Source organism: Eurosta solidaginis, chromosome 2, assembly GCF_040869045.1.
Source record: "Eurosta solidaginis isolate ZX-2024a chromosome 2, ASM4086904v1, whole genome shotgun sequence".
NCBI lineage: Eukaryota > Metazoa > Arthropoda > Insecta > Diptera > Tephritidae > Eurosta > Eurosta solidaginis.
This window is the reverse complement of record NC_090320.1, coordinates 61,538,111-61,826,468: the sequence shown is the minus strand read 5'-3', so window position 1 is coordinate 61,826,468 and position 288,358 is coordinate 61,538,111. Positions and strand designations below refer to the sequence as shown.

Here is a 288,358-nt window from a genome sequence, read left to right as displayed (position 1 = left end):
CCACTTGCACGAGAAAAGAGCAACTTCGAACTTCCGCTGTCGAGAGTCTTTCTTTTAAAGTTGGAATTGGAGCAGAGCAGTTGGTGAAAAAATAAAGACGCTTGAGAATAATTTTGCTGGTTAAGAGTACATACAAAGTGAATTTACAAATTTTTGCAAGTGATTGCTGTTTTAAAATAAGAAGGAAATTTTATTGATTTTTGTGCAGTTTTATAAAAAAAAAATTTAAGAATAAAGAATCCCGAAGATTTGGAAGCCTTCGCGTTCCAAACAGAGATTGGCATCTTACTGGAACAAAGAAATTTTCCTACGTGAATTGATTTCTAATACATCCGATGCTTTGGATAAAAATATATTACGAGTCAATCACAGATCCTACAAAATTGGACAGCGGTAAAGAGTTGTATTAGCTCATTCCAAACAAAACTGCTGGCACTTTGATCATTATTGATACTGGTATTGGTATGACCAAAACTGATTTAATCAACCATTTGGGTACAATTGCCAAATCCGATACAGAAAGCATTCATGGAAGCGCTGTAGGCTGGTGCTGATATATCTATTATTGTAATCAAATTACAATATCATACCATTTTTCTTAACTGCCGCTCATAACTTTTTTAAGTTTTCTTTGAAAGTCTAAAATATGTAATTTTTGCTAAACATTAGGAAGAAGATTAAGCGGAACAAATTTAAAATATATTAACAGTTTTATAGAGACCCATATTTACATTTTTTTAAATTGTAATGGTATTTTTATAATTTTTCTTAATCTGGTACAAAAAATATGCGTTTGAAAAAATTGAATAATACAAAGCTAAATTTAGGTGACTACTTGAGACTAAAATATATAATGAATTTATAATTAGGGTATTTTTTTTTGCTAAAACTCTGTACTTGGTTACTAACACAGAAACTACGCTTTCATTTTGTTTTGATTATAAAATTGAAATTTTTTTTTTAATAGTTGATAACTATTACTTATTTTTCATTTTAAAGCTAAGTCATAAGAAAGTTCGGTTTAATTTTTTATTTGGTCAAATTAATTATTGCAATTTGCACTGACTCAAAATGTATGAGAGCCAATAATTTTAAACGATTCAAATCGGTATATGAAATGAAAAACAAATTTATTTAATTAGTATACAAAAAGGAAGAACAAACATTTAGTTCGCAATTTCGCTAGATATGTAGCCATGAAAACTTTTTAGATATTTGTACATCTTTCTTTTTAACAAATATTTAATGCTTCCCTCTTATATATAAATTTCACTACGCCACTGGCGGCCGTAAAACCAAACCGGTATTCAGAGTAACATCTAATTGGAATAGCGTAAAATAGTATCTAAAAATCTACATCGTAAGAGTAGGTAAGAGTATTTGTTTTAGTGAGAAAAACATAACACAAAAACAATGCGATATTTAATTTCGACAGCTTAAGAGAGATAGGCAATGTCTTCGTCCGCGACCATCTCACCAGGCGCCTGCTGACATCGATCGAGACCAAAACCATGTAAGTGCTTTAATTGTTTTTGCATAACATTCTTTTTATAGTATACATGCTCTCGCTGCACATTTCTACGTGCATATATACGTATAATCTATCCCACTTGCGACGATTTCTGAGGAAAGGAGTATCATGTTAGTTTTCATAATATAATCACATACTTCGTGAAAAATTTTTTTTATGGCTTGCTACATGTTGTTAAAGTAATTTCGCTATAAATTTTGTTCCATGCTAAACTTGCGCTCTACCTTTATATTGATTTTAATGCTCTAAAAATTTAAAAATATACGTACATACTTATATATATATCTAAGCATGTAAGTTTGGGAAGGCCTATGTAGACCACCACACACATATATATATATATATATGTAAATGTTTTTATACTCAGTTGAGCAGAGCTCACAGAGTATATTAAGTTTGATTGGATAACGGTTGGTTGTACATATATAAAGGAATCGAGATAGATATAGACTTCCATATATCAAAATAATCAGGATCCAAAAAAAATTTGATTGAGCCATGTCCGTCCGTCCGTCCGTCCGTCCGTCCGTTAACACGATAACTTGAGTAAATTTTGAGGTATCTTGATGAAAAATGGTATTTAGATTCCTGGGCACTCATCTCAGATCGCTATTTAAAATGAACGATATCGGACTATAACCACGCCCACTTTTTCGATATCGAAAATTTCGAAAAACCGAAAAAATGCGATAATTCATTGCCAAATGCGATTAAAGCGATGAAACCTGGTAGATGGGTTGACGTTATGACGCAGAATAGAAAATTAGTAAGATTTTGGACAATGGGCGTGGCACCGCCCACTTTTACAAGAAGGTAATTTAAACGTTTTGCAAGCTGTAATTTGGCAGTCGTTGAAGATATCATGATGAAATTTGGCAGCAACGTTACTACTATTACTATATATGTGCTAAATAAAAATTAGCAAAATTGGATGAAGAACACGCCCACTTTTTAAAAAAAATTTTTTTTAAATTCAAATTTTAACAAAAAATTTAATATCTTTACTGTATATAAGTAAATTAAGTCAAAATTCAACCCCAGTAATGATATGATGCAGCAAAATACAAAAATAAAAGAAAATTTCAAAATGGGCGTGGCTCCGCCCATTTTCATTTAGTGTGTCTAGAATTTTTTTAATGCCATAAGTCGAACAAAAATTTACCAATCCTTTTGAAATTTGGTAGGAGCATAGATTCTATGACGTTAACTGTTCTCTGTGAAAATGGTCGAAATCGGTGGAAGCCACGCCCAGTTTTTATACACAGTCCACCATCTGTCCTTCCGCTCGGCCGTTAACACAATAACTTGAGCAAAAACCGATATATCTTTACTAAACTTAGCCCACGTACTTATCTGAACTCACTTTATCTTGGTATTAACCATAACCACGCCCACTTTATCGATATCGAAAATTACGAAATTTAAAAAAAAAATGCCATAATTCTATACCAAATACGAAAAAAGGGATGAAACATGGTAACTGGATTGGTTTATTGACGCAAAATATAACTTTGGAAAAAACTTTGTAAAACGGGTGTGACACCTACCATATTAACTAGAAGAAAATGAAAAAGTTCTACAAGGCGAAATCAACAGGCCTTGGAATCTTGGCAGGAATACTGTTATTGTTATTGAATATATAAATAAATTAGCAGTACCCGACAGATGATTTTCTGGATCACCTGATCCACATTTGGTCGATATCGCGATAACGCCTTCACATATACATCTAAGGGCCACTCGCTTTTAAAACCCTCATTAATACCTTTAATTTGATATCCATATCGTACAAACACATTCTAGAGTCAACCCTGGCCCACCCTAATGGCGATATCTCGAAAAGGCGTGCACCTATAGACCTAATGCCCACTCCCTCTTAAAATGCTCAGTAACACTTTCCTTTGATACCCATATCGTAAAAACATTCTAGAGTCACCCCTGGCCCACCCTAATGGCGATATCTCGAAAAGGCGTCTACCTATAGACCTAATGTCCACTCCCTCTTAAAATGCTCAGTAACACCTTTCCTTTGATACCCATATCGTACAAACATTCTAGAGTCACCCCTGGCCCACCCTAATGGCGATATCTCGAAAAGGCGTCCACCTATAGACCTAATGCCCGCTCCCTCTTAAAATGCTCAGTAACACCTTTCGTTTGATACCCATATCGTACAAACATTCTAGAGTGACCCCTGGCCCACCCTAATGGCGATATATCGAAAAGGCGTCCACCTATAGACCTAATGCCCATTCCCTCTTAAAATGCTCAGTAACACCTTTCGTTTGATACCCATATCGTACAAACATTCTAGAGTCACCCTTGGTCAACCTTTATGGCGATATCTTGAAAAGGCGTCCACCTATAGAACTGAGGATTACTCCCTTTTAAAATACTCATTACCACCTTTCATTTGATACCCATATCGTACAAACACATTCTAGAGTCACCCTGGCCCACCCTAATGGCGATATCTCGAAAAGGCGCCCACCTATAGACCTAGTGCCCACTCCCTCTTAAAATGCTCAGTAACACCTTTCGTTTGATACCCATATCGTACAAACATTCTAGAGTCACCCTTGGTCCACCTTTATGGCGATATCTCGAAAAGGCGTCCACCTATAGAACTAAGGATTACTCCCTTTTAAAATACTCATTACCACCTTTCATTTGATACCCATATCGTACAAACACATTCCAGAGTCACCCCTGGCCCACCCTAATGGCGATATCTCGAAAAGGCGTCCACCTATGGACCTAATGCCCACTCCCTCTTAAAATGCTCAGTAACAACTTTCGTTTGATACCCATATCGTACAAACATTCTAGAGTCACCCCTGGCCCACCCTAATGGCGATATATCGAAAAGGCGTCCACCTATAGACCTAATGCCCACTCCCTCTTAAAGCGCTCAGTAACACCTTTCATTTGATTCCCATATCGTACAACTAGAGACACCCCTGGTGCACCTTTATGGCGATATCTCGAAAAGGCGTCTACCTATAGACCTAATGTCCACTCCCTCTTAAAATGCTCAGTAACACCTTTCCTTTGATACCCATATCGTACAAACATTCTAGAGTCACCCCTGGCCCACCCTAATGGCGATATCTCGAAAAGGCGTCCACCTATAGACCTAATGCCCACTCCCTCTTAAAATGCTCAGTAACACCTTTCGTTTGATACCCATATCGTACAAACATTCTAGAGTCACCCCTGGCCCACCCTAATGGCGATATATCGAAAAGGCGTCCACCTATAGACCTAATGCCCATTCCCTCTTAAAATGCTCAGTAACACCTTTCGTTTGATACCCATATCGTACAAACACATTCTAGAGTCAGCCCTGGTCCACCTTTATGGCGATATCCCTAAATGGCGTCCATCCATAGAACTATGGCCTACTCTCTCTTAAAATACTCTTTAATACCTTCCATTTGATACACATGTCATACAACCACATTCCAGGGTTACCCTAGGTTCATTTTCCTACATGGTGATTTTCCTTATTTTGTCTCCATAGCTCTCAACTGAGTATGTAATGTTCGGTTACACCCGAACTTAGCCTTCCTTACTTGTTTTTTTATTTAATTCATATATAATGAGCATTAGGGTGACCAACCAATAAAATTAGCAAAGTTAAACTTTAAAATTTAAAGCTTAGACAGGAAGTCGGTTATCATAAAATTGTTAAATAAAGATTTTTGTATTTGAATTGGAAATATGTTGCGTAAATTCAAATTTATTTTATGAGATGGAAAACCTTATGTTCGTAAGTATGATTGGGTTGGTGATGCATAAGTGTATCTCTTTATGGACGGGTAGGAAAGAGAAGGAGGCTGTTTAGTAATGGCATTCCTGGGATTATTTAGAGGACCTTTCATCCGAGCAGTCTTTCCGTTTTTTTAGTGTTTATGGGGTTTGATTGGGGAAGTAATTTTTTTGTCGTTGTTGTTATTAAAGAAGTACATGATTTTCCTTTTATGTATAATGAGTTCATAGGCGGCTTAGTGGCGGCAAGTACCCACCCAATTTGACTAGCTTTTGCCCGGATAACGCAAGCATGCACAGCCGGCCACGTTCTATAAGCGAGGTTTGTTACACTACGTTACATTACAACGCTTAAACTTTATATGGACTGCTAAGCGTTAAACTTTATCTACACTTCTGAAGTTGCTGCTCAGAAAATTAGTACTCCTAAATTTCAATACGCATTATAATCAAATGCAGCTTAAATATGTGTCTATATTTACTTTTACACTACCTCTATGTATTACCTCTAAAAATTGTGTGTGTCCACTATTCACCGTAACCGATTCAGATATAGGTTATACACTATGGTCAAAAGAGGTGTGTGTCTCCGCTTTTCGGTACAACCCGTGCTGTATCTAGTTATTTAACTACAGCCGCTAGATGGGTCTCCTAAACGTTATCTAAGTGAGGATAAGTGTTCTTTTTTATACGCAAACGTAGACGTATATACGTGTAAAAAAACACGACTATTATTTGGAGTATGAATAAAAAGATTTTTCGATGAGCGAACTCTGGAGCAGGCTACGTATAATTGGCCATGGGCGAAGCATGGGTTAGTAAGATTGACTCCTACTACAGCTAATGACTGTCCTTGAGCTTTATTGATGGACATTGCGAAAGCCAACATAATAGGAAATTGGAGGCTTTTAAAATTGAAAGACATATCCTTTGTATGAAACTTTGTTGTTTTCGAAATTTCCCGATAAAATCATTGCTTCAATGACATTCGGTAAAAGTTGTGTGATGATAAGCTTTGTCCCATTACATAAGCGCAGATGATACAAATTATGAAGCATAATTATTATGGACCCTTTTTTAAGGATCAATCGATGATAATGAATTCCTGGTGGCTCCAAGGATTTACGAAACTCAACCGGATAATGAACAGCTTGCGATTCTTCCACGACTGTGTCAATACATTGATAAGTTGCCTCGTTCGTTTGAATTTTATATAGATATAGAAGATGTAGACAGACTGAAGTTAAGAAACATTTTTAACGGCAGCAGATTACTAAACGTCCAAAAGGAATAGCAGTTAAACTCAAATCTGCAGTCAATCTTTAGTTGTTAAAATAACCCAAGTATGTACGGCAGCCATAGTTATGAAAAATTTCATTTGTTGAGAAAGTGCCACGCCCCCTTTCTCCAATTCCACATTTTACTGGAGGTGTTAGGACTAAACGTCATATAGCTCCTTACCAATTTTCATTATCCTACTGCATCCAGAGTTATGCATTATGATATATTCCATTTCTATGGGAGGTGCATCGCCCCTTCCCCCTCACCCAACATTTTCTTGTCGGTGTTAGGGATTGACTTCATATAACTCCCTACTGAATTTTAATGTTATAGCATGAATACCTTCAGAGTTATAGAGTACCAAAAGTTCCATTTGTATGGGAGGTGCATCGCCCCTTTTATACATAGCCTATGACCATCCCTGGAAGGTTTCAAGTGGGTTGTGCAAATTTGGTTGTGATCGGTCGATCCGTTTAGGACGCCAACCTATCTATACCTAAATACATACACACCTTTAGAAGTCTATATATGTGACCCGGCCTATGAAAAGTGGTTTATGACTCAAAAAAGAAATTGCGAGAAACAGCTGTTAAAGATAAAAAAAACTATCGAAACCAGAAAAAAAGTGGAACATTTTTTTTTTTAGTCATATGCCACCTTTTTATAGGCTGGGTCACATATATAGATAAGCAACTGGTATCTTTAATAACGCGATTTTCTACAAAATATCAATTGCCAGTCTCTACATCACCATCATACCTGTTGACAAACTAGTTAATTTATTCAACAGTATATTGATAACTGCGTTCAGCGGGCGCGACCTGGCGAAGATATTTACCCGACTCAGTATGGAAAAGGTGTAGGGCCTTCTTATGTTTATCGGGATCAACCGGCTGAGTACGTTGTGCCTACGGAGATGATTCCTTATATCTCTGATAGGCGTGGCTAGGATCAAGCAGTTGTTTGCTGGGATGCCTCGCTTTGTGAAAACACAACAAAAACTGTCTGTTCGGAATTTCATCATGCTTCTTTTAGTTGAGGTCTTTTGCTACACTATGTGGGTGGTGTCCAGGGGACATTTATTTATTTATTTATTTATCCCATGGTAGTCCTGAGTGCAGTATTTTGAAGTCGGGCAACCAAAACCGGTAACGCGTACTACATGAGCTGCCGACCAACTGCTTTAGGTAACTGAGAGTTGATAGCGTAACGCGATTGACGTGATTGTCCAATATTTACGTCATCTGCTCTTTGCACATCCTAAACAAAGTGGCCATAAGCTTGATCGGATCGCCCGGGGTGAAGAAATCAGAGAGCCTAGGTAGAAAAAAAAAATTTTTTTTTTGGAAACCAATTCATCTATTGAATGGCCAGGGCCTGTTGGCACTATCGTGTAGTCACGGACATAGGAAATATTGGTAGCTCGTTCTGGCGCTGAAGGGAACTTGGATATGTTTAAATTAAATAGAATCGTTGATAGGACACCATCATGAGCTACCCTCTATTTAACTATCCTATGTTTTAGGGTTACATTCTTATATTGAACTGAAACTCGCTGACATTTCAGATAATTTGCAGTCCATCTGTTTAGCCAAAATGGCGATTCTTCTATGTCTTGGAGTAGTGTGCGGCATAAAGTTTTCCAATGGTGCTCCACTGGCTAAGGGATGATATCGGTAGATACGACTCGCCATCGTTAGGTGGATTTACAGATTTTGGTTGTGGAATTATCCTTGTCATTCTTCGTTATTCTGGAATGACAAAGGCTTAAAAGACAAGTAGAAAATATGCGTTATGTAGCTCATGCCCTTATGCCAAAGGTGTTTTGACATCGGAATAGCTATTCCGTATATGCCTATTGACTTAGAAGGCTTAGCCTTTCTTATGGCTTATAGAAGTAACGGTGATGTGTTATGTGCTCGTGTTTGTGCTTATGCGCCCGTCTATTTGTACGTTATCTAGCTTTGTTCGCGGACTTCAGTGAGTCCGACAGTAAAAATTCTTATCAATATACTGACTAGTATGAATAAACCCACAAAATTCTAGTCAATGAACTGAAATGTTTGCTTTTGACTGCTGGGTATATACTGAAATTTATTTTGAATATACATTATTTATATTTGTTCTTGTTATTGAAACAGTCCTTATTTGTACGAATATTCGAACATTCGTTTAGCATTAAAAGCAAAGCTTTTTGCCAAAATAATCTTATTATTACAAAAAATATTAATAACTTCCATGAACATTTTACTTTTCAGCAAATACACTGGATGTTAAATATATTTAATTGTTTAATTTGGTATAAATTATATTTATATTCAACTGTTCATAACGCATAGAATATATTAATTTTAATCGCCTAATGGCTCATTGTAATGGCTTAAATTAAGGTTTTGTTTGATGCTAATTTATTGCTAAGCGTACTTCTGTTTAATATTAATGGCAAAATTTTCCTGCAATTTGGTACTGGGGTTCCTCCTCGAAAAGCTTTATATTTTTGTAGCATGACCCGGTATTTCTTTGACTAGCTTATTATTTGAGACACTTTCCTTTCCGGAATGTATAACAACGGCCGGCCACCCTTTAACTAAATCCTTTAAATATGCTGGTCCCATCCCGCCAATTTAAAAAATAAAAAATAAAACGAGAAAGACACAAATTGAAAGAGAAGCTCGGTCTTAAATCCTTAATAGGCTACGGCGCCTCTCTTTGTTTTATTACGAGCAATTTGCGTGAGATTTGCCCAGCTTAATATATGATACAATTTTCTCTCCGGAAAGCGAACCAGTGGCCGACCTATTCGAAAAAATTCTCTTCATTAACTTACTTGCTTATAGTTTAGTGGATCAGGATCAGTTTGCGCGCAGACCAAGCGGCTATTGTAGTATAACGTAATCAAATATTGGACGAGCCGACTTTCCAGCTCCCGCCTGCGTTTCGATGGATATCCGAGATTCACAAAATAAGTGGAAGGTTGGCGAAAGGGCGCTCAAATGACAGGCGAGGCGATACAGGTGTAACCGATGGTTGCAAGGTTATGAAAGGAGTAGGTTCTATAGTATACTGCGCTGATCCAGAATTGTATATATCCCACAAGCTGCCAGATCACTTTAGCGTTTTTCAGGAGAATATGGTAGCCGTGACTTAAGAAGTAGAAGCACTAAAGGAAAGACTTAGACACATTTTATATTGACAGCAGAGCGGCAATTACGGCAGTAATCTCTATTAATACAAAGTTTAATAGTACGTTGAAGTATAAGCAATCCCTGGAAAGAATCGGGAGAAATATACATCTTTATTTGACCCCTGAGTATAATGGAGTAGATGAAAAAGCGGATGAGCTAGCTAAAGAGGGCACATCCCTCGAAGCTTGTACTGCAGATGACCCAATCAGACTGCGCAAGAGAAGACGAGAGTTGCACATGATCAACCAAGAAGGAAAGGCGTGGAAAAAAGCGCGAGTCTCAAGGTTTCAAAAATCTAGTAGACCTCTTACAACCTTAGACTAACAAAGTTACTCCATCATTGAAAGAAGCAGACTGCAGGCTAATGATGGTATTCTGAACGGAACGTAATTTTAAGTAATGTCTCGTCAGTAATAGCAGATGTAGAAAGTGCGGATTGGAGGAGGAAGCATTAAGCATCATATTTAGAATCAGCAAGTGGCTTAGGTCCTAGAAAGCTTCTGGTATTTGACAAAAAGACGGAGTTAGTTTATAACGTTGGTTCTGGTTGCTGATAGCGCTTTCCAGACTCATTCAATAAATGTGAGGTCAGCCAGTTCAACCTAACCTATCCTACATAGAAGTAGTTCGTTTTTGTTGTCCTCCCTAATTTGCTGGTTCATTATTTTCTCCATATCCTTTAGGGGCAACAAACTGGGGCTAATTGGTCGATACGCTGAGAGCAAATGCTTGAGTTTTCCTAGCTTTGGAATGAATACTATCTTATCCTTTGTTCACCTTTTTGTTGCCGAACACTAAATATGTCTTACAAAAGTTGGATAAGGTTGGGTCTATATGCCTTATTCGCTGCTGTAACAGACAGGAATATATCCTATATGTTCCTCTGACTTGAATGGGCTGAAAGAAGGCAAAGCCCATTGCACTCGCATGCCAGTGTTGAGCTTAATTTTTATACCCACCTGTGCTTGTACAAAGGTATTATAACTTTGATTGGGTAACGGTTGGTTGTACAGGTAAAAAGGAATAGATATAGACTTCCATATATCAAAATCATCAGTATCGAACAAAAATTTTATTGAGCCATGTCCGTCCGTTCGTCTGTCCTTCTGGCCGCCCGTTAACACGTTAACTTGAGCAAATACTGAGATATCTTCACCAAATTCTGTATATGGGCTTATCTGGACCCAGAATAGATTGGTATTGCAAATGAGCGAAATCGTACGATAACCACGCCTAATTTTTTGATATCGAAAATTTAGAAAAATGGAAAAATTAGATAATTCAAAAACGAATACCGCTTAGCTAAAGTAATTTGGTAGGTAGGTTGATTTTATGACGCAAAACATAAATTCCAAAAAATTTTGGAATATGGGCGTGACACCACACACATTTAGAAGAAGATAATTTGGAAGTTTAACATGCCGTAAATCAAAAGCCGTTAAAGATATTACATTGAAACTTGACAGAGGTAGTATCCTTGTCAACTGAGTAAAGATAGTCAAAACAGGTTAAAGACCATGCCCACTTTTGCTAAAAGTCTAACCTTAACAAAGTTTGCAATAACTCTATAGTAGTTAACTGCCTTTGACAGATATTCTACTTCAGAAGTGGTATGGTTGAGCTAAGAAGAAAACTTAAACAAATTTTGAAAATGGGCGTGGCCCGCACATTTTTTGTTACTCTTTCCAAAATACTTTTAATGCCATAAGTCGAACAAAAATCTCCCAATCCGAACAAAATTTTTTCATAGCAAAGCTCTCCGCTATCCCTAAGCTTTTCGAAGCAATTGTTACTAATCACCTTACATTTTCGATTTCTACATTGATAGATAGTTCTCAGCATGGCTTTTGTTTGTTATATACACTGATTTCAGCAAAGCATTCGACAAAGTACGCCACTCATTACTTGTTTATAAACTCGAATTGCTTGATTTTCAACCTGGCCTAACTCGCTGGATCTCCTCCTATCTTTGCGGTAGAACTCAAAGAGTCATTTTTAAAAACCTTTGTTCGAATGTCATCGATGTTCCCTCCGGTGTGCCTCAGGGCAGTATCTCGGTCCTATTTTGTTTTTGATCTTTATAAACGGTGTTTCCACAACTATAAAATCTTCTAAAATTTTAATGTATGCCGACGACGTAAAACTTTTTAAGTCATAGGCGTCGGTTGAAGAACGTTCTGTACTCCAGGCGGATTTAAATCGTTTAGTTGCTTGGTGTAATTTTATGTCTCTCAACATAGAAAAATGTAAGTCCATGGGTTTTTCACGTGGGAACATACAGCCAGCTTCCTACACAATTAATGGCCAAACTCTGGAAAGCGTTGATGTTTTTGTCGACTTTGGAGTTACAATGAATTGCAAACTTAGTTTCAACCCTCATATTAATGCCACAGTCAATAAAGCGAGAGGGGTTTTAGCATTTGTGAAAAGATGGGCAAAAGAGTTTGGTGATCCTTACGTTACAAAAACCCTTTTTACATCATTGGTGAGGCCGATATTAGAATATGGATCGATAATTTGGAATCCGCGTTATCAAGCTCATGTGGATAGACTAGAATCAATTCAAAAACAGTTTTTACTTTTCGCCTTGAGAAATCTTCAATGGGACTCTCCGTATAATCTTCCTCCTAACACTAATCGATTAAAACTAATAAATCTTCCTACACTTGCAAGTCGTAGAGAAATGCTAGGTGTACTATTTATGGCTAGACTTTTAAATGGATCGATTTCAAGCCCATTTCTTTTGAACGAAGTAAACTTGAATGTTCCATGCCGAGTTTCAAGGCATTATAAACCTATAATTCTTAAACAATGCAGAAGCAATTTCCAACTACACGAACCTTTTCTATGTTTGTGTGAAGATTATAACTCTCACTCGAGAATAATTGATGTTTCGGACTCGCTCTTTGCCATAAAAAAGACGGTTCTATCTTCTCTTAATAATTAAAAAATTATATTTACTTTTAGTCTATTGTATTTTGGAATCTATATTTCTCAGCTGATGAGTTTGTCTGTAGCTGAGCGGTTTTAGATCTCGGCGCTTAAGAAGCCACTGCCTCTCAAAGACTTGGTAACAAAAAAATTATAAATAACACATAAATAAAAATTAGGATACATAAAAAAAAAAAAAAAAAAAAAAAAAACATGTATGAATTTAAAAAAAAACCAAAAACAGGATTAGCCTGGTTTCATGGGGCCACTTGAGGGCAGTGCGCTGCCACAACGTCTGAGAAAAAAAAAAAAAAACACCTACTATTTTTAAAGAATTAGATATCTATTTTACAGGGATGCACCTTAACGTTAAGCTAATCGTTTATCAAAAAATTTCCACCGTTTCCGTTGAAACACTTCGAAATATTATCGATAAAGAAATTATCAAGATAAATTGTATCTCGTTTTTAACCGAAACGAAAAGCTTTCGTTAGCGTTAAAAACGTTAACAGAAACCTGATACTTTATGTTTGAATTGTGCTGGCAATGCTATAGCCATGGTGAAGCCGTAAGGTGGCAACAACGAGCGCACATACACACACAAACTCTATGTAATTTGTTTGTGTAATTCGTTGGTGGTAATGTCAAAAATACTCTGAGAAATGTTCGTACTGTCAAAATTCATGAGAAAAGTTGCAATCAGCTTGGATAATGCTTTCACCTTTAATGACTCCGCCATCAATCAGCTTTGCCAGCATAGTTTGAAATTAATAATCAACATAAACGATTTGATTTCGTTTTGATATGGCAGAAAACGAAACGAAATCATTTCGTTAATTTGACGATCTTAACGTTAATAAACGAAACGAAATGACTTCGTTTCGTTTATTAACGTTGATTATCGTAACGAAATGATATCGTTTCGTTGGTTAAGCATGCCTGCTATTTTATATGTAGCTGCTATCTTTACGGGCTTTATCACATCAGTACGAGAGTATGACGTGTCGTATGAGCAACCATCAAAACAAAGCGATATGCTATTAAATATTGTGCAATAAATTTATGTATTACTTGACAATTTCCTAAAATCGTAGCACAGCAATTAAATTCAATGTGTGCTATTTCCACATCACTTCCATTGTAATCGCATATAAATCACTTTTTATTGAATTTTCCTACAAAAAAAAAAGAAATACAGACAAGTGTCTGTGGACACATATTTTTTATTGCACCACCCCAACCACCTCAATGTTACAATAATTCTGTATTTTTCCGTATCAGCACCTGCCCTATCTGCAATCAAATATTTTATAAGTACAACACGCCCACATATGTAAGTGTGTATGTATATGTAAGTGATATGCTCGTGTATAGTGTGTCCAAAAGAAGGCATTAAAAAATAGAACTTTCAAAGTCATAAATTTTGTATTTCCAATAAAATATTAGCAATGTATTGACGGTGATTTCACTTTTCCAGAACATTTACCAAGTTCCAACTACACATGAATCAATGAATAAATTTGGCATTTAAGTGTTATAGTGTGGGTGAATTTAAAGGGAAAGCAATTCTGTATGCTCATATGTGTAATGTGCACATATATGAATATGGGCCATTTAATCTTAAGTCGACAGTTTCATACTAAAGGTTTAATGAATAACTCCCACAACAAGTCACCGGGCCCCGCTGATGCCCCAGAAACTCGGTGAGCTTATTATTATTTAGCTGGACAGTTTGTATATATGTTTGAATTAGCATCGCTCTAGACTAAATTTCTCACTTGGTAATGAGTTCCGAAAGGAGGCAGAAGTTCAAGTTAATAAGCTAAAGACAACAGAGTAATTAGCCTTACCTCTTTCACGCTGAAGGTTCTGGAAAGCCCTTAGATATCTACATAAGGTCGGTCCTAGAAGAAGCCAAGCTTTAAACGACACAACATGCGTATATGAAGGGCAGGTACACCGAAGCCGCCCCCATATGCTCATATGTACCACAGAGAGATCCCCATACTAGAAAGAATACACTCTGGATGCTTTCAAAGCTATAGATGGGCCATTATAGAAAATATACCGATTTACCAACGCCCTGGACAGGGCTGGAATATGCAGCCACATCTGCCAATGGACGAAATAAATACTGGGAATACGGTAACAACTACAAGCTAAAATGGTTTCGGTTACAACTACCCACGTTGTGAGCAGAGGAAATCTCCAGTAAGGAGTTCTCTTACCGCTTCTGTGGATGATTGCGCTGAACGAGATTCTACTGGAGCTCCATAAAAGTGACACGAATTTAAGTGAAATGTAAAACCTAGTAAAACTGGGCTGATAATGTTTGCTTACAAGAAAAATATGCCACCGTCTCGACTGCTCACTCTGGATGGTGCAGAGTGAGGGCAATCGCTCACAAAAGTTAAGCATCTGCGGGGAGAAAGCTTAGATTAAGATTAAAAATCGAAAGTAGGATCGAATAGGCTTACATAGCCTTCTAGTCTTGTTAAAGAATCGTTAGCAGAAACTTGGGTCTAAAACAAAAACTTGTTATGTGGCTACCAAAAGCCGTCCTCAGAACCCTACTAACATATGGAGTTATAGCATGGTGGTCGGCCATGAGCAAACAGTACAATATTAAAAATATGAATTTAGTACAGCGTGCAGACCTCGGAGGGGTAGCAGCTGCCGTAAAGCCGTATCGAACTGACGCACATAAGTGAAACTGCACTTGTTTCGCAGTAAGACTTCGTGAGTTTAATTGTTGGAATTCGAGGCAGTATGGTCACGGTAGTATCCTCAAAAGGCTTTAATGTGGCGCCTTCATCAGATTATCACACGCCCTTACTAAGTTCTGAGAGGTATCAAAGGGTTAAGTTCCCCTTAGGATAGGACTGGGGCGGCAAAGGGTTGTAGAGGAAGGACGCACTTTTTCTCTACATCCACGTTTCCATAATTGACTGCGGTGTAGGAGCAGATTTCTTCTGTGAATATGTTGTTGTTGTTGTAGCGATAAGGACTTTCCCGAAGGCCTTGGGGAGTGTTATTGACGTTGATGGTTCTTCGCTGGATGCAGATCCGGTAGGTTCCGGTACCAAGCCTGAATATCTGGGAAACGATTTGTTATAACCACATGCAACCTTATTGGCCATAACGCCCTCCCACCCCCTAGATCCCCCCCTTAGATGAGGAATTCGGGGTCGCCAGAGCCTCGGCTGTTAATGAAACAGGATTCGCCACGGATAGGTGATGTTGACAATTGTGTTTGGAGAAGCTATATATTGCGTTGGCAACCTGAGAGGATTGCGCTACACAACTGCTTGAATCTAGTATTTTAGTCGCCTATTTCGACATATTGAACATTCACATTGTACCGAAAATCCAGAGACGTAATAACATCCTCAAATCTCTTGCTGGCAGTACTTGGGGCAGAGATAAAGAAACGCTCATACCACTTAAAAAGTAATTGGCCAGCCGATTGCATGTTACGTGGCCCCGATATGGTCGCTAAGCCTATAGACTACTCACTGGAAGAAGTTACAGGCCTGCCAAAATACCGCCCTCAGAACCGCTACGGGTTGTCTTCTTATGTCCACAGAACACCACCTACATAATGAGGCGAGAATACTCCCCATTAGGGAGAGAAATGAAATGCTAACCAAACAGTTTCTATTGAACATCCAGAAACCTCGGCATCCCAACAGACATCTGATTGATGAGCCCTCACCGCCCATGGGCTTAAGGGGTCGTCTCCGTAAGCATTATGACGAAATACGGCACCCGAAAATATAGCCGTATGAAGCTAAAAAGCACAAGCAGGTCCTTAGCGAAATCCACAAACAGGCGACGGACTCTATACCAGAAATTGCCCGGTGAATTCTGTACTTAAATAACAATACCCAAAACTAGCAGAGGAAGAACGCACTCTCCTTAGGGGAATGCGCGTCACTCTAGCTCAACTTCGATCTGGATACTGTAACAGGCTAAACTCTGACCTATCCAGAATTAACCCCGAAATTCAAAATCTATATCCAGCTTGTAATGTGTCCCCAAATGACACCAACCATTTCTTCAACTGTATTGTAGAACCAACGCCTCTAACACCCCTCCCGTTATGGTCCACTCATGTTGAAACAGCAAGTTTCTTTGGACTCCCATTAGAGGAAATTGATGACAATTTGTGATTGGTCGCACCTATTGGATGGGGCGAAACACTGCTACAATAAGAACAACGAGGGAGGTCGAGATTTATTATCCACTTACATCAATCAAAAGAACCATACAAAGCAGATTCAAGCAGTTAGCAGTCTCGAACTTGTACTACTCAGACATCTGCAAGATAACCAAGCCAAATAAGGATAGTAGGGGAACAGAAAATCTACTAAATATGTCAACGAAAGAAATCATTAGGATAACTGCCATGACCACGGGACTCTGGCCGTTATCCAATCAAATTTATATAAAATACTTTTGTTAACAAGTACAAGTTGGGCATAAAAATGTGCGATAAGTTTAGGTTTGAAAAGGAATGACCCAAATTTTACACTATTGCTGATAAATGTGAATTTGTTTTTCAAATACTGATGTTGGTTTGTGTATAAACGTATTGGGAAATGTCTCAATCGATTTATGTAAATAAACATACAAATTAATTGTGGTGACAAGCGGTTACAAACACCCAAAAAAAAAATAACAACAACCCCAACACCAATGGAAATGCATACTGAAACAAGAGAATATAACCACAATAAACTATTAATTTTCTCATACATCGACGCAACCATACATACATACATACATACATATGTAGGTGCATATACACCTATTTGGTATATGAATAATACCGACAAACCATTTGGAAGTATTCAATAGCTTTGAATAAAATTACAATGAATCATAAATGTTTAGTTGGCTGACTGCCTGCTCGATAACATTGTACCACCCACTATGGTTGGCCGATTACTCAAACTATCGCACACGTGTTGTTGCAGATATATCATAAAACTGAAGTAATTATATATGCACAAGTACGTACTACGTAGCTGCTGATGCTCAGCAACTCTTAGAGTGAAGTGTTAAATATGTATTTATATATTTACAAAATCACTCCCATTCAATTTTTCACTTAAATATTAGTATGTGGTAAGCTATTAATATTCATTTATATGTATACATTTACAGTGAAATGCCTTGTCACCGTACACTCAGCATCGCAGAATTCACGTGCGGCTAAGGGAGACGGCTGCTTATAAAAGAGGGACGCCAAACATTTGTTGTATTTAGAGATCTAGACATTCACGGAGAACCGAAGGAAATATTTATGATTGCTTAGGGTATGAAGTAAGGCGGTCAAATTTTCGAGTAGTCAGAAATATCCAATTCGCAGCAGACGCCTACAAAAGACCATAAATCTCATAGAAAATTGGACTAGAAAGCAAGTTACAGCTTGAACTTAAGAGGCCGCCGAGTTCACTTGTAACAGCACGCCTTAATAAAAGCAATATGCGGAAGGAAAAAAACATACAAAAAGACTCTGCGCACATGGAATCTGCTCCGTTATTGAAGCTGTATGGTTATAAGGGCTGTACACCCAAGGCAAGTCGATAGATATGGCACTGCAAAGGGCGGTTATAACCATACATAATACCCTGGAATATAAGGAGTATGCATTAGGAGTTATCTTAGACTTTGTCCTGAATGGTTTTAACTATATTGAGTTACATGCTGCTATAAACAGATGGATAGGCTTCATGTCAAATTGCCGAAAAATTACCTCAAAATTAGGGTTGTATGAGGCCAAACAATCAGTGGATAGGGACACGTCGCAGGGTGGGGTGTTATTAACTCAGCTATGGACGCTGGTCATCAAACAACTGCTCCGGCGGTTTGATGGGGAACCCGTCGAACTTATGGCTTACGAAGATGGCGTTCCGCAAGTGCAAACTTCCACCCTACAATCAACTCATTGATGTATTGGGCGCTTTAGGATTGACCGCCCACGCGGAGAAAACGAATATGGTCTTGTTTGCAAAGTCGCAAATGCGACCAGGCCTAAGCTTGGAGGAGAAACCTTGCCTAAAATATCATCCTAGACAGTAAGCTGTCGTTGAAGGTCAATGTTTGATGGATAAAGGAAACCCTTTTTCAGGAAATAAGATTAGTTTTTCCATGCTTAGTATAACGGGAGCCCTGAAATCACCTCCACGGCTACATTGTATGCCATTTTGCACATTCCACTTGTAGACCTTGTGCCTTGGGGAAGCTTGAGCGCAGACTTTGTATTTTCATAGTAGTATAGCGTTTTCAATTACAGAACGAACATACTACCTGATTCCGTACCAGGGCTTCGAAGCGGCAATTGAAGTCGCAATAGGGGTGTATGGTTGGAGCAAGGGTGCCCAAATGGTGGAAGAACGGCGCATCCGTAGAACGTTTATCCGTAGGCACCAATTAGATTGGGTGAGATGATCAAGAGAAGGAAAGGGCTGCACATGATCGACCAAGCGGGAAGAGCGTTGACCCAAGCACGGGGCTGAAACGTGTGTAATTATTACGGTCCTAGACTAACAAGTTTACCACCATCACTAAAAAGGAGGAGTGTAGACTCATCGTGGATGTTCTGACTAAACATTTCTGGCATCACATGCTTTTAGTTAAGGCTTGGCCAGTTATAACGGATGTAGGAACCCAAAGTTTGGTACCAAATATTTGCCAGATCTGAAAACAAATAGTTGACCATTTCCTTAAAACCTTCTGTGGGCCAAATGGCTAGTGTACCGTAATTGCGGCTGTCAACGTAAATATTTCTATACTAAACGATTTTAGTAAATCCTCTGTTATTTTTTCCATGTAGTTCGGAAAAATTTTTTTAGTGATGCCACATGAGTCTGTAGAGTACCAGTTTTGAATAGCGGTTTCTTGAAATAGGTAAGAATGTCACTTTTTGTTGATGTAAACGGTCGATGTTCCGCCAATTCATCTGTTATTTCCATGACCCGGTACACATGTGAGGCAATGGTCGCTGAGTTAGGTGCATTGCGATGTAACTGTTTAAAGCTATCGACGGCATTGGAGGACGTATGTGGTTAGTCCAACACCATGAGCGCTGCTTGGATGTCTGAGAATATGAATACTTCGGGACTATTTGCAGAGCTCTTCAACAGAAAGCAACAAGCTTTCTCTATTCCTAGTAGCTATGCTTGGAAGATACTAACCGAACTTGGAAGATGGATTAAGGGTGCAATTTCTGGCTGTTCGAAGGAGATACATGTTCATTTTGTACTCGCCAGTACTCCTTGCATACCATTTCGGCTACCAATGCGTTCTCGAGGGTATACTCACTGTAAAGGTTTTCATTGTAGGTGAAAAATAATCTGTTGACCTTCGTGCTTTTTTCACCCCTGCCCAGGTTGCACGTTGTACTTTGTTCAGTTTTTAATGTTGTGTTGCTTGTCCTGGGCTGGCCACTACACTATCACTCTATACGACAGGATGGGACTTATGACTATATAATATAGTGAATCAAACCCTTGTTTATCAATCAAGTTCGGAAATATGTATTTGCGGCCAGAATTGTACTTAAACCAAATCTTGATTAGACCCAACATCAATAGTTATGCTGTGAGTACAAATTCTACACTCTAAATTGGCAAATATTCGAATGAGCTTGGAAGGATTGTAGCCTTTACAAAAAGGCATATGTATATATATTTACAAATTCACTTGTCAGAAACATTACAACATTGCTTTTGTTCTTCATTCTATTCGTATTGGGAAGCAAACAATTTCAATGAAAATGCGACAAACAATTTGTTATTTACACCCATTTATGTCCTTTTGTATTTGTTTGCTATATTCATGTATATTTATCTGTATCTATATGTGTGTAAAAACACTTGAAAGGGCAAAAGGCCATTGGTGTCAGGCTTCTTAGTTGATTCCAAGGCCCCTGAAGACTAGCGCGTCGCCTGAATCAACTGTGAACTTTTTACACTTAGCGTCCTTTGCACACAGAGTACATTTTGATTGGATAACGGTTGGTTGTACAAGTATAAGGAATCGAGATGGGTCCGTCCGTCCCTCTGTCCGTCCATTAACACGATACAAAATAAATAAATGTAAGGCGCGATAACCTCAGAAGAGATTTTGGGCCGAGCTTCTCTTCCAATTTGCGTCGTGCTCCTTTTTAATTTTTCTTACAAATTGGCGGGACGGGACCTGCTTGTTTTATGCCGACTCCCAACGGCATCTGCAAGACAGATGAGTTTTCACTGAGAGCTTTTCATGGCAGAAATACACTCGGAGTGCTTGCCAAACACTGCCGAGGGGCGACCCCGCTTAGAAAAATCTTCTTCTAATTGAAAAACCTTGTTTCTAAAATTTTGATGTTGCTTTGCCCGGGCGAGAACCCCGGAAATTCGGTGTGGTAGGCGGAGCACGCTACAATCGCACCACGGCGGCCGCCAATTAACACGATAACTTGAGCGAATATTGAAATATAAAATTCGGCATACGGACTTAACTGGACCGAGAATAGATTGGTATTGAAAATGGGCGAAATCGGATGATTACCACGCCCACTTTTTACATATATAACATTTTGGAAAACACAAAAAACTTGATTATTAAGTAAAACTTGGAATGTTGAAAGTTGACGGTTGGACTGATGATATAAAGGCTCTTGATACAAATTTGAAATTGAGCGTATCACCGCCCACTTCTGTTAAATCGATTTTACAAATATTATTTATCATAAATGAAATCCCTTTAAACCTATCATATAAAAATACGAGAGAGAGTTTTTTTGACCGTAAAGGATGCTTAGAAGAAAAATTAGCGAAACTGGTTTAGAACCACGCCCACTTTTATATACAATATTTTTAAAAGGGTAGTGGATGAATAAAATAAGCTATATCTTTGCAAAAAAGAGTTTCATTTCCTAAGTGGAATTATAAGAAGAAAAAGCAAAAATTCAAATTTTGAAAATAGGCGTGACCACTCCCCTTTTATGATTAAGCAATTCTCTATGTTTCGGGAGTCATAACTCGAAGAAAATTTAACAGATCGTAGTAATATTGGGTGCACATATTTTTCTTATAGCAAGAAATATTTCTAGTAAAAATGGACGGGATTGGTTAAAGATCACGCCCACTTTTATATATAAAGCATGTTTCAAAGGGCCTTAGGCTAGAATAATAAGCCATATCTTAGCGAAAAATAGTTTTGTGTCAATGATATTTCACTTACCAAGTTTTATTGTAAGAGCAAATCGGGAGGTATTTGTTTTCATGAGCGGTGCCACGCCTCTATTCCGATTAAGCATTACACGACGTTTCTATAGCCTAAAAAAATTTCCCTTGTAACAAAATTCGAAAAAGTAATTTATCTGAAATGAACTGTACAATTGAAACTCACGTTGAGTATATAATTTTCGGTTACACCCGAACTTAGACACCCTTACTTGTTTGTTCTCTTTTTGTTTTAGCTCGTATGCGAGTAAAATATTTATGCGCTCGATTTTTTGCCTGATCCAGTTTTTTGTGCTAGCAGAACGCTTTCCTATTTAAATATTTTATTTGTTCATATTTAAGAGAAGTGCGGCAAATGTAAATAATATTAAGTATACAATCATATGTACAAACATGCATACATGCATATGTATATTAGGGTGGCCCTTCGTTGTATGGAGGGAAAAAAGTGTTTGGATTCTTGATCTCACCCCCTAAAAATATGCGAATAGCTCAAAAACGAATATTTACAAAGTTTTAGGCTAATCAAAAAAGATTTAGAGGTGGGGCAAGGGCTTGAAATCCTGAAAAATTACGAATTTTGACAATTTTGTGTTTCAGCCTTCCATATTTCTAAACCCTACTAAAATTTACTGCTTTTCCATACCGTAATAAGATCTTTATTTCCTTGCTTTTCTAAAATGGCCACAATCATCAAAATCGGTCAATCAGTAACAGAGTTACAGGGCAAAATATATATTGCTTTCGACAAACAAATATGAAAATTAAATTAATTCTGTGCAAATGTGCTTATCAGTGAATCATGGTATTCGGGTAAAAAATGCTCAAATAAACTTTTTTATACACAAATACATATATCCCTTGAAGCCAAACTCTAAGTTTATTTCAGGGATGCACCTTAACGTTAAGCTAATCGTTTATCAAAAAATTTCCACCGTTTCCGTTGAAACACTTCGAAATATTATCGATAAAGAAATTATCAAGATAAATTGTATCTCGTTTTTAACCGAAACGAAAAGCTTTCGTTAACGTTAAAAACGTTAACGAAAACGTGATACTTTATGTTTCAATTGTGCTGGCAATGCTATAGCCATGGTGAAGCCGTAAGGTGGCAACAACGAGCGCACATACACACACAAACTCTATGTAATTTGTTTGCGTAATTCGTTGGTGGTAATGTCAAAAATACTCTGAGAAATGTTCGTACTGTCAAAATTCATGAGAAAAGTTGCAATCAGCTTGGATAATGCTTTCACCTTTAATGACTCCGCCATCAATCAGCTTTGCCAGCATAGTTTGAAATTAATAATCAACATAAACGATTTGATTTCGTTTTGATATGGCAGAAAACGAAACGAAATCATTTCGTTAATTTGACGATCTTAACGTTAATAAACGAAACGAAATGACTTCGTTTCGTTTATTAACGTTGATTATCGCAACGAAATGATATCGTTTCGTTGGTTAAGCATGCCTGGTTTATTTATTTAAAAAAGTATGCACATATATTTTTTTATAAATTTTCTTTCGAAATGCGTGATACCACAGCAAATTTAAGCCTGCATTGCAACTTGTTCTTGCAACAAGCATGTCGAAAGTAATTTAAAACAAGTAAGGAAGGCTAAGTTCGGGTGTAACCGAACATAACATACTCAGTTGAGAGCTATGGAGACAAAATAAGGAAAATCAATCTGGGGTAACCCTGGAATGTGGTTGTATAACATGTGTATCTAATGAAAGGTATTAAAGAGTATTTTAAGAGAGAGTAGGCCATAGTTCTATGGATGAACGCCATTTAGGGATATCGCCATAAAGGTGGACCAGGGCTGACTCTAGAATTTGTTTGTACGATATGGGTATCAAATGAAAGGTGTTACTGAGCATTTTAAGAGGGAGTGGGCCTAAGGCCTATCGGTGGACGCCTTTTCGAGATGTCCCCATTAAGGTGGACCAGGGGTGATTCTATAATGTGTTTGTACGATATGGGTATCAAATGAAAGGTGGTAATGAGTATTTTAAAAGGGAATGGGCTTTAGTTCTATAGGTGAACGCCTTTTCGAGAAATCGCCATAAAGGTGGACCAGGGGTGACTTTAGAATATGTTTGTACGATATGGATATCAAATGAAAGCTGTTAATGAGTATTTTGAAAAGGAGTGATCCTTAGTTCCATAGGTGGACGCCGTTTCGAGATATCGCCATAAAGGTGGACCAGGGGTGTCTCTAGAATGTGTCTGTACGATATGGGAATCAAATGAAAGGTGTTACTGAGCATTTTAAGAGGGAGTGGGCATTAGTCTATAGGTGGACGCCTTTTCGAGATATCGCCATTAGGGTGGGCCAGGGGTGACTCTAGAATGTTTGTACGGTATGGGTATCAAACGAAAGGTGTTACCGAGCATTTTAAGAGGGAGTGGGCATTAGGTCTATAGGTGGACGCCTTTTCGAGATATCGCCATTAGGGTGGGCCAGGGTGACTCTAGAATGTGTTTGTACGATATGGGTATCAAATGAAAGGTGGTAATGAGTATTTTAAAAGGGAGTAATCCTTAGTTCTATAGGTGGACGCCTTTTCGAGATATCGCCATAAAGGTGGACCAAGGGTGACTCTAGAATGTTTGTACGGTATGGGTATCAAACGAAAGGTGTTACTGAGCATTTTAAGAGGGAGTGGGCATTAGGTCTATAGGTGGACGCCTTTTCGAGATATCGCCATTAGGGTGGGCCAGGGTGACTCTAGAATATGTTTGTACGATATGGGTATCAAATGAAAGGTGGTAATGAGTATTTTAAAAGGGAGTAATCTTTAGTTCTATAGGTGGACGCCTTTTCGAGCTATCGCCATTAGGTGTTAATGAGTATTTTAAAAGGGAATGGGCCTAAGTTGTATAGGTGGACGCCTTTTCGAGATATTGCCATAAAGGTGGACCAGGGGTGACTCTAGAATTTGTTTGTACGATATGGGTATCAAATGAAAGGTGTTAATGAGTATTTTAAAAGGGAATGGGCCTAAGTTCTATAGGTGGACGCCTTTTCGAGATATTGCCATAAAGGTGGACCAGGGGTGACTCTAGAATTTGTTTATACGATATGGATATCAAATGAAAGGTGTTAATGAGCATTTTAAGAGGGAGTGGACATTAGGTCTATAGGTGGACGCCTTTTGGAGATATCGCCATTAGGGTGGGCCAGGGTGACTCTAGAATGTGTTTGTACGATATGGGTATCAAATGAAAGGTGGTAATGAGTATTTTAAAAGGGAGTAATCCTTAGTTCTATAGGTGGACGCCTTTTCGAAATATCGCCATTAGGGTGGGCCAGGTGTGACTCTAGAATGTTTTTACGATATGGGTATCAAACGAAAGGTGTTACTGAGCATTTTAAGAGGGAGTGGGCATTAGTTCTATAGGTGGACGCCTTTTCGAGATATCGCCATAAAGGTGGACCAAGGGTGACTCTAGAATGTTTGTACGGTATGGGTATCAAACGAAAGGTGTTACTGAGCATTTTAAGAGGGAGTGGGCATTAGGTCTATAGGTGGACGCCTTTTGGAGATATCGCCATTAGGGTGGGCCAGGGTGACTCTAGAATGTGTTTGTACGATATGGGTATCAAATGAAAGGTGGTAATGAGTATTTTAAAAGGGAGTAATCCTTAGTTCTATAGGTGGACGCCTTTTCGAAATATCGCCATTAGGGTGGGCCAGGTGTGACTCTAGAATGTTTTTACGATATGGGTATCAAACGAAAGGTGTTACTGAGCATTTTAAGAGGGAGTGGACACTAGGTCTATAGGTGGACGCCTTTTCGAGATATCGCCATTAGGGTGGGCCAGGGGTGACTTTAGAATGTTTGTACGACATGGGTATCAAACGAAAGGTGTTAATGAGCATTTTAAGAGGGAGTGGGCATTAGGTCTATAGGTGGACGCCTTTTCGAGATATCGCCATTAGGGTGGGACAGGGGTGACTCTGGTATGTTTTTGTACAATATGGATATCAAATTAAAGGTATTAATGAGGGTTTTAAAAGCGAGTGGCCCTTAGATGTATATGTGAAGGCGTTCTCGCGATATCGACCAAAATGTGGACCAGGTGATCCAGAAAATCATCTGTCGGGTACTGCTAATTTATTTATATATGCAATACCACTAACAGTATTCCTGCCAAGATTCCAAGGGCTGTTGATTTCGCCTTGTAGAACTTTTTCATTTTCTTCTACTTAATATGGTAGGTGTCACACCCATTTTACAAAGTTTTTTCCAAAGTTATATTTTGCGTCAATAAACCAATCCAGTTACCATGTTTCATCCCTTTGTTATAGAATTATGGCATTTTTTTCATTTTTCGTAATTTTCGATATGGATAAAGTGGGCGTGGTTATGGTCAGATTTCGCCCATTTTTTATACCAAGAAAAAGTGAGTTCAGGTAAGTACGTGGGCTAAGGTTAGTAAAGATATATCGGATTTTGCTCAAGTTATTGTGTTAACGGCCGAGCGGAAGGACAGACGGTGGACTGTGTATAAAAACTGGGCGTGGCTTCCACCGATTTCGCCCATTTTCACAGAGAACAGTTATCGTTATAGAATCTATGCTCCTACCAAATTTGAGAAGGATTGGTAAATTTTTGTTCGACTTATGGCAATAAAAGTATTCTAGACAAACTAAATGAAAATGGGCGGAGCCACGCCCATTTTGAAATTTTCTTTTATTTTTGTATTTTGTTGCATCATATTATTACTGGATATGAATTTTGACTTAATTTACTTATATACAGTAAAGATATTAAATTTTTTGTTAAAATTTGAATTTAAAAAATTTTTTTTTTTAAAAAGTGGGCGTGTTCTTCATCCAATTTTGCTAATTTTTATTTAGCACATATAGAGTAATAGTAGTAACGTTCCTGCCAAATTTCATCATGATATCTTCAACGACTGCCAAATTACAGCTTGCAAAACTTTTAAATTATCTTCTTGTAAAAGTGGGCGGTGCCACGCCCATTGTCCAAAATCTTACTAATTTTCTATTCTGCGTCATAACGTCAACCCATCTACCAAGTTTCGTCGCTTTATCTGTCTTTTGTAATGAATTATCGCACTTTTTCGGTTTTTCGAAATTTTCGATATCGAAAAAGTGGGCGTGGTTATAGTCCGATATCGTTCATTTTAAATAGCGATCTGAGATGAGTGCTCAGGAACCTACATACCAAATTTAATCAAGATACCTCAAAATTTACTCAAGTTATCGTGTTAACGGACGGACGGACGGACGGACGGACGGACGGACGGACATGGCTCAATCAAATTTTTTTTCGATCCTGATTATTTTGATATATGGAAGTCTATATCTATCTCGATTCCTTTATATATGTACAACCAACCGTTATCCAATCAAACTTAATATACTCTGTGAGCTCTGCTATATTTTAAAATTGCAAACAACTACAATGAATTTCTTTGACGTTTTCTTATTAAAACTATACTGCTCTTGAATGAAAAAATTTTGAGTAGTAGGGTTTTTTTTTTTAAATTGCGGCACTTTGCATTGGGATGAGAAGGTGAAACGACTTCCAGTTGTTGTTACTTACAGGAATGGTGAACAGCTAATAGGAGCTCCAAAATTATATGCTGCAACAGGCTGGGAAATAGCTGATACGTTATTTGGATGGGATCTGATGGAAGTTATTGTGGCCTGTTGTTTTGATACGACATCGGTTAACACAGGCGTTATAAAAGGAGCTGCAACGTTATTAGAAAAAAAAACTTGAGCGAAAGCTTTTTTATCTACCTTGTCGTGATCATATTTATGAAGTTGTGCTGAGAGTTATTTTCCAGTAAATACTAGTAAGGACGTTAATTTATTTCGGCGATTTCAAGAAAATTGCAAAAACATCGAGATTAGAGATTGCTACAAAATAACGAATTGAAGTTGCTTTAAAGCGATAGCAAAGATACTATTTTAAAAAACATTCTATAGAATAGTTGAAAAACAAAATAGTAAGAGATGACTATAGGGAATTATTGGAATTATCGGTGGATGTCTAAGGCATTGTATTGCTTAAAAATCTATTTATTTCGTGAATAGTTTAAACTAACGGAGTATGAAGAGAATTCGATAGCAAGTATATGCGCGTTTATTATGCAATGCTATGTTAAGCTTTGGTTTAACTGTACCAAAGCACCTCTTCAAAACTTATCTTTTGTTAAAGAAATTTATAAATACAGGAATATTAATAAAAAAATATCTGACATTGGAATAAAAAAGTTTTGTAACCACCTATGGTAACTGTCTGAGGAATGTATTTCATTGGCATTGTTCGATGATGGCGTCTCTTGTACCGTGAAGAAAAAGATTGTGGAAAAAATCAAAAGCATAGACAACTGCGACGAGGGAACGAAAAATTTAAAGAAGATACACTTAAGGCACAGTGAAATCAACAAATTCATAGAAAAAGAACTACACGATTTTGTAACAAGAAATACAATTGATTTTTTTGGTCGGTTTGGGATATCATCTCAAATTCTGGAGGTAGATCCACTATACTGGGGGGATACAGGAACCTATAAAAAAGCTACGTATACTGTTATAAATATAAAAGTAATTAATGACACAGAAGAGGGGAGTAAAGCTTATGGAATAATATAATAGAATATTTACAAATCACGTACAAGAAAAACAATATTTTTTACAAGTTGTAACTGATTACAAAAAACAATTTGAATCACTTACTAAATCATCATTAATTAGATCCCAGGAAATAATATCATATTATATACGTGTCAGCTAAAGTTTCGCAAGATATATGTATAGGTTTTAAAAATGTATTTTCAAAAAAATGTATAATAAAAAATTTGAAACAAACTCATTTACGTATACTCATTATATACACATTCTTGAAGTAATGGCACCGTGTTTAAGGCATATTTTATTTTATAACTTTATTACTATTTGACCAATTTTTACTGTTTAAGATTTGATAGAAAGTCAAATATCTCTAGAACGTACTAATAACACGATTACGTTTCACCCATAACAAATGAAGAAGGGTTGACCAAATTTAAGAAATTGTAAAAATTCGTAATTTTTCATGACTTCAAGCTCTTTGCGCCACCTCTAACCCTTTTTCGATTGACCTAAAACTATGTATATTCTAGTTTTTAGGCTATTCGCATATTTCTAGGGGGTGATATAGAGAATTGGAACACTTTGGAAAATAAAGGCCACGCTAATGTACATATACATAAATAGAAAGCCAAGGAAAGTTATTCACAAAGGGCATACACTCGAGGCAGCATTCATTGTATTACCACTTCTGTAGGCTCTTGAGTACTTCTACTTACTAGTATTTGTTCATACGATTACACATACACATATTCTATTAAAGTCAAATACTTATGTCTCCCTTAGTAACTTGTTTAACAAATGTGCGCTTGTTGGACAACACTTGAGTGTCGAAATCGAGCCCCTTAACATAGGCTGTAGGCAAAATGCCCTGAAGACTTGAAATAAATATTGTTTTATAGACATCAGTAGATATGAATTCACAATAAAATTTAGATAAATACGTAGGTAGATACTTATGTGTATCGTTTTTCAGTGTGATTTTTAATTCCATACGCGGAAGGGTTTATTGCAAATATTTATTAATATGTAAGCATACAACACCTTAAGCGTGTTACATAAGTATAAATAGAAATATTTGTACGCCCTTAAGATGCATTAAATATTTTAATATTTATACGTATATCAAAATATGCAAATACAAGTTTCTTACACCATCTAGCAAATAAATATTTACTCAAGAGGGATACAGGAAAAAGTTCAATACTAAATTGATTATACCTTCTTTATATTAATTAAATTATTAATTATTATTAGCGAGACAGGCTTATATTGCTTTATATAATCATGTTGTTATAAATATTAGATAGAATTTACAAAATTTACGCGCGGCGATGGTTACTAGGATACGATTCTGAATTACATTTCTACATCATCTCGCTTTTCGGGAACTGAGGTTTAAGCTCGAAGTCTCCAACATTCATACTTTAAACTAGTGTAAAGGCAGATGCCTCTAACCACTCAGCCATATGAATGCCCCGCTGATCGCTTTGTATATTGTTTCTTAGTATAGCCTTTACAATCTACACCGACGGCTCGAAAACAGAAAAGTGAACTGTAGCTGGGAAGTAGTCAACCCATCTACAGTTAAGCCAATCATTCCGACTTCCTGACGCATTCAGTGTATTCCATGTCGAGGCCTATGCCATAGACAGAGCAACAGAGCTGCTTCAAGTAAAAATCTTTGTTGACTGTCAAGCTGCCTTAAGGTCGTTAGAGTCCAAACTGATAAAATCGGATACCATGCGGAGGTTCCGAGCCTCGCTGGCTTCCATAAGTCATCTCAATGTCTGTCTCCCTTTGCTGGGTTTCTGGGTACGGCGGTATTGAAGGGAATGAACACGCAGATGAAATGGCTAGGAAAGGTTCCGATTTGGACAAAAGTGAATTGGACAGTTCCGTTCGACCACCGCTGGGTTATCTCCTAGGGAGAATCGAAGAATATGAGAACAGGGCAATGGACTTGCTGTGGACCAACAGGGTTGACTGCGAAGTCTCAAGGTTCTTATGGCCATGCTTGGAAAGACACCAGCTTCCTTCTCAAACTGAACAAATGTGCGATGAGTGTAATTACGGGTGTCATCACAAGTCATTGTGCTATAGCACCAATGCTGCGACGGTGACGAATACCAACAAGCTCCCTCTGTAGAAGCTGTCATGGTGAGCAGGAATAGGAGTCGATCTACCACTTTCTCTGCCGATGTTCGGCGCTTTAAAGAAGAAGGCTGAGATTTCTGGGGGCTCCGTTCTTCGACAGCCTGGCAGAGATTGGGAAGGCGGACGTCTCGCTTCTTCTTAGGTTCATCAGGGCAAGCAAGTGGTTAGTTGAACACCACTAGGAGGTAATAGGGTTAAACGAATACGCCGCCACCCTGCACATACTGATGGTCCTCACAATGGACAAAAATATCTCCGAGCGGAAGTTTGGGTAATACCCACGCACGCCCTCTTAACCTAACCTAACCTATAGCCTTTTTTGTTGCTATTCATTATACCTTTCAGGAAAATGAAATGGTATGTTAACTTCGCCACTAATCTCAAAATTGTAAGCCCATCATAAAGTATACCGAAATTATCAGGATGAAGAATTGAGTTGATTTAACCAAGTCCGTCTGTCCGTCTGTCGGTTTGTATGTAAACTAGTACCTCAATTTTTGAGATATCTTGATAAAATTTGATGAGCGGGTACATTTAGGTGTCCGATTAGATGTTTATCGGAACCGGCCGGATCGGACCACCTCCATAAACCGGTTTTTCAGAAAAGAGGATTTTTGTCATATCTTCTGCAATTTATCAGATTGAGACTTCAAACTTAACCAAATGCTTAGTATATAGCATATATTGTTGTCTGAAAAAATCATAGAGATCGGTGGTATATACAGTATATACCTCATACAACCGATTGTTGAGTTAAGAAACTTTTCGCAATTTCTGCCCCTTTTTTACGGCTAGAAACATCAAATTTCCTCAAATACACAGCCTATTATTTGGATATTACGAATGGGATAAGATTATTGTTCAGCCCCATTTATGAAAGGTATGAAGGTTGTGCCGAAGACAGTCCCGTCCTTACTTATTTTTTGTATACCATAGGAGTTTATGTACTCGTTTGGTAAGACTATATATAAGAAAAAATTTAGAGCAAGTTCTGCAGGAAGGGAGTTTTGAGCTGATTGAAATTGATTTCCAATCAAGGTCGATAAATTTTGCATTCTAAGTCAGCATTACGAAAACTTATCTTCAAAGTGAAGTCAAATAAAATGGATCTCCGTTGCGTATACGGAACCTCATTATAGTAGTGACTGCTGAAGGTGGTAATTCGCATTTGACGAAGATTGGCTTTTATAATGAAAATTTACATAATCAAAGGCAACCAAAGTTACACCGCACCACAAAAAAGGATTATAAAATTTTCGAACAAAATCTAACGTTTTCTTGTTTTTTTTTTCTTTAAATTCAATAGAACTGAATACATCGAATAAACAATAGTCATTATGGAGTGAGTGATAAAATGTGGCCCCAAATTATACCATAGTAGCAAAGCGCCATCAATTACAGGGCCAACAGAATCTGCGCTTCGAAGGGACTCCTAGAGATACAATAGAGGTGAATGGTTGGCGATACACGTGTACACCGATTCAAAGTAGTCGAAGTAGTAGGGTATATTGTGCTGATACGAAAAAAAAAACACATTCTACAAGCTGCCAGATCACCGTAGCGTTTTTCAGGCCGAAGTGGTAAACGTAACAAAAGCAAGAGGGCGAAGTTAGGTGCTGCTTTTTGACAGTGTTTCAGTTTGGCCGGTAAGCAAAATTCTGGTACTAATAAGGACTCATTTAGTCTATGTGAGGTCCCCACAGTTCGGCCAGTTCATCCCTACCTTACACAACGCCATTCCTTGCCCATTGTATTCGGCCCATTGCGTTCGGTCCAATCCTGGAGATCGTGGCTCCGCTCGATAGTCAAGAATTCCTGGGATACCAAATCGGCAAAGCTTTTTTCAGAGAATCGATTAAGAGATTGAGAGTTTTTTTAAGCATGCTCGGAAATAAGGCGCTTTCGCAAAAAATTCCGAACAGACAGTCGAGTTATTTTGCTCAGTCAACCACGATATATCGACATGAATAATTCTTTGCAAACCTCTATAATGAAAACGTCTCTTTCGACTAGAATGTCTTCAAAACGGGTTTTCATATGTTTGATGCGCGGTTTTGCACTCCCACCAACGATTTTTATTTTATGTTCCTTCCTCATGAGCCACATTGTGTATATAAAGCATAGTATATAAAACCTCGATGACAAAGCCAAGTAGGTATATCAGCTATTCTGAATTGAAATAGAGTCATTCATGTTAAATTCCAGAAAGCTTGAGCACATAAGAACACCCTTCTTGTCTTTTGCAATATTAACAAAAATTGTTTACATTCCTTTGTTTTTGCAACATGACTGAACAAAAACAAATGTAGAAGCGAGAAATTGTTTACGCCACAAATGTGTGTGTGAGCAAGGATCTTCCACGACTTAACAATAACGTTTTGTGAAGCGTGTTAGTAGCCAGTTCGCACACGATCCTATAAGCTCAACGATCCATAAAATCCGTTTAGTATTCTCTTCTCTGTATTTCATTACGCTTTTTACTTCGCTCACTCAGAGTGGGTCAATGCGGAAGCACATTTTTTGTCCAAATATACGAGTAATTTTTCTACTTCGCCAGCCAGCTATTCGCCGATTTCTTTAATTTATCATCGTCATATAAAGTCGATTACAGTTGGTAATGCGACATTTGAGTTGCAATTATTTTTAAGTACGAGTACATTTGGCAATTTCAATTTATCAACTCCCAAATGAGACTCTTATAGAATTTGTGCGGTTTTGTAGTATTTGTCTTGTGAGTTTTTATATGTTACTGTTATTTGTCCATTGAAACTGGAACAAGTTGTTTGCTAAAGTTGACAAACAACCACACCTAAATACCACTGACGCAAACAGAAATTGTATGGGCGTTAAAGGTGAAGAAAGGGAAAAGGGATAAGCTAAAACTTTGTGAATACAAAGCGATACACATTTACACGCGTATACCCAAACAAAAATGGTGGTGGAATTTGTAGAGCAATGCATTAAGTATTGCCGGCAGAAAGCGCTCGCGCGTTACTACAGGTTAGGTTAGGTTATGTGGTAGCTCTCCTGATAAGGGAAGCTCACTTGCACAACGTGAAGGTCCGTTGTGATACCACATGCAGTAAAATAATGGTGACGTACCTAGATATAGCTACTTAGAGAATCTTTCGGGTACAAAGACAAAGTTCCGAATGATACCGATCTCAATCCTAGATTAATCCTCGGCAGATCAAAGTGAGTCGCGACCAAAGTACTTTCGCCTAGTTCTGGCAAAAGCTGGGCAATCAACATAAAGTGATTTGATGATCCAACCTCATCCCATACAGATCCGTCCAACTTCGACGCAGCCGTGAACAAATTAACCGGTCCCCTACCCCAGATGATTCCTCTTCCACACTCCTCTTTCGGGGGAATGACTGGGGTTAAGGTTGTATAGGGATAACTTCGAACATAGTAAGAATGCGAGAGTGTCCGAAGTCAGAAAGCCGATAGCCCATATGCCGAAGCCTGACCAACGACCGGGCCGCGGCCGCCTTTCCGGAATTGGTTCTTTGTACAAGGAGAATAAAATGCCCGATTTCAGAACTCCCTCCGATTGGGTTAAATATTTGGGTATTGTTTTGGACAAGAAAATGTCCTGGAGACCAAATGTGGAAGATAGGGCCAAGAAGGCCGCGTTTGCCTTGTACTGCTGCAAAGGTGCTATCGGAAATAGATAGGGACTCTCGCCAGTAGTAGTACACTGGCTTTATAAGATGGTGGTCAAACCGATTCTCTATGCTTCTGTCACAACTCACTTGGATCTCCCGTCTTACACGACGTTACATTAAAAACGATGTATATTTTCCTATTGTGCTTCGTCGGATTTGAAAGCAGCTATACAATTGACCATAGATTGCCAACACCAGCAAAGTGGTTAAACTTCTTAAGATGCATTTCGTCACTTTTGTTTACCAACAAGCTGTCTGATACACAAATTAGTCTCTTGATTTGAGTACAGGCATTGTATTGTTGTCTTACAGGGTTATCTTCTCCCGCCAAGGTTATGGAACTCAGACGTGATTAAACTGGATAGTCATTCCAGCGAGAGGATAATGAGCAGGTGGTAGTGTGCTAAACTAAACATCGACTGCCAAATAACACAGTCGATGAGTACCACGCTTACATTTGAAATGACTGACGAGCTATAACAATTTCCTTCCACAAGCGTATGGACGTTTCCAGAAAGCCCTTTTGTTTACTTGTTCCGCCAACATCCTTCCCCTGATGTCTGCTTGCAGGTTGGAATACACAGTTCGTGATGGGAATTTGAAACTCCTATAACTATGCGATTTTTGACAATGAGTAGTACACCCATATCAGGGCTGTAGCCACTTAATCAGAAGTAAACAGGAGAGGTGCAGGTGTTTATGATTTCAACATTTGTATAGCCGTAGGGCAAAGCCGCTTGCTAGCATGGGGAAACATAGGCACCAGCTGGCGAGTACCGTTGCTAAGACCAGAGCATCTAAGAAAGTGGCATCGTTCCAGACAAGAACTGCACTGGGCAGATGGCGCAAACGTATACATTATATACTTATTAATGGTGCACATGGTGATGAGGACTATGAGCATATTTTTCTGTCCTTCTCGTGTACTGGAGCCAGAAAAAGGAGGAAAAGACAGGGGCAGGGGCATAAGCTCCGTTGATTGTAGCGATGGGGTAGCCATATGCGCTGAAAGTGTGCTCGATAGATGCCGGCATATAGCTCATCCTTTGCGTGACACAATGACAGGGTCGTTTCTGGCAAACACAACATTACCACTTCTCTTCTTTTCCAGTTTCGGTTCAGTTACTTGTGTATTTTTTAACGCTTACATTTCATTACAATATCATGTTACAGGGTAACCATATACAAATGAAGTCTTTACAAATTCAAAGCCTCGTGTTCTATGATCTACAACTTAATGAAATAAGCCTTAGATTGAGCGCAACCTTTTTGTTGGGTATCTGGAAAAAAAGCAAGGAAGCCGGCAGTGATTTTGCATCGTTGGCCTATTGATGTGTCATAGTACGCTTTGTCTTCTTCGGATCATCCAAAACTCGGCATTGAGCCAAGACTTGTAACGCAGTTCATCTATGTAGTTGTGCATGCCAAAACAAAACTGTGGTCAATGAGACCCACGAAGCTATACTATACCCCATCCTTACTCTCTTTAATCCTTGTTATCATGAACTAAGCTGTTTTCTGTTCAGGTTGACTGTAGTGCAATTTCGTAGGGCAATACAAGTCGTTGAACAAAGAAATACGGAAGCAAGCAAATAAATAATAAAACCCTTTTGTGTCGGTAAGTTGTATCAAAGTAACTTATAATATATATAAATACAAGTGAAAGACAAGTAAGGACGGGTCTGTCTTCGGCTGTGCTGAAGACTTCATACCTTTCATGAATGGGGCTGAACAATAATCTTATCCAATTCGTAATATCCAAATAGTCGGCTTTATAAGATAAGAAATATATGGTAAACAGATGTACATGCCTAAGCGATTTTTGAGATAAATATAAAATAAAACAAGTAAGGAAGGCTAAGTTGGGTTGTAACCGAACATTACATACTCAGCTGAGAGCTTTGGAGGCAAAATAAGGGAAAACCACCATGTCGGAAAATGAACCTAAGGTAACCCTGGGTATCAAACGAAAGGTGTTACTGAGCATTTTAAGAGGGAGTGGGCATTAGGTCTATAGGTGGACGCCTTTTCGAGATATCGCCATTAGGGTGGGCCAGGCTGACTCTAGAATGTGTTTGTACGATATGGGTATCAAATGAAAGGTGGTAATGAGTATTTTAAAAGGGAGTAATCCTGGCGGCCACCGTGGTGTGATGGTAGCGTGCTCCGCCTATCACACCGTATGTCCTGGGTTCAACTCGCGGGCAAAGCAACATCAAAATTTTATAAATAAGATTTTTCAATTAGAAGAAAATTTTTCTAAGCGGGGTCGCCCCTCGGCAGTGTCTGGCAAGCGCTCCGATTGTATTTCTGCCATGAAAAGCTCTCAGTGAAAACTCATCTGCTTGCAGATGCCGTTCGGAGTCGGCATAAAACATGTAGGTCCCGTCCGGCCAATTTGTAGGGAAAAATCAAGAGGAGCACGACGCAAATTGGAAGAGAAGCTCGGCGTTAGATCTCTTCGGAGGTTGTCGCGCCTTACATTTATTTTTTTTTAATCCTTAGTTCTATAGGTGGACGCCTTTTCGAGATATCGCCATAAAGGTGGACCAAGGGTGACTGTACATTGTTTGTACGATATGGGTATCAAACGAAAGGTGTTACTGAGCATTTTAAGAGGGAGTGGGCGTTAGGTCTATATGTGGACGCCTTTTCGAGATATCGCCATTAGGGTGGGCCAGGGGTGACTCTAGAATGTTTGTACGATATGGGTATCAAACGAAAGGTGTTACTGAGCATTTTAAGAGGGAGTGGGCATTAGGTCTATAGGTGGACGCCTTTTCGAGATATCGCCATTAGGGTGGGCCAGGGGTGACTCTAGAATGTTTGTACGATATGGGTATCAAACGAAAGGTGTTACTAAGCATTTTAAGAGGGAGTGGACATTAGGTATATAGGTGGTCGCCTTTTCGAGATATCGCCATTAGGGTGGGCCAGGGGTGACTCTAGAATGTTTGTACGATATGGGTATCAAACGAAAGGTGTTACTGAGCATTTTAAGAGGGAGTGGGCATTAGGTCTATAGGTGGACGCCTTTTCGAGATATCGCCATTAGGGTGGGCCAGGGTGATTCTAGAATGTGTTTGTACGATATGGATATCAAATTAAAAGTATTAATGAGGGTTTTAAAAGCGAGTGGCCCTTAGATGTATATGTGAAGGCGTTCTCGCGATATCGACCAAAATGTGGACCAGGTGATCCAGAAAATCATCTGTCGGGTACTGCTAATTTATTTATATATGAAATACCACTAACAGTATTCCTGCCAAGATTCCAAGGGCTGTTGATTTCGCCTTGTAGAACTTTTTCATTTTCTTCTACTTAATAGGTATGGTAGGTGTCACACCCATTTTACAAATTTTTTTCCAAAGTTATATTTTGCGTCAATAAACCAATCCAGTTACCATGTTTCATCCCTTTTTTCGTAGTTGGTATAGAATTATGGTATTTTTTTCATTTTTCGTAATTTTCGATATCGATAAAGTGGGCGTGGTTATGGTCGGATTTCGGCCATTTTTTATACCAAGATAAAGTGAGTTCAGATAAGCACGTGGGCTAAGTTTAGTAAAGATATATCGGTTTTTGCTCAAGTTATTGTGTTAACGGCCGAGCGGAAGGACAGACGGTGGACTGTTTATAAAAGCTGGGCGTGGCTTTCACCGATTTAACCCATTTTCACAGAGAACAGTTACCGTCGCAGAATCTATGCTCCTACCAAATTTGAGAAGGATTGGTAAATTTTTGTTCGACTTATGGCATTAAAAGTATTCTAGACAAACTAAATGAAAATGGGCGGAGCCACGCCCATTTTGAAATTTTCTTCTATTTTTGTATTTTGTTGCATCATATCATTATTGGAGTTGAATTTTGACTAAATTTACTTATATACAGTAAAGATATTAACTTTTTTGTTAAAATTTGAATTAAAAAAAAAAATTTTTTTAAAAGTGGGCGTGTTCTTCATCCAATTTTGCTAATTTTTATTTAGCACATATATAGTAATAGTAGTAACGTTCCTGCTAAATTTCATCATGATATCTTCAACGACTGCCAAATTACAGCTTGCAAAACTTTTAAATTACTTTCTTGTAAAAGTGGGCGGTGCCACGCCCATTGTCCAAAATCTTACTAGTTTTCTATTCTGCGTCATAACGTCAACCCATCTACCAAGTTTCATCGCTTTAACCGCCTTTGGCAATGAATTATCGCATTTTTTCGGTTTTTCGAAATTTTCGATATCGAAAAAGTGGGCGTGGTTATAGTCCGATATCGTTCATTTTAAATAGCGATCTGAGATGAGTGCTCAGGAACCTACATACCAAATTTCATCCAGATACCTCAAAATTTACTCAAGTTATCGTGTTAACGGACGGACGGACGGACGGACGGACGGACGGACGGACGGACGGACATGGCGCAATCAAATTTTTTTTCGATCCTGATTATTTTGATATATGGAAGTCTATATCTATCTCGATTCCTTTATATATGTACAACCAACCGTTATCCAATCAAACTTAATATACTCTGTGAGCTCTGCTCAACTGAGTATAAAAAGTGGGCGCAGTCATAGTCGGATTTCGCCCATTTTTTCTTTCTTTTAAAAAGTGGGCGTGTTCGTCATCCAATTTTGCAAATTTTGTTTTTAAACATATATAATAGTAGGGGTATCGTTCCTAATTGATCAGGTTGACAATCTGGTTTGATTTAGATATGTCGGTCTGTCTGTTTTAACGCAAACTATTCCCTCAATTTTTGATGCATCTTAATAATACTTGGTCATTATCTATATTTAGGTGTCCATTTTTGTCATTTCTTCCTCGATTGATGATATATAATTTCATCAAAGGCTTTCTTATAGGGCACTTATTGTGGAATCGTAGGGATCGGTAATATATGTGATAACTACCCCATACAACCCATCGTTCAGATTAGAATCTTATCATAATTTCTGCTTCATTCTAATAGATATTAGCTTCCAATGTCACCAAAAGATTACGAATATGGCATATATTGTTGAATGAAAAAAATCATATTGATCGGTTGTATATATAGTTTATATTCCATATGACATATATTGTTCAGATAAGAAGTTCATGGTCATATGAGATTTTGTAAACCCTTATAGATACATCGAGTGCCTGGAGTCCACAACGAGCGAAAAAGACATCGACACAGAGCCAAAAGTGATCTCAGCTAGCGTTTGCTGAAATTTTGTCAAAGGTAGCATACCCTGCATTGCAAGTGGGGTTCTTGAGCTTGGGATACTACCGTAACGTCTTGATGTACACTATGTATTGGCAAGTATTAAGAGGGCAGATGGTTTAAAGTAATTGGTTCTTTGCGATTTTCAGCGTTACAACTATGAAAATCCTAGCTCGAGGCCAACTTACATCGACCCCAAAGAAGAGATTGTACAGACTAATACTATGCCCCAGTATCTTATCAAATTATTTGCGCACATCCTAATTTCTCCTTTTTTTCAAATAGCAACATAATTAAATTTATGCAGACCAACTCGTCTTTTTTGTCTGGTATATTAAACTTTCTCATGTAATCCGTCATCCGAGGGCTTGCCATATGGATAATTTTATTTTATCCCACTACGTTTAATTTAATGTAACCTTTCTGTATTGACTGCAGAATTAGTTTTTTGATTTCAAGAGGCTGTTGAAAAAAAGTCGGTAAAGCGGGTTAGGAGCCTTAGAATATACACGCTGCAGGTATGCCTGTCGTAAGAGGCAACTAAATACCCAACTGATTCAAGGGGATGATAGCGCAATTTATAGCTTCTCCAGCTAGATTTAAAACTTACTTATCCAGTTTCTTTAGCAGTTGAGGTTCTGGTGACCCAAAACTCCTCATAGAACTAGGGGATTAGGAGCGGGATGACTTGGAAAGTTCCATTTGTAATGGTAAATCGTTTCCGAGATGGTCGTGGTTATACATTAATGATGCTTGTTACCGGAAAGGCAAAGGACCTTCAACATCGATAACACTGCTGTTGGAGACAGAATAAGAACTGCTTGCCTCCTTTATTGTAGTTGAGTTTTGATATTATACAAATAAATGCACTATTTGGATTGTACATATTCAATTCTAAGGACATCAAGTAAACTCAAAAAGCACTTAGCGAAAAGTGTTAGCAAAAAGAGAAGCAGATAGAAATGAATATATACATACATATGTATAGTTCAATATTAGTGTCTTTCTATGTGTGGTTTGTGAAAGCTTCAAATTCCAATTATGTTCTACGAAATTCCCCAGTTATTGCGTACTAACGAAATTGTTTGCTTTCCTTGAATTGTAGGGCACAATTGAATCTTATTATAAGATCCAGTACATATCTTTGTTGTTATCGTAGCCATTATTGTTTTTGTTATGGTAGAACATATTTGCTTGTTGCTATAAAATTTGTTTGTATATGTACCCATCATATTGACTTTGTAGATACAATCGAAGTGGCACTCCTTACTCATTGGTCGTTGAATGTTGCTGATGGTCATAAAAATGCGGACATTTGTTGGTTATACCAGCGCCTTAGCATATCTACAATCCTGCAGTTGGTCGCATCGGACAATTCGAGCAGAAATACAGAGGTGAGTACCTACAGTGGTGGGTGGGGGGATATAAAGCGTGGTCAATAACCCATTCAAACATGTAAACACCAGATACACCAGTATCTTGGCGCACGTATCTATAACCAAAAAGGGGTCTTACGGGCTTTTTTGGTCATTGATTTCAAGCTAGAAACAAAATTGTGGCAGCTGACGTTGGTATTTCAATATATTGTCCGTTCCGCCTTGGTCATGAATAATCAAAGTAAATTAAGATTTCGAATATTTTTGGAGTACTAGTCAAGGCGCGGCTTCGAGGTCCGCTATGAATCAAATTTTTATAATAACCGGAACTACATACCATCCCGTTTGTTGACTTCAAAGCAGCTTATGAATAAATACTTGGCCCTCTGAGATTTAGACCGAGCTTCTCTTCCGAATTGCGTTATCTTTTTTGTTTAATTTTTCACTGCAAAGCCGTCACCGAACGGAAGCTGCAAAGCAGATAAATTTTCATTGATAAACTTTTCATCGCAGAAAGACAATCGGAGATTTTTACACCACTGCCGAGGGACCATCTCCTTTAGAAAAACTTTTGTCTAATTAAAAAAACAATTTTTGTACATTCTTTAAGTTGATTTACAGGAGTCTTAAGCCCAGGACCTTCGCTTAGGTAGGCGGAGCATGCTGCCACCACACATTAAATATAAGTCGAAAAAAACCCCTGCAGCACTTTCAAAACACCGCGTTCATAACTGTCACATGATGTCTTCTGATTTACAGTGAGCCAAGAATACTCCCCATAAAGGAGAGAAATGAAATCCTGAACTAACAGTTATGCTGAATAACCAGGAAACTGCGCATCCCAACAGACATTTGATTGAAAAGGCCTCGCCTCCCAGGAACTTATGAAGTCGTCTCCGTAAGCACAATGAATACATACTTCGCTTAGGAGTTCAGACATTTGAAAAAGAAGAGCATAAATATGCCAGAGATTGCTCGGCACGGAGTACAGTTCTTAAAGACAAACAACCTTTACCCGAATTTGAGGAAACCAACATCCCTAGGGAGGCGCGTCAGTCTAGATCAACTTTGATTACTTGTCCAAAATCAACCCCGATATACCCAATGTATGTCCCGCTTCTAATATGTCCCCACATGATACCCACCATCTTTTCAATTGCAATGTGGAACTAATGCCTCTAATATCCTTGTTTCTCTGGACAAACCCTGTTGAAGCTGCAATATTCCTCGGACTCTCGTTAGAGGACATTGATGACATGGTTTCAAAGTCGCTCCCAGTGAATTCGGTTATCAATAAACGGCCACTGTGGAGGGCGGGCTTCACAAAGCAACATAAAAAATTTAGAAAAAAGTTGGCTCAATTAGAAAAAAAGATTTTCAATGCAAGCAAAACAACAAAGTAAGCAGATGAGACAGCAAATCGCTACGCACACTTGTACACATCAGCTTAGAGTGTAGACGATATTACACACACATGTACACAGCAAAAAGAGCGCAGATGACACCACTCCCACTTATAAACAGTAATAAAGAGTGCAGACGACGTCAGCATGTCAAACCAGAAGGTACGTCAAACTAGAAAGTAGTGGCCAGTTAGTATACCCACCGTGTGCCTTAAGTCTTGTCTCTTTGGTGACATGAGATACTTTGTCAAACGTGGTAGGATTTGTACACTATCTTAGAAATTTGCAGCCACCCGCTTCTGTCCACGCCTTTCCTGCTTGATGGATCATATGGGAGTTGATATGATTGCCTTTTGATTTCTGCCAAACGTATTGTGATGTCTAGCATCGATTCATTGAGAACTGCGTCTGTCCAGTTTTGATATATGATCCGGCCTGAGCGAAGTCTCTCCACTTATTCCCTGAATTCCAGAAGACTTTTTGATGAAGTGTAGCTGATAATCTCCTATCCTTAAGCCGATTGCGATTAATGAAATGCATATTGAGAGGAAATATTATTGAAAATGCAAATAATAATACATAAGTCATCCGTAAATTTTATGAAGAAAATACTTGAAAACATCGCTGAGTTTAAACAAAAGTACTCGTTAAAAATATCCTATCGAAGTTAACAGGCAAATGTCTAGTCCAATAACGTAAAAATTGTTTTTTTTTGTTTGATTTTACCATCCATCGCTTACACCATTATCTTGCAAAAACATTCATTCATTGCGTCCAAGCATTAAGACCACAATAACAATGTAACGTTGTTAACAATAAATTATTTGCTGCCATCCATCTTAAGCCATTACAATACCAAATCATCAACTAAACCGATTGTATTTGTTTATAGATTGAATTTATTTGCGATTGCTATGAACATTGTTGACAACTGGCTGAGGAAAGAGAGGTGCTACGAAAATAATAAAAGCTTAGATAATAATAAAGGGCATACCCTTGTACTCTATTCAAAATAATTGTGAAATATTGCACGAATTAATTTCTGTCTCGTTTTATCAAGAAAAGTATTGACGAACAACAAATTTAGAAAAACAAAGTTAGTTATTATGTAGTTTACTATGGTTTATTGTAGTGTCAGTCGTGGTATTATGTTTAATATATTTATTTCTATATATCTATATAGTATAATAGGCAAGTTGAGAGAGTCGCTCCCATTTTACGGCCAAATTATAGTTCTAAGGCATTTACAATTATATACATATATACTAGCCGGACCCATGCGTATCTTGCGCAAAAAAATACAAAAGTGTCATATAAAATATCAAAAGAAATCAGCTGTTCTATCAGTCAAACATCTATCAATATAAACTTACGTTCGCTTGCGCTGCCATCTGGAGGTTGTTAGAAACTGCCGGTAATGCAGTGTTAGTTCTAATCAAATATTCACAGTAGTGCCATAGTACAAATAGATTTCTATATGTGCTCACAAACGCTTATTTTTAACAAATTATTTTAATAAAATATAGCTAAACAAAAGCACTACGACCAAAATTGCCCAAAGTTCGGTAATAGCCCGAATCTCCATCTTTACAACCAAAACGTTATTTATAGATTTGGATTCCAAATAAGAGCGAAAAATGGACCCTTACATAAAAACAGCAATTAGAAATAATATATATGATGATTGATAGATCTTATAAAAAAGGAGTGCAGGCCTTTAAGTTAATTTAATTAAGTTAAAAAACAGTTAATTATAGCGCTAAAGCACAAGTTTAAAAACGCCAATCCTAACAATGCCAAATACCAATTTAAACTAGGGCACCGCTGACACGTACCCTACAAACGCTAAGTGTATTTCATGTTTTTGTGTTGAGAAAACGAGCTCAGCTTTTGTTGTCAACGAACTCAGATTTGATCTCGTGAGCAAATCAGCGAAGAATGTGTACATGTTCGTTTCGTTGGCAGTATAGCGCGAGAGTCAGAAATAATGGGTAGATGTGTAACTTTCTTTGCTGGTATTTAAAGTGTTTACAAAAAATAATGAGAATATTGAAGTTGGAGTATTTATTCGTTTTATTTGTTGCGGCCGGCGTGGTGTGATGGTAGCTTGCTCCGCCTACCACACCGAATATCCGCACCGCATATCCTGTGCTCACCCCCCGGGCAAAGCAACATCATAAGCAGCGGTGGGCACCACTAAATTTACACGGTTACCAAATTGAGAATGTGTTAGTAAACGCGAACGCGTGTACGACCATCGAAATCAAACTAAAAGAGTTGTCGGTGATTTTGACGAAGTAGCCATTGTGCTCTCGCTTATCGTATACATATATGGTCGCTTAGCAAGTGCTAAGCTCACGCCCACCCCGGATCATAAGTGAAATATCATTGATTCAAAATTATTTTTTGATAAGTTGCAACTTATTATTCTAGTCTAGGACCATTTTAAACTTGTTTTATATCTAGGTTGCCGTGGTCTTTAACCGATCCCGTCCATTTTTACTAGAAATATTTTCTGTTATAAGGAAAATATGTGTACAAAATTTCATTACGATATGTTAATTTCTCTTCGAGTTATGCTCCCGAAACATAGAAAATTGCTTAGTCATAAAAGGGGCGTTGCCACGCCCATTTCATAAATTTGAAGTTTTTCCTTATTTATTGTTATAAATCTACTTGGGAAATGAAATACCATTGATATAAAGCTATTTTTTGCAAAGATATAGCTTATTTTATTCGTCCACGACCCTTTTAAAAATCTTTTATATAAAAGTCGGTGTGGTCCTTAACCGATTTCGTTAAAATTTCTTCAAAGCATTCCTTGTAGTAAATGCAACCTCTCTGCCGAATTTTGTTACGATAGGTTTAACGATTTTTGATTTATGATTAATAATATTTGTAAAATTGACTTTATCACAAGTGGGCGGTAGCACGCCCATTTAAAAAATTTTTTTTACTTTCTTTATCAAGAGTCTTAATATCAGTGCACACGTCAAATTGCAACATTCTAGGTGTATTATTTTCTAAATAATAGATATATCTATATAGATATATATATAAAAGTGGGCGTGGTTATCACCCGATTTCGCTCATTTTCAATATCAATCTATACTGTACAACTAACCGCTATCCAAAAAAAAATTTATATACTCTGTGTTCAAAGCACGCTGAGTATAATAAAATACAATAAAATAAAATAAAAAATATTAAGTAAAATTAAATTAAATTGAATAAAATAAATGAAATTGAATAAAATAAAGTAAAATGAAATAAGATAAAATAAAATTAACAATTTTTGTTGTATATCGGCCTACTGATTTGTAAGACTGCGGGTTTGAATCGAGCCCAAGGCTTAAACGCAATTATTTTATTTGGCCTTGAACTCGATTCGAACCAGCTATAAATTGAAATAAAACAAGTAAGGACGGGGCTGTGCCGAAGACGTCATACCTTTCATGAATGGGGCTGAACAATAATCTTATCTCATTCGCAATCTCCAAATAATTGAGCGTCTAGCCGTAAAAAAAGGGGCAAAAATGACAGTTTATATGGGGTATATAATATATATACCACCGATCCCTATGACTTTTTCAGACAACAAATAATGCTATATCCGAAAATTTTGGTGAAATTTGAAGTTTCTAGCTGTTAAAATGGGGCTGAAATTGAAAAAAAAAATTATGTATACTATATATATATCCTTATATATAGAAATCACGTGTCACTATGTTTATTCCCGATGGACTCCTAAGCTACTGCACCGATTCTGAATTTGTTTTGCACTTGAAATATAGGATAGGTTATATCTCAGTTTATAGTCGCAATATTATTTTATTGCAATTTTTTTTATTTGTTTATAGGTAGGTGAAATTGCTGCGACCCTGGTCGCCCAAGTAGCTATTTAAAGCAGTTTTGATGCCATGTGTTTATACGTAATAATAAAATGTTACGTATGCGCACCGGCATTCATATTTTCAGGTGGTGCGGATATACTTCCGTGTAATTGGTTGGTGTTTAATTAAACAACGTGCTTATCAATAAAAAATATTATAGCGAATGATATCAAGTATAGCACATCACCAGGCCCGTCGGCAAGGTGGGGGGGGAAGAAAGGACCCAGTCCCAGAGCCACGAGGCAGGGCAGTCGCATAGACAAGACAAATAGGCCCAAAGCTGTAAGACAGATGGACCCCAATAGCGAGGTAGCAACTACGTCGAAAGCTGCGAGTCAGAGGGTAGTTCCAACTACGGAAATAAGAGATAAGCCAAAGGGAGATAACACTAAGACTCCGGCTTTCTCGGAGGTGCTCAAGTGAGTTAAAGCTAAGACTCCGGCTTTCTCGGAGGTGCCAAAAGGAGTTAACACTAAGACGCCGGCTTTTCCCGAGAAGATGAGTGATGTGGTAAAGCAGTCACTGACTGTGGCGCTGGTTCATCGTAGCAGTCCTTTTGGACAGATGACTAGTGAAAGTTGGAGATCTGTAGAAAGGGAGCTTATTAGCTTAATGCCTAAGATGGTGCGGGAACAACCAAGTAAGCCCCTTCCAAACTTTGATTCGGGGGTATGGTATAATGGTGTGAAGATGATAGCGTGCGACAACATCGCAAGCTTGCAATGGCTGGAGGAAGTGGTTCCAAACCTGCAAAGGCAAGTCACGAACGCGCGGTTTGAGGTGGTGGGTATAGCGCAAATCCCCACGGTACCAAAAGTTAAGGTATGGATACCATGCGTGATGAAGTCGGAGGATACACTGCGCCTTCTGCAGAATCAGAATCCGATCATACCGAAACAGGATTGGAAGGTACTTACTATATCTCGGCCTACGGAGGAAGGTCAGTTCTACATCTTCCAAATAAACAAGCATGCGGAGGATATATTGTACACGTAGCTTGGAAAAATGTCCTTTGGTACAGGCAAAAACCTTTATGCGACTCAAGAAAAGAGGTCCCGAGGATAAAAATCCTAACACGCTAGAAGAGGGCGAAGTCGAAAAGGACCTCAAAAGCTTAAGGGAAAAACACAGGTGGAGGTAACCGATGTCACCAAGAAGGTGTTAGGGGAGGACGAAAAACAAAATGATGCTGCGAGTCGCACAGAGGTACAGCCGGCACAACAGTTAAGAGAGGGTGAATGGGGCCTCGAACACTCTAAACCAAAAGGGCAACGGGAGGACGACGACATCACGACGAAGGTGCTGGAGGGGGCAAATAGCCCAATGGTGCTGCGAGTCCTACAGATAAACCTCCAACAAAGTAAAGTGGCCTCGAGCGAACTCCTCCTAACGCTTGAGGAGGGTTCGTTTGACGTGGCGTTGATCCAGGAGGCGTGGCTATCATCGGGAGGAAAGATTTCTAGGACTTAGCGCGCGCGGGTTTGGCGTTTACTTCTCGCAAACGGAAGGACGGGAGCGAGCTGTAGTAATGGTAAGGAAACAGTTGAGCAAAAGAATAAGCAGGCTTTTATCCTGGCATCCTGCTACATGGCCCATGCTGCGGAGGTTCCACCGATGGAGTATAAGAGGCTAGTACAGGACGAAGGGCGCAAAGAGCGGTTGGTCATAGGCGAAGTTGCAAATGCGCACCACAATGCGTGGAGAGAAGGAGATACGAACGAGAGAGGCGAATATCTATTTTGTTACATCCTGCAAACGAATTTGCATATAGCCAATAGGGATAATGTCCCTATATACATTGGTGCAACATCCAGCAATGTTTTGGATATTACATTGAGCTCCGAACGTGATATATCAAGGTATGATTGGATGGTCCTTGATAGACTATCCTTCTCGGACCATGCGTATATCAGCTTCAGCATCCCCCTAAAGAGAGAAGAGAAGGGAGGAACCTTTAGAAACCCTAGGTCAACGAACTGGACTAAATTCCAGAAACAGATAGAAGCAAAACTGGGACAACCCAAAGAGGTTGCCAATCTAGAAGATTCAGAGGAAAAGCAAAGCCGTCATTGTGGAGCAATGAAAGCGAAGCGTGTCGGGACGAGTACAGGGATCTACTGAGGATCTACAATCGTGACATTTCCAGGGCGAAGAGAACCTCATGGAAAAGCTTCTGTACCGACATAGAGTGCTCCAGCGAAACAGCACGTTTGAAAAAGTTCTAGCAAGGGGAAACCTATTCCAGGCACTAATAAAGAAAGAGAACGGAGAATGGTCACGTAATAGTTAGGAATCCCTTGAGGTGCTTCTCGACACACATTTCCCATCGGGAGACGGTTTAGAAGAGCCAGCAGACATCACTCACACTTCGATCACGGAGCGGGTAGTGCCGGGCTTGGTGACCGATACCAAGATCGAATGGGCAGTGAAAACGTTTTCTAAGTTAAAATCGCCGGACCCAGGCGGTATATTCCCGACCATGTTACACGTTTCAAGTATCGCGGTGGTGGAATGTCTTAAAATAATATTCGATGGGTGCATAAGGCTGAATCATGTACCGCACTCTTGGAGAATTGCTCGTGTAGCTTTCCTACCAAAGGCGGGGAAGATCAGTCACGTGTATCCCAAAGACTATAGACCCATTAGCTTAACATCATTTCTTCTCAAACCCTTTGAGAGGCTGATAGATGAGTACATAAAGTCCAACGTGGATGCATTGCTGCTCTGCACAACACAGCATGCGTACACCAAATGCAAGTCGGTAGACACCACATTGCATAGAGTGGTAATAAGCATAGAGAAATCCCTGGAATATAAGGAGTATGCTCTAGGAGTCTTCTTGGACATTGCCGGGGCTTTCAATAATGTTTCTAAATGGGCGATTATGGATGGTCTTAATTACATTAAAGTCAATCCCGCCTTAATCAGATGGATCGGCTGCATGTTAAATTGCAGGAAGTTTACATCACAATGGGGATTGTACGAGGCCACGAAATCAGTGGACAGGGGCACGCCGCAGGGAGGGGTGCTATCACCTCTGCTGTGGACGCTGGTCATCAACCAACTGCTCAGGCGATTCGATGAGCGACCCGTAAAACTTACGGCTTACGCAGGTGACGTTGCAATTGTCATAAGTGGAAAGCTCCTCCCAACGATTATCTCTTTGATAGATCGGGCGCTTCAAGATATTCATACCTGAACATCAAATGTCGGGTTGAATGTCAACGCGGAGAAGACGGATATGGTCTTTTTTGCAAAGAGGTAAAAGGTCCTAAATTGGATCAGGCCTAAGTTAGGAGGGGTGACCCTACAGGGGAAACCTTGCACAAAATACCTAGGAATCATCCTAGACAGTAAGCTCTCATGGAAGCCCAACGTGGAGGAGAGGGTCAAGAAGGCTGAAACGGAACTTTACATGTAAGAGAATACTGGGGTGTACGTGGGGCTTATCGCTCTCTCTTTCTTATTGGGTTGTTACAGCGATTGTAAGCCCTATTCTATACTATGGAGTTCGTGTTTGGTGGAAAGCCACACAAAAAACAAACTACCTCAAAAAAATTGAGGGGTATGGAGACTATCAATGCTTAGCATTAAGGGAGCCCTGAAAAAGACCCCGACGGCTGCACTGTATGCCATTCTGCACGTTCAACCTGTTGACCTGGTAGCAAAGAACATAGCGTTAACAACTGTAACCAGCCTCGGTGCCTCGGGGCAGCTTGAGCGCCAACCATACGGCCATAGTAGAATAGCGTCATCAATCACAAGACGAACAGATTACCCGATTCCCTATCTGCGCTTCGAGGACGATCTTAAGACCACAATAGAGGTGGACGTTTGGCGCAAGGATGCAAAATGGCGGACGAGGCGATACATGTGTACACAGATGGTTCCAAGAAATGAAGGAGTAGGGTTTGCGGTATACTGTGCTGATCCGGAAATAAACAGATCATACAGGCTGCCGGAATAATGTAGCGTTTTCCAAGCGGAAATAGTAGCCGTAACCAAAGCGGTAGAAACCCTGGAAGAGAATAGCTTAAGCTGCAACCGTGTTAGCTTTTATATTGACAGTCAAGTAGCAATTAAGGATAATCTGCATGTTAGAGTGTAAACAGTCCCTGAAGGGAATCGGGACAGGGAGAAGCATAAATCTATATTGTGTCCCAAAGCATATGGGAATAGATTGGAATGAAAAAGCGGATGAACTAGCTAAAAAGTGCGCATCCCTTGAAACTTGCTCCGTAGTCGTCCGAATTATACTGGGCGAGATTAAGCGAAGGCGAGAGGTGCACATGATCGACCAAGCAGGAAGGGCGTGGGTTCAAGCGCGGGGCTGTAAAGTGTTGAAGATTATGTGTAGGTCTTCCAACCTTAGACTAACAAAGTTGCTTCTATCGTTAAAAAGAGAGGACTGTAAACTCATCACGGGTATTCTGACTATACACTGCTCTCTGGCATCACATGCCTTTAAATTAGGCTTGGTCAGTGATAACAGTTGTAGGAAGTGCGGGCTGGAGGAGGAAACGATCGAGCACATTCTGTGCTCGTGCCCTCGCGTGCCAGGCTAAGACTCCAGCTATTAGGCGTGATACAGCTGTCAGTTATAGAAGCAGCAAGTGACTTAAGTCCTAGGAAGCTTTCAGTATTTGCCAAGGGGTCGGAGTTATTTTATAACATAGGTCCTGGTTTTTATAGTGTTTTTCAGTTTGGCCGTTAAAGCAAACTTCTAGTAACAGTCTATGCGAGGTCCTCGTGGACCGGCCAGTTCAGCCCAACCTAACCTACATATACTATATATATCACCATATGTATACTGTAACGAATATTAGCAACACTAAGGGATATTATCATCTCTAAGCCGATACTAAACAGTCATTTGTATGTACATAAACAAATCAATCATTATGTATACACATATGTACATACAAGCAGCGGAGAGATACTCACAAAAGTATGCAATCATCGGTGGAAGTATTACTCACATATACACACGCATATGGCTATGCGAGAGGCTATAAACTACAAATTCACATGCATATATCTGATATACTCACAAAAGTATGCAACCATCGGTGGAAGTATTACTGACATATACACGGGCATATGGCTATGGGAGAGGCTATAAAAGTGCATCTGTAGTTTATAGCTGGTAACCAAATAGAAAATTCTAGCAGAAGAAACGTCTAGAAATTTGGGCACAGAGTATAAAAGCAGCGAAAGCTGAGTAATCTGGAAACAGTTTGATTTAAGCACGCTATTGGTTGCGAAGTATAAATGTTATTGTGAAGTACTATCAAAGTAGTCTAATAAAGACCACTTTCTATTATTGATAACACAAGTATACACGGTTTTGGATCTAGGCAACTAAAAGTGGCTTTTAACACAATTTATGACGCTGAATCCGATTCTTCATTCCGTTTTTTAAGATTGATTCTAGTTTTTAATACAGTCAAAAAATTCATTTTTAAAGATTTTTGTGAAATAATATTCATTTCATTAACTTAAATGTAACAAATCAGAAATGAAGATTGGTGAAACTTTGCCTTTTGTATTGTTTGGTATCTGTTTCGCGTATTAGAGTCCAACAGTATTCGCTCATCATGCCTTCATCCCAAAATCCTTGGTGTCGTCGTTGAATGTTGGCTAGATCTTGGTGTAGCCGCTCTCCTTGTTCGTCGCTCGTATCACCCAAGTTTTCGTACGGTGTATTCATTTCATTAAATAAACCATTAATATCGTTACAGAAACTTATGTTGTCTTCTTTTTTGAAGAACGGTCGAAGTGCCTGATTTCTGTTTCTGTATACAGTAACTTGTGTTCGAGAATCTAGATATTTCCATTGTTGCAACCGTGATGCTAGCAAGTCTGCTCTTTGTTTTGGCAAATTCAAATCACGAATCAAATCGCTTAGTTCATCTTGCGAAATTAGATGTGTCGCTTCAATGACAAAGTCGCTTTCACTGCTCGGGGCGATGGAGTTAAAGTTTCCAGGACGTTTCCACTTATACCTGGACAAACTAAAAATTAATCATTAGCAGTACGTGGAACGTGGCTTGGATACTGATGATACATCAGGATATTTATATATTTTTTTAATTTTTTTGCATTATACCCGTAACTCCTCATGGACCGGCCGTAGGTCCTCATGGACCGTCCAGTTCAACCTATCTACCCGTAACTTTCATCAAACAAAAGTAGCAATCATCTACATGGTTTTCAGGTTCTCTCCAGAGCGCTGGCATTGAAAAGGAAAAGTACTCACGTTCTCCCAATGACCACTTATACAGCTTTGTTTCGCATGCGTTACAAGAAAATTTCGGTAACCATGACTTATGACTGTCTGCTACTCTGAAACCAAAGTAGTGCAGATACGCATCTTTGAGCGCATTTGTTATTATTTTGCCATTTTTTTTTAATCATATAACAACCACAAACGTAACAAAAACACTTTGAATCAACTTTGCAACACTGTCTCTGCATTTTTATTTGCTCTAATCACTTTTATTACTTTACAGTTACAGTTGAAATGACTTATCAAGCAGTGCCACTATTTAAAAGCTGCTATAACAGCACAATGGTGCTATCATGCCAGAAATCGGAAACTAGAATCAATCTTAAAAAAACTGAATGCAGATTCGAATTCGGCATATCAAATATAGTTAAGAATAGTTATTATCTGCTCAGATCCAAAAGTTGACCTGAATTTGTAAACTTGTGTAATTGGAGTTATTTATTCAACAGTTTAGCGATACGAGCGTCAGTAGAAGGTGTAAAATAAGCGGAGTTCCCTAAATTCGTTGCAATATTATATATACCACCAATATATACTATATACGTAAGCATTCGTTGAAATTTCAAGCCACTAGCTCTTAAATTGGGGCAGTAGTTACGAAAAGTTTTTTATCTTAACAATCGGTTGCTGGGGATATATGCTATATATACGACCGATTTTGTCCATTTTTTTCAGACAACAATATGTGCAATATACGAAAGCATATGGTGAAGCTTGACGCTTCAATGTGATAAATTGAGAAAGATATGACAAAAATCCTCTTTTTCTGAAAAATCGGTTGTGTGGATAGGATATATGCTATAGTGGTCCGATCCGGCCAGTTCAGACAAATGTATAATAGGACACTTAAATACACCCGCTTACAAAATTGTATCACGATATATCACAAATTGAGGTACTAGTTTGCATAGAAACAGACTGACGGACAGACGGACATGGCTAAATCAACTCAGCTCTTCATCCTGATTATTTCGGTATACTTAATGGTGAGTCTATCTATTTTCCTTAAAGGACTTACAATTTTAGAATTCGTGACGAAATTAATATACTGTAACGAATTTAGGGAAATTCCGTTTATTTCAAATCTTCTGCTAACGTTCGAATCGCTAAACTGGTGAATAAATAAACCCAATATTCAATACTTCGTCCCGATCAGACAAATATCTCGATCTAACCGCTGCTAACCTCTCCAAATGAACCAGCCTTCTATTTCGTGGTTCCCCAATTGTTTTTATGGGGTAGATGACATCACTGATCCTCTTCACAACTCTGCACGGGCCTTCCCAACTGCACCAAAATTTGGATGGAACACCTTTCCGCCGGTGAAGGTTGTATAGCAGTACCAAATCTCCCTCCAAGAAACCTTCCGAATTATTGTTCTTGTCGTACCTGTGTTTCATCCTACTACTCATTATCCTGGAACGTTTCCTCACATTCTGTTGTTTGGCCAATGCACTACTTAGTAGAGCTTGCGCTTGACGGATTGGCTTCGCATAATCAGTACCGTTCCGACGTTTCACAAGAGTAGTACGCCGTGGCTTGAAACCTTCTTTGCATTCTTTTGGGAAATTCTGTCGTTTGTTTTAGTGCATCCATTAGGGTTTGTCAATGCCAGTGTTTTTCTCGAGGGTACCTTGGGTTTTGATTTTTTTGGCCCATCCATTCCATCAACCTTTGCCCGATTTACTTTATTTGGCTTTGGTGGTCTCTGTTGAATCTCCTCCACCAGCACTCGCTTACTGCTGACCACCCCCTCTAAAATGACGTTAAGTGGTATATTCTGGTTCTTATATCGCATCGTCTTGCTTTGCATGTCGATCTTGATGTCATGGTCAACTGAGAAGTTCACTCCCAATATGAATTCGTCAACAATCTCTGCCACAACGAGTTTGTATAGAATCGTGACCCTTCCAATTAAGACCTCACATACCAATTCTCCTTGGATTTGGTTAAACTCGCCAGTGACCGTACGCAACCTTGCTCCAGATAATGGCTTTACTCTCCTGTTGACCAATTCAGATCGGATTAAGGAATGAGATGCGCCTATATCTACAGTCAGGAAACGCTTCTTGCCATCCACATTTCCTCTGACGGTAAGGCTGCTCGATTTTCTTCCAATTTGCGTGATAGATATCACAGGACATTCAATAACTGGGGCAAGTTTTCGATCTTTACATCTGACTCGCCCTTGCTTATCTCCACCAGCTTTGCGTTTACGACCAGCTAAGTTGGAACTACAAGGACCGGTGCTGCAATGGCGCGCAATGTGCCCTGGCTTTGCACACTTAAAGCATTTGACTGCATCCTTATTCCTCTGCTGCGTAACCTTCAATGCTTTAAAAAATGTGTCTACCCACTCTGGTCTTTCTACTTGGCTAATGTTGGCTTTGGTTTTGCGTATGTGGCTCGCTTCGTTTCGATGTCCCATTTATAAAGCTCTGAATTTTTACCCTTTCGGAATATTCCACGGGTGCGCCGGCATTCGCCAAATATGCAAGCCTTTCGACATCTGACGCAAACCCCTGCAAAGTCTCGTTAGCTTTTTGGAAGCGGTTTTGCAACCCTATTTGGTATATCAGCTTCATGTGTTCGCTTCCGTATCACCTCTCTAGAGCGCCCATCAAGGTTTCGTAGTTGTTCCGCACTCCCTCGGGAATCGTCTGTAGGATTTCAGCAGCAGATCCTTTCAATGCCACGAATAGTGCAGCAGTTTTATCTTCAGCATTTCAGTTGTTCACCGTTGCGGTCTTATCAAACTGGAGCTTAAATACCTGGAAAGGAACAGAGCTGTCAAAGGATGGAGTTTTTACCTTCAGATTAGACGTTGAAGTGACTGGGCGGTTCAACTGTAATTCCTGGATCCTATCTTTAAAAGCATCCATCTCTGCCTCTATTTCATCCTGTCGATCACTGAAGCCTTCATGAAACTGGGTTAGTTTTTCTTCCATATGCGCTTCCAGTTTAGATGATATACGGACTTCTTGCTCTTCTAGTTGTGTGGAGATCTGAGAAAATTTGTGCCGAAATTTCGTAAATACGCGTCTCCTGTGCTTCAATCTTAGATGTTATTCGTGTCTCTTGGGATTCCATCTGTGATGACTTATACGTTTTCTGTTCTTCCAGTTGAGTTTCCATCTTGGATGTTATACGGTTCTCCTGGGATTCTAGTTGAGATGCCATTGTCGATGTTTGAGCAGATATTGCAGCCAAAATCATGTTCAAGTCTGTGCTCGTCTGCTGTCTGCGATGTTTCGTTTTTCCCTTAAATTTTTGTTGTTGTCTCGTCCCCAACAAAATGAAAGACATCATCGTCAACATTAATCCTTCCGACTCCATTGCCTCTCGTAGCCATGCTTGAGCTTCGAGCTTATTGCCGGTTGTATTCAATCCACGGTTTTCCAACACTTTTTTCAGTTGCTGGATCCTTAATTCACTTAACTTTGCCATGTCCGAGTTGTATACGAAATATTCGGAATTCATTCAACAATTCCTCTTCTGACACCAATTGCAACGAATATAGGGAAATTCCGCTTATTCCAAATCTTCTGCTAACGTTCGAGTTCTAAACTGTTGAATAAATAACTCCAATATTCAATAGTGCAAAAATGGCCTTTATTAGACTACTTTGAAAGTACTTCACAATAACACTTGACTTCACAACCAATAGCGTGCTTAAATCAAACTAACTGAATACGGACTACTCAGCTTCTGCTGCTTTTATACTCTCTGCCCAAATGTCTAGACGTTACGCTTCTCCTCTTTATCCTCTACTTGGTCACCAGCCAATACGCGCGTGCATTTGCAGTGTGTAACCATATGCGTGTGTATATGTGAGCGAAGTATTAGCTGATGATGACATGCGTTTGTGAGTATCTCTCTGCTGCTTGTATGTATGTGTGTGCATGATGATTAATTTGTTTACGTACACACAAGTGTGGCAGCTTGTTTTATTGTTGTTGTGACTTTATTTACTTAAGGTGTATTTTTTTTCAAGCGAGCTTAAAAACGCTTCAACTAGCTAAACAGTTTCATTATGCCAAAACCATACAGATGGTGGAGGTTTATCAGCTAATTGTTACTTTTTTCGCTGCTATGCCATTTCTACTTCTAGTGCAGTTTGTTTGTGACACTAAAGCAGAGAATTACAAAAACAAAATACATGAAATGCGTGTGTTAGTTTGTATGTATGTCACACTGCCGCCACGCTGTTATTTTGTTATTTTTGTTTATCTGCACATTCGTATGTTCATTTCATTCGCTCGTTCACAATAGTGCCCTATTTTTGAATATGCAACACTATACAACACTATCCATCAGGTCGACAATTACCTAAGCGGTTTCAACTGAAGGCGATTAGCCAACTCAACTCGATTATTTTTATTGTTGCTTTCCATGTAATTCGGTAAGCTAGCTAGTGTTTTAATTGTACTAGTTAGCAACGAAATACAGCTTTAGTATCAGATAAGTGATGTGAGTAACACTTAGTGTTACTAATATTCGTCACAATACCATTTCATTTTCATGAAAGGTATAATAAAATAAAAAATACCATATAGTAAATAAGGATAACACAAAACAAAATAAAAAAAAAAATGGGAATAAGAAAACAAAAAAATACACATATATAAAAAAAAAGTTTAAAAGAGAGTGGGCATTAGTTCTATAGGTGGACACCTTTTCGAGATATCGCCATAAAGGTGGACCAGGGGTGATTCTAGAATTTGTTTGTACGATATGGGTATCAAATTAAAGGTCTTAATGAGGTTTTTAAAAGGGGGTGGCCCTTAGTTGTTTATGTGAAGGCGTTTTCGAGATATCGAGCAAAATGTGGACCAGGCTGGCCCAGAATATCATCTGTCGGGTACCGCTAATTTATTTATATATGTAATACCACAAAGAGTATTCCTGCCAAAATTCCAAAGGCTTTTGATTTCGCCCTGCATAACTTTTTCATTTTCTTTTACTTGATATAGTAGGTGTTACACCCATTTTACAAAGTTTTTTCTAAAGTTATAGTTTGCGTCAATAAACCAATCCAATCACCATGTTTCATCCCTTTTTTCGTATTTGGTATAGAACAGTGTCATTTTTTTCATTTTCGATATCGAAAAAGTGGGCGTCGTCATAGTCGGATTTCGCCGATTTTTAACACCATGATAAAGTGTGTTCAGATAAGTATGTGAACTAAGTTTAGTAAAGATATATAGATTTTTGCTCAAGTTATCGTGTTAACGGCCGAGCGGAAGGGCAGACGGTCGACTGTGTATAAAAACTGGGCGTGGCTTCGAACCAATTTCGCCCATTTTCACAGAAAACAGTTACCGCCATAGAAGAGATACCCTTACCAAATTTTACAAGGATTGGTAGATTTTAGTTCGACTTATGGCATTAAAAGTATTCTAGATAAATTTCCACTCTAACGGCAATAGGACCAGGCACTTTAATATATGAATTAGTTTCTAGAACAAAGAGTTGTCTCCTTGTCTCTTGCTAATTTCCTGAATATAAAATTACAATTTTAAGTTTAAAAATGTATTTGTGCAAACACCCAAATCAGTGGCAAGAAAGGATTTGGGCATCTGCGCTGTGCATATGTGATCACTAATTTAAGTAAGCCATAAAAAGCCGAAAAACAAATTTACGTTTGTGTGAGAAAAAAAAGTTTGTTATAAAACAAAAAAAAAATGCGTGGAGAAAGTAATAAGCTTTGAAATTAAAAAGTGGAAACAATAACACCGCAAAAATAAAATTATAAATGCTTATGTACACATATTAAGCTAATTTGTGCTACGTCTTAAAAAAGCACTAACAAAAATGAAAACAAACAAATGAAATACATTTGAAAATTGAAAAGCTTTATTAATGGTTACCACTGCACAAATGTTAACAATGTTCTTTACGTTTACGTACTTATTTATGCAGTAAGCTTTGTATATTTGTATACTGGGGTGGGCTAGAAAACGCAAAAGTTTGTTTGTTGAAAGATCTGGCGACAAAAAACTGTATTGCTGGCATGCTAGAATCGTCATCACTATTTGACACCTAAGCGCCTAGGCAGTTCTAGCCATTGCAACAGTTTCACAACAACAACTTCCAATTAGAGGCATCTAACCCTTCTGGGGATGGTGGATACTATTTTATGTCCTTTCTCATAGAAATAGTGTTTATAAATGTCAGATACATTGTATATACGTAGGGAGGCGCCGATAAATGTTCTTTGAAAAAACCCTACCGAACAGATCCCGTTGGAACGCTTTCACACCCATAGACCATAGTGCGAATTACTTTGCTACATACAAAACCATCACTGTGACTTAGTATTTTTCATACCTGCTCACTGTGTCGTTACCCATGTTGTACTCCTGTCTTGCCCTGTTGCCTTCACGAGGACATCAACTAACGTATTGAAGTATCTGTTACTTATTCAATTGGGCTTAAGCATCTAAACGGTTTTAACCATCTAAAAAGGCGCGCCTTTCCCTTCATTGGTGTGCTACCTGGTAAGGTTGAACTGGCCAGACAATAAAGAGCTCACATAGACTGAACGTGTTTATAAATTTATCAGAATTTCTTTGAAGACGAAACGAAAAACCTCCAATGAGACACTAGGAATTCTGTTATAGGAAAACTCCGTCCTATTGACAAATAACAGAAGTTTCCTGTGATCTAGTTTAATGGCTGCCTCGAGATCTGGCAACTCTGGCACCCTTAGTAGCTGCTGGAACCTTCACCTTGCCAGATCAGGACACAAAGACAGAGCAGTAATCGGATGGAAAACGAATTCGAAGTCACATATATTTTGAAGAATCCTTATAGAACGAAAGTGCATATTTAGGCACACCCTTATATATATAAATACATAGTAAGGGAATTTATAATTTTATGTTAATATATTACATATTATCATATTCATATTTCTATGCTTTGCATCAGCTGTGCTTCCTCTAGAACGGCATTCCAGCTTATTTGCCAGGAAATAAAATGCGTCATCAACCATCTTTCAAAAAAAAAAAAAAAAAACAAGGCCTTCATTAATCATACAAAAATCTTTAAGTGAGGAAAACAAAAGCGACTTCCCTAAGGCATTGAGATAGATTTAAAATACTTTATAACATATATACATAAAGCAGGTAAAGTGAAAAAGAGAGGGTTATTGAAGGAGATAGATGGTTGGGATGTGAATCTCAAAAATGCAACTAACCAAGAGAGCACTGAGTAAATGACAAGAGAAGGGACAAGAGCCCGAGACTGAGAAGTATAAAGAGTGTTTGACATAGATAGAGAAAGAAACAAATAAAGAGAGATTGAGGGAAGGTGGAGAGTTTGAGAGAGAAAGAAAAAGGGGAAGGGAGTAATAGAATGAGATGGTGCCATGAAAAAAAGGGACAGAAAGGAGTCAAGTGAAAGGGAAAGTGTGGTGTAAAATAGTTATGAATAGGTAGTCGGGAAGGGAAAAAGAGGGGTACACCAGAGAGGAAGAAAAGCGAAGAAGAGGCAGAGAAAAAAGAAGGAGGTGTTTCTTTAAAAAACGTTTTGGGGAGAATGATTTGAGGATGATGTTTGAAAATAATGCCACGAACGCTTTCTACTATATACCTAGCCAGAAAGTAACGAAAGATTTAACAATTATGAGGAAATACAATGCAAAACGAAATACTTTAAGGCAGAAAATTGTTGTTAAGCTATTCAATTTTTGGTCTAGAAAAATTCAGCTATTGCTATTTTGTTCGAAATATTTTCGGAAATCATTGCGTTTTTGTTGAGAATTGATGAGATTTGAAGAACATGGCGCAGCTCCAGCTTTTCCTGGGAGTGGTCCTTTAAGCTTTTTTTGGGATTCTTTTGATAGTTCTCGCCATGTTCAATGTAGTACTATGAAGGCGTATTCCGAGCTAAGGTGTGGATTTTAGCTTGCGACATCGCAAATAACTTGGACCACATATTTTAATCGTATGTGGATTAGTTGCGTAGTAGTCGTATGCTCATTGAATACTCTTGAATTACTTTCTACCAGATCTTTAATACCAGAGTTAAAATTTGTGAAACGCATGGTCGAAAATAAATGCTTTCCAGCACACATCAATAAAACCGTCAATGTCCTTCATATGTAAATAAAAGGCCGACGACTGAACGTACTTGTAACCATGGAAATCTACAAGCAAAAAACATTCGACGGTAGAATAATAAACGAATATTCAAACACCATTTCTGATACAAAGATATCACACAATTGCAACAGATAAACAATAAACCAACCAAATCAACAATCACACAAAAAAGGTCACACGTGTAAAACTACTGACTTCTACCTGCCACAGCTAACCACACAAATTGATCAATGAAAACCCCCCTTTCTGAATGAGCACATACCACATATATATACATAACCAAACATTCATGCATGAGCACCCACTTACTAAGAATATAAGACAAAATACATCAAGAGATCAGGACGCAAAATTACACTGATGATGGCGCAATGCCGAAACATGTTTGCCTCCAAGCCAAATTTGACAAGGGATGACGCAAAATCGTTCCAATATACATCTGTAATCCAGCCTACTAGAATACTAGAAAACGAATACTTCCAAAATCAGCGTTAATGAGAATGCAAGAGAGAATACAAAGGAAAGAGCAACATTTCAGCTGTAATGGTTGACTTCACTCTTCATTTGTTTGATTTATCAGATTTTTTCTTTCGGTGCAGTTAATTAATTTTTCACTGTTACCAACATAAATAAACACACGTGAGTGAAAGAATAATCCTTAAATATTTGCTGTCTTAATGTGGTATTTATTAAGTTAATCACATTTAATGTGTTTAACCGCAAAGCTAATGCCCAGTACACTCAATTGCCACACAAGCAACACATTGAGTACTTCATGCTGCTCTTTATGTTCTTTGGATTAACAGTGTCGTTTCAATTAAAAGGCGCGAGGGATGCGCGCTAATAATAACTTGATAAGTGTTTCAATAAAATCTCTATACGACGATTAGATGTCTGTATGTAAATACATTTTTAGGAAATTTGCGATTATTCTGCACCTTCTGTAAACGTTTGAACCGCCGAACTGTCGACTAAATAACTAAATTGTTTGGTAGAGCATACTGTTCTTTATTTATAACACTTCTATGGTAGTACAACTTCACAATCAAATAACCCGCGTATTTCACTTACAACGTCTAAAAATGAAACTATTCCTTAGCTTAGGAAGATAAGGACTGAGGGTGTAAGAGAGGTAGAGAAAAAAGCGAAGAGAAGGAATAGGAATATGGAGAGTGGGAGTGAGAAGAAGGGGGATTAAGAGCTAAAACCAACTTAAAGTCGTGCAGACATACCAAATTTAGGACAGAACAAGTAAAGGTGTCTAAGTTCGAGTGTAACCGAACATTACATACTCAGCGTGACCTTCAATTGTACATTTCATTTCAGATAAATTACTTTTCTACATAACACATGGCACCGCCCGTTTAAAAAAAACATTTCTCCACATTTCCTCTTACAATAAAACCTGATAAGTGAAATATCATTGATTCAAAACTATTTTTTGCTAAGTTATAGCTTATTATTATCGGCGGCCACCGAGGTGTGATGGTAGCGTGCTCCGCCTACCACACCGTATGCCCTGGGTTCACACCCCGCGCAAAGCAACATCAAAATTTTAGAAATAAGGTTTTTCAATTAGAAGAAAATTTTTCTAAACGGGGTCGCATCTCGGCAGTGTCTGGCAAGTGCTTCGAGTGTATTTCTGCCATGAAAAGCTCGCAGTAAAAACTCATCTGCCTTGCAGATGCCCTTCGGGGCAGATGCCCCTTGTAGGGAAAATCAAGAGGAGCACGACGCAAATTGGAAGAGAAGATCGGCCTTAGACCTCTTCGGAAGTTATCTCGCCTTACATTTATTTTTTTATACTCGCATAACGGTAATCCGTAACGGCATAAACTAATCGAGATAGATATAGACTTCTATATATCAAAATTATCTGGGCGAAAAAAAAAATTAATTTAGCCATGTCGGTCCGTAAACACGATAACTTGAGTAAGTTTTGAGGTATCTTGATAAAATTTGGTATGTAGGTTCCAGGGCACTCATTTCAGATCGCTGTTTAAAATGAACGAAATCGGACTATAACCACGCCCACTTTTCGATATCGAAAATTTCGAAAAACCGAAAAAGTGCGATAATTCATTACCAGAGACGGCTAAAGCGATGAAGCTTGGTAGGTGGGTTGACCTTATAACGCAGAATATAAAATCAGTAAAATTTTGGACAATGGGCGTGGCACCGCCCACTTTAATAGAAGGTAATTTCAAAGTTTTGCAAGCTGTAATTTGGCAGTCGTTAAAGATATCATGATGAAATTTGGCAGAAACGTTACTCCTATTACGATATGTGTGCTAAGTAAAAATTAGCAAAATCGGATTACGAGCACGCCCACTTTTAAAACTTTTTTTTCTCTAAGTCAAATTTTAACAAAAAATTGAATATCTTTACAGTATATAAGTAAATTATGTCAACATTCAACTCCAGTAATGATATGGTGCAACAAAATACACACTGTTTTCTGTGAAAATGGGCGAAATCGATTGAAGCCACACCCAGCTTTTATACACAGTCGTCCGTCTGTCCTTTTGCTCAGCCGTTAACACGATAACTTGAGCAAAAATCGATATATCTTTACTAAACTTAGTTCACATACTTATCTGAACACACTTTATCTTGGTGTTAAAAATGGGCGAAATCCGACTATGACCACGCCCACTTTGTCGATATCGAAAATTACGAAAAATGAAAAAATGCCATAAGTATATACCAAATATGAAAAAAGAAATGAAACATGGTAATTGGATTGGTTTATTGACGCAAAATATAACTTTAGAATAAACTTTGTAAAATGGGTGTGACACCTACCATATTAACCATCACCGCAGCAGTATATACATATGTAAATATTTGAATTTTCAAAATGTTGTAAATTCTACATTTTAGGTCGGATTATAAAGCCGTTTGGACTCAGTAGCCAACTTTTCGTCTTTTATCCAAAATTAACACAAAAAATATTTTGTTTTAATTTTTTTTTGCTTTTTATGGGTATTTTGTCGTTTTCTGTACATATCGCATTGGTATATATATATGTAAATATGGGGTAATTTAGTAGGTTTTGAAGTAAGGTTATCTTGTTTCGCACAGAACTGAGTCAAAAAACATTTTCTAAGTTAAAAAAATGCGTAGGCTTTTATTTGGAAATATTTTGTTGGCAATTGTTACATTTTATTAGTGTTTTACTGTGTTAATGCAAACAGGCTTCTAGCACTGATGGCATAGTCTTCTTGTCGGTCTCTTTCTTGTAGATTATTTGCGATAGCATGTGAAGCATATTCCTTTAACTTTTGAATGCCCACGATTGTCCTTATCTGAAAAAGTTTCATGGAGTTCAAGATCCTTTACTGATAGAGCCTGAATACTTTTCCCATTCACGCAGTCTATAGCGCTACGCATTGAAAACTAAGCTACAACTCTTGACTTCATTGCCCGTTTCAGTATCAGAGGCATACATAACCGTTTCTCCCAATTCTTGCAAAAACATGCGATGGCGACCTGTAAAATAAAGGAGAGTTTTATAGCCAAATAAAATTCGATGTTATAGAACTCGAAAAAAATGTATACTTACTGACTGCATTTACCAGTTGATTCTTTTTCACTCTCCAGCTTCTGATACACAGTCCTGCCTTTTCTGTAAGTATTACGACAGATAATAAATTGCATGGTCGGATGCATTAGCCGAAATAAAGTATTCACTTCGCTTAAATTCTTTGTCCCAGGGCTTGGACCAACGAAGCGAGTTTCACAAAAAACATTTTGTTTTCTCATTCGGTGTAACCTGGGGGCCGATTTGCTCCATTTTGTGCCATCTTTGCCCCCGTAAAATGCTTCATTTTGTTGTTCGTTTTGCTGTTCATTGGCTTCACCATCTGCATCATCAGCTTCTTCCTCCGAGCTCAGCTCGACATCTGAATCGCCGCCGTGCCGACCTTCAATTGGATATACCTTTAACTCAACGCCAGAATCAAATTCGTCTTTCATAACGCCCTCTGTAAATGTGGCATTGTCTCCAGGTTCATCTGAGGCAAAGTCCGATACATCATTCTCGTTATCAGAGTCCTAGTTTTGAAGGAGCCCTTCAAAGTATTTTTCTTTCAAATCATGTGACGGGCTAGAGTAAGTTACACAAATAATTAAAAAATTATGTAAAAAAAACTAGGAGAAAGTACTTACCGAGCCACTGCAGCGGAGCTCAAAATTTTAAAATATTTCACTTTATTTTCCATATTATTTTAATGGCCACTAATCTTATTGTTGTTGTTTTAATATACGACGTGTTTCGCTTAAAAATGCAAAAAGAATGAAAATCCAAAACTGCATATTCCAATATTTATATGATTTAATTTTCACTGAAATAAAATCGCATCAGCGACTGACACAGAATTTGGTTCACCGATTCCACGAAAAAATTCAACTTGATAATTTCTGAGAAAAAATATTTCAATGCCTACTTGATTAGTAAATTTGAAATTTTGAAATAAATTCCCAACTTTCCAAGTGTAAAACGTAAGCAAGGTGCAAAAACTTAGAGGATTTACATATGTAAGTACTGCTGCGTTTTGTAGCTAAAGTTTGCTGCGGTGAAGGTTAAGTAGAAGAAAATGAAAAAGTTCTGCAGGGCGAAATCAACCGCCCTTGGAATCTATGTAGGAATACTGCTCGTGGTATTACATACATAAATAAATTAGCAGTACCCGAGAGATGATGTTCTGGGTCACCCTGGTCCACATTTTGGTCGATATCTCGAAAACGCCTTCACATATACAATTACCACCACTCCCTTTTAAAACCCTTATTATACCTTTAATTTGATACCCATATCGTACAACACACATTCTAGAGTCACCCCTGGTCCCCTTTATGGCGATATCTCTGAAAAGGCATCCAACTATGGAACTAAGGGTCACTCCCTTTAAAATACTCATTAACACCTTTCTTTTGATACCCATATTGTACAAACAAATTCTAGGGTCACCCCTGGTCCACCTTTATGGCGATATCTCGAAACGGCGTCCACCTATGGAACTAAGGATTACTCCCTTTTAAAATACTCATTAACACCTTTCATTTGATACCCATATCGTACAAACAAATTCTAGAGTCACCCCTGGTCCACCTTTATTGCGATATCTCGAAAAGGCGCCCACCTATAGCACTAAGGCCCACTCCCTTTAAAAATACTCTTTAATACCTTCCATTTGAAACCCATGTCATGCAAGCACATTCCACCGTTACCCTAGGTTAATTTTGCTAAATGCTGATTTTCCTTATTTTGTCTTCAAAGCTCTCAGCTGAGTATGTAATGTCCGGTTACACCCGAACTTAGCCTTCCTTTCTTGTTTTTTTTATTCATAGCTTATTATTCTAGCCTACGGCCCTTCTAAATTTGTTTTATATCTAAATTGCCGTGGTTTTTAACCGATCCCCTCCATTTTTACTAGCTATAAAGAAAATATGTGTACACAATTTCATTACGATATGTTAATTTTTCTTCGAGTTGTGGCTCCCGAAACATAGAAAATTGCTTAGTCGTAAAAGGGGCGGTGCCACAACCATTTTCAAAAATTTTAGTGCTTTCCAATTTAATGTTATAATTCAATTATAAAGTAAAATTCTATTTATACAAAGCTTTTTTGGCTAAGATATAGCTTATTATTTTCGTCTAAGACCCTTTTAAAAATCTTTTATATAAAAGTGGGCGTGGTCCTTAACCGATTTCGTTCATTTTTCTTCAAAGCATTCGTTATAGTAAAGGCAACCTCTCTGTCGAATTTTGTTACGATAGGTTTAACGATTTTTTATTTATGATTAATAATATTTGTAAAATTGATTTTATCACAAGTGGACGGTGCCACGCCCATTTTAAAATCAATTTCCAAATTTTTATCAAGAGTCTCAATGTCAGTCCACATGTCAAATTTCAACATTCTAGGTGTATTATTTGCTAAGTTATCAGGTTTTTGTGTTTTCCAAAATTGTATATATATAAAAAGTGGGCGTGGTTATAATCCAATTTCGCTCATTTTAAATACCAATCTATTCTGGTTCCAGATAAGCTAGTGTACCAAATTTGGTGAAGATGTCTTAATAGTTAATCAAGTTCTCGTGATAACGGGCGGACGGACGGACGGACATGGCTCAATCAAATTTTTTTTCGATACTGATAATTTTGATATATGGAAGTCTATATCTATCTCGAGTCCTTTATACCTGTACAACACACCGTTATCCAAACAAAGTTAAAATACTCTGTGTGCAAAGCACGCTGAGTATAAAAATGTTTGCTGGGTTTGCTAATTTAAGCATTTTAATACTCCTTTTCTTATTATCTTCCACCTCTATCTCTTCTTCTCTAACTTTCATTTTCATTCCAATATCTGTTCTTCTCAATCCCCTCTATTTTACAAACATTTCGTACTTTGCTGTTCATGCCTTCTATACCAGGCACGAAACAAAATTTGGTCTCTAAGAATCTGAGTAGTGATGGGATAGAACTGGCTGGTTAAAAATAACCACACAGCTTCGTGAGGCACTTAAACCCATGGCGAATGAGCGTATATGATTATGTTGATCCTTTTAAGTATGCATATCTAAGCACATTCATGACTCCACACATTTCCGTATATATATGTACATATAGGTATGCTTAACGCCTCAGCTCAAAAGCTGATTTCAGGATGATTTCTGTTTGTTTACCAGATGGGGAACTGTCAATTGAAATGCAGCTCTAATTATGCTCATAATTTCAGATAACAATTTGATAATGTTAACATACACACTTCACGCACGTACTCATAAGTAATTATATTTACTCAAATACCCTTAAAAATACCGTTGGATAAATGGATTCATTTCTTTTCAAATTGGTGTAGTATACAAAGTGTTCCTCTGTAATATGGTAAAGGAACATGATACACATGAACATATCCGTACACTGTGAAAAGATGGATACCGGTGCGTATACGTAAAATTTTTTTATACTCAGCTGAGCAGAGCTCACAGAGTATATTAATTTTGTTCGCATGACGGTACCCCGCAACGGCATAAACTAATCGAGATAGATATAGACTTATATATATCAAAATGATCTGGGCAAAGAAAGATATTCATTTAGCCATGTCCTTCCGTCCGTCTGTCCATAAACACGATAACGTGAGTCAATTTTGAGGTATCTTAATGAAATTTGGTATGTAAGTTCTTGGGCACTCATCTCAGATCGCTACCTAAAATGAACGAAATCGGACTATAACCACGCCCACTTTTTCGATATCGAAAATTTCGAAAAACTGATAAAGTGCGATAATTCATTACCAAAGACAAATAAAGGACGAAATTTAGTAGGTGGGTTGACCTAATGAAGCAGAATAGAAAATTAGTAAAATTTTGGACAATGGGCGTGGCACCGACCACTTTTAAAAAAAGGTAATTTAAAAGTTTTGCAAGCTGTAATTTAGCAGCTGAGTATGTAAAATTCGGTTACACACGAACTTAGCCTTCCTTACTTGTTTTAAATATATTTTACATATTTAATTGGCGCTTAGCGGTTTAAATGGCATTGGCCGTCCAACAAGCCGCCCCAGTCGCTTCATCGTTGAGCTAATCGATTGGTAGCAGCAAGGGCACTTCAGATGTTTTCCGCCTTTTCTTTGGAGTGGTGTGGGGCAGCCCTATTCCTCTACTTACTTACATTTTCAATCATTGCTTACCAGTTTGAATAGTTATGCCCATCCAACAAGGCGTGTCAATAACTTCTTCGCTGCGCTAAAGGGGAGCCGCCCTTCTCTGCTTCCGCAGTCGGTTTCAAATAAAAATACTTTCTTACCCGAAGCATCATCTTTCATTCGCATAACTTGACCTAACCAGCGCAGCTGCTGCGTTTAAATCGCTGGACCATGTTGGTGTCTGCGTAAATGGCATACAGCTCATCAATAAATCTTCTTCGGTACTAGAAACTCGTAGAGGTTCGAAAATCTTTCGAAGAATTTTTCTTTTGAACACTCATAAAGCCACCTCATCTGATGTTGTCGTGATCCATGCTTCTGCACCATTTAACAGGACGGGTAGGATAAGTGACTTGTAGGGTTAAGTTCTGCAGTTTTTATTATTTTTTCCATGAAATTAAAGAAATCGCACTAGTGGGGGATCGCCCTGTCTGAAACCTCGTTTGGTTTCGAATTGCCGAAGAGCAACTTCCCAACTCTGACTCAGCTGATGGTGTTGCTCAACTTCATTTGGCACAGCCGTATAAGTTTTGCAGGGAAACCAAATTCAGACATAACGGTATATAGGCAGCTTCTTAACGTGCTGTCGAAGACAGCTTTAAAACCGACGAAGAATTGATGTGTGTCGATTTTTTATGCATATATTTTCCAAGATTTGGCGAGAAGTGACAATACGGTCGATGGTAGATTTACCAGGTGTGCAGCCTTGTGCGGCTAAGGTCCAATCAGCCGGTTCACGATGGGCTTCAATTTTTCCCACAATATGCTTGACAGGACTTTTTATGCGATATTAATATGGCTGAATCCGCGAAAGTCTGGACAAAGAATTCTTTGGCTCCAATCGTCGACCATATTTTGCAAAGAAGCTGATGCATGCGCCTTACCAACTCCTCTCCGCCATATTTGAATAGCTACATAGGCAATCCTTCAGTGCCTGCGGTCATGTTGCTTTTTAATCTGGTTATTGCTATTCTGATTTTGTCATCATCGCTTGCGGCAATAGGTTCATCATCCCTGGGCGGTACATCGCTGTCTCCATTTAATAGGGTAGAGAAATGTCCCCTCCATTACCTTGGGACTCTCTGGTTATCGGTCAACCTTTTTGTTCTTAAAGGAGCTTGGCCCCGTCATAAAACCTTGGTCTGTCGTCGAATTTTTTGGTAAAATTTGCGGGCGTTATTCCTGGCGGCTAGCAGTTCTAGCTCCTCGTGCTCACGTCCTTTTGGTTTTGCTTTTTTTTGGAGACTTTTGCAATCCATTTTTAGTAATTTTTTAGAGAGCTAGAGAGCAAGTATTGAAGGTGGTTCTTGAGGTGGTTCAGGGATCGTGAAAATTCTAACATGGATATTTCGTTTTTGAGTTTTAAGGAACTTCCCGAAAACTCAAAAATCTAAAACTTTAAATGAAAATGTGGGCTCTATAATATTTAAAAATTCCACTTACAAAATGTGTAATCTTTGCCACCGTTATTTGCTTAACTTTTCGTAGAGCAGATTCTAGAAGCTAAAAACAGAATTCAAGACCCGATTACCATGCAACATGAATAACAATTTTTTGATTAAGGGGTGGTAAAAATCTTCCGGCCACCGTGGTGTGATGGTAGCGTGCTCCGCCTACCACACCGTATGCCCTGAATTCACACCCCGGGCAAAACAACATCAAAATTTTAGAAATAAAGTTTTTCAATTAGAAGAAAATTTTCCTAAGCGGGGTCGCCCCTCGGCAGTGTTTGGCAAGCGCTCCGGGTGTATTTCTGCCATGAAAAGCTCTCAGTGAAAACTCATCTGCCTTGCAGATGCCGTTCGGAGTCGGCATAAAACATGTAGGTGCCGTCCGGCCAATTTGTAGGGAAAATCAAGAGGAGCACGACGCAAATTGGAAGAGAAGCTCGGCCTTAGATCTCTCGAAGGTTATCGCGCCTTACATTTATTTTTATTTTTTATTTATTTGAAATTTTTGCTTTCGATTTTTAAGCAACTTCTCGATAAGCCAAAGGCCTAAAAGCTTGAACGAAACTTTGGGCTTTAATACTTACTTACAAACTAACTTATTTGGCGCTTGACCGTTTAAATGTTTATGGCCTTCAACAAGGCGCGCCAGTCGTTTCTTCGCTCTGCAATTTGGCCCCAATTGGACACACCAAGAGAGTTCGAATCGTTTTCCAGCTGATCTTTCCAGCGAAGTGGAGACCGCCTCTTCAGCTGCTTCCATTGGGCTTTATTGAGGTATTTAGGGGTATTGAAAAGTTCCTTTAGAATTGTGGAATCTTGCGATCGATTTTTAAGTAACTACTCATTGAAAAATTCACAACAGTGAAAAGGATGAAGAGAGATAAGTAAAGTATGGAGGCAAGACGTCAGTGAGTCCTGTGGGAAGCATTAACTCGAGAGCCCAAACAAAGGAATGTAATGGAAAATCGAACTTTACGGGGAGGGAAAATCATCCTGTCACAGTAGAAGGCAGTATTAATAACTGTCGAACGCTTGGGAGCTCTAAAAGTAGTTGGAAAACAACTTGTAGAGAATAACTCTGCTTGGTGCAACCAGCGCTACATTTACGGGGTTGAGGATAAATGGGCACCGGCCGGAAAGCAGATATACTCTTTAAACCAAAACTTTTGAATACAGCAATTACATAGGCCATTTAATTGTACAAACTAGCCAAAATGTTCAGATTTTTTTATTTTTGTGTTACTTAAGTTAATCTGCGGGTCGCGAAAAGAATGAATGGAATGCCATCCAATTACATGGTTGCCGCAATAAACATGCCTCTTTAATCTAACCAAGCAATGTTGTTGTGTACATAATTTTTGGTTATGGTGTTTGTTATTGTTGCCTGCAATTGCTGTTGTTATTATTTGTACAAAAGACCACATTGCCCGCTTTATGAATGGACCAAAAATATTCATTATATTGCAACATGCCGCCACTTCCGCACCCAACAACTACAAGAACAACAAACATATCAAATTAACAGTGAAAACAGCTCAGCGCAAAGCAAGATAAAGAGAAGTTACAGTTAACCAAGCACACAGACAAAATCTGCAGTAAAGGCGTGGCAGCGAAGCGTCTAGTGGAGTAAAACTGAATAGAGTGCAGTAATAATGTATGGCGAGTGGAGGGAACCGTAACAGTCAGTTTTTTTTTAAAGATATTTTTACGCTACTCTATTCATTGTAGGCAACATAATTTTTCAACGGAAATCTTTTGCCTTTCATAATGGTAATTTAAACATTTCGCGCACATTTCCGACTTTCATTTTTACACCAAGTGCTACGTCACCACATCAGTTTACAGTGGGTCAGAATATTTATTTTATGGGGCAAATAATGCTGTGCGACTTTATACAATTGGAAAAATCAGCCTCCACGATCTAACTTCTCCAAAAGGGTTGATATAAGCTCAGAAGGACGCATGGAGAACCAAAAAAAATAATGAAAAGGAAAATATTAACACCAGGGCGACTATGACATATACTGGAGAAGCAACATCTAAATTGCAAAACCTCTTTAAAACAAGTAAGGAAGGCTAAGTTCGGGTGTAAGCGAACATTACATACTCAGTTGAGAGCTGTGGAGACAAAGTAAGGGAAAATCACCATGTTGTAAAAAGAACCTAGGGTAACCCTGGAATGTGTTTGTATGACTACACATGTCAAATGGAAGGTATTAAAGAGTATTTTAAGAGGAAGTGGGCCTAAGTTCTATAGGTGGACGCCTTTTCGAGATATCGCCATAAACGTGGACCAGGGTGACTCTAGAATTTGTTTGTACGATATGGGTATCAAATGAAAGGTGTTAATGAGCATTTTAAAAGGGCGTGGGCCTTAGTTCTATACGTGGACGCCTTTTCAAGATATCGCCATAAAGGTGGGTCAGGGGTGACTCTAGAATTTTTTTGTACGATATGGGTATCAAATTAAAGGTATTAATGAGGGTTTTTAAACGGAGTGGCCCTTAGGTGTATATGTGAAGGCGTTTTCGAGATATCGACCAAAATGTGGACCAGGGTGATCCAGAACATCAACTGTCGGGTACCGCTAATTTATTTATATATGTAATACCACGAACAGTATTCCTTCCAAGATTCCAAGGGCTTTTGATTTCGCCCTGCAAAACTTTTTCATTTTATTCTACTTAATATGGTAGGTGTCACACCCATTTTATCAAGTTTTTTTCTAAAGTTATATTTTGCGTCAATAGACCAATACAATTACCATGTTTCATCCCTTTTTTCGTATTTGGTATATAATTATGGCATTTTTCTCATTTTTCGTAATTTTCGATATCGAAAAAGTGGGCGTGGTCATATTCGGATTTCTGCCATTTTTTACACCAATACAAAGTGAGTTCAGATAAGTACGTGAACTGAGTTTAGTAAAGATATATCGATTTTTGGTCAAGTTATCGTGTTAACGGCCGAGCGGAAGGACCGACCGTCGACTGTGTATAAAAACTGGGCGTGGCTTCAACCGATTTCGCCCTTTTTCACAGAAAATAGTTATCATCCTAGAGTCTAAGCCCTACCAAATTTCACAAGGATTGGTAAATTTTTATTCGACTTATGAGATTAAAAGTATCCTAGACAAATTAAATGAAAATGGGCGGAGCCACGCCCATTTTGAAATTTTCTTTTATTTTTGTATTTTGTTGCAACATATCATTACTGGAGTTGAATGTTGACATAATTTACTTATATACTGTATAGATATTAACTTTTATTTTAAAATTTGAATAAAAATTTTTTTTTTTAAAAGGGGGTGTTCTCCGATTTTGCTAATTTTTATTAAGTAGACATATAGTAATAAGAGTAACGTTCCTGTCATCATGATATCTTCAACGACTGCCAAATTACAGCTTGCAAATCTTCTTCTTCGGCGGCCACCGTGGTGTGATGGTAGCGTGCTCCGCCTACCACACCGTATGCCCTGGGTTCACACCCCGGGCAAAGCAACATCAAAATTTTAGAAATAAGGGTTTTCAATTAGAAAGAAAAAATTATAGAAAATTTTTCTAAGCGGGGTGGCCCCTCGGCAGTGTTTGGCAAGCGCTCCGGGTGTATTGCTGCCATGAAAATCTCTCAGTGAAAACCCATCTGCCTTGCAGATGCCGTTCGGAGTCGGCATAAAACATGTAGGTCCCGTCCGGCCAATTTGTAGGGAAAATCAAGAGGAGCACGACGCAAATTGGAAGAGAAGCTCGGCCTTAGATCTCTTCGGAGGTTATCTCGCCTTACATTTATTTATTTTTAAAACTTCTAAATTACCTCCTTTTAAAAGTGGGCGGTGCCACGCCCATTGTCCAAAATTTTACTAGTTTTCTATTCTGCGTCATAAGTTCAACTCACCTACCAAGTTTCATCGCTTAATCCGTATTTGGTAATGAATTATCGCACTTTTTCGAATTTTCGGAACCTTCGATAACGAAAAAGTGGGCGTGGTTATTGTCCGATATCGTGATCTGAGATGAGTGCCCAGGAACCTACATACCAAATTTCATCAAGATACCTCAAAATTTACTCAAGTTATCGTGTTAACGGGCAGACGGACGGACGGAAATACGGACGGACGGACGGACATGGCTCAATCGAATTTTTTTTCGATACTGATGATTTTGATATATGGAAGTCTATATCTATCTCGATTCCTTTATACCTGTACAACCAACCGTTATCCAATCAAAGTTAATATACTCTGTGAGCTCTGCTCAACTGAGTATAAAAACAACATTAACACAGCGTTCAAAACTTCGAACAACTAGGGCGAAAACTAAGAACTAACACTAAAGCCCCATTACTGATACTTAGCATAGACTTGACTTGACATGGCGTAAACTTGGCAACTTAGCCACGATTATACTCCACTTGGCGCACAAAATCTGGCATCATAATCAGCGTTGAAATTTATTTTTAAATAAATGTCAATTTGTATGACAAAATGTCAAAATGAAATGGAAACAAACAAATGGCATCTCAAAATGTAAACGTCACTTAGAACTTACATATAAAGTCAAAATTCAACAGACTTCTAAGTCAAGTTAAGTTTTGAGTAATCAGAAACATGCAATGTTCATTTAACAGAACTGTAAGTGACAGTTCGCAAGCCAAGTCAAGTCTATGCTAAGCATCAGTAATGGAGCCTTTAGTCAGAGGATCCGTTCAGGCGTATACAAGCTTACCTGCGGATGCCAAGACAGTTACATAGGGCAAACAGGACGGCAAACCAGAACGAGGTTCAGAGAACACATTACAGATTACAACAACAAAAACACGGAATCCAAACATTATACCAGAGTCTTACTTCACGAATCACATGGTCGAAAATGAGTGTTCCCCAGCAAACATCACTAAAACAGTTAGAGTCCTTCACACACAAGCAAAAGGCCGCCGTCTCAACGTACTCGAAAACATGGATATCTACAAACAGAAAACATTCGACGGTAGAATAATAAGCGAACAGATAAACACAATTTCTGACACAATATTTGAACCTTTAAAACTTGTTTACAAGAGACAACGTAATCACAACAGACAAACACAAAACAACAAACAAACACAAAACAACAACGCACCGAGGCAACAAATCCACAAAGAAGGTTAAACGACTAGAATTACCTAATTTTACCTGCCTCAGTCAGCCACACAAATCGATCAGTAAAAACCACCCTCGGTTCTGAATGAACACACAACGCCGAAACATGTTTGTATCGAAACCATATTTGACAAGGGATTACGGAAAATCGTTCCAACATACATCATTGAGACTGATTGACTTCGCCGCCGCTTGAAAAATTGTTATCTGCAATACTAGGTACCAGCTTAAAAAGATACACCAGGCTAATTGGCTGTCTCTTGATCAAAGAGTTCAAATCGATCACATCGTGATCGACGGCAACCATAGTTCCGGTGTCCGTTATGTACGTACTCTATGAGGCCCAAATATCTTGGATCACTAACGTGTAGCAACCAAGATACGTACATGTCTCTGTGCAGCAAAGAAAGTAATCGCAGAACACAGGAAAAATGTGCCATCGTAAAGCTGCTCATGAAACAAATAGCCCGTGATACTTCACTCTGCTCTGACCTGCTCACTGAGAGCAATCTAACACCTGACGATATGACCGATCAGTGAGCGCATATTTCTTTCTCATTATGTACGGCTGCTGCTTACACCATAGCTTTCAAGCCCACAAAAGTAACTGCAACGAGCCCACAAAAACAACTGGTACGATGAGAAGTGTCGTACTGCCTCATAAAAGAACGACGCTGCCTTTAAGGCGACGCTTCGTACGGGCGCGGGAAAGTGCGCCATATTGGATCATAACCGTTAGGTGCAAAAGAAAGAGAGACGCATTTTTGGAAGAAAAAACGCATGACAGAATGGCGTGAGTGCGAGCAGCTTCAGATGCTGGTTGATAGGAATAATGTAGGAAAACTCTACCAAAAACTCGGGGATGACGGAAGGTTTCAAGATCGGGACATTCTCATACAGAAATGATAATGGCGACCTGGTACCTAACGTACAAGTGTACTTATGTTGTGCAGGACACACTTTTCCTCATTGTTCGCACGTGTGGGAAAAAAAGAACTCGATGATAGTTTCCGCCAAGCTGTTCAGATACGAAGACCAAGAGTTGGTAAAGAGCGTGCATTAACTCCTAGGCAAAATATGGTCGTACAAATAGAAGGTTCAATGTAGTCATATTAAGTCGTTCTCGAGATGGTCGGGCGTGTACCATAATATTGTTTGTTACCACAACGTACCGGATCTATATCCGGCAAGTGACCATAAACATCGATAACACTCCTTTTGGGAGTGTTTTTAATTGCTACAACAACAACAACAAAATTCACCATCTTTTTGTCAACTTCAAAGTAGCCTTTGACAGCGCAAAAAAAAAGTTGCTTATATGCCGCTACGTCTAAATTTTAGAACCGGCTCTGTAAAATGACGTTGCGCAACACCACCAGGAAGGACCTCTCCGAGCCATTCGAAACCAAACGAGGTTTCAGATAAGGTGAGTTTGGAATCGCTGCTCTCTAGGTGGCCCATCTCGTGCAGTTGAAAGCGTTTCATACGCATAGCGTTGCAGAGAGTACAATTTGCTTGAATTTAGCTTTACCTCGCTGTATTATTTCTTTCTTGTAAGGATGATGTGAATTGTGCATAAAGTGCATTTTGCGATCTTGAAGCCATGCTGCATGGGTGATAGACCTCCTACTTGTTCTACTGCGTCTGCGATACGTGATTTTAGGAGCCTGGTATACTGATGACGAAATCGGGTCCCTTTACCCTTACCAAATTTTAAAAGTTACTGCTTTTTCCAAGTTCCTGAAAACAATCGATCCTTTAAACATGCATTATTCATATCCAGGCCTTCGTATGGAAGAAAATGTACAACGCTCTTCGAAATTTTAATGTAGAATTATCGAATTTTTTCGAAAACGTCTAAGAGATTGGTTTTGCATAGTGTCAGTTACATAAATCAATATTTTTATGCTCATCTGAGCAGAGCTCATAGAGTATTTTAATTTTGTTCGCATAATGGTACCCCCTATGACATAAACTAATCGAGATAGATATAGACTTCTATATATCAAAATGATCTGGGCGAAAGAAATTCATTTAGCCATGTCCGTCCGTCTGTCCGTAAACATGATAACTTGAGTAAATTTTGAGGTATCTTAATGAAATTTGGTATGTAAGTTTCTGGGCACTCATCTCAAATCACTATTTAAAATGAACGAGATCGGACTATAACCACGCCCACTTTTTCGATATCGAAAATTTCGAAAAACCGAAAAGTGCGATAATCCATTACCAAAGACGGATAAACCGATGAAACTTGGTAGGTGGGTTGACCTTATAACGCAGAATAGAAAATAAGTAAAACTTTGGACAATGGGCGTGGCACCGACCACTGTTAAAAGAAGGTAATTTAAAAGTTTTGCAAGCTGTAATTTGGCAGCTGAGTATGTAATGTTCGGTTACACCCGCACTTATCCTTCCTTACTTGTCTGTTTCTTAAATTATCAAAAATATAAAAAAAGAATCAAACTGATGAAATTTGCTAAAATTTACCACTGCTATTTTCGTATTCCCACCTGTACATATACCTATGAGTTATATTCGTGGCCTAAGTTGAATGTTTTCTGCCAACAACAACAATTATAGTGTTATGAATAATAATAACAACAACAATCAGAACCTTTTGCATTAGGTTAAACTACACCTGCGCAATTTGCGAAAAGTGACTAAATTATTTTAATGCACAACTTATGCTTGAAGAAGTCAACAACATGCAGAAATGCCAAAAAATTGTGTTTGTGTGCATGTATATATGTATGTATATTAATGCGTTATGGCGGTATGTAGAATGTGGCTGGCGGTTGCAGAAGCAGATTGTATGGTACACAGTAGCAGGATGTAATTATCACTTGCAGGTGCATGAAAATATTCATATCTGTTCTGACGGTGGCGGCGTAAACTGTGGCAGACAAGAAAACAGACGAAATGGAGAATTTTGATGGCAAGCGCTAAGAAGCTAGAAAGCGCCAACAAAAGGGTATTGGTACATTAAGGTGGTTCCAATATATCAAGTTAACAATTTGTTCCAGTTCGGAATCCCCATTTCCGATAATCTTCCCAGATTTTCCAAAAAGGGGCTTCCGAAGGATCTTACACGTGTTTAACCCTAGTTCGGCCGACGAGTCACCGGGGTGACTTTTTCATATTCTCCCCTCAAAAAAAAAAAAAAAACTCATTTTTAATAAATTTTTTTAACTAATTTTCCGTAACCTCTTAACTTTATGAATTTAAGTAGAAAAAATACAAAATAAGGTTATATAATTTTAGTCATAGACAACTGTAACGGGTTGAACACTTTTATTTTTTTTCTGGCAGTTACCGGGGTGACTGCGTCGGCCAAAAATAGGTGTAAAAATCGTCAGCCGAACTAGAGTTAGGCTAGAACCGGGCATTTACACAATTAATGCTCAACAGTTTCTTTTGCAGTGGTCATTATGCGGAAAATCCATGCTCTCCGAACCGGTGCAGACCGCTATAAGTTTATGTGTGTTGGCCCTAGATTTACCCTGTAGACTCCTTGTCTTCCTTTCATTGTAGTCTGGCCATATAGCCCTTGAAATCGCTCAGCATGTTGTGCTCTTCCATTTTTGCTGGGACTTGTTTACGAAACATTACGAATTTGCCCCTTGTGTTACTCCCAGGGATAAGTCTACCATGACGCTGGTTATCGTCTCATCTCCTTCCGCTGAGACCTTACGTGCCACCTCGTCAGCCGTCATATTTCCTTCATATTTCTGATTGGCTGTCAGAAAAGACAGCTACTTTGCGGATTTAGTTTCGAAGGTCGAGTGATATGCAGGCCTTGGAAATCGTGAGGACTTGTGCTTGAAACATACCACAGTATAAGAGAAGTTTGAATGACATAAAAAACTTTAGAGAATGCGAATCGATTTCAGCTCCAGCTTTAGGATAAGGCTTTGCTCTTTCGGCTGATTGTCTGAGTCTCAGTTTGAGCCGATGTACATAATACGTGTATGTCTATCGGAATCAGGTTTCAGATGGTGCGGCAAGCGCCTATGGCACCAACGTACGCAATGCGCTGAACTTTCTACAAGCTGGCGAGATTGTAGTTCTAACGAAGAGCTTACCACCACATGAGAGGGCTATAAGGAGGCACTATTAGCACCACAGCCTCATACAGTCATAGCACCATCTTTGGCCCGATACACTATTTCTTATCGAACATCGCTTTGCAGGCGAAGAAAGCAGTGCAAGCCTTCCGTACCAGTTGATCGATGCATACCTTACAGTTGAGATAAAAATCGATTATTAAAAATAAAATAAATAAAAATAAATGTAAGGCGCGATAACCTCCGAAGAGATCTAAGGCCGAGCTTCTCTTCCAATTTGCGTCGTGCTCCTCTTGATTTTCCCTACAAATTGGCCGGAGGCGACCTACATATTTTATGCCGACTCCGAATGGAATCTGCAAGGCAGATGAGTTTTCACTGAGAGCTTTTCATGGCAGAAATACACCCGGAGCGCTTGCCAAACACTGCCGAGGGGCGACCCCGCTTAGAAAAATGTTTTCTAATTGAAAAACCTGATTTCCAAAATTTTGATGTTGCTTTGCCCGGGGTGCGAACCCAGGGCATACGGTGTGATTGGCGGAGCTCGCTACCATCACACCACGGTGTTGACTTGGCAATGCAAAGCTGGGTAGTTTTTTTCTTTCTCGTAAAGTGTAGTAGCTTACTGCTGTACAGTTTATATTATGACAATGTGCTTGTAAAAGGACTATTTTGACTGATTTTTTGTTAGAATCTTTCTAGGCCTTGCTAAGTTCCTGGTGGGCTGGATATATTCGCAAATTTCTCGCCAGGATTTAGGTTATGCACTGGTATGACTGTAGGTCTTTTACTGCCGAAAGTCACCTGTTGATGGCATTGGTTGGCACAGTTTAAACGGGTATGGCCGTCCAACAAGGCGCGACAGTCATTTCTTCCCTCTGCCAACTGGCGCCAATTGGTCACGACAATGTAGTTTAAATTGTTTTCCTCCCGGTCTTTCCAGCGGAATGCGGGCCGCCCTCTTCCTCTGCTTCCATAGGCGGGTTCCGATAAAAATACTTTCTCGGCCGGAGCGTCTTCCTCTATTCGCATAACATAGCGCGCCGCTCCGTTTCTATTCCCTGTACTATGTTGATGTCTGTGTAAGCTCGAACAGCTTATCATTAAATATTTTTCGCTACTCTTTCGAAAAACTTTTCTCTCGAACACTCCCAGAGCTGCTTTGACTGATGTTGTCATGTTCCATGCTTTTGCAAGATAAGGGCTTCTTGCTCGTTTAAATTAGAGAGGAAATTTAAAAAACTTTTTCCCAGAGACCTTACTCGGCCGTTAAGATTTTCTGCCGATTAAATGGGCGTCCTTTTCCACCTAGCCTGCCACTGACTTTCCTGTTGAATAGACTCCAAGACGTTCGTTATTGGTTTCGAAGCGCTGGTTTTATTTCACTCTCGCGATGATGAACCATAGAGATCTTTTTCAAAATCTCCTAAGTTGTTACTCAGAGTTTGTGGAATGCAATTAAAAAAGTGATACAAGGACTTCCAACGTCCCTGCGAAATTCCCTGAACTCGGCAAGAGCTTTTCCCCTGTTACTTATACGGAAATTATTTGCTACTATGAAGTCAAAAAGAGATTCACCTCTTTCATTCATCTCGCTGCTACCCTACCGTGTGTCGGGCGTTAGTGACACAGCTCATGACCATCAACCCATTTCAGTTCATTTCCATCGTTAAGTTTTTCATCTCCTCGAGGCGTGCAAGCCGCTCGGGAGCCTCATACGCCGAGGTGATCGTTAATCTTCGATCGCTTTGTGACTCCACTCTGACCACTGCAATGTCGTAGGTACTGAAATTAGGTAAACCGAAACAATTAGTTGATCGTTATATTTGGACCGCTTCGTGACTCCACCCTCACCAATCGACGTCGTAGGTACGTAAATCGGGTAAAATGAAACTATTAACCACATTTATAACGAGGATAGATGTCCCCGGTTTACTTCCATCTTTTGTGTAAAAAGGTTGTAGTTTCTTGTCTTGAGGCTCAATTATCATTTATCACCAGACCCACGGTTTCTGCACCAGGCAGATATCAATGTGCTCCTCACTTAGAAGGACTATTAGGTTATCCGATGCAATTTTCGGGTGCTGCAGATTGGTTTGCGTCACCATTATTTCTGAACCAGGGACGTTCTTTCTCTCTGTCAGTAGTTGATAAATCCTTACACTTACACGCTCTGCCAAGTTGAGTTCGTCCAAGTGCCTGTTGGCCTTCTTCAATGTTGGTGTCTGGTGCTGACGCTGATAAAAAACTATTTAGCTTTGCCTCCCTGATGCCGCATTTTTGCTTTTGAAAATGTTTTTCTTATTTTAGGCAAACATTTTTTCTGGGTGTTCCCGGATAGTACAAAAAGGGAGCTTCCCAAGCACCTTAGACATGTTAAATACCCAGTCGCGAGTGGTGATGTTGGAAAAAATGGTTAACTGGAATTTTGAGGACCACCATAATGTACACATATATACATATGAAAGTAAATACGTTGGTAAATAACATTTCTTTGGGAAGAAGTACAATCTCCCTTTCATGTCTTAAAATCTATCTTTTCTCGTATTTAGAAGCATATGAAAGAAGAAGAGGCAGGTGTGTTTTGGTAAAAACTTGCAAATTATCTGCAAGTTAGTTAAATGCTTTAGGCATTCTAATTGTGTGTAGAGTCTTTAGTTTGTTGCAAAAGTTGTGGCAGTTGTAGAAATTAAGAGAATGAGATTCTGCAGAGAATTATTTTCTATTTTACTTTAAGATACAAATGCTGCTCAATGTAAGTGTATGCGAAATTAAGCTCATTCGGCTAAGTGCGCTCGAAACGCACAAATATCTTTTGACTTAAATTTTAGCCGTAATCTTCAGCCCGGGTCTATTTTAAAGGAATTAAAGTTTGGCATACAGCATAAAAGAAGATATTATACCCAATATTAATACAAATAATGTAAATACTCAAATTCCGTATTGGCTCCAAATTAACGAAATATGTCGGCTCTGCTGTTCAATCCAGAAATAAGTAGATCTTGCAGGTTGCTAGAATACTGCAGCGTCTTACAAGCGGAAATTGACGCCGTGAAGAAAGCAAGAGGAAGCGTGCTAAAGCTGCAGTAGCATAAATATATATATTGATATTCAGGCGCCGATTAAGTAATCTCACACAGTAGTTCATCACTTCGCTCATTTCGCTCAGGCTGGGCCATAAATCTATTATGGTTTCCCGGTCACAAAGCGATACTAACAAACAAAAACAAAAAGGCCGATAAGTTGGCAAAGGAGGGTACAGCACTTGCTGAATCGAAGGTAAACGTCCCTATCCGTTCGGGAGTAATCAAAAGGGACACGAGTTGTATATAATCCATCAAATAGGAAAGGCGTGGACAGAAGCATGGGGCTGCCTAATTTCTAATATCATGTGCAAAGCCTACGATACATGACTCACAAAATAGATTGTATCTCTGAAGAGAGAAGGCTTGAGGCTCACGACGAGCACAATAACTGATCACTACTTTTTGAGGTCACATACTTATAACTTAGGACTTGTCAGTAACATATGAAGGCAGTGCGTGCTGCCGGAAGAAACGGTTCAGCACGTTCTGCATTCGTCAGGTTCTAGTATTTGCGAAAAGGACGGAGTTATTCTATAATATAAGTCGTGCACCTTGATTGGAGTTCAACCTTGCCTAAGCAGTTAAATGACCTTGTTAATCCAATAATGACCTCTTAAATGTGACCATGATTTTGGCACTCTCGAATAATTTTATATTACACATAGAAATACGCAGGTATCTTAAACTTTTGTACTGATCACGGTTGGCCAATCACGAAAGTTCGTTGCACAGCAATGCCGTCCACTCCGTGAGCACCTCGCATGGAATAAATGGGTCCATATTGCGACTAGAAATTTGCTCAGAAACCAAACTGAAAACACTATCAGAAACCATGACTCAGTCCTCTTGACAAATGCTAGAAGCATTCTAGGACCTATGACGCTTACTGCTTTTAGATCTTACAGTTGCATAACTCCTAAAAACTGGAAAATAAATTTTTTAGTTAGTCTAAAGTTGAAAGACTTCTACATGATCTTCGAAAATTTGCAACGTCGCGCTTTGTTCCACACCTTTCTTGTTTGGTCAACCATGTGCAACTCTCGCTTTCCTGTAATCTTACCGAATCTGATTGGGATGTATAAGCTTCGAACGACGTGCACTTTTTACCTAGCTTATTCCCTTTTTCATTTCCATCTTTTGAAAAATAGATGTAAACTTCTCTCAATGCCGATATTTTTCAGGCTGAGGTTTGACGGGTCCCTCGTAGAACTGCCTGAGCAATTGGTTGATGACCAGCATCCACAGCAGAGGTGATACCACCCCGCCCTGCAGCGTGCCCCTCCCACTCATTTCGTGGGCTCATACAATCCCCATTTTGATGTAATATTCTTACAATTTAATAGGCTGGATGTACTTCAATGTACTGGATACCCTCCATGATTGCCTGTTTAGAGGCATCTTATAAGAATACCAAAGCATACTCTTTATTTTACAAGGCCTTCTCTATATTTATATTCACCTTACACATTACCTTGTCGACCGACTTGCTTTTGGTGTGCGCATGTTGTGCTTTGCAAAAAAGTTAGGCCATTGAATAGGCTCGTCCTGACCACCATATCGTACGACCAATGTACCACCGAATCCTTCCTATCCCTGTCCTCCACACTAAGCTTCCATGACTGCTTGCTTGCTTGTACTTAACACAGTCAGATGTGGTCTTAACTTAGGAATACTTTACCTCAGCGTAAACAAAACGACCTGTGTTTTGTTAGTGTTGACAGATAGGGTGCATGACTCGATCTTGTAAGAAAGGGATTCGAATAGTGTGTTATGCCTATGATCTGGGGTTTCTTTGTCAGAGAGAAAGTACTGAGTACCCCGAGGGACATATTTTACAGGGTCACCAGGCTAAGATGACTAGGCATTGGTGTCGAAGCCCTTTCTTAAAAATTGAGAAGCAGGCCATTTATTACTACGACCCAAGCTAGTACCAAAAGAACAAGCCCCTGTGACATACACAGTTTGACCTTTCTCTGAGCGGTCGCTTCAATCCACTTCGCCGATACAATTCTGTCACTCAATAATCTGTTGATGAATTCAACCAGAGTCGAATGATGATAAGGATCTTTCCTCTGGACTATGTTGAAGGATCTTACGAAGTTAGGAGAGAAATCCAGCACAAATAATTGCTCCCGGAGCACCCTTCTTTTAGTTTCACAACCGAATGTTAAGCCGTTTCCTTAGACTTAGCCGTATAATGTTGTATTGAGACCCCAAAACACCTTCTCAAATGACCCTGATCATTAAAAGCCAATCAGGTGCTCCAGTGTTTTTGAAAGGAACAATAATAAGCTGATTGGTCTTAGGTTTCCCGGAGCGAAGTAAGTTTTAAGAATCCCAACTGGACCTGGAGATTAGTAAAGCTTAAAGGAGTATGCACTCGATTCAAGTTAGCTTTCTTCAATGGAGAATAAATGAAATAAATGAAAGGCGCGATAAACTCCGACTAGATTTTAGGCCGAGCTACTTTTCCAATTTGCGTCGTGCTCCTCTTTATTTTTAGTACAAATTGGCGGAGCGGGCCCTACTTGAAAAGAAAAATGTTCTTCTGATTAAAAAAACTGGTTTTTAAACTTTTTTGTGGCTTTACCCGGGACCTGAACCCCGGATCTTTGATGTGGTAGATGGAGCACGCTACCATCACACCACAGGTACTGGAAGGTTTGAAGTTACTATTCGCATTCGTTAAAAACAAAGGTTTACCCCTACGTTTATGAGTCTTCAATGTGCAGGAGTAATGAAAAGCCCCTTAAAGGTAGTTTCGAATAACAATACTCCAGCCGCAGTTGCGCTTGTCAGAAATTTCGTTAGTTCGCAATCATCTAACTCCTAGTTGGCTCGTTTCGGATTGCTAAATGAGGTTTTGTTGATCGTGATATATCAAGAGAGAGCTACTCAGATGAAACATTCTAGGCCGTTATCTGATAGGCCCGGTCTCTAGGGACAAGGGACATCAGGTCCAAAATCTCTTCCCTAATTACACTGACCCTTGCTTCAACTAAAATTAAATATTGATACACTTATAGCGTTGGTAAATGGGCTATGCCTTGAGTGCAGAAGGGAATAAGCATCTGTCTTTTACAACTTACCCACGAATCGTGGATAAAGAATATGTTTACTACAGTTTGTAGCAGAGGCCGCATTGTGGTGCTGAAGTTTCATTTGATGAATCAACATGATCAAATTTCTTCAGCACAATCCACTGCTTCTCAGCCCGATTGACCACGTGACCATCACTGCCGACTGACCCCGCCGTAGACAGGACGTCTACAATTTGTTCACTGTTCAAATTAGATGGTTGTTGTTGTTGTATTAACGATATATACACTCCCCAAAACCATTGGGGAGTGTTATCGTTGTTGATTGTTCTTTGCCGGATATAGATCCGGTACATTCCGGTAGCAAGGACCATTAAGGTACTAGCCCGACCATCTCGGGAACGATTAATATGACCACGTTAAACCTTCTGGGCCATCCCGTCCCCACCTCCTAGTTCCATGAGGAACTTGGGTTCCCCTGTGATACTTTCATATTTGTAAGTGTATTCCCCTCGCGTAGGTGAGGTCGACAATTGGGTTGCGGAAGCTTTGAAGCTTTGTATTGCACTTATCAACCCCTTGAATCGCCAAATTAGAGGATCCAGCCTCCATACGTATGGGTGTTATCTCCACCAGCCTTCCTCCGTATTTTGGCGTATTTTTGGAAAATGTTTCTTCACTCACACCAAAGATTCAAAACAAAAACAAATTACATTATGCAGTATTTATCAAATGTTAAATCTTAAAAGTAACTACAAGTTTAATACAAATTGGATTCATATATGCTTATCTACTGGTTTGACTTTACCGTTGTCTTTACAAACTATTGCTACGATCATAACGGTATATTGCTTTAGTTGTCTCCTGCTACCAATCTTAGAATGGTTTTTGTTTTTTTAGTGCAACCACTAGAAAAACAGGTTTCCAATTAAATTTCCAAACCTTAAGGCAAGTTTAATTTACCTTTATTACCAATGAGTTGCAAAAGTTCTCTTTTACTGTCTGCATCTCAAGAGCAACCGTTATACAATAACACCATCCCCAACAGCATTTTCAGTTGGTACGTAGTAAAATGTAGGCGGATATACCGAATACCATGCCACAATTATTATATTATTTTAAAAAGGAGTTCATTTCATTTCCGTTTGACTTAGTTGACAATCTCTTAAGAGCTCCTGTAATATTACATGGGTGGGTGGTGCTATTCGAAAAGCACCACAGGCAGATGAGTCTGCTTGGTGTATTGGTTGGGATTTAGTGTGTTTGTTGTATAAGCACTTAACTGGGCTATCGTAAGAAAAGATTGTCACAAATCTTTGTACCAAGATTTGCCGATTCTGTGTGTTAGTGATAGTTATAAAGTGTTTCAGGCTATTTTGGGAAACTGCAAATATGTTAAAGGTAAGAAAATAAATGAAATGCTTGAATTTCCATTCTCTAAGCAGTTCAGTTGAAATATAATTAAAAGTAACCAATCCTATAACAGTAACAAAAGTAATGCGCTTTCAATAGGCAATATGTATAAATTTACATTCCTTTACAGCGCGATGTGTGTTTGAACCCTTACGATGGTTTTGACTATATGAAATTTGACCAAAAACTTGGCAATATCTAATAAAACCGGCATGTCATACAAAGGCGGCCACCGTGGTGTGATGGTAGCGTGCTCCGCCTATCACACCGTATGCCCTGGGTTCAACTCCCGGGCAAAGCAACATCAAAATTTTAGAAATAAGATTTTTCAATTAGAAGAAAATTTTTCTAAGCGGGGTCGCCCCTCGGCAGTGTCTGGCAAGCGCTCCGATTGTATTTCTGCCATGAAAAGCTCTCAGTGAAAACTCATCTGCCTTGCAGATGCCGTTCGGAGTCGGCATAAAACATGTAGGTCCCGTCTGGCCAATTTGTAGGGAAAAATCAAGAGGAGCACGACGCAAATTGGAAGAGAAGCTCGGCCTTAGATCTCTTCGGAGGTTATCGCGCCTTACATTTATTTTTATTTTTTCATACAAAGGCAAATGCATTTGCCGTCGGTTTTAACTAATATGGCAAATTTGACATTTGACATCTGCTTAACAGCAAGAAACAACAAGTAAGGAAGGCTAAGTTTGGGTGTAACCGAACATTACATACTCAGCTGCCAATTATAGCTTGTAAAACTTTAAAATTACTTTATTTTAAAAGTGGGTGGTGCCACGCCCTTGTCAAAAATTGTACTACTTTTCTATTCTGCGTCATAAGGTCAACCCACCTACCAAGTTTCATCGCTTTATCCGCCTTTGGCAATGAATTATTGCACTTTTTCGGTTTTTCGAAATTTTCGATATCGAAAAAGTGGGCGTGACAAAATAAGTTTCTGCGCTTTCAATAGGCAATATGTAGAAGTTTACATTCCTTTACAGTGCGATGTATGTTTGAACACTTAAGCTTGGCTTTGACTATATGAAATTTGACTAAAAACTTGGCAATATCTAATAAAACCGACATATCATACAACGTCCAATGCATTTGCCGTATGTTTTGAATAATATGGCAAATTTGACATTCAAATTTCATCCGCTTAACAAGAAGATGAACAAATAAGGACGGGACTGTCTTCGGCTGTGCCGAAGACTTCATACCTTTCATGAATGGGGCTGAACAATAATCTTATCCCATTTGTAATCTCCAAATAATCGGTTGTATAAGATAAGAAATATATGTGACCCGGTCTATGAAAAGGTGGCTTAAGACTCAAAAAAACCCTCACATTTTTTTGATAGCATTTTTTCCGATGGCCATGGAGCCAAAATATCGGTCAGAAACTGGTTTGTGCTTTGCCTTTTTGGCATGGCATAATGCAAAAGAAAAACTACTAAGAAACTGAAGAAATGCATTGTTTAACTTTAACAGCTGTTTTCGCAGTTTCTTTTTTTGAGTCATGAGCCACCTTTTCATAGACCGGGTCACATATAGTGAACAGATGTGCATACCTAAACGGTTTTTAAGATAAATATAAAATAAAAAAATAAGTAGGTATTTTTTGTGTGAGGATGCAAAGTTTCACGTTTTTTGTGGTCTACATGTAAAAACTATGACTACGAATCACGTATTTCAACAATATATAACGTAAACGTAAGTTGAAATTTGATGGGCAAAAATTACAGTCTATATGGTATATAAAATATATACATAACCGATCTCTATGATTTTTTGGGGGTTTAAACCATCCCCCCTTGCCACAGCATCATCTGATTTTTTAGATCGTTACAATTAAAATATTTGATGTTTTTATGTCTATGTTAATAAATTTCTTTATAATTCTGCTACGTATTCACTTCGTTGGTGATATTATATCTTTAATATGCAAGCATATGTATGTACGAAGTGAACTCTTATATATTTTAATCATATTCTGTTTCATAATAATTCTGCAATTTATTAAATATACAAATGTACATGTTAACTTTTACTGGGAAAAGAAGACTCGGGTTGGCCAGAAGTTCAATAAGTCTTACATCTTTTGTGCTAAAAAACTTGAGAGATTGCTTGATATACACATAAAGTAACTTTTTGATGAGATTCCCTTTTCTACAGCACAAAATTCGTGCTAGAGGGGAAAATCCACAGAGACAACGGAAAAGGAGGTGGGGCTAACAGTGGAAAAATCCCTTACGCATAAGTAACCGCGTTTGTTCATGTGGGCGGTGCTTTCATTACCTTAAAAGCTGACGTTACCCGGTTTCAAGTCCAGTGGCAAAGCAACATAAACAAATTTGAAAAAAGATTTTTCGGTTGCCCTTAGGCAGTGATTTGACAAACACTCCGAGTGTATTTCTGCCGCGAAAATATTCCCGGTTAGTAGGTTCGGTCGAGTTAATTAATAGGGGCACGACGCAAATTGAAAGAGAAGCTAGTATCAAATCTCTTCGGAGGTTAATCGCGTCAAGTATTTATTTAACATTAAGCTCACACTCAAATACATAAATATTAATTTAAGTTTTCAAAATTTATAAATAGGGCTAAAAAAAACAGCTTTATTCAACTTTCCTTAACGTACTTTTTGCAAATTACACTGGATCACAAATTCCAATTTTTTTTCTGCACCAGAGACGCCATTATGAAATTCCTATGTAAAATCACCCCCTGATTCAGAAAATCATGGTTATTTTTAATTCTATGGTAAAATTTTTGAGATATTTACGTATAACGGTTTTTCAAAAAAAAAAAAAACAAATTGGATCCACTTAATCATATGTATCTGAAGAACGAATTGAGCAATTCCAAAAACGGTTTGAAGCTTTTAAAAGGCAATAAAATTTTCTATAAACTACGCATACAATAGTTTTTGCTAGACCCTGCAGATTCAAAGATAACGAACAATCATTATGGATTTTTTTAATTTTCAAATGTGTATTTTGCGAGGAAGGATCTCGAAAACTTTTTATTTTTTTGCAGATCTTTTTTTTCTCTCCTAGCTCTATTTTAAAATAAGCTTTTATTCAACAAAATCGATGGACTAATGCAAAAGTTATAAGCATTCAAGTAAATATATCCATTTAATACTTAAGTACCCTACTGGTACATATGTCTTACTATTCGCTAACTAACTGATATACGAATACTAAAACTTAATACTTAAGTATTAACCGTAGATCGAGTTTTGTATCAAAAATGATACATTTCATTTTTCAAAAGTCATTAAATTCGTTCACGATGGCAGCACATATCTCAACTTTTGTGACTTTGTTTTTCCGTTGTTGCACGCATTTCAAACAAGAATTCAAATTTTTTGATCAAGTAGGCTGCGAGAAATTTGCGAAATTCGTAATTCTATACATGTATCATCTATGATACATATGTAATTTTGAGGGGCTTTAAGTATGAAAAATATTAGTTGCGTTGTTATTTTGATATTATACGGTGGTTTTTCTGTGAATATGTGTTTATTAGTCAATTTTTCTTCAAAAATGTCGCGTCCTCATTATTTAAATCTGGAGGAACTCGTGAATGAAGTGATGGAAAATAGCTCAGACGACGAATCCGAAAATGAAAGTATTTCCAATTCTGAAACTCAAGAGGAAAACTATGTGTTCGAGAGTGATTCAAATGAAAGTTGTAAATCTGACCTTGATGAAGATATTGCCCCAAGTTGTAGTACGGATCCCCTTTACATAGGGAAGGACGGTACTATTTGGAATCCAAAACCATACACCATCGGCCGTTCAAGAGCAGAAAATATCATAAATTTACGACCAGGTTACTGGGAAAATTTATTTTTTATAGTGAGATGTTGTAAAATATTGAGTATCTAATTTTTTTAGGAATAACAAGATATGCATCCAGTGGTGTCGAAAATATCCGTGACGCTATGCTTTTATTTTTTCCTCCATCAGTTACAAAAGTTATAATCGAAAATTCGAATAAGTATGGAAAAGAATTTCATGGAGATAAGCATTTGGAAATTGATGAAGATTTACTTCATGCCTTCCTAGCAGTTTTAATATTAGCTGGTGTATATAAGTAAGTAAATATAATCAGTATCTAAACTTGATAGATTTTAATAAATCCATTTTTAATAGATCCAAAAATGAATCTTTATACGACTTATTCGATAGTACATATGTGTGTCCTATAATTCGAGAAAATGCGAATGTGTGAGAATACCTTTTTGTACGTGCTAAAAGTTATACGCTTTGATGACGTACTTAGTCGACGCGAAAGAAGGAGTTAAGATAAGTTTGCACCAATTCGCGATTTATGGGATCGGTGGGTTGCTTTACTTCACACATTCTACAATCCTCATGACTGCATCACAATAGACGAACAATTATTGGGTTTCCATGGTCGCTGTAAATTCCGCCAATACATTCCCTCAAAACCAGAGAAGTACGGCATAAAGTTCTGGCTGGCTGTTGATGCACAAACATGCTATGTGTGGAAGATACAGCCTTATTTGGGAAAGGGAATTTCTTGGATTCCAGAGCGAAACCAAGGCGAGCGAGTCGTATTGCATCTGTTCGAAGGGTTAAAAGGTTATAACGTTACTATGGATAACTTTTTTTCTTCACATTCTTTGGGCCAAAAACTTTTGCAGCGAAATTTGACAATGGTTGGGACAATGCGTAAAAATAAAAGATCCATTCCTCCTAAATTACATATATGCAAAAATGTTCCTAGATTTGAATCAACTTTTGCCTTCACGCCGGATACTACTCTTGTTTCATATATAAGGCAAAAAAACAAATGTGCATAATGCATCACGACGCCAATATTCAAACTACCACCAAAAAGTTGCCGGAAATTATTTCTATTTATAACTCGACGAAAGGAGGGGTTGACATGGTGGACAAAATGTTAAGCTGTTACAGCTCTAAGCGTAAAAACAATCGTTGGAGTATGGCTGTGTTCTTCAATATGATCGACATCTCGGCATTAAACGCATATATTATATACAATGAAATAGATCCAAACTGGAAACCTACAAGCAAACATACAAAGCGAAAGTGCTTTCTTCATAATCTAGCTATGTCCTTAGCCAAGCCTTATATTGAAAAACGATCGCGTCATTCTCATAGTAACTCTTCGGTGCTTTTTTCAATGAACGTTGTTAACAGTGCAGACGATAGTGAGCCTGAGTCATCAAAAGGTGCTAAAACTAAAATGTCGCTAAAAATGAATAAAGGAAGATGTTACTCGTGTTATAATTCCAGAAAAAATAAAAAAAAATGGACTTCTTTGTATTGCTGCAAATGCAAAAAACCTTATTGTAAAGAATTTCATATGGACAATGTTTGCCCTAAATGTCTCAATAAAACTTAGTATTGTATTTCTTTTCAAATTTCGTTAAAATAATAGTATATTTGTTTCATTTCATAACATAGGATTATGAAGTTTTCTGTTGACCCGATCTACGGTTAAATGGATATATTTACTTGAATGCTTACAACTTTTGTATTAGACCATCGATTTTGTTGGATGAAAACTTATTTTTTTTTCCTAATGAAACAGAGCTTAGAGAGAAAAAAAGATCTGCAAAAAAATAAAAAGTTTTCGAGATCCTTCCTTGCAAAATACAATTTTTTTTTATATTTTTACAAAAAAATTTAAAAAATCCATAATGATTGTTCGTTATCTTTGAATCTGCAGGGTCTAGCAAAAAGTATTGTATGTTCATAGCAAATTTCATTACCTTTTAAAGGCTTCAAACCGTTTTGGAATTGTTCATTTCGTTTTTGAGATATATATGATTAAGTGGACCCAATTTTTTTTTTTGTTAAACCGATATTCGCAAATATCTCAAAAACGTTACCATAGAATTAAAAATAACCTTGATTTTCGGAATCAGGGGGTGATTTTACATAGGAATTTCATAATGACGTCTCTGGTGCATTTTGGCTGTAAATCAGTGTTATTAGTCAAAGTAACTACAAACTTTTGCCAACTTTGAATTGTGTTGCACTACAAGTTGTCACATTAAGTTATTAAGTGAAGTGGAAACGTGGTTAAATTATAATGTAGGTAAATGAAATAAATTAATGACGTAAGCGTTATTAGGCAAAATTTTAAGCAAAAGGGTAGACAATCTCTAAAGAATGCCCACAAAAAGTGCTGCCCACTGCCAGCTGTTTGGCGCAAATGACAAATGAAATAACTTTAATATTAATAAGCTGTCACAATGTGCTGAAAAATGTGAAGAAATATATACAAAAAAGAAATACAGACACGCGCCTACATATACATTAGACTGATGCAAAATTAACTTCTTTTACACAACATGTTTTTGTTTATCTGGGCGAAAAATGGGAAAAATGATTTCATTACCAAAGATATATCAATTCTGGAACACATGACAAAAAATAGAAATTTTGCAAAACTTTGAAAAATGGTCGTGGCACTTCAGAGAAATTAAATTTAGAAGTTTTAAGTCGTAAATCAAAATTCGTTGAACGTACCACATTCAAACTTGGCATGAAGATTGTCCCAACTATTATATATTTACGTTGTGAAAAGAAACGGACCTCGCTCACCGATATCGAAATTTCGAAAGATGGGAAAACGAGAAATAGAAACTTAGTAAAATCTTTGAAAATGGGCGTTGCAGCGCTTATATATATAAAGAGAAAAGGTCAAAAGCCAGAGAAGATATAATGCTGGAGCTTGGCACGAATATTAACCATACCAAGATATATGTACGCTTTGTGAATATAAACGAAATCACCTACTTTAAAAAAATATCTATCACAAATGAGAAAGATGCTATAAATTATTACAAAACACCGATAAATTTATGAAACATCATATGCGGGTTGATTTTCTAAAGCTCTACGAAGCACTCGAGTGCACCACTCTTTAGGACTGCGGAAAATTCTGTAGCAATCACGCCCACTTTTTAGAACTGCTTAAAGTTTTAGAAAGGTTTGGAAAGAACATGGTCTCTACATATGAGTGTAACTGACTGTGTGTAAATAGTATATTTCAACTTTCATATCATTTAATGTTCGTGATAATCATTCTCAAATGTATACTTAATATATATATACTAGCCGGACCCGTGCGCATCTTGCGCAACAAATATAAAGGTCTTATAACAAATATCAACAGAAATCAGCTGTTCTATCAATAAAAACTTACATGCGCTTGCGCTGCCATCTGGCGAATATCAGCAAGTGTCGATAATGCAGTGTTAGTTCTAATCAAATATTCACAATAGTGCCATAGTACAAATAGATTTCTTTGTGTGCTCACAACCGTTTATTTTTAACAAATAACTTACTTAATTGGCGCTTAACCGTCTAAACGGTTATGGCCGTCCAACAAGGCGCGCCAGTCGTTCCTTCGCTCCGCCAACTGGCGCCAATTGGTCACACCAAGGGATTATAAATCGTTTTCCACCTGGTCCTTCCAACGGAGTGGGGGCCGCCCTCTACCTTTGCTTCCATAGGCGGGTTCTGATAGAAACACTCTCTTGGCCGGAGCATCATCTTTCAATCGCATAACATGGCCTAGTCAGCGCAGCCGCTGCGTTTTAATTCGCTGGACAATGTTGATGTCTGCGTATAGCTCGTACAGCTCATCATAAATCTTTCGAAGAACTTTTCTCTCGAACACTCCGAAAGCCGCTTCATCTGCTGTTGTCATGGTCCATGCTTCTGCCCCATATAGCAGGACGGGTACGATAAGTGACTTGTAGAGTATGATTTTCGTTCGCCGCGAGAGGACTTTACTTTTCAATTGCCTACCTAGTCCAAAGTAGCATTTATTGGCAAGATTGATTTCTCGCTGGATTTAAGTGCTGATGTTGTTGCTAGTGTTGATGCTGGTTCCCAAATAAACGAAGTCTTTTACTATTTCGAAATTATGGCTGCCAACAGTAGCGTGGTTGCCAAGGCGCACATGCGCTGACTCATTGCTCAATGACAGCAGGTACTTCGTTTTGTCCTCATTCACCATCAAACCTATTTTTACCGCTTCTTTTTTCAGTATGGAGTAAGCAGAGCTAACAGCGCGGATGTTTAGGCCGATGATATCAATGTCATCAGCATATGCCAGGAATTGCACGCTTTTATAGTATATTGTTTCAGTGCGGTTAAGTTCTGCAGATGGTATAATTTTCTCCAACATCAAATTAAAGAAATCGCACGATAGGGGGTCACCCTGTCTCAAACCTCGTTTAGTTTCGAACGGCTCGGAGAGGTCCTTCCCAATTCTGACTGAGCTGATGGTGTTGCTCAACGTCATTTGCACAGCCGTATAGGTGATGTGTGTCGAATCTTTTTTCACAGGTTTTTTTCATGATTTGACGCATTGTGAAAATCTGGCCCATGGTAGATTTACCAGGTCTGCAGCCGCACGGATAAGGTCCAATCAGCCGGTTCACGGTGGGCTTCAATCTTTCGCAGAATACACTTGAAAGGACCTTATATGCGATATTGAGAAGGCTGATTCCACGATAGTTGGTGCATTTTGCAGTATCCCCCTTTTTGTGTACTGGGCGAAGAACACTTAGATTCCAACCGTCGGGCATGCACTCTTCCGCCCAATTGCTGCCTCCATTTAGGAGAACAGAGAAGTGTTCCCTCCATGATCAAAGCACTCTCTGGACATCAGTTACAAGGTCGCCGTTTTCGTTCCTACAGGAGTTTGCCCCGGTCTTAAAACCTTCCGCCTGTCGCCGTATTTTTTGGTGACATTTTCTGGCGTTATTCCTGGTGGCTAGCAGCTCAAGCTCCTCGCACTCACGCCTTTCTGCTTATGCTTTTTTCTTCCTGAAAAGGCGTCTCGCTTCCTTATTCAACTCACGATAGCGTTCACACACTCCTCTTGTCGCGCTCGTTTTTAACGTAGCCCTGTAGGCAAAGTCTTATCTTTCAGTTGCAACGCGGCATTCTTCATCGTACCAGTTGTTTTTTCGTGGTCGGCGGTAACCAATTTTTTCCTCGGCGGCAGTACGAAGTGCTTTGGAAATATGCTCCCATTGCTCCTGTATTCCTTCAAGAAGAGTTGTGCTCTCCGAGAGCAGATGTGAGAGTCGAGTTGCAAAATCATTGGTAGTCTGTTGTGATTGAAGCTTTTCGACGTCTAGCTTTCTTTGTGTTTTTTGTTCCTTGGTTTCAGCCGCGTTGAGGCGGGTGCGCATTTTGGCTACAACGAGATAATGGTCCGAGTCAATGTTAGGTCGTCGGATCGTGCGCACATCTAAAACACTGGAAGCATGCCGTCCGTCTATCACAACGTGATCGATCTTTAACAAATTATTTTAATAAAATATAGCTCAAAAAAGGCCTTGCGACCAATAATGCCCAAAGGTTGCTAAAGCACGAATCTACATCTTTACAACCAAGATTTTATTTATAGATCTGGATTCTAAATAAAAGCGAAAAGGGACCTGCATATAAAAACGGCAATTATTTATTTATTTATTTATTTATTTATCTCGTTTTAATCTAGAAAATGTGAACATTTTCATACAGATTACAAGAAAAAAAAATAGACACACAGTTATTTAATCGTAAAAACTAAAAGTTACCTAAAAGTTTACGTACATAAGTCATTTAATATCGATTTAAACATATTTTTTGTGGAGGAAAAGTCCAGACCCACAGGATTTATACACGTTATATTCCTGTTCATTTCATATTGCAGAACAGTAAATGTAATATTTTTAAGATACTAATAAAAAAAAAACAATATTGCAGACAAGTCAAGAAGCAACACTTTAATTTATGAGGGTGAGTATTATCAAATACGACGCCTTTTTAAACGGTTTCACATAGCTTGACTCTGTGTAGCAAGCGAACAGAATTTTGTAATTGAAATTTAAGTAACTTCCCGATAAGCTTGAAGCTTGAAACCTGGAATATATTTCAGAACTCGATGACAATGCAATATTAAGAAAAAAGGTTCCGCTATGTGGCGCTAGGATCGAGATTTTCAAAAAAATCGTATTTGTGCTCCGACTAGGATCATATTTGGAACACATTACATACAGAAATGGAAATCTCTTTAAAAACAAAATCCCGCTAGGTGCGGCAAGGATCGAGATATTAAAAATATTCATATTTGTGGTCCGATTTGGCTCATATTTGGAACACATGTTACATGCATGAATAGAAAGCGACATATGAAACAAAATCACCACCAGGTGGCGAAAGGATCGAGATATGAAAAAAAATCTTATTTGTGCTCCGAATAGGCTCATATTTGGAACACATATTACATACATGAATAGAATATGAAAAAAATCGGCGTTAGGTGGCGCAAGGATCTAGGTATTCAAAAAAACCGTATTTGTGGTGCGATTTGGCTCATATTTGGAACAAATATTACATATGGGAATAGAAATCGCTTTATGAAAAAAATCTCGCTAGGTGCGGCAATGATCAAGATATTAAAAATACTTGTATTTGTTGTCCAATTTAGCTCAAATTTGGAGCAAATATTACATACAATCCGGTAGAAGTGACATCAAAATACTTCGGAGTTCGAGGAGGGACAAGCATACGTGGAGCCGAGTCGAGTAAAGTCTTTGGAAGGATTATGTATTGAGGACTTAGATTGTAACAAATTATCAGGAAAGAGTTCTTGTAATAATGAGTCACTGAATAAACTAAATAGAATGAGAAAAAAATAGGCAATTAAATAAAGACTAAAAACTTGAAAATAAAATAATAAAAAAATTGTTTAATTTAAACGGTCTTATTGATAACAATATTTACATTAAGTAATAATAAAAGTAAAAGCTAGAAAATAATTTGGTAGGTCCTCATCAATCTAGGGTATTGATCAGACAATTAAATAAAAGCGTTGAGCGAGTGAAATTTCTAAAAATGTGAGGCATAGCATAACCTGATTGAGGTTCACTTGGTCTTACTTATGATTATCAATAGAAATTTGGACGCGTTTTATTTAATTGTATGATCAACGCCCTAGATTGATGAAGAGTGTGAAGACTAGTACTAGGACACACCTAATTATTTTCTAGCTTTTAGTATTATTATTACTTAATTTAAATATTGTTTTCACTAAAACCGTTTAAATTTTTTTTTTTGATTATTTTATTATTTTTTATGACTTCACCTGTCTGGTTCATTGCATCATTCTCTATTACTTGCTTGCGAAAGCTCAATTCACTGTTAAATATTTAATTGGAAAGTTATGAGCATTAGCGATGTCAAAGGTGAATATTGCAATCAAAGAAGAAAACGAAACATTTTTGATTCAGCTGGTCTAATGTACATTCATGCATTGCAAGTGCATGATTCAAAATGTAGGGAGCAAAGTTAACAGTTGGCAGCTTAAAACTAGTGAAAAATATGCAAACAAAACACACTTGGTATTTTAACTTTTCAACTAAGTGTATTTGAACAAGTACTTTTATACTTAAATAAATACCTATGTATTCAAATTGTAGGATATTTATTTTCGAATAAACCTGTGCTTATACCTCAACCATAAATGTCATCCTTCCGTTAAATTCCTTCATCATTTAAAATAACTGAACCAAGCGCACTTAACAAGGTGAAAATATTGCTTTGAAACGTAACTACATATTCACAAGTACTTAGCTATATATGTTAGTGTGGGAACGGTTCTAATGTTGCCTAGGTGATTCTGGATGTAGGTTTTGCCTTCGTATGCGACTGTCAGAAATTACAACAAGTTACTATGAAGCTCGTACTTTTATCGGAGCTAAATATGCTTGGTGATTTTAGCACAGTTCAAAAGCGTGAGTAGTGTTCCCATCGTATCTATTGCCAGGCCGCAGTTATACTTGTCTTTGTTAAATGAATACAAACCTGGAATGAAACCTTCCATGTGTAGCCGAGTACAACGTCATCAAATAATGGACGAACAGACTACCCAGCGCTTACCTGCGCTTCAATGGGTCTCTTAGTGATATATGATGATAGAAAGGACAGAGTTATTTAATAATATAGATTCTGATTTCTGATAAGGTTTTTCAGTTTGGTATGTACGAAGTATGGACTCATGCAATCTATGTGATGTCCTCAGGACTAAGCATTTTCAACATAACGTTACCTAGCCGAACGCAAGTTGGCTAGCTGACCAACATTTTCCCACTCACGCTTTGCAGTATCTACTTTAGTGTTGTAAAGTTTTTCTACTTCCCTTTTGTACTCACGATCGGATTCGCGTACTATACCCGTAGCATCCCATCTTAACATAGACCTATACCCAACGAACTTTCTGCCTTCAAAATGTCATTTTTAATTTTTTCCAAGAGGGTATTTTTTGAGGTTAGCACACAACTTTGTTTTATGTGTTCTCGTGGTTTAGTTGAAACATCAGTTTTTTTTTCGTTAAATCCCCTTGTATTTTCTCTACAGTAATACTCGTAGCTATGCAGTGCTACTCATATAAAATAATAATATTACATATAACTTTCCTTTCTGCGATTTTAATTTTTGTTGCTGCCAACTTGCTCAGGAAAACACTTGCACCAACGATGCTCTAACATATATCCCATAAATGTATGTACATAAATGGAGCATTCCATGGTTGGTATGAGACAAATCGAAATCATTTTTATAATTCTCACTCTTAAATAAATGCCACACCAACTAGGGAATGCAACCATCCCAGAATGTCGTCCATGCATTCGCGTTCATAAAAAATAAAAAAATAATTTAAAAAAAATGTTAAGTTAAACGGTTCTATTGAAAATATTACTTACATGAAGTAATAATAATATTAAAAGCCAGCACATAATTAGGTAGGTCCTAGGTACTCATTATCAAACTTCTCATCAATCTAGGGCGTTGATCAGACAATTAAATAAAAGCGTTGGGCGCGTGAAATTTCTAAAAATGTAAGGCGTAGCATAACATGATTAAAGTTCAGTTGGTCTTATACATGACTATCAAAAAATTTTACGCGTCCAACGCTTTTATTTAATTGTATCATCGACGCCCTAGATTGATGAGGAGTGTGATGACTAGTACCTAGGACCTAGCGGCGACTTTTTTCATAGGTCGCTTTCTATTCTTGTATGTAGTATGTGTTCCTAATATGAGCCAAAACGGCGCAAAAATACGAATTTTGTGAATATATCGATACTTGCGTCACCTAGCGGCGAGTTTTTCCATTGGTCGCTTTCTATTCATGTATTATTATGTGTTCCAAATATGAGCCAAATCAGACCACAAATACGATTTTTGTGAATATCTCGATCCTTGCTCACCTAACGCCCATTTTTTTTATTATTGCATTGTCATCGGGTTCTGAACTATATTCCAAGTTTCAAGGTTGTAGCTTATCGAGAAGTTACTTAAATTTCAATTAAAAAATTCGTTCACAACGGCCGTGCATGCAGCCGTGCAGCCTGACTGTCAAGTCAAGCTTAATAAAAGCGTTTAAAAAACACTTTTGCATTTCAAACCTTATTTCTATTTTTGGAAAAAATAATGCATTTTCTTAATATTTATATCTTTTTTTATTCCGGTAAAATTTTTCCTTTGAAAAATTGCTATTGTTTCATGTAAAGCGGCCATACGTTCGTCCTTGTAGTCACAAGTGTAAATTATTGTTAACTAAGTTTTTCTCTACTAATTTGGCCGCAAGTGTAAGTCTCATTTTCTATTTTGGTAAAGTTTTTTTCATATATGCTACAAAATCAGAAAAAAATGGTTGATCTTAAGTTCGAGCCTTGATTTTCACATTACATGGAAAAAAGTGTTTGCTACGCCACGAATATTAGTTGAATTTTTCTTTTTTCCATAAAATAATAATGGTCTAACATAACTTGTTTGCGTTTTTAAAAAAACTATGCTCAGCAAGACCATATTACTGGTCAATTTGTACGCAAGCAGTACTTTCAACCCACCATTTTAACGTTGTGATGTTCTAGGAAATGATAACTGGCCCAAAGAGCAGAGCTTTAGAAGGCGTTCTTAATTTGCTCAGTGGAAGGATGTTTTAGGAAAGTTTGTGCCTTTGATTTAAATAATGTTAAATAAATAAATAAATTAATAAATAAATAAAATGTACATACAACTAAGACTTAAGTGCTGTTGGTACAGGGCTGAAAATTTGAATCTAAATTTGAAACCATTTATCTGTTTAAACAATATTTCGAACTTTTTATACCTTTCATGAAAATTAAATAGTAGTTTAAGTTTGTTACGAATCTTACTTGATTTTCTATCTTGATATTATTTTGTTTTATTCTATTTTATTTAATGAAATTGAAATGAGATTTTATTTTATTTTATTATTTTTATTTTATTTTTTGTTTTATTTTATTTTATTGTGGCGGACTTAGGCAATTCTTAATTACTTTAATAATTTGCAAAAAATTTAAACAACGTGACTGTCCGTCCTGATGTCAGGTTGTTTAAGATTTTCCCAAATTATTAAATAAATTATAAAATTGTGGTGTGATGGTAGCGTGCTCCGCCTATCACACCGTATGCCCTGGGTTCAACTCCCGGGCAGAGCAACATCAAAGTTTTAGAAATAAGATTTTTCAATTAGAAGAAAATTTTTCTAAGCGGGGTCGCCCCTCGGCAGTGTTTGGCAAGCACTCCGGGTGTATTTCTGCCATGAAAAGCTCTCAGTGAAAACTCATCTGCTTTGCAGATGCCGTTCGGAGTCGGCATAAAACATGTAGGTCCCGTCCGGCCAATTTGTAGGGAAAAATCAAGAGGAGCACGACGCAAATTGGAAGAGAAGCTCGGCCTTAGATCTCTTCGGAGGTTATCGCGCCTTACATTTATTTATTTTTATAAAATTAAAAACTGCTTCAAATAAATGTTTGCATACACTTAAAGCAATACGGACAATCCCCGCTTAACTCATACAATTCTTAGTTACTTCACATTCTGTTATCTTTTGAATCTTGGAACTGTCGAATAAATAACCAGAGCTTAGGATCTTCTTGTTCGAGAAGAGATTTCCCGCGAGTCCCGCCTTCTCGCGAGATTCTCGAATCTCGAATTACTCGTAAGGCCCACGAGCTTCTCGAAATTCTATTTAAGCGACCCATTGGCTCTTTTATATAGAGCTTACGATTTCTTCTGAAGCACAAGCGAAAATTTCCACAAAACAAAAATTCGAAGTTTTTCCTATTTACTGTTATAAATCCACTTGGGAAATGAAATATCATTGATATAAAACTCTTTTTTCAAAAATATAGCTTACTTTATTCATCCACGACCCTTTTAAAAATCTTTTATATAAAAGTGGGCGTGGTCATTAACCGATTTCGTAAATTTTTCTTCAAAGCATTCCTTATAGTAAAGGAAACCTCTCTGCCGAATTTTGTTACGATAGGCTTAACGATTTTTGATTTATGATTAATAACATTTGTAAAATTGATTTTATCACAAGTGGGCGGTGCCACGCTCATTTTAAAAAAATGTTTCAAATTTTTATCAATAGTCTCAATATCACTACACGTGCCAAATGTCAACATTTTAGGTGTATCATTTACAAAATAATCAGGTTTTTGTGTTTCCCAAAATGTCAAAACCAATCTATTCTGGGTCGAGATAAGCTTGCATACCAAATTTGGTGAAAATATATCAATATTTATTCAAGTTATCGTGTAAACGGACATACTCAATCAAATTTTAATTCGTTACATTTCAATTTATTTTGTTTTATTTTATATACAAATTCTTTTTTATTGTTATTTATTTTAATTCGTTTTATTTATTTTTTATTTATTTTTATACCTTTCATGAACATGAAATGGTATATTAACCTTGGCCCGATGTTTGTAACGCTAAGAAATATAGAAGATAGATTCACCATTAAGTATACCGAATTAATCAGGAACTGAGTTGATATAGCCATGTCCGTCTGTCCGTCCGTCTATCTGTTTGAACGCAAACTAGTCCCTCAAATTTTGAGGTATCTCAATGAAATTTGGCACAAGAATGCATTTTTGTATTATATTAGTCATTTGTCGGATCCGGTAGGATCGGACCACTATAACATATATCTCCCATACAACCGATCGTTCGGATAAGACGAGTTTGGTCATTTATGACGCAATTTAGAAAGTATAAACGTAAAACTCGGTGATGTATATTCTAGTATATCATAGAAGATATCCTGGAAAAATCACTGTGATCGGAGCTATATATAGTATATATCCCATACAACCGATCCTTCAGATAGAAAAATTTTTGGCAATTTCTCCCTTAATTTCCAATATAAAAATGTTAAACTTGGTGATTCTAATATATCATAGACGATTTCGTGAAAAAATCATTTCGATCGGAGCTATATAATATATAGCCAATACAACCGATCGTTCAGATAGAAAGATTTTTACCCATTTCTCCCTTAATTTCCAATATAAAAACGTTAAACTTGGTGATATTTATTCTAATATATCATAGACGATTTCATGAAAAAATCATTTCGATCGCAGCTATATAATATATAGCCAATACAACCGATCGTTCAGATAGAAAGATTTTCAGCCATTTCTCCCTTAATTTCCAATATAAAAATGTTAAACTTGGTGATATTTATTCTAATATATTGTCACGGATATTAGCATCACTTCCCAAGAGACACGTATAACAGCGAAGATTGAATCACAGGAGACACGTATCTCAGAAATGTCATCAGAAATAACATCTAAAATTGAAGCACAAGAGGCACGTATATCAGAAATGTCGACACAAATTTCAGCACAGATATCATCGCAGGTCTCTGCACAACTAGAATCGCGCATGGAAGAGAAACTAACGCAGTTTCTGGAAGGGTTCAGTGGGCGACAAGATAAAATGGAGGCCGAAATAGATGCTTTGAAGGATCGGATTCAGGAGTTACAATTGAACCGTCCAATCACTTCAATATCTACTCTGAAGGTAAAATCCCCAACGTTTGATGGTTCTGTTCCATTCCAGGTATTTAAGCTCCAATTTGAGAAGACGTCGGCAGCGAACAGCTGGAATGCTGAAGATAAAGTTGCAGCTCTGTTCGTGGCATTGAAAGGGCCAGCAGCCGAAATCCTACAGACGATTCCCGAAGGAGAGCGGAACAACTATGAAGCATTGATGGCCGCTGTCGAGAGACGTTATGGAAGCGAGCATAGGAAACAGATATTCCAAATTGAGTTGCAAAACCGTCACCAAAGAGCGAATGAGACTTTGCAGGAGTTTGCCTCGGATGTTGAAAGGTTGGCTCATCTCGCGAATGCGGACGCACACGTGGAATACACCGAGAGGGTAAAAATCCAGAGTTTTATAAATGGCATACGGGACGTGGAAACGAAGCGAGCTACATACGCAAACCCAAAGCTCACATTTGCTGAAACGGTATCACATGCATTGACACAGGAAACGGCCTCACTATTGAGCAAACCAGCATACAAAGCTCATCGTGTGAAAGTGGAAACACCAGATTGGGTAGACACAATTTTGGAAGCACTAAAGGGATCACAACAGAAAAATGCCGGAGTTATTAAATGTTTCAAGTGCGGCAACCCAGCTCATATTGCACGACATTGCAGCAGCGGTCCTAATAGCTCCAACATTGTGGGTGGCCGTAAACGCAGAGCTGAAGGAGATGAGCAAATCTCCAAGTCCACTCAATCGTTAAACTAAAGCGAGTCAGCCGCAAGGGGCGACAGCTGGCTCCCTCAATTTAATGCCCCATAATCTCTATCTCACAAATTGGAAGAAGGTCAAACAATCTTACTGTCGGAGGACATGTGGATGGAAAGGAAAGCATCTCATTCCATCATTCGAGCGGATTTAGTCAACAAGAAGATAAGACCATTGCATGGAGCAAGATTGCGTACAGCCACTGGAGAAGACAGCACGGTTCTAGGAGAAGTATCATGTGAAGTCGCAATTGGGAACATCACGGTAGTACACAATTTTATAGTGGCAGAGATTGTTGATGAAATTATAATTGGAGTGGACTTCTTAATCGACCAGGGCATCAAGATCGAAATGCAAAGCAAGACGATGCGATATAAGAACATGGATGTACCACTTAATTTCGGCTACGAGAGAGGCTACAGCAGTAAACGAGTGCTGGTGGAAGAGAGTCAGCGAATACCACCAAAATCCGAAGCAGTCATCTGGGCAAAGGTTAGTGGAGATTGTGGGACAAACAAATTGTGGGTTGTCGAAGCAGCAAACAAATCAGCACTGAACATACTTGTAGGAAAAACCCTGGCTATGACAAAACAAGATGGACGTGTTCCGGTAAGAGTACTCAATGAGTTCAAGTCAATACTCAAACTGACTAGAGGAGCTATTTTGGGAAGACGCCAAGAGGCTGAAGTAATTATTAACTGTGAACAGCTCCAAGAACACGTTTCATCTAGTAACACTGATCTTTCAAATGGCATCACGGAATGGACGGAGGGGCTAGAGGAAGATTATCACAGTAAGGCAAAGCAACTGCTCCTAAAGTACGCAAACATATTTAACCAGGATGGTTCCAAACCAGGCCACACCAATGTTGTGAAACATCAAATTGACACTGGAGACGCGAGGCCGATACGTCAAGCTCCACGTAGTGTTCCACTGGCGAAGCGGGAAGTGGTGAGTCAAATTATACAAGAAATGAGCGACAGCGGCGTCATCGAACCATCAGCTAGTCCCTGGAGCTCACCGGTAGTACTTGTAAAGAAGAAGGATGGAAAAATGAGGTTTTGCGTTGACTACCGGAAGTTGAATGACGTTACGAAAAAGGATAGCTGCCCGTTGCCAAGAATCGACGACACTCTGGACTCGCTCTCTGGTACGAAATGGTTTTCTACACTGGACTTGAAAAGCGGCTACTGGCAAGTTGAGGTGAAGGAGGAAGATAAAGAGAAAACAGCCTTCAGTGTCGGTGATGGTCTTTGGCAATTTACAGTGATGCCTTTTGGACTTTGTAATGCACCAGCTACTTTTGAGAGACTCATCGACCAGGTACTGAAAGGACTACATTGGAAAACATGCTTGGTGTACCTGGACGACATCATCGTATTGGGAAAGAGTTTTGATGAACATCTTAAGAACTTGGAGGAAGTTTTCCAGAGAATAGCTGGCGCTGGTCTGAAGTTACGTCCCAAAAAGTGTACGCTGTTTAAAAAGGAAGTAAATTATTTGGGCCACAAGGTAACTACAGAAGGTGTCTGTACAGCGAATGAAAAGATAGAGGCAGTAAAGGATTGGGCAAGACCACAGAACCTACATGAATTGAGGAGTTTTCTTGGGCTGTGCACATATTACCGCCGATTTGTACCAAATTTCTTTAGCGTAGCCCATAGCCTCCATGAGCTTACAAGAAAAAGCAAAGCTTTTGAATGGAAGAAGGAGCAAGAAGTGGCTTTCCAAACATTGAAGGAGCGTTTATGCACTGCCCCAATGTTAGCATATCCGATTACAGGAGCAACATTTATTCTAGATACAGATGCGAGTGGATATCCTATAGGAGGCTTTTTATCACAACTGGTCGATGGACAGGAGAAGGTAGTTGCATATTACAGCCGTTCAATTGGAAAACCAGAGAGGAACTACTGTGTTACGCGGAGAGAGCTGTTGGCATTGGTAGAGTGCATTAAACATTTTCACAAATACCTCTACGGCCAGCGATTCCGTGTCAGGACAGATCACGCAGCGTTGAAATGGCTTCTGCAGTTCCGTAATCCGGAAGGACAATTGGCACGGTGGATCGAGCGACTACAAAGCTACGACTTTTCCATTGAGCATCGAAAAGATAGTACCCATGGAAATGCTGATGCAATGTCACGAAGACCATGTAGTTTTGAATGCAAGCACTGTTCAAAAGCCGAGGCTAAAGAAGACATTACAGATGTCCGGCTAATGAATATAACATGTACAGATGAATGGGACAAGGAACAGCTAAGAAAGTGCCAGCTAGAAGAATAAACTGATAGTTGTTCCCAGAAAGAGGATTCCTGACGTGCTCAGCGGGCTGCATAATGGTCCAAGCGGAGGTCGTCTTGGAATCACGAAGACGCTCGAGAAGATTAAACAGAGATTCTATTGGGTTGGTTGCCGTCAGTGGGTCACTGAGTGGATTGCGAACTGCGAGGTTTGCAACAGAGCGAAAGGGCCCAGAACACGAAGTCATGGCCAGATGAAGCAATATAACTCAGTAACTCCATTTGAAAGGATCGCCATGGATGTCGAACGTCCATTTCCTACTAGCAACCGCGGAAACAAATACGTACTGGTGGTTATGGATTATTTCAGTAAATGACCAGAGGTATACCCAATCCCAAACCAAGAAGCAGAAACAGTAGCAGAAGTGGTTAAAAACGGATGGGTTGCAAGGTATGGTGTACCAATGGAGTTACATTCTGACCAAGGCAGGAATTTCGAATCAGCTGTGTTCCAGGAAATGTGTAAGTCATTGGGCATTCGAAAAACAAGGACAACTGCATTGCATCCTCAATCCGATGGTATGGTAGAACGATTCAATAGAATATTGTAGGAGCACTTAAGGAAAGTAGTAGACAAGTACCATAAAGAATGGGATACCCGCATACCATTATTCTTGATGGCTTACCGATCAGCAGTGCATGAGACAACGGGTCAAACCCCTGCAAAAGTAATTTTTGGCAGTGACCTTAGACTGCCAGCTGATTTGAAATTTGGGATAGATGCCAATGCGGAGAGAAATGTCAGGAAATCCTCTAGTGATTTGGAAGAAGAGCTAAGAGAAATACATGATCTGATAAGGCAACGAACAAAGATTATGAGTGACAAGATGAAAGCCAGATATGATAAAGCAATTAATTAAGAAGGTTTTCAGGAGAGAGATTTGGTGCTGTTATACAACCCACAACGTAAAAAAGGTTTGTCCCCGAAATTGCAGTGTAATTGGGAAGGCCCATACAAAGTTGTAAAACGGATCAACGATGTAGTGTACCGCATACAAACCATCGTTAAACCACGAACCAAAATGAAAGTGGTCCATTTGGAAAGGCTGGCAACGTTTACATCGAGAGATTTGTCTGATCGGGACGATCAGACTTAGGTGGAGGGCAGTGTCACGGATATTAGCATCACTAAGTTATATCGTCACTAAGGCGATGCTAAGGCCATGCCAAGCAGTATTTACGTTAATAATCAAATCAAGTATACACATATATAAGGCAGCCCAGAGAGATGTCACACACAGATGCATTTACTTATACGCCTATGTGCGCGCGAGAGACTGTAAACTACAAACATTCACATCAATAATTCAATCTTTATGTACATATCTACATAAACGAATAAATAATTGCGTCTACACATATGTACCATGTACGAATACGAGCAGCGGAGAGTCAATGCGCAAACACATGCATATATCTGAGAAGTTTGAGAGCTACTGGACTAGTAGATTCTGGAAGCGCCTAAAAGATGTATAAAATTGTGCAATTTTAGTTATAGCTGAGAAGTTTGAGATCTCATGGACAATGCTAGTACATTCTGGAAAAATGCGAACGAGGAAACCAAAGGGTATAAAAGGCAACAGATGTAGAGGCGCGGTAATTCAGTTTGATTTGAGATTTGGATTAAGCGCTATCTAGCGAGCTATAGCAGTATTATTTTGAATAGTAGAGTTTCATTTGAGCTGTCAATCAGTTTGGTTATTAAGTAAGCTATTCGTTGCAAAGAACAAGTGTTATTGTGAAGTACTTAAATAAAGGCCACTTTGCATTATTACATATTGGAGTTATTTATTCAACAGTTTAGCGATACGAACTTAGCAGAGGGTTGCAAATAAGAGGATTTGCAGCAAATTCGTTACAATATAATAGAAGATTTCATGAAAAAATCATTTAAATCGGAGCTATATATAATATATATCCCACACAACCCATCGTTCAGATAGAAAGATTTTTACCATTTCTCCCTTAATTTCCAATATAAAATCGTTAAACTTGGGGATATTTATTCTAATATATCATAGCAGATTTCCTGAAAAAATCACTTTGATCGGAGCTATATGTATATAGTATATACCTATCCCATACGACCGATCGTTGAGATAGAAAGATTTTTGGCCATTTCTCCCTTAGTTTCCAATATAAAAACGTGAACCTTGGTGATATATATTCTAATATATCATAGAAGATTTCCTGTAAAAAGCATTTCGATCGGAGCTATATATAATACATATCCCATACAACCGATCATTCAGATAAGGGGATTTTTGCCATTTTTTATTTTATATTTATCTTAAAAATCGTTTAGGTATGTACATGTGTTCACTATATATTTCCTATCTTATACATCCTATTATTTGGAGATTACGAACGGGATAAGATTATTGTTCAGCTCCATTCATGAAAGGTATGAAGTCTTCGGCACAGCCGAAGACAGTCCCGTCCTTACTTGTTTTTTTTTATTTAAATTTTTTTATTTTTTTTTATTTTGTTTTATTTTATTTCATTTCATTTCATTTTCTTTAATTTAATTAAATTTTATTGTATTTAATAATTTGGGAAAAATTTAAACAACGTGACACCAGGACGGACAAGGCGACAGCTGTTTCGATTATACCATGTAAATCTCTTCAAAGCCTTTTCTCGAAACAGCTGTCGCCTTGTCCGTCCTCATGTCATTTTTCCCAAATTATTAAATAAAATTATAAATTAAAAAAATTGCTTCAAATAAATGTTTTCATACATTAAAAAGCAATGAGGGCAGTCCCTTCTTAATTCATACTAATTTAATTTTACTTTATTTTATATTATTTTGATTTATATTATATTAATTTATTTTATATTATATTATTTTATTTTACTTCTTCTATTTTATTTTATTTTATTTCATATTGTTTTATTTTACTTTATTTTGTTTTTTTTATTTTGGTTTGTTTAATTTTATTTTATCTTAATTCAATTTGTTTTGTTTTCTTTTCTTTTATTTTATTTTCGTTTATTTTATATAGTTTTATATGTTTGAATTTTTAACACATTGAATTTTGTAATTGCAATTTAAGTAACTTCCCGATAAGCTACAAGCTTGAAACTTGGAATATAGTTCAGAACCCGATGACAATGCAATAATAAGAAAAAAACTGGTGGCGCATTAAACGAAATATTTGAAAAAATCGTATTTGTAGTCCGATTTGGTTCATATTTGGAACACATAATACATACATGAACATGATGTCCGATTTGGCTCGTATTTGGAAGTAGAAGTGACACCAAAATAGTTTAGAGTTCGAGGAGGGACAAGCATACGTGACGCAGAGTCGAAAAAAGCGCCGCTAGGTGGCGCAAGATTATCGAGATCGAGATATTCAAAAAAATCGTATTTGTGGTCCGATTTGGCTCATATTTGCACCATTTAATACATACAAGAATAGAAAGCGACCTATGAAAAACAAATCGCCGCTAGGTGGCGCAAGGATCGAGATATTAAAAAAAATCGTATTTGTGGTCTGATTTTGTCCATATTTGCAACACGTAATACATACACGAATAGAAAGCGACCTATGATGTCCGATTTGCCTCGTATTTGGAACAAATATTACATACAGTCCGGTAGAAGTGACGTCAAAATATTTTGGATTTCGAGGAGGGACAAGCGTACGCGGCGCAGAGTCGAGTAAAGTCTTTGGAAGGATTATGTATTGAGGACTCAGATTGTAACAAATTGTCACGAAAGAGTCCTTGTAATAATGAGTCACTAAATGAACTAAATAGAATGAGAAATAATAAACAAAGACTGAAAATAAAATAATAAAAAAATTTTTTTTTAAGTTAAACGGTTTTAGTGAAAACAATACTTACATGAAATAATAATAATACTAAAAGCTAGAAAATATTTAGGTAGGTCCTAGGTACTAGTCATCACACTCCTCATCAATCTAGGGCGTTGATCAGACAATTAAATAAAAGCATTGGACGCGTAAAATTAGTTTGATGAATATTTTCTAGCTTTTAGTATTATTATTACTTCATGTAAGTATTGTTTTCAATAAAACCGTTTAACTTAAAAATTTTTTTTTAATTAATATTTAAGCGCAATTCTTAATTTTCCAACTTGCTTATTTATATGTATATAGCAGGGGCGTAGCGACGGGGCGAGTTGGGGGTTTTGGTTATGGTTTTATTTTCGGTTCGGATTTTACTTTCAGTGCATTTTGCTTTTGGTTCCGTCTTCGATTTCTGATACCATTTTGGTAAAGGTATGGGTATCAAATGAAAGGTGTTAATGAGTATTTTAAAAGGGCGTGGGCTTAGTTCTATAGGTGGACGCCTTTTCGAGAAATCGTCATAGAGGTGGACCAGGGGTGACTCTAGAATTTGTTTGTATGATATGGGTATCAAATGAAAGGTGTTAATGAGTATTTTAAAAGGGAGTGTGCCTTAGTTCTATAGGTGGACGATTTTTCGGGATATCGTTATAAAGGTGGACCAGGGTTGACTCTAGGATGCTTTTGTACCATATGGGTATCAAATTAAAGGTATTAATGAGGGTTTTAAAATGGAGTGGTGGTAGTTGTATATGTGAAGGCGTTTTCGATATATCGACCAAAATGTGAACCGGGGTGACCCAGAACATCATCTGTCGGGTACCGCTAATTTATTTATATATCTAATACCACGAACAGTATTCCTGCCAAGATTCCAAGGGCTTTTGATTTCGCCCTGCAGAACTTTTTCATTTTATTCTACTTAATATGGTAGGTGGCACACCCATTTAACAAAGTTTTTTCTAAAGTTATATTTTGCGTCAATAAACCAATCCAATTACCATGTTTCATCCCTTTCTTCGTATTTGGTATAGAATTATGGCATTTTTTTAATTTTTGGTAATTTTCGATATTGAAAAAGTGGGCGTGGTCATATACGAATTTTGGCCATTTTTTATACCAATAAAAAGTGAGTTCAGGTAAATACGTGAACTGAGTTTAGTAAAGATATGTATATCGATTTTCGCTCAAGTTATCATGTTAACGGTCGAGCGGAAGGACAGACGGTCGACTGTGTATAAAAACTGGGCGTGGCTTTAACCGATTTCGCCCTTTTTCACTGAAAATATTTATCCTCCTAGGGTCTAAGTCCCTACCAAATTTCACAAGGATTGGTAAATTTTTGTTCGACTTATGGCATTAAAAATATGCTACACAATTTTGAAATTTTATTTTATTTTTGTGTTTTGTTGCACCATATCATTACTGGATTTCAATGTTCACATAATTTACTTATATACTGTAAAGATATTAAATTTTTTGTTAAATTTTGACTTTAAAGACAATTTTTTTTTAAGTGGGCGTTCTCCGATTTTGCTAATTTTTATAAAGCATACATATAGTAATAGGAGTAACGTTCCTGCCCAATTTCATCTTTATATCTTCAACGACTGCCAAATTACAGCTTGCAAAACTTTTAAATTACCTTCTTTTAAAAGTAGGCGGTGCCACGCCCATTGTCCAAAATTTTACAAATGTTATATTCTTCGTCATAAGTTCCACCCACCTACCAAGTCTCATCGCTTCATCCGTCTGTGGTAATAAATTATTGCACTTTTTCGGTTTTTCGAAATTTTCGATATCCAAAAAGTGGGCGCGGTTATAATCCGATATCGTTCATTTTAAATAGCGATCTGAGATGAGTGCCCAGAAACCTGCGTACCAAATTTCATCAAGATACCTCAAAAGTTACTCAAGTTATCGTGTTAACGGACGGACGGACGGACGGACATGGTTCAATTAAATTTTTTTCGATTATAGCACTTTTTCAGTTTTTCGAAATTTTCGATATCGAAAAAGTGGGCGTGGTTATAATCCGATATCGTTCATTTTAAATAGCGATCTGAGATGAGTGCCCAGGAACCTGCGTACCAAATTTCATCAAGATACCTCAAAATTTACTCAAGTTATCGTGTTAACGGGCGGACGGACGGACGGACATGGCTCAATCAAATTTTTTTTCGATAATGATGTTTTTGATATATGGAAGCCTATATCTATCTCGATTCCTTTATACCTGTACAACCAACCGTTATCCAATCAAAGTTAATATACTCTGTGAGCTCTGCTCAACTGAGTATAAAAAATACAAGTTTAATTTAAGCTTAAAGTTCAATTTGACTTAAAATGAGTTTATTAAAATGGTTACAATCGCCACCGGAAAAACTTGTGCGGCAGGACTCAAGTGAGTAGGCACATCGTTTTCCATTCATAGATAGAGTGAAAAAATTATTATGACTGATGTAATTACGTTTTATTTATTTTAACATATTTATGAATCGCACTGCCCCTTATTTTTTTTTTTAAATTCCAACCTAACTTATTTCATTGTTATAGATACGGATTTGGATGCAGCTTCAAAATGCGAATCCGATCCTTCTGTTTCAGATGTTTCCAAATTACCTTCTCCCGGCGACCCTGATGATGTTATTAACTTATTGAAAAATTTAAATGATTCCAATAGATTGGAATTATTCAATCGAATTAGTACACTGACACCAAGCTTTCCTTTTCCCATGAGTGGAAAAAGGAAATTGAAGTTTCAATATTCTCGGTTGAGCAGATGGAATTGGCTTGCATACTCAACTGCCCAAAATGGTGCTTTTTGTAAGTATTGCCCGTTTTTATCATAAAAACTGGCGATTCTGGCTCCCAAACTCTCGGTAAGTTGCCACTTTTAATTATTCGTAGACTGTAACATTTTATTTGCAAAGTTATGCAAAACAACAGAGATGCGTTATTTAGAATCATTTTAGATTTGAAGCACGTTTGCAAATATATAAAATATTAACTTGTGATTTCTTTCATTGAACAAATCAAAAATATATTTCATTTGTTAAACTCGTCGTGAGTCCTTTCAGATTTTTTAAAAATCTGAATGCAAACATAGGGCGTTTTTTACCACCAACCGACTGGGCTTTATATAACTGTATTTAAATTTATTTCTCCTGAAAAGTAATAAACTCGAACGCACAAAACTAAAATGATTTTTAAACATTTTGCAGGTCAGCTTGTCTGCAAACCTTTTTCAAAGGCCATAGAAATATTTGAAAATCATTCAGGTTTGCAATATCACCATAACGCAATTTTAAATCACAACGAACGTGTGAGCATTACAAAACACGTTGCAGTGCCAATCACACAACAATTGGATGAAGGTTTTGGTAAAATATAACAGAAAATCGGAAAAAATTGACTCCTATAATAAAAGTTTTAATGTTGTGTGGTCGTCAAAACATTGCCTTTAGTGGAAAGAAAGACTGGGGTTCATTAGAAGTATCTGCAGATTCTGCAGAAGTTGCTGAAAACGATGGAAATTTTCGTACAATATTACGAATGCTTAGCAAGTCTGACCAGGAATCAAGGAATTATTTAGAAACTTGCCTGAAAAATGCATCTTATCTCAGCCCAACTGTTCTAAACGAAGTAATCGATGCTTGCTATGAAATAATATTGCACAGAATAGTTGGAGAAGTGAATGAAAGTAAAGGATATTGCCGTACTAGCTGATGAAAGCGCAAATATATCAGGTTCAAAGATATATTTGTTAAAAACGTTTTATCGTGAAAATATACTAGTTTGGGTGTTTTCAGGTGTCGAACAATTATCATTATGTGTACGTTATGTCACAAATTCTAGCCCTTCACAAATTAAAGAAGAATTCTTGGCATTCGTTCCCGTATCTGAAACAACTGGGAAAAGTTTGGCATCATCTATTTTGACAAACCTCAAAAAAATGGGCATAAACTGTGACTTTATATTCGGTCAAGGATACGATGGTGCAAAGTCAATGAGTGGGCATATGCTAGGAGCACAAGCCTGTATCGCTGACGAATTTCCCTTAGCCATCTACGTTAACTGTGTGCGCACTCCTTAAATTTAGCAATCACAGATTCGTGTAATATCAGCTGCATACGTAACGTTTTTGGCACATTAAAGATGATCTATAACTTTTTCAATACGCCGAAACGGCAAATTCTTTTGCAAGAATGTATTGCGAAATATCTTTGCCCATTATGCGAAAAAAATTTAAAAATGTATGCCCTACCAGATGGGCTAGTAGGCAACTTATCAACAACTGCAAGGCGCAGTCTTAGAGGCACTTGAAATTGCATCTGCATGGAAAGATAGCATGACCTCTTCAACGGCATATCAGTTATTGAAAGCTATAAAATCTGCAGAATTTCAAACTTCAATTGTTGTCAGCACCGCGATTTTATCCGTTGCTCTGCCGTTGAATCAGCAGCTTCAAGAAAAGGAAATCGAAATGAAAAAAGCCATATGACTTTGCGATTTAGTACACGAAAAGCTCACAGATATGCATAGATGAGCTGGAGAGAAGTTCAAGAATATATACCAGACAGTTGAAGCAGTATGCTCTTTTAATGAAATCCCTATTATTTCGTAATTCAGAATTTGGAATTGTGGCACTGTAACTTTAATTTTCTCACCTTATATAAATAAATTTTTTATTCATAGAGATTGTTTTAAGACAAGACTTAAAATGAAGAAAAAATATATGGAGTCGGAAAATAAAAAGTTCGAGTAAAACATATAAATATATCACGTTATTTACAATGTCGAAAGCTACTACAACTTCAGAAGTGGTCACGAGCCAGAACAACGCGGAAATTTAAAAAATTTTAAAAACTTATACTGTTGCAAATTTAAAATCTTGTCTAGAGAAACTTGGTGCACCAACCAGCGGTAACAAGAATGAGTGGGTTATTCGGCTGCTTAACTTAGGATATCCATTTGAGTTTCCATTGGACGATATGCAAGTCCAAGATTGTGATGGACAACCAGAATCTGTCGTTGCAGAAACAGGGTCAATAGTTGGCGGAGAAATTGTGAATGTTATTGGTGCAAATGCATGTGAGACAAATCAAAATATCAACGAACCGGTTAGTCAAGTAAGTGAATTGGAAATAATCAAAATGGAATTGAATTTTATAAAGCGAGAAAACAAGGTTCAAAAAAATTAGATTGAGTTATTGAAGAGAGAAAACGCGATAATGAAATGCAATATGGAGCAGAACTGGTGAAGAATGAAATCATTTGCTTTTTGAAATTAGAGCTTTTCTACAATCAGTATTTCACAATTTTTCTTCATACGAGAATTATGCTTTCATTTTTTTAATTCTGCTGTCATGAGGAGAAAGAAGGATTTCATGTGAAAACATTTTGAGTATTTTTTGTGAAAGAAGAGTTTTAAAAATTTGTTAGAACATTTTTTATGACAATCTGCTTCATGAAATAAGTTCAAGTCTCTTATTGACGTGTAATAAATTTCAGAATAATGAAAAAAAAGTATGATAACGGGTCGTTGGACAGCCCTGTTTTCATATCAACTTCTTCATTGGTGTGGCAGATGTGGTGATTTTGAAAATTCGGAAATTTAAAATTAACCCTTCAAGCACATATTATGAATATTTTTGAAACTATTTCGCTTTTTAAGATGACTCTTTCGAAAGAAATTTAGACAAGGATTATAAAAAATTGCAGGCTACCCAAAATGTCATTTTTGATATTTAATCGTATATTAAATTTTGCATATTTGTAAATTTGTATGAGCTATATATGGTTTGAGTTAATTATTATTAAATTAATGTATTACTGTAGTTATTATAGGAAACTGAAAAGCAGCAAATATACGAATCAATGATAATAAGGATGTACGTGCCATCAAAAATTATAAAAATAACCGTTAGTATGTAATACGAGGAAACTTTTTATTTTAATTTGAGCAATGAAGAAGGTAAATTTTTTTCTGTAATTAGCTAGAGGCAGACATGCAGAAATTTGAGTCAAAAACGTTTTCCTACCCAAGTATTCATATATTATATTGATTTGCTTATATTGATATATAGATGTTTCGCGCTGAGCTAAAAGATATAGGAATTTCAGAGACTTTGGTGGTTGCCGCTGTGGTATTATAAGTGTTTGAGTATTTTGTCAAAGGTTTCTAGAAATTATGGTAGTTTCAAATCTAGGATTCCCGCTTTTTGAATCAAGGAAACTGTTGTACATTAAAACTTGTAGCTAATAAATATTTAAAACAAGTCTACCGAAATTCCATCGTATACTTATAAGTCATTTTTAGTTCGAAAAATTATCAGTCTTCAATATAATTACAAATCAAAAATGTGTGAGGAATATTATTCAGAAAATATAATTTTGGCGGAGATAATTTCCGGCGAAGCGATGTGTTTTATTGAATCACCAAATCCATCTCAGTATATCCAACATGTAAAAGAGGCATAGGACGTAATATCTATTTTGGTCTCTCAAGAGTACACACCAGCTTTTCCAAGCACATCGGAAAATTTGTGTCATACACTAGACATGGTTTTGTTAATTGCGGATACTCCTGCGACATTACGGCCTGTTGCAAGCACATCGAAAGGGAATTGTAAAACATCAACACAAAGTCAGATTTTATATACATATTGCTTCGATATAGTTAAAAAGGTTTGTGCTAAGGGGCCGATTCGTTGTTCGTTTCCCGAAATATTTTAATAAAAGTAAAAAGAAAATTTTTTTCAGAAAACTTTGAGGAAAATAATAAGTAAAAATAAATTAAAATAAAACTGGATAAATAAAAATACAATAAAATAAAACAAAACAAAATGAATAATATATTGTTAAATTTTTGAGCTAAAGGCCAATTTAAATAAAAACACAACTTTTTGTATTATAGTTGTATAATTTATTCTTGTCGATATATCGGCTTTATTCTAAAACCATCTTCGGGATCATATAAATATCTTTATTTAAACTGCCCTTCAGCTCAAAAATTTAACAATATATTATTTAATATAAAGGCTAGTAATTTTTATCAAAATGCAAAATGAAATAAAATAAAATAAAACAAAACAAAAAAAGAAAATATTTAAAAAATCGTTAAAAAGTTATAAATTTATGAAATTATACCATAATTCAGACAAGTTCAGTAATCCCTTTCTGAATATATAGCTAGATTCAAATGAGAATGTAAGGGAGCATGGAAATATTATAGCGCAGTGCCGAATATGTAAAACGAAACTGAAGGGTTCATTACGAGTTTCCTCAAATTTCATCCGTCATTTGCGAATAAAACACGAAAAACAATATACAGAATACGAAAAAATTAAATTGTCAGAGGGTAGCAAATCGAGAACTCGGGAAAGCGCTTTTCAGGACCTCGCAGAAAAATTCATTACAGAAAACATGCTGCCGATATCATTAGTAGAAAATACAGTTTTTAAACAATTTGTATCATTTTTAAATCCGCAAGCAAGGCTCATGAGTAGGCAAACAACAGTAAAAAAAATAGACGAATACTACATAAGAATTATGTTAAAAATTAAAAACGAACTGCAAGCTCACCAGTATTTTTGTACAACTGCCGATGTGTGGTCTACAAAGCATCGCAGCTTTTTTGGCTATACATGTCATTGGCTAAGCCATTTTGAATTGCAAGAGGACATCAATGATGCCATTATTGCATCCGCATTATGCCCGGAAATAAAATTTCAATGGGTGCATGCCCTTAATCCCATATACGGCGACGCTAAAGTAACGGAGCTGAGCGAAATGGTTAGAAATATCATATCAAATAATTATCCAGTTGATGCAAGTTTTAGCACCTCTAACACGCCTGAAAGTTTTAAATTTTTTTACTTTGGACGAAAAAGTAAATAACTGTAGTTGATTAGATAAGTTAACTATATTATCTAATTAAATTCAATATTTGAGGTGAAAATGTGCAACCGACTGATAGAGCATTGACCCCGGTGGACATAGAATATAGTAATTATATTGCTGACCCAAGCACTGGCACCGAAATGCTGAACAAATACCCACTCATAAAAAAATGTTTTATTAAGTACAACACTCCTTTGCCCTCATCGGTAGCGGTTGAAAGATTATTTTCTTCGGCAACAATATTAAATTCGCCTCGACGGGGCTCGTTATCCGACGAGAATTTTGAAAAACTACTATTAATAAAGGTTAACTCTTTGTAGATTTTTTAATTATGCTAATTGTTTAAATGGATATATTCATAATTTCAATAACACACAGCCAAACATATAAAACAGACATCGACACATACATATGTTCACAATTGTAATTGCCTCTAACAGGCAGACTGAATAAATCGAAGCTTAAAAATATCTAATCCTAACTTTTTTTGGTTCAGATACATTTACTTTTAACTCCCAAACAGATAAATGTAAAAGGTGTGGCTGTAAGTATCACAGAAATAGCATAACCCTTTTGTGAATTCCAAAACTATATAAGAGACTAATGATTACTTACATTTTCATGGTAAAAATTGGAAAAGAAAAAGTTGTCTACAATAAGTTTTCTATCCACCTGTAAAGTTTGCATCATCGGTTTCAATAAATTTCTTTTTTCCCCGTGATCATTTTGATACATGAAAGTCTTTATTTATCTCGATTAGTTTATGCCATTACGATGCAGAGTGACAGATGAAACCAATAACCTTATTATCTTGGGTAGAATAAAGTAAAATAGATATATCCAAAATTTCACATCATTTGCACACCATACAACAACATATGGCACTTTTGTATAAAAACCTGTGAAAATCGGCGTGATATCGAGCAATCTATTTAAGTGCGCTTTGGGTGTAAACTATTTATTTTACTGCAAAATTTCTAAACTGTACCTACTCGCTAAGAACCATGGATCTTACTGATCTTGGTATTCTTTATTTACGTTGTTTTTTTCGTGCTCTTTTTTCATAAAAACAGTTTCTTGCACTTTTAATACTAGGTTCAAACACACACCAAATTGGCAATTTATACTATTTGGGCAATTTATTACGCATTTTGTCATATAATAAATTGTAATAATAAATTGCCAATTTAAAAAAAATTGCGTAATAAATTGTTTCAAACTGCAAATGCAACATTGTAAAGTGTGTTTATTGAGTATACTTAAACGTCAGTTACGCATGGCTGAACTATATGGTTGGCTCATCTCATCAGCTGATTTTATGTCTTTAATTTCACTGGACTAGGGATTGTTAAAAGAAGATGGCAAAATCAAAATGAAACCAAAACATTGAACACATTTTCTTACAACACACAAAAATTTCAAAGCTTTATGATTTCATTCCATTTCATTCGCCTAATAATGTGCGTGTTCATTTTGGCAGTCTGAACAAAGGTATGTTCTTGCTGTAGCGATGAGCCAACCAGCTATCAAATTACTATTGTGTAAGCTAAATCGAGTTGTATGAACAGCACTCAATTCAAATTGAAATTTCCTCAATTTATTTTTCTGTTTGAACATAGTATAATGTTTTTTATGTCATTAGTAATCTCGAAAACCATAGTTTTAGATAATTTTTTCTAGTTTCCAAATAATAGCGACATGTGCCGCCAAATGGGTTAATGAATATGCCAACAAATTCTAAAATTTCACCGTATATTAGGGATGTCAATATTTTATAATTTAGGAACCCCGGGATTTTCGGGATCGTGTATTGTAATTAATACCGGGATTTAGATATTCTTTTGATTTCACAAAGTTAACCTACGAAAGTGCACAATATTATTTGGGATAACCTCTTCTGCATCAAATCATAAGGGTTAAAATTAATTCAGAAATAAATAGGTTTCAAACTTCGTTGCATAATATTTTCAATTCAAACTAACAATCACATATTTTGAAAAAAAAAAGTATTATACATTGTATAATAAGACCATAATTTCTTGAAAACCATTTAATCTATTGTGATCAGATAAGTCAAAGAAATTTCATAATATCTTACTTATGTGTATGTTCTGCTTTTAATACTAAGCAACATTCAAAAACTTCAAAAAGTATTCCTTCATACAAAAAAGTACTACTACTATAAGCTTTTATGTATTCGTATGTATATGTATGTGCACATACTAAATTAATATTGAATTAGGTAAGCTTTAAAAAGCGATTTTCTGACGGCACTTGATGTTTCTTAAGAAATTTGGAGTCCCGAAAATGCTAGAATTTGTCTTAAAGGTGAACTCTCTGAATGTACATCGTTAGCATGCATGTTTAGGCAATTGTCAATTAAACATTAAAAATGTATTAAAAAAATTTTACTCACCAAGCGAACCAGTAGGAAATGAGCGCATGTATGGCAAAGTTTCTCCAACCCTATTTAGTGGGGATTTCCTTTATTTCTTATTGTTACTACTTCATAATGTAAAGATCACTAAATTTGTACCCAAAATGATGATTTTTCGGACAATATTTTATTAAATGAGGACGCAAACTTGCGGGAGACCTGCGAAAATCATGTAATATTGATTCCAGAAAAGAACGCAAACATGTCCAAGAGTGGGGAAAGGGTTTTACAAGTTGGTTTTATAAACTTTACCCTTAAATTGAACAATTGAAGTCTAAAGGGCCCATTACTCATACTTAGCATAGACTTGACTTGACTTGAAAACTGTCCTGTTAAATGAACATTGCATGTTACTGATTACTTAAAACTTAGCAACACTTAACTTGACTTAGAAGTCTGTTGAATTTTGATTTTCTATGTAAGTTCTAAGTGACGTTTACATTTTGAGATGCCATTTGTTTGTTTCCATTTCATTTTGACATTTTGTCATACAAATTGACATTTAAGTCAATAAGTGGAGTATATCGTGGCTAACTTGCCAAGTTTAGGCCAAATCAAGTCAAGTATATGCTAAGTATCAGTAATGGGCCCTTAAGCACTTCCGCAGTATTACTATAACAATTTTTTTTGCATACTGACACATTAATTCTGTTTAACCGTTTCCCCAACATTGTTTTTTTTTTTCAGAAAAATATTCGTACTTATTCTCAGTACTAAGAAGTTGTTTTAATGATATAAACCAAAGTAGAAAATTATGATTGTTAGTGTACGTTTTGGCACCACCAATTAAAGGACTTAAAAGATTTAAGTTTTTATTACTTTCTTTTTGAATGATCCCATCAAGCAAATTGATCATTTTAGAAAATTCTCTTTTGAACAAAAGTGTTCAAAACGGAAAGAGTTTTTTTTAACATTTTTTTTATGAACGTTGTGACAGCGCACTGCCCTCAAATCGTCCAACGAAACCAGGCTAATCCTGTTCATGCCGAGTCGTTGGAAGGCAATGGTTTGTTAACCGTCATACATACAATTCCAAGCATTTCCCTACGACTAGCAAGGAAATCTCATAAGGAGAAAAGTAAGAATTGTTTTTGGACTGATTCTAGTCGATCAATACGTTTCGTGGAAACCTGGCTAAATGAAAATTTCTATGACAACGAGTATTTTGATCCCGAAATGTACAACGTATATAGAAAAGATCGAGATACGTTAAAAACTGGCCTGTCCCGAGGAGGTGGTACTTTAATTGCTGTTCGGCGTAAATATCACTCATCATCTATTTCACTGCAGAATGAGGACACTCGGTTGGATCAACTGTGTGTATGTGTCAATGGGTCGTCGACACTCTTTATATGTGTATCTTACATTCCGCCTGGTAGTATTGACAGTTTGTATAAAGCACATACTGATAATCTTATGACTTAGTTTCTACGAAATCAGAGTGTAATTTTTGTATTTTAGGTGATTTCAATTTAGGAGATGTGAGCTGGGCGCCAGTGGGTGAGAGTTTAACTTTGTACCCCAACAATGTAACTAGCTTTTCCGAAACGCATGTTGTTGACAACTTATTAAGCGTCAATCTTACTCAAATTAATTCAATTTTAAATAAACTGTTTAAAACATTAGATCTAATTTTTTTAAGTGAAGATATGAGTTTTTCTTTGGAAGAATGTCTCGACCCTCTGTCATGCCCCGGCTTGCATCATGTTCCTCTTGTCCTGCAACTGGAGTTTTACGAATTTAGAAATGTCGACTTAGATTTGCTACCGGATAATTACTGTTTCAAAAATTGCAACTTTAATGCCATTAGCGATAGAATCAATTTGCATGATTGGGATACTATATTTTCTGGGAAGAGTGTAAATGAATGCTTTGATCTTTTCAAAGTTAAAGTCAATGAAATTTGCTCCACTTTAATTCCTCGAGTGAAAAGGAAATGTTACAAAACACCTTGGTATACAAGAAAGTTGAAAAGACTTAAAAATTTAAGGAATAAGTTTTTTAAAAGGTATAAATTATCGAAGATGCGTCTTCATAAGGATAAATATTTATTATACTCAAGTAAGTTTAAATCTTTGAGTAAGAAACTTCATAAAGAGTATGTTGCTAAATTTGAAAGGAATATTAAGTTAAACCCTAAATCTTTTTGGCGTTACGTTAAGGCTAAAAAGTCGTGTGCAAGTATCCCATCTAAAGTTTCTTACAATGGAAAATCTGCGTATTCCCTCGGCGAAGCTGTCAACCTCTTTGCTGATTTTTTCAGGGCGAATTTTGAGACTGGGACGTTTCTCACCGAGGAACTAGATACGGAAAATGACACCCCTATTAATTTTGGTCAATTGTCCCTGACTCTTGAAGATGTCATTTGTGGCATCTCGGTGATCAAGTCGTCAGTGCAAATGGATGTAGATGGGTTCTGTTCTTTTTTGTTTAAAAATATTGCAGCAGTTGCGTATCCAATCTTATTAATTTTTAATAAATCTCTCAGGAATGGAGATTTCATAAACGCTTGGAAGGTAACGTCTATTATCCCGATATTCAAGAGTGGTAATAAAAGTAATGTTGCCAACTACCGTCCTATTTCTAAACTTTCCACTGTCTCGAAATTGTTTGAAATTGTAGTTAAGGATAAAATATTCTTCGCAGTAAAGACCTTGATTTCACCTAATCAGCATGGATTCATGCCTGGCAGATCAACTGTAACTAATCTAGCAGTATTTTCTGAATACTGTATTTCTTCATTTAATAGGAGGGCGCAAGTTGATACTATCTATACCGATTTTTCGAAGGCTTTTGACAAAGTCAACCATTCATTACTTATATCTAAACTTGCTGGCTTCGGCTTCCATTCTAGTATGCTATCTTGGGTGAGATCTTACTTGGCAGATCGTAGCTGTGTTGTTGTGGTAGATGGTATATCTTCGCGGTCGTTTACTGCCAATTCTGGTGTACCCCAAGGGAGCGTGTTGGGTCCCTTATTATTTGTTATCTTTATTAATGACATACGTCATTGTTTCAGTTATGCTGAATTCTTATTGTTTGCTGATGACTTGAAAATTTTTGCATCAATCACGACTCAATCTGAGTCCACTATGCTCCAAGCTGATCTTGATAACGTAATGGACTGGTGTAAACGGAATCGTCTGCTTTTAAATATAAGTAAATGTTTTAGTATTACCTTTGCTAAAACTCGAAATGTTCTTCCTGTTTCGTATCATATTGGGGACTCTACGCTGAGGGTTGTTGATGAAATATCAGATCTTGGTGTAGTCTTTGATGCGAAGTTTCTATCCCACAGTCAGATTAATTATGTCATTGCGAAGTCTTATTCCACACTCGCGTTCATTCGCCGTTTCAGTATGGATTTTAGTGATCCTTATACTTTAAAACTTTTATTTACAACCCTAGTGCGGTCTAAACTAGAATATGCTGTTTTCATTTGGAGGCCGTACCATGCCTGCCATATAGACCGACTTGAGCGTATTCAAAAAATATTTTTGCGATTTGCCCTCCGGTCTTTGCGTTTTCAGGACCCTGTTCCAACATACAGTTCTAGGTGTCTTTTAATTAACCTTAAATCTTTAGTGAGTAGAAGATCAATGCTTTCATTGACATTTTTATATGATATCATCAATGGGACGGTTGACTCGCCCTATCTTTTAGAACGTATACGGTTCAATGTACCATCGCGAACCCTTCGATGTCACGATTTTTTCTGGTTAGATAGATTTAGAACGACTTATGCTTCCAACTCTCCAATTGCTAGGGCAATGAGGGAGTTTAATTTGCTGTATTCTATAGATATTGATTTTGCATTAAATAAATTTAGGTTTAAACTGCTATTGAATGAAATTATTTGAATATTTTATATTTATTAGTTAAGATATATTAGTAAATAGCCTGTAAGGAGGTTCTGATTGTCCTAGACTATAATATGAATAAATAAATAAATAAATAAATAAATAAATAAATATTATTCCACCGTATTCTAATATCGGCCTGAATAATGTTGTAAAAAGGGCTTTAGTAACGTACGGGTCGCTGAATTCTTTGTACCATCGCTTTACAAACGCCAGAACACGTCTAGCCTTATTAACAGTTGCAGTAATATGAAGGTTGAAGTTAAGTTTACTATACTTATAAAGGTCTATAAAACTGTATACCTCTTCTGTGTTGATTATAACTACTATGGAGTGTAGGAAGCTGGCTGGAGTAATCTACATAAATCTGCATTTTTAAGTTTAAGTGGCATATAGTTGATGGTGCATCAACTGAGCAATGTGTCCAAATCTGATTGTAAAAGAGACCATTCTGCGCTTGACGCATAGGATAAAAAAATTTGTACATCTTCATTTGCAAGAGAAAAACTAATTATTATTATCAACTTATTTATTTGCGCCAAATCCAAAATTTTCTTACTACCATATTTTTGGAAAAGACACGGCGATATATATTATATGAGCAATAAAGTTTCCAATTGGGTAGGTAGTCCAATATTGTGCTTATGTCATTAATACAATTTTTTTATTTTTATATCTTTTTTTTTTTATTACAATAGAAAAAACATCGCCTTTCAGACACAGTGTAGCATTTTCAATAAACATTAAATATAAATAAAAAAGCCTATAGCCAGCTAACGTGATTAAAAGTACAATATAGTTACGCTATTAATAAAAAATCATGTTGTTGTCATGCAAATTTCATCATTTTATATAAACAAATTTTCAAAAAGCCTTCAAAACGATACAGGTCATATTTTTCATAAAAAAAACTGGCCAATTTTGATACCATAAGCTGCCAAAACTTTCTAAACTTTCAAAAGTATTTGAGGGGCTCCGAGAAAACAACAAAAAATCGTTTTTATAAATTATATTCTGTACAAAATCCCCCTTTCTCTTTGGTTTTGATCCCGCTTATGCATTTATTTATACCAAACGCAACGGGAAGCTTATTCAATGCACAGAGATATCACATCTTGGTTTATTTTATGTTACGCACACAATGCCAAAGGCTTTGTAAATCGGAAACATGGCTTTTTTAAGTTTCAGAGTATCTTTTTTGTAATCAAAGAATTATTATTATTATTTTTTTATTACGGCTTTCTTAAACATAACTTACATCTATTTTACAATGTTTATAATTGTATTCTGGGCTATGCAATCTAGAATAGTTATATTTGTGTCCTACCGTAGAGTACTATGGATGGGAGATCGTGAGATCATGCGAACAAAGTGTTGTGCTAGTGTAGTATGTAGGCATTTTACGCATGTTAGTAAAGCGCGAAGGCAACATCTGCACGGCCATGCACTGAGTTAATCGAGTGATGCGTTTTAGTATGTGCTTCGACAACCTTTTTTGTATGCGTACAAGAGCTTGGAAGCCTTGGCGCTACATAGCAGAATAGTTTCGCTGCACTTCTATCGATGTTATGGAAGCCCGCCTGTCTAGAACTAAATTGGTAGTGTTCTGCAATAATTGTACAATTTTTGTTTAAATTTATTGGAATGACATGATTTAATATCATTTGGTAGTTCATTATAGCATTTAAGACCTTTATAATACAGATCACATTTGTCTGCTTCAGTTTTATAAGCCGCCAGATTAAAATAATTTTTATTACGCGAATTTACAGAGTGCATATCTTTTACATATTCAAGTTACTTATGCATGGTGAAATAGACAGAGGTTTAAAATTATAAAATGTAAAGTCACTGATTAGCAAAGTCATATCAAGAAATGTTGAAATAAATATATTGCAAATGAAAGCTTATATCTGCAAGTGTAATAGTCTCGCGGTCTGAGAATATTAATTTGGAGAAGATCAAAAAATGCCGGGCCTTTGAATAATACAATCACATTTTATGTGTTTTTGATATAAAGAGGAGCACTGTGCACAACTATTTGACGTCTACCGTTTCAGGGTTTAAAACGCATTTTTCTCCACCTTCACTGCACTATAACCCACAAAAAGCACTTCATTATATTCCTTATTTATGTGGAAATTGATTTCTTCTTAACTTTTAAAAAAATAATGTAGTCCACAAGAAAATAACCAACAACCTAACTTATCATCTGAAACAAATTCAATCACCTTCGATTCTTTATCACAAACATTCTTCAATACACCTCTACACTTAGATTCCACTCTCTCTCAAGTTCTTGCACAAGCCCAAAATTTCCAAACTCAACAAATCCCACAAATTTCAACATCAGCTACTGCTGTCACATCAATAAACAATACAAATCCAAATCACACACATCATTATATTGATATACAATGTATGCCAGATGAATACCAACAATAATTTAACTAATAATTGCCACAAAAAACCTCCCATGTTCAAAATCTTGCAATGGAACATGAAAGGTTTTACAACAACTATACTGAGTTAGAACTTTTAATAAAAGAGCAATCCCCAAGCTTTATTGCTCTCCAGGAAACTCACTTGGCTGTTGGTAAAACCGCACCTGCTCCTAAACAATACCAAAGTTTTTTTCATAATCTACCCATTAACAAACAGAATTAACAAGGTATCGCGGTTATAGTTCGAAAGACCGTTCCGCACAAGCAAATCCATATAAACTCAAATATTTCCGTCCTTGCAATAGAAATTTCTCTTAACTTTAAGTTTACTATTATATCTTTGTACATACCCCCGCATCAAAACTTCACTCGATGCGAATTAACCAACATAATAAATTGTGTCCCGAACCCCGTAATAATGCTTGGAGATTTCAATGCGTGGAGTTCCCTCTGGGGCTCACATAGTTGTAACAAACGTGGTGAGATATTGGAAGATTTGATTCTTTCGGAAAATCTTACAGTACTAAACGACAACAAACCTACACACTTCTCCACGCACAACTCATTTACTACCATATATTTAACAATATGTTCTACAAATATAGATCCAAAATTATCCACCAACACACTAGATGAGCTATTCGGCAGCGATCATTACCCGGTCATTACCGTGCTGCAGAATAATTCAGGCAACACTACACCCGCCTGCCCCAGGTTTTTAACAGACAAAGCCAATTGGGAAAGTTTTCAGAAGATAGCCTTAAAACTTGCTAGCGAGCCGCCCATTTCTGGCAATATTAATCAATAAGCTGCCTTAATTACTAAAATCATCCGCACCGCAGCCCATTACTCAATCCCCCAAACGGCCAGAAAGATACACCAGAAAAGGGTACCTTACTGGACGGATGAGCTTTCTAAATTACGTAACGAAAAAAAGATCCTTTGGGCAGAGTTTAAAAGAGATAGATCTGACATTAATTTAGCTAACTATAAAAAAGCGAACGCCTTATTCAGGAAAAAATCAAAACTAGCAAAAAGAGACGCTTTAAATAAATTCTCGGAAAAAATTGACCACAGAACAAATACAAAGAAGGCTTGGGCAGATATCAGAAAGCTCTCCGGCTCCTACAACCAAACTAATATTCCTCTCGTTAATAGCCCTAACGGTCCCATCCTTCACTCAATAGACATAGCCAATCACTTTTCGGCAGTTTGGTCGAATTATTCACCGGACACAAACTTTGACTCTTCTTTTATATCAGCAAAGAAAGGATGCATAAACAAATTTAATAACCACAGCATTGGAGTTGCGGAATCCGCTGACTTTAAAATCCACCCCACCGAGTTAGAATCCGCTCTCGCTACTATGACTGGTACAACTCCAGGTGCCGAAAGAATTTCTTATCCGATGCTTCAGCATCTTCCCAGTAGTTTAAAGCTAAGAATAGCACAATTATATAACAACATTTTATTAAAGGGAATTTATCCACAAGCTTGGAAAAACGCAATAACAGTACCAATACCAAAATCGACTAACATTTCGACAGAAGTCCTAGGTTATAGACCGATCTCGCTTTTATGCTGTCTTGGTAAACTATTGGAAAAAATAATGGCGAAACGGTATCCTGGCACGCTTCAAAACACAACCTTATAAGCCCGCAACAAATCGCATTCAAACAAGGCCAAGGCACTATCGATGGCTTACTCCTGTTCGATAATCATATTTCTTCCGCACTTTCCAACAGCAATCATGTTTCGTGTTTAAGCCTCGACTTCGAGAAAGCTTTTGACCGAGTAGGTATACATGTAGTTCTTAGTGAAATAGAAAAATGGAAAATGAGTATAGCGATACTTACCTTTGTAAAAAATTTTCTTGTAAACCGCAAGTTCAAAACCAAAGTAAATTCCACACTATCTGAAATGTACGATTTACACAATGGGATACCTCAAGGATCTCCCTTGTCAGTAGTTTTGTTTAGTATTGCATTTAACGAAGTAAGCAACATTATTGTTAAATATAAAAACATTTCACATATTTGCTATGCCGATGATGTTCTGCTCTTTACAAAAATAAACGATTTAAACGTAGCAAAAAAAGATTTTCACGATATCCTTTCTGATATCTGAAACTGGTCTAGAAGTTCAGGCTCTAATATTAATATATATAAATGCAGTACTCTTCATATTTGCCGTAAGCACAAATGTAGTAATATAAGTCTTAGTTATAATAATGTAAATATCACAAATGCAAATAGTCTTAAATTTTTGGGTATTATCTTTGACAAAAGATACACCTTTAAAGATCACTGTTTGTACCTAAGAAAGCAGCTGGCTGCCAGGTTAAACATTATCAAGTATTTAACCTCAAAACACTGCCTGATTAACATCTCTACCATGGTTAATGTTACAAAAGCCTTTATCCTATCGAAGATAGATTATGGTCTTCCAATATATGGACACTGTGCAAAGATCAACATAAAGCATCTCTACGCACCTTACCACTCAGCCGTCTGTCAGAGCATCAGAGCATTTCCAAGATCACCCACCAGATTTGTACTTGCGGAGGCTGGCTTACCTACGATCGAAGAGAGAACTGAGCTTAACACCACAAAACTTATATCAAAACTTTTTCTCTGTAACAACGTCGTACTATAACGGTTATTGGTGAAATCAGTCGCAATCGTCCTCTTAGGCGAAAGTCAGTAATATCCAGATGCATAGAATACGCGAAAGAGCTTGGAATCAACGACCCAGTACTAAACCAAAAAGATACATTTTCACCATGGTCTTTGAATAAGTCATCCTCTATCTTTGAACTTAGTAAATATGCAAAAGAGACAACTAGTTCAACCGTTTACCAAAAACTGTTCGCCGAAACTCTATCACACTTCCTCCCAGTTTGGCATACCATATTCACGGTGTGGAGGATCCATTTGGGATCCGGGGAAAAACTAGCGTTCTAACACGCTCGCACACTACACACGCACTTACTTTAACTTTAATTTATCTTTCTGTCTTTGTATTTTTGAAAATAATTAAAATTCGTTTGGTTTCAGTGTATATTGCTTTTCTTTATTGAAACTTTTCGTTCTCGACACTTTTAGTCCTTTATTAGTATAACTAAGATTTTAACACTGTACTTTTTACTCTTTTTCTTTTACAGCTTTTTTTTAGTTTTCCCGAGTTTAATGTGCGCGTGTTAATCGTTGCCGGTTCATTTCAATACTTCACTCTGACTGCCGACTTCTTCAGTTGCAACCTTGTCACTAAGGACTTGTTGCATAGGTTGCTTAGCAACGAAATTAATGATGGCGTCGAAATAAATCATGGCGTCGAGCAACGGCAGTTTCAGCCAATCAGAAACTCTCCAAGTTGCTCGACTCTAACAATTTTAATGATGCCAAGTGCATCTGATGTATGGTTGCATCTTGCACATTTCTAAAGAGGGTTGCCAACTACAATATATTTTAATGCAATTTACTATGGAACTACATCATCCCCCTTTAGAAAAGAAGAATTTGGTGAGATTAGCAATTAATCTTGCCACATTCTTCTTTAGGCTTTAATATGTTGTTGTAATGTTATGAACGAAGGAGTTTGCTAGCACTAGGGTGTTCTAACCCGGGACTCATTCGTTCATCACAGTGCAACTTCTAAAAAGATGATTAAAAATGAAAAGAAAATTTTTAATAAATTGAAATATATAAAAGTTAGTTTGAAATATTTGTTTTAATGTTTGAAGTAAACCGGTGTTTTTTCCTTCTTATTGTAAAATCTACCTAATTAAATGTATATTTATTTGTTACATTATTTGTGCCCTCATTGGCGGATTTTTAAAATATATTTATATCTAAAGATGATTAGTAATAGGCTATTAAATTAATAAATTTTTTGTACTCGATTTTTGTGTACAATTTTTTCGTTTTCCTTACTTATCTCACAAATTGTTACATTTGGCCCATCAATATTCTTTACTATGTAGGGACCTTGATATATATTTTTATGTTTATTCCTAGGTTCTGTTTCTACTAATACTTTATCATTAATTTTAATTTCTAAAGGCTTAGCTGTTTTATCGTATAAGTCTTTATTTCTAATCTTATGCTTACTAATCAAATTTTTTGCCATTTTATGCGATGTTTGCATTCTAAACTTAAGCTCTTTTGCGTAATTTTCTACGTTATAGATCGGGTCAATTTGCTCTTTTTGCAATTCATGTGGCATTGTAGTTTGTCTGCCAAATATTAATTCAAACGGAGTAAATTTATTATCAAAAACCGAACTACTTGCAGTATTGTGTAAAAATGTAAAGTATTTTAAATATGTATCCCAATCTGAATACGTTTCGTTTAGGTATGCACGCAAGTATTCGTTAAAGACTCTATGATTTCTTTCAACAGTACCAACAGTTTCGTGATGGTAGGCTGTTGAGAAATCATGATCAATCTTTAAAAGTTTTGTCAATTCAGAGAATATTTCGTTTTTATATTCCGTTCCTAAATCGGATCTAATAGCTTTCATTGTACCATATGTTAATATAAAGGTTTCAAAGATAGCGCAAGCAATAGTTTTTGCTGATTTATCTGGTACAGCTACTGTTACCAGGTATTTAGAAAAGTCACAAATCATAGTAACAGCGAACTTGTTCCCATATTTGGATTCCGGAAGTGGACCTATTGTATCGACAATTACTATGTCAAAGGGTTTGCAGGGCGTTGGAGTCAAGACAAGAGTTTCCTTTGTTTTTGGTTTTACTTTATTCAAAAGGCATTTATTGCAATTTTTGACAAATTTCGCAATGTCTCTTGTCATATTTTTCCAATAGTATTTTGTTCTTAATTTGGAATATAATCGTTTTATACCGCAATGACCGCCTAACAAAGGGTCCTCATGATAAATTGTCATAAGATTTTGTTTTTGCTCTGTTTCTGTTACAGTTTCTACAGGGTCTGTTAATATTATTTGTAATGATTTTAAAATTTGTAATTGAAAATTCTTTGAAAAATACATCATTTTTTGGCCATTCTAACTGCTCAATATTGTGACTGCCGGCTGCTTTTTCAAGCCTCGAAAATAACTTATCTAAATTTGTTTTTTCGTTAGCATTCACAAAATTAAGTAAATTTAGTTTTTTATGTTTTAAATGCGCATAAATTTGTATATTAGAGATCTCATTATTTTTATTAAATTGTATAGTCGACGTTATTCGCGGTATCTTTTCTGAAAAATTGTATGAAAATTTGTCATAAACTTGTACTTTAGGCGTTTCGCAAAAAGTGTCAGTAAAATTATCGCCTTTATTTTGTAATTCCTTTTGTTTGGTTTGTGATCGCGTTTGGACTGCTAAAACATGCTTTGTAGATTCTTTTATTTCGTCTATACTAATGCTTGAAAGAGCATCAGCCACAACGTTAGATTTTCCTTTTATATATTCAATCGTAAATTTATATTCTGATAGTTCTAATCGAATTCCAGAAAGTTTAGACAAAGGGTCTTTCATGTTAAAAAGATAAACTAGTGGTCTATGATCGGATTTTACTGTGAAATTTGTACCATAAACATATGGACGACAATGCTTTATAGCGAAATGTATTGCTAGGAGTTCTAATTCGATAATTGCTTTTTTCTGTTCTGCTTTATTAAAAGATTTTGACAACAAATTGGTAAATCGTTATCACCATACTTTTGGCTTAATATAGCGCCACACCCACTCTTAGAAGCATCTACTGTAATTATAAATTCTTTTGTAAAGTCTGCGTATTGTAGTAGTTGAGGAGACATTAATGCTAGTTTTAGTTTTTCGAAAGCGTTTTCGCACGCTTCGTCCCAAACAAATTCAACTTTTTTTCTATTTAAACGATTTAAAGGCGCTGCCAGTGACGCAAAATTCGGTATAAATCGCCTGTGGTAATTTGCAAATGCGACAAATCGCCTAACCGCATCTTTGTCTTTTGGCTTAGTATACCTTTTAATAGCGTCTATTTTCGAATCATCTGGCAGCAAACCTTTTGAGGTGCATTTATGGCCTAGAAAAGTTACTTCGGAACGAAGGAAATTGCATTTGTTTGGATTCAGCTTTAAATTAAACTTTCTACAGGTTTCGAAAACTTTTTCTAAATTTTTAAGGTGGTGTGTCTCACTACAACCAATGACGATAACGTCGTCAATATACATAAAAGCCTGATTTGGCGAAATGCCTAAAAATGCTATTGACATCATACGAGAAAATGAGTTTGGTGCAATATTTAACCCGAAAGGTAAAACTTTCCAACGAAAAGCTCCTCGATCTGTACTGAAAGAAGTTACATCTCTAGATTTAGGGTGAAGGGGTATTTGGTGGAAACCAGAAAAAAGGTCTAAAGTTGAAAAGTATTTGGCTCTGCCAAGATTGTCGAGTATGTCATCAACACGTGGTAGTGGACATTTGTCGGCTATAAGCTTTTTATTGACTGCTCTGAAATCTACGCACATGCGATACGCTTGTTTGCCTGTTGGATCTTTTTTCGGTACCAAAATTAAAGGACTGTTATAATTTGAAAAACTATGTTCGATTAAATCATTCTGTAATAGGTTTTCGACTTGTTTATTGATTTCTTCGCGTTGTGTGTATGGCAATCGGTAATTTTTAATATAGACAGGGGTTTTGTCAGTTAATCTAAGTTTTTGTTCGTAGAAATTATTAAGCGTCATTAAGTTGGTTTTTAGCGCAAAAATATCAGAATACTTCAAACATAAATCAAGTAATTTCTTTTTAGCGTAAGAAGGCATTTGTTTTGCCAAAATTGATTTAAGCTCTTCTATACGTTTTGAATCGATAGGTGTATCATTTATTCGATAGACATTGAAGTTTTTAATGTCTTCAGTTTGAATATTGAAATACTTTACGTACTTGACCTCGTCGGTGGTGTTGATAACTTTTATTATTGGATTTTTTGTATTAACGATATATTTTGTTGTGAAAACACCGTTACAAAGTTCCTGAGAATCAACAAAGACTGGACTTATCGAATTTTTCAAACTAAAAACACGAAAAACTTCGCATCTTGATGGAATTACAAGAGTATTTGTTGAAGTGCTATGCAAATTTGAAATATTTACCTTTTCTGTCCCTTGTCCGAATGTAATTGTGTCATTAGCATAATTGATTATGCATTTGTTCGTTTTTAGAAAATCTTTCCCTATTATACCGTCCGAAGGAATATTAAAGTTGTCATTGACAACATGAAGAGTCAGAGGAAAACATTTATTTGATGCGATTATACTTGTATTAACTGTTCCTAGTGTCGTTACCGTGTCTGTTGTTACGCCTGTTATATTTATTACGTTACTATCGTCTACTTCTACATCGTTTGCCAAACTGGAAATTTTTATTAATGAAATGTCTGCCTGTGAATCTACTAGAAAAGAACATATTTTATGTGAATCGCTACAAGCGACTTCGACGAAATCGGAAAAATTTAAATTTAGACAATATATTGACTGAAAAGTATTTAGTCGAATTGCTCCTGCTCCCTCACTGTTCGCGCCGGAGGGGCTTCGGCATTTAAAGAACGATCATTGGCTGAGTTTCTAGAATTTGAACCCTGATTATTGGAATTTCTGTTATTTCCGGACCGATTATTATTGTTATTGTTGGACTTGCTATTGCCTCTATTGTAATTGCGATTATTGCCTCTGTTATAATTGTTATTTCGGAAATTTGTATTATTGTATTGCCTATTTGCGTTATTGTTAAATCGAAAATTACTATTGGTGTTGTATCTGAAATTGCTGTTGCCTCTGGAATTTCCACGGAATTATTATATCTTATCGGACGTGACCGAAACGCTAGCACTTGCCGCTCTTTAACTTCCTGTTCTCGCTTTATAATCATTTTCGCTACTACGTCCTTTGAATCTTTGAAGGTTGTTGACGCAAGGATTGACTTCACCATATCTGACCTACTATTTAATCTACAAACGCTAATGGTTTGTTCAACTGCCATCTCATGGGCTTTTGCCTTCGTCATACCTACAATGATTAGACAGCGCTCTAACGAGTCAGAAAGCTCTTCTACCTGCTTTGAAAATTCTGAAAAATTGTTATTGGTTACTCTTAAGGCTGCGATTTTCCCGCGACAATTTTCGAGTTGTCTGGCCTAATTTCACTACATAGCGCTTCTTTAATATGATCGACAGATTCTATATGCGTTGGTAGGGCTTCGCGAGCTTTGCCTTCGAGCTTGGATTTTAAAAATGCAATAAAAGTAGGAGTTCAATTTTCGTTAGAGAATACTTCCATTAATTCAACTTTATTTATAAATGAGCCAAGTGCTAACGGGTCTCCACTGTAGTTGTCTCGCATAATCGAGGCACAAGTATTAATAAACGATTTTTTCTCCTCGATTGTGGCCATGGTTGTAACGTTAAGAACCGGGGTTAGAATATAAAAACTAGAATTTGGAATTACAGGTTGATCAGCAAATCCTAAAAAGTCTGCAATCAGGGATAATTTATAATTATGTTCACTTGTTAAGGTATCAGTTGACGATGCACTTGAAGATGAATCAGAATCTGAATTATTGGAATCTATATCTTGCTCTGAGTTTTCGGAATCTAAATTTTGCTCTGAATTTTTGGAATTTGAACTGGGATGGGAATCTTTAGAAACAACCTTCCCGCTTCTTAGGTCCATACGCGTTGAAACGAATAGACAAAATATTAAAATTTTTGTTGCAAGATATGTGGAATTTGTTTATGAAGATTGAATAGAAATTGATTTTAAAGGAAATTAAATTGGAACGGGTTGAGTTGAGCTCAAAAGAAAATTATGAAAGTATTCTTAAAGGAAATTTATGAAAATATTTTAAAATAAATTTGTGAAAGTATGTATTTTTGAAAGCTTTAAGATTTTAGTTATAATTATACAATTGGTTAGCGAATACTTATAGCAAAAAACTTTAGTTAGTGAATTTTATTGAAATACTAAAGTTAGTGATTAGTTAATGAAAAGAAAGATTAAAAAAATATTTACTTTACGCTTTTGTTGTCCGCAAATCCAAATCCAATTATTGAAATTAGCTGAAAATTGCTCATGCAAAAAGGAAGTTGTAATTGGAATTCACATGCAATTTAAAAGATGTTGGATATTGTTTACGAATATGTTTATTGAAATGTAAGAATTTTTAATTGTACAGAATATGAAGAAAAAAATTTTGAATCTGAAATATATGGCAAAATTATAATTTTATTTGAATTTAAATGCAAATACTATAGAATGGCAAATATTTTGTACAGGCTTTAAACGGACGCACCGCTTTTATCAAAATTGTATGGTTTTATTTTTATAGATACGGGCGCACCGCATCTTTCCAAAATTGTACAATAAATGTCCTCGGACGCACCGGGGTTTAAAAAAATTTATATCATGTTATTACGCGGACGCACCGCTTACGAAAAGTAACCAAATTTTTTGTATTTTTGTGTTTATGGAGCCCACTGTAGGGCAGAGTGGGACTAAAACTAGAAGCAATTAATGAAAAATTAAACAAATTTTTTTTTGTTTTTGTCCGACCCTGTCCCACAGTACCTACCTGTTAGGTTACACATATACCTATATGTATGTGCAGTTTGAATGTAATGTAATGAAAAAAAATATAACTTTTTTGAAAAGTAACTTTTGCAGAATTGCAGAGAATGAATATAATATAAAATATATTTACATTATTTTAATATGTATGTACCGCGAATGTCGCAAAGTGATAAAGTTTATATTTATTTATTTATTCTATTTTCATTTTAATAAGCAAGAAAGATAAATGCTGAAAAGTGAAAAAAGTTAATAATATTTAAAATGTATGTATTATACCGACTGCCGCTACTGTACCACCGTATAATTGTTCGCTGCTCTGCTGCTGATGTACAATTTCCGCTATCTTCACTTCTTTTTGTGATCCCGTTATGGAAGCGGCGTGGCAAGTGCCGTTGTTTTCCAGATGAAGTATTTTGTTGTAGTTTTATGTATCGATAATGATGCCGTTATGGAAGTGGCATTTCCATCAAAATTTATAATTTTCCATGATTTTTCATAAATTTTAGTTTATTTTAATGTTATTTTGTAATTTTTGTATGTAATTTTTCTTGTTTTTTTTATAAATTTTGTATGTTTCAGTAGTTCAATTTTTTTTTTTAAATGTTTTGCACTGGTGGTTCCACCATGATATTTTTTGATTTTTAAACTTTTTTTGTAACATTTTTTTTGATTTCATAAATTTTATAGAAAATTTATATACATATATTTTTTGGCTTTTTTTTTTTTTTGTTAAATGTTCATTTTAGGAACTGCCCTCCAGTTTCCACGCCTGTTGGGAGGCTTGCCTACTCGCCACTCTCCGATTTTGTAGGGCTTCGGCCCACGGTCGCCATTTAATAGATCCATTTACGGATCTATATAAAAATTCCGCACGCACCCAACTATGCGAATACTCGCACTCACTCACTTGATTGTATTTTAAGTTTTCCGAATAAATAAACAGCTTTTCTTTTGGTACTATCAAAAACGTATTTTATTTAAAAATATTTAGTTCCACACTCATTTGCGTTTTTGTTCTTATTACAAGTGCGTTTTGTGTAAACTTTATACAATTATTTAATTCTTAGTTAACTTTACAAACTGTTCAATTCTAAGTTAACTGTATAAAAATACTACCACTTTAGTTTCTCCGTTAGCGTGCGCACTTTTATTTTTCGCCTCATTACAAGTTGTCGGTTTTCTTTATACTGAAAACTGCCGCTAACGCAACTCTGCGGCTTGGCATATTTTTCCTTACGTTGCTTAGCAACGAAATTAATTATCGCGTCGAAATAAATCATGGCGTCGATCAAAGTTTCAACCAATCAGAAACTCTCCGAGTTGCTCGACTCTAACAATTTTAGTGATGCCAAGTGCATCTGATGTATGGTTGCATCTTGCACATTTCTAAAGAGGGTTGCCATCTGCAATTTATTTTAATGCAATTTACTATGGCACTACAGCGCCAATGATTGCTAAAATAACGAATGCTTGGGTAGTGAATAGCTTAGACAAAATTTTGACGAATATAGAATTTGCTTTGAATAATACACATCATCGTAGTATTAGTACAACACCAAGTAAGTTGTTATTTGATATTGCACAAAAAGGATATGTGATAGATTTTTTGAAAGAAAAATTGGAAGAGTTTTGCTTGCATGAAGAGGAGCGAGATATGGACAAGGCACGTTCAAAGGCAGCGGAGAACATTAAAAAGTGTCAACAATACAATAAAAATCAAATGGATCGCAATAGAGTTTCGAAGATTTATAGAGAAGGAGATTTCGTTGTTAAAAATTTCGTTAGTAATTCGGCGGCTTGTTAGATAATGATTCCTAAATATAAAGGGCCGTATCGAGTATCCAAAGTTTTGCCCAATGACCGATATTTGGTAACTGATGTTGAAGGGTTCCAGATTAGTCAGATACCGTACGAGGGTGTGGGGGAAGCGTCGAATATGAAATCATGGTTGGTAAATAAAGACTTGGAAGCAATCGGGGCGACGGAAAATCAGGATAGCCGAACTGTGGCACTGTAACTTCAACTTTTCACACCTTATATAAATAAATTGTGTATTCATAGAGATTGTTTTAAGACAAGACTTAAAATGAAGAAAAAATATATCGAGTCGGAAAATAAAGAGTTCGCGTAAAACATATAAATATATTACGTTATTTATAATGTCGAAAGCTACTAGAGAATTACAATTTTTGAACCACAAAGAACTTCTGATGTCTTTTGACGCATTACTTTCAAATGATGTCAACGACGTTCAAGCAAAAAATTTAATTTCTCGATATGCAAAAGTTTTGCATTGTCGTGGTAATGAAAATATTTGCATGTCTGAAATAAAACTTTGGCAACGTCTTCTGAAATGTCTTTATGCCCAAAAATCAGAAAAAAGCTGGAATGCTCACGACTTGTTGGAAGTAAGTTGGTACATTAACAACACAGTCCGGGGCTATACATTTAAAAACATGTAAAATTCAGTTTATTTTTTCATGTAACCTTCAAATTATTTTGAATATGAAATTTAAATTGAAGAAAAATGCAAAGCTTACATTATTTTTCCTGTAAATCTGGCTCCTTTTTGATGTAAATATTACATTTAAATAATGTTCAATTTACAGCATTTTTTTTTAAGTACACATTTCCTATTTTGAAATATAATGGAAATTTGACATTATTTTCGATGTGGAAAACACATGATTGTATTGTAATATCTACATTTTTTTCATGTCAAAAACACATTTCAAAAATGTTTAATGTAACCTTTTTCATATAATATTCTAAATAAACTTACTTTAATGTTAAAGCTAAAGACAACGTTTTTTTTTTTATTTAACGTACTATTATTTATTTAAATGTACGTATATACTGTAACGAATATTAACAGCACTAAGGGATAATATCCTCTCTAAGCCGATGCTAAGCAGTGACTTGTATGCACATCAATAATTCAATCATTATATCTACACATATATACTTACACGCAGCGGAGAAGCAACGCAAAACCACATGCATAAATCTGAGATATTCTCGAAAGTATGCAATGGTTGTGCAAGTGTCGCCCACACATACAAGCGCATGAGGTTTGAGAGAAGCTATAAAATCATGCATCTGAGTTACAGCTGAGTAATTTTATAGCTGATAACTAGCTAGTAAGTTCTGGAAATAGAAAATCAGACAGTATAAAAGGCAGCAACAGTAAAGTCACGACAATCAGTTTGATATAAGACGCTATCTGGCGAGCAATAGTAGTGTTATTCTGAAGTACTTTAATAAAGACCATTTTTGTATTATTGAATAGTGGAATTATTTATTCAACAGTTTAGTTATTCGAACGTTAGTAGAAGATTGCAATTAATTAGAATTGCACTAAATTGGTTACAATACTTATAACTAAATACGTAGGTATATATATACATGCGACCGTTGAAATAATAATGTACTTATTTACTACCTTGGAAAAAGATGCTTTGCTGATTCCAGACTTCCAAACTCGAATACTTCATGCCATAATTTACTTCATGCTTGGGTTATGAATGATGCAAAATGTTGGTGACATTTCAAAAATGAAACTACGCATAAATGTCGACTTGGTTGGATATTCACGCGTCAATTGTAGCTTTCTGAAAAAAAAGTCCCCAAAAAAAACCCAACAAAAACAGCGGAAGGTAAATTGAAGTGGCAGCTGCAAATAAAGGCTTTAAAATCCTAAATATTAAAGTATTTTTGTATGGTTTTTTTTTTTTCTATATCGATTCCTTTATGCCATTACAAACAATCGTTATCTCATCTATGTTAATTTACCCTTATGCACAAGTTAAAATGGATTTAAATTTAGTTACAGCAATTTAATATAATTTAAATATTTTGTTAGTTTTTCTTACTCCGTAAGCTGCATTTTCGACTCTTAATAATTTACATTTATATTACATGTTATTTTAATAGACCTTTATTTTAATAAAGTTTACTAATTGAAGTTAGTTTATACCAGTGATGCACAACGCCTGCAGTGCTCTGAATACATATACATCATTTTTGTAGTAGTATGTGTTCATATGGAGAAATTCTGAGCATAGAACTCACGCATGAGATGTTTACTGCCTGAAGTACAAGCCGAAACTGATTGCTTGTTTTACTGAGGCGCTCACACGACAAGTAGGTGTACACCGAATAGTTTTCCGAAACTCCACGAAGCTCTCGGGTGCACAACTGAATCAAACATGCAAATATGCAACAAAAATAATAAATAAAAACATGCTCAGACAGAAATAAAGGGCCCATTACTGATACTTAGCATAGACTTGACTTGTTTTGGCGTAAATTTGGCAACTTAGCCACGATTATACTCCACTTAGTACATACAATCTGGCATCATAATCAATAAATGTCAATTTGTATGACAAAATGTCAAATTGAAATGGAAACCAACAAATGGCATCTCAAAATGTAAACGTCACTCAGAACTTACATAGAAAATCAAAATTCTACAGACTTCTAAGTCAAGTTAAGTGTTGCTAAGTTTTGAGTAACAGAACGTTAAGTGACAGTTCTCAAGTCAAGTCAAGTCTATGCTAAGTATCAGTAATGGGCCCTTAAGTCTTGCAGTGGGCTTGATATACAATGAGCCAGACTATAGAACTAAATTACAATGAAAAAACGATAGAATGAAACTTAGAGAAGAAAAGCTGAAAAGCTGACTGACCGATTGAATGCATGTTAAATGGTTTGTTTACAATGCAATTGCCTTGTTGCGCAAACTTAACAAGCATAAGTATTTACATGAAAACGTCAACATTTTTATGATATATGTATATATATATGAACAGCTATCCTGTCGGAAAAGGCCATTCTCACAAAGTCACACAATTAAAAATTATTTGGGCAGCGGCCTTGCGTTAGTCTGAGTAGCTGAAGGTTCTCGCCTTTAGTTCCGGCAAAAATATCAACATTATGCTCTGAATCAATTGCTAAAAACGAACCGCGCCTCGGCATAGCTGCAGTAAGCTCTCAAAATGAATTTTTGCTATGAAAAGTTTCTCATCAGAAAAAAGGTCCCAACCTCTGCCTCTGGGCGACGACATAAAACTTGCAAGTTCGCCAATTTGTAGGAAATATGAGAAAACAGCACATCACAAATTCGAAGATAAGTTCTGACGTAATATTCTCGGAGAGCAAGCATTGTACTGCATGAAGACCTACCTTGGTCTTCTCCAATCGTGAACTAATTTTAGGTGTGATACTATCGACTGTGGGCATTCAAATATTATTTCAATTATTTAAGTATTGCTTTGTTGCGTTGGCAGTGCTTCGCCCCATTCAGTGGGCACGATCACTCGCAAATTGTCATCAAAGTCCTCTAACGGGAGTCCAAGGAAAATGGATATTTCAACAGCGGCGGACCATAAGGAGATAGGTGTTAGAGCCGTAGTTTCCACATTACGATTGAAAATATGGTTGGTGTCATGTGGGGATACATCGCATGCAGGACTTACATTACGTATGTCGTGGTTGATTCTGGACAAGTAAGAGTTTAACCTACTACAGTATCCAGGACGAAGTTGGGCCAGGGTGACTCGTGTCTCCTTTGGTAGTGTGCTTTCTTCTTTTGCAAGGGAAAATGAATACTATCATCTCTAAGCCAATATTAAGCAGTGACTTGTATGCACATCAATAAATCAATCATTATGTCTATACATATGTCCATACAAGCAGCGGAGAGCAACGCACAGACACATGCATATATCTATAGCTGGTAATTTTATAGCTGGCAACTAACTAGTAAATTCTAGAAATAGAAGCGCCTAGAAATATGTCAACGAGGAAACGGAACAGTATAAAAGCAGCAACAGTTGAGGCACGACCAATCAGTTTGATTTAAGTAAGCTATCAGTTGCGAAGTATAAGTGTTATTGTGAAGTACTTTAATAAAGGCCATTTTGCATTATTGAATAGTGGAGTCATTTGTTCAACAGTTTAGTGGTTCGAACGTTAGCAGAAGGTTGAAAATGTGTTCTAAATTCGTTACAATTGGTGCCAGAAGAGGAATTGTTGAATAAATTCCGAAGATTGCGAATAAAACTTGGACATGGCAAAGTTGAGTTAACTGAGGATCCAGCAACTGAAGAAGGAGATGGAAAGCGTGGCTTGAATACAACCGGCAATAAAATCGAACTCCAAGCACGGCTACGAGAGGGCATGGAGTTAGAAGGAATTGATGTGGACAAGTATGTCTTTTATCCTGATGTGGAAATGCCAGCGGCTAAAATGGAGGAGAAGATAGACAATCCGAATCCATTGGCAAGTGTTGACACTAACGCTATACTAGCAGTGTTGAACCAAATGTCGTCACACATGTCATCGCAATTGGAATCCCAGGAGAACCGTATAATATGCAAGATTGAAGCATAACATCCAAGACGGAATCACAAGAAACGCGTATTTCAGAAATGTCGACACAGATTACATTTAAGATTGAGGCACAAGAGGCACGAATATCCGAAATGTTGGCCCAATTTTCAGCACAGATATCACCGCAGATCTCTGCTCAACTGGAAGAGCAAGAAGGACGTATTTCCTCCAACACAAAACTGATGCCGAGATTGAAACATTGAGCGGTCGTATACAGGAGTTGCAACTAAATCGCCTAGCAGTTTCACCGAGTAATCCAACGGTAAAAACACCATCCTTTGACGGCTCTGTTCCTTTCCAGGCCTTTAAGATTCAGTTTGAGAAGACCGCAGCAGTGAACAGTTTGAGTGCTGAAGATAAAATGCTGCACTATTCGTGGCATTGAAAGGATCTGCTGCTGAAATCATACAGACTATTCCCGAGGGAGAGCGGAAAAATTACGAAACATTGATGAGCGCTCTAGAGAGGCAATACGGAAGCGAACATAGGAAGCAAATACACCAAATAGATTTCCAAAACCGCTACCAAAAAGCTAATGCTACTTTGCAGGAGTTTGCGTCAGATGTCGAAAGGCTTGCACATTTGGCGAATGCCGTCGCACCCGCAGAATACGCCGAAAGGCTTTATAAATGGCATATGGGATGACGAAACGAAGCGAGCCACATACGTAAACCCAAAGCCAACATTTGCCGAAACGGTATCACATGCATTGACTCAGGAAACTGCCTCACTATTGAGTAAACCAGCATACAAAGCTCATCGTGTGGAAGTAGAAAAGATAGAATGGGTAGACACAATTTGGGAAGCACTGAAGGGATCACAACAGAAAAATGCCGGAGTTATGAAATGTTTCACTTGCGGCAACCCAGGTCACATTGCACGTCATTGCAGCACCGGTCCTAATAATTCCAACAATGTGGGTGGCCGTAAACGCAGAGCTGAAGGAGACGTGCAAATCCCCAAGTCCACTTAATCGTTAAACTAAAGCGAGTCAGCCGCAAGGAGTGACAGCTGGCTCCCTCAATTGAATGTCCCTTAATCTCCATCTCGCAAATTGGAAGAAGGTCAAGCAATCTTACTGTCGGAGGACATGTGGATGGGAGGGAACGTTTACTGACTGTAGATACGGGTGCATCTCCTTCCATCATTCGATTAGATTTATTCAACGAGAATATAAGATCATTGCTTGGAGCAAGATTACGTACAGTCACGAGAGAGAAAACCCAGGTAATTGGAGAAGTAGCATATGAAGTAGCAATTGGGAACGTCACGGTACTACTCAATTTTATAGTGGCAGATATTGTTGATGAAATCATAATTGGAGTGGACTTCTTACTCGGCCAAGGCATCAAGATCGATACGCAAAGCAAGACGATGAGATATAAGAACATGGATGTGGCGCTTGATTTTGTCTACGAGGGAGGCTACAGCAGTAAACAAGTGCTAGTGGAAGAGAGTCAGCAAATACCACCAAAATCAGATGCAGTCATCTGGGCAAAGGTTGATGGAGATTGTGGGACAAACAAATTGTGGGTTGTCGAAGCAGCAAACAAATCAGCACCGAACATACAGCACAGATGGACGTATTCCGGTAAGAGTACTCAATGAGTTCAAGTCACCAATCAAACTGACCAAAGGAGCTATTTTGGGAAGATGGCAAAAGTTTGAAGTGGTTATTAACTGTGAACAGCTACAGGAACACGTTTCATCTAGTAATACTGATCAAATGACATCACGACATGGACGGAGGGGCTAGAGGAAGATAATCAGAGTAAGGCAAAACAACTGCTCCTAAATTATGCGAACATATTTGACCAGGATGGTTCCAAACCAGGCCACACCAACGTTGTGAAACATCAAATTGACACTGGAAATGCGAGGCCGATCCGCCAAGCTCCACGTAGTGTTCTACTGGCGAAGCGGGAAGTTGTGAGTCAAATCGTACAAGAAATGAGCGACAGTGGCGTCATTGAACCATCAGCTAGTCCATGGAGCTTACCGGTAGTACTGGTAAAGAAGAAGGATGGAAAAATGAGGTTTTGCGTGGACTACCGGAAGTTAAATGACGTTACGAAAAAGGATAGCTACCCATTGCCAAGAATTGACGACACTCTGGACTCGCTCTCTGGTACGAAATGTATTTCCGCACTGGACTTGAAAAGTGGCTACTGGCAAGTGGAGGTCGAGGAGGAAGACAAAGAGAAAACAGCCTTCAGCGTCGGAGATGGTCTTTGGCAATTTACAGTAAAGCCCTTTGGACTATGTAATGCACCAGCTACTTTCGAAAGACTCATGGATCTGGTATTGAAAAGACTACATTGGAAAACATGCTTGGTGTACCTGGACGACATTATCGTATTGGGAAAGAACTTTTATGAACGTCTTAAAAACTTGGAGGAAGTTTTCCAGAGAATAGCTGGCGCTGCTCCGAAACTAATTCCCAAAAAGTGTTCGGTGTGTAAGAAGGAATTAAATAATTTTTGGGTCACAAGGTAACGACAGAAGGCATCTGTACAGCGAATGAAAAGACAGAGGCAGTAAAGGATTGGCCAAGACCACATGCATGAAAAAAGAAGTTTCCTTGGGCTGTGTACATATTACCGCCGATTTGTACCAAACTTTTCCAGCGTAGCCCATAGCCTCCATGAGCTTACAAGAAAAATAAAGCTTTTGAATGGAAGAAGGAGCAAGAAGTGGCTTTCCAAACATTGAAGGAGCGTTTGTGCGTCAGGACAGATGACGGAACGTTGAAATAGCTTCTGCAGTTCCGTAATCAAGAAGGACAATTGGCACAGTGGATCGAGCCGCTACAAAGCTATGACTTTTCCGTTGAGCATCGGAAAGGTAGTACCCATGGGAATGCCGATGCAATGTCACGAAGACGATGTAGTTTGGAATGCAAGCACTGTTCAAAGGCAGATGCTAAGAAGACATTATAGATGTCCGGCTAATGACTATAACGTATGCGGATGAATGGGACAAGGAACAACTAAGGAAGTGTCAGCTAGAAGATGCAGATCTGTCACATGTTATGCAAGAAACGAAAGACCAAGTAGAGAGGAGATATTAGCAGAGAGTCCCATTGCGAAATCATATTGAGCACAGTGGAACAGTTTAGAATTGGTATCCGGTTGCTTGCATCGAGTATGGGAGAGTGAGGATGGTCAATGCAAGAAGAAACTGATAGCTGTTCCCAGAAAGAGGATTCCCGGCGTGCTCAGCGAACTGCATAATGGTCCAAGTGAAGGTCATCTTGGAATCACGAACGCGCTCGAGAAGATTAAACAGAGATTCTATTGGGTTGGTTGCCGTCAGTCGGTCACGGAGTGGATTGCGAACTGCGAGGTTTGTAGCAGAGCGAAAGAGCCCAAAACTCGAAATCACGGCTAGATGAAGCAATACAACTCAGGTGCGCCATTTGAAAGGATCGCTATGGATGTCGCAGGTCCATTTCCTACTAGCAACTGTGGAAACAAATATGTACTGGTGGTTACGGATCATTTCAGCAGACGGCCAGAGCTATACCCAATCCCAAATCTAGAAGCGGAAACAGTACTTAGCAGAAGTTTTTATAAACAATTGGGTTGCAAGGTATGGTGTAATAGAGTTAAATTCTGACCAAGGCAGGAACTTCGAATCAGCTGTATTCCAGGAAATGTGTAAATCATTGGGCATTCGAAAAACACGGACAACTGCATTGCATCCTCAGTCCGATGGTATGGTGGAACGATTTAATACAACATTGGAGGAGCACTTAAGAAAAGTAGTGGACAAGTTCCATAAAGAGTGGGATACCCGCATACCATTATTCTTGATGGCTTACCGATCAGCAGTGCATGAGACAACGGGCCAAACCCCTGCAAAAGTAATTTCTGGCAATGACCGTCGCCTGCCAGCCGATTTGAAGTTTAGGATAGATGCCGATGCGGAGAGAAATGTCAAGAAATCCACTGGTGTTTTGAAAGAAGAGCTGAGAGAAATACACGATCTGATAAGGCAGCGAACAAAGATTATGAGTGGCAAGATGAAAGCCAGATACAATATAGCAATTAATTCGGAAGTTTTTCAGGAAGGAGATTTGGTACAGCCCACAACGAATAAAAGGTTTGTCCTCGAAACTGCAGTGTAATTGGGAAGGCCCATACAAAGTTGTAAAACGGATCAACGATGTAGTGTACTGCATACAAGCCATTGGCAAACCAAGAACAAAATGAAAGTGGTTCATTTGGAAAGGCTGGCAGCGTTTAGATCGAGAGATTTGTCTGATCGGGACAATCAGATTTAGGTGGAGGGTAGTGTGACGAACATTAGCAACACTAAGGGATACTATCATCTCTAAGCCAATACTAAGCAGTGATTTGAATGCACATCAATAAATCAATCATTATGTCTATACATATGTCCATACAAGCAGAGGAGAGCAACGCACACACACATGAATATATCTGAGATATTCCCAAAAGTAGGCAATAATTTCCGCAAGTATCACTCACATATACACGCGCATATGAAAAGCTTTAAACGTAGTTATAGCTAGTAATTTTATAGCTGGTAACTAGCTAGTAAATTCTAGAAATAGAACCGCTTAGAAATATGCCAACGAGGAAACCCAACAGTATGAAAGCAGCAACAGTTGAGGCAGTGAGGAGTTTGATTTAAGCAAGTATCTGTTGCGAAGTATAAGTGTTATTGTAAGTACTTTAATAATGGCCCTTTTGCGTTATTGAATAGTGGAGTTATTTATTCAAAAGTTTAATGATTCGAACGTTAGTAGAAGGTTGCAAATAAGCGGAATTGCTCTAAATTCGTTACAATATTAATAACGGGCTTCGCTGGGCGCGTCCTAGCAAAAGCGTTTACCGATTCTGTGTGAATTTGGCTTAGCGCCTGCTTATTCTTCTCTGGATCAAACGGCTGTGGTGGAGGTGCCAGATCTCGTAATAGTGCTCATGGGGATGTTCCCTTAACCCCCGTGGAGGCGGGGCTAGATCAACCAGTTGTTTCTATGATATGCTCGTTTATGACAATTTAGCAAAAACTGCCAGTTCAGCATTTCGTTTTGCTCTTTAATGTTGAGCTCTTTGGTCTCACTATGTAGGTGGTCATGCATCCTTTTCCAGTATGTGTTTTAAGACCTTCGTTACCCCTAAGATCTGTTGGTGACTGACAGTCGGTAGTGTGACACCATCGACGTCAACGTAAATTACTTGCGACATCTGTTCCTTCCACGCCGTAAACAGAGTGGCCGTGGATTTTGTCGATAATAATGCCAGGTTGCGCGAGGTGAAGAAACTGCAAAGATCGGGGAGATATCTGTTTATTATTTACGTTTCCCACGGCAGCCAGTTTTATGTACCGGAGCGACTCGGAATTTTTTTCCCAATCAAGAGCTGTCATTTCAGTGTAACCTCATGATTTATGCCTTCGTGCGGTTATGTGAAGTCCAATCTCTGTGCGATAAGCCATAACCGTCTCCATTAGATGGCCTTTTTTGGTAAAGCTGATAACAACGTCTCTGGAGGTATAAATTGAACAAAACTCTTCGTAAAATAACAAAACTTTGTATGGCAAAAATATTTTTGCTCAAAATTGATATAATCGAATTATTACAAGCTACATATGCGTCAAGAAAGTTATGATAAGAGATTTGTAAAGCTACCTAATTGCCGCTAAATCATTTCGAGGGCTTAATTCATCCCGGAAATTGCTGCAGTTGCTTCCTCCTTAAGTTAGCTACCCTCTTTCTGTACTTCACTTCCGATATGAAGACCTTTTGGGTCAGATGATTTTCCTTCGCATACCATGGCCTAGCTTGCGTATCCGTTGTATCTTAGTTCGCTAATCACTGAATAAGAAGCACTGATAGGGACTGAAAACATTCTTCGCTAACGCATAGAGGTCCGAAAATCTTCTCTCCAACACGCTCAGGGCCGCTTCATATGATATTGTCAGTGTCCATGCTTCTGCATCATATAGCAGGACGAGTAAATCAAGAGCACCGCCACAGAACAGTACTTGTTGAGCTAGACCTTTCAGAGAATTACTGCACGACATAGACCGCAGTTTAAAAGGTGGAGTACAAATTAGTTCAGTATTCAGCAGGCATCGGTACAGTTTAGGAATGAAACATCTAAATCAAGATGAATTAAACAAGACGTACCTTGATGCGATGTTCTATTCCCACTTTTGTTTAATTTCTATATCTCGAAGCTCCCTTTCCTACCATAGGGATTTACCATTGTTTCCTACACCGATGATTTCAAGATAATGGCATGGAGCTCTGACCCCTGCTTTGACATCTTCAGCAATCCAAACTTCGGTTATCATATATATGACGTAGATGAAGCAAATATCAGTACCATTGGACATCTACGTCGTTGGCATTATCCCTTTCGACCCGACAATCGCAGAGCAAAGATGGAATACAAATTTTAATTGGAGTTACTTATATCGGTGATGTTTAATATATCAATCGAAGAAAATCTGAAATACAATGACAGGGTTGCTCAGGGGGTGATGGTAAACCATTGTACCATTCCGGATGTAGTGTGGTACATATATTTACCAACCGTCTGGTAAAACACAGTTTAGCAATTAATAAAAACGTACAAAAAATGTAAATATGACATAAAGTGAACAGTATTTTGTTGAATTGCGGAAAAAAATCTTGGTAAAAAATATTGGGATACATAAATTTAACGTATGAAATGGAGCAAAGCATATTCCACAAAGCGACACTGAATACACGTCACATTTTGTCTTAGTGAGAGTCTGAATTTTTAATAACTGCAGTTGGTACAACAACGTCGCGTAATACCTTCAACAGGAAGATGTATTGCCCTACGTAATGAGGTTTGCGGTAGTCGTCCGGCGAATTGATGTAGATCAATGCCTCAGCTAAGTAACTAAAAATTATTCGAATGGCATCTTGTTCCGGTTGAGGTTGTTTTCAAAAAACCCAAGCATATACGGCTATCATCATTATCAAACTATAAAAAACTTCTTCCACTATTCATTCGATTTCCTATCATATTCATAACGCTCAGATATTTGATCAGGCAAGTCGACACCTCCTATGATCTCCCGAAATAATTTTGTTTCATTTGAACATTGTACTTAAATTTTTTCGCATTTTTTCAAGTTTCAGTCAGCAACAGCCGTAACAGAAGCTACGTTACAATGGCTCAGTACCAATATTTCTTTCGTGTCCTGCCATTTGGCGCACAACATCCCAGTTGATGTTCATTTGAAATTCCTTTCACCTCTCTTCAGTTGTTAGTTGGGTGCTTAGGTTTAATATCTCCTATTGTGAAGTTGCGAGGTTCATAAACATTTTTTTCCGATACGCAATTATGATCAAGAGTATTCAAAAAAATATTGGTGTTTCATGTGACGGGTTTAGAGAAGATTTCGTCTTCTGAGTCTTTGCAACCGTTGCTAGAGCTCGATACATCATTTTACAGCCTCACTTGCCTGCTGACTCTTCGTTACCACTGTATGTGTGATTACTTGTGTAATAACTTGATAAGAAATTGTCGGCGAAGCATTCATAGTCCCTAGACCTATAAGCTTCGTCTTCCAGAATTTTTCGGATATCTTCAGGGTCCATTTTCAGAGGAAATAATAAATTTTATTCATATCGAGGAAGTACGTAGTATAGAACTACGTACAGAACATAAGTACAGTACTTATAGAACTATTGATACAAATATGTACCACCATACCGGACGATTGGTACATATAGGTACCATATTTTAAAATACGCATTGAACTATATGTTTTTTTAATATTAGTTGTAGCCGGTCAATAAATTGTTGTAAATATTTTTGTGTTATGATAATGTTTTCTTGACCATAATGTGGCTTTTAGTGCAAGTAAAACTCCACTATTACGTCCCAACGTTTCGCTAAGCAACTAAGCTTCCTCAGGGGTGCACTAAAAGCAACATTATGGTCAAGAAAAACCTATCATAACACAAAAACATGTTTTTTTATAAATACTTACCTCTGAAATTGTAAGCACTTTAAAAACTTGTATTCTTATTTATTTTAAACATTTTTGGTGCCCTATAATTTAAAATCATTGGTAAACTTTGAAAAAACGACCCTCGCAAATCTATGTACAAAAAACGATCTCGTGAAAACAAAAAACAAACAAATTGTAATGGAACTTACTAGTATGTAATAAGAAAATAATAGGGATGCTCAGGGCAATAGCACTGCTTAACAGAATTTCATTGAACACATACGTACCGTCCGGGTCGAAAAGGTTATCCTACCGACCGTCAGATACATAAAAACTTCAAGCGTGACGTTAGAAAGTGACACACATTTCCAGGAAAATGCAACAACAATTGTATTCAGGGCGCAGAGCCACAACAAAATACTCAAGTGGGACAAATGCGAAGAAAAGAAATTGTGCAAGTTCCTAGTGGCAAAGAAACAAACTGGAGAAAGGGGAGCAATGAATTTCTGAACAAACAGTTAGTGTTAAATTCCCAGAACCTAGGGAATCCTAAAAGGCAACTGATTCATGTATATCTCCGTAAGCACTACGCAAAGAGCCGACATAAAAGAATTCAGCCCTTTAATTTAAATAACTAGGTCTCGTTTGTTAAGTCCGATGTAAACAGCAAGTTTCCTTGGGTGTTCTTAAGAGGATTACTTACTTAATTGGCGCTAAATCAATAAAACGCTTATGGCTATTCAACGAAGCGCACGAGTTACTACCTGGGTTAACTGGTACCAATTGGTCACACCAAGAAAACTTAAATCATTTCACACCTAGTCCTTCCAACGGAGTGGCGGCCACCCTATTCTTCTACATCCGAAGGCGGGTTCCGATAAAAATACTTTCTTAGCCAGAGCATCATCTTCAATTCGTATAACATGGCGTAGCCAGCGTAGCGGCTGTGTTTAAATTCACTGGACTATGTTGAGATTTGCGTTAAGCTCGTGATGCTCATAATTAAACTTCTTCAGTAGTCGCCGTCGCCAACGCGTAGAGGTCCGTATATTTTTCGAACAAATTTTCTCTCCAACACTCCCAGATGGTTTCATGGTCCATGCTTCTGCGTAATAAAGCAGGACGTGTAGGATAAATAATTTGTAGAGCATGATTTTGTTGGCCGAGGAAATACCTAACTTTTCAGCCTGCCTTCGCTTGATTGCGAAGCTAATATTGTTGCTCGTGTCAATGCTGGTTCTGAAATAAACGAGGTATTTTACTATTTCGAAAGTATGGCTGCCAACAGCGGCGTGGTTTCCAAAGCTCATATGTGCTCACTCTTTGCTCGATGACAGCAGGAACTTCGTTTTGTCCTCATTCGCCCTTTTCGCTACTTTTCCAGTTTGGAGTAAGCAGAACCTGCGGCGCAGGTGTTCAGGTCGATGAAGTCAATGTCGTGAGCGCACGTCTTTACAGCATATTGATGACAATTCATGAGTGGTCGCACTTAGTGGACGAGGCAAAGCATTGCTACAACAAGAAAAACAAAGTACGCTCTTATAAAATATAGTTTCAGAACGGTAAAGGTCCGCAGTTTGTATAATTTTATTCGTCGTCAGCTTAAACTTTCCAAGCATACGGTTAAAAAATCGCGCGATTGAGAATCACTTTTTAGTAAGCCTCGTTTGGTATCAAGTATCTCAAATGAAAAATCCTTACGAGCTTAAGGTGTAGCTCGACGTCAACTAGAAAAGCAATATAAGCATTTCGGGGAACTGGCCTTCAGATATAGCCACGTACTTACAACATCCTTAAGCGCTGTTAAAAGCTAATTTCAAGTCAGCAGTAAACTCTTTGAATTTCCCTAGAATTTTGCGTATCGTAAAAGTCAGGACGTGGGTTGGCAAGGTCTGAAGCAGAGTCACTTATAAGGTTCCACTAAGCATACCCAAAAAAATAATTTTCGAGCCTGCAAAATTTGAGTTTTTTGATTTTTTTTTTTTTTTTGATTTTTAAGTTTTTTTCATGACCTACTTAAAAAATTTTCATATGATTTTAAAATTTTCATGTATAACCTGTCCGACACAAAATTGTCCGCTAAGAACTTTTGCGATAACAGTTTTTTGAAAAAAAAAAAAATATTTTTTGGGTTTTGAGGAGTGTTTTGGTGAAACAATTTTTTTTTTTTGCCATTTTTTAAGGGTTTCTTCAGAAACGTGCAAAAGTGTTGCCGATGAAAACGAATTTGTCTCATAGTTCCTATCCCACTTAAAATTATGCGATAAAAACGTTGGCATTAACAGTAAAAAAAAATTTTGGTTTTGGTTTTTGGGACTTGTTTTGGTCGAAATCGATTTTTTTCATTTTCAAGGCTCCAAATCATTTTTTATGTATATGTTTCCATTAGACCCACCAATAAGTATACCAAAACGATCAGAGGACGAGCTATGTTGATTTAGCCATGTCCGTCCGTCCGTCTGTCCGTCTGTCCATTTGTTTGAACGCAAACTAGGCCCTCAATTTTTGAGATATCTTGATGAAATTTGGAAAGCAGGCATATTTTGATGGGGGATTTGACTTTTGTCGGAATCGACCGGATCGGACCACTATAGCATATACCTCCCATACAATCGATTGTTCAATAACAGGGTTTTCGCCATTTCTGTCTTATTTTAACAGCTACCAACATAAAATTTTACCACAAGCTTACGTATTGGGCATAGATTGTTGTCTGAAAAAATCATCACGGTCGGACTAAATATCGATTTCGACAAAAATTATGAAAATCCTCTTACCTGAGCAGTCGGTTGTATGGGATATATATTACAAATATGTCCGATTTGATGATTTTTTCATACAACAATCTACGCCCAATACGTAAGCTTGTGGTAAAATTTGATGTTGCTAGCTGTCAAAATGAGGCAGAAAAATGGTTCAGAAATGGCGAAAACCCTCTTATTGAGCAATCGATTATATGGGAGGTATATGCTATAGTGTTCCGATCCGGTTGATTCCGATAAATATCAAATCCCCCATCAAAATATGCCTGCTTACCGAATTTCATCAAGATATCTCAAAAATTGAGGGACTAGTTTGCGTTCAAACAAATGGACAGACGGACAGACGGACGGACGGACGGACGGACGGACGGACGGACTAAATCAACTTAGCTCGTCCCCTGATCATTTTGGTATACTTATTGGTGGGTCTAACGGAAACATATACATAAAAAATGATTTGGAGCCTTCAAAATGAAAAAGATCGATTTCGACCAAACAAGTACCAAAAACCAAAAAAAAAAAAATCTTTTAAAAAACTGTTAATACCAACGTTTCTATCGCATATTTTAAGTGGGATAGGAACTATGAGACAAATTCGTTTTCATCGGCAACACTCTTGCACGTTTCTGAAGAAACCCTTAAAAAAAATGGCGAAAAAATAAGTTTTTTCACCAAAACACTCAAAACCCAAAAATATTTTTTTTTCAAAAACTGTTATCGCCAAAATTTTTAGCGGACAATTCTGAGTCGGACAGGGTATACGTGAAAATTTTAAAATCAAATTAAGGTTTTTTAAGTAGGTCATGAAAAAAACCTTAAAAATCAAAGAAGAAAAAAGTCAAAAAACTCAAATTTTGCAGGCTCGAAAATTATTTTTTTGGGTATGCTTAGTGGAACTCTTTTTTCCTGAGCCCAAAACCTACCGAAAAATCGATATGGGTTAACTTTCGTCCATGCAAATCAACCCAGCTTAATATACACACATACACATAGAATATGAGATGCAAAAGTGTGAGAGAAGAAGCTTAGCAACTAGTCGAGAAAGCTGTTCGTCTAGACCCTGGAGAAAAAGGCGAACAAGTGATAGTGCACCAGTTTGATTTTAATACGCTCTAAGTGAAGTACGCTAATATATATAAAATGGTGAAGAGCTACTACTATAGTAGTGCTGTTAGTAAAAAGCATTCTATATACAGAACACTTGCGTTTATTTATTCTACAGTTCAGTGATTCGAATGACAAAAGAAGGCGAAGTTTAATCAAAAACTTCTTAAATTCATTGCAGTGCGACTTAAAAATGTTCGTGAATATTTCCTGTCGGTCAGCATCCTATGACTGGCAAATTGCGAAGAAGGCTATCTTTTGTTTCTTCAGCTTATGGTGCGCTCGTTATACAATTTTGCAAATTTATAATTGTTGATACTAGAAAGCGATATCAGCAAGATATATGTAAATATATACAATTTTGTATATATATGAAAACTACATAGCTATAGAATCAAGGAATTTTTTCTATTTACGAGTACATACACAAAGTTTTGTGTTTTGTGTTTTCTTTGAGTCAAGTAAATTCGCTATTCAAGTTAAACAAAACGTAAGATAACAAATAAAAATGTTATGCTTGATTTCATGCCGTTGATCCATATCTTTTTCTTAGACATATTTTACATTTATAAATGTTTAAAATGTCTTTTGTTTGCTATCAGTTAGGATCAAAGTTGGTTTAAAATTACACAACAATATTTTTTTTATTAAAAAATATAGTACAAATTTAGAACTGCTTGTTTACGATGTAAATTTGTAAGGTTAACCAAATTTGCGTGGTTCATTATTTTAGCTGATCCATTAACCTACGATCAGTGGGTAGAAATTAGGAAGTGGTCATCAAGTATGAACTCAGGTTTGTTCTTCACATTTTCTATACTCAATACAGTATTCTGGTGAGCTCCTCACTGACGAGAGAGTTGAGATTCGTTTAATGGTGGTTTATAAATATATATATCTTTTACCGATTTCTTATCCGTTTCTTATCGAAGGAGTATCGGGTTTTTATCACAGTGATAGTGTTGCGAAACCGACGAGTTATCGAATTGTTATTAATTTTTTTATCGATAACAAGTTATCCACCACGCTTTGACTTGTTGAAAAAGCAATTATATCGAAGTACTTATGGCCCATATATGTTTCAAAATGGTAGATAAGTCATTCAAAAAATATCCAATACTGTACAAACTCATTCCGAATATATCCCCAACTGATCTCTCAAAGGTTCAGACAGTCTTCCAGTTCGATGTAAATTTGTAAGGTTAACCAAATTTGCTTGGTTCATTATTTTAGCTGATCCATTAACCTACGATCAGTGGGTAGAAATTAGGAAGTGGTCATCAAGTATGAAATCAGGTTTGTTCTTCACATTTTCTATACTCAATACAGTATTCTGGTGAGCTCCTCACTGACGAGAGAGTTGAGATTCGTTTAATGGTGGTTTATAAATATATATATCTTTTACCGATTTCTTATCCGTTTCTTATCGAAGGAGTATCGGGTTTTTATCACAGTGATAGTGTTGCGAAACCGACGAGTTATCGAATTGTTATTAGTTTTTTATCGATAACAAGTTATCCACCACGCTTTGACTTGTTGAAAAAGCAATTATATCGAAGTACTTATGGCCCATATATGTTTCAAAATGGTAGATAAGTCATTCAAAAAATATCCAATACTGTACAAACTCATTCCGAATATATCCCCAACTGATCTCTCAAAGGTTCAGACAGTCTTCCAGTTCTAGGGAAATGCTTTGTGTAAGATTTATGACAGACATATTTTACTGAAACAATATAGAACTACATAATTGTGAATACAGCAAAAATTTACGGTGGTCCTGACAAGTTTATTTTGATGGCTCGGACTCACTTCTCCTATAAAAATACTTTTCTTGAAAATTTAAATCCGACATACATATGTGCTAGTAAAAAATGTGGGTCAATGCATTGCAGTTTTGTTTAAATGTCAATGTACCTATCAAAAAACGCTTATATGCATTATTAGCTACTTAGAGTTTTGAATGCTATGAATTACGAATTTTGGTATTTTTGACTGTCGGGATTTCCTAGATCGACAAATGTATTATGAAAATGGCGGTATTGTCCCGAAATTTAAAATTGTTAGATTTAAAACTTATTGGTAAAAACATTTGTCAATACATTGTAGATAAAGCATTGATACTACAGATCGACTGCTGAGTGAAAAACAACCGGACAAAATTGCTTAGCCGGTTAAGCGCTAATTAATAATGATTTGAATAATCGTTTAATTTTTTCATCTATTAGTATTACCAGCTTGAGTATTCATGCCTTTCACTGACGCAGGAACCTTTTTGGTGGTATAATGGCTTAGCAGCCGACTATTTGTCTGAGAGATTTGGCGCATACCATCTATATATTTAGGTCTCATAGGTAAGCGGAATGTCGGCGACTCTGTTTATTGTACTACTGGCAGCCAAAGGATGTACCCAGCTCTATTTCATAACACAAAGGGGAGAAAAGTGCTACAAGCGATACGTCGAAGACGGAGGGCAAAATTGGCGGAAATTCAATGAGGCCCGTGATGTAACTGCAAGTGAATCCAAACAAAGAAGCACTTTGAATACAGGTACAGGTCAGAGAAAGTAAGAAAGCTCTTCAAAAGTACCGTACTCCATTAAGAATTTTTAGTGCTTATAAAGAGTGGTCGACCCAACAGACCTTGAGAGTTAGCGCTTGGTATGCGCCGTAAGGGGGCAGAAGTACGCTGAAAGCAGCTCGAGAGTTTTGATGCGCGAAACCATCGGTACAGCGGTACAGTGTGAAGTGGAAAAATCTTCAGACAGCAGAATGAAACAAAAAAAAATACTTAAAGGGATAACAAAATGATGTATATAGTAATTCCGGCGGAAATATAATCTCATGGAAAAATTTCGGTGCGAACATAGAGTCCTCGAAGGTTGAAAAATGTCCTATCAAGGGCAATATATTCCAGCGACTTATAAAGAAAGAGAACTTGGAATAGTCGCGTAATAGTGAGAAGACCCTTGAGGTGCTTTTCGATAAACATTTCCAATCGGGAGAAGATTCAGAAGAGCCAGCAGACAGCTCTTACACTTCGATCACGGAGCGGATAGTGCCGGGCTAGGTGACCGATACTAAGATCGAATGTGCGGTGAAGATGTTCTTCAAGTTTAAATCGCCGGGCCCAGATAGTATATACCCGGCCATGCTACACGTTTCCAGTAGAGCGGTCGTAGAATGGCTTAAAATAATATTCAGTGGGTGTATAGGACTGAATCATGTGCCGCATTCTTGGAGAACAACCTCGACGGCTGCACTTTATGGAAATCTGCACATTTCACCTGTAGACCTGGTACCAAAGAACATAACGTTAACAACTACAACTTGGCTCAGTGCCTCGGGGTATCTTGAGTGAAGACCATATGGCCATAGCAGTATAGCGTCATCAATTACAGGACGAACAGACTACCTGATTCCCTATCTGTGTTTCGAGGGGCTCTTAAAGCCACAATGTAGGTGGATGGTTGGCGCAAGAGTGCTCAAATGGTGGACGAGGCGATACATTCATAAACAGATAGTTCCAAAGTAGTGGAAGGAGCCTGGTCTGAGCTATACTGTGCTGATCAGGAAATAAACAGCTCCTAAAAGCTACCAGATTACTGTAGCGTTTTTCAACTGGAAGTATTAGCCGTAAAGAAAGCAGTAGAAACACTGGAAGAGCATAGCTTAAACTGAATAAAAATGAATGAAAAAGATGAACTAGCTAAAAAGGGTGGATCCCTTAAAGCTTGCTCCGTAGACGTCGTAATTTGATTGGGCGAGGACCAAACGATTTTCGACCAAACAGGAAAGGCGGGGATCCAAGCGCGGGGCTTATAAATGTCGAAGATTAAGGTCTTACAACCTTAGACTAACAAAGTTGCTTCTATAGTTAAAAAGAGAGGAATGTAGACTCATGACGGTTATTCTGACTGGACACTGCCTTCTGGCATCACATGCCTTTAAATTAGGCTTGGTCAGTGATAGCAGATTTGGCAAGTGCGGGATGGAGGAGAAAGCCAACGAGCACGTTTTATGCTCATGCCTTGAGCTTGCCAGGATAAGACTCCAGCAATTAGGAGTGATATAGCTGTCAGATCTAGAAGCAGCAAGTGGCATAAGTCGAATGGTTCCTAGCTCCTGCACACTTACTTACTACATATGAAAAACCAAGGAAACTTTTCTGGTATTCGTAAATAACAGTGTTTGAATTGGCAAGTTTGCGCAGTGAAAACAAAAATCGCAACCAATTCGCTAGAGAGGTAAATTAATACCAAACAAGTAAGGAAGGCTAAGTTCGGGTGTAGCCGAACATTACATACTCAGCTGATAGCTTTGGAGACAAAATAAGAGGAAATCACCATGTAGGAACATGAACCCAGGGTAACCCTGGAATGTGTTTGTATGACATGGGTACTAAATGGAAGGTATTAAAGAGTATTTTAAAAGGGAGTGGGCCATAGTTCTATAGGTGGCCGCCATTTCGGGCTATCGGCATAAGAGTCGACCAGGGGTGACTCTAGAATGTGTTTGTACGATATGGGTATCAAATGAAAGGTGTTAATGAGTATTTTAAAAGGGAGTGTGCCTTAGTTCTATAGGTGGACGCCTTTTCGAGATATCGCCATAAAGGTTGACCGGGAGTGACTCTAGAATGCGGGGATTGCCAAAAGCTGCTTATGGAAGCATGACCACACCTACTTTGAAATCCAAAAATAAAAAAATGGCGACGGAGCTTCTAAAAAGTATACTCTAAAAACTTCTTAAATTCATGAAATACAATTTTTTCATAGGTCGCTTTCTATTCATGCATATATTGCGTGTTCCAAATATGAGCCAAATTGGACTACAAATACGATTTTTTTTAATATCTCGATCCTTGCGCCACCTAGCGGCAATTCTTTTCATAGGTCGCTTTCTATTTATGTATGTATTGTTACGAATATTAGCAAAACTAAGGAGTGCTGCTATCTCTAAGCAGATGCTAAGCAGTGACGGGAATCCACATCAATAATTCAATCATTATGTATCTGCATAAACGAAACAATAATTGCGTCTACAACTATGTACCATGTACATATACGAGCAGGGGAGGATCAATGCACCAACACATGCATATATCTGAGATACTCCTGAAAGTATGCAATGAGAGAAGCTATAAAATTGTGCAATTGTAGTTACAGCTGAGAAGTTTGAGAGCTGATGGACTAGTAGAAGATGCGAACGTTGAAATCAGAGAGTATAAAAGGCAGCAGATTTAGAGGCGCTGGAATTCAGTTTGAGTTGAGCTATCAAGCAGTTATTGATTAAGCACGTTATTTGGCGGGCAATAGTAGAGTTTCATTTGAGCTATCAATCAGTTTGGTTGTTAAGCAAGCTAGTTGCAAAGTATAAGTGTTATTGTGAAGTACTTTAATAAAGGCCATTTTTACATTATTCAATATTGGAGTTATTTATTCAACAGTTTATCTGATTCGAACTTAGCAGAAGGGCAAATAAGAGGATTTGCATGTAAATTCGTTACAGTATTATGTGTTCCCAATATGAACCAAATCGGACCACAAATGACATTTTTTGAAATACTTCGATACATGCGGCACCTATCGGAGTCGTTTTTTTCTTATTATTGCATTCTCATCCAGTTCTGAACTATATTCCAAGTTTCAAGCTTGTAGCTTATCGGGAAGTTACTCAAATTTCGGTTACAAAATTCTGTTCGCTACACAGAGTCAAGCTAAATAAAACCGTTTAAAAAAACACGCCTATTACTTATTATATTCTATTAGATAAATTAATGATATCCTTAAATTATCTTCTTATTGCAAACTTTTCACTGATATGTATATTCCATATTCAATTATTAAGCTCAAGTGAGATGAAATAAATGTTTGTCAGTGCATGTCTACTCTTCATTTTGTTTCCAAAAAATAGCGACAACAAATCAGGGAGCAGAAATGGCGCTGGCACGTACACAACCCCAGTCGGACTTGGTAGCTTTCAAAATTAACAAATCGCATTGTTTTCTTGAATGCATTTATAAATACTTCTACATGCGTTCAATTAAAATTTAATTTAATTTAAAATTTAATTATTAAATAAATCAAACAAATCTTCATTGTTTTCTACCGGTGAACTAAAAATAAACCCAAAAATATCACTTCAAAAGTCGTTTTACACGAAATTATAGCAGTTTAGTTTCTAATGGGCTCAGAAGAGTACTTTCGGTTGAGGTCGAGAGTATAGAATGCGTGCGCGCGGAGATGTGTGGTGCGCTTGCTTACGCGGTGCGCTTGCCTGAGCGTTTTACAAAAACAATTGCATTAATGTGGGTTTTTAAAGAGAGTAGCCCTTAGTTGTATATGTGAAGGCGTTTTCGAGATATCGACCAAAATGTGGACCAGAACATCATCTGTCGGGTACCGCTAATTTATTTATATATGTAATACCACGAACAGTATTCCTGCCATAATTCCAAGGGCTTTTGATTTCGCCCTGCAGAACCTTTTAATTTTATTCTACTTAATATGTTAGATATCACACCCATTTTACAAAGCTTTTTTCTAAAGTTATATTTTGCGTCAAGAAACCAATCCAATTATCATGTTTCATCCCTTTTTTCGTATTTGGTATAGCATTATGGCATTGTTTTCATTTTTCGTAATTTTCGATATCGAAAAAGTGGGCGTGGTCATAGGCGGATTTCGGCCATTTTTTATACCAAAATAAAGTGAGTTCAGATAAGTACCTGAACTAAGTTCAGTAAAGATATATCGATTTTTGCTCAAGTTATCGTGTTAACGGCCGGTCGGAAGGACAGACGGTCGACTGTGTATAAAACTGGGCGTGGCTTCAACCGATTTCGCCCATCTTCACAGAAAACAGTTATGGTCATAGAATCTACCATATTTGACAAGGATTGGTAAATTTTTGTTCGACTTATGGCATTAAAAATATTCTTGACAAATTAAATGAAAAAGGGCGGAGCCACGCCCTTTTTGAAATTTTCTTTTATTTTTGTATTTTGTTGCACCATATCATTACTGGAGTTGAATGTTGACATAATTTACTTATATACTGTAAAGATATTACATTTTTTGTTAAAATTTGACTTAAAAAAACTTTTTTTTTAAAGGTGGGCGTGTTCGTCATTCGATTTTGCTTATTTTTATTTATCACACTTATATAGGAGTAACGCTCTTGCCAAATTTCATCATGATATCTTCAACGACTGCCAAATTACAGCTTACAAAACTTTCACATTACCTTCTTTTAAAAGTGGGCGGTGCCACGCCCGTTGTTCAAAATTTTACTAATTTTCTATTTTGCATCATAAGGTCAACCCACCTACCAAGTTTCATCGCTTTATCCGCCTTTGGTAATGAATTATCACACTTTTCGGTTTTTCGAAATTTTCGATATCGAAAAGATGGGCGTGGTTGTAGTCCGATTTCATTCATTTTAAATAGCGATCTGAGATTATTTCCCTGTAACACACATACCAGATTTCATCAAGATACCTCAAAATTTACTCAAGTTATCGTGTTAATGGGCAGACGGACGGACGGACGGACATGGCTAAATTAATTTCTTTTATCACCCAGATCATTTTGAAATATTGAAGTCTATATCTATCTCGATTAGTTTATGCCGTTACGGATTACCGTTATGCGAACAAAATTCATATACTCTGTGAGCTCTGCTCAGCTGAGTATAAAAATGGACTACATACTCTACCTACGGATGCTCCGACGTATCTACAAATCTGTTTGTTCGAACACATAAGTACATCCTTGAACATACAAACCATATGAATGAAAATGAATATGCTACATACATAAATACATTCTAGAAAACAATTGAATGGTATTAAATGCAAACAAATGCATTCGCAAACAATGAAGATCGACGGATAATCTTACATATATGCACATGTGTGTGTGTGATTCATATACATACATACACAGATAGGCAAACAAATATAAAGTTAAACCGACAGACACTTTGACTTCTGGGACAATTGCTATCGTACAACAAGAATAACAATCAAAATCTAAGCAGACAAGTTGACTGCCTGTGTGACGTCCAGTTAGACACTTAGTCAGCTCGTTATACAGTAAGTTAGTCAAGTTTTCAGTCAAGTGGTAAACGTTGACAAAGTTTGCATTGCGTTACCAGCACAAATAGTGGCGTCAATTGAAAATGTCAGCAACATTTTTTGATTTCCCCACGGAAATTGATGGGGTTTGCTCACCTGTGAAGCCGAAAGAAAGAACGAGTACTACGAAAAAGGGGATGAGAGTTGAGAAAATTTTTTTTTGTGATATGTGTGTTTGCATATGAGTACGTACATTAACCTGGGTCGATTTGTGTGACGAAAGTTAACCGATATCGCGCCATCGATTTTTCGATAGGATTTGGGCTCAGGAAAAAAAGTTCCACTACGCATACCCAAAAAAATAATTTAGAGCCTTGGGAAAAACAAATGGCGAAAGGGTAAATTTTTCGACCAAAACACTCCCCAAAAGCCAAAAAATATTTTTTTTTAAAACTGTTGTAAAAACATTGGCGATAACAGTTGTTTGAAAAAAAAAAAAATAATAATTTTTGGGTTTTGGGGAGTGTTTTGGTTGAACAATTTACCCTTTCCTGAGCCCAAATCCTATCGAAAAATCGATTGCGCCATATCGGTTAATAAATGAACCCAGTCTAACGTACATATCGACGTATCATACGAAAACTAGCACTTTCAAAATTTTTCAGCAAACGTAACATTTTTGGCATCTGACAATCAATTTATTTTTGTTTTTCCGCTCAATACTGGATCCAGAATTGTAAAGGAACTTTGTGTCATGAAAATTTATTGCAACAGCTGAACCTGGCTACTCTATTGAAATTGAGTTTGTTTCCGCTAAAGTCGCATTATCAATCATAAATTTTTAGCGCTTAGTCGTCCAGGTGATTTTGGACTTAAGTTACACCAGTTATCGATAGCTAACGCCAACTGGGAGCACCAATGTACTTCAAGTTTTTCTCCAATTATCGATATCAACACAACGGGAGGAGGTGTCATCTTCATCAATTCGCAAACCAAGACCTAGCCGAAAAAAGCATTTGGTATTTGATTCGCTGCCTTATCATATCTACGTAAATCTCAGCCGTAAACATTCTTATTTAAACGCAGTTTACCTTAAACGTTATCAGGTTTATCACTGGTTCACATCTTGTGTGGTAACCGCGGAACTAGTTGGTAGATATAGACACATCTGTAAGCAAAATCCCCATTAGCAGCTGCTGTTTAACGCTTTTATTTTCGAGAAACAACAAACAATATTCTTATTGATATTGTAGCAAAATTTAAGAAATTTTTGATTATTTTGCACCTTTTGTTATCACTCGAATCGCTGAACTGTTGAATAAATAACTGAAATATTCAGTATAGCAGAATTTTCAATTTTTACAAACCTACTATGGTAGTAGTACCTCGCAACTAATTACTCGCGTACTTCACTCATAGCGTTTTAAAATCAAACTGATTGACAATCACTTGAACTGCGCTGATTTTATACTCTCAGTACGCCTCTTTCATCTATTTCTTCCAGCGTCTAGACTTTTCGCGAAAAGCCATCTGGAATAATCGCTTATTTATTTTTCGTTTCTGTATTTCATACTGACTTCATATATATATATATATATATATATATCTGTAGTTTATGTAAGTTCAGGGATGCACCTTAACGTTAAGCTAATCGTTTATCAAAAAATTTCCACCGTTTCCGTTGAAACACTTCGAAATATTATCGATAAAGAAATTATCAAGATAAATTGTATCTCGTTTTTATCCGAAACGAAAAGCTTTCGTTAACGTTAAAAACGTTAACAAAAACGTGATACTTTATGTTTGAATTGTGCTGGCAATGCTATAGCCATGGTGAAGCCGTAAGGTGGTAACAACGAGCGCACATACACACACAAACTCCATATAATTTGTTTGTGTAATTCGTTGGTGGTAATGTCAAAAACACTCTGAGAAATGTTCGTACTGTCAAAATTCATGAGAAAAGTTGCAATCAGCTTGGCTATTGCTTTCACCTTTAATGACTCCGCCATCAATCAGCTTTGCCAGCATAGTTTGAAATTAATAATGAACATAAACGATTTGATTCCGTTTTGATATGGCAGAAAACCAAACGAAATCATTTCGTTAATTTGACGTTTTTAACGTTAATAAACGAAACGAAATGACTTTGTTTCGTTTATTAACGTTAATTATCGTAACGAAATGATATCGGTTCGTTGGTTAAGCATGCCTGTGTAAGTTCATATGCGTTATTTGTTTCTGTGTGCGTGTGTGTGAAATATGCTCTTCGCTCTTAATTGCTGTTTACATGTATGTTAAATATTCTCGCTTGCCTAGTATGCATGTGTGAGTATATGTCTTGCTGTTAATGTTGTCCAGCATTTATAACTAGCAGCATAGTGACGTATCGAAATTATTTACATTCGACACAATATAATATAAGCAGGTTAGGATACCGTAATGGTTTTCCATGCCGTATAAAAACACACCCCTGATCTATTCCTACAGTCTGACAAATTTTGAAATTAGTGTCAAACCGTGACGTGGGTACTAAGGCGCTGACTCTTCGCATGATTGCAGCAGATAGTTCGTTTTGCCTCCATCACCATCAAACTATTATTTTCGCTTTTGCCAGTTTGGACTAAGCAGATCTTATGGAGTGGGTGTTCATTCCTGTGATATGAATGTCGTTCGCATACACCAGTAATTGCACGCTTCTATAGAATATTGTTCCAAAGCTAGTAAGTTCTGTTTACTTACTTTTCTCCAGCATCAAATTAAAGAATTAGCACGATAGGGGTCACCCTGTGTGAAAGCTCGTTTAGTTTCGGTGGCTGATTCCGCAATAGTTGGCGCAGTTTGCCGGGTCCCCCTTCTTGTGGACTGGGCAAAGAACATTTAGGTTCCAATGCACTCGTCCGACTCTATTTTTCAAAAAAGCTGATGCAAGCGACTTACCAACTCCTCGCCGCGATATTTAATAAGCTCCACAGGTAACCCAGCAGCGTTTCCGGAATTGTTGTTTTTTAGTATGGTTATTGCTATTCTCACTTCGTCATATCAGAGTGGTGGCACATTAATTCCATTATCATCGATTGCGGGATCGGGTTCATCGTCCCTGGGTATTAAATCTCTGACTCCATTTTCTTAATTTCAAAAAGCAGAGCACCGAACATCTTGTAAAAAAGCAAGTTACATAAATTCAGCGTTAAGTTTCCTAATCCATAAAACAGGAAAGTGCTAGCTTTCGTCAGCCTTAAAATGAAATTGCCAGTTTTCGTAGGACTTTAAAATTCCATTGCTAGTTTTCATATGGGACGTCGATATAAACCAAGACCATTGAAAACTGAAGGCAGTCGCATTCGTCTGCTATCTTGATATAAAAAAAAACGTACGAGTGTACTCTAAAGAAGATTCTAAATGTGCCTGGCACACGTTTAGTTTTTCCCATGGGCTTTGGTGTTTATAGAACGACTTACAAAAAAATTTATAATTTTTAAAGAGTTTTTTCGTGCACAAAATTCACTTCATTTAAACAATTACTGTCATTCAACTGGCGTCTCTTAAAATTGGTACTCTATATTTGGCATTTAACTGTCTCTACTCGGCAGGTCCCATCAGTCACTTCAACCTTCCGATAACTGTATTTACTTATACCAATATCGAGTGGGCGTTGAAAACTTTTTCTAAGTATGTGGTATATTCGGCACCATGTTACAAGTTTCGAGGAGAGCGATCGTGAAGGGGCTTAAAAAATATTCGACAGGCGCATAAGATTGAGCCATTTTACCCAACTCTTGGAAAGCTGTTTGTGCCGTTCACCCACCAAAGGCGAGGAAGATCAGTCAATAGTCCAAGGACTACTCAAAACTGCTTAAAAGCTTTGAGAGGCCGATGGATGTGTATATAAGGTTCAACGTGGATGAAAAACTGTTTTTCACAGCACAACATGCGTACACCAAAGGCAAGTCAGTAGACACGACACTGCATAACGTGGTCATAAACATTGAGAATGCTTTGGAGCATAATGAGTACCCTTAGAAGTCTTCTTAGACAGTCGCTAAACAGGCGATCTTGGAGTGTCATTACATTGAAGAGTCAGTATATTCAAGTACATGCCTGCTTAATTACAGGATGATTTCTTCGCAGTGGAGGCAATACGAGGCCTCAAAATCCGCAGGGTAGGATTTTGTCATCTCGGCTGTGGATGCTGGTGAACAACCAACTGCTCAGGTGGTTCGATGTGGACTCGTCAAAGTTACGGCGTAAGCAGATGACGATGCAGTTGTCTTAAGCGGAAAGTACATTCCAACAATTAGTTTTTTGATGGCTCGGGCGCTTCGGGGTGTACATACCTGGGCATCTAATGTCCGGTTGAGTGCCAACGCGGAGAATACGGATAAGGCCTATTTAGTAGGAGGTACAAGGCACCTAATAGGTCTAGACTCATACTAGGAGGTGTGACCGTGACCACTGTGGTGTGATGGTTGCGTGCCCCGCCTACCACACCGACCACCGAAGACCCTGGGTACACGCCCCGAGCAAAGCAACATAAAAATTTTAAAAAACAAGTTTCTTCAATAACAAAATAAAAAATTTTTCTTAGTGGCGTCGCCCTCTGGCAGTGTTTGGCAAGCACTCCAACTGTATTTCTGCTATGAAAAGCTCTCTGGGAAAATTTATCTACATGCAGATGCCAATTGGAGCCGCCAATTTGTAAGAAAGATTAAAAAGGAGCACAACGCAAATTGGAAGAGAAGCTCGGCCTTAAATCTCTTCGGAGGTTATCGCGTTTTTCATTATTTTTTTTTATGAGGTGTGACCTTTAGGATGACTCTTCTATCCAGGAATCGTTCTAGACAATAATTTTTTGTAGAAGCTCAACTTGGAGGAGACACTGAAGAAGGCCTCGACGGCTGCATCGCTCCCTCTCTTTCAATGGATTATTACAACGATTGTAAAGCCCATATTTTTCTGTGGAGTTTTTGTTTGGTCAATCAATGCTTAACCTAACGGGAGCCTGAAAAAAGCCCCACTGACTGCACTGTAGATATGCCATTCTGCACATTCCGCCTGTAGACCTGGTAGCAAAGAATATAGCGTTAACAGCTACAACGAGACACAATGGCTCGGGACAGCTTGAGCGCAGACCATATGGTCAAATTAGTATAGTGTCATCAAATATTGGACGAACAGACTACCTAGCTCCCCAACTGCGCTTCGATGGGCCTCTTTTAGTATCACGATAGAGGTAGAAGGTTGGCGCCAGGGCACCCACATTATAAGAAACAAGTGGTTCAAAAAAAAAAAACTAGTTAAATCAACTGGATTACGGGTCAGTACAACCCATATTTCTGTAAATTTTTATCCGCCGCAAGTGCTTATTAAACATGGACTGAATGACTTCATAGATTAACAACCAAACTGAAAAACCCTAACCAAATCAGTATCTTTGTTATAAAATAACTCCATATCTATCGCAAATACCAGAAGATTTCTAGGATCTATGCAATTTGGTGTTTCTACATCTGAAAGCTGTAACACACCTTAAAGCTGGAATGTAGGCATGGCAAGCCCATGGCACGAAAATAAAATGTGTCCCTTTATTTCTTCCTTCAACCCGAAAATCTGATATCACATATTTAGATCCAGCAATAAATTCTTCAATAACTCGGTTCATATAAGTCGTTACAAGCTACCATTATGCGAATAGAATTGACGTACTCTATGAGCTATGTTCAGCTCAATATAAAAAAAATTTCTATTCACCCTAACTTATACTTCTTTCCATACTTGATTTTCCTTAAATTACGTATCTAGGTAATTAGGTTCATTTGCGTATTTTCTCACTTTTTTAAAGGCCTTGAAATGTTTGCCTCAATTGATTTTAATCACTATGTTAATAAATAAGAAGAACGCTCTAAGGCTTACACGTGATTTCGAAGACAAAGCTACGTCATGAAAAATGTATGAAAAAAGAATGCAAGAAACTTCTTCGAAATATTTACATGTAACTAGAAATATGTGTTGATTCCATATCTCGAATATTGTAATTTGACACTTAATCGGAAAAATTTGATTGCCAACAATTACTTACTTAATTGGCGCTTAACTGTTTAAACGATTATGGCCGTACTCCTTCTCCTCTGCCAAACGGCGCCAATTGGTCACACCAAGGGAGTTTAAATTATTTTCCACCTGGTCCTTCCAACGGAGTGGCGGGTTCCGATAGGAACACTTTCTTGGCCGGAGCCTCATCTTTCATTCGCATAACATGGCCTAGGCAGCGTAGCCGCTGCGTTTTAATTCGCTGGACTATATTGATTTCTGCGTATAGCTCGTACAGCTGATCGCTAAATCTTCTTCGGTACCCGCCATCGCGTAGAGGTCCGTAAATCTTTCGAAGAAATTTTCTCTCGAACACTCCGATAGCCGCTTCAACTGATCTTGTCATAGTCCATGCTTCTGCACCATATAGCAGGGTGGGCACTATAAGAGACTTGTACAGCATATATATATATACTGTGATTATATTCTAAGAAGTTGTGAAGCGTCCTGCGGTATGGGACTACTTTTGGCGGTTCAGCGATATTGTTAAAGACTTGCACAATCACTAAAAAGTGACGTGCTTTTTTGCCTCAGAACATTCAATGATATGACATGGAACTGAAGTCCTATCAAGATATATATATCTTTTTGTTCCAATACAAAAGTACATGTACCCCGCCCATACTTGTTATGTATGCCATTTCACATGAATGCCAAAAAATATTCATGAACACTCTATTTTGGCGTGTGAGTCACTGAAATTCGAGTTGTACATTACAAACATCAACTCACCAAGAAAACAAAAAAAAAAAAAAAAGGAAATAAAAACCAACAGTGGATTCTATAGAATAATACAAAGGATGTTAGTGCAATGATCGAACTATAGAATGAACAAGCAAAGTTTTTCAATATTCATGAAGCACTCACTCACTACCCGCAGATACGCTAGGGTAAACTTTCTAATGATGACTAAAAGAGACAATTCACACTGTAGACATTTCGTAAGTGAAGCCTAGCAGGGGATGACACTCCATTGGGACAAAGTATTTAAAACTATCAGTATTCATACATATGTACATCCATACATAACTAGCAGAAACTGTCATAAGCGGTTGTAAGTAATAAGGGATATGCTGGCAGTACTGCTTTCACTCCTCGTAAAAAAAAAATAAGGCGCGATATACTTCTGATGAGATTTGGGCCGAACTTCTCTTCCAAGTTGTGTCGTGCTCCCTTAAATTTTTTCAACAAGATGGATTAACAAGACCAACACTGAGACCTAACGGCATCTGCCGGACAGAAATAGCCTCGGAAAGTTTGCTAAATCACTTCCGAGGGGCGACGCCGCTAAGAAAAACTTTTTTTAAATTGAAAAAACTTGCCTGTTACTTGAACCCAGGATCTTTTATTTGGTGGCTGAAGCACTCTACCACACACCACAACGGTCTATAAAAAAGCTTAATACATAAGAAAAGAATACGGTTCTCCCAAGTAAACTATTATCACGGTCCTAGTTGCCGGCGAGTAAGTCTCCTTATGAAGGCGGATACCATCTATATAGCGAGGCGGAAATCCTTTTATAATTAAATAGTCACTGCCAAATTGCTCCCAACCGAGGCATCGCAGAGGTAGAAAGCACCCTTCTGAGGTATTCCAGGGGTTGATAAGCGCAAAACAATGTTTTGGAATTTTAGAGCTTCCGCAACTCAAATATCAACCTAACCCGCGTGAGGGGAATCCTGTAACAAATATGCATTTATCATACACATGTTCAGGAGGCGAGGCGCAGGCGACCCTTAGTGCCTCATGTTACCAAGTGATTGGGGGCTGCTTTACGTAGAATGTTTAATGTGGTCATATTAATCGTTCCCGAGATGGTCGGCTAGTACCTTAATGATGCTTGTTACCGCAATGTAACGAATCTATATCCGGCAAAGAACCATCAGTCCCCTGCGGGGAGGGTCTTTATGGTTAATACAAACACAACAACAACGCCTGCCTTAATTTCACGTTGTGCGGTTTCAAATAAATTCTCTAAGGTTGAGGTTAAGTTTTGTTAAACTGGTTTGTCAATAAAGACCTCACATAGACATAGGACTTTTTCCAAAATGTTAACAAATTTGTTTGACGACCAAACAAAAGAACAATATGCAGGACAGAAAGTGCCCTGCCAGGACTAATGTTATAGACAAACTCCGCCCTCTTGGCAAATACTAGAATTTTCCTGTGACCTAGCTTAATTACTGTCTAAAGATCTGGCAACTCTGCGACCCCCTACAGCTGCAGCTTTGACTTGGCGAGCGCAGGAAATGAACACAGAACGTGGTCTACCATTTATTCCTTCAGCTCGCACATCCCACAACTGTACTGACGAGGCTTAATTTATAAGCCTGTAACACCAGAAGGCAATGCACCGTTAGCTTGCGCATCGTGAGCCAAAACGTTTTCTCTTTTCAGAGATGTGAGCCAATTTGTGGGTCTAATATCATACATTTACGATGGGCAAATTGACTGCACACCGCCTTCTGGCGTCACATGCTTATAAGTTAGGTCACGCCAGTAATAGCAAGTGCGGGAAGTGTGAGCTGCAGGAAGAAACGATTGAGCACGTTCTGTGTTCATATGCTGCGCCCGCCAGGTCAAGTCTCCGATTTATAAGTGCAGAAGAGTTGCCAGATTTCGATGCAGCAATTAAGCTGCGTCCTAAAAAACTGCTAGTATTTGCAAAGAGGACGCAGTTATTCTATAACATATGTCATAGCACCTGATTGGGGTTCTTCCGTTCCGTCGTCAAAAAAATTCTGGTAACACTATGAGCACAGTCAGTTTATGTGAGGTCTTTATTGACCAGGCAGTTCAACCTAACCTAACCTTTCATACGCTTAGCGCATGATCTAAGAAATTTGGAAGCAACGCACTTCTGTTCGCGTTTTTTGTGCTTTATGTATTGCCATTTCTGCATCCTGGCACCAACCCTCCAGCACAACAATGGTCACAAGATTCCTTTTAAAGCTAAAGCATGGAGCCATATATTCCATTTGCCCAACATAAGATGGCGCTTTACTTTTATGGCCTGATTATTATCAAATTATTGCTTACTCAATTATTTATTTCAGTTGAAATCCATATTTCAATTGTCTCAGACACACTTTTGTACATATATGCGTACATATGTATGCACATGTATTCCTTTTAATAAATAATGAATAAAAACATTTTTTTTGGTAGACAGGTTGGTGTATATGTAGGTATGTATATCTTACACCGAAGTGATTACTTATTCCATTTGACAAATGAATTTTACCTTTTTAAGGTCATTTTCCAATTGAGTGCAAAAGTGCTTTGGATTGTTAGGAAACCATTTGAAAATATCATTTGAGGGCATCCGTAGACCTCTTTATAACTGGTACATAATGTTGATTTGGGTCTCATCGTACTAAGTACCTATTAATAAATATCCTTAAGATCGCGGGTTCGAATCGAGCTCAAGGCCTAACAATAATTTTGTATCATTATTATTGTTATGATAAATTTTTTCTTAATTGAAAAAATTTTTTAATTAGAATAGAAGAAAGAAAAAATTTAGACAACTGCCAAAGCTCGTTGTATAGATCCATTTCGGGAACTGCTAAATTCCTTCATCGGCAACGTTTAGGCTCCGCTGCTATAACCATTCAGCCACCACAGCGGTTTTTTGTTTGTCTTCATTAATCCTACTTCTATTCTGGTTCGTGCCAATTGATATTCACAACACTGCGACATCTGTTGCAGAATGGCTGTGAAAATTGGACTTGTTTGTTGGCAATGCTGCCATAGTGTCATATTTTATTGACACTTTTTTCCCCGTGCTCTGGGATGTATTAACAATTTTTGTTGTTATATCGGCCTACTGATTTTAAGATCGCGGGTTCGAATCGAGCTCAAGGCCTAACAATAATTTTTTATCATTATTATTGTTATGATAAATTTTTTCTTAATTTAAAAAAATTTTTAAATTAGAATAGAACAACGAGCTTTGGCAGTTGTCTAAATTTTTTCTTTCTTCTATTCTAATTTAAAAATTTTTTCAATTAAGAAAAAATTTATCATAACAATAATAATGATAAAAAATTATTGTTAGGCCTTGAGCTCGATTCGAACCCGCGATCTTAAAATCAGTAGGCCGATATAACAACAAAAATTGTAAATATCCTTAATTAATTCTAGTTTAGCAGTTTGCTATATATAAGTTGCGATTAAATCCTATAAATAAAAATCCTATAAAAAATTTAAAGACTATGGCCTCTATGGCCTCTTTTTTTAATATCTTTGCAATCAGCTATCCAATGTGTATATGGTATAGAGGTTATTTATATATCTGAGATTGAGTATCTCTCAATGGAAGACTCAATATCACGGCGTCAAACAGGAATCTAGTGTCATGATCAATGGTCCAACTATCGGCTCCATGTGGTCAATCATAAAACTTCGTAACCGAATTATTGGAACCAAATTAGCTTGTAATCGGGTATTTCAATCACAAGTTCTTATATTGGTATGATATGGAGTCTACCCAAGCCCCCACCATTTTAAGGATAATGGCATGCTGTAGCAAGGCAACTCCACCTTGAATTCCATTACTATTATATTCCAATTATAAATAACTTTCTGCATCATCTGACTCTTTCGCACAGTGCAATGTGATATATGATACAAATCCAAAATTTGAATGCAAGTATTTAGGGATGTGAACTAACTGTTCTAGCACTAGGAATAATAACAAATCTGCCTCACAATTAAGAGGCAGTTCTTCAACATTGCTAATACATTATTATTGAAATTTCCGTTCCTAGTGAGGACAAAACCACTCTTACAACTGTCAATTTTTAACCACAAACGATAGGCATCTGCTTGATCTTCAGTTTTCTCAACCTGTTGCAGGTTAAACAACAAGTCACAACTGTGGGATGTAATCAACCTTTTCGTCGACCTTCCGCAGAAGAGTCTATGAAATAATTATGCTTAGGTTAAAATAAATAAAAAGACAGTTTATCCTTGTGGGCGGAACAAGAGTAAACTACATGCCATAACGCCGTACCTCAAAATCTGTAAGGCAAAAATTGTGGGGAATAATATTATCATTTGAAGAAAAGACAGTATTGTCACGGATATTAGCATCACTAAATTATCCCATCACTAAGGCGATGCTAAGGCCATGCCAAGCAGTATTTACGTTAATAATCAAATCAAGTATACACATATATAAGGCAGCCCACAGAGATGTCACACACAGATGCATTTACTTATATGCCTATGTGCGCGCGAGAGACTGTAAACTACAAACATTCACATCAATAATTCAATCTTTATGTATCTACATAAACGAATAAATAATTGCGTCTACACATATGTACGTATACGAGCAGCGGAGCGGCAATGCACAAACACATGCATATATCTTATCTGAGTTGTCACAAGAGAGAGCAATAATTTGTGCACGTAGTTGTGGCTGGCGATTTTGTAGCCGAAACAACTAGTAAGTTCTGGAAATCGAAGAGCCTAGAAGTATGCAGCGTAAACTATAAAAGCGGGGCAAGCGAGTAAGAAGTAATTCAGTTTGAGTTGAGCTATCAATCAGTTTGATTAAGCACGCGATCTGGCGGCCAATAGTAGAGTTTCATTTGAGTTATCAATCAGTTTGGTTATTAAGTCAGCGAGTAGCAAAGTATAAGTGTTATTGTGAAGTACTTTAATAAAGGCCATTTTTCCATTATTCAATATTGGAGTTATTTATTCAACAGTTTAGTGATTCGAACTTAGCAGAGGATTGCAAATAAGAGGATTTGCAAGTAAATTCGTTACAATTGGTGTCAGAAGAGAAATTGTTGAACAAATTCCAGAAGACAACAAGGACATGGCAAAGTTCAGTGAATTAAAGATCCAGCAACTGAAGAAGGAGTTGGAGAGCCGTGGATTGAATACAAGCGGCGTTAAACTCGAACTTCAGGCACGGCTACGAGAGGCAATGGAAGCAGAAGGAATTGATGTGGAAGAGTATGTCTTTCACCTTGGTGGCGAGGAGACAACAAAAATTGAAGAGAAAAACGAAACATCGCAGACGGTTACCAGCACAGACTTGAACATGATATTGGCTGCAATATCTGCACAAACATCGACAGTAGCATCAATGTCGTCGCAATTGGCATCCCAACTGGAAGCGCAGGAGGCACGTATAACAGAAATGTCATCGCAAATATCCACCAACATGTCATCTCAACTGGAAGAACAGAAGACATATATGGCATCACAATTGGAAGAACAGAAAACACACATGGCGTCACAAATTGCAGAACAATAAAAAGAACAAGAGGCACGCATAACATTACAGCTCTAAGCACAAGAAGAACGTATCTTAACAAAGCTGGAGGCACAGGAAACAAAATTCTCATCGCAGCTGGAGGCTGTTAGTGAACGACAAAATAAAGTGGAGGCCGAGATGGATGCTTTGAAAGATCGGATTCAGGAGTTACAATTGAACCGTCCAATCACTTCAACGTCTACTCTGAAGGTAAAATCCCCAACGTTTGATGGTTCTGTTCCATTCCAGGTATTTAAGCTCCAATTAGAGAAGACGTCGACAGCGAACAACTGGAATGATGAAGATAAAGTTGCAGCTCTGTTCGTGGCATTGAAAGGGCCAGCAGCCGAAATCCTACAGACAATTCCCGAAAGAGAGCGGAACAACTATGAAGCATTGATGGCCGCTGTCGAGAGACGTTACGGAAGCGAGCATAGGAAACAGATATTCCAAATTGAGTTGCAAAACCGCTACCAAAAAGCAAATGAGACATTGCAGGAGTTTGCTTCAGATGTTGAAAGGTTGGCTCATCTCGCAAATGCGGACGCACCCGCGGAATACACCGAGAGGGTAAAAATCCAGAGTTTTATAAATGGCATACGAGACGTGGAAACGAAGCGAGCTACATACGCGAACCCAAAACTGACATTTGCTGAAACGGTATCACATGCAGTGACTCAGGAAACTGCCTCCCTATTAAGTAAACCAGCATATAAGGCTCATCGTGTAGAAGTAGAAAGGCCAGAATGGGTAGACATAATTTTGGAAGCACTGAAGGGATCACAACAGACAAATGCCGGAGTTATTAAATGTTTCAAGTGCGGCAACCCAGGTCATATTGCACGACATTGCGGTCCCAATAGCTCCAACAATGTGGGTGGCCGTAAACGCAGAGCTGAAGGAGATGAGCAAATCTCCAAGTCCACTCAATCGTTAAACTAAAGCGGGTCAGCCGCAAGGGGCGACAGCTGGCTCCCTCAATTAAATGCCCCATAATCTCTATCTCACAAATTGGAAGAAGGTCAAACAATCTTACTGTCGGAGGACATGTGGATGGAAAGGAACGTTTACTGACTATAGATACGGGTGCATCTCATTCCATCATTCGAGCGGATTTAGTCAACAAGAAGATAACACCATTGCATGGAGCAAGATTGCGTACAGCCACTGGAGAAGACACGGTTCTAGGAGTATCATGTGAAGTCGCAATTGGGAACGTCACGGTAGTACACAATTTTATAGTGGCAGAGATTGTTGATGAAATCATAATTGGAGTGGACTTCTTAATCGACCAGGGCATCAAGATCGACATGCAAAGCAAGACGATGCGATATAACAACATGGATGTACCACTTAATTTCGGCTACGAGAGAGGCTACAGCAGTAAACGAGTGCTGGTGGAAGAGAGTCAGCGAATACCACCAAAATCCGAAGCAGTCATCTGGGCAAAGGTTGATGGAGATTGTGGGACAAACAAATTGTGGGTTGTCGAAGCAGCAAACAAATCAGCACTGAACATAAATGTAGGAAAAACCCTGGCTATGACAAAACAAGATGGACGTGTTCCGGTAAGAGTACTCAATGAGTTCAATTCACCACTCAAACTGACTAAAGGAGCTATTTTTGGAAGATGAAAAGAGGCTGAAGTAGTTATTAACTGTGAACAGCTCCAGGAACATGTTTCAGCTAGTAATACTAATCTTTCAAATGACATCACGGCATGGACGCAGGGGCTAGAGGAAGCATATCAGAGTAAGGCAAAACAACTGCTCCTAAAGTACGCGAACATATTTGACCAGGATGGTTCTAAACCAGGCCGCACCAACGTTGTGAAACATCAAATTGACACTGGAGATGTGAGGCCGATCCGTCAAGCTCCCCGTAGTGTTCCACTGGCGAAGCGGGAAGTTGTGAGTCAAATTATACAAGAAATGAGCGACATCGGCGTCATCGAACCATCAGCTAGTCCCTGGAGCTCACCGGTAGTACTTGTAAAGAAGAAGGATGGAAAAATGAGGTTTTGCGTGGACTACCGGAAGTTGAATGACGTTACCAAAAAGGATAGCTACCCATTGCCAAGAATTGACGACACTCTGGACTCGCTCTCTGGTACGAAATAGTTTTCCACACTGGACTTGAAAAGCGGCTACTGGCAAGTGGAGGTAAAGGAGGAAGACAAAGAGAAAACAGCCTTCAGCGTCGGAGATGGTCTTTGGCAATTTACAGTAATGCCGTTTGGACTATGTAATGCACCATTTACTTTCGAGAGACTCATGGATCAGGTATTGAAAGGACTATATTGGAAAACATGCTTGGTGTACCTGGACGACATCATCGTATTGGGCAAGAATTTCGATGAACATCTTAAGAAGTTGGAGGAAGTTTTCCAAAGAATAGCTGGCGCTGGTCTGAAGTTAAGTCCCAAAAAGTGTGCGCTGTTTAAAAAGGAAGTAAATTATTTGGGTCACAAGGTAACGACAGAGGGCATCTGCACTGCGAACGAAAAGATAGAGGCTGTAAAGGATTGGCCAAGACCACAGAACCTACATGAATTAAGAAGTTTCCTTGGGCTGTGCACATATTACCGCCGATTTTTACAAAATTTTTCCAGCGTAGCCCATAGCCTCCATGAGCTTACAAGAAAAAATAAAGCCTTTGAATGGAAGAAGGAGCAAGAAGTGGCTTTCCAAACATTGAAGGAGCGTTTGTGCACTGCCCCAATGTTAGCATATCCGATTCCAGGAGCAGCATTTATTCTAGATACAGATGCGAGTGGATATGCTATAGGAGGCGTTTTATCACAACTGGTCGATGGACAGGAGAAGGTAGTTGCATATTACAGCCGTTCGATTGGAAAACCAGAGAGGAACTACTGCGTTACGCGGAGAGAGCTGTTGGCATTGGTAGAGTGCGTTAAACATTTTCACAAATACCTCTACGGCCAGCGATTCCGTGTCAGGACAGATCACGCAGCTTTAAAATGGCTACTGCAGTTCCGTAATCCGGAAGGACTACAAAGCTATGACTTTTCCATTGAGCATCGAAAAGGTAGTACCCATGGAAATGCCGATGCAATGTCACGAAGACCATGTAGTTTGGAATGCAAGCACTGTTCAAAAGCCGAGGCTAAAGATGACATTATAGATGTCCGGCTAATGACTATAACATGTACAGAAGAATGGGACAAGGAACAGCTAAGACAGTGCCAGCTAGAAGATGCAGATCTGTCACGTGTTATGCAAGGGCTCGAACGAAATGAAAGACCAAACAGAGAAGAGATGTCAGCAGAGAGTCCCATTGCGAAGTCATATTGGGCACAGTGGAACAGTTTAGAATTGATATCCGGTTGCCTTCATCGAGTATGGGAGAGTGAGGATGGTAAATACTAGAATAAACTGATAGTTGTTCCCAGAAAGAAGATTCCTGATGTGCTCAGAGAGCTGCATAATGGTCCAAGCGGAGGTCATCTTGGAATCACGAAGACGCTCGAGAAGATTAAACAGAGATTCTATTGGGTTGGTTGCCGTCAGTCGGTCACTGAGTGGATTGCGAACTGCGAGGTTTGCAGCAGAGCGAAAGGGCCCAGAACACGAAGTCATGGCCAGATGAAGCAATATAACTCAGGTGCGCCATTTGAAAGGATCGCTATGGATGTCGCCGGTCCATTTCCTACTAGCAACGGCGGAAACAAATATGTACTGGTAGTTATGGATTATTTCAGAAAATGGCCAGAGGTATACCCAATCCCAAATCAAGAAGCGGAAACGGTAGCAGAAGTGTTTATAAACAATTGGGTTGCAAGGTATGGTGTACCAATGGAGTTACATTCTGACCAAGGCAGGAATTTCGAATCAGCTGTGTTCCAGGAAATGTGTAAGTCATTGGGCATTCGAAAAACACGGACAACTGCATTGCATCCTCAATCCGATGGTATGGTAGAACGATTCAATAGAACATTGGAGGAGCACTTAAGGAAAGTAGTGGACAAGTACCATAAAGAATGGGATACCCGCATACCATTATTCTTGATGGCTTACCGATCAGCAGTGCATGAGACAACGGGCCAAACCCCTGCAAAAGTAATTTTTGGCAATGACCTTAGACTGCCAGCTGATTTGAAGTTTGGGATAGATGCCAATGCGGAGAGAAATGTCAGGAAATCCACTAGTGATTTGGAAGAAGAGCTAAGAGAAATACATGATCTGAGAAGGCAACGAACAAAGATTATGAGTGACAAGATGAAAGCCAGATATGATAAAGCAATTAATTCAGAAGGTTTTCAGGAAGGAGATTTGGTGCTGTTATACAACCCACAACGTAAAAAAGGTTTGTCCCCGAAATTGCAGTGTAATTGGGAAGGCCCATACAAAGTTGTAAAACGTATCAACGATGTAGTGTACCGCATACAAACCATCGGTAAACCACGAACCAAAATGAAGGTGGTCCATTTGGAAAGGCTAGCAACGTTTAGATCGAGAGATTTGTCTGATCGGGACGATCAGACTTAGGTGGATGGCAGTGTCACGGATATTAGCATCACTAAATTATCCCATCACTAAGGCGTTGCTAAGGCCATGCCAAGCAGTATTTACGTTAATAATCAAATCAAGTATACACATATATAAGGCAGCCCAGAGAGATGTCACACACAGATGCATTTACTTATATGCCTATGTGCGCGCGAGGGACTGTAAACTACAAACATTCACATCAATAATTCAATCTTTATGTATCTACATAAACGAATAAATAATTGCGTCTACACATATGTACGTATACGAGCAGCGGAGCGGCAATGCACAAACACATGCATATATCTTATCTGAGTTGTCACAAGAGAGAGCAATAATTTGTGCACGTAGTTGTGGCTGGCGATTTTGTAGCCGAAACAACTAGTAAGTTCTGGAAATCGAAGAGCCTAGAAGTATGCAGCGTAAACTATAAAAGCGGGGCAAGCGAGTAAGAAGTAATTCAGTTTGAGTTGAGCTATCAATCAGTTTGATTAAGCACGCGATCTGGCGGCCAATAGTAGAGTTTCATTTGAGTTATCAATCAGTTTGGTTATTAAGCCAGCGAGTAGCAAAGTATAAGTGTTATTGTGAAGTACTTTAATAAAGGCCATTTTTCCATTATTCAATATTGGAGTTATTTATTCAACAGTTTAGCGATTCGAACTTAGCAGATGATTGCAAATAAGAGGATTTGCAAGTAAATTCGTTACAATATGGTTAATAAGCTTAAAGTAGGTAACAATTAGACTCCAGCTTACTAGCAGAATCTAAGAGGACTTTAAAAAAGGCAGCCTAAAATATTTATGTGATAAAATGGTGTAAATGCTTGTGATGTTTTGTTTTTCAATTTTCTAAATGTATAAACATTTTAGCCCAAATCTTAAACCATTCATCCGCCGGCTTAAATACCTAAAGTGTTCAGGGGGTTGTGTAGCGCAACCTTTTCGAGAGGTTTCCAGCGCAATTTATAGCTTACCCAACCCAATTGTCAACTTCACCCACTTGTGTCGAATCCTGTTTCTAAAGGAGCCGAAGTTCTGGCGACCACCAGGCTCCTCATAGAACTAGAAGGTGGGGGGTCTTGAAGAATCAATGTGGAAAATTTTTGGTATTTTCCTGATGTTATTGGCGCTTATTTTGGGGCTTATTTTAGGTATCACTTCGAGGTGAATTGGTAATGGTTTTGGAAACTTATTCAGGGTCTTTTCGGGATCACATTGAGTCTATTGCGGGATCATTTAGAGATCAATTTCGTGGTAAATTTGCTGTATATTCTTAATAATTTCGGGGATCTTTCGAAGTAATTTAAGGATCACTTTCGGGTAATTTCAGAATGCTTTTGGAGACTGTATCGGGCTCAACTCGTAGTAATTTCTTGATGATCTTGGGGAGTTATTCAGGATTATCCTGGGGAAATTAGGGATCACTTTGGAAAAATTTCGGCATAGTGTTAGATACTATTTGGGGCTCTTCCGGGGTAATTTCGTGATCATTGTAGAGTAATTTTTGGTTCTTTTTGGGATGATCTTTCGGTTTACTTTGGGGTCCCTCCGTAGTTATTTCGGATGATTGTTGGGATTGCTTTGAGACCTTAAATTGTCAAGAAACATTCCAGCAAGGGTTCCAAAATTGGCCCCAATATTATCGTGAAAAGGTCAAGTTTGATCCCGAAAGGACTCCGAAATAAGTTGTAGCAGAGCCAGAGGAATTATTTCAGATTATAGATACGGCTATAATTTATGCTACATTCATGTTCAGAGCTGGAGCTGAAGCAAACAGGAAAAATACAAATAGCTTATTTATGTTATGCAAAAATTATATGGGAGTGGCATATTCAATATTTGAGGTAAGTTAGATAGTACATTTAGAAAGCGTGGAAATGTGAGTAAGAGTTGAAATGGCAGAGCGGAAATAAAAGGAGTAAATTAAGAGCAGGAATAAGAAGGAAAGATATAAGAAGAAATAGTAAAATAGAAGTAAGCCAGGACAGCGTCTGCCCAGTACGTAAGTATCTAAATTAAAATCATAAATAATGCCACTCATGTCTAATACTTTCTTTAAATTAGTTCCCTAGCATAGTATACAGAAATGTCTGGAACATCTGCCAAACTATCCGAAAATAATTTGAAAGTAAGCACGAGAATGGTGTTGACATGTCTACGATACGAAAGACATTAGTTGTATGTTACTCGAAGTTAAAACTGCCACTTCTCGGGACATTTAGTTTCCTGTCACTCAATATATTTGTAAAAACCGTCTGCATTTCTGTGTTTAATTTGGTTTGCGGTTAGTTTGGTGGATTTAAATTAAAAAACAATGTGCTTTTTATAGAGTGATCTTAAAAAGCTTTTGAATACTTTGCTTATATATTCCTCGAGCCAAGACGGAAAAAATTCAAGACACATTTCCTTGGGGTTTACAAATTTTTTGAGAAATCGGTGATTACAGGTTTCGTGTCAGCCGTTTGTCACTCATCATCTCTCGGCCTATCTCGAGCGTACTTTTCATCGTAGAAAGGTTAGACATGGTACCTTGGTAAAATACGAATCTCCTTTTTATTTCTTAAGCTAAAGCTATTTGCGATGAACACAAAAAGCCTCAATAAGTTCACATACATATGTCTAAAATCGAATGTTGGATTAATCGAACTATTCGAATATTTTTAAGAGCATGACAGAGGGCGTCGACTCGAAACCTGGCGAACAACCATTAGATAACATTTTTTTTATAACTGCATGTGTAGACTCTTCTACCTTAAACTTTAAACCAAGCTCTGCCAAGTCACTTTGCCAACAACCGATACAATTGTTTCAAATCAAATTCGATTAGGTCATATATGTGAAATAAAAAAGTTTTCAGATCTAAGCTCAAACTTTTAACCGTGTATGTAAACAACATTTCATGCAAACCAAGTTAGCGGCTCAGAAGTACTCACGAATCAGTTATTTTACCAGTGGAAGTTTTCGCTCAGTGGTTCCAATAGAAACTTAACGGGTTGTGTGGTTGTTCTTCGTATGTGAAACGAATGTTCATATGTTCTATATATATGTCGAATAATTTCATATGTTTTACTTTTCGAATGCAGTAAGTTGTATTGCAACTCCCTCTACCCTGCAACAGAAGTTGATAAATGCAAATATTGTATGCAAGTATGCTTGTAGTGATGAATTAGCCTGTAGGAAATTAAATTTAAAACTATGGCCACTCTGAACAAAACACAAGGGTACAGTGCTTTTTACCGCGAAAAGTTAAACTAACTTTTGCGCAAATGCAATCGATGAACAAGTAGCTATACACCAATTGAAACATGCATACATATTTATATTTGCGTATTTATACACCCTGCAGGAAATATTCACCAGTTGCAAAAAACAAAAATCTGCGCTATAGCTAATTGAAAAGTAGTATATATAAATATGAGGTAATAGTTTCTACGAATTCGAGCTGATTTGATTTAATTTTAAATGTTTATCTTTCGGTTTGTCGCAAACTAGTCCCTCAATTTTTGATATACATATCTTAAAGGAACTTGGTGAGCAGGTATATTTTTGTCGACGGCTAGACATTTGTCAGAACCGACTAGATCGGACCACTATAGCATATATCTCCCATACAACCGATTTTTCCGAAAAAAAGTTTGTTTTGTCGTATCCTCCCCAATTAATCAGATAAAAGCTTTAAATTTCAATAAATGCTTTCGTATAGAGCACATATAGTTTTGTGAAAGATAAAAAAACCGTGAGTTCGTTTGTTAAGAAAAGAAGCTTTTCGTAATTTCTGCCAGATTTTAACAGCTAGGAGCGTAAAATTTTCAAAATGCTTACATCTATGGCATATATATTGTTGTCTGCAAAAATCCAAGAGATCGGTCGTATAAAAAATATATCTCCCATACAACAGATTGTAAAAAGAAGACGTAAGAAGCTTTCCTTAATTTCTGCGCTATTTTAACAGCTAGAAGGTTCAAATTTCACCAAATGCTTACGTATAGGGCATACATTATTGTCAGGAAAACTCATAGAGATCGATGGCTTATGTTGTATATATCTCATACGACATATTATTCGGATTAGAGATTCATTGTCGTAGGTTTCTCATGTTGACAACAAGAAACGTCAAAACGATTCATTATTAAATTAATATTTCTCGAAAACTTCGCTGCATTACTAACATCTGTTTTCTTTATCTTCAAAATCATTATTAATAAACGCTTGTCCGCCTAACCATTTGGGAGCCACAAGGAAGGTCAATTCTTCTTCCACCTGCATATTCAAACTCCGTGGAGGTATCCCCCTTCCTCTACTTCAAAATTGCGGTATCGACCGAGATACTTTCTTGATCGAATCACCTCCGCCCATTCGCATAACATTATCTAGCAAGCGAAGCGTTTGGGTTTTTATTCGCTGCGCTATCGTCATATCTCTGTAAAGCTCATACAGCTCATTACAATACCTCCTTCGATACCCGCCGTCGGCATCATGGACAGGACCATAAATTCTCCGGAGAACTTTTCTCTTAAGCATTTCACGGGCTATTTCATCTTCTGTAGACACCGTTCATGATTCCGAGCCATAAATCAGGACAGGTATGATGATCATGTTTTTTCTTCTTCCAATTTATATCAGTCAACAGAGACATGGCGCAAAGGCACGAGTGCGCCGATTTTTTCTTTGATGACAGAAAATACTTCGTCTTGTCCTCATTCACCGCAAGACCCCTCGTTGGCCACTACTCACGGCGCATTTGTTAACGCCAATAATATCAATATCATTATCATGGGCCATAAATTATACGCTCTTAGAATGTATCAACACGGTATAGTTTTGCTGCTAGAATTATCTTTTCCAATATTATGATAAAGAAATTGCCTTGTTTGATGCCTTCTTTGGTTTCGAATGGCCCTTAGACGTTCTTTCGAATCTTTAAGGAGCTGATGGTGTTGCTCAACGTCATTTGGCAGTGCCATGATAACTTTGCAGGGAACTTAAATTCAGACAAAACAATATACAAGCAACTTTTGTTTGCGCTGTCAAAGGCTGATTTGAAGTCAACAAAGGATGATGAGTGTCGATTATCTTATGGTGAGTCTCCTCTAGGAGCTGGCGCAATATGGAGATCTCGTCAAAAGGAGATTTACCAGGTCTGAAGCCGCACTGATAAGGTCCAATCAGTTTGTTTACCATGGGCTTCATTCTCTCGCACAAAACGCTTGACTGAACTTTATACGCGATAGTTGGCGCAGATTGCCGGATCGCCTTTCTTGTATATTGAGCACATTTAAATTCCAATCTTATACGGCTGATTATTCAGACATTACGTATGGGACAATATTTTTGCTACATTCGTGAAATATATGTAGTCTTCGGTACAGAGTCAGACATTCCTTCCATACTTGTTTTTTGTTTTTTTTTTTTACAACCAAAGGTATCTAAAAGTTTCTTATTATGTTTTTTTTTTTCTACAGGGTAGAGTTACATAGTTGTTGAACTGAAATGACATTTACGCTTGAAATTTAATTCAATTGCAAATTTTTTTATCTATTCAAGTTGTATATGAAAAAGAGTGCTTCACAAAAACAAAAAAAAGTTATAAAAACTGTAATGTATGTACATACGTAGAAAACGGATGTGAAAACTAAAAGTTGATAAAAACAAATGAAAAAAAAAAAACAGAATATGTGAAAACTGCAAGTTGTCATATGATTTAAAAAGAGTCAAGCGTACCATTTACCAACTGACAGCTGCATTTTGTCGCTCAATATAAGTAAAGTGATTGGCTGATTGAACGATGGACAGATATTTTGTATAAATACAAGTATATTGAATAATAATATGATAACCGTTAAAGAAAAGAAAATATTTTGCTATGTTCGAATGCTCGTTGAACATATTCAGAAAAAAGTTGTGACAGTTAAATTGTTTCCTGGCTTTTTCCATGACGCAATAAAATCAGCCAGGTGGTGTCAGAAGTACAACAACAAAAATTTGTTGCAGTCCGGTCATGAATTTTGAAGTAGCAGGGAGGGACGATTTTCGGTACTATTTTGCTATTTTTTTACTACCCTAATATTGTAATGTGCGGAAAAAATTTCAACTCTATATCCTCCATATAAGCAACGGGGACATGAAAAAAACGGGCGATAAAAAATTGAGGAAGTACTTGCAACTTACATATCATCACTAGCTGTGGTGTTGAGGACCTCACATCTAACCGATTTGCTTTTGGTGGTGGAGGCTAAACTGATTTTTTTATGGCGCGGTCATAAGCGGCAATGATGATGAAATGGGGAAAAAAGTGAAGCGCCGCTGCCACTACATGTCGCGCCGATCAGTGTCTCCTTACCTTAATAGGTTAACTATAGTTTAACCCTGCCAGATCGGCCGCTTAAGCTCAGATTAATTTTCAGTTAAAGTATACTAAAAAGCTACAGAAAAAGTTTACGAGTAGCTTAACTGATAAACTGAGTTGAACTTATATTGAAAATGTGGGACCTAGGCAAACTTTTTCTATAAGTAAATTACTTATTTTCCATACTGGTGGGTAATGCCTACATACCCAAAAAAGAAAAAAAAAACTAAACTATTTCTTTAAATGCATGTCGCTGAGTTTCAAACGAAAGTTTGGCATATTACAACATTTGACCAACGTTTGAAAATTTTATTGAAAATATATTTGGAAACTATTTTGTATGTTTGCAAGAGGTTTTAAGTTTTGCGAACAACTAGTTAATAGTTGAGTAGTTAGTTGCATGGACAAAGTTTTATATTGGTTGCTCGCATTTACCTAGATTGACACGCACACACAAACATGTGTAATGTGCATGTAAAGTTTTGTAAGCAGGTGCAGTTTTGACAAAATACAGTTTATCCGTACTTAAATGCTATTAATATTGTGGACATGTGCGATTAAGGCAAACAACTTTTCAATTAACTTTAAATATTAAAAATACTTTATGTTTTATTGATGCCAGACCTTTTTTTTTTACTAATTAAAATGCCGGAAATACATGTTAAGAGAAGTGTAAATAAATAACTCAAGCTTATAGCGTTTTCTTTTCTGAAATAAATTGGTGCCTAAGTAAATGGTAAAGCCTTAATAGAGTTGCTCCTACCCAGAAAATTGTTAACATTTATTGCTGGATTCTGTAATTCAGTCTCATCTCAAGTCACTAAATTTGAGATTTTTCTTTAGAGACAATTTTTGTGACTTGGTATCATATTGGTATTCTATAAGGCTAAATCACAAGAAATTCACCAATTATATGTGGTGAGAACACACTGAGACAGTCAGCTGTTTGCATCTTACATTGAAGATGACAACAAAATGATTTTTTATCGATTTCATATGAAAATAGGTTTTCAAACACATGTAATAAACAAAATTATTTATTTAAAACTTGAAGAATATGATTTGTAATAAGCATGTACACAAACACGATTGAAATGTGTGTTTCAAAAACGTTTAGCCCGAATCGATGAATTGAACGAATGCCATGGGGCCAGAAAATGAGTAATCGATAACAGCCGGTTTGCATCACTATTCGCATTGTATCATTATAATTTTATGTGCTGCAAAAAATGGCTGGAAATGGTAAGTAATGTAAACAAATGCAAAACGTTTACATTTTGTTAATTTTCATGCAAATAAATAATATATATTCTTTTACAGTTATGGATAAACAGTATCGGACAAGTAAGGAACAAATAGACTGCTATTTGTCCTTGGTCCAAAGCCACCCCCGTATAAGGCAAAACAAAAACGACCCCACGAATCCTAAGAGAATGGAGGAGCTGTGGGCGGAATTGGCAGAGCACCTTAACGCACTAAGGGGACCGACGCGAACTCCGGCGAAATGGAAAGAGGTAAGTTGCTATATAATTACGAAATAGTGAAAAATAAAATGAACCTATGAATGTCGTGTAGCTAATTTTATAATACAGCTTGCAACTGCTAAAGCACGGCCGGAAATGTTGAGAGGGGTATCAAAAGGCGCGTTTTGACCTCGATATCATTAATCAAAAAGCGGAAGTAATTTTTTCGGTAGTAGTGCAGTTTACGGTACCCACCCTAAAGTTGGGCCAAGATTTTCGAGTGGGGTATCAAAAGACGCGTATTAATATCGAGAACAATAATCCGAAGGCGGCAAAGAAAAATTTTATCTCTGTCCGGAGATATTTGCAGTTGAAGTTGGCGATTTTAATGTGGTTGTTGTTGTGTTTATACCCACAAAAAAATTGTGCATCACCGTGGCGGTAGCCACGGTTATACCACACACCCGGACTTGGCATGGCGTAGCCCAGGGTTATTTTTTATAAGCGCGGCCGAAGGGCGCCAACGCAGAAAGGTGTTCTGCGCAAAAATACTATGGATCCCACCCCCGGTTTCGGAGGGACCCGGGGTCTTTTTTCGGGTTTTCGTTAATATCTTTTGAACGGGTAAAAAAAGTTAAATTCCGCTTTCGGATTCTTGATCTAGACGTGAATACGCGTCTTCTGATACCTCACTCGAAAATTTTGGCCCAAATTTCGGTGGGTACCGTAAACTGCACTATTACCATTTTTTCTTTTAGTGAAGAGTTATTGGCAAAAAAAAATTGATGCGAAAGATCCTTATGTGTGATGACACCAATAAGAAATTGACACAAAATTGGAATTGACAGAAAATTGTCAACTTCCATTGCAAATATCTCTAGACAGAAATAAACAAACGAATCTTCACTTTCGGACTATTAACATCGAGGGCAAAACGCATATTTTTATACCTTTTCCGACGTGTTTTAACACTTAAGTTCTGTCGTATATAATTACCGGAGACTTTCCTGTAACTCATACGTGTACCTACCGCGGGTATATTCTGACCCCCTAACCCGCTGGGGTAGCAGAGGTGATATCTCCCCTCCATGCGGCGTGCCCCTGCCCCCTGATTTCGTGGCCTCGTACAATCCCCATTGTGATGTAATCTTCCTGCACTTTAACATGCTGCCGATTGAAGGCTTAGAACTTGAAAAATATAAAAAACCCCTAAAATATACAGTAAAATTAGTCCTATTCAAATCATTTTTATTTCAGTCTCTTAATCATTGGAAAAACCAGGTGCGATCCAGGGCGAGGAAAAACAAAGCCAATCGATTGGTAACGGGAGGAGGACCGTTGGTAGAAGAAGATGTTTCTGAGAGTGAGCAAAGGGCATTAAATGCCATCGGTACGACGGTAGTACTTGGGGAACCAGGCGTACCAACTATTGGTACAGAGGTACGACTTTACTCCCATAAAATGTATATGAATAAAAAACTAACATTCTTCTTTGATTTTTTTTAGACTGAAATTGTAATTACATGCGACCCTCTCAGTCCACCGGTTGAGTTCGATGAACCCATTATTGAGACCCCGTCCCCATCATGTCACCCTTTTAGTCCACCGGGTGAGGTACATGACGCCATTGTTGGGACTCCGACCACTTCACGTCGCCGCAACAAATCATCGTCAACTTCTGAAGAGATGTTTTCTAAGATGATGGAAAGTATTCAACGAAGAAATGAAGCGGAACAACTATTTCGGCAAGAGTCACTGAACTGCATGACAGAGTTTTGCGCTGCCATGAACAACATGGCCAATGCAGTATTGTCCCTTACGCGATCCCAAATCAACAACTAGGGATGAAGTGAAATGGATTGACGATAATCAAACTGGAACGAAAATACCAACCGTCCACACCAATACGTTCAAAATAGAAAATTATATTCTTCGTAAAATACTATGTGTACAGTGCCGAAAAAAAATATTTTCACACCTTATTTTTGCAATTTTCACTAATTTCTTCCTCAATAAAATTATTTTGAATAATTTTTTAAGAAGCTATATATTAAGACTCATTGCAAAAACTATAAACTTTGTTTAAAAAATGTTTGCAAAATTCGCCAAATTTTTTGGGTATGCAGTTTTGTAACCCATTAAATTCTAAGACACAAAAAAATTAAATGGGCTGCAAAACTACATACGCCAAAAAATTCTGAGAAAAAAGTTTGGCAAACAATTTTAAAACAAAGTTTATAGTTTTTGTATTGAATCTTAATACACAGTTTTTAACAAAATTATTTAAAATAATTTTACTGAAGAAGAAATTAGTGAAAATTGAAAAATAGGGTGTGCCAATATTTATTTTCGGTAATTACTTTTGTTAAATTACCAAAAATTACTTCTTTTTAAATAATTTCGCAAATTTTTTTATGAAAATATACCTGAAAATACAATAAAAGTAGATTTGTAGCTCATTGAATTCTAGTACAATAAAATAATATTCTTACGCCGCTAACCAAATTACCTGAAGCTTAACTTTTTTATTTATTTTTAATTTTTTGTATTTATAATTTATTTTTACTTATATTTTCATAAAAAAATAGCGAAATATTCAAGCGAATTAGATTTTCGTGATATGCTGTATGTTACGAATAAAATAGTTTTAAATTTTGTATATCATCACATGAGCACTCTTGCACATGTATATTAAATATAAGACTGCTCAGTACCTCTAATTATTATTATTTTTTTTTTAGTGATCGTAAGGCTTGAAGCCATTTCTGTTTTTACTATACGTAATATTTCTATACGCCGTTACATAATTATAAGGTCACTCGTATTTTTTAAATTTTGCCTATACTTCCGTTTCAATTTTCATTTGTGTCTTAATTTATTTCAAGTTAATAGCCATATAAATTTACGTTCAAAATGTTTTTTAAATTGAAAAAAATATCGAGCGTAGATTTATACGGCTATTAACTTGCAATTAATTTAGACAAAAATTAAAATTGAAACGGAAGTATAAGCAAAATTACAACATGTCAATCCATATACATTGAATATTGTAAGCGACTGTCAGTTTTTTAAATCAGCGAATTCATATAAGCGTAGAACAACCTTGTAAAGCTTATAAACAGTATAAAGTGTGTAAACTTCTATGAAGTGGCTTTTATAAGTTGAAATGAATTCCCTGAATATTTTTATATTCATTTAGGTATTTTTGATATCATATGTAAGCAATTTTTTTTCATCAAGGATTTTTTAAAAACTGTCATTTTATATACCGGTTGTGAATTTGTTATTGTATTGTTTTTCTATTTCTGTACTTTGATATACTATGTGCTTTTTAGCAACATAAAAGAAGTATTACATACATCTACGCTAAAAATAATAGTAGATAAATCCGATGTTTCCTTTATCAAAATGAAATGTTTAAAGGCTTGAAGCCATTTGTTTTCTTTATGTAGTTAAGATATTACTATTGAATTGAAATAACCTGTTGAGTTTTTGTTGAGCTGTAGGCCAATATTTTGAAACAAACAAATTTTATATTCTAATTTTATTCGGTCAATATTTCGGCTACAGTGTGAGACCATCTTCGGAACCTGAATAAGCAATAAGACAATTAAAACAATAAGTGACTGTGTTTAATAATATAATTTTTATTTATTATATAATATAATATTTATCAAAAATGGAATTGAAATGTTTAAACTTTAAAGCTATGAATAATAAAGCTGTTTTCAAAAGCATTTCATTTTATTTTTATATTTCATTGAAAATATACAAATTTGTAAGCTATACCAAATTTGTTACGTCTAACTTTTTTTTTGAATGTATTCTTATAAGCCACCCAGTGGGAAACTGAGTAATGCATTACCTTTTTCATCAATGAAAAGAAGCATGAAGCAGTAATCAATGAAAATATCTTTGAAAAAGCAAGCGAATCTATAAAATGTAATGTATGCTGTAAGGTTTATGTCATATGCATTACTTTCGTATGACATCGCTGTAGAAAAATTCATGCCTGTTTTCGTTCATAGCTTACATTGCCAAAAATTACTTTGTGAACGAAAACATGCATGAATTTTTCTACAGCGATGTCATACGAAAGTAATGCATATGACATAAACCTTACAGCATACATTACATTTTGTACATTCGCTTGCTTTTTCAAAGATGTTTTCATTGAATACTGCTTCATGCTTCTTTTTATTGATGAAAGAGGTAATACATTACCCACTTTCCCACTAGGTAGTGGCTACGACTTACATCCCCAGAGCGTTTAGGCAGCTCTGACGTGCCCTTCTACCTTCGGCGTAATACTCCGTCGATGCAAATGAAGTGGCAGTGCCTGCATCACCAGGAGCTGTGCTTTCTGCCATTACATCCTCTGACAGAGTAATGCCACGTTTTATTAGAACGTTGTGCAATATAGCACACGTATAAATAATAAAAGCGGCATTTCTGTGGGTGTACCTGAGAACGCGCTCTTTGGACAAGCACCTAAAGCGTGACTTTAGTACCCCATAGGCTCGCTCTATTGGGTTTCTTGCCTTGACGTGTACCTTGTTATACCGTTCTTCATTGTCTGAAGAAGGGGTTCCTATTGGAGTAAGCAGCCACGTTTCCAATGGGTAGCCTGAGTCCCCCAAGAGCCATGTGAAGGACCCCGCAACATGCTCCCTTATGAGCTTAATACGTACTGGCGATGTCGTCCATATACCGGCGTCGTGGCATGAGCCAGGAAATCGCGCGTTAACATGGCGGAAAATAAGCTAATCATCGCAAATCTTTGAATAACGTTATTTAATTGTAAATACTTCAACGTGTTTTTGTGGAAGCATGCATTTTGTATACTTACAGCTTCAACGTTCACGCTGTAGTAACCCTTCCTGTTCATGTAATCGTGAGGCACTACACCAACAGTCGAAGACGACGGCGCAATTATGGCAACATGTGTGCAGTCAATAGCACCTATTACGCCTTTAATTCCAAATTTGCTATGAAAACTAAAAAAGCTTGAATTAAGATAATCCTGTAAATGTTAAACCCAAATTACCCTCTTTTAATGCTGTTGTAATGCTCAGCCGTGTTTGGAAAACTAATTTCAGCATTTTTATGCTCAAAAACGAGCCTACAAATATCTTTGATGTTCCTGGAAACGGACGATTGGCTAACAGCTACAAAATGGCTGTTTCCTACGCAGCTTTGGTATGATCCATTGGCTAGGAAATAAAGCACTGAAATAAACTGAAAAGAACAAAGTTTTAAGTGATGTGCATACGTTTTATAAATGCTTTTTCCTTACTCGTATCTCAAACGGAATTCTCGAGTTCCGCACATAGTTGTCATGCGGCTTTAACTCTTGAATAAGTTCCCAGCACAGCGTCTTGGGAAATCGCAAAAACCTCTGGAAAGTTTCTTCCTGCAGCAAAAAAGGGTCTTCCGTGTCCCGCAAACTAGCCAGCTTAAGCCTGCGGAAATTTCTACATCGCAAACAACCAGAACTTTTATAAATAATGCTTTTAATTAATAGTTTTTGTAAAAAAAAGTTTTGGCAATGAATAATAGCATAAACAAGTTACTAGTTTCACCAAAACTTTCGTAAACTATGGTTTATCAATAAAAAACTATTAATTACAAAAGTTTTTTACGCTTTAACAGTATTACCTTTCCTCATTTTTACGTTTTTGTAAAATTAGATACAAAATATACGTTTCTTCCTCCATGTTTTGGTTTTTGTGACCGACTTTAAACCACCTCACAAAATAGTGACTGTTTTTTTGAGACTTGAGATGGGAGACAGTTTGCTGAATACCAGATTGTCTCAAAACTAAATTTGACCACGAAATGTCTCTATTAGTGACTAGAGACTGCTTACAGAATTTACCTATTATAGTGCATACCATGGTTCAACTATATACAGGTTGGCTCATCTGTAAAGCAACAAAATATGTCTGCTCAAATTGTCAAAATCTGTGTATTGGTGTTCGTGCGAATGGTATGGAATGGAAACATAAAACTTAGCAGTTTTTGTATGTGTAAATAAAATGTTGCCAATGTGTTGGTTTCATTTTGAATTTGCCATCTCCTTTTGACAATCCCTTCGACCATGCAATGACATAAATAAAATCAGCTGATGAGATGAGCCAACCTGTACATAATTGAACCATGGTGCATACAAAGAACATTTCAACTCACCATATTCACTCATAACACAAATCACACAAGAAGATTGCGCATTGCGCATGTAAACATTAGATCAGCTCTTTTTTATGGGCAATTCTTACGTCATTTTCCTTTAGCTCGGTTTTTTCTTTCTTTCCTTCATTCGCTCAAACAGTCAACTGTAACGTATATGCACAGAACTAAACAATTTTGAACTCATGAATGAGCAATCTGGGTACTCATATTAGCCTTGTTTTTTAACACGCATATATCCGTTTACGTTTAAACTTTATATGGACTGCTAAGCGACAAACTTTAAATACACCTCTGAAATTGCTGCGCATAAATTTTGTCCTACTAAATTTCAATACGAATTATACTCAGATGTAACTGAAATATGTGTCTTTGTTTCACCATCTACACTAATTCTATATATTATATGTGTGTCCACAATTCATCGCAACTGATTCAGCTATATGTTATACCCTATGGCCATCAGAGCGTTGTGTCTTCGCTTTTCGGCACACCCTGTTACCCAAAAAACTAAGAAACTGAACGCTCCCAACAGAGCTGCATTGTGCTTTTGACTTCATTAGGCATTCGATTAGCTACTAATGAAATAATTATAGATTCGAAATTTGTAGGGAAGATTGAGCTCAATAAGCGTCTTAATGTAGAAAACTGCTTTTATTATTCAATAAGCCGTCTGTGTGAAAACAGTATAATGCTTTTGCGTTGCGAGCAGGCAACAATTTTCACAAAGGAACGAAAAACCCCGTAAAGGCGTTGCCTGTTTTATAGAATAGAACAACAAACCTTGCGCGGCGTACAAAAAGCGTAACACTTTAGCCAGAAAAGAAAACGCTATTAGTTGATTATTCTCTATATCACAGGTGGCTGTTATCCAGCTTGAAAAATTACACGAGAGAATAGAAAAATCGAAATTAACTGTTATTTTTCGAGCGTAATATAAAATACTTGTTCATAGTTACTAAAGACTTACGCGGCCGATAAACGCCACCGTCGCTGCCGATTTTTGTCGTTTTCCGGGCGATTCCGCCAAATGTCATAAGTGCCGGAGCCGCGGCGGCCAGAGTGTTTTGCCCGCTTAGATTTTTATACCAGCTGTACTTGTACATAGGGTATTATAATTTTGGTTGGATAACGGTTGGTTGTACAGGTATAAGGGAATCGATATAGATATAGACTTCCATACATCAATATCATCAGTATTATAAAAAAAAAATTATCAAGCCATGTCCGTCCGTCTGTCCGCCCGTTAACACGTTAACTTTAGGAAATACTGAGATATTCACAAAATTCGGTATACGGGCTTATCTGCACCCAGAATAGATTGGTATTGAAAATGAGCGAAATCGGACTATATCCACGCCCACTTTTGCAATATCGAAAATTTAGTGAAATGGAAAAAATGAGATAATTTAAAAGCGAATTCCGCTAAGCTAATGCAATTTAGTCCGCGGATTCGTTTTATGATGAAAAACACAAATTTCCAAAAATTTTGGAATATAGGCGTGGCACCACCCTCATTTAGAATAAGAAAATTGGAAGATTCAAGCCCTTAAAGATATCTCATTAAAATTTGGCAGAGGTATTATCTTTGCCAAATTATGTAGACTGCGTGAAAATCGTTTAACGAGCACACCCACTTTTCCTAAAGGTCTAACCTAAACAAAGTCTACAATGACTCTATGGTATTTAACTACATTTGACTGATATTCCACCTCAGTAGTGGTGTGATTGAGCTAAGAACAAAACTTAAACAAATTTCGAAATGGGCGTGACCCGACTCTTTTTTTTTGTTACTCTTTTCAAAATATCTTTAATGCCATAAGTCGAAAAAAAATCTTCCAATCCGAACGAAATTTGGCATACAAATTTTTTCTATAGCTGCAACTCTTAAACTGCATTTGTAACCGCTCCAGTTCATTAGTTGTAACCTCTGTATCCCCATTGCTTCTTTTGAATGAAAATCAGCCCAGAATAGAACTATATACATATATATTATTGCGCAGCCTTATAACACTGTTAACAACACAAAGCTAACATCCATAGCGTTGTTTCTGAATGTTTAAGTTCTTTTGTCCGTAAACCAGGAGTACACATCACCTAAGCGTTGCGAATTCTATTACAAAACGTGAATAAGGAGGCATATGTACAAGGTGAGAGTTGAGGGTAGTCAAAAAACTCAAAGCGGTTAAACCTAAGCCTTTCCAAGGTAGCCGAACAAGTGACCAAGGGTGCCACTTCCCTAACTTAGTAGACAGTCGGACTATGCAGGAAACTGAAGTTAAGGGGTCATCCATTGTGAAGTCATGCCTATTAAGCCGGGTAAAGCTTTTTGCACTGAACATATAATCAATAACATTTCTCAATCTAAAATTGATATTCTTTCGTTTAAAAATGTCGTTTTAGTTTAACGATTAACGTTTTGAGCACAGGTTTGCAAATTTAGAAATTAATTTTGAAAATTGTGTTTTTGTTGTTCTCTTAACGATAAACTAACTCCCGGAAGGTTTTGGGGAGTGTTATCGATGTTGATGGTCCTTTGCCGGATATAAATTAGGTATGTTCCGGTAACAAGCACCATTAAGGTACTGGCAAAACCACTTCGGGAACGATTTATAAGACCACATTAAACCTTCTAGATTTTAGTATAAAGTAGTACAACGCCCCCTCCCCCCCCCCCCCCCCCCCCCCCCCCCCCCCACCGCCCGAAAAATTTAAATTAAAGTCGCAAAAGTTTATATGATTTTCACACGGGAGTTATCACTCAAACATATTATGATTTTGAGGGCGAATTCTCAAGCCTTATAATTATTCCCTGGCGTTTTCGGGTGTTTTTTGATGCTCGGTTCAGTCTGTAGTAGACCACGTAGCTCTGTAATATGGCCCGACAAAAACATCCGCCAGGCGGTCTTCGTAAATACACGCAACAAAGTGACGTCGACGAAAGCATAATGATGACATCCGCAGTCCGTTCAAGTTATGTGCTGGCAAACAACATACATAGTGTGTGGGGGGTGCTTAAGATCTTGCCTACTTGTGATGATTCTGCCGGAAGGAAAAAGAAGAGAGATGTGGCAAGGATTAATGTTCAGCATTGCCCCTGTTCATACTTTGGCTCTTAAAGACTACCGTAATGGCTGATGGCTCCCTTTCGGGCGAGCAAGGGTATGCTGACATTGTTGAAACAAACGCATAACAAATGTCGACCATATGTGATATCAACATCGCTGGCACTAGGCTACTGACTGTATTACATCCAAAAATACTGCATGTGACGTTCGATCGCGATCTACATTCCAGCGAGCATGCATTCGCAATACTACCAAAAATTTAGAGCGGTAATAAAATGCTTAAAATCTCTTACCGGCAGTACTTGGGCAAAGATAAAGAGATGCTCGTTATTACTTACAAAGCAATTGGCCGGTCACTTGCATGCTATGCGTCCCCGATATGGTCGAGCCTTAGAGTTACTCACTAGCCTACCCAACAACGTTTACTCACTGGCCTACCCAACACCTACCCAAACACCGCTGTCACTGGTTGTCTTCTAATATCCCCAGAACACCATTTACACAGTGAGGCGATAGTACTCCTCATATAGTAGGGAAATAGAATGATGAAAAATCAGTTTCTGTTAAGTACCCAGAAACCTGAGAATCCCAACAGACTACTGATTGAAGAGGCCCCGCCTCCCAGCGGCTTGAGAGGTTATCTTCGCAAGCATTATGAGGAAATACGACACCTAAGAACTAAGCGGTATGAAGGAAAAATGAACAAAAATTCGTCAGAAAAATCTACTAAAACGCGTCGAACCTCTTTGTCAGTAATTGCGCGTTGAACCCTGTTCTTAAAATCAAATACCCTAAACTCGCAGCAGAGGAAAGTAGCCTCTCCAGGGAGACGCGCTTCACTCTAGCTCATCTTCGATTTGGATACTATAACAGAGAAAAATTTTACCTGTTCAGAATCAACCGCGACATAACCAATGTATGTCCCACTTTTAACGTGTCCCCACATGACACCAACCATCTTTTTATTTGCAATATGGAACCAAAGCGTTTTACACTCCTTGGACTGCCGTTAGAGGATATGATTTGTAAGTACTCACACCTATTGGATCAGACGAAGCACTGCTACAACAACTACAGCGTTGGTTGTTATAAAAATCGTTGAATTTACGCCAAAAAATACACTAATCCGGCCATTGTGCAACAATTGTACACAAATACTTTAGCAAGTCCATGTCGCCCACATATTTTGAACAATTACATTTTGCTCTTCGCTTCCTTGTGTTACATGAAATTTATAACAAAAGAAATTAGTATTTTTATTTTTCATATAATTACGCATTGTCTTCTTTCAAAAAAAATTTACTTTACACTTGAGCTTTCGAAATAGTGTTACTCAGCAATTAAATGCATTGTCTTGTTGAATTCACATTATTACGTGTATTATTACTGCATTCATTGTTTTTGCAAAATGGCTTTGTTACTATTGTTGGCACTGCAGTGGTTTGTACACATACATGCAATTCAATACAATTGGTTCTGAGCTTAAACAAGGGGGTATAAGTGCAACTAATGTGTAACACATGTGACTTTGCAGCTTATTATCCACCACAAAGTACATCCGCAGTGTTCTTGATCTAGCCAAGAGAGCGATGCAAAAACAAATTGTTGCATACATATGTCTGTATGTATGAGCCTTTTTTTACAAGTATATACGTCTACGTTTGCGGGCAAAAAACGCTTATCCTCACTTAGATAATGTTTAGGAGATCCATCTAGCGGCAGTGGTTAAATATCTAGCTACAGAACATGTTGTACTGAAAAGCGGATACACGCACCTCCGTTGGCCGTAGTGTATAACCTATAGCTGAATCGGTTGCGGTGAATAGTGGACACACACAATTTGTAGATGTAAAACATACACACATTTCAGTTGCTGACATGGAAAAATAATTCGTCGCTGTACTATGGGATATTTCATTAATTTAGCCGGCCAAAAGTAAAATTTTCAGAATCTACCAGCGGGTGTCTTTACTGAATAAAGCGGCTTGCTATATAAACGTGCAAGCAACATTTCGAACCCCGCTAAGCGGGTTGTGCGTTGGGCTTGTGCGCTATTTGGCCTTTAGCCGTATGTAATGATGAGGTGTACGAGATTTACGCAGACTTCAACATAGTTCAGCGAATTAAAACGCAGCGGCTTTGCTAGCTAGGCCATGTTATGCGAATGAAAGACAACGCTCCGGCTAAGAAAGTGTTTCTATCGGAACCCTCCTAGGGAAGCAGAGGAAGAGGGCAGCCCCACCCCGCTGGTAGAGCCAGGTGGAAAATGATTTCAAATCCCTTGGTGTGACCAATTGGCGCCAGTTGGCAGAGCGAAGAAGCGACTGGCGCGCCTTGTTGGACGGCCACAACAGTTTAAACGGTTAAGCACCAATTAAGTAAGTAAGTAAAACACAACAGCGACATCTGCTAATCACAACTCATGTGTGAAAATAAATCACGACCTCTGTTTTTCAAGTTTCCCAATGATCCACAGCATTCCCGTGAGATACTGAGCTAGAAAATCCAATATATAATGGCCATTTTGGCAAATATGAGCAGTTTGGATACAACAGTTTGCTGCTTGTAATAAATGCCTGACAACAACAAAAGCAAGGCAAGCGTATGATAATGAAAACAGCCGCACATTCAGGTACACAACAATAACGAGCGAATAATACACAGACATTTACAAAGAAGGCAACATTAAATATGAGATGCAGAGGTATGAGAAAAGTAAATAAGCAACGTGAGTAGCCTGATCCTGAGAGAAATAGGCGAACGAGGCAACTAAGAGTATGGCCCCTATTATGAGACAAATTCCATCTTCGACTGTGGTCGAAAGAGCTGATCGAGTGAATTTTCATTGGGTATTATGACACTCATTCGATGAAGACTAGTGTCATTGTTCGATAATTCGATAATTCGATAAATTCAACCTTTCAGAAAAGCACATTCCCATCAGCTGTAAAATAAAATAAAAGCAAAATCATTTATTATGAAGAAGCTTAAGTACTGGAACTATCCAGAAGTATAAAACGGCTGAAATAAATTTCAACATGTAATTCTACTTTCCAAACATTGCAACTTTCTAAACATGTTGTTACATGTATTAAAAACTAAACTTCCTACTGTCACTTGGCAACCCTAAAATACAATTGACACTTAGCAATCCTTACTCTTCATATATTCCCGATTGAAAAAACAGTGTTATTCGGAAATTCAACGAGGCAACGTGAAAATCAGCCAAATCAATTAATAATTAAACCTAATATATTTTATTAAACTTTTGAACATTCAATACATATAATTAAACCTCTTAATTAGTATAAACCGTGTCTATGTATTAATTTTACATATCTCGGAAGACCCTGTCGTAAGTATCGCCATCCCTTGACAGGTCAGAAGTGAGAAGTGAACAAGAAAAAACGTGCACAGTGAAGAGTTGCCGGTAAACTTGTGCAAAAAAACGATATATGTATAACTAAAATACAACGCAATAAATAGTGAAAAGTGCATTTTAGTTCGTCACATTTTAAGTAAATGTGAAAAAGCAACATACAAATTGTAAAAATCGTTCAATAATTACAAGTGCATAAATTTGAGACTCCGCTGCATTCGCGAAAATTTGAGACACCTCTGCTATCGTTTGCTGCTAACGACGCGTCGCAGTCAGCAGAGAAACTTCGTTCAAGTCGAATCGGTAAATGTATGTATGCGCTTGCAAATTGTCGGTTGAAATTTGAAAACATATCGCTTTCGTTAATAAGCTTTTCGTTAATAAGCTTTCGTGAGTTTTAAATTTGCCAAAGGTAGATTTCGATACATACCGTCAGGTGTCGCATGTCTAATTAGATCGAACGAAACAAAGTAGTTTTCGCTCCATACCGTCAGATGTCGCATATCTAATTGGATCAAACGAAACAGAAGAATCAAAACAAAATGTCAGAGCTACAGAAATTGACAGTCGCGGAACTTAAGAAAAAATGTAAACGAGTAGTGGAAAAAAATGCGATTAATAGAAAGATTAGAAGAAAATCTAATAGAAAACCAATTTGAAAGTGCAAGTGATAACAATCATTTTCTCGAACGCATATTTGAGTTATAAAGCACAATTCGAAACTTAGCAATGCAAAACAATAATGCTATAAGTACTCGAAATGATTTTACGCAGTGTTGTATTTCGTCGCCTGTAACAACAAGAACAACGCATTCGTATTTTCCGATAACTATATTCCACCAGTGCAAACACAACCAGTGCAAGCATGGTCGGATACGCGTCCAGCGAATGTGGGCAATGTAATCAGTGATGTGCACAATCCGCGGAATCAGATAATTCCAAACGCGAATGTTAATTATTATAATGTGCCATTCGCGCACTTACAACCGTCGCAGCAAATAATTTCGCCTGTGAACAATTACAATCCGGTATATAAAATACGTGACATTATAGATTTGGTACCCTCGTTTAATCCGATATCCGAATCATCGCTTAACGCAACGCAATTTGTGAAAAGATTCGAAATGCTCAAAAGCGCTTACCATTGGGAAGAAAGTATGCTATTGTGCGCGGTACAGCAGAAAATGCAAGAACCAGCAAAGTTATGGGTTGATTCCCTTCCAGAAATTTTCGTGTCGTGGTCGCATTTCGTTTCACGTTTCAGAAACGATTTTCCGCATTCCGAAAATACCGCTGAAGTGCATATTAAGCTATCTCGACTAAAATGTTCGCAAAATGAAACTCCGGAGGAGTACTACTATAAAATGTATTCGCTTGGTATGAAAGGTGGGCTGACGGAAGATGCTATCGCCTTACATATCATAAACGGTATTAACGATATTGACTTACGCAGAAGAATTTCGAATAGTTATGTGCGCTGTAACGACTTATTACGCGACATTTCCAACTATAGTGTAATTAATGAAATAAAACCTGTTACTCAGTATAAACCAAAAATTTATCCGCAAAGCAATACGAGTGCAACCAAAACTGAAAACCGTGAAACGAAAACGCTAGAAAATGTAAAGTGCTTTAATTACTTAAAATTCGGTCACTACTCAATAAAGTGTCCCGAACCTCAGAAGAAGCAACGATGTGAAAATTGTTCGCGTACAAATCACAAAACCGAAAACTGTCCGAATAAAACCAAACAAGATATACGTGCGATCGATAAAAATCTCGGAAACGAATCTGTCTACGCAAAAGGTATAACAAAACGAATTAAAGTGAATGGAATCGGTACAAATGCTTTTGTTGTTGTTGTTGTTGTTGTTGCTTTTGTCGACCCTGGTAGTACCAGCACACTCGCGCGGGAGTCTTTTTGCAAATCGCTTGGTGAAATTTCTCCATGCTATGTTAAGCTAAACGGCTTTGGTGACGGCGAAGTGTTGTGTAGTGGTAAAGTGAACGTATCGCTCGAAATCGATAACGAAATATACAAATATGTCATGCTAATTGTAAGCGATCATTTAATTAGTGAGAATGTATTACTCGGTACAGATACTTTGTGCCGCGATGAATCACGTCTTATTATCGAAAGTGGTAAATGCAAATTTGAAAAAGTACTTAAAATAATTAATGTTGAATACATTAATCAAAATGAAAACGAAAAGCTATCAAACATGTTGAATACGTATCGCGACGTGTTTGCCGAAAAGCTTACCGAACTTGGTTGTTGTACCGTAGCTACGTTTAAAATCGAACTTAATAAAGATACTCCGGTGAGTATTAAACCATACCGCGTCCCGTTCGCGAAACGCCCGATTATATCCGGTATTATAAATGAATTGCTCGAAAATAATATTATACGCTGGTCCGAATCGCCTTATGCTTCTCCAGTCGTGCTCGTTGAGAAAAGAAACGGAGAAAATCGTCTCTGCGTTGATTACCGCTGCTTGAACAAAATCACCGTCAAACAATCGTACCCGATGCCGATAATGGAGGAACACTATGCTCAGTTGGCAGGTAATAAATATTTACCATCAAATAGCAATTGATGAGGACTGTAAGAAATTCACAGCTTTCATAACAACCGATGGCCATTACGCATACAACCGTATGCCATTTGGTTTGTTCAACGCTCCGGCCGTATTTCAAGCTGTGATGAACAAAATTATTTCGAAAATGAACCCAGGTGAAGTACTCGCCTACCTGGATGAGTTATTATTCCCAGTCGTACAATAGAAGAGGGTTTGCAACGTATCAGTAAATTCTTAGCTATACTTCGTGAATCAGGATTAACACTGCGCTTAGGGAAATGTAAATTCTAGCAGGCTGAGATCGAATATCTTGGTCATATAATCAACGAAAAAGGAATAACGCCAGGTACTCGTAAAGTATCCGCCATACGAAATTTCGCACAACCTAAAAATATCGCCGATTTAAGAAGATTTTTGGGGCTTACTGGGTTTTTCAGAAAGTTCGTACCCAACTATTCTTTGATAACGAGACCGCTCACACGATTATCGCACAAAGTCAACGAAAACAAATTTGTTTGTAAAAACCACAGCAAGAAGCATTTAGTAAAATCATCGAGATACTTACAAACGAACCCGTGTTGGCCTTATACGATTCAAAGGCGCAGCATGATTTACACACTGACGCAAGTAGCATTGGTCTTGCATGTGTACTGCTACAGTCAGTGGACGGTACGAATTGGAAACCGGTCATGTATTATAGTAGACATTGCACAGATGTTGAGAGTCGGTATCACTCCTACGAATTAGAATTGCTCGCCGTGGTCGAGGTTCTTGAACGTTTTCGTTTATATCTATTAGGCCGAAGATTCCGTTTGGTTACTGATTGCTCAGCAATAGTAAGGGTTCGCGACAACAAAGAGTTAAAACCAAAAATTTCCCGATGGTGGTTGAAACTCTTTGAATTCGATTTTGAGAGCGTACATCGGTCTGGAAGCTCATTAGCTCATGTTGATGCTTTGAGTCGCTCACCAGATGAACCGGCTAATGACGTTGAATCAGCAGGTTTCATATTACAAGTAGATTCGAACTTCGACGATTGGTTATACACAATGCAACTACAGGATCCCGATTTAACTGAAATCATCGCTATATTAACTGGTAAAGTTAATTCACCGCGTGTAACAGAACTACGTAAAGGTTTTAAAATTCATAATCATCCTACACCATAAAGAAGACGACGGCATGAAGTTTGTCGTACCAAAGGCAGTAAGGTGGCGAGTTGTGGAACTCTGCCACGATGAAATGGGTCATTTCGCCATCGACAAAACAACTGAACCTATTCGGCAAACGTTTTGGTTTTCGCAGATGAGGAAATACGTCAAAAACTATATAGCCGCTTGTATCGAATGCTGCTATCGGAAAACGCGTCCCGGTAAAGTCGAAGGAAGTCTCCACTACGGTAGTGTAGATCCGATTCCTTCTTGAACACTCCACATCGATCATTTAGATCCCTTCGTACGCAGCAAAAAGGGCAATAGCTACATACTTGCTATATCTGACGCATTTACTAAATATTTAATTGTCAAACCCGTGCGCGACACAAAAACATCACACGTTATAAAATGTCTCAATGAAATTACAACATATTTCGGTTTACCGTCACAAATAATAACGGACAGATGTACCGCATTTACCTCAAAGAATTTCAAAATGTATTGCGAGCAAAATAATATCAAGCACGTTAAAATCGCAGTAAGAACGCCGCGTTCAAACGGTCAAGTCGAGCGCGCTAACCAAACAATATTGAACTATCTACATACTACAACTGAAAACGCAAAGGAATGGGAGTTAATACTACGCAACCTGCAATGGACCGTAAATTCGCAGAAGAACAGTTCTTCTGGGTTTACCCCTAACGGACTTATAATGGACTTTAAACTCCGCGATATCACGCATAACCGATTGCTAGCAGCTATACACAATGATACTTTCGATCACGAGGATCCGGTTAATATCATCTACAAAAGAAATAACGCGAAAGATAACATTGAACGCGAAAGGTCGAAATGGAAGAAACGTTTCGATGCTAAGCATCTAACCCCGCGAAAATTCAAAGAAAATGATTTAATACTTATCGAAACCGAACCGCCTGCAACCGGTGAACCGTGCAAACTAATACCGAAATATCGTGGCCCGTACCGGATCGCAAAACCCTTAGATAATGATCGGTATTTAATCGAAGATATACCGGGCATGCAAATTAAAACGCGAAAATTCAGCTCAGTATATGAATCCTGCAAACTAAAACCTTGGTGAGAGAACAGTCCAGAGCTAGACATCGAAGACATCACCTCCGAAGAAATCGAGGACGATTTCACGTCAGGATAGGCCGAGCTGTCACTTGGCAACCCTAAAATACAATTGATGCTAAGCAATCCTTACTCTTCAAATATTCCCGATTGAAAAAATAGTGTTATTCGGAAATTCAACGAGGCAACGTGAAAATCAGCCAAATCAATTAATAATTAAACCTAATATATTTTATTAAACTTTTGAACATGCAATACATATAATTAAACCTCTTAATTAGTATAAACCGTGTCTATGTATTAATTTTACATATCTCGGAAGACCCTGTCGTAAGTATCGCCATCTCTTGACAATAATGACCATAAAAGTGTTCATGGACTTGCTATCCAGTAAAGATGAATGGCTAAATAATGCAGAAGACCCAAGCTATTCAACCATTTTGAAATTGGCAACAATTCTCAGATTTTGCGCTAGGGGTTGTCTCAACTGAGCATGGGAAACGAGCACGTACTCGACATTTTTTTCAACCTCATCCTTTGTGCAAGTTCATTTTGTTATAAACAGATTTTGCCCCATTTTGAAACCAGTCTTCCAAGCTGTTGTTTTGTATTCGCGACCTTGGACCTATATAAGATTAATACAAATAGTTTGATATTACTATTAGGTAGCAAAATAGAAGATAAACACAAAAAACCTATATTTCAAACAATTTTCTTCTATTTCAATCCATCGTCGACAACAAGCTTCTATTCGATTCAAAATTAAATACACAACGAAAATTTCGACAGCAATGAGCTGTCATATTACGAATTTGAAATTCGATTTTCAATGTTCGGTAGCTAACAAAGATCGAAGATCGAAAGATGCTCATAATAAGGGCCTATAAAAGCAGCGCAAGCTAAGGAGTAGACATTCATTATTATTTAAGCACGCTATAAGTGAAATAGGCGAATACATTTAATTGTGGGGAACTACTGTTAACCCGAAATAGCCCACGATTACCATATGGTAACGCAAAAGGTGTCGCTATATTTCCACGAATTAAACCTAAACTGCACAACAAATCTACAAATAAATAACGCTATTTTAAACAGAATATCCGTGAATTTCCGCAGAACAAAGCTTTGGTCAGTCTGGGTTCAAATAGTGAAGCTATCGTACGTCATTTTTAAGTGAGAAAAAAAAAGTTGAAAATTCTTGTTTTTCAATATGGCACGTCTGTAAGTACGCGATTATAGTAATAATTTTTAAGAACATGTAAAAAAAACACTATAAAAGTCGGTAACTAATGAAATAACTTATTATATTTAAGATCATTTTTGCTGGAATTATTTAATTTCTAGTTTTTTTACATTTTATTTAACCCTCAAGCAGGCGAATGTTTATTACGGGGGGCTACGATGTTGAAAAAATTCAGCCAGACTAATTTTACATAGAGGAAAACGGAAACGGAACCATTTTCGGCGCTTGGTGCATATTTCATCGATAAAAGTGGAAAACCCGTTACACCGCTTATAAGCGGTCTTGCCTGATGAAGGCATGAATTGGGCAATAATATGATATATACTATGAGGAAAACTATCTAAATAAAAACATGAAAAGATCAATAAGATTAACATTTATTTTGTATGAAATTGTACAAAACAGTTTCTGTCTTTGACCAAGCAAAGGTTTAAATTGCATATTACTTGTGTTTCATATTTACAGTCAGGAAATTTTAATTTTCGTTTTCCTTTCACGTCCTTTACCTCCGGCCAGTGTCCAAATTTATCAAATCGTATTTCTGGAGGTGGTAAATATGTCTTATTGCCATGAGCGCAACTACGAACTGCTTCTTTCGGCGGACGGCGAACGGTATTTCTTTGCGGCGCCACCTGGAAACTGGTAAGGACATCAGCGACGAGAAGTCTGAAATCAGGAAGCTCGACGTGTTCATTATCTGTGCCATCCCTGTGTATTCGGCGATAAAGCAAGTACAAATTAACTACAGTCATATCGATGAAATGGTAAAACAAGCGATGAGAATAACTAGATGTCTTTAGCTGAATCCTGTACCGTCCAAGTAGTCCATCCGTAGTGTCAACTCCACACATATGCGCATTATATTTATTATTGGATGTAGTGTCTATGTCCATAGCATTGCTAGTAAAATCTATATTATTTGTTTGAACTTCTGGACCTTCTACGTCATACTGTGGTAGGGGAGATCTTAGCCGTGTTACTATTTCTCGTTCAATCCCTGCTGGTGATGTCGATGGGTGCACGACTGGTGTAGATGACGAAGTTACTGACAACAAAACCTAAGTCGGAGTGGTTCGCACTGCATGGGCAGAGTTATCGAGAACACTTACGTTGCTCCTATTCAACATCTGGTTCAATGGTGGAGCAAGAAACTCAAAGGAACTCCATCGTCCTAAATCGGAAACACATCGTCCAATTTGTGCTTCATCTTCTTGAGATATGTCTTCCAATAAAACACTAACATTTCCTTGTTCATTTTCTGGATGATAATCTTCATCACTATCATCAATGTCTTCAAAGAAGCCTTTACGGAATTTCTTCCGGATCTCCAGCCATGAAATCATTAATTTCTTCATCAGTTACATCACTGATTTCTTCAAAAGTCCACCCGTTCCGCCCCAAAAATCGATTACGTCTCATGGATATTTCTCTGCAAGAAAATCACCAATCACCATACTAACATGATTGTTTGAATAATTCAACTGCTAAAATTTGCCTGTAAACGGCAAGACCGCTTAGAAGCGGTCTTGGTAAAATGGAAGCTGTGAGTCTCCCATTAACATATCACAGTAAAAAAATCACATATTTTCATAAGAACAATATTTACTTACCGGTAATAATTTCTTCAAGTTCCACAAATTAATTATTTTTCTGTATTTAGCTAAATAAATTGTAAAATATTTCACTCTGGATTTTACATGCACATGCACTGACTTCACAAGTTCAACTGACTATGGGACAATAAGTAAATTACCGGGAGAACTTTTTTTTTGTAAAAGCTTCAAAACGGCTGCATTATTTCAAAACTTTCTTTAAATAGGAAAAATCTATGACGTGTTAGATGAATTTCGCTTTCTAACTCTTGACCGCTTAAAAGCGGTTTTGCCCGCTTGAGGGTTAAGGCGTTACCATATGGTAACCGTGGGTCGGCTAGGGTACAGTTTTTTTCGTATTTGAAGGGATTTTCTATGGCAGGATACAGTTTTCTACGCGTTTCAATGGCTTTTCTGTACCTTTTTTAAATTTATCTGATATAATCTGCAGAATTTTTTAAATACTACAACATTCAGAGGTTTATCGTTGCAAAAAATATTTGATTACATTCAAGGTATGCCAACCACTCTTTATATCGAGCTTCCTGCAGACGGAAACATATCTGGCGAAGATGATTGTGCTGGAATCCCTGATAAAGTATGCCCCGCTCAGGTAAAAGTCGGTTGTTAAGTAGTAATGGCTAGTGGGCGGCGTTTCGCTTACCCGCTCTTGGCTTATATCAATTCATGTGGATATAATGCTATGGGAACAGTTCGTGAAAATAGAATTTCAGCAATCTGTCCACTGGTGCCTAAAAAGATTTCAAGTCAATGGAATGAGGCTACTCGCAATCAATTGAGATGAAAAGCACTGACATTTGTTTGGTGAAATGGAAAGATAACAATGTTGTGTGCATATTATCTACCAGCTTCGGTGAAATTCCGAAATCAATGGCACATCGTTATTCGAAGGTAAGTGGAGCCAAAATAAATGTATCCTGTCCTTGTGCGATCACGGAATACAACAAATATATGTGCGAGGTAGACGAATTCGATTAAATCTTGGCGCAATATCGTACCGAATACAGGGAAAAAGTGGTGGTCAAGCATTTTTAATTGGCTGTTAGATGCCTGTATTAAAAATGCTTGGCAGCTTTATCGGAAAGTGCAACGGACAATGTCTCAATTAGATGGTCCGATGCCATCCCACAGATATGATATACAACCAGGTCGAGTGTAATACACTCTTCGTTTTGATCACACCAGACATATTGTAGTACCATCGAATCGTACCCGTTGTTCCGGTGAAAGATGCAAAGTTAAGGGACGAACAGCATGTACGAAATGCATCGTAGGACTTTGTATGAAGTGTTTTACAAGTTACCATAAAAAGTCATGATTTTAACCACCTATATTTTAGTTCAGAAAATGTATTTCTATTACATTTTTATAAACTTATTCTTTCCATATTTAAGGTTTAATAAAAATGTTCAAAACTGTCTATTATTTGTGAAATAAAATTTAAAAAACCATGTCCAAACTATTTTTTTCTTTCATCAAAAACCTGTACCCTAGACGACCCAGGATTTCCATATGGTAACGCTAGTTTTCCGGATTTGCCGGAAAAGCGTAACAGTGAATTAAAAAATGGACATCATTTTCGTGTTCAGGTGGTCAAAATCTATAAAACAGCTTCTTTCCAACTAAATAAAAGACAAAAAAGTTATGGGAACTACCGGGTTAAGGTAGTGCTATTAAATAAGGAGCATATTACAAACAGAACATTAGCATTTGTTTATTCGATAGTTTAGTGATTCGAACGATTACGAAAGTCCAGATTTCTTAATATTCATAAAAATAATAATACGATTTCTGATATGTTTTGATCGACATAAGCATATGAATACTCTAAGTATACGCCAAACATGTAAAATATCCACCATTCAATACTTTTCTTACTGAATATATTTTTTATTGCATTTTTATATTCTTATTTATATTTACTGGCGCTAAGTACCACTTGTGTACACAAACATTCATGCATAACAAAATCACTTACTTACTGAGATATTTCAATCAGCTTTCACGCTATTTTAAGGCAAATATCAGCACTTAGCGTTCAGTTAACCATGAAAATGAATTGAACTAGGATTTTCTAAACGAAACACTTGAGAAAAAAAACCACAACAGCTTTGCATTTCATGGGCATCTGTGGGTATTTGTAGGGGTTTTGAGTATGTGAGTTTTTCTAATGTGTTTTCAATCTTATTTGCTGATAGTAATATATTTTCGCTATTCTTCCATAAATTTCATTGTTGCTTTATTGCTCTCACACAATTCTTAGTCAAATGTCAATAAAATATTATATCATATGCATATCAATTGAGAAAAGAATTGCCAAGCAAAAGCAAGAAAACACAGAAGCAAATAGCTGCATAGGAAATAAAAGAAATTTTATAAAATACCAATAAGTTAATGCATACAATCAATGATGTAGATGTACATAAGCGTATAAGCTAGGTACATGCCCTGTAGGAAAAATAAGCGCATTGGTATTTTTATTTATTTATATTTTTTTTTGAACAGCGCATGAATTCTAAAGTTGCGCTCATTTTCACCCACAAATCCTCCGACAAAAGACTGCTTGACTTTCTTTAGATATGTAATAAAAATATTGGGGAGTTCAATAGCTAGAGCCAGTTCTCTCTCCTTGCATCTGGCTCGCGCTCTAGCTCATCTCCTTTGGCCTTGTGTGTTGTTGGAATCACAAGAATCGAAGCAGCAATGACATGCAATGTGACCTGACTTTAAGCCTTTGATTATTCCATCATTCCACTGCAGCGATCGGCGTATTGCTTCAAATATTGCGTACACCTCTAGCTCATACAAAACCGAGGCTGTTTTCTGCATCAGTGCATTTGATACCGTCTCAGCAAATGTGAGCTTTTGGTTTGCGAGCGCAGCTTGCTTTATCTTGACATCCCGAATTCCATTTGTGTAGTTATTTCAGTGAACTTTTCTCTTAGAACCAATAGCTGCTGTTTTAGTCTTTTATAGAGTATTTAGCTACTTTCTTAAGTTTCGGCATTATACAATTGCCTAAAGTTAGCAACCTAGTGTGCGCTAGAGCTGGGCATTCACACAGGTAGTTTGCGACTGTTTTTTTGTTCTTCTTCCAGCCGAATCTTCTTTAAATGCTGTTAAAGGAACTCCCCATCTCTTAGCATGCAGGCCAAGCAGCCAGTGTCTCGCGATTGTGGCAATGATCCTATTGATTACTTTTCTTGACCTATTTAGTAGGTTTTCTGTTCTCCCACTTTTGTAATTCGGCCAGGTTTGCTTGGTTATCCTTGCATTTTTTATGTATGTTTCTTTGTACGCTTACCTTGCAACTTCGCCTGCCTTCTCGTACCCATAAAGGGGTTTTGTTTGCGAAGTTGGCAGCGGGTTGAAGCGACCTCTTGGAGCTGCTGACGGCCTTTAACAAAGTGATTTGGAAGTTGAGCGCCATGAGCGATGCTTGGTTATCTAAGTAAATGCACACCACGCGCACGTTATCAGTTCCGTTTTATTAGGACTTACGTTAAGGCCTCTATTGGGCGCTGCCAAGGCGTGCACCCTTCGAAACGCTATTTATATTATTTCACTTTAAGGCGAGATTTAGCAATTACGAAGAAGTTTGCATTCAGCTATACCACTAACAGAAGGCGGTGAGAGAATTTCTCCATGGGGAAATCTTCTGCTGTCACCTAATCAATGTTTGCTTGTATTACCCTATTCTCCAGCATAGATTTCGCACATTGGTAGATATGGCTGTTTATGCCAGACATGTACAGTGCCTCCCTCCTTCTTTAGCTAAAAAGGCAGCCAGAATGTAGTGTTTCTAATGAAAGGAAGACAGTTTCGGTATACATGCCTTTATATATGCTTGTTGTGCCTTAGAAAGCTTGGGTCCATTTTGGACCGACCTAATGTGGATAACTAAGAGCCTTTCCAGAACCTTGAGCATGAAGGAGGTAGGCTAGTTAGGATGTCGTTTTCAGCGCATTCATATGAAATTCTGCCTGCTTTGGTTAAGAAAATTACTTAAACACTTGGAGGAATAAAGGCTATACCGGTACTCGTTCTATACACCCTTTCTATCCAGAATATAATAGGCTCGTCGAGTTTCTAGAGCACCACCGGGGTGATACTGTCAGGTGATTTGAAGGGATACAAAATGTTAATAGAGAATCTTATTTTTTCTCTATAAATGACCGAGTCAAGCAACCTGTCCGAAGAAAGTAACGAGCTCCGGATATCTTGGTCCGTTGTGGGGCTACCGCTGTCTGGGAAATGAGTGTTCAAGCGGATGTGTAGTGATTCGCCAGCAAATTTCGCCCGCAACCCATTTACTGCTCTCAACAAACGGACGTACGGACGGGGGAATGGACGAAAGTATGGACGGTCATACCGCCGAGGAAAGGAACGGTAAGGACGGATCAATGAAAGGATGGACGGACAGATGAAGCTAAGAATTTGATATAATAAAAGGAAGTCTGAGCGAGTGATTAGAATATTGAGCACACACAGAAACAGTACTAATATTTTACGAAACAGAGCTCCTCACAGTATATGTGTTTCAATCGCTATCTTCAAAAATGAAATCAAGCATAAATGCTTGGCATCGGTAAAAACTTTGGCTATTTTGTTGGTTGAAGCCTCTTATTTTGATGAACATGAAAACAAAGCCAATTACTCAAGTATCCGAGGTTGAAAGCTCGACCATATACTGCTACAAATAAATGACAAAATATTTACAAACCTCGCAGACATTTGGAAATCGATTCCTGAGTGTTGCGTTTCGATTTGCTTTCCATGGTACTCCTAAAAGTTTTGTCCTGTGCTGGTAATAGGCTAACGAGGCAGATAGGCGACCGGGTCTGCACTTGAAAGGAAAGTTCTCTGTGCCTTGAGCTTTTTTCCAGATTTCGTTTTTGTTGTTGTAGGAGTGCTTCGTCCCATTAAATAGGTGCGACGTCTCTTTTATTGTCATCAATATCTATTAATGGAAGTCCGTCAAAGAGATATGGGTATTAGATGCGTTCGTTCGACATTGGTTCCAATTGATAAGATGGCTGGTTTCATGTGGGATACATTATAAGCGGAACATATATTACGTATGTCGGGGTTGATTCTGGTTAAAAGAAATTTAGCTCATTACAGTATTACGCCTTTTTATGGATATTTTTGAGGATTATGCCCTCTTTCATATGGCTGAGTTCTTAAGTGCCGGATTTACAACATCCGCTTAATGCAGTTTTTGCTTTGCTTAATGCCATTCTCCAAAATGCCCAGCCATGGAAATCCTCAGACGGGTGCTGTGTCACACCGGGTACTCCAGCGCCTGCACAACACATGACAGCTGCCCTTATACAACCTAGGCACATCGGAATTCACCTTAAATTTGTGTCGTGCTCCTTTTTCACTTTTTCTACAAATTGGCCGGACAGGTTTCATACCGTCTCCGAACGGCAACTTCAAGGCAGATGAGTTTTTAATGAGCAGCTTTTAATACCAATAACCAACCTTGGTTGGAAATATCTTTTTTTCTAATTGAATAACTTTTTACCAGTAATTTGATGTAGCTTTGCTCGGGATTTTAGCCCAGGACCTTTGGTGTAGTAGGCGGAGCCCGCTACCACCCCATCACGGCAGTCCTCATTTATTTACAGATTTATGAGCCGATATCTCTTTATACGTCTTTAAGTGCGAAAGAAGATTTCACAGTCTTACAGGGTACCTAAAATGATGTCAATACAAAGATATGAAATTTCTCTATGCAAAGTCGTATCCGGTTGTGAGTGAGTTTTGTGCAATTTTCGTATGAAATCAACCAAGAAATTGAATTCTTATACAACTTCAACTGCCACTGCTAGTTCAGCGCTTACAAAAAATTATGCGCTAAAAAATTGGAAAATAGAAAGGATAAAGGAAGTGTGTATTGCTATTAGCTTTTGCATTTGAAAAAAAAAAAAAAAATTAAATAAAATATTTTTGTTTATTCAGAGAATATCTTTTTTATTGGTCTTCGTGTGTATTTCTATTTACGTACTTACAAAATAAATATGTATATGTGTGTGTGTACATCCGAATGTAAAGCTAACGAAATACGTTTCCTTTTGTAAACTTTCTAGTTTGATTAAAATTTTATTTATTCCACGATCTCATCATGGCTGATAGGTATTCATCATACACATGTTGCTTTGATACAAATAAAGAGTTATGGTGAAATAAATCAAGTTCAAAGACAGGATAGACGAAATATGAGAATAATATCGAAAAGCGCAGTCACCGGAAGCACATGCCGTAATTGTGATTTCTTATCGACACCAAATTTCATGGCTGTTGCTTTCTTTTACCTTGCTTTAATTAACACTGCATCATTTTTTTGTCACACTCCTTATGCCTTTTATTTATTTTGCGCAGTGACGTTGAGCTTGAATTTTTCTGATGAAAATTAAATGAGAATTTAAGCTACAATTGAAATTTACTAGAATTTAGTTATAAGAACCAGACCCGTGCGCATCTTGAGCAACAAAAATAAAAGTCTCATATCAAATATCAACAGAAATCCGCTGTTCTATCAATCAAGCATCTATAAACTTACATCCGCTTGCGCTGCCATCTGGCGAATATTAGCAAGTGCAGTGTTAGTTCTAATCAAATATTCACAATAGTGCCATAGTACAAATAGATTTCTTTGTGTGCTCACAATCGTTCATTTTTATCAAATTATTTTAATAAAATATAGCTAAACAAAAGCACTACGAATAATAATGCACAAAGCTCGCTAATAGCATGAATCCCCATTTTTACAACCAAGAATTTATTTATAGATTTGGATTCCAAATAACAGCGAAAAAGGGACCTGTACATAAAAACACCAATTAGAAATAATACGCTGAATTTGTTGCTGAGCAAACAGTTTCTGCTCAGAAACCAGGACATCAAAACAAACATCTGATGTAAGAACCAGGCAGTTAAGAAGTCATATCCGTAAGCAATATGAAGAAATCCGGTACTTGATAATTGAGCTTCGCGAAGGAAAGGAGCAGCAAAAGGCCCGCAGTGACGGCCACAAAAAGGCATCGGACTGCTTTGCCAGGAATCACGCGATGAACTTCCTTTTTAAGACAAGTACACGGGATTTGCAGTTGAGGAAAGCAACTTCCCAGAGTGATGCGCGTTTTTCAAACTCAATTTAGATCGCGATAATGTAAAAAGGTAATCTCTTACTTATCCAGAATCAACCCCGACATAACCAAAGTATACCCTGCTTGTTACGTGTCCCCACATCAACCATCAACCAACGCCTCTAACACCCTAATCTCTCAGTTCAGTCCTATTGAAACTGCAAGTTTCCACGGACTTACATCGCCTGGCTAACTGGCTCTAATTTTTTACACCAAGGGAACGGAAGTTGCTTGCCAACGGGCCCCTCAAGCTTACTTACTTCCTTATTAAGATAAACAAATTTTGTTTATTGCAAAATATGCGAAATTAATTTTTCCTTATATTCTTTATATGATCTGTCATTTCGATACGTGAAATATTGTTGGAAAGGCGTTCCTTGGGGGCATAATTCGCCCCTTATTATCTGAAACTTTAAGCTTTTACTTATGTCTGCCTAGGTAAAGTTAGGCTGAATTGTCCAGTCCGAGAGGTCCTCACGTAGACTGAGTGACTCCCAAGTGTCACCAGAAGTTTGCTTAACGACCAAACTGAAAAGCGCGATCAAAACCTGGACCTATGTTAAAAAACAACTCCATCCTCTTGGCAAATACTATAACATTTCTAGGACCTATATTACTTGCTGCTTCTAGAACGGATACCGTGCCATTTCTAATAGCTGGTGTCATGCTCGATCGTTTCCTTCTCCAACCCGCAGTTCTTACATGTGCTTTCACAGATGAGACCTTATTAAAAGCATGTCAAGTCAGGAAGCATTGCCCACTAGAAATACTCATCATGAGCCTACAGTCCCCTTTTTTCAAGGATAAAAGTAACTTTATTAATCTAAGGTTTTTAGACTTGCTCATACTCTTCGAAATTCTGCAGCCTCGGGCTCGGTTCCACGTCTTTCTGTTTGCTCGATTATCTGTCTTTCTCGTCTTCTTTCAAACCTGCTGATTGGAACATCTACATTACAACCTCAACGAAAACCTTGATTTAGCTAGCTCACCTCTTTAAATAACCATTCATTCCCATATTTCCAGGGACTCTTTAAAGATATATTCTTCTCCCTGCCCCGATTTTTTCTACGGATTCTCAGCACTCTACATACGAGGTGTGTTCAAAAAGTATCGCGAATATTGAATTTTCGCGGGTTACGTATATTCGAATTTTGATTTTTTTGTGGCGTTACTTTGGTAGTCATGTCCAGCATTGACTGGTTGACGACGCCGTCGTCATTTTGACGATTTTCAACCAGAATGACGCTTGGACGATTTTGTAATGAAAAATAATGATTTAAGCCTGCCTTCTATGTAAGATTTATTTTAAATATTCAAACACCAAGAAATAGATCCATTAATGTTGATTTTAGAAGGACACAACAGTAATAAATATTGAAGTGATCAACTTAGCTCGTGAAAACGGAGTGGTGATGATATCATTGCCTCCGTATTCCACTCATAAAATGCAACCGCTAGACAGAGCATTCATGAGCCACCCAATACCTATTACAGTAACGAATTAAAGCCTTTTATGAGAGAAAATGGACGAAAAGTTACTCAATTCGATTTAATTGGTATCTTTTTCAAAGCGTATTTTTTAAAGCGTATTATAAGGTTGGCGGCAACCGTGGTGTGATGGTAGCGTGCTACGCCTATCACACCGTTTGCCCTGGGTTCGCACCCCGGGCAAAGCAACATCAAAATTTTAGAAATAAGGTTTTTCAATTTGAAGACAATTTTTCTAAGCGGGGTCGCCCCTCGGCAGTGTTCGGCAAGCGCTCCGGGTGTATTTCTGCCATGAAAAGCTCTCAGTGAAAACTCATCTGCCTCGCAGATGCCGTTCGGAGTCGGCATAAAACATATAGGTCCCGTCCGGCCAATTTGTAGGGAAAATCAAGAGGAGCACGACGCAAATTGGAAGAGAAGCTCGGCCTTAGATCTCTTCGGAGGTTATCGCGCCTTACATTTATTTTATTTTATTTATAAGCTTCAGACTGGCCAGGTTGCAGTTAACGGTTTCAGATGTACTGGTATATACCCATTCCATCGAAATATTTTTACTGATGCAGACTATATTGCTGCAAATGATATGTGTGAGGACGTAACTGCCGAAAACTCTGAAGTTTCCGAGCAAAATAATGCAACTTCGGAGACTGGACGTACTCTTACATCACCGAAATCTAATACAAATAGACAGACTTCTCCAGAACCTGTGGCATCAACCAGTAAATGAGTCGTTTCACCATAGCAGATTTTACCATTGCCAAAGATTAGAATGCCAGTTGCTACCGGAAGAGGAAGAAAGTCTAAAGCGACAGTATTTACAAAATCACAATATAAGAATCAGTTGAAAGAAGTCATTCAGGAGATCCGGGAAAAAGGGGAGCCAAAAAATAAAAAAGAAAAGGAACCTTCAAAAAACCATCACCGAAAGTTAGAAAAGCTGAATGTGAAGAATTAACCAGTTACTCCGAAGTAAGCGTCGCACAGTGGCGCCTCTGCCGTCATGGCGAAAATCAAAAAAATTATGAAAGCGTTCGCTAAATCTAATACATGCTTCTAATAGAGAACTTTCCAGGGATCAAGAATATGCAACTGTTTTTTCACAGAAAATTATAGTTTACCAGGTATAGCCGCTCAAATTGACCAATTTTCAACATTTGGAAACATTTGAAAATTTTCTTTTTTTTCGTTGTATTTAAAATGGTTTTGTGAGTAAATAAGGCGGCCGGTTGTCGTTTTCTTGTATAGCAATTAAAGATAATTTAATTTAGAATTGAAATAAAAAAAAAATGTTACCCAAATTCATAAAGTCTACTTGCGTCCAGCTGCAGCTTCACTTTTTACATCAAATAAAGTTAAACAACCTTGGGCATAAATACGCGCCTGAGCAGGTATATGTAATTCAGTACGGCCGTAAGGTCGTTTATGTTATTGGACCTTGTTAACAACATACATTTTTTTAGTTACGAATTGTATACCTGAAATTCATTTTAATAATTTGAGTAGGTATATAAAGCTATCCATCATACAATGCACATTATCATTCGTCTTTTGGAAATTAAGGAACTAAGTATTCTGTTTACTTAAATAAAGTGAATAATATTTTTAAATATAGTTCAGAGTTTAATATTTAGTCAGATACACTCGAAGCCAATTCTAATATGTATCTAGAAAACTCGAAACTATTTGCGGTGCTTAAATCTACAAAGTCAAGACGGGACTTCGTTGAGGCTATTATGAGAGAATTAGCGAGTGAAACAAGCATTAAAGAAAAGAAAGGCCTGGAAGAAAAATTTTGTTTAAAATACACTATGATAGAAAGAAAATGGAAGGACGTCTATCGTAACAATTCAAAATTTCTAAGTAAGCATGAAAAGTGGCTAGCTGACGAAACCCTTTGGACGAAGAAACGCCTAGCACGTCAACCAATCCAACTAGAGAGAGACCAACAAAACCCACAGAAGAGTTTTCTACCTACACAAGGAAAAGGAAGCTGTCTGATACCACAAAAGCTATGGCCACGACTCATCTTTCAGAAGTACTGGCTATTAAATACAAAAAAGACGAAGAACATGTGAAGTCTCATATAACAAAAGCAGTTGCGGGAGCAAGTCCAGTGCCACTGAAGAGGATCAAAAACAGCATTCCCACACCACCAAATGCGCTACCTAGGAAATATACTCCCAAAGAAGCTTTGGCGCTGTTTATAGATCTCGGCTTAACGAAGAAAAAATATATTATATTGCGTAAGTCATTATTGCAACGTAATGCCGATATTTTACCTGGATACAAAAAAATTACTCAAGCCAAGAAAGAAGCAGTTCCTCTAAGTCCCAAAATGACCGAAGTATCAGCTGAAATTGAGCTACAAAACTTAATGGATCATACGTCTACACGACTCCTTCGAAGCTTTACTGAAATCACTGTCAAAGGAGCTAGCATTGATAACTAAGTGGGGCTGTGATGGATCATCAGTATAAAGCGCATATAAACAAAGAATAAATGTAGACGATGAAACAATTACAGACGGTAATATGTTTATGGCTTCTATTGTTCCATTACGACAAAAAAAGCTTCAGAATATTGGAAAAATCCACGTCCGTCATCAACTATATTGTGACGTCCGATATTATCTAAATACGAGAAGGAGTCTTCGGAACTCATAAAAGCTAAAGTGAGTGAGTATAAAAAATCAAATTGCCAAATTAGAACCAACAATAATTGAAACTGAAGAGGAGAATGCCATTAAAATAAAGCATGATTTTCTTCTAACAATGGTCGATGGAAAAGTTTTGAACTTAATAACAAATACGACATCTGCAATGAAATATCCAATTTTTAAGAGCCAAAAGGACTTTGAAAATCTTGATGATTCAATAACGGACGAACTAAATTATGAGCATGGAATATCTCCTTTGCATGCTAGGATAAGATGTATGGAATTTGTTTTGAAGCTGGCTTATACACTACCACAACAAGGAGAAGTTTTCGACGACAATAAAACATGTAAGGAGAAACAAAACAGGAGAAAAAAAATAATTCAGGATGCATCCTATAAAGAGATTGGCCTTAGAGTTGACTGTCCAAAGTATGGATACGGAAATACAAATGATGGTAACTCCTCAAGAAGATTTTTTGAAAACGATGAAGTTACTGCTCACATAACAGGATTGATAGAGATATTGCGAAAAGATTGGGAGTAATTTTAAATATTTTAAACTGCCATGAACAAGTTAATGGACCCAAATTTGAAGAATATGCATCTAAAACTACAGAGTTGCTGCATCAAAAGTATCCTGAGAAGAAACTTACACCAACGGAACATAAAATTTTAGCACATGGAAAAGATTTCACAGAGTATCAGTGCTTACCATTAGGAGAATGGTCTGAAGAAGCTCAAGAATCTAAGAACAAGGACTACAAAAGATATACATATATGAACACCTGCAAAGTATCACGAGTTAGACAAAACGAAGACCTTTTCAACATGTTAGCTTTCTCTTCTGATCCAGTCATATCATCTATGAGGCATGTAAGAACATAAAAAGATCTAACAGATGCGTTTAGCTCAGAAATGGTTGCTTTGTTAGATATAAGTTCCAGTGACGATGACTATGTTAAGATAAGTTAAGAATAAGTTTCTCACTTCTTATTACAACAATTAAAAAGACATTTACTAATCAATTTTGCTACTTTATTGAAAAATAAAATATCTATGTACAAGTTAATTTTTTATTTCAAATAAAAGAAATAATTAATTTAGTAATTTATTAATATATACTTTTCGTTATTGCATTTCTCTGAAGTTTATCAAATTTATTTTAAGGCTTAGGCATTTCGCCTTCAAACTAGTATTAAATTTTTATAGAAATCATTACTTCATTCGAGTTTGGTACAAATTTGTAAAGCGGTTACTAAGATCAAACTTTTTAGCATATGTGGGCAGTGTCACTCCCCTTTACAAAAATTCGTTGGCTGTTTAAACTTTAGCTCAAATAATATTTCATTGAACCACTTTCAATAACTTTTAGTTATTAATAAAATACATATTTGGCTTGCAAATTAAAAAAACAAAAAAACATGTAAAATTTTACGATGAATTTTGAAGCACATTGTTATTGTGGCACCAAAAATGGACATTTGAGTTTTATAAGAGTATTGCCATTTAAAAGAAACAATACGTCTATCGATTTTGGTAGTTATTGATTACGGGACTACTTAGATAAAACTTTTTATCATAAGTGGGCAGTGCCACGCTATCTTATCAAAATCATTAGTTTATGTTATTTAATGCTTAAATACGTCATTATAAGAAAAATCTCATTTTATTTATTTTTTATTTTTTACTAAAAACATTTTGTTTTTGGCTTTTTCAAAAATTTTCGAATTTGACGAATTTTTTGAAGCACCCTGTATCTGTGACATTCTGAGCTTTCACACAATAAAACCTTAAGTAATTAGCTTTCATTTGCATTTTTATTTTTAAATTTTAAAATATCTTCATTCGTTCAAAAGTTATGATTTTTGCAAAGAAAAAACTTAAAAGGCGCCACTGTGCGTCGTCTACGCAGAATCGAATCAGGGGGAAACAAATCAAATTTTTATTTGCAATTCTTGCACAAATTGAAGTTTCTAAGTAATTTTGATATTTTTTATAACTTATTCATTTTTAATATCAACGAGCCAAGGAGGCATTTTATTTTATCTTTCGAGAAGCTATTTATCTTTAATAAAATTGGTAAATTTTAAAAGAAGTTATTTAATATTTTCTTTAGTAAAACTGATCTGGTTATTATTCAGGTTAAATGGTATATAATACCAAATTAGCCTACGTTTGCGTACCACATTACCCGCCAATTTTTGGGGAAGCGGCATTTCGGGCTCACCCGAATTTCATCTTATAAATTGTAAACTGTTGGTGGTATACAACTTTTGATAAAGTACGCTATAAATGATATTTCACCAAACAAAATGTGATGAAAAAGAAGTGAATTGGACTTTTGTTTAGGCCAAAATTACCCAAAAACTAAATACTATAGCACAAATGCCGCAGTTCCTCTATTTTGAAGACATTTCAAAGGTTCCTCCAGAAGTTTTGCGGAAAACTACTTCTACTATCAAAAGAGCTGACTCTACCTACACTTCTTCTAATTTATGTGAATTCGTTGCAGATCTAATGTGCTTGCCACACTCTTCGAATATAGAACGAATTTTTTCTAAAATAAATTTAAACAAAACAAAAATCCTAAACCGTCTGGAAACTGATACATTAAAATGAACACTGCTAGGCCAAGATTATTTAAAATATAAATTTTCCTGTCATAATATTGAACCGCAAATAAATATGCAAAACAAAATGAACGCGAAAATGTATAACTAAGAAACTAAAATGGTATAGGAGGTTCGATTCGAGCTGAAAGAAAAAAAAAAAAAATGTGTTTGTTAAAATGACTGAAAACAAGTAACTTTTGTATGTAATACAAAATTTATCTTTTAAGACGTTTCTCTTATTTATAAAATGAAACGAAAAGAATTGAAAACGATTTTATATGTTGTATGTGGCAACAAAAAATAACAATCAAAGACAATTTTCAGAAAAGTGCTTTTTAAGTTAATATTGTTGAATGAAATCCGGCGATCTCATTTTGGTTTCCGGCGAATACAATCGGACGCTCCCTGGTAATAACCTGACTTCGTCCTAACTCAACTTTCGTTGTTATTGGTTGTTGCCATAGATATGACGATTTTTTGGGTGGCGTCTGACGACTTGGAAAAAAAATATATCGCTGCTCATATCTCTCACTTATTCCGACAAGCTCGGCCATTTGGAATGTTCACTTAATTGTTAACAGCTGCTTTGCTTGCATGTGTTCTGACTCGTTTTCGATTTTTACCTATTCAAAAAATAAAAAATAAATAAAACAAGTAAGGAAGGCTAAGTTCGGGTGTAACCGAACATTACATAATCTGTGAAGAGCTGTGGAGACACAGTAAGGGAAAATCACCATGTTGTAAAAAGAACCTAGGGAAACCCTGGAATGTGTTTGTATGAAATGTGTATCAAATGGAAGGTATTAAAGAGTATTTTAAGAGGAAGTGGGCCATAGTTCCATAGATGGACGCCGTTTAGGGATATCGCCATAAAGGTGGACCAGGCCTGACTCTAGAATTTATTTGTACGATATGGGTATCAAATGAAAGGTATTAATGAGTACTTTAAAAGAGCGTGGGCCCAAGTTCTATAGATGGACGCCTTTTCGAGATATCGCCATAAAGACGGACCAGGGGTGACTCTAGAATTTATTTTCTACGATATGGGTATCAAATGAAAGGTATTAATGAGTATTTTGAAAGAGCGTGGGCCCAAGTTCTATAGGTGGACGCCTTTTCGAGATATCGCCATAAAGATGGACCAGGGGTGACTCTAGAATTTGTTTGTGCGATATGAGTATCAAATGAAAGGTGTTAATGAGTATTTTAAGAGGGCGTGGGCCTTAGTTCTATATGTGGACGCTTTTTCGAGATATCGTTATAAAAGTGGACCAGGGTTGACTCTAGAATGCGTTTGTACAATATGGGTATCAAACGAAAGGTGTTAATAAGTGTTTTAAAAGGGAGTAGGCCTTAGTTGTATGGGTAGACGCCTTTTCGGGATATCGCCATAAACGTGGACCAGGGGTGACTCTAGAATGCGTTTGTACAATATGGGTATCAAACGAATGGTGCTAATGAGTATTTTAAAAGGGCATGGGCCTTGGTTCTATAGGTGGACGCCTTTTCAAGATATCGCCATAAAGGTGGACCAGGGGTGACTCTAGAATTTTTTTGTACGATATGGGTATCAAATGAAAGGTGTAAATGAGTATTTTAAAAAGGAGTGGGCCTTAGTTCTATATGTGGACGCCTTTTCGAGATATCGCCATAAACGTGGACCAGGGGTGACTCTAGAATGTGTTTGTACGATATAGGTATAAAATTAAAGGCATTAATGAGGGTTTTAAAAGGGAGTGACCCTTAGTTGTATATGTGAAGCCGTTTTCGAGATATCGACCAAAATGTGGACCAGGGTGATCCAGAACATCATCTGTCGGGTACCGCTAATTTATTTATATATGTAATACCACGGACAGTATTCCTTCCAAGATTCCAAGGGCTTTTGATTTCGCCCTGCAAAACTTTTTCATTTTCTTCTACTTAATATGGTAGGTATCACACCCATTTTACCAAGTTTTTTCTAAAGTTATATTTTGCGTCAATAGACCAATACAATTACCATGTTACATCCCTTTTTTCGTATTTGGTATATAATTATGGCATTTTTTCATTTTTCGTAATTTTCGATATCGAAAAAGTGGGCGTGGTCATATTCGGATTTCGGCCATTTTTTACACCAATAGAAAGTGAGTTCAGATAAGTATGTGAACTGAGTTAAGAAAAGATATATCGATTTTTGCTCAAGTTATCGTGTTAACGGCCGAGCGGAAGGACAGACGGTCGACTGTGTATAAAAACTGGGCGTGGCTTCAATCGATTTCGCCCTTTTTCACAGAAAATAGCTATCGTCCTAGAATCTAAGCCTATACCAAATTTCACGAGAATTGGTAAATTTTTGTTCGACTTATGGCATTAAAATTATCCTAGACAAAGTAAATGAAAAAGGGCGGTGCCACGCCCATTTTGAAATTTTCTTTTATTTTTGTATTTTGTTGCAACATGTCATTATTGGAGTTGAATGTTGACATAATTTACTTATATACTGTAAAGATATTAACTTTTCTTTTAAAATTTGAATTAAAAAAATTTTTTTTTTAAAGTGGGCGTGGTCGTTCTCCGATTTTGCTAGTTTTTATTAAGCAGACATATAGTAATAAGAGTAACGTTCCTGCCAAATTTCATCATGATATCTTCAACGACTGCCAAACTACAGCTTGCAAAACTTATAAATTACCTTCTTTTAAAAGTGGGCGGTGCCACGCCCATTGTCCAAAACTTTACTAGTTTTCTATTCTGCGTCATAAGTTCAACTAAGCTAGCAAGTTTCATCGCTTAATCCTTATTTGGTAATGAATTATCGCACTTTTTCGATTTTTCGAAATTTTCGATATCGAAAAATTGGGCGTGGTTATTGTCCGATATCGTTCATCAAGATACCTCAAAACTTACTCAAGTTATCGTGTTAACGGACAGACGTACGGACGGACGGACGGACATGGCTCAATCGAATTTTTTTTCGATACTGATGATTTTGATATATGGAAGTCTATATCTATCTCGATTACTTTATACCTGTACAACCAACCGTTATCCAGTCAAAGTTAATATACTCTGTGAGCTCTGCTCAACTGAGTATAAAAATGGAGCAAAGAACCTGTATCAAATTTTGTGCGAAAAACGAAATTATGTGCGCGGATGCATTCCGAATGTTGGCAGTTGTGCAAAATGTTCTCAGAAGGCTGAGAATATGTGAACGACGAAGAGCATGCCGGACGCCCGAGCACTTCAACAACTGATGAAAAAATTAATGATGTGAAGAAAATGGTATTGGCCAATCGTCGAATCACCGTTATAGAAGTTGCTGAGGACTTAGACATATCGATCGTCTCGTGCCATTCGATTTTTATCAATGATTTGGGCATGAGACGGGTCGCCGCGAAATTCGTACCAAAATTGCTCAGTTTCGACGCGAACTTTTGGCCAAAAACAACACACTAATGATGCCGCAGCCACCGTATTCCCCAGATCTAGCCCCCTGTGAATTTTTCTTGTTCCCTAAACTGAAGAGGCCCCTGAAAGGACGACGCTACGCTACGATTGACAAGATAAAGATGGCATCGAAGGGGGAACTGAACAAGATAAAAAAATGATTTTTTGAAGTGCTTCGAAGATTGAAAAAACCGTTGGCGCCAGTGCATAATATCTCATGGGGATTACTTTAAATGAAGGCAAAAAAATAGGTATTCATGAATAAATAAATAATTTTTGAAAAACACAAAATTTGCGATACTTTTGAACACACCTCGTACTAGGTACGAGGGTTCTGGGTGCAACTCCCGTGAAAAGTAACATCATAATTTAGAAGAAAGTCTCCCCTCAGAAGTGATTTGCCAAGCACTGCGAGCGTATTTCTGCCACGAGAAGCTTCTCAGTGAAAAATCAGTAGGGGCGTGCAACCGCCCACTTTTCAAAAATGTTTATTCCTAAACCATTCGTAAAATATAACGAAGAAAATATTAAAAAATATAAAATCGGTCAAGCCGTTTTTTAAATTAAATGAGACTTACTAACACCAATTCATTTTCAGGCAAACGATCCCTCTAAAAATCTTTTATATAAAAGTGGACATGGCCCATAAACGTATTTCGTCCACTTTTCACAAACGATTCTTCAAGGCAAGGGTAATCAATCGAGTGGCAGCTTGTCGGGGTTTTCATTTGATTTCCAGCATCTTCCAAGAATTGCGAGAAAAAAAATGTGTTTAACATATAAACCAAGTCATAACTCTTTGACAGAATGTAAGTACGAGTTAATGTAAAGTAAAGTGAGCACAAATAAGCAAAAATGAAAAGAAACAACAAAAGATAAATAAATGCTTACAAAACAGGATGCTCGAATGGTAAAATGTTGAGTGTAGTGGAAAATTATGATTATGGAAAATTTATGCATCCACTATAACTGTCATGTTTGTCATCACTTTTCTTTGCATTTGTGCTCATATTTCATCTCAAGTAGCGTTAGAGCAGTCTACACCCCCTCGCTGGCTTGTATACCCAAATGTATTCAATTCACTTATGTGAACCGGCCTATGAAAAGGTGGCTTATAACTCAAAACAAATTTTTACACTTTTTTTCTTGTTTATATAGTTTTTTTATCTTTAACAGCTGTTTCTCGCAATTTCTTTTTTGAATCTTAAGCCACCTTTTCATAGGCCGGGTCACATATATTAAAACATGTGTATATATTACAGTAAAGACAACCTTCATGCCAACTTTCAATATGATATCTTCACCGAATTTTGGTTTACGGATTTCAAAACTTTTAAAGTTTCTGTGGCTTTCCATTTTTCTAAGTTTATCTTTTCTTTTGTCGTAAAGTCAACCCAAATATCAAGTGCTACTACTGTATCCAACTTTTGTAAGGAATTATCGCATTTTATCCATTTGTAGAAATTTCTATGTAAATTTTTTCAAAACGGGCGTGGTCGCGAGCCAATTCCGTTTATTTTCACAAGGTTTTTATATAATAAGTAGTAGAGAGTTGGTATGTACTCTTATACTTTCTGATATCTTCACCGGCTTTTGATTTACTGCTTAAAAACTTTAAAATTATCTCTTTGAAATGTAAGCCAAGCCTATTTTCCAAAATTTTCCAAAATTTTTATTTTTTGGCATAAATTTAACCCACATTTGAAGTTTCACCACTTTATTTAATTTAGATATATTTGGTAATGAATTATTGCATTAAGCCATTTTTCGTAGTTTGCATATCGTTTTTTGTTTCCAAGTGGGCGTGGTCGCCAACCGACTTTGTTTTGGTTTTCATTAAGTATATGTCTTATGGCAAGGACAACTTCCATACCGAAATTTAACAATATATCTACAACGCGTTTTGATATACGGCTAAAAAAACTTTCAGGAATTCTGCTTCTAAATTTTTGCGGTGCCACACCCATTTTCCAAAATTTAATCATATATCAGCATTTATCGATCTATTGTAATGATTTAGGGCATACATTTTATGCAATCTTTTACTTTTTTTGAAAGATTCGACGTGGAAAAAGTGGGCGTGGTTACCGTTCGATTTTGCCCATTTTTTCATAGGGTTATATTCTTGGTCCATATAAGAGAGTGTACAAAATTTCGTACAGATATCTAAATTTTTACTCAAGTTTTACTTGAGTTAATTGACGCATGAACGGATGGATGGACGGACAGACGGATACAAACAGCTTAATCGAAATATTTTTCGATGCTGATAAAATTGATGTGAAGAAATCTATATCTGTCTCTTTAAGTACAAGCACACTGGGTATAAAAAAACTCTATTTTTACTTAACCTCTTTGTGTCACTGTCTCCGTTGTCTCAATTATACGTCAGTTTTGAAGTTTTTTATACTATGTATATTTACTTAAAAATTGATCGAACGATTCTTTTGACGCGGATCTCACGTATCGGAAATTTTTTCTTGTTAAATGCATTTACATTGGGTTATCAGTTACCTATCAAATATTAAGTTTTGTAGCTGAATGGAAAGTCCGTTAAAAATTTATGTCAGGACTATACGCAGTGTTCTTCGAAATATCTAGATTCGTGCGACACTTAGAGAAGCCTTTTGTCAAATGTGTTAAGCTTTCCTTGAACTCTGAACATCGGTTAAAATTCTTTAGCTCATCGGAAAGTTCCTTCAAAACATATCGTAAAATTCCTAGTATCGTATTAGGTACTATCTCGAACCTTGCGCCACCTAGCACAGCTTTTCTCCTTTGGTATCATTCTCCCAGTCTTTGAACAATGTGTAAGTTTTCTAGTTTGTTGCTCAAAGGAAAGTCTCTCGAAAATTGGTGGCAAGATTTCACCCAATAATACGATTTTCCAAAAAATCTCGACTCGTGCGAAATTTTTTATTCATTTTATGTGGCATTTCCCGGGACTTGACCCCAGGGACTTCGGTTTGGTAGTGGAGCACGCTACAACGATAGCCTTTTCGGACGTATGGTTGTCCCATCTACTAGAGTCCGTACATGGTTAAGAACCATATTTGTGTTAGGAAGAACGTAACAAGTGATATATTGCATTAGCTCAAAAACTACTTTCTGGGAAAGTTGATACTATTTTCCTTTTCAAAGCAGGTTCCTAATAAGTCAAAGAAATTTTTATCGTCCACAGTGCAGCGGCTAACAATAAGCAAGTGCGCCAAATTTTTTTTTCCTATTCATCTAATCCATGTCTGAGAAGGGAGTATTAAATGGGCAAATGATGAATGCAGTAAGAGCTACATCATTCGCCTAAAGCGATGCGCTCTAACAACGGATGGTCCTAAATGATAAATTTCTGCTGATCGAACCATCTTCTCTACTTTTATTGCAACACGCGACAGTAAGTCGCCTTATCCGAATTTGCCTTTTCGTTGACTGAATTGATTAGAGAGTACCTTCCAATCCTTATCTACGATTAATTTCAGATACATTACATTATTTTAACTTGACCACAACTATGGACAATTTGTTCGGTGAAACAGGTTATATTTTTTTAACTTGACATATCAGCGGTCAATGTGCGCATATTCAATACCAAAGGTATGATTTAATAAGAGCCTCGCTTTCTCTCTTCACTCTATCCTACTCTCATCTGCTTTATTTTTTATTTTTTCTTCTTACTCATGTCCCGGCTCTTATTTTATTTATCTTCGTTCTACTCCCAAAACTTCTCCCACCGCAGCTACCTCTTCCACTCCCACTCGCAGCCCCCTCCTACTTTCACATTCACTCCCATTCTTATTCCATTGCCCACCCACTCTACTGCCACTAACATTAAATTTCCCACTCGCACTTCCACTCCTAGTCCCACTACTACTACTACTACTCCTACTCCCTCTCACACTTCCATTCCCTCTTCCTCTTTCACCTCAATTTCCGAATCCGTATACAACATTTGGAATACCTTCTTTAACTGTCCGGCCGATTCAATATATTTCTTTTAATAAATCACTTCAAAACTGTATGAAACTAATGTAGGTATAATTTTAAAAATTACATACATCTTTATATGGAAAGATAATTGAGATGTTCTCCTGTAAGGTAATACATATTCCTCTCTGCTCTGTATCTACTTTCTCACTAAACAGAGGCACTTGTCACATTGTTGCTTCTGCAAAAAAATATCGAAACTTTTTGCCCCTCACTCATCGTCTTCTTGTTCGATCTCTTTCTCTCCTCCGTATCTTTCCCCTTTTCACTTTTTCGATTCCTCTCCCCTCTATTCCCACTTAATTCCTCTCTGCCAACTTCCCTCTATTATTCTTCATTACATTTTTTTCTCTAGCTTGCTTTCCTTACTATCATCGTCACACTTTTTCCTCACTTTAACCCTCATTTTCTAGTCCCATTTTATTTCCCCGTCCTAGCTTTCTCTCTATTTTTCTTTCTCTCATCCTTCTTCAAAATTGGAAACAAAACATCTACAAAACCTTACGATACAAACTCAGCTATGATTTTTAACTTTGGCTCCTCCAAACTTGAGTTATAAAGTTAAACCCATCCGGAATACTGCCTTAATAATAATTTCAAACAAATCGCACTATCCTGCTCCATTTTCCGGAAAACATAGGGTACCTAATACCAAACTTGTCGAAGGAGAACCTCTGTATTAAATTTCAAGCAAATCGCTCCATACATAGGATTCTTTCGACTAGGTCGGCCTTTTATTCATTTCCCGGAAAGAAAAGTTTCCCAAATCGCAAAGTGGTTAAAAAGCACCCTCCGTACCGAATTTCAAGCAAATTGTATCATGGAATCGATTTTTATACTCAGTTGAACAGAGCTCACAGAGTATATTAAGTTTGATTGGATAACGGTTGGTTGTACATATATAAAGGAATCGACATAGATATAGACTTCCATATATCAAAATAATCAGGATCGAAAAAAATTTGATTGAGCCATGTCCGTCTGTCCGTTAACACGATAACTTGAGTAAATTTTGAGGTATCTTGATGAAATTTGCTACGTAGGTTCCTGAGCACTCATCTCAGATCGCTGTTTAAAATGAACGATATCGGACTATAACCACGCCCACTTTTTCGATATCGAAAATTTCGAAAAACCGAAAAAGTGCGATAATTCATTACAAAAGACCGATAAAGCGACGAAACTCGGTAGATGAGTTGAACTTATGACGCAGAATAGAAAATTAGTAAAATTTTGGACAATGGGCGTGGCACCAAGAAGGTAATTTAAAATTTTGCAAGGTGTAATTTGGCAGTCGTTGAAGATATCATGATGAAATTTGGCAGGAACGTTACCCTTATTACTATATGTACGCTTAATAAAAATTAGCAAAATCGGAGAAGGACCACGCCCACTTTTAAAAAAAAATTTTTTTTAAGTTAAATTTTAACAAAAAATTTAATATCTTTACAGTATATAAGTAAATTATGTCAACATTCAACTCCAGTAATGATATGGTGCAACAAAATACAAAAAGAAAAGAAATTTTCAAAATGGGCGTGGTTCCGCCCTTTTTCATTTAATTTGTCTAGGATACTTTTAACGCCATAAGTCGAACAAAAATTAACCAATCCTTTTGAAATTTGGTGGGGGTATAGATTTTATGACGTTAACTGTTTTCTGTGAAAATGGACGAAATTGATTGATGCCATGCCCAGTTTTTATACACAGTCGTCCGTTTATCCTTCCGCATGGCCGTTAACACGATAACTTGAGCACAAATCGACATATCTTTAATGAACTTAGTTCACGTGCTTACTTAAACTCACTTTATCTTGGTAGGAAAAATGAACGCATTCCGACTATGACCACGCCCACTTTTTCTATATCGAAAATTACGAAAAATGAAAAAAATGCCATAATTCTATACCAAATACGAAAAAAGGGATGAAACATGGTAAGGTAATTGGATTGTTTTATTGGCGCGAAGTATAGCTTTAGAAAAAACTTTATAAAATGGATGTGACACCTACCATATTAAGTAGAAGAAAATGAAAAGTTCTGCAGGGCGAAATAAAAAACCCTTAAAATCTTGGCAGGTATTACATATATAAATAAATAAGCGGTATCCAACAGATGATGTTCTGGGTCACCCTGGCCAACATTTTGGTCGATATCTGGAAAACGCCTTCACATATACAACTACCACCACTCCCTTTTAAAACCCTCATTAATACCTTTAATTAGATACCCATATCGTACAAACTCATTCTAGAGTCACCCCTGGCCCATCTATATGGCGATATTTCGAAACGGCGTCCACCTATTGAACTAAGGATTACTCCCTTTTAAAATACTCATTAACGCCTTTCATTTGATACCCGTATCGTACAAACGTATTCTAGAGTCACCCCTGGTCCACCTTTATGGCGATATCTCGAAAAGGCGACCACCTATACAACAACCACCACTCCATTTTAAAACCCTTATTAATACCTTTAATTTGATACCCATATCGTACAAACACATTCTAGAGTCACCCCTGGTCCACCTTTATGACGATATTTCGAAACGGCGTCCACCTATGGAACTAAGGATTACTCCCTTTTAAAATACTCATTAACACCTTTCACCTATATCCCTAAATGGCGTCAGAACTATGGCCCACTCCCTCATAAAATACTCTTTAATGTCTTTCATTTGATACACATATCATACAAACACATTCCAGGGTTTCCCTCGGTTCATTTTCCTACATGGTTATTTTCCCTTATGTTGTCACCATAGCTCTCAACTGAGTATGTAATGTTCGGTTACACCCGAACTTAACCTTCCTTACTTATTTTAAATAGGTTGGTTCACTTTTCAGAAAGAAAAGTTTCTCAAATAGTGAGCCTGGTAACAGTGATGCCTGATGAGTGGCAAAAAAGAATTAACGCCATCATAAGAATTTAATTAAGATGGGCCCCCAGAGGGTTAGGTTCTTAGACTATACTCGAGGCAGGTATGCCTGTCGTAAGAGGCGAATAAATTACCCACATGGTTTAAGGGGTTGTGTAGCACAACCCTTTAAAGAGATTGCCCGTGCAACTGATTGCTTATCCAACCCAATTTCTAACCTCGTTTACATGTTTCTTAAGCAGCCGCAGGGTGATCATATTAAATCGTTCCCGAGAGGGCCGGGCTTGTACCTGAATCCTGCTTGTTACCGGAACGTACCAGATCTATATCCAGCAAAGGAACACCAACATCGAGAACGCTCCCCAAAACCTTCGGGAGAACTTAGCTTTCTTCGAAAGAGTTTTAATTGTTAGAGTGTACTTTTTTCCATCTTATAAACTCTTTCCCGAATACGAAAAGCCGATCAACAGCGAAGCTTTTGCAGTCTCGTTAGCCAACTATTTATTTTTGATGTATTTGCTTTAGCAAATAAATTATGAACAAACTAAATGCTTTTGGCAGTGAAGATTTTTCAGGCGACGATAATAATTCACAATGACCGACTGTTATTGACATTTCAATTCACCAATTTTGATTTTCGTATTCATCACATTCCGTTTTTTCAGGTTTCTTTTGCATACAAATTAATCATTCCTCGAAAACTTCGCGGTACAGTGCAACACTCATATCTACATCGCAAAACCGACGATGACATTCAATGTGGATTTAATTTCACCATCAGGACCATGTAAGCCTGATTTATATAAAGCACTTTCCGGAGCGTTCCTTTCCACTTTTTGCTGAAAGAATGTGCAGTCACATGCATTGAAGTGATTAATCTGCAATTTTATTTCGATGTCCGTCATATTAGCCACATTAATACATACATATCTCCTTATAAATAAATACTTAACTTCAAGGGATATTTTTACAACTTAGGAAGTCTAAGTGCGGTGAAGTCAAACATTGTATATGTGTGTACCTTGGGATCATCCTTACATATTCAATTAATGGTATGGCCTAGAAGGTTTAATGCGGTCACATTAATCGTTCCCGACGTGGTCGGGCTAGTACCTTAATGTTGTTTGTTACCCGAACGTACCGGATCTATATCCGGCAAAGGACCATCAACATCGATAACACTCCCCAAAATCTTCCTGAACATCCGCTCCCTAAGTTCTGCCCATTCGCCGTTCATGTTTCCAAGTCATACATCGCGCGACTTGTAGAGCGTGATTATTGTTCTTCGAGAGAATATTGGTGCGTTTATAAAGACGCACCCTGTTAATCCCACTATTTATTTAACTACTTCATTGTATTTGAAAACTCAATCATGAATATTTCTTGCCTTTTTTTATGATACAACTTTTTTTTGTTATTGCCTTAGTATTTTTAATAGATTTCTGCTTTACTTAATAATCGCGTTTACGCTTTTGGGTTTCATTGTAAATGTTTGCTTATATGCGCATTAGGCTGAACCCTTGAAAAAATGTTGGTCCCATATATAGCGAGTCGCACAGAGGTTGAACAACAGATTTCAATGTGGGATCTTAAAAGGTGTAGCTAAGCTTAACCCTTATATATATGTTGTTAACCCTTTTTTGTTTTTGTGGTTGAACTCCTTTTAAAGGACTGGTGTTGATAAATTTTTTTTGTTTGTTTAAGAGTTGGTGGTAATTTTATAACTCAATGGGTTTCTGAGATTAATACCAAAATATGGACCAGAGTCACCCCAGAATGTGTTTTTACAACATGGGTATCAAATAGGATGTGTTAATGAGGGTTTTAACAAGAAGTTGTGGATAGGAAGACGAAATGAAAGGAAAGGGAGAGTTATACGAAAAGTTTTAAGCTGAAAAAGAAAATAAGAGGTAGGAATCAGAATTGGAAAAGGAGAAAAAAGAAGGGTAAGAAGAAGAAAAAAAGTAAGGGAGAGGGAGAGAAAAGAAAGTAGGAGAAGGAAATGCAGAAAGTGCTAGGGGAGTATAGGGAGGAAGTTTGAGGGAGAGGAACTAAATGTTAGTAGAACAGAGCAAAAAACGAGAAAGTGAAGAGGGAAGATGCGGAGGAGTGACATGGGTCCAGTAGGAGAGGAGAGAGAGGCAAGGATATAGCATATTTACTTAGTAGTGGGAGTGCAAGTGGGAGGAGGACTAGGTGTGGGAATAGAAATGTGAGTGGAAGCGGTTGTAGGAGTGGTAGTGGGAGTAGGAGTTGTAGTGGGAGCGGGAGTGGGGGTTGAAGTGGTAGTGGGACTCCGAGTGCAAGTTGGAGTGCGAGTGCAAGGAGTGGGAGAGGGATTGAGGATGGGAGTGTGAGTAGGAGTCGGGGTGGGGGTGTGAGTGTTAGTTGGATTGAGATGCGTTAATGGGAGTAAGATAAATGGAATAAGTGATGGGCATGATAAGATAGAAGAGAATGGCATATAGAGCGAGTCAATAGCCGCACCAGACCCGAGAAAGGTTTTAATTTAATTTAATTTGTTGCGTCCCTCCCACAAATTGTCATCCTCCCAGCAGCTCCTTGCAGCAGGACTGCTTCATATTCTCTTACTCCGGGAAGGCATCAAATCCAATCCGGGTCCATCTCCTAACCCCGATCCTGAGAAATAGTTTTGCTGCATCTGCCGGAAAAGAATCTTTTTAGGACGGTCATACTCTGTTCAGTGTATCTCATGGTTGCATCGGACAGGTTGTTCTGGGCTTGATCCCAAAACCCGACGTCCACGTATCTTTTATAAATCTTTTGTGACTCCTTGCTGTTCACGCCCAAGGGCATCCCGTAGTCTACGCCTAAGCGTCCTGGCCTTCCACAACCCAGGCGTAGTCAGCCGTCACTTACCCCAGAGTGGCGGCGTCTCCCCTTATGCACTTCAGAATTCTGCAGTTAAACTGTAATGGACTAACTGGGAAGATTACGGAGATAGTCGATTTCATGAAGCGGCACAACATCCGCATTGCTGCGATTCAAGAGACTAAACTCACAGCAAGATCTGCATTGCAGACCTGCTCTCGGTATACTGTCCACAGGAAAGACCGCGAGAGCGGAAATGGAGGCGGCCTCGCGTTTATCATACACCACTCTGTGCAATATTATATATTTTATCCTGTTATCGACCGCAGGGACAATGTCTTAGAACGTCAGGGCATATCTGTCCGGTCAGGCGATGCAAACCTAGAAATCATCAACATCTACATCCCTCCTGCCACCTGTTGCCCCAGTGGATAACGCCCTAATATCAGAGCCTTACTCACTGGCAACAATCGCATTAACTTAAGCGATTTCAATGCCCATCACGATCTATGGCATTCAAACTTGCGGGCGGACAGTAGGGGTGAGATGTTGGCGGATCAAATAGAAGAAACGACGTTCTGCACAATAAACGGAGACGCCCCCACACGTATGGTAGGAAGCTGTCACAGTTCGCCAGATATTTCAATCGTGAGCGCAGAACTCGTAAACTGCGTCAACTGGCAGCCGATGGTAACATTGGCATCCGACCACCTGCATACTTATTTCGCTCGAGCGTGCCGCCGACTTCATCGTCACCGATAAACGCACTTTCATAAACTTCAAAAAAGGAAAGTGGGAAGAATTTAAATCTTTTACAGACAACCGCTTTGCTGCCCTCCCTATCCCGACTGATGCCCGCCAAGGGGAGCGTGCCTTCCGTAAGGTCATTGAATCCGCCTCGGCACGTTTCATTCCCGCCTGGAGAATTCCCGAAATCCGGCCCAACTTCCCGGCGGAGGCCGCAAACTTAGCGAGAGAACGTGACCTTATAAGACAGCTTGATCCAGGCGACCCCCAAATAAGGGATATAAACCAACGCATCAGATTTCTTGTGGATGAACACAAGCGGGCGAAATGGGAGGAGCACCTAAGAGGTTGTAACCTCTCTACCGGTGTGGGTAAACTTTGGTCAACCGTAAAGTCCCTATCGAATCCGACTAAGCACAAAGACAAAGTTTCCATCGCCTTTGGCGACAAAGTGCTGTCGGATGCGAAAAAATGCGCGAGCGCTTTCTGCCGACAATATATAATACATCCTACGGTCGACAAAGATAGACGGAGAGCCAATAGACACGCACATAAACCCAAATTCAGCGCGTCACCAATCACCATCCCCGCTAAAGAGGTTGAGGACGCCATTGGTCGCGCTAAACCATCCAAAGCAGTGGGCCCAGTCGGCATAGCCATGCCGATGCTTAAAAGCCTAGGGAAAGAGGGTTTCAAATATTTAGCGCATGTCTTCAACCTGTCTGTTTCCACCTTTGTCATACCCGAGAAATGGAAAATGGCCAAGATGGTCCCGCTAATAAAGCCTGGGAAACCAGCTAACATAGGTGAGTCGTATCGTCCGATATCTCTCCTATCGCCAGTAGCACAGACGCTTGACGCAATTTTGCTCCCTTATTTCCAAGCAAATTTGCAGCTAGCCCCTCATCAGCATGGCTTCAGAAAAGTCCATAGCACTACCTCCGCGCTAAATGTCATTAGCACCCAGATAAATTGCGGTTTGAATCAATACCCCCACCATAGAAAAGTACTCGTAGCGTTAGACCTATCAAAAGCCTTTGATACGGTCAACCATTGCTAGTTACTGCAAGACCTGGAAGGGTCTTCCCTTCCCCATGTCTTAAAAGGTGGACTGCAAATTATCTGGGTGGTCGGCAGGCATCGGTGCAATTCAGAAACGAAACATCAAAACCAAGGAGAATTAAACAAGGGGTGCCACAGGGTGGTGTCCTATCCCCACTTTTGTTTAATTTCTACATATCTAAGCTACCTTCACCACCGGAAGGAGTCACAATCGTTTCCTACGCCGCTGACTGCACAATAATTGCCACAGGCCCAGGCCCAAAGATCGATGCGCTATGCAATAAAATAAACGGCTACCTCCCTGATCTTTCCAGTTTTCTCGCCTCGCAAAACCTGGCATTATCACCGACTAAATCTTCCGCGACCTTATTTACAACATGGACGTCCCAAATGTCGACCATTTTGAACATTCACGTCGATGGCACTACGCTACCGACTTTCCTACACCCCAAAATCTTGGGTGTGACGTTTGATCAGGATCTACATTTTGGTGAGCACGCAGCCGCAATTGTTTCGAGAATTCAGAGCCGTAACAAAATCCTCAAATCCCTCGCTGGCAGTACCTGGGGAAAATATAAAGAAACGCTCATGACTACATACAAAGCAATTAGCCAGCCGATTACGTGCTACGCGTCACCCATATGGTCGCCAGGCCTAAAAATTACCCACTGGAAGAAACAACAGGCCTGCCAAAATACTGCTCTCAGAATCGCCACGGGCTTTCTTCTTATGTCCCCAGAACACCATCTGCATAATGCGGCGAGAATACTCCCCATCAGGGAGAGAAATGAGATGCTGACCAAACAGTTCCTGTTGAATACCCAGAAACCTGAGCATCCCAACAGACATCTGATTGATGAACCAGCACCGCCTAGGGGATTAAGAAGTCATCTCCGTAAGGATTTTGAGGAAATACGGCACCTGAGAACCCAGCCGTATGAAGCGAAAAAACGCAAGCAGGTCCTTGGTGAACTCCATAACAGGCGTCGGACCTTTATGCCGGGAATTTCCCGGTGAATCCAGTACTTAAAGAAAAGTATCCAAAACTCGCGGAAGAGGAACGCATACTCCCCAGGGAAACGCGTGTCACTCTTGCTCAACTTCGTTCTGTATACTGTAACAGGTTAAACTCTTACCTATCCAGAATCAACCCCGACATACAAAATGTATGCCCAGCTTGCAATGTGTCCCCACATGACACCAACCATCTCTTTAATTGTAATGTGGAACCAACGCCTCTAACACCCCTTTCCTTATGGTCCACCCCTGTTGAAATGGCAAGTTTCCTTGGACTCCCATTAGAGGATATTGGTGACAATTTGTGATCGGTCGCGGCTGTTAGGTGGGGCGAAGCATTGCTACAATAACAACAACAACAACATGAGAAAGGAGAAGTTGCTGTAGAAATGTCTTTTATGCTTTAAGAAAACGGGCCATTCTTGATTTGAAACAATAACTATTTTGATGGTAACTTATTCTTATTTTCAATAATTAAATTGTTTAATTTATTTTCTATAAATTTATAGTCGAAGATAACAAATCTCATCATGCGGAATGCTTAACCGGACCCCTATCGTGTTATACGATCACGGTTCACGATTTCACTCAAATGACAAATATGAATCTGTCAAGCTTGTCATAAAAATTATAATATCTCTGCAAAAAATGGTGCATTTAATACCTAAAGAGATTGGTCTGAGATTGATCTCTTTTGTCTACATTTGGGCATAATTGATCCCCTTTTGTGCCTTTCGGGTACATTTGGGATTAGTCAGTTTGAAATATATGTAGCCCGCTTTTAGAAATATTAAAAAAACTGCAACGAAGTTAGTAAAATAAGAAAAATTACATTTGATTGAATCGAATTATTTAAGGAAATTGCCGAGCCCTATACCGAACCTCAATTTCTAGGACTGAACGACTACGATGGAGTTAGGGTTAAATTTTCTAAGAATATTTTGTATTTCCTTTTCCAAACAGCTTACATAAAATAGATTTGGAGGCTTGGCAAACCCTGCGATTGTGTTTCTGCCATGAAAAATGCGACTGGACCCTATTTGAGTCCTTATTGAACCGTCTTCATATGTTCCTATATGGGTACGAGGGGTATTGATCCTATCGATCCCTTTCGGGTATAAATGGGTACAATTACTCTCTTCATAGGACATGTTCAAACAAAAAGGAATATTTCACCTCATACAAAGAGATAAAAACTGACATTGGTCTCATACTCCTTTGCGACTAATTCCGGATTCACCTTACACTAATCACACTTTTTGCAGGGATGCTATAATCTAATAAGGACTTGCACCCCATATTTCACTGATTATCTCAATCCTGTGAACATTTCGGTGCGTATGCGATCACGGATCGTGCAAAATATGACACGGGCCCAGATCTCAAATAGGGACCAAAATTAATATCAGCAAAGCTAATCGTTCACTTGATTTTTAAGAGCCACCATAATATAGCTACGTAAATGTTTACATATATTTCGTTAACGCCCAGGTGCTAATGCAGATAAAAATGTATACAGTACGCTTAATTGAATGGTAAAAGGTAGCGAGCATTAATTTCTATTATAGCAATAAGTATGCACTTATACGATTATAAATGTTAGCTATTGTTATGGATGTATGTGTGTATATATTTTTATAGTATTTGCATGCGGTAAATTAAGTGTTTTGGTGTGTTGGCATTTACTATTGAAATTGATTTATTTGCCTGGTAATGACTGTTAAATTCGAATAATAATGGCAATAGTTGAAATGCCTCGTTCACCACTCCTGCATGTGCATGGGCGGCAACAAAAGTGTTTAAAAATTTATGATAGAATTGCATTATTATTTTTAAGCAAAAATTGCTATTGATATATTGATATTTGGGAAGACCAAAACTCGGGAAAAAAATCCATTTGTGTACTTAGTTCTACAGTTTGGCAACCAATTAAAATCTTTTGGGATCTGGATTAGCTCATTTGGGCGAACTTTAGTACCTCTTTTCAACTTTTTTGTCCCAACGACGATTGTAATCTCCACCGATTTACGTTGGGGCAAAGCTCGGCCTAAAATCTTTTCGGAGGGTATAGCGGCTTACATTTAATTTTTTAACCGACAGTCCGCAACTTTAATTTAAAATAAAGGTTTTAAAATGGAGGTTTGTATACTAACTCTTCTTACAACGAGCCAGGGATCTACATAATATGAGCGTTATCTATACGTAACCTTGCCCGCGTTTTATACATCAAATACTTCCAATTATTAAAATTCTACGATATTACTTCCTTGATATTAGGTCGGTTGAATGTGTCCGCTTTTCATACAAATCGTGCAATCGATTTTTAAGTAATTTCTCATTGAGCTACAAACGTGAAACTTTACACATAGGTTAGAACACCGTGACAATGCAACAAACGAAACAAATCCGTTAGGTGGCGCACGGATCGAAATAATTAGATAAGAATTTGAAATTTTTCAAACCAGCTTTAAAGTAATTTCTCGATGAGCGACTCGATGAGAGATTTGAAATAGCAAACTTAATTCAGAGTTCGATGACAGCCGATGACACGATACAAAAAGATTCGCTAGGGGGTGCACGGATTGAGATATTTAAAAAAATCAAACGGAAAGGAGGGAATTTTGGGATTGATTTTTATGTAAGTTCTCATTGAGCTACAACTGTAAAACTTCACAGATAGGATACGACGCCGAGAAAATTTAAGAAAAGGAGAAAGAAATTCCGCTAGGTGGCGCACGGATCGAAAAAATTAGATAATAAATTGGAAATTTGAAACAGGGTTTTAAGTAACTTCTCGATTAGCTAGAGGCTCAAAATTTAGAGCTTAATTCAGAGGTTGATGACAGCCGATGACACAATACAAAAGGTTTCGCTACGGGGTGCACGGATTGAGATATTTAAAAAAATCAAACGGAAAGGAGGGAATTTTGGGATTGATTTTTATGTAAGTTCTCAATGAGCTACAAGCTTAAAACTTAACAGATGGGTTAAGACACCGAGAAAATATAAGAAAAGGGGAAAATAAAAATAAAATAAAAACATTTTAAGCACTTTCTTTATATAAATGGACAAAAATCAGCGAAAAATGTCTCCTTATATAAAGACATATTCTTGCTTAGCTTTGATTTTTAAATTTTGACATAGAAATTGCAAAAATATTTATAAGAAGTAAAAATATAAAGGTGGAGCGCAATTGATTGACTAATAATATGTCTTTTCCTACCAACTTCCAAGTAATGTGCGCTCCACATTTATATTTTTACTTCTTGTAAATATTTTTGCAATTTCTATATCAAAATTTATGAAACCAAAGTTTAGCAAGAATATGTCTTTATTTAAGGAGTTTTTTTTCGCTGATTTTTGTCCATTTATATAAAGGAAGTGCTTAACATTTTTTTATTTTATTTTTATTTCAATACCTAACTAAGTTCTAAGGAACAAAATTTTGTTATGTGACTTGCCTACGTAAAGACAAATCGGCCTGAATGGAAAATTAATAAAAAATAGGCGTGGCAGCAGCTGCTTAATGAGTAAAAGAAATAATGACGAATGTATTGGTGATCGGTAGAAGCAGCATCGGCTAAATACAAATGGGGTGGACCCTGGCCTTTCAATAAAATCGAAAAAGAGGTAGTTAAAAGATCCTTCAAAGTATCGGTAGTTAACTCTGGCTTGTTATTATTCACATTCTATTCCGAAGGCCGTTCAGAAAAAGCTAGAGAGAAGCAACATAAATATTCCAAGTAATAAAATCGTGACAACTGCCACCACCATACACAGTTGAATGCGTGAGCTAAGTCCCGAGCCTAGTACTGTTGTCAAATAGTATAGCTCAGCAGTTTTTCATTTTTGTACTATCGACTGTTTTTTTGTTTATTTCAACATGATTTCGATCTTACCATCCAAATAATAAGAAAAATGCCGAAACGTCAGTGACTGGGACTGGGTCTGGAACTGGAGCTTGGAATGAGACTGGGACTAGGACTAGGACTGGGACCAGGGCTGGGACTGGAACTGAGATTAAGGGATGGAAAAGAATAAAAACAACTAGAGAGTAGAAAAACGAGTGAAGAGAAAGAGACTCAGAAAGAGATAGAGCTAGACGAATATAAAAAAGTTAGGGACAGATGAAGCGAGGGAGGGAGAAGGAGCTAGAGAGCAAAGAAGGGACGGAAAAGACGAAGAGTGAGAAAGAGGCTCAGGGATAAGAGTGAATAGAAGGATAAAGAAAAGGGGGAGAGGTAGGAGGGAGCAAAAAGTGGTATAAACGTCTTAAAAGTTATGCAGAGTGACCAAAACTATGGCAGGGCAACGTCTGCCGGGTGCGCCGTTTGGTAAGTTTTTTTTACAAGTTCTTTTACTTTAACCGATATTTTCATGAGAAATAAAATAGAACGGCATTGTAGTGGGAATTTAGGAGTGAGACTGCGAATGATATTGGCAGTAAGAGTGGGAGTGGGATCATGAGTGTGAGTGGAATTTGGAGGTCGAATGATAGTGGAAGTTAGAGAAAGAGTGGAAGTAAAACTGGGAGAAGGAACCAGAGGGCCTATGATAGTGGGAGTTAGAGTAAGACTGTGAATGGGGGCGGGAGTGGGAATGGGAGTTGGAGATAAAGTGGGTGTGGCAATAGCAGTGGAAGTGGGGGTGGGGTGGCGGTGGAAGTGCGAATGGGAGTGGGAGTACACAAGTCATTCTATTTTACAGTACTGGCAGGCGCCAGTGCATGAGTGATTTGTAGAGCATAATTTTCGTTATCGGAGAAAAAATTTTGTACAAAATACCTGTGGGTGTTGTCAATGCTCATTCTTACAAGATGAAAAACATAAATTTCCGTAAAAATCGATATCCAAAAAATAATTCACCCTCGAACCACGACAATACATATTCTTGAGACTGTCAGAAATCAGACATAAAAAAATTTCGACATAACGAAATAACGATATGGAAATATACCAACAAATCCAAATCACGACAACTTACAATGCCGACAAATTTTTATTAAAATTTTTCAAGAAAAATAGTAAGTTAGATAATTATTAGTATTTTCCAGTTTTATTCAGATTATTAAATAATGGTGTTCTGCTTAGGAATGCTGTGGACCGCGTAGCCGGTATTGGATTGGTCAAGGGTTATTTTTTTGATGCGCGACTAAATGCCATCTACGCAGAAATTTGTTCTGCCCAAAAATACTGTGGATAGCGTAGTCGATGATGAATCTGATAAGTGTTGTTATGCAGGGATGCCTTAGATAATCAAATAATACCGAAAATTTGTATTTCTTATGACTTCATGTGTGACTTCCCAATTTACATGTTGCCGGGATAATGCATGGTTAGGATATGGTCCTGTCGGGATTTGGTCGCATCGGGGTTATGAACTGTCGCGATTTAATAGTTAGGATTATGCGTTTCGGGATTTTGTATTTCGGGATTTTGTAAGTCGGGATTATGTTGTACAACCGTATAGGATATAATAGCCGTGTTTTTTAACACGCGCGTATACGTTTCGTTTGCGCGTGTTAAAAAACGCCTATCTTCGCTTAGATAATGCTTAGGAGACCCATCTAGCGGCTGTGGTAAAACAACTAGCTACAGCAACAGGGTGTACCGAAAAGCGGAGACGCAACGCTCTGATGGCCATAGGGTATAACATATAGCTGAATCAGTTGCGATGAATTGTGGACACACATATAATACATAGAATTAGTGTACAGGGTGAAACAAAGACACATATTTCAGTTACATCTGAGTATAATGCGTATTGAAATTTAGTAGGACAAAATTTATGCGCAGCAATTTCAGAGGTGTATTTATAGTTTGTCTCTTAGCAGTCAATATAAAGTTTAAGCGTAAACGGATATACGCGTGTTAAAAAACACGGCTAATATACTATATGTGGGATCGATCACAGATATTTTTCATATAATAATATGTGCCATATGCGAAGGTTTCTGATGAAGTTTGGGACTTCTATCTGTTAAATTGAGGGAATTTTATGGCGGATATATGATCGATTGGCTCGATCTGGTCGGTTCCGACAAATGTCTAATCGGACACCAAAATTTCATTAAGATATCTCAAAAATTGGGGAACTAGTTTGCGTACAAACAGACAGACGGACATGGCTAAATCATTGATGATGGTGGTTTTATCTCTTCTCCTTTAAAAACTTATAATTTTGAGATTCATAACAAACTCAATACGAAATTTCATTTTAAGAATTTTTATCTCAAAAAAGCGTAAAGGTTTTAATATGAGGCTGCGGATTATGTGACCCCATTGTCTTGACAAGCCAGCACAATCTAATCTTGCATTCGGTGGGTCCTCTGCTGACCATGATGGTTTATTTCCACAAAATTCAGTTCACATTAAAAATGACGAGTCTCCATGGAAGAAACGAAATTGTGAACCCTTTTTATGAGCACTCATGGTAACATAACTGCAACATAGAAATTGATATGACCCGTGGTAAAGCCGTTTGTAGCTCATTTACTATTTTTCCCAATTTATTTGATCCGAAGGGCATGCATTAGCATATCGAATGTTATGAAACATTGATTTTTCTATATTTTCAATGTGAAAGTGAAACGCGAATGCATCAGATTAGCATGACATGTTAACCTCCACTGTAGCTAATAGACATACTGACATGAACACGAGAGTATACATATGCTTACGAGGATATACAATATGAAAGAATCATTCAATGGCTTTGAAAAAAACGTAAAATGCAAAGTCGAAATGTATAACTACGAGTAAAACTATGACAACATTTTATGGCACTTTTGCAAATGCCTGAATGCGCCGGTAAATGTAAGCACACATACACGCGAAATACAATGCATACACATATAAGTATGTACGCATTCATATGTGTAATATATGCGTAAAAAATTGTGCTAATAGTCACCAAAGAGATTAATCACATAAGTCTTTTTATCGGACTCAATCGAGTAGAATTTGAAAATAGTGCCAGTGCTGCCAGTTTAGTGACCCATTGACATAGTTGGAAACACTTACGGAACGTACCCAAACTACGTGGCCCATTTTCTATAACTTTTTATCCCACTCCCTCCCCTCGGTGACCATCGGTAGTATAGTTTAAGAATCACCCCTCCCCCTTTAGTTTTCACGTAGAAGTTCATAAGTATGATTTTAAATTATTTTTTGCTTAAAAAAATTGTATTTGATTTATATTTGTTTTTATTAATTCGGCACCCGCCGCGTTACGCGAAGCGTGCGTGCATACATAATACAAGTTAATAATATTAAGAAGAAAAAATATATTTAAAAACATATTCGAACAACAACTTAATTTATAAAGTCTTTTTTTCCTGGGATACATCACATATTATGGGAGCAGTAGCATCAGGAGTATCCTCAGATGTGATTATTTTTTCCTCGTCGACAGCCTCGATGTCTATCCATTCCGTGCTTTGCTCCATGATACATAAGATCTCTTTTGGTCTCCTGGAGAGGACAAGCAGAGGTCGCACACGAGCCACGTCGTCACTGCATTACCGTGCACGTTTTTCTGATTATTTTTCATGGACATTTTTGACGCGAAATAAATTCCACAAAAAAATTACAAGATTTTCTAGAGATTATTGACTACGTGACAAAGACCCAATCCCTCCCCTCCCCCCTGTGACCAGGTGTAATACCTAACGAAAGGGGTCACGTAATTTCGGTACGTTCCCTTAAGGAAACAATTTATTCTCCACTTAATTTTTCCAATGGCTTCCACTAATATACGCAAGGATCTACGGAACTCCTGTGATTTATTGTTCTTTAGCCGCAATATTACCATTCACGCTTCGTTATAGTTATTTTCTGGCACATTCTATCACCATCCATTGGTGTGTCAACACAAACACTCTTTCAAAATGGTGTGCTAAAGGTATGTTAGCCAATCGCCATTGTTGTTGCAGAACGAAGTTGTACGATCTAGAGATTGCCTGTCATCTACCGATTGTTCTGAAAGAATTCTTTTATAGTTTATTACTTATACCAGTTTTGTCTTAACCATATAAATTTTTCTCTTAAGTTACGAAAAGATCAGAAACACCTTCCTAAGACCACTTCATATCAGCTTTAAACAAAAAGATTTAATTAAGTTTTTATTAAAGCACTAGTGATCCTTCCAGTTAGCAAAGGTGATATTTTTCATCGCATGATCCAAGCGGCTAATTACAAACACATCACTTACAAATCGCCTTTTGATGGTATATCATTTATATACTACTTTATCATGTAAATATTAGCAATGTTCCAATGACGCGTGAACCAGATACGGATAGAAATTTATCATGCAAATGCAACAACTAAGTTGTGATCCTGATATCTATCTGGTTCAATTTCTGATCCGTATAGCAGTTTTGTTCGTTTTGTTTTCTCTAGTAGATTTTTTTACAGCTAACCACTTTTGAGTTGGTAGCACTGAAATAAATATGTGTACGTATGTGTATACATAAAAGATTTCGCCATATTTAATAGCAAAAACACGGAAAGAGTAAACAATTTGAAGAAAATTTAAGTAAAATAAATAGTTTGTTTACGTGTGAAATTATTTAAATGTTAAAAAATAAATTTCACTGTTAGGGAAAAGAGAATGTGGACCACCATCATTAGCGAAACAGATGTTTTATATTAGTGCTGCCAGCTGTCATCGTTCCAATGAGATTTGGTCGTGAACCAGACTCGATAACTCAATGGAAAGCTCATATTAGAATTTGTATGACCTAGTGTGTTAATGTACACGTTTTCTAATGTAAATACGTTTGCATGTATTTACACTGTTCGAAATGTGAGCCAAAATTTCGCAATATTCATCGAGTTAAACAATTATTTAATCTTTTTGTAGCGAACTGGGGACCTCTCAATTTACAACTGTGTATTTCAAGAAGCAGTCGGATCAGCCGTTCCAATAAATAATATATATATAATATAATATAATATAATATAATATAATATAATAAATAGGTCATATAAGCTACCAGATCACTGAAGTGTCTTTCAGGCGGAAATTGTAACCGTGAAGAAAGCAGTAGAAATTCTGGAGGAAAGGAGCTTAAGGTACAGTTACGTCAATATTTATGATAGTCAGGCGGCGATACAGGCAATAGTCTCAAAGCGTACAGGAACTTCGCTCAGGCCGAACCATACATCTGTACTAGGTTCCTGGTCATAAAGTGATAGAAGGTACCGAAAAGGCCGATGTGTTGGTGAAGGAGGGTGAAGCACTCGCTGAATTGACGAAAAAGTTTCCAATTTGTTTAGGAGAAGTCAAAAGAAGACATGAGTTTCAATTAATCCATAAACTAGCAAAGGCCTGAACAGAAGCGCTGAACTACAAAACTTCTAAGATCATATGCAAATCAAACGAAGTTAGACTCACAAAGTTGTTCGTAGCTCTACAGTGAGAAAATCTTAAGGCTGACGTTGGGAATGCCAGCTGCAAACTGCCTTCTGGCGTCGCATGCTTATAAGTTGACCTCGTCAGTAACAGCGAATGTAGCAAGTGCGAGCTTCAGGAAGAAAACGGTTGAGCACGTTTTGTGTTCATTTCCTACGCTTGTGAGGTCAGCTAGCGGCAGAAAAGTGGCCGGATCTCGAGGCTAAAATTAAGCTAGGTATTGGAAAACTTCTAGTTTTTGTCAAGTGGACGGAGTTGTTCTATAACATAAGTCCTGGCACTTATTCTGGTATCACTGTTAACACATTCAACCTACGTGAGGTCTTAATTGACCGGGCAGCACAACCTAACCTAATTTAAGCTTTCATACTATGAGGAGAGATTTGAAAATTTTTTATGTATAGGCACTAACTCGGTCTAATGTATATTTATCCTGCCTTGATTTGGGTTACATAAATATACCGTTAAGTGTTTGCTGCATCAACGAAAGCTGAAATAACAAAATATTTTGCAAGCAAAAACTAAGTCAAACAAGTAAGGAAGGCTAAGTTCGGGTGTAACCGAACATTACATACTCAGTTGAGAGCTGTGGAGACAAAGTAAGGGAAAATCACCATGTTGTAAAAAGAACCTAGGGTAACCGTGGAATGTGTTTGTATGACATGTGTATCAAATGGAAGGTATTGAAGAGTATTTTAAGAGGAAGTGGGCCATAGTTCTATAGATGGACGCCATTTAGGGATATCGCCTTAAAGGTGGACCAGGCATGACTCTAGAATTTGTTTGTACATTATGGGTATCAAATGAAAGGTATTAATCAGTATTTTAAAAGGGCGTGGGCCTAAGTTCTATAGATGGACGCCGTTTCGAGATATCGCCATAAAGATGGACCAGGGGTGATTCTAGAATTTGTTTGTACGATATGAGTATCAAATGAAAGGTGTTAATGAGTATTTTAAGAGAGCGTGGGCCTTATTTCTATATGTGGACGCCTTTTCGAGATATCGTTATAAAAGTGGACCAGGGGTGACTCTAGAATGCGTTTGTACAATATGGGTATCAACTGAAAGGTGTTAATGAGTATTTTAAAAGGGCGTGGGCATTAGTTCTATAGGTGGACGCCTTTTCGAGATACCGCCATAAAGGTGGACTAGGGGTGACTCTAGAATTTGTTTGTACGATATGGGTATCAAATGAAGGGTGTTAATGAGTATTTTAAAAGGGCGTGGGCCTTAGTTCTATAGGTGGACGCCTTTTCGAGATACCGCCATAAAGGTGGACTAGGGGTGACTCTAGAATTTGTTTGTACGATATGGGTATCAAATGAAGGGTGTTAATGAGTATTTTAAAAGGGCGTGGGCCTTAGTTCTATAGGTGGACGCCTTTTCGAAATATCGCCATAAAGGTGGACCAGGGGTAACTCTAGAATTTGTTTGTACGATATGGGTATCAAATGAATGGTGTTAGTGAGTATTTTAAAAAGGAGTGGGCCTTAGTTCTATATGTGGACGCCTTTTCGAGATATCGCCATAAACGTGGACCAGGGGTGACTCTAGAATTTGTTTGTACGATATGGGAATCAAATGAAAGGTGTTAATGAGTATTTCAAAAAGGAGTGGGCCTTAGTTCTATATGTGGACGCCTTTTCGAAATATCGCTATAAAGGAGGACCAGGGGTGACTCTAGAATGTGTTTGTACGATATGGGTATCAAATTAAAGGTATTAATGAGGGTTTTAAAAGGGAGTGGCCCTTAGTTGTATATGTGAAGGCGTTTTCGAGATATCGACCAAAATGTGGACCAGGGTGATCCAGAACATCATTTGTCGGGTACCGCTAATTTACTTATATATGTAATACCACGAACAGTATTCCTTCCAAGATTCCAAGGGCTTTTGATTTCGCCCTGCAAGACTTTTTCATTCTCTTCTACTTAAAATGGTAGGTGTCACACCCATTTTACCAAGTTTTTTTCTAAAGTTATATTTTGCGTCAATAGACCAATACAATTACCATGTTTCATCCCTTTTTTCGTATTTGGTATATAATTATGGCATTTTTTTCATTTTTCGTAATTTTCGATATCGAAAAAGGGGGCGTGGTCATAGTCGGATTTCGGCCATTTTTACACCAATACAAAGTGAGTTCAGATAAGTACGTGAACTGAGTTTAGTAAAGATATATCGATTTTTGCTCAAGTTATCGTGTTAACGGCTGAGCGGAAACAGACGGTCGAGTGTGTATAAAAACTGGGCGTGGCTTCAACCGATTTCGCCCTTTTTCACAGAAAACAGTTATCGTCCTAGAATCTAAGCCTCTACCAAATTTCACAAGGATTGGTAAATTTTTGTTCGACTTATGGCATTAAAAGTATCCTCGACAAATTAAATGAAAAAGGGCGGAGCCACGCCCATTTTGAAATTTTCTTTTATTTTTGTATTTTGTTGCACCATATCATTACTGGAGTTGAATGTTGACATAATTTACTTATATACTGTAAAGATATTAACTTTTATTTTAAAATTTGAACTAAAAAAAATTTTTTTTAAAAAGTGGGCGTGGTCGTTCTTCGATTTTGCTAATTTTTATTAAGCAGACATATAGTAATAAGAGTAACGTTCCTGCAAAATTTCATCATGATATCTTCAACGACTGCCAAATTACAGCTTGCAAAACTTCTAAATTACCTTCTTTTGAAAGTGGGCGGTGCCACGCCCATTGTCCAAAATGTTACGAGTTTTATATTCTGCGTTATAAGTTCAACTCACCTACCAAGTTTCGTCGCTTAATCCATATTTGGTAATGAATTATCGCACTTTTTCGATTTTTCGAAATTTTCGATATCGAAAAAGTGGGCGTGGTTATTGTCCGATATCGTTCATTTTAAATAGCGATCTGAGATTAGTGCCCAGGAACCTACATACCAAATTTCATCCAGATACCTCAAAATTTACTCAAATCATCGTGTTAACGGACAGACGGACGGACGGACGGACGGACGGATGGACATGGCTCAATCGAATTTTTTTTTCGATACTGATGATTTTGATATATGGAAGTCTATATCTATCTCGATTCCTTTATACCTGTACAACCAACCGTTTTCCAATCAAAGTTAATATACTCTGTGAGCTCAGCTCAACTGAGTATAAAAAGAAACAAGCTTACAAAAAAAAAAAAAAAACTAAGAAACAAAAACAAAAGTGAACAAGATGTAAAGATGCTTGGCAGCATGCAAGGAAATTACTAACTTAAAGGGAAGTTATGAAGCAAGTGCACATCTATCGATATTTTTCTTAGTATTCAAGACGTGTAGTGAACTCAACTTACAAGAAGTGTAGCTTTAATGAAAGAAAAAAATGTCGGATACTCTTATTGCTACAGTATAAAGCTGGAATGCGGAGAAGTGGCAAGCAAGTGAGGAGCAAGGAGGAAGCAAGCATTGTGGTGTTTGTGCAGTTTGTTGCATATTACATAAATTATGAAATTTACGCACTTATAATTTTGTTGTTGTTATTGCGAACTTTCTACCATTTTCGTAACGTTGGGTTTGTTATTTTACATATTTAGTGCTTTTACAAGAAAGCTGTGACTTGGCTGAGACGTACTGCTGTGCTGCTTGAGAAATAATGCAATAATATACTCTTTTTTGTACTTAACTCCAGCAATGGTTGTTGTTGTTGCTTATAGAAGCTTGTTGCAAATGTAAGTTTATGTAGTGGCATCTAAGCGTAACAATTTTAATTGGTCGCGCTGTGTTGCTGCTGGCATAGCGTTTTTTTCTAGTACTTTCCAAGCGGTTATGCTCTTTCTTTCTTATTCAGATTATTGTGCATTTATGTTTATTTGATTTTTTTATTTTTACATTCCTGTAAGTTTTTGTAGCTGTTGTGAAACGTGAGATCTTCATTGCTGGCATTGTTTATAGAAATATTTATGATTTCAAAATTTGTTAAAAAAAAAGTTATATAATTATAAGCTGGTTGAATGGAAAAGTTGATATTCAAAAAATAACATGAAATGCGTAAATATGCAAATTTTTTAAAATTTTGCGGCTAAGTGGTAAAAATTTACTCAGTTGCATCATGAAGCTCTACAGTTTGCTAGTTACATTCAAACTTAAAAATTCAATACATATGTAAATTGCGGAAATTATTTCTTTCCCAATTTTAACTGTTTTCTACTTTGTATTTACAGGGCTAATTCGAAATTTTTCAGATAAACGTGGCATAGAAAGAAGTAAACGAATGCATATACATAAGTAGAAGGGACAGCTGCGGAACACTCGCTTTTCGGTCGAATTTAGCTAACTTTTACTAAGTAAGCACTTTTATTGATATGTCAAAAGCAGTTGACAATGGTTTCAAGGTTTCCAAAATAAAATTTGATTGCAGCATAACAAACCGGTGAGTCGTCTTTAGCAAAATTCGACAAAAAAATTGGCAACACTCCGATTAGAAAGCGACAACTTTTTGATTACAAAGCTTTATATTTTTGATAACATAAAATATAAATTTTAGATAGCACGTCTATATCAAATACGATAAAAAAATTTTAAATTTCCAAAAGCCATTTTGATATACTTTTTAACATATCAATAACTTTTAGGTAAGTAACCGATAAATTCCTAATAACAAATCTGTAACTTTTCAATAACATTTCGATAGAAAATCGATGGAAATCTGATAAAAAATCAATAGTATTTTGATAAGATTGGATAATTTTACGCAGATAAATCGACAGTTTTATAATAACAAACCGATAGCTAGCCGATTTAAAGCTAATTTTATTTATTTGTATTGTTTTACTTAATTTTATTAATTAAATTTAATTTTTTAACTTGTTTTATTTTATTTTTTTTAACAAATTTAGATTTTTTTTATTAGCGACCTTTAGTTGAAAACAATAATTTAAAGTTTTTACTTCTAAAAAACATCTTGAACTGAATAGATGCTGCTTATTTAACAGCCAATCCCTGATGACGATCTCCGGTGGAGATTGAAATATATTGGAGATTAAAACCAAAACAATCGTGTTTTTAATACATATGACCTAGAGCCAGCTTAAAGAAAATTATTGTTTTTATTTTTTTTATTTTGAATTATTTAAAATTTTTTTAATTATATTTTATTTAGATTAAAATTTTCATTATTTTAAGTCATTTTATTTTTTTGCAATATTTTTTTTTTATAAATTATATTATACATTTTATTTTATTATTATAACTTTCTTTATTTTTTATTATTTGGTTTAAGTTTATTTAAGTTTCTCTGTTTTATTTTATTTTAATTAGTTTTATTTTTTATTTATTTTATAAACTTAATGATATTTTTTCCTTTTTTTAATTATTTTATCTTATTTTTTATAATTTTATTTTATTTAATTGTATTTTGTTTTGGAATAGTAAGTAGAAAATTTTTCAGACAACCTGCCATAGCTGCGCAGACAGATCCATTTCGAAGGGTGCTAAGCCTTCATCATCAATACGCTTTAGGCACGCTGCGCTAACGATTAAGCTATACAGCGGTGGTTTGTTTGACTGAAAATTGCTACTTCTATTCCATTCTATTCTATTACCAACTATATTTATTCAGTGTTGCGCCATCTGGCGGAAATCGCTTATAATGCTGGTTTTTGTGTATTGTCAATTACTTTGTTTCACATTCCCAAGTACTCATGGTTTATTATTATTATCAATAGGCCGATAAAAACAAAAACAATTGTTAATAAACCATGAGCACTTGGGAATGTGAAACAAAGTAATTGAAAATAAACAAATCCAGCATTATCAGTGACTTGCACCAGGTGGCGCAAAACTGAATAAATATAGTTGGTAAGAAGGAATAGAAGGAGCAATTTGTCAGTCAAACAAACCACCGCTGTTTAGCTTAATCGTTAGCGCAGCGTGCCTAAAGCGTATTGATGATGAAGGCTTAGCACCCTTCGAAATGGATCTATCTGCGCAGCTATGGCAGGTTGTCTGACAAATTTTCTACTTACTATTACAAAACAAAATACAATTTTTCAAATTTAGAAAAATTTAAAAATAACAATAATTCTCATTAGAAAAAATTATTGTCCTGGCCTTGAGCTCGAATCGAACCTTGCATCATTTATCAATAGGTCGATAAAAACAAAAAAAATTATTTTATTTAATTTTATTTTATTTAAATTAGCTTAATGTAGTTAAATTTAATTTACTTTTATTAAATCGTATTTAACTTTATCTTATCAATTTTATTTTTTATCTGTTTTTTTATTTTTTTTCTTTCTACTGTTTATCTTTTATACATCTATCCATATACTGTACAAAGATGTTACAGCTAACCAAATCCTTTAAAGAAACAAATTTCAACTGAAATCAGAATACCCAACCACGTGCTTTGTTTCTGTAAACACTATTTGGCTCTTTGTACCCATTATGACTGCAGTGTATACATCGCTTCGTGCTCTAGCATTCATAAAAATTGTGTATATGCTCAGATACTTTAATTTTCTGGTTAAAAAATGGATGCAATTTTATACTCAGCGTGCTTTGCACACAGAGTATATTAACTTTGATTGGAAAACGGTTGGTGGTACATGTATAAAGGAATCGAGATAGATATAGACTTCCATATATCAAAATCATTAGTATCGAAAATAAATTTGATTCAGCTATGTCCGTCCGTCCGTCCTTCCATCCGCTAACTAGATAACTTGAGTAAATACAGAGATATCTTCACCAAATTTGTACGCGAGCTCATCTGGAACCAGAATAGGAATTGAAAATGAGCGAAATCGGATGATAACTACGCCCACTTTTTATACTCAGTTGAGCAGAGCTCACAGAGTATATTAAGTTTGATTGGATAACGGTTGGTTGTACATATATAAAGGAATCGAGATAGATATAGACTTCCATATATCAAAATAATTAGGATCGAAAAAAAATTTGATTGAGCCATGTCCGTCCGTCCGTCCGTCCGTCCGTTAACACGATAACTTGAGTAAATTTTGAGGTATCTTGATGAAATTTGGTATGTAGATTCCTGAGCACTCATCTCAGATTGCTATTTAAAATGAACGATATCGGGCTATAACAACGCCCACTTTTTCGATATCGAAAATTTCGAAAAACCGAAAAAGTGTGATAATTCATTACAAAAGACAGATAAAGCGACGAAGCTTGGTAGATGAGTTGAACTTTTGACGCAGAATAGAAAAATAGTAAAATTTTGGACAATGGGCGTGGCACCGCCGACTTTTAAAAGAAGGTAATTTAGAAGCTTTGCAAGCTGTAATTTGGCAGTCGTTGAAGATATCATGATGAACTTTGGTAGGAATGTTACTCCTATTACTATATGTGCGCTCAATAAAAATCAGCAAAATCGGAGAAGGACCACGCCTACTTTTAAAAAAAAATTTATTTAAAGTAAAATTTTAACAAAAAATTTAATATCTTTACAGTATATAAGTAAATTATGTCAACATTCAACTCCAGTAATGATATGGTGCAACAAAATACAAAAATAAAAGAAAATTTCAAAATGGGCGTGGCTCCGCCCTTTTTCATTTAATTTGTCTAGGATACTTTTAACGCCATAATTCGAACAAAAACTAACCAATCCTTTTGAAATTTGGTATGGGCATAGATTTTATAACGTTTACTGTTTTCTGTGAAAATGGGCGAAATCGGTTGATGCCACGCCCAGTTTTTATACACAGTCGTCCGTCTGTCCTTCCGCATGGCCGTTAACACGATAACTTGAGCAAAAATCGGCATATCTTTAATGAACTTATTTCACGTGCTTACTTGAACTCACTTTATCTTGGTATGAAAAATGAACGAAATCCGACTATGACCACGCCCACCAATGCCATAATTTTATACCAAATACGAAAAAAGGGATGAAACATGGTAAGGTAATTGGATTGTTTTATTGACGCGAAATATAACTTTAGAAAAAACTTTATAAAATGGTTGTGACACCTACCATATTAAGTAGAAGAAAATTAAAAAAGTTCTGCAGGGCGAAATAAAAAACCCTTAAAATCTTGGCAGGTACTACATATATAAATAAATTAGCGGTATCCAACAGATGATGTTCTGGGTCACCCTGGTCCACATTTTGGTCGATATCTGGAAAATGCCTTCACATATACAACTACCACCACTCACTTTTAAAACTCTCAATAATACCTTTAATTTGATACCCATATCGTACAAACTTATTCTAGAGTCACCCCTGGTCCACCTTTATGGCGATATCTCGAAAAGGCGTCCACCTATAGAACTAAGTCCCACGCCCTTTTAAAATACTCATTAAAACCTTTCATTTGATACCCATATCGTACAAACATATTCTAAGGTCACCCCTGGTCCACCTTTATGGCGATATCTCGAAAAGGCGAACACCTATAGAACGAAGGCCACATCTTTTAAAAATACTCATTAACACCTTTCATTTGATACCCATATCGTACAAACAAAGTCTAGAGTCACCCCTGGTCCACCTTTATTGCGATACCTTGAAAAGGCGTACACCTATAGAACTAGGGCCCACTCCCTTTTAAAATACTCATTAACACCTTTCTTTTGATACCCATATTGTACAAACAAAAACTAGGGTCACCCCTGGTCCACCTTTATGGCGATATCTCGAAACGGCGTCCACCTATGGAACTAAGGATTACTCCCTTTTAAAATACTCATAAACACCTTTCATTTGATACCCATATCGTACAAACGCATTCTAGAGTCACCCCTGGTCCACCTTTATGGCGATATCTCGAAAAGGCGACCACCTATACAACAACCACCACCCCCTTTTAAAACCCTCATTAATACCTTTAATTTGATACCCATATCGTACAAACACATTCTAGAGTCACCCCTGGTCCACCTTTTTGGCGATATTTCGAAACGGCATCCACCTATAGAACTAAGGCCCACTCCCTTTTAAAATACTCATTAACACCATTCGTTTGATGCCCATATTGAACAAACAAATTCTAGGGTCACCCCTGGTCCACCTTTATAGCGATATCTCGAAACGGCGTCCACCTATGGAACTAAGGATTACTCCCTTTTAAAATACTCATTAACACCTTTCATTTGATACCCATATCGTACAAACGCATTCTAGAGTCACCCCTGGTCCACATTTATGGCGATATCTCGAAAAGGCGACCACCTATACAACAACCACCACTCCCTTTTAAAACCCTCATTAATACCTTTAATTTGATACCCATATCGTACAAACACATTCTAGAGTCACCCCTGGTCCACCTTTTTGGCGATATTTCGAAACGGCATCCACCTATAGAACTAAGGCCCACTCCCTTTTAAAATACTCATTAACACCATTCGTTTGATGCCCATATTGAACAAACAAATTCTAGGGTCACCCCTGGTCCACCTTTATAGCGATATCTCGAAACGGCGTCCACCTATGGAACTAAGGATTACTCCCTTTTAAAATACTCATTAACACCTTTCATTTGATACCCATATCATAAAAACACATTCTAGAGTCACCCCTGGTCCACCTTTGTGGCGATATCTCGAAACGGCGTCCACCTATGGAACTAAGGATTACTCCCTTTTAAAATACTCATTAACACCTTTCATTTGATACCCATATCGTACAAACGCATTCTAGAGTCAACCCTGATCCACCTTTATGGCTATATCCCTAAATGGCGTCCACCTATAGAACTATGGCCCACTCCCTCATAAAATACTCTTTAATGCCTTTCATTTGATACACATGTCATACAAACATATTCCAGGTTTTCCCTCGGTTCATTTTCCTACATGGTTATTTTCCCTTATATTGTCACCATAGCTCTCAACTGAGTATGTAATGTTCGGTTACACCCGAACTTAACCTTCCTTACTTGTTATATATATAAAATTTTGGAAAACACAAAAAACTTGATTATTTAGTTAATAATACACCTAGAATATTGAAATTTGACGTGCGGGCTCATATTGGGACTCTTGATAAGAATTGTGGTGCGTGGCACCGCCCACTTGTGATAAAATCAATTTTCCAAATATTATTAATCATAAATCAAAAATCGTTTAGCCTATCATAACAAAATTCGGCACAGAGATTGCCTTTACTATAAGGAATGCTTTGAAGAAAAATTAACGAAATCGGTTAAGGAACACGTCCCCTTTAAATAAAAGATTTTTAAAAGGGTCGTGGACTAATCAAATAAGATATATCTTTCCAAAAAAGGGCTTCATATCAATGGTATTTCATTTCCCAAGTGGAATTATAATAGTAAATAGGAAGAACTTGAAATTTAAAAAAATGGGCGTGGCACCGCCCCTTTTATGACTATGCAATTTTCTAGGTTTCGCGAGCCATAACTCGAAGAAAAATTAACGGATCGTAATAAAATTGGGTACTGAGATTTTCGCTACGGCAGGAAATATTTCTAATAAAAATAGACGGGATCCGTTAAATACCAAGGCAAATTAGATATAAAACAAGTTTAAAATTTTCGTAGATTAGAATAATAAGCCATAACTTAGCAAAAAATAGTTTTGAATCAATTATATTTCACTTATCAAGTTTTAATGTAAGAGGAAATGGAGAGGCATTTTTTTAAACGGGCGGTGCCATGTGTTATGTAGAAAAGTAATTTATCTGAAATTAAATGTGCAATTGAAGCTCACGCTGAGTATATAATGTTCGGTTATACCCGAACTTAGACACCTTTACTTGTTGGTAGTAAATTTATAACTTTTCGATAACAAATCGATAAATTTTTGCATACAAATCTATGATCTCTCTACAACTTTTGAACACAAACCGAGAGCTTTTCGATTACAAATCCCCGCGAATGACTGAATCGATCTAGTTTTCATCGCGAACAACAGAAAAGTGTTAGTCCTCCATGTGACCTACAATATCCCTACAAAAATCGTTGGATCCTGTGGTCCACTTGTGTCATACTGGAGTACTCCATGGATTATTCTGATGTAATGCCGATCTGGAGTATGTGGTCGAGTTCTAGGACATCGCAATGTTAATTGGACCATATTTTTTGTATGAATTGTGATTAATTTTGGAGCACTCGCTTGGTAAATCGCGAGTACTCCATGCATGTATGTATGGAGCACTCGCGATTTTTGCAGGATTATCACCACTTCTATATATGTATGTATGTATTTAACTCATATGACGAATATGTTGGAGTGTATTTCTTCGGTGTTTAATAAAACAATGTTCAATGTTTCAAATTATTGATACTAGAGTTCGCCCAGTGGTTGAAATTCAACCACAGGAAAGGAAAGGGCAGGAAAGGAAAGGAAGGAAAATCAATGGAAGGGAAATGAAAATAAAAGAAATGAAAGAAAAGAAAAGTAGAGGAATGGAAAGGAAAGGAATGGAAAGGAAAGGAAGGAATATGAATGGAAGAGAAATGAAAGTAAAAGAAAGTAAATAAAAAGAATATTAAAAGAAAGGAAAGGAAAGGAAAGGAAAGGAAAGGAAAGGAAAGGAAAGGAAAGGAAAGGAAAGGAAAGGAGGGGAAGGAAAGTAAAGGAAAGGAAACGAAATGAAAGGAAATGAAAGGAAAGGAAATGAAAGGAAAGGAAAGGAAAGGAAAGGAAGGGAAAGGAAAGTAAAGGAAGGGAAAGGAAAGCAAAGAAAAGAAAACAAAGGAAAGGAAAATAAAATTATAGAATGGAAAAGAAAGGAAAGCAAAGGAAAGAAAAGAAATATACTTGATGCATGATCAGCTATGTATTTTTGTTTAATTTTTATTGTGTACAAAGCAACTCCTCGGCCATGCTAACGATTCAGCATAGTACACAAAAACAAGTACACACACACATCGTGTCTATAGTATGAATAAGTGCATGTGTAGTTAAATTTTTTATATTAAAATGATTTTTTAATTTTTTTTTATTTATGGATAACAGTGCAGCTCAAAATTTCCTATCAATACATATATAATTTGTATACCTTAGAATTATAGTTTAGCAGAAAACGGTTCCACATTTTTTCATCTTTTCTATTTTATGAGGTGGGTTTGGTCAAAGGCTGAGGTATGCTCAAGTCAATCCAGAGTCGGATGGAGGTCCCACTTCCCCCACTTAATAAATACCCAGTAATTTAGTGTTTTTATTTCGAACACACACACACACGCGGCTCTCAGGCTAAAATATCCACAACCTTGAATCCAGGAGAGAGAGAGAGAGAGAGATGTTTACTAGGTAGTGTAGCTGACAATATAGTGTAATCCATGGACGACGGCCCTTAACAGAGAGAGATATAGTGCTAGCTAGCGGTGGATCAGATGGTGAAGACGACGGTGAATGACGGTGGCTCTCGCCAAGGCGTGATAACGGCGGTAGTGATGATCACGCCCGAAGGGAGAGTATTGAATGGCGGTAGTTCTCACCAAATAGCTATGACGACGATGGTGGCTAGACTTCGGGATGGGATGTCCAAGGATCGGGATGGCGGTGATGTTGTACCTACGGCGAAGTGTCGATATTTGTACGAGGCTAGTCTAACTAACTACAATATATTGGCTCGGGTATTCGGCTAGGATAGTAGGGGAATTTGTCCTGCCGCAGGCGTTGGGAAGTGTTCCCTCCTTACCTGAGCTGTATATCCGTGCATTACCCCCATGTGGGGGGGGGGGGGGGGGGCGGGGTTGAGCCCCGTCTTACTCAGAGGAGATGATAACAAAATATTAGGGTTGCCCAATAATCCGGTGGGGGGGGGGGGGGGGGGGGGGGGGAGTACCATCGGCAGTACCGACCTTGTAACTTTACCCCCCTCGACCCAAAGGGAGTCCCTGGAATATGGGTAAGGCTACCCAATAGGCCTGGGGGAAGTACCATCGGCAGAACTGACCTTATAACTTTACCCCCCGGTCGACCCAAAGGGAGTTCCTAAAATATATTTATATTGGCTCGGGCAGTCTGCCAGGGTAGTGGGGAAATCCGCCCCGCCACTGGCGTTGGGACGGGTTTCCTTCCTACCCGAGAAGGCTGCTCGTGCATTACCTTTCCGATGAGTAATAACGGGTGTAAATCCCGTCTTACTCACCGGAAATGTGGGTAAACCTGGCCGGGCCTCTTCGGCGGCGATCTGCATCTCAACCTCTCTCATAAGATTTTCTGCTGATTTACGCTTTCATTGGTCTCGGACGTAAGCGCTGAGTGTGCTGCGCAATTCGGCGACGGCATGTCCTTCGGTGTAGATTCGGTAGCGTTTGCATTCTTCAATTAACCTCTCTTTCTTCAGCAGGTAAATCCAGCCTAGAGAGTCGATGTTGAACGTGGTGGTGGTTCCGCTTATTTTTGTGTCAATTGTTGGTTGTGTGTTCGGTGAACCCTTTCCTACAGTGTTAGTGTTCTTGTTGTTGTTGTTGTAGCAATGCTCGCCCCACCTAATAGCCGCGACCGATCACAAATTGTCATCAATATCCTCTAACGGAGTCCAAGGAAACTTTCCGTTTCAACAGGGGTGGACCATAAGGAAAGGGGTGTTAGAGGCGTTGGTTCCACATTACAATTGAAGAGATGGTTGGTGTCATGTGGGGACACATTGCAAGCGGGGCATACATTTTGTGTGTCGGGGTTGATTCTGGATAGGTAAGAGTTTAACCTGTTACAGTATCCAGAACGAAGTTGAGCAAGAGTGACACGCGTTTCCCTGGGGAGTATGCGTTCCTCTTCCGCAAGTTTTGGGTAATTTTCGTTAAGTACTGGATTCACCGGGCAATTCCCGGCATAAAGGTCCGATGCCTGTTTATGGAGTTCACCAAGGACCTGCTTGTGTTTTTTCACTTCATACGGCTGGGTTCTCAGGTGTCGTATTTCCTTAAAATGCTTACGGAGATGACTCCTTAAGCCCCTAGGCGATGCTGGTTCATCAATCAGATGTCTGTTGGGATGCGCAGGTTTCTGGGTATTCAACAGGAACTGTTTGGTCAGCATCTCATTTCTCTCCCTGATGGAGAGTATTATCGCCTCATTGTGCAGATGGTTTTTCTGGGGACATAAGAAGACAGCCCGTGGCGATTCTGAGAGCAGTATTTTGGCAGGCCTGTAGTTTTTTCCACTGGGTGATTTTTAGGCTTGGCGACGATATGGGTGACGCGTAGCACGTAATCGGCTGGCTAATTGCTTTGTATGTAGTCATGAGCATTTCTTTATCTTTTCCCAAGTACTGCCATCCTGTTAGTGCTCTCGTTGGTTTTGGCACAGTCGCCTGAGGAGGTGGGTCCCTGCTCGGGCGCCATTTATGAGGTGGGTTTGGTCAAAGGCTGAGGTATGCTCAAGTCAATCCAGAGTCGGATGGAGGTCCCAATTCCCCCACCTAAATAAATACCCAGTAATTTAGTGTTTTTATTTCGAACACACACACACACGCGGCTCTCAGGCTAAAATATCCACAACCTTGAATCCAGGAGAGAGAGAGAGAGAGAGAGAGAGAGAGATGGTTACTAGGTAGTGCGGCTGACAATATAGTGTAATCCAAGGACGACGGCCCTTCACAGAGAGGGATATAGTGCTAGCTAGCGGTGGATCAGATGGTGAAGACGACGGTGAATGACGGTGGCTCTGGCCAAGGGGTGATAACGGCGGTAGTTATCATCACGCCCGAAGGGAGAGTATTGAATGACGGTAGTTCTCACCAAATAGCTATGACGACGATGGTGGCTAGACTTCGGGATGGGATGTCCAAGGATCGGGATGGCGGTGATGTTGTACCTACGGCGAAGTGTCGATATTTGTACGAGGCTAGTCTAACTAACTACAATATATTGGCTCGGGTATTCGGCTAACGTAGTAGGGGAGTTTGTCCCGCTGCAGGCGTTGGGAAGTGTTCCCCCCTTACCTGAGCTGTATATCCGTGCATTACCCTTCCTCTGAATAATGGGGGGAGGGGGTGAGCCCCGTCTTACTCAGAGGAGATGATAACAAAATATTAGGGTTGCCCAATAGGCCGGGGGGGGGGGGGAGTACCATCGGCAGAACCGATCTTGTAACTTTACCCCCCTCGACCCAAAGGGAGTGCCTGGAATATGGGTAAGGCCAATATGCCTGGGGGGAAGTACCATCGGCGGAACCGACCTTGTAACTTTACCCCCCGTCGACCCAAAGGGAGCCCCTAAAATGTATTTATATAGGCTCGGGCAGTCTGCTAGGGTAGTGGGGAAATCCGCCCCGCCACTGGCATTGGGACGGGTTTCCTTCCTACCCGAGAAGGCTGCTCGTGCATTACCTTTCCAATGAGTAATAAGGAGTGTAAATTCCGTCTTACTCACCGTAAATGTGGGTAAACCTGCGGGTGTCCGATAAGCAGGAGGGCGTACCATCTGTGGAACCGACCTTGTAACGCACCCTCCTAACGCCAATGGCGGCCGACATGCACTTCACTTACCTACGGCGAAGTGTGCCTGGTGTATTCCGGCCAATCATTTTATTCATAGGTAACTATGAACACGTTGGGAATTATGCTCGCATTGTCGCGCACAGCGCGCCACGAATGAAAATTCCCAAGCATAGTGCGTTCACCATCGCTGGCTTGCTTTGTGCTTGCGCGATGGTTGTTGGGCCGGTATGTATGTATATATGTATGTCGGTACATACACTACTAGGGGTGGGCAGTAAATGAAAAATATGATGTTAGGGGTGGGCGCTAAATAGGAAATAGATATTGTGGCGTAGAATTTGCTACGTTACAGTTTATATATAAGATTTTTAAATTTATAAGAATTTGTTAGTTATATTACATCACATATAATAACGTGATAGGAGTATTGCCATTGATGTGAAAACACGTACTAAAAAATAATTGCTTTTCCTATTTCATCAACAATATCTGCAGATAACTGAAATTGCCAATATTTTCACAGGTTATGCTGTTGTGGTCAAAATCTCATATACTTCTATGAGGTAAATTTATTATTTTAATATTTACTCAGAAAGTTTGTCGAGGGGAGTACTTGCACTAAACATATCAATGAATCAACAAAATTTTACCTAATAAAATTCTAGCCAACTATGTAAACAAGTTTTAACATACAAATAAATATATATACCAATATGTTTGTATTAAATTAACATTTGCGAATTTGAAAGTGTGCTCAAACAATTTCACATTGATTTTAGTGCGATATATGAAAATAGGGGCTCCACACCCCAGATTGATATTTGCGGTTTTTATACAAATACAACAATGTAAATAGAGCAACAATATTACGAATATGGTAGAGTTTTCCCTCAAAATTTCATTTGGTGTGTTAACATACGGAAATTTGATGAGAATAGAAATACAAATAAGTGCATATAAGCACATACCTATATACGTTTGTATTATGTATACTATTTATATGATAACTGCCTTCAAAGTTGTCATAACCACAACTGTAACACTGTGTCAATGTATCAGTTCCTTGTGTCAAATTTTATTGCTGTATCGTTTATTTTTACAACGCTGCCGGATACAAATAAGCATACACATACATATGTATTTGTATAACAACAAAGAAAGCAAAATTGTCAAAATATGACAACCATACGAAACTAAAAAAAATATTATGAGCGTGCCAACAAAATATTATTTTCACATTTTTTATTTATGTTTTATTAAGTCACATATTTTAGCCCCTCTAAAAAGGATCCCTATTACAATTTTTTCCTTATTATGCTGAAAGCACTTTCACGCACTCATTTTAATGCTGCTCTTTTCTTTTTTTTTTTTTTTTGGTGTCTAAGAGCAGCGTTAACTTAACTTTCACACATAAAAATGAAGCATGACCCAGCTACTCTGGACTTCTAAACGCATATTCTGTATAATAAATGTATCTATATATATATATATATATATCAATGGCTTCACGACATAATCGGAAAAGTTACGTTTTTCGCGAACTTAAGTGAGTGTGCGCTCGATATCAGTAAATGTTAATCTTTCCAGATAATATGAATTTACACTATAATATCCAACACTCAGTTCAAAGTTTCGATATTTCTTAGATAAAACTGTACGATGAAGTGTCAAAAAGTTCAAGGCTCGTTTTCTCTAAAACACCTGTGAATGAGGTTTTCGCTTACGCGATATATTATGGCGGAGTGGTGGCCTTTTTTTCATATATATAGCCCTCTCAGATTAACTTCAATATATTGTAGCAAATTTTAAGAATTAGTCTGCACCTTCTGTCATCGTTCGTACCTCTGAACTGTCGAATAATTACAGTGGCTCACAGCTTATTTCGTGCAGCTACAGAACAAAACTGTAGAGCTATATAGAGAGGAAGCTACTGACGGTGTCAAAAAAATTCAAATGTACAGTTTTAATAAAAACATGCTTCTATTTGAACAAATACTTAATTTTCATGTGTTTACACGTTTGTGCTAATTATTTAATAAAAAACTAAAGTTATCTCAAAAACTAAGGTCACAGCTTATTTCGTGCACTGCGCCCTGCCTTGGAAAAAACTACTTTTTATTTAATTTAGTACCTCGTATGACCACCTTTTTGTTAAACATCATCTTCAAGATGGTTTTCCATATATGAAATTAGTTTTTGAGCGGCTTCGGGTGGTACCTTATGCCTTTCTTCGACAAGAATTATTTTTAAATCGCTAATCTTACTAATATGCTTTTGCCGTGTAGGCGATTCCAAAATTGACCACAAATTTTCAATGGCATTTAAGGCGAGAGATTGTGGAAGTGGATTCTTGAGGTGCGGACAGTTCCATATCACCCATGTCTGCACAATCCTGGCACAATCCCGGATTTGTGTTAAAGGTATTTGTCTTGGTTATTGCGAAATCGATCACGTACACCTAAATTAGGGGCGATTCGCAACAAATTACTTTCGTAAGGTTAAATAAAAATGCTTGTCCATTGTGGCATCAAAGAAAGTTATTTTTCCAACTCCGGAAGCAGCCAAGTAGGCCCAAACCCATCACACTTCCACCGCCATACCATACAGTTGCCTTAAAAATTTTTGTTTGAGCTCTGAAATTGCTTTATACCCCACGTATCCTCTCTGAATCAATATTGTTATATATTTGGCTTATATGGCATGATTACAGTGAGGTGTAAAGCAAGCATTGAGCTCAAAAAGCAGTTTCAGAGCTCAAAAATACACAAAGAATCCGGGTAGGATGGGTTTCCTGCCGAATTAGAGAGCTCAAGCAAGAAAAACGCTGTTATAGGTGCTGGGGCTACGGGCATATAGCTCAGAAATGTAAGGAGACTGTAGATAGGTCTAGCCTATGCAGGAAATGCGGCCAGGAAGGTCATAAGGCTGCAAGTTGCGAAAATGCACCGAAATGCGCGCTATGTGTGGGACAACACTCAGCAGGCAGTTTTAAATACCCACAACGAGAGGGCAGCAAAATGACTGTCTCATGAGAGTATTGCAGCTCAATTTAAACCATTGCGAGGCAGCCCAAGAGCTATTATCCCAAACAGTCTATGAAGGAGGATATGACATAATGGTACTCTCTGAACAATACAAAAATCGCCAGGAGCAGGGTTGGCTCTCAGATTCAGCAGTGAAAGCCTCAATTTGGGCACCAGGGAAATTTCTCCCACAGGAAATTATGTCGCCAACGGTAGCAGGATTCACGTGGGCAAAAATCAACGGTATATACGTCTTCAGTTGCTATGCCCCTCCGAGCATGACCATCACCGAGTTCGAAGACATGATATGCGGGATCACCATTGAAGCACGAGGTAAACACCCGCTTTTAGTGTGTGGAGACTTCAATGCATGGTCATCTGTGTGGGGAAGTAGACGAACCAACGAAAGAGGGAGAGTTCTCCTCGAAAGCCTTACTTCTTTGAGGCTAGAACTCCTAAATGAACCAGGGATATATACCTTCGATACAGGTACCAGACGATCCATTATAGATCTCACCTTCGCTAGCAGCGAAATAGCAAGGCGAGCAAAATGGTCCATAAGCAACGTCTACACACACAGCGACCATAAAGCTATTAGCGTAGAGCTGCTCGAAACTCCACGAACGGTAGCAGCAAGACATCGACAAAGTAGGAAATGGAAACAGCACCTTTTCGACCCACAAATATTTGACATTATCTGGAAGGACGCCATAGTACGAGAATCGCATGCGGAAGACCAGTCGGTTCAAATCACTAAGTTGCTATGTATGGCATGTGATGCTGCCATGCCCAGAAGTCGCGGAAAAGCACAGCGCACTCCGGTATATTGGTGGAATGACGAAATTGCGGAAGAGCGTAGAAAATGCCACAAAGCACAAAGAATAGCGCAGAGGGCACGCTCATCACCACGATATGCAGAGCTACACAGCACCTATGTCGCACAAGGAAAGGCACTTAAAATGCCATAAAAAAGAGCAAGAAGTTATGCTTTAGGGAACTGCTGGATACTGTCGACCTAGATCCTTGGGGATCAACCTACAGAACTGTGATGGCCAAAGTTAAAGGACCGATATCACAGCAACCTACGTGCCCGATACTGATGAATATTATTGTTGAAACACTTTTCCCGGCGCAAGATCGCTGGACTTATGCAAGCGAGGATCTAGAAAGTACGGAAATTCCGCAAATTACAGAGCAAGAGGTGCTGGACGCTGCAAAAAGAGTTGCTGATAACAAATCCCCAGGACCCGACGAAGTACCAAACATAGCCCTTAAAGCCGCAATTACAACTAGGGTTACATTATTTACTGATCTTTTTAATGCCTGTATGCAAGAAGGCGTGTTCCCTCGCCCGTGGAAACGACAAAGAGTTGTCCTATTGCTGAAACGTGGTAAACAGCCGGACCAACCATCCTCATATAGGCCACTTTGTATGCTGGATTCCCTAACGAAGATTTTCGAGCGTATAATTAGTGAGCGCCTACAGCTGACTCTAGAAAGACCAGGTGGCTTATCGAATAGTCAATATGGATTTCGCAAATCAAGATCCACCGTAGATGCAATACAAACAGTCGTCAATATAGCTAGAGAAGCTATCTCTGGGAGGCCAAAATAAAAGGAAGTTCTGTGCACTGATTATGTTGGACATCAAGAATGCTTTTAACACTGCGAACTGGATGCAGATAATGGCAGCGCTGCAAAGCTTCGGAACTCCAGCTTACTTATGCAGAATTATAGGTAGCTATCTTAAAGACAGAGTACTTCTTTTTGACACGGATCAAGGAGCAAAAGAGTACAAAATCACAGGAGGCGTCCCACAGGGATCTGTTCTTGGTCCAACGCTTTGGAATGTAATGTATAACGGGGTGCTAAAGATAGATCTACCAGAAAACACGCAAATTGTGGGATATGCTGATGATATTGCATTGGTAGTAGTGGCCAAGAAACTGGACCTGCTTCAAGCATTATGTAATGACGCCGTAGCAAGAATAAAGGAATGGGCTGACCAATACAGGACTGGAGTTGGCTAGCCAAAAGACGGAAGTGGTATTAGTAAGCTCCAAACGGTCGGCGAACGAGTTAGTCTTAACTGTCGGGGATCATCAAATCACCTCAAAGGATTCCTTAAAATACTTAGGAGTGCACATTGACTCTAAGTTAACTTTCAAAGAGCACTTCAGAGCGGTGGGGGAGAAAATTACCAAAGTTAGTGGATCACTTATGCGAATAATGCCTAACATTGGTGGTCCGAGCGAAGCTATACGTCAGCTATTGTCCACAGTAACCAGCTCAATAATACTATACGCAGCACCAGTGTGGTATGGATCTAAACAGACCCATCAAAAATATATATTAGCAGCGTACCGACTTGCTTCTTTAAGAATAGCAAGTGCTTATCGGACGGTGTCCGACGACGCGATCCTGGTTCTAACCCGGAAAATCCCAGTGGACTTACTGGCAAGCGAAATGGCCGATCTGTATAACACTAATATCGAGCGACTACCTGAAGAATAAGAAAAGAGCAAGGACACAAACAATAGCTAAGTGGCAAGAACGGTGGGAGGCCTCGAGTAAAGGGCGTTGGACTTTCACACTAGTTTGGAACGTAGCTCAATGGAATGAGCGGAAGCACGGCGAACTGAACTACCATCTCACGCAGATAATGAGTGGACATGGCGGTTTCAAAGAGTATTTATGGAAGCGTAGGATAGAGGAAGATCCTCATTGCCCAATGTGTACCACAGAGTTAGAAAACGCTAACACGTCATGTTCTACTGCCCCCGTTTCCACGAAGAAAGACTCACCTTGCATGGAGTCTTTGGGGAGGAACCTACCACGAGAAATTTAGTTTCACATATGTGCAACAGGAAAGAATGCTGGACTGCAGTGAGCAAAATGGCATTTATAGTAATGACACGCCTGATGGATGCTGAGAGGGAGTGCAGAGAAATGCGCATGCGAAGCAGTGGCGACTAGATGGACACTCAGAGCAAATAGCGGGAACCTGGACGCAGGGACAACAGTAGGCTCTTAAAGAATGAGAAATATGGAACGTCACCCTGAAGTAATGCGAAAGTGGTGCCGGGGTGGGCGACGGTTCCAGAACGGGGCTGTTTTTTAGTCTACGGACACACGGTTGCTGCGACGGCAGCAAATATGGTGCATTAGGCATTTTTCATCCTCCCCGCAAAAAAAAGAGCTCAAAAATAAATAAAAAATTGTAGGCAACTGTATGGTATGGCGGTGGAAATGTGATGGGTTTGGGCCTACTTAGCTGCCTCTGGAGTTGGTAAAATAACTTTCTTTGATGGTACAATGGACACATTTTTTTACTTAACCTTACGAGAAGACAATTTGTTGCAAATTGTCCCTAATTTAGGTGTACTTGATAGATTTCGCAATAACCAAGACAAATACCCTTAAAATATATCCAGGATTGTGCCGGTATTGTGCAGGCATGGGTAATATGGAACTGTCCACACCTCATGAATCCACTTCCACAATCTCTCGCCTTAAATGCCATTGAAAATTTGTGGTCAATTTTGGAATCGGCTACACGGCAAAGGCAGATTACTGGTTAAAAAAAAAAAAGTCTTGTCGAAGAAAGGAATAAGGTACCACCTGAAGCCGCTCAAAAACTAATTGCATGTATGGAAAATCAAACATTGAAGATGTTATTTAACAAAAAGGTACTAAATTAAATAAAAACAAGTAAGGAAGGTTAAGTTCGGGTGTAACCGAATATTACATATTCAGTTGAGAACTATGGTGACAACATAAGGGAAAATAACCATGTAGGAAAATGAACCGAGGGAAAACCTGGAATATGTTTGTATGACATGTGTATCAAATGAAAGGCATTAAAGAGTATTTTATGAGGGAGTGGGCCATAGTTCTATAGGTGGACGCCATTTAGGGATATAGCCATAAAGGTGGATCAGGGTTGACTCTAGAATGCGTTTGTACGATATGTGTATCAAATTATAGGTATTAATGAGGGTTTTAAAAGGGAGTGGTGGTTGTTGTATAGGTGGTCGCCTTTTCGAGATATCGCCATAAAGGTGGACCAGGGGTGACTTTAGAATGCGTTTGTACGATATGGGTATCAAATGAAAGGTGTTAATGAGTATTTTAAAAGGGAGTAATCCTTAGTTCCATAGGTGGACGCCGTTTCGAGATATCGCTATAAAGGTGGACCAGGAGTGACCCTAGAATTTGTTTGTTCAATATGGGCATCAAACGAATGGTGTTAATGAGTATTTTAAAAGGGAGTGGGCCTTAGTTCTATAGGTGGATGCCGTTTCGAAATATCGCCAAAAAGGTGGACCAGGGGTGACCCTAGAATGTGTTTGTACGATATGGGTATCAAATTAAAGGTATTAATGAGGGTTTTAAAAGGGAGTGGTGGTTGTTGTATAGGTGGTCGCCTTTTCGAGATATCGCCATAAAGGTGGACCAGGGGTGACTCTAGAATGCGTTTGTACGATATGGGTATCAAATGAAAGGTGTTAATGAGTATTTTAAAAGGGAGTAATCCTTAGTTCCATAGGTGGACGCCGTTTCGAGATATCGCCACAAAGGTGGACCAGGGGTGACTCTAGAATGTGTTTGTACGATATGTGTATCAAATTATAGGTATTAATGAGGGTTTTAAAAGGGAGTGGTGGTTGTTGTATAGGTGGTCGCCTTTTCGAGATATCGCCATAAAGGTGGACCAGGGGTGACTTTAGAATATGTTTGTACGATATTTGTATCAAATGAAAGGTATTATTGAGAGTTTTAAAAGTGAGTGGTGGTAGTTGTATATGTGAAGGAATTTTCCAGATATCGACCAAAATGTGGACCAGGGTGACCCAGAACATCATCTGTTGGATACCGCTAATTTATTTATATATGTAGTACCTGCCAAGATTTTAAGGGTTTTTTATTTCGCCCTGCAGAACTTTTTTAATTTCACAACCATTTTATAAAGTTTTTTCTAAAGTTATATTTCGCGTCAATAAAACAATCCAATTACCTTACCATGTTTCATCCCTTTTTTCGTATTTGGTATAAAATTATGGCATTTTTTTCATTTTTCGTAATTTTCGATATCGAAAAATTGGGCGTGGTCATAGTCGGATTTCGTTCATTTTTCATACCAAGATAAAGTGAGTTCAAGTAAGCACGTGAACTAAGTTCATTAAAGATATGCCGATTTTTGCTCAAGTTATCGTGTTAACGGCCATGCGGAAGGACAGACGGACGACTGTGTATAAAAACTGGGCGTGGCATCAACCGATTTCGCCCATTTTCACAGAAAACAGTTAACGTTATAAAATCTATGCCCATACCAAATTTCACAAGGATTTGTAAATTTTTGTTCGAATTATGGCGTTAAAAGTATCCTAGACAAATTAAATGAAAAAGAGCGGAGCCACGCCCATTTTGAAATTTTCTTTTATTTTTGTATTTTGTTGCACCATATCATTACAGGAGTTGAATGTTGACATAATTTACTTATATACTGTAAAGATATTAAATTTTTTGTTAAAATTTTACTTTAAAAAAAATTTTTTTTTAAAAGTAGGTGTGGTCCTTCTCCGATTTTGCTAATTTTTATTGAGCGCACATATAGTAATAGCAGTAACGTTCCTGCCAAAGTTAATCATGATATCTTCAACGACTGCTAAATTACAGCTTGCAAAACTTCTAAATTACCTTCTTTTAAAAGTGGGCGGTGCCACGCCCATTGTCCAAAATTTTACTAATTTTCTATTCTGCGTCATAACTTCAACGCATCTACCAAGCTTCGTCGCTTTATCTGTCTTTTGTAATGAATTATCGCACTTTTTCGGTTTTTCGAAATTTTCGATATCGAAAAAGTGGGCGTGGTTATAGTCCGATATCGTTCATTTTAAATAGCAATCTGAGATGAGTGCTCAGGAATCTGCATACCAAATTTCATCAAGATACCTAAAAATTTACTCAAGTTATCGTGTTAACGGACGGACGGACATGGCTCAATCAAATTTTTTTTCGATCCTGATTATTTTGATATATGGAAGTCTATATCTATCTCGATTTCTTTATATATGTACAACCAACCGTTATCCAATCAAACTTAATATACTCTGTGAGCTCTGCTCAACTGAGTATAATTAGTTTTTTCCAAGGCAGGGCGCAGTGCACGAAATAAGCTGTGACCTTAGTTTTTGAGATAACTTTAGTTTTTATTAAATAATTAGCACAAACGTGTAAACACATGAAAATTAAATATTTGTTCGAATAGAATCATATTTTTTATTAAAACTGTACATTTGAATTTTTTTTGACACCGTCAGTAGTTTTCTTTCTATATAGCTCTACAGTTTTGTTCTGTAGCTGCACGAAATAAGCTGTAAGCCACTGTAACTCAAATATTCAGTGCAGCAAAATGTTCTTTATTTACAACACTGCTATGGTAGCTGTACTTTACAATTAAATTACTCACGTACATCACTTATAACGTTTTAAAATCAACTGATTGACCATCACTTGAAATGCGTGGATTTTATACTCTCAGTTTGCTTCCTTCACTTATTTCTGCTAGGGTGTGGCCTTTTCTACAACAGCCATTTCGAATAGCTATATTTTTTACTTTTCATTTCTGTATCTCACTACAGCTTTGGTTACACACATGTACTGCAGATGCAGGGTCATATGCGCTCTTTATTGCTGTCTACAAGTATGTGTAATATGTGTAATGCAAAACTAGTAAGGGAGTAAAAACTGATTCACTTCATAATCTTATTGTATGTTAGTGGATAAATTCTAATAAAAAAAGAAGTTTTGAATATTTTTTCAAGCAAGTTTTTAGTTTCGATGAGAAAGTTAAATAAAAGAGATATTCCAGATCCTTGCAAATAATTTGCCTATTCCCACAATTATTGTTCAATTATCGGCTCATTATTGACAGTGAATTATGTTCGCTGAGCATCGACTTCTTATTGGTTTCATAACGGCTTAGTATACTCGGATTATAGATTTATCATCGATTTTTAAACCGACTGGTAGTCAACTAATTTGTAAATTACGATAACTTTTTGATTAAAAATCGATAAATTTATCTAGGCGATAACAAACTGATAACATTTTGATTAAAAAAGGTTATTTATCGATATCATGTCGATAATTTATAGATACGAAGTCGATAACTTTTCAATAACAAATCGATAATTTTCGCACGCCGCTGACGAACAGTTTACACACCGATAGAAAATAGATAACTTTTCGAAAACAAGTCGGAAGCTTTTTGATAACAAATCGATAACTTTTAGACAAAAATCGATAAATTTTCGATACTAAATCGATAACTTTAGCACACTGATAACAAACTGATAACACTGCTATGAAAAATCGATAACAAGTCGATAACTTTTTTAATATTTTAATAGATAAAAACTTGGCGCGTTTTACCTCCGGGAAGATTTACGCCCAGTTTCTCTCCCAATTTGCGTCGTGCTCCTTTTAATTTTCTCCACGAATTGGCGTGAAGGCTACCTTTTTTTCTAAATTGAAAATTTTTTTTAGGAACTTTAGATGTTGCTTTGCCCGGACTTTAAACAGGACCCTCGGTGAGGCAGAAAACGCTACCATCTTATCACTGCGGCTGCCGTAAATCGATAACTTTTCTATTACAAACTGATAGCTCACCTTTTAAAAAAATTTATAAAAATTTCTTTTATAACTTTTTTATCCATAGACAATTAATCGTTACATTAAAATCAAACATTCATAGATAATCTGTAACACTTCCATACCTCCTTGATAGCACGGTTTTGATTTCAGTTCCGGTTCCGGTTTTTGTTACACGTTCCGCTCCACTTCGGTTCAGGTTTCGAGTGTGGTTGTGGGTTTAGATCCAGATTCGTATTCGTTTCCAAGTTAGGATCCGGTTGCCTTTCCTATGTTGTTGTTGTAGCGATAAAGATGTTCCCCGAAGGTTTTGGGGAGTGTTATCGATGCTGAAGGTCCTTTGCCGGATAAAGATCCGGTACGTTCACCTTACAAGCACCATTAAGGTATTAGCCCGATCATCTCGGGAACAAATTTTTGTGACCACATTGAACCATCTAGGTCATCCCGCCGCTCCACTCCCTATGCCATGAGGCACTTGTGGTCGCCAGAGCCTCGCCTGTACGATACATGCATATTTGTAACAAAATGCGGTTTGCGTAGATGAGAAAGCTATGAATTGGCCCTATCAACCCCTTGCTCCCTTGCCTATCTTTTCCTTTTCTCTGCTTTCCTTGCATTACTGGTACATTGCCCCTGAACAACGCTACAGTTCGTGACTACACTTGCCGTTACATACTGTTGTACTCTGTACAGTATATCAATATCAGACACTGCCTCTAATTTTACATTCTACAAATGTTGATACATACTACTTACAAAGACTACGCTTGCGCTAGCGCCTACACTTTACAAAAACTGTAGGGAATCCAGATTGGTCGCAAAAAATATGCGATTGTCGTCAGTTGTAGTCCTCTATATTGGAGTGAGTGTTCTCTTTCCTTTGAGCATGTCCTATGGAGAGACCAATTGTACCTTGTTATACCTGCACAGGTATTGTCGGAGAAGTCCTTTTTACACCCCTACTAGTACTGTCGGATAGATCCATTTTCTACTCTCCTTTATACCCTTACTGGTACTGTACAACACGTCCTCTTTGCACTCCAGTGGATACTGTTAGACAGATCCTCTTCGTACACCTACTGCTATTGGCGGACCAGTCCTTTTTCTATCCATACCGTAATTTCTACCGATTCTATAATTATTTTTTTTTCAACTCAAATACCATACAAATATTTTTTTATCTGTATTTTAGGAAAATGAAAACAAAAAAATACTACAATAAAGAAACATGTGGTCCTAGTATTTTAGGTTCGTTATACTCCATTTAATTTTTTGAATTTTACTCAATGCGTTGCCGTTTTTATATTGTGCCTTGGAATTGGCTACATAAATTTCAAACTGACAAATGCCAACTATACCTAAGCGTGACTAGAGAGGATTCTTTATAACACAATGTAGACAAAAGAGATCAACCTCAGACCACTGTCTTAAGGGATTACTCGCATAAGTTTTTGCAGTGTTATATCCATGCACAATAATGCTTATGTTTTATGTCAGCAATATGTGTTATGTCGTTGAAAATGGAATGTTATGACGCATAGTTTGCCACACCCTAGCAAGTCCATATGTGTACTAATAAATAATAATATTTATGTCATAATATTAAAAATGAGTCTTGACTTTTATGTATTTATATATGCACATACACATGTATACCTATCTATTCAAGCATCATCCCTCGTTGGTTTCTTTACCTTTGACGCTGGCTATAAATAGATTTTGTATGACTTTTACGCTTACGTAAGCGCTTACAGGATTAAAGGATAAAGTGTGTTGATATTATATGTAATAGTGTGACCTTTATATCTGTTTGTTTTTACTAAGAAGGCTCATAGTTATATGAGGGGATTTTTTTGGGTAAATAAAAAATATAGCGATAAATTGTCAGCAAGTATTTCATCTTTCACAATCGTAAACATTTTACGATAAGTGAGGCAGCAAATATTTACGCCTAATTAAATTGAATGACAATCTCTCAATATCCGATAAATAACCAGAAGCAACTTAAACCACACATCCTCACCACCGCGGGGTAATGGAGCAATAAGCTCTTGCACACCAAAAGGAAAATAGCAGATCAGACAGCTAAATCAGGATTCAACCAAAAGGGAGTCCACATTTCCCCGCTTCGTTTCCTAATACAATGGGTGCCTGCTATCAGCGGGGTATGGCAAATTAACATCTACCTTGAGATCCCAACTAGCGATAATTCATTACAATAAGTGCCTATATAATGATTTCCTCTACTGATCACTGAACAGCGACCCAGCGGTCGTTCTAATTACCACGGAATAACCGAGCTCAATATTGAGCATAAGATATTATCAAACGTACTGTGCAAAAGCTTGAAGCCCAAAGTGAACGAACTAGTTGGACCTTAACGGGTGAAGACTTTGGGGGACACCCATAAATTCAGAAGACAAAAATTCAGAAACACATTTTTTCAGAAAACATTAGTCAGAACCCTTTTTTCAGAAAGACAGAATTCAGAGGTCATAATTCAGAATTAAAGTCTCAGAAGTCAAATGTTAGAAGGCAAAATTCAGAAGTCAAAATTCAGAAAGTAATCAGACGACAGAAAAAACATCAAATTCCTCTCGTTTATTTGTTTGTAAGGTATTTTGTACATATAAAGAAAAAGTAGCACGATCTAAAATTTTAAATTGTGTGCACGCATGTAATTAATTAAATCGTTTTCACGTTTATCTTTTTCAAATGAATTTACAGGGATTCAAGCGGTTGATACAGCTTTATAGCTCCAAAGCTTCCGCAATCCAATTGTGAACCTTACCTACGCGAGGGGAATCCTGTTTCAAATATGAATGCTTCATATACATATTATGCAGGTGAGGCTCTGGCGACCCCAAGTTCCTCATGAAACTAGGGGGTTGGAGGGCGGTATAGCCTAGAGGGATTAATGTGGTTATATTAATCGTTCCCGAGATGGTTGGAGTAGTACCTTAATGGTGATTTTTTACCGGAACGTCCCAATCTATATCCGTCAAAGGACCATCAACTTCAAGAACACTCCCCAAAGCCTTCGGGGAGTGTCTTTATCGTTAACACAACAGCAACAACAACAAATGAATTTACAATATTAAACAAACGCTGACCGAGGTCTTTATATTTTTTCTTGCGTTTTCGATATGGCTCGCCTCCAGCTGAAAAATGCTGCAATTTTATTTCTGTTGTTACTGTTCGTTTTTTATTTTTTTTTATGAAATTAAATTGTTATGCAATGGAAGAGGCAATGGACGCAGCCAAAAATTTTAATTGTTACATGTAAAAAGAAAACATTTTATATTATGTATTTCCGACCAGTTCTTATTGAATCTGAAGGTATATTATTAGGCTTTTCCGGTCTAAGTTTTTGTTTTTAAGTGAGAAAAAAATTAAATGATTCCACTTTTCTAACCCAACGTTTCGCTAATAACTTTTTAGCATCATCAGGGGTATGTGTTTATTTGTTAAATCTGTTACAAACAACAAAATACAAAAATGTTAAATTACATACAATTCTATTGAGTTTGATAAATCCGTATGAAAAATCAACTAAAAACAGATAATAATACATGAAAAACCAACTTAAAGATAAAAACTTAGACCGGAAAAGCCTAATAATATACCTTCAGAAAACATTTTATGTTAAAGAATAAATCAGACTCCTTGATGAAGATGTTATAAAAAAAACAAATTATATTATATTAAATTATTATACATAGAAAACGAGTAAATTAGAAAAAAACAAAGTTCATAGACCGTATAGCCGACTATTTCAAAACCCGTGACGGTTTATCATCAGCGATCCACACATTGAAGGCTTGACGTTTAGCGCATCAGGCCATCAATGCACTTTGCAAGTTTCTATTTATAATTCGTTTTCTACTGTTTGTTGTTTTTCTTCTTTACCACTTTCTCCCAAAGTAATTTCGAATGACGTTGTGCCACCCTTCGATAGAATTATTTGTTCCGGCTTCACTCAATTTGGTGCTATTATACATAATACATCAATAATTCGATTGGACATAACGCCTTCTTTCGATGTTGCTGTGTTCCAGGAACTTACCAGATGGCTGAAAAAAAAATTCAGAAGTTAAATTTCTTAAGTCAAAATTCAGAAAGTAATCAGAGAGCAAAAGACATTAAATTTTGCACAAAATTCTCTGTGCAAAGACACTAGGGAAACCATAAGTAACAGGAAAACAAAGCAGTTCAGGCAACACTAGAATAAATGTCCAGTGCAAAGACAGGCCAAATATATGGAGGTGTAATACCCAAGTATTTTTTAAGTTGGAAATTTTATCTAGTTCGCATCTACCGTGCAATTTCACTGCCAAGAACATCGTTATGCTAAATTCGCCAGTTGACAGCATTAAGAAGGAAGAGAAGGAGCACTAGTAGTGTTTAAAGATTTTCCCTACAGGGAACGCTTCTCGCTTCCACTCTTTCGTCAACCCTATGCTACAGTAAGCTTATAAAAGAACTAAAAAGAATACCTTTTTAAACATAATTATATATGTACATATGTCTTCTTTATTTATATTTTAAGAAGCTATCAACTAACTGAATTTTCATTTGAGAAAACTGGGATTTCGCACGTGTACCGTAATCGTCATGCTTCATATTATAATGATTCTGACCTGAAATTAAATTACATATTAATGTAAATGTTGATATGTACATATATTATTGGAAAACTGTCTTCCAGTGTTTATTTTTATACGTATTTATTGTATGAATTTTTAATAGAATCCACCTGTATTATATAAACATGTGTCACATTGCTCCTGTAACTGATTGAGCTGCGGTCTGATTGAGAGCATGTAATTCTAAGTAAAGAGGAGCACACTTTCTATTCAATATATATTTTTAAAATTGTTGTCTCTCTGCATGTTAGTTCTTGCATTAAGGGTCTGGCAAAGTTTACCTAGTCATAACGCCATAGTCATAACCATATTTTTACCTATCCATATAAATTGGCATCAGTTAACCTAAAAATCGTGAAATTTTCATAAACATGAAGAAAACGCAAAAAAATACAAACATATACCACAAAAACTAAGTCTCTTAGTTAAAACGTATACAAAATAATAAATAAAATCTACAAAAAGTTAATAAATTCTCCAACTCAAATATTTTCAGCTTATGGATATGGCGGAAAACCAAAAACCAATTGGTTGGCTGTGGTATGGTTATGGATAGGGTGTTATGGTATGGCACCATTGACATTGATTTCCATAAGGTTGGTTGGATCAGCTGTTTTATATGGATATGGATACGTCAAGTTTAAACGGCCCTTTACATGAGAAACAACTGTATATAAGTTAAGTAATTGAATATTTGGTTATTCTATTTAAGATTGTTTTACATTTATTAATCGAGTTTTACTTTATTTATTTAGATAAATCGAATAATCACAAATCATCGATTATTTACTTTTCAGAATCGAACTTCGATTTTTCTTCACAATAAAAAATTACGTATATTATTTTTTGTGTGTGTTTCGTGGAAGTAGGAAATGCTTTATGCACTGACCGGGATATTTAAGCCTCACTGCGAGACTCTCCGAGTGTGGGACCATCTTCCATGAAGGGCTACCCACTAAAACCTAATCATCCACATATTACGTATACGCCATGTATGTACCACATAGTTTGATCGATTGCTAGATATTGAAATCTTAGAAAAATCAATATTTTTGCAAGAGTATCAAAAAATGGATATTTTTTATCTTTAGAAATAAATAAATTAAAACAAATTTTTTAAGCTAAACGGTTTTATTGAAAACAATACTTACATTAAATAATAATAATACTAAAAGCTAGAAAATAATTAGGTAGGTCCCAGGTACTAGTCATCAGACTTCTCATCAATCTAGGGCGTTGATCAAACAATGAAATAAATGCGTTGGGTGCGTGAAATTTCTAAAAATGTGAGGCGTAACATAACCTGATTAAGGTTTAGTTGGTCTTACTTATGACTATCAATAGAAATTTTACGCGTCAACGCTTTTATTTAATTTTCTGATCAACGCCCTAGATTGATGAGGAGTGCGACGACTAGTACCAAGGACCTACCTAACTATTTTATATAGCTTTTAGTATTATTATTAATGCAAGTATTGTTTTCAACAAAACCGTTTAACTTAGCATTATTTTTTTTTTTTAATTATTATTTTTTTTTAAATTTTTAATCTTTATTTAATTGTCTATTATTTCTCATTCTATTTAGTTCATTTATTGAATCATTATTACAAGGACTCTTTCCTGACAATTGGTTAAAATATAAATCCTCAATACATAATCCTTCCAAAGACTTTATTTGACTCGTCGCCACGTATGCTTGTCCCTTCTCGAACTCCAAAGTGTTTTGATGTCACTTCTACGGGACTGTATGTAATATGTGTTCCAATTATGAGCCAAATCGCACCGCAAATACGATTTTTTGAAATATTTCGATCCACGCGCCACCTATCGGAGCTTTTATCTTATTATAGCATTGTCATCGGGTTCTGAACTATATTCCATGTTTCAAGCTTGCAGCTTATCGGGAAGTTACCTAAATTTAATTATAAAATTCGGTCAAAACGGCCAGCCGGCCAGTCAAGTCAAGCTAAATAAAACCGTTTAATAAATAAGAGGTACCCAAAGACCGAACAAGAAACAAATAAGCAGATATGAGATAAATGAACACAATAAATTAAGTGGGAACACAGCTGTATGAAGCAAAAAAGCACAGGCAGTTCTCCAGTGATATCCACAAACAGGCGTCGGACTTCTGTATCAGGAGTTTCCCGGCGAATCCAGTTCTTAAAGAAAAATACCATTGAGCTAGCAGAAAATGAACGCACTCTCTCCCTACGGAAATGCGCGTCACTCTAGCTCAACTTCGATCTGGATACTGTAACAGATTAAAGTCTTATTTATCCAGAATCAACTCCGACATATAAAATGTATGTCCTGTTTGCAATGTGTCCCCACATGACACCAACCATCTCTTCAATTGTAATGTAGAACCAACGCATCTAACATCCGTATCACTATGGTCCACCCCTGTTGAAACTGCAAGTTTTCTTGGACTCCCCTTAGAGGATATTCTGACAATTTGTGATCGATCGCACTTACTGGATGGTGCGAAGCACTGCTACTACAACAACAACTACAGATAAACGAACGAGAAACATATAAGCAGCTATTCGAGACGGCTGTTCCCGAAAAGTTCAGACCCTGGGAGAAATGAGTGAACGAAGCAAACTGAAGCATATAAGATGCGCAGTCCAAGAGACGGACAGTCAGTTGGTTATAAATAAAGAACATTTTGCTTTACTGAGTATTTGAGTTATTTATTCGTCAGGTGAGCAATTAGAACTATGACAGCAGGTGCAGAGCAATCGAGAATTTCATTTCATTATATTTTTCTTCGCCTTTGCTGCAGGGATACGTGAGCACAGCATGGCCTAAAATCTTTTCGGAGGCTATTGGGCCTTACATTTATTTATTTTTTAATTCGCATTGATTAGGTCTAGCGAACTTATTTCCTGTTTTATGTAGTCTACTATTTATAATTTAGTGAAACCTAAATTTATTATAGTCCCTAATTTTCACAAAAGTAGTTATATTTCGGCGTGGCAGCGAAATCAAGAACTTAATAACGCATTTTGTGGAAGGCCAAAACCATTTAAATGCCTTAATGTCAATTAAGTAAGTAAGTATAATTCATTTAACATCATTCCGAATGTTAGTTTCAAAGAATTCATACAATCTCAGCAATTCAGATACTTTCATCTTTACCTATATACATATATATATATATATATATATATACGAGTATAAGCATTCAATAAAGTACAAATATACGCAGGCATATTCTGCCATGATCCTTAACGAAGTCTTGCGTTAGTCAGTAACATTTTTCTTTTAATTCCCGCATAGCCAAATCAATCAACGAACACGCTTTCAAGTGGGGAAAAAAACTCAAATTGGCTGTTTAATCTCAATAATATATCAGCGCCACTTCCTATTTCCACTTCAGTATTAACTTTGAGGCGGTTATCCACAAGTGGTGAAGGTACATTTTTTTTTATTGTTAGCTTTTCTCATTTAGGAGTAGCAGTTTGTATCTAGGAAACCGCTAGTCGCAGTAGCTATGTGGGAAAAAGTCAGCAAGTCAATCAGTTAGTAAATGAATGAGCCAATCACCGAATGCACGCCGGAATTCCACTTATGTATGTGTGTACATCTAAAGGTCCCGTACGCTGTATATGTATGTATATACTGTATATGTATGTATAAACTGAGAAAATTGGAACTATTTTATTTGAAAAATCTGTGATATATGGCTGTGGATATATTAGAGCCTGATTATTGTCTTACTTTTATGCGCAATCGATTGAGGAAACTTGCGTCTCTGCCACAGCAGTTAGGGTAACTTTCATGCTAGAAACTAGTAAAGGCATACGATTACTCCAACGCCAAGATACTGTTACGAATTATGGGGAGTTATGATAATTATACACCTTCTGCTAACGTTCGAATCGCTGAACTGCCGAATATATAGCTCCAAAATTCAGTATTGAAAAATGAATTTATTAGACTACTTTGGGAGTAGTACAATTATACTTCACAACTATACTTCATTTCACAACTAATTACGTATTCAAATCAAAACTGATTGGTTATTCCTCAGCTTGCGCTGCTTTTATACTCTTTGTTACGTCGTTGGAACATTTTTCCTAAGGTCTATACTTTTCACGAAGATGGAACAGTTATATCGCATACTTGGTTAGCTAGTTGTATGCGTGTGTATGTGTGAGTAAACACTTCTGCTCTTAGCTGATGACTAAATGTGTATATGTGAGATATCTCTTCACTTCGAGCTGCTGGTTATGTGTGTGCATGTACATAAGTTTGGCTGCTTGATGCATTTGTTTTTGTAATTATTTGCTAACAGCATAGTGATGCTAATATTCGCCATAATATTATAATCATGCTGGGCGACCTTTACTTCAGGCTGGACAAAGAAGATGTATTAGGCCTTACATTTACAAAATTTAGTATATACGATGTTACATCTCCCAACTGGTTGCGTCTGATTAACTTCGCCGCGGTTCGAAATATATTCATTTGTAGTATCAGGTTCCAGCATTAAAAAATACACCACGCTACTTGGCCCTCTCCTGATTGAATAACATGAAATAGAACACGTCGTGATGGACGGCAGCAAAGTTTCAGTATCCAGGATGCGCACTCTACAGGACTCAAATATCGGCTCATATAACTACCTTGTTAAAGCCAAAATACACGAATGCCTCTGTACAGCAAAGCAAATAAGCGCAGAGGCACAAGCAAAGCTTCGATGTCGCAAAGCTGCTCACGAAATAGACAAATGATGATCACTCTACTCAGTTCTCACACCTTCTCCATGAGAAAACTTTAACCTGACGATGTGACCGGGCAGTGGTTGAATATTCTCTCACATTACATACAACGAATGCTGGCACTATTCCAGCGAGCCCACAGAAATAACTGGTGCGATGTTTGGGGGAAAAAAACGCTGCCTACAGGGCCACGCTGTGTACTGGCGCGGCACATTGGAATCAATCGTGATGCGAAAAAGGAAAATATACGCCTTTTTAGAAGGAACAAAACAAGAGGCTGAAAGGCGTGAGTACGAGTAGCTTCAGATGATTGTTGATAAGAATTACGCACGCAAGTTCTACTTAAATTACGGACTGTTTCAAGACTGGGCAGGTTGTTCCATAATGACAATGTCATTCTGGTAGTTATTGCTCGGAGTGTGCTTAAGTTGTGGAGAGAATTCTTCTCCTCATTGCTAGCTAGCGAGGGGAAGATAAACTCAATACCGCAAACGCCGGTAACAGCAAACACGTACAAGAATGGAAATATCCTGCCAAAAAAATAATAAGGCGACGGGTAGTACCCGAGTACCCGCTAAGCGGTTCAACTACGGAGGTGAGTAGTTAGTTAAGAGTATGCAACAACTCGTATGTAAAATATGGTCGAACGAGCGCATACCTCCAGATTGGGATTTAAAATTGGTCTACTCAATTCATAAGAAAGTCTTTCCCGTAAACCACACTAACTACCGCGGAATCGGCCTGCGCATTACGCCAGAACCTGGAGAAGGCTCACGAAAAGATAATCGCCACTCACCATCTTTTTGTGAACTTCAAAGAAGCCTTTAATAGCGCGAAAAGAAGCTGCTTGTATGCTGTTATGTCTGAATTTAAGTTCAGCGCAAAGTTAAAAGGAAGTTAGGTTTAGTACTGGTTAAAGTGCCACACTGACTTTGAGGCCGTCCAGAGCCCTAACTTGGCTCCACACCTTTTCTGCTTGATCGATCATGTACAAATATTGCCGCTTTTATTTCGTTCAATCTGATTGGGACATCTATGTTCATAATCAAATGAGCCAAGATCACACAATCCGGAATTGTTGTATTTGTAATCGAATTTAAAAAAAAAGTTTGATAACGTAGCATTTTTGAAGTTTTTCGATTTAAAACATTTCTCACATATTTCACTACTAGTGTTCGGAGTAATTAAAAAAGTTACCCGAGTAAACGACTACGCCGGAGTAAAAGTAAAATTTTCGGAGTATATTTTTCTTCCTTTTTGAAAACGGGCGAACAACTAACACCAAATTGATTTGGTGGCTTGGCAAACCCTTCGATTGTGTTTTTGCCATGTTGTTGTTGTTGTTGTTGTATTAACGATGAAGACACTCCCAGAAGGCTTTGTAGAGTGTTATCGATGTTGATGGTCCTTTCCCGGATATATTTCTCCGCAAAAAGTTATTTGCCTTATCAGATGCACATAGAGTCGGCCTAAAATATGTAGGATGACCAATTACAGTTCCCATTAGCGCTCAACATTCTGGAAGAAAAGTGGGCTCTATTTCCCCGGATATTTATAGCAAAAAAATATTTTTGTTATTATTTTCAGCTTACCGCATATATTTCATACTCTTTTTTTAATTACAGAAGGTTTCAACACCGTGGCAGATTTCTGTAGGAACGATAATGGCGACTTGGTAAATAATGTACAGAGTGTGGGGGAGTACGAACCCGATGCCCCAATAGCCGATGATGAAAAACACGCTCCGGCATCCAACTATGGCGAAGTGAGAATGTTAATATCACGGCTAAAAAATCACAGGGTGACAAGTAATGACGTGATATTCACCGGGCTATTCAAACATGGAGGCGAAGAGTTGGTATAAGATAAAGTAGCAAAAAAAGTGGGTCTTGCAGTAAATGTGGACAAGACGACGCCACTATTGACGGCTTTATAAATTCGAGACTGCGAAGGATTTCATCTATTTGGGAAGCAGCATTAAAAGCAAAAACAATGAACGAATACGATCCGGCAGTTTGCAAACAGTGGAGAGAGAAGACCTTCATTGAGTTGGGAGAGAAAGTTGGAGGAGGATTTGACCTCGCTGCTCCCAATTGGCTACTGTTATCGCAGAACAGGGTCAGCTGACCTCACGTACTCAATGTGCTTAATTTTTATATAAAACTTCAAGAAATGCAGTATTTTGAATTTTAGCAGAATTTACAGATCGCGTCCATACAAATTTTTTGCTTACATTTCACTCCTTCTATTCTCATTCCGCACGAAAAAAGTACAAAAATTTTGTGTAAAATGTGAGCTAACATATTTTAAGTTACAAGCAATGAATTCACGTAATTTCATCCAATCGTCAATGGTAAACAATCAGCTTTTCGTACGTATGCAGATATCCAAAAGATATTAGCTAGTAATACACTTTAGTTTTCATTTCGAGCCAAACAAACCTTTGAGATAACAAGTAAGGAATGCTAAGTTTGGGTGTAACCGAACAGTACATACTCAGCTGAGAGCTTTGTGACAAAATAAGGGAAAATCACCATGTAGGAAAATTTACCTAGGGTAACCCTGGAATGTGTTTGTAAGACATGTGTATCAAATTGAAGGTATTAAAGAGTATTTTAAGAGGGAGTGGGCCATAGTTCTATAGGTGGACGCCATTTTGGGATATCGCCATAAAGGTGGACCAGGGGTGACTCTTGAATGTGTTTGTACGATATGGGTTTCAAGTTAAATGTATTAATGAGGGTTTTAAAAGGGAGTGGCCGTTAGTTGTATATGTGAAGGCGTTTTCGAAATATTGTCCAAAATGTGGACTAGGGTAACCCAGATCATCATCTGACGGGTACCGCTAATTTTTATTTATATATGTAATAACGCGAAAAGTATTCCTGCCAAGATTCCAAGGGCTTTTGATTTCGCCCTGCTGAACTTTTTCATTTTCTTCTACTTATTATGGTAGGTGGCACACCCATTTTACAAAGTTTTTTCCAAAGTTATATATTGCGTCAAAAAAGCCATCCAATCACCATGTTTCATCCATTTTTTCGTATTTGGTATAGAATTATGGCATTTTTTCGCTTTTCGAAATTTTCGATATCGAAAAAGTGGGCGTGGTCATAATCGGATTTCACCCATTTTTAATACCAATATAAAGTGAGTGCAGATAAGTGAACTAAGTTTAGTAAAGATACATTGATTTTTGTTCAAGTTATCGTGTTAACGGTCGAGCGTAAGGACGGACGGTCGACTGTGTATAAAAACTGGGTGTGGCTTCAACTGATTTCGCCCATTTTCAAAGAAAACAGTTATCGTCATAGAATCTATGCCCCTACCAAATTTCACAAGGATTGGTTAATTTTCATTCGACTTATGGCATTAAAAGTATCCTAGACAAATTAATTGAAAAAGGGCGGAGCCACGCCCGTTTCGAAATTTTCTTTTATTTTTGCATTTTGTTGCACCATATAATTACTGGTGTTGAAAGTTGACATAATTTACTTATATACTGTAAAGGTATTAAATTTTTTGTTATAATTTGACTTTAAAAAAAAATGTTTTTTTAAAGTGGGCGTGTTCGTCATCGAATTTTGGTAATTTTTATTTAGCACGTATATAGTAATAGGAGTAACGCTCTTGCCAAATTTGATCATGATATCTTCAACGACTGCCAAATTACTGCTTGCAAAACTTTCAAATTACCTTATTTCAAAAGTGAGCCGTGCCACGCCCATTATCCAAAATTTTACTAATTTTCTATTCCACGTCATAAGTCAACCCACCTACCAAGTTTTACCGCTTTATCCGTCTTTGGTAATGAATTATCGCACTTTTTGGGTTATTCGAAATTTTCGATATCGAAAAAGTAGCGATCTGAGATGAGTGCCCTACATACCAAATTTCATCAAGATACCACAAAAATTATTCAAGTTATCGTGTTTACGGACGGACGGACATGGCTAAATAAATTTCTTTCTTCGCCCAGATCATTTTGATATATAGAAGTCTATATCTATCTTGATTAGTTTATGCCGTTACGGATTACCGTTATGCGAACAAAGATAATATACTCTGTGAGCTCTGCTTAGCTGAGTATAAAAAGTGGGTGTGGTTATAGTCCGATTTCGTTCATTTTAAATAGCGATCTGAGATGAGTGCCCAGGAACTTACATACCAAATTTCATTAAGATACCTCAAAATTTACTCAAGTTATCGTGTTTACAGTCGAACGACGGACGGACGGACGGACGGATATGTCTAAATGAATTTCTTTTTTCGCCCAGATCATTTTGATATATTGAAGTCTATATCTATCTCAATTAGTTTATGCCGTTACGGTTTACCGTTATGCGAACAAAATTAATATACTCTGTGAGTTCTTCTCAGCTGAGTAAAAAAAATTTAGTAGCAGGTAAGAATGGAGCAAAATAATTCGATTAGAATAAAGTCTGAACACTGCGTCAGCACTGAAGCATGTTGTCAAAAGTGTCACGTCACACCGAGAATATTTATTTCCCAGCTAACTATGATTTTTTTGATATCTCATTTTTTAATGCGGGATCTGTTTATTGATTCATGGTCTTCGTTACCAGCTTCGAGAAATGTGCTATATTAAATCAACTACGCCTTTTTATTCTATTCCCATATGCAGGATGTATGTTCCTTCCTATCCTTATTTCGCCTACGGATTACTTATACCATGATACACTTTTAAATGTTGTGCTGTGCGATATTATTGCCTTTATTGCTACTTGATTGTATATTTAAAAGATATGCAACATTTTTAATTATGTGAAAGTGCATACAATTCTTAAATTAAAGCCAGTTATGTAGTGGAGTAAAGAATTTCATTGTACTGTTATTTGCAATTATTTGCTTACAAGCCACTGAGGCCATCACATTTTAATTGAAACAAAACACCGCGGATATATGGGAAATGTACAAATAGAGAAACATATGACTATTTATATTCTCGTATGTATGTATGTATATATTCATGCCGCACCGTAAAGTAAACAAAATTTCGCTTTTAGTTTTAAAAATACACATAATGCTTGTTCACAGTCATAAAAATGTTAACTGCATTCATAAATACATATTTGCACAATTATTATAAAGAATGGGAATAAAGACAGCACAATGCGATGCACAGTGTATTACTTTCATGTTTTAGAAAATATTAATTAAAAAAAGTATATCATTGAATTTTAAAAATTCTTTTGAAATTGTATTTAGTTAAACGAAAAAATAAAAAACTAGTAATTATGAACTAAGTTGAATCGACTAACGGAGCTGTATTTGGAAGCATATCAATTGGAAACAAGTAAGGACGGGACTGTCGAAGACTTCATACCTTTCATGAATGGCGCTGAACAATAATCTTATCCCGTTCGTAATCTACAAATAATCGGATGTATAAGATAAGAAATATATAGTGAACAGATGTACATACCTAAACAATTTTTAAGATAAATATACAATAAAAAATGGCAAAAAACCCCCTTATCTGAACGATCGGTCGTATGGGATATTTATTATATATAGGTCCGATCGAAATGATTTTTACAGGAAATCTTCTATGGTATATTAGAATAAATATCACCAGGCTTAACGTTTTTATATTGGAAATTAAGGGAGAAATGGCTAAAAATCTTTCTATCTGAACGATCGGTTGTATGGGATATATATTATATATAGCTCCGATCGAAAAAATTTTTTCATGAAATCTTCTATGATATATTGGAATAAATATCACCAAATTTCACGTTTATACTTTCTAAATTCAGAGAGAAATGGCCAAAAATC

General features: G+C 37.5%; 1 protein-coding gene and 1 pseudogene across 2 annotated transcripts; one reads left to right on the top strand and one right to left on the bottom strand.

Moving 5' to 3' along the window:
• Positions 1-187,221: 187,221 nt before the first annotated feature.
• On the top strand, positions 187,222-189,507 carry LOC137242164 (uncharacterized). 2 transcript variants are annotated; one of them, XM_067769526.1, is made up of 4 exons: positions 187,239-187,324; positions 187,403-187,596; positions 188,803-188,985; positions 189,052-189,507. In XM_067769526.1, the coding sequence occupies exons 1-4, from the start codon at positions 187,312-187,314 to the stop codon at positions 189,385-189,387; spliced, it is 726 nt and encodes a 241-aa protein (XP_067625627.1). In that variant the 5' UTR covers positions 187,239-187,311; the 3' UTR covers positions 189,388-189,507. The 2 variants fall into 2 exon arrangements, with proteins under 2 accessions (XP_067625626.1, XP_067625627.1); XM_067769525.1 differs by having other exon boundaries at positions 187,222-187,596.
• A 1,865-nt stretch (positions 189,508-191,372) lies between these two features.
• Positions 191,373-193,313, bottom strand: LOC137241520 (putative nuclease HARBI1; annotated as a pseudogene).
• Between the last annotated feature and the right edge of the window lie 95,045 nt (positions 193,314-288,358).

Coding starts and splice junctions, on each gene's coding strand:
- LOC137242164 (XM_067769525.1), top strand. CDS start 187,342: ATGCAAAACGTTTACATTTTGTTAATTTTCATGCAAATAAATAATATA. Junction 187,597..188,802: donor CTCCGGCGAAATGGAAAGAG/GTAAGTTGCTAT, acceptor TTTTTATTTCAG/TCTCTTAATCATTGGAAAAA. Junction 188,986..189,051: donor TACCAACTATTGGTACAGAG/GTACGACTTTAC, acceptor GATTTTTTTTAG/ACTGAAATTGTAATTACATG.